The sequence below is a fragment of the Lynx rufus genome, unplaced genomic scaffold (assembly GCF_022079265.1).
Source record: "Lynx rufus isolate CCGP_SWC_20201006 ecotype Redwood Valley unplaced genomic scaffold, mLynRuf1.p SCAF_19, whole genome shotgun sequence".
Taxonomy (NCBI): Eukaryota; Metazoa; Chordata; class Mammalia; order Carnivora; family Felidae; genus Lynx; species Lynx rufus.
This window is the reverse complement of record NW_025814833.1, coordinates 6558697-6847054: the sequence shown is the minus strand read 5'-3', so window position 1 is coordinate 6847054 and position 288358 is coordinate 6558697. Positions and strand designations below refer to the sequence as shown.

The 288358-nt window shown below is 42.8% G+C and overlaps 2 protein-coding genes across 2 annotated transcripts; both read left to right on the top strand.

The window, feature by feature from the left end:
- Positions 1-4630: 4630 nt before the first annotated feature.
- LOC124513861 (60S ribosomal protein L26) lies at positions 4631-5159 on the top strand. Its single transcript, XM_047081851.1, has one exon. It carries the CDS (start codon positions 4668-4670, stop codon positions 5103-5105), a length of 438 nt encoding a protein of 145 aa, XP_046937807.1. The 5' UTR covers positions 4631-4667; the 3' UTR covers positions 5106-5159.
- A 145673-nt stretch (positions 5160-150832) lies between these two features.
- Positions 150833-276976, top strand: AMMECR1 (AMMECR nuclear protein 1). Its single transcript, XM_047081847.1, has 6 exons — positions 150833-151356; positions 215955-216065; positions 254490-254604; positions 268954-269044; positions 270511-270607; positions 272554-276976. The coding sequence occupies exons 1-6, from the start codon at positions 150884-150886 to the stop codon at positions 272666-272668; spliced, it is 1002 nt and encodes a 333-aa protein (XP_046937803.1). The 5' UTR covers positions 150833-150883; the 3' UTR covers positions 272669-276976.
- The last annotated feature ends 11382 nt before the right edge of the window (positions 276977-288358 follow it).

Sequence of the window (288358 nt, the reverse complement as noted above, 5' to 3'; positions counted from 1 at the left end):
GGTTTAGTCAGTTAAGCGTCCGACTTCAGCTCAGGTCACGATCGCATGATTCATGAGTTCGAGCCCCACATCAGGCTCTGTGCTGACAGCTCAGAGCCTGGAGCCTGCTTCCAATTCTGTGTCTCCCTCTCTCTCTGCCCCTCCCCCACTCACACTCTGTCTCTCTCTTTCTAAAAAGTAAACATTAAAAAAAATTTTTAAAAAGAATGAGAAACATTTATTACATTATAAACCACTGAAAATTAAGGGTTAATCTGTCATAGCAGTGGCACTTTAAATAATACCAAGGCCCTTATAACTCTGTCCATGATCTGTTCCTGCACTTAACTTCCTACAGCCCCTCAACATGAACAGTATCTTTACTGTTCTGACATACTACACTTATTTTCACCTCCTGAACTTCACTCATGCTGTTTTTTCTTCTTTGAATTACTCACCCATTCTTCCTCCACCTCCACAAATTATACTTCTTTTTTTTAAGTAGGCTTCATGCCCAGTGCAGAACCCAACACAGGGCTTGAACTCATGACCCTGAGATCAAGACCTGAACTGAGATCAAGAATCAGACGCTTAACCGACTGAGCCACCCAGGCACCCCAAATTATACTTATTTGTAATGACCAAACTTAAATCCTAACTTTTTCATAACTACTCCAATCATTCCACAACTGTGATTTCACCTTTGCCAATCCCATGAAGCATTTAACCATTCATCTAAGCACTAGTGCCCACATTATTACAAGCATGTCATATGCATTATCTCATTTAATCCTAACATTCCGACAAGATACATGCTATAATTAGCCACATTTCAAGACTGAATCTTGGAGTGGTTAAATAACTTGCTGAATTAAGGTCACAGAGCTGGTAAGTGCAAAATGGTATTTATCTGCAGTAATAGTAATAACAATAGCAGCAACTAACCTTAAGGAATAAACTATGAGTTTGGACTGTACATTAAGGATATTATCTTATTGTCTTAAATGGAAGTAGAATTGCTATCATTGCACACTCATGTTAGAGATGAGGAATGGAGGCCCGGTGACATTATGACATCTCAAATCAGTGACACATCTTGGTTCAAGGCAAAGTCTGACTGACTCTGGAGCCCGTATTCTTCACCAGTACATAAAACTAACAGATGGAGGGCCTTTGACAAAATCCAGCACCCTTTCTTAATAAAAACCCTTGAGAAAGTCGGGATAGAAGGAACATACTTAAAGATCATAAAAGCCATTTATGAAAAGCCCACAGCTAACATCATCCTCAACGGGGAAAAACTGAGAGCTTTTTCCCTGAGATCAGGAACACGACAGGGATGCCCACTCTCACCGTTGTTGTTTAATATAGTGCTGGAAGTTCTAGCATCAGCAATCAGACAACAAAAGGAAATCAAAGGCATCAAAATTGGCAAAGATGAAGTCAAGCTTTCGCTTTTTGCAGATGACATGATATTATACATGGAAAATCCGATAGACTCCACCAAAAGTCTGCTAGAACTGATACATGAATTCAGCAAAGTTGCAGGATACAAAATCAATGTACAGAAATCAGTTGCATTCTTATACACTAACAACGAAGCAACAGAAAGACAAATAAAGAAACTGATCCCATTCACAATTGCACCAAGAAGCATAAAATACCTAGGAATAAATCTAACCAAAGATGTAAAGGATCTGTATGCTGAAAACTATAGAAAACTTATGAAGGTAATTGAAGAAGATTTAAAGAAATGGAAAGACATTCCCTGCTCATGGATTGGAAAAATAAATATTGTCAAAATGTCAATACTACCCAAAGCTATCTACACATTCAATGCAATCCCAATCAAAATTGCACCAGCATTCTTCTCGAAACTAGAACAAGCAATCCTAAAATTCATATGGAACCACAAAAGGCCCCGAATAGCCAAAGGAATTTTGAAGAAGAAGACCAAAGCAGGAGGCATCACAATCCCAGACTTCAGCCTCTACTACAAAGCTGTCATCATCAAGACAGCATGGTATTGGCACAAAAACAGACACACAGACCACTGGAATAGAATAGAAACCCCAGAACTAGACCCACAAACGTATGGCCAACTCATCTTTGACAAAGCAGGAAAGAACATCCAATGGAAAAAAGACAGCCTCTTTAACAAATGGTGCTGGGAGAACTGGACAGCAACATGCAGAAGGTTGAAACTAGACCACTTTCTCACACCATTTACAAAAATAAACTCAAAATGGATAAAGGACCTAAATGTGAGACAGGAAACCATCAAAACCTTAGAGGAGAAAGCAGGAAAAGACCTCTCTGACCTCAGCCGTAGCAATCTCTTACTCGACACATCCCCAAAGGCAAGGGAATTAAAAGCAAAAGTGAATTACTGGGACCTTATGAAGATAAAAAGCTTCTGCACAGCAAAGGAAACAACCAACAAAACTAAAAGGCAACCAACGGAATGGGAAAAGATATTTGCAAATGACATATCGGACAAAGGGCTAGTATCTAAAATCTATAAAGAGCTCACCAAACTCCACACCCGAAAAACAAATAACCCAGTGAAGAAATGGGCAGAAAACATGAATAGACACTTCTCTAAAGAAGACATCCGGATGGCCAACAGGCACATGAAAAGATGTTCAGCGTCGCTCCTTATCAGGGAAATACAAATCAAAACCACACTCAGGTATCACCTCACGCCAGTCAGAGTGGCCAAAATGAACAAATCAGGAGACTATAGATGCTGGAGAGGATGTGGAGAAACGGGAACCCTCTTGCACTGTTGGTGGGAATGCAAATTGGTGCAGCCGCTCTGGAAAGCAGTGTGGAGGTTCCTCAGAAAATTAAAAATAGACCTACCCTATGACCCAGCAATAGCACTGCTAGGAATTTACCCAAGGGATACAGGAGTACTGATGCATAGGGGCACTTGTACCCCAATGTTCATAGCAGCACTCTCAACAATAGCCAAATTATGGAAAGAGCCTAAATGTCCATCAACTGATGAATGGATAAAGAAGTTGTGGTTTATATACACAATGGAATACTACGTGGCAATGAGAAAAAATGAAATATGGCCTTTTGTAGCAACGTGGATGGAACTGGAGAGTGTGATGCTAAGTGAAATAAGCCATACAGAGAAAGACAGATACCATATGGTTTCACTCTTATGTGGATCCTGAGAAACTTAACAGGAACCCATGGGGGAGGGGAAGGAAAAAAAAAAAAAAGAGGTTAGAGTGGGAGAGAGCCAAAGCATAAGAGACTGTTAAAAACTGAGAACAAACTGAGGGTTGATGGGGGGTGGGAGGGAGGGGAGGGTGGGTGATGGGTATTGAGGAGGGCACCTTTTGGGATGAGCACTGGGTGTTGTATGGAAACCAATTTGTCAATAAATTTCATATATAAAAAAAAACAAAAACTAACAGATGGAGGAAAGAGAAGCAAGGATACTGTGGGTAGAAGTGTTGGCATGTAAGGAAGGACAGAAGTAAACACAGCATCATATCGAAAAGCAATAGCAGTAAGGTAGCAGACGAGGAAGCTATGGGTCCACATTCCCCAGAGAAACATTTGAAACACAACTGGAGGCTGGCTAAAATAATGTTATAGGAGCTCTGAAAAATAGTCAAAGGTCTGCAGTAACCAAGGGAACAATTTTTAAAAAGCCACATTCAAAGCAATAGGAAATTTTATGACATTTTTATTTACCCTTGCCTCACTCCGTCCCCCATGCAGCATGGCAAGATATGAAGGAAATGCTGGCCCAGTTCCTCATTCCCTTTCTCGAACTAGAGAGAATAGAGCACACCTTATTTGAAACATTCTGCCCTATCTGAGCGATACCTGAGTGATGTCTCTCTGTTTCACCTACCTCAGATCTCAGAACGGGAAAAGCCATGGAAATGCGGGAGGACTACAGGTCTTCTAACACCTGGGGCAAGAGAATATGGGTGGAAGAATATAATGGAATGTAATGGAACATGAGAAGAAGGTGGGGTGACTCTGAGAAATTAAGTCTTTTAAATACATCCATGTAGGGGTGCCTGGGTGGCTCAGTCAGTTGAGTGTCTCACTTTGACTCAGGTCATGATCTCACGGTTTGTGAGTTCAAGCCCCAAGTCGGGCTCTGTGCTGGCAGCACAGAACCTGCTTTGGATCCTCTGGCCCCCTCTCTCTCTGCCCCTCCCCTGCTTGTGCTCTCTCTGTGTCTCTCTCAAAATAAATATATATACTTAAACAATAAACAAAAACAAAAACAAAAACATTCACGTATATGGAGGAATTGTAGAAAGCACCCAAACAGGGCCAGACGAGATGCATGGTCACAAAAGACCACACAAGACCTTAAGGGTTCACGCTGGGCTGATCCAAAGATTCACAACATGTCCTTGTAATTAGTGAAGGTCTGTCTTAATGCAGAACCAATTTCACAAAGACTGGTAGAAGTGTGTGTTTATTCAAATGCTCAATATTCAACAGAAATATCACAAGAAACAGGAAAACATGCCCCAATCATAGGAAGAAAGTAAAATGGCAGAAACTATCCCTGAAGAAACACAGGCACTGAATATACCAGACAAAGATTTTTCGACAACTGTCCTAAATATGCCCAAAGATTTAAAGGGAAACACAACCAGCTCTTCCCTTTTGCGGCCATCGCTGGAGCTGCAGCGGCCAACATGAAGTTCAATCCGTTTGTGACCTCCGATCGGAGCAAGAACCGTAAAAGGCATTTCAATGCACCTTCGCACATTCGCAGGAAGATTATGTCCTCCCCTCTTTCCAAAGAGCTACGACAGAAGTACAACGTTCGATCCATGCCCATCCGGAAGGACGACGAAGTACAGGTTGTGCGAGGACACTACAAAGGTCAGCAGATTGGCAAAGTAGTCCAGGTTTACAGGAAGAAATACGTCATCTACATTGAACGAGTGCAGCGAGAGAAGGCCAATGGCACAACTGTCCACGTGGGCATCCACCCCAGCAAGGTGGTTATCACTAGACTAAAACTGGACAAAGACCGCAAAAAGATCCTTGAACGCAAAGCCAAATCTCGCCAAGTAGGAAAGGAAAAGGGCAAATATAAGGAAGAAACAATTGAGAAGATGCAGGAATAAAGTAATCTTATATTCAACTTTAAATAAAAACTGTTAAAATGATAAAAAAAAAAAGGAAACACAACCAGTAAAACAATATATGAACAAAATGAAAATAACAACAAAGAGATAGAAATTATTCAAAGGAAATGAACTGAAATCTGAGGCTGAAAAATACAATAACTGAATTGAAAAATTCACTGTGGGGATTCAGCAGCCAACTCAAGCAGGAAAAAGAAGAATCAGTGAACTTAAATACTGAATATTTAAAACTATGAAGTCTGAGAAGAAAAAAAATAATGAAGAAAAGTGAATAGAACCTAACTAAGGACATGATCAAGGTAACCACTCTATGTGTTATGGAAGTCGAAGAAAAAGAAGACAGAGAAAAAGGGGCATGAGATTATTGAAACAAATAAAGGCCAAGAACTTCCCAAATTTGGGCAAAGATACAGATATACAAGTACAAGGTCAATGAACTCCAACTAGGCTAAACCCAAAGAGAGTACCACGACACATTGTGACAAATTGTCAAAAGCCAAAAACAGAGAATCTTGGAAGCAGTGAGAGAAAAGTGACTTGTCACATATGAGAGATCCTCAATCAGATTATCAGTGGATTGTTGAGCAGAAAACTTGGAGAGAGAAGGCATGATATATTTAAAGGGTTGAAAGAAAAAAAAAAAAACATCGAATGAGAATTCCATGCTCAGCAAAACTGTTCTTTAAGAATGAAGGAAAAATGAAGACATTTCCAGATAAACAAAAGCCGAGGGAGTTCACCGCCACTAGACTTATCCTACAAAAAATGCTAAGCGACATTCTTCAAATTGAAATGAAAGAACACTAAACAATAACTCAAATCATATGGAAATATGATCTTTCATAAATGATAAATACATGGACAGATATAATATCAGTATTTTTGTAATTTTGGTTTGTAGCTCTACTTTATATTTTCCATAGGTTTTACAAGACAAATGCTTTAAAAAATAATAAATCTGTGTTAATGGGTACACAATGTATAAAAATGTAATTTTTCGGCATATTAAAATTTATTATTGTCATGTTTTCACCATCAAAACTTATGATCTTGGTATTTCCTTCTTGCCTTTGTATAAGGCCAAAAGCGAGACACTGGCTACTCTGACAACCTTAAAGCAACCTCCAGGAATGTCACAGACAGCACGACCTTTGCAACCGAATCCAGCAACCAGAACCTCATCGTTGGTGGCTACAGAGCTTCCTGGCAGTAGGAAGACCATGACACTTGTCCATCTTGCTGCTACTCGGGACTTGAGCAAAAGAGCTCAAGATGTAATTTTTTATTTCATTAACATAAAGTGGACAGTGACAGAGCTGTAACATAACATAGTTTTTCTATGTAAGTGAAGTTGGTAACAATTTAAAGTCAATTCCTATAAGTTTAGGGTGCTATATGTAAAATCCCTGTGGGTGCCACAAAGAATCTATCTGTAGTATCTAAAGAAAAGGAAATGAAAAAGGAATCAAAATGTGACATTACAGAAAGATCCAGCCAAACACAAAAGAAGGCAGTAATGAAAGAAATGAGGGACAAAAGAAAGATATAAGACATACAGAAAACAAATAGCAAAATGGCAAAAGTAAGCTTCATTCTCAGTAATTACTTTAAACCCTTAGAATGGTAAAATTTATATCATGTATATTTTGCCACAATAAAAAAAACTAGGGGGAAAATTACATCCAGGAGAGAATGGCTAGCTGAGCTGAAGTGGTCAGTACGGGAGTGATAGGAGTCAAAGTTCATAAAATAGCACAAGTGATAAAAATATAACATACGATCACATTGGCGGAGGCCTCTGGAGAAGTGGGGAGGAACTTGGATTTTTATTGGAGGTAAATAGGAGTCAACTACAAGTTCTTAAGCAGGGACTAAACCTGACAGAATCAGTGTTTCATGAAAACTTTTCTGAATGAGTTCTGAATATGGAGATAGTGTAGCCGAGGCCTAGTGAGAAGTGCTATAGTCATGGAGTTGAAGTCACGAGAGCAAATGAATCCCCAAGTAAGTAAAGACAGAGGAAGAAAGGTTACAATCAATTTATCTTCCTCTCCAACCAAGCATGCTCCCACTTTAGAGACTTGCTGTTACTTCAGGCTAAAATTCTTTTCCTCTGCCCCCAGAGATCTACATGGTTCACACCATTATGTAACTTGGGCATCTGAACAAGCATCACCTTATGAGTAAAGACTTCCTTGAGTACCTCAGCTAACATATCATTTGTCCGGCCTCCATAATTTGCTATCACCATTATTTTCTTTAAATGGCCCAGGAAAAAGACCGTTCACAGTGAGTCAGCTCTAAGTCCGTTCACAAGCCCTGAAGGTGGAGATTTCCAGAAAGGTGTTAGGCAAGTCAAATAATGACAATTACAGTTTTCTGAAAATGGGCTTTTTGAGGGAGCTCAGAGCCTATTTTGCCTCCTTCAGTGGCTGCCAGTTACTGGTTCTCACAATTACCATAGTTGTGAAGCTGTTACATTTTAAGGCCACCACTGAGCTGGGGAGAGGGCAATGGGAACAGAGAAAGTTAAAATACCACAAAGCTCATTGCTTTTGTTGAGATTCAGCCATTTTTCTTGAATAAATAGTTCTTGGATTGTTGAATGACTTTGGTTAATTCTCAGAGTTCTGAAAAAGCTCATTTTGACAATGATTCCTGTGTTCTTGTTAACGTTATTGAGATTTTTTTTTTGAAGTCCTTACTCTGGCAATCCAGAAATACTTTCTTATAACTCTGTTTTAATCCTAAACTGTTATTCTAAACAAGATCTAAGCATCACCAAACACATTATTTATACGGAGCACTCACAACCACATATATCGCATTAAGAGCTGTGTGTGTGTGTGTGTGTGTGTGTGTGTGCACGCACACGCACGTACACACACAAAGAGTTTTCACTCCATTCTATCAAGAGCCAAGTAAATTGGGGTAAAAGATGAAGATACTTGAAAATTCAGTTGCCTTTCTCCCTGTGAATACCTCGAATATCCCATGCAGGGGGATAGTTAACCAAACCACTGAAACCAGTCCTTGTTCATGTGCCTCAGGGCTTAAAGAAATCATGATTGGTTTAATGAAAACAGAAAGTGGACTAAAGAGAACCATAAGCTGCTGCTAGGAAAAGGCATTTAATCTAATAAAATTCCTGTTTCTTTTTATGTTTATTTTTCATAGCTGCTATGTTTGACATGACTTTGTAGAACATAGTTTCAAGCAATGTAAACATGCAACTACTCTTCCGACTGTAGTACAATTGCTTCCAATGCCTGCTTAAGTTATGTGAATAGTGTTTTTCTCCTGGCTTGAGTAGAATGCTTATTTCAATTATTATTTTTTGAGTGAAAGAGAGAGAGAGACAGAGACAGAGACAAAGAGCATGCTCACAAGCAGAGGAGGGGCTAAGGGAGAGAGTTCATGCTTTGAGCCGAGATCAAGAGTCAGACCTGAGCCGAGATCAAGTGTCGGATGCTTAATCAACTGAGCCACCCAGGTGCCCCTAGAATACTTCTTTAATTCACTTTGGGAAAACCCTTTTGGACAGCATTGTGCCTTTACAGGCACTTGGCAAGTAAAATACATATCTCAGGTTTTTTTCTAAGATACATACAAGTAGTTGGTCGTAGGAAAGACCTTCTTGACCAATGTCAATCTAGAGAAAGGAAGATTAAAAGCATGATGTGAAGACCCCAATGCTCTGCCTGTGTTCCCATCAGCTGCCACCTTGATGAAAAAAGAAGCCAGCCAATTATTAGGAGGCAGATGATATAAATAGTGTGAGAAGCATTCTTTGAGATCTTACAAAGTATTTCCCCTCATGGTTTTGAGCTCTTACCCTACAGGTTTTTGGACCTCTGCTCACTTCCAGTGATGGGAAAATTGTTCCCCTTTTGAATGGTACTGAACATTAATAAATTCTTGTTGTAATATTGAGTTGAATTCAGGTTCCATGGAATCCTCCCCGCGCACACATATGCACATGCACATATGCACAGGAGTTATGATTTACCCTTTAGAGAAATAAAGAAGGCTTGGCCCTTCTTCCCTGCTCAGGCTTTTGGAGTCAATTCTACAGAAAAGCATTCTATCTGCCTTGGACCAAACTCTAATCCAGGGAACATTGGATCATGGCAGCCTTATACACAGTTAATTTCATATACATCCTATTCTTTAGTCCTCATTTCTTCAGAAAGCAGCTCTCAGTTTTACATTATCTAGTCCAAGACTCCAGACTCCAGCTTGCTGATGCCAGTAGCACAGACCTAGCTCATGCTTCTCTCTGGTAATTAACAGGTCTATTTGGTCAGGCATGCAATTGATTTTAGTCTCTTACGTGGACGTCTTGATAGGTCACCTTTTAAAATGCATTTGGCGGCTTGTGTCCATCTTGCAATGACTTTTAGGCACCTTCCTGAAAATAAAACAAATGGCATTTTATAAATAACTTATATGTCCAGGCATTCAGAAGAAAATGGATCTACCAAAACAGAGGAGAGATGTGAGCCTCTGTCCAAGCTTTACCTTGTATTCCAGCTGCTTAGAAGGATGTGATAAGCTCTTCTCATCTGGCCTCATGTCCCAGGGATGCTGGACATTGTAACTTTTTTTACTTTTTCTTGTCCTGCTGAAAGACAAACTGGTAGAAATAGGTAAGAAGAGATTGTTCTCAGCCAAACAAGATTTTCGCCATTAAAATATAGTGATATAAAACATTCATTTAGTTGGACCAGTGGCTCTCAATCTTGTTGTACATTGGGATTATCTGAAAAGCTTAAAAAAATGATACCTTAATATCAATTCCTGAGTTTCTGGTTGGTGTGAAGCGTGACCTGAACATTAAGATCTTACAAGGTCTACAAGTGATTGTATTGTGCAGTCGAGGTTGAGAATTACTGATTTAGACAATTTTTTGTGTATTCATTTTCCTATTGTTGCTGTAACAAATTACCACCAACTTAGTGATTTAAAATAACACAAGTTTATTATCGTATAGTTCTGGAAATCAGAAGCCCAAAATTGGCCTCACTGGGCTAAAATCAAGGGATAGGGAGCACCATATTCATCCTGGGGGCTCTACAGAGCTCCTTGCTTTTTCCAGCTTCTAGAGGCTGCCTGTGTTTCTTAATTTTTGGCTCCCCTCTTCCATCTTTCAAAGCCAGCAACATAGAGCCAAGTCCTCATGCTACATTACTCTGGTTCTCTCTCTCTTCTGCCTCTCTCCTCCTCTTATAAATACCCTTGTGATTACATTGGCACACCTGGATAATCCATAATAATCTCCTCATCTCAAGGTCAGCTAATTAGCAACCTTAATTCCACCTGCAAATTTAAGTCTCTTTTGCCATGTAACCTGACACATCCACCGTTTCCAGTGAGTAGAATGTAGACATCTTTGGGGAGCCATTTATGTGCCTACCAGAACTGGACCTGTTGTGGATCATCTGTAATAATTCTGCATAGAAGCAGGAGGGGCTAGATGGAGGAAGAGAAACATATACCAAAGGAAAATATCCAAATCAGCTTTGTTTCTCTTTAGAGCATCTGAAGAGAGTCACAGTCACACATTCATGTCTAGGTGCTCATTTAAATATATATGTAGTCAATAAACACTTTGGACAGAGCCTAATATAACTTGGTCACTAGGTAAATGGTCAATGAATGAATGCACAAATCAAATCCTGTTTCCAATGTACATTTCCTCAAGTTTTTCACACTTCTTTTTCTCAAATTCTCCGTGCCCCAGTAAAATTATTGCTGCCCTGTCAAGCTCAAATCTTCTCTGTGACACAGTTTGAGTAAAGAGGGAAATTTAGATGCGAGAGTGTCCATAATAGGGGTAGAATCTTCAGTAGCAAGGCCAAGTAAAGGGAACAGAGAGAGCAAGAATAGTGGCTAATGCCTTTCAGGCCTCATCAGAGGAAACCGCATTCAGGAATATATGATCTCCTTCTCCTGAGATCAGAAGTGAAGACAGTACTCAGGATGTTCTGTACTGTCTTGAAGGTGTCATAGATCAATAAGCCCAATGCTATTCAACAAAATTTCTGAAAATTAATAACATGAAGCAGTTATTTCCCCCATTTGACTCTACTCAAGAACTACAGCTCCAAGTCTGTGCAATTCCATTTTTACCTGAGTTGGTTTTCTTCTCACATCTATCTTTCTAGCACAAAGAATTGGACTTTCCCAGATAGTTCATAGGTTCATGCTCTTGGGATCATGGGAATGTGGCCATTTTGTTCGGGGTCAAGAGACCCTGATGTTAATTCAAATGCCAGGGAATGAGCTTTGTTTCTGTCAGAGTTTCTAATGATGTGCTGATTTCAGGAGTTGAGGTTGAAGCAGTGTCTTCAAAAGCCTACAGGAGTGTTAAAGAGGAAAAATGGCAGACACGAAATGATTTTTTATTGTACTTTGTGCCTTCCTGTGAGATAACATCCAGAACTCTCAGAGAAAACTTCGCAGGAATTAGGCACCAACGTCAGCAAAAACATGGTTATTCCTTTGTGACAATGATAACTGACACTGCCATTTTGAGATGCAACTCTGTTGCCTCTATAACAGGTTTTTGCTGGGTACCACTGTATCTGCTGGCCACCGTCACTTCTGCCAGGCACTGCTTCTGCCTCTACTGGGACTGACACTCGGAGTCCTCAAGGCTCCAAAGTTGCATAGAGTTCTATGGCTAAGTAGAAGAAATGGTTCTCCCATTTTATTTACATTTTAACAAAGGGATGGTGAATTAGTGACACAGCCAAATGACAGATATCACAGTGTTCCCCCAAGTCAGTCCTCCTTTCCTACATTGAGGCTATGTGATTGGGCCAAGACTGCAGGTATAGCTCCCTCTCCAATAGGGATGAATTCTCTCCTAGGCAATTTCTCAGTCCCTCATGCAAATAGACTTACATGCAAGGATACATCTCAATTCTAGTCATAGGCATAGTTTCGACTCAGAATGGGACCTCTTGTTATAGAATGTTGATCTTTACACCCTTCCCAAGTCATAGCTAAGAGACAGTCTTCTCTCCAGAGAAAAAAATAAAAGCTTGAGTCAAGGTCATGGTAGGAGTTGAGATCTTGGCCTTAGTAACACTTGGGTCCCCACCTAGTAAAGCCTACACCTTTGTCTTAAGCCATCTCTAGGAGTTTCTCACAGATTCAAGGGTTCCTAACAAAGATCACATATCTCAATTATTTTAAGGCAGCCAGGGGACTTCCTAATTGGGGATTCTGGGAAAGAAGTACTTGAATTGGGGTGAGTAAAATAAAAGAAGGAGAATTACAATTGACACTTAGAGTTTGAACTGCGTGGGTCCACTTACATGCTGATCTTTTCCATAAATACAGTAAAGTACTATACATATGTTTTTTTCTTCCTTACGATATTCTTTTTTTTCCCTTATGATATTCTTAGTAACATTTTCTTTTCTATAGCTTACCTTACTGTAAGAATACAATACATAAATCATACAACATGCAAAATATATGTTAATCAACTGTTTATGTTATTGGTAAGACTTCTGGCCAACAATAGGCTATTAGTAGTTAAGTTTTTGAGGAATCAAAATTATACACAGATTTTTGACTGTATTAACCCCTGAATTGCTCGAGGGTCAACTGTATATCAGAGACCATGGATACAAGAAAATATAAATGTTTCTTTTGGCTCCATCGACAATTGGATCCAGAGTCTCAAAGCACTTCTGAGGATAGAAGAAATTGGTGGCAGGTCAAATAAGTGGTTTAGAGTTGAAAACAGCCAGTTAATAATTTTGCGATTAACCAGTTATTTGCGTTGAATTGTTTGCTTTTGAAATATATGCCTACTTGAATAAATTAAGCTACCATTTGTGCCTCCCCGCCCCCAACCTGTTGGGGTATATGTGAAAATAAAGGGTAAATTAATTTCCTAATAGGTAGGACAAATTAGCGGACTCAGAGAAGTCAATGATAATACGGAGATTCAGGAAAGGATCAGTCGGAGAGGATGGGGCTCAAAACTGCAAAAGTAAACTGAACATCATTAGAATTATTTCAGAATTCCTGAGAATGAACCACATGTACAAAAGTGAAGTCTGAAGCAAGGGCATTGCCAGGACGCAGTTTTCTTGGTACCTCTACCTTGCAATGCCTGATTAGAGGTCATGAGATAGATCAGCTGAGTTCTTTTTTAAAGTAGAAAATAATTTTCTTTTTTTTAATTTTTTAAATATAATTTATTGTAGAGTTAGCTAACATACAACATATACAGTGTGCTCTTGGCTTCAGGAGTAAATTCCCATGATATATCACTTACATACAACACCCAGTGGTCATCCCACATCATTTTCTTATAAAAAGGCAGAATGCATGGGGCGCCTGGGTGGCTCAGTCGGTTAGGCATCTGATTTCAGCTCAGGTCATGATCTCCTGGTTTGTGAGTTTGAGCCCCGTGTCGGGCTCTGTGCTGATGGCTCAGAGCCTGGAGCCTGCTTCAGATTCTGTGTCTCCCTCTCTTCCTGCCCCTTTCCCACTCATACACTCTCTCTCTCTCTCTCTCTCTCAAAAGTAAATAAACATTAAAAAAAAGAAATGCCCATCTTGAGAGAAGAGACCGTCTTTTGGTTGTATATTAGACTTGTTTAAAAGTCATTTGCCAATGACTGCATAGCCCCAGCTGAGATGACAGTGAGTGAACTAACACAATGATATACTAAGGATGGAGAAAAGTGGATGGAGGTAGAATCAGTAGAACTTGGTATATAATTAGTTATTGGAGCTTGAGGGTAAAAAAAAAAAGGCATCTAGGATGATCCCAGATAGAAGAATATCTTCCGCTTTATCGATCTAGTAGCCCCCTCCGTGCTTCTGGGAATTGTGTCTCTGGCCAACCCAATTTTATGTCGCAGCTGGAGCCTCCATGCTTACGTGTGATCCCCCCCCCCACCTCGGGACATATAAGAATGCCTCAGGGGTGGACAGTTGGACCAACTTCATCGATAAGTCCTCTTTCTCTCATTTTTTGTGCTTTGCTCCAACAGAACTCAATCAATCATTTCCCAAGTAGCTATAAGTTGTAATGCTGTAGAGCAGTGCTGTCCAATAGAAATATAAAGTGAGCCAAGTATGTAATTTTAAATGTTCTAATTACTGCATTAAGAAAGGAAAGGGGTGGAAATAATTTTAATAATGTGTTTTACTTCTTGCAATACATGTACTATGCAATGGTTTCAACATGCAATGTTTTTTTAATTAATAATATATTTCTATTCCTTTTTGTTTCTCATACTCAGTCTTCAAAATCTAGTACATGTTTTATACTTAACATCCATCACATCTCAATTCCAACTAGCTACGTTTCAAGGGCTCAATAGCCACATGAGATGGGCAGTTGCCATATTGGACAGAGTAGCTCTAGAGAGTCAGATCACCCACCACGCAAAGAAAGCCACCCTATAGAGAGAAAAGAAGTCAATGTGCAGACACAGATGCAGGGCTAGGAAGCAGAGAGAAAAAGCAAAAATACATTCAAGTCCCTGATTCTAGAAGTTCTTGAGGATTAGCTGTATCCTCCCACCCAGGACTGGCCATAGTCTGGATGTTTTTTGAGATACCTCAGTTCCCTTTCACCAATATCCTACTTTGCTATTAAAAATACTATTTTCTTTATCGTTATCATTATTAGTAATAAATGAAATTCACTTGCACGACTTTATCTTGAGGATGGCAATGTTCTCAATTTGTATACCCATGTACCTGTTCTTAGCAGATGTCAGGAATTAATTGCTCATTTGCCCTGCGATAGCTGAAGGGGACACTGCCAGAAATACATGGTTTGAACAGTTACTGTGGCCATATATATTTTTTTGCCTAGACGGGTGGCATACAGAGACTTAGCCACTGTGAAATATGGCAAGTAATCAGAAGATTTAATGGGGAATGTCTGGAGGATGCTTTATAACAGATCCATTTCTTAAGTATCCCATTTTTTGGTTGTCATAAACATGAGCGAAGGAAGGAAGAAACCGAAAATAAGTGCTCCAAGAAGAAATTCTGTCACTGACCCCGTGAATCAAATCTCTAGAAGAGGTTGCAAATGAATTTGAACATTTCCCTCATGGTGCTGGTGAGCTTTTCGAGGAGGAAAAGATAGAGGTGCGACTGTATCCAAAAAGGACCAAAAGTAAACAGGTTTAATTAGAAATGAAAATACACAATCTCTCTTTTGCAATCTTAAATGTGTTAATGGACAAGGAGATGCGAAGGGGGTCAGATACACTCTTCTCTTTCTGGTGTCTCTACAGATTTTCAGAAATTCCTTTCGTGCAAAAATGCCATTTATGGGTGAGGAAAAGACTACATTTTTGAATTAAAGAATTCTGAGGCGACCACACCTCGGCCAGTGTCATTAGAATAATTGTTGATACAATGCTGCCCTCTAGCAATGGCTCAGACTGGGCTTCTGCCCAGCGGTCCTCTCCCTAGGCCACTTAGGCACATTCCTACACCCAGGGCCTATCCAAACAGGAAAGGAGTTATCACCTCTAATGAGAATCGGAAAATGATAACGATGAGGCTACTTAAGCCCAGAATGGTCAAATGACTTGCCCAAGGTCACACACGTTGTCACTGGCACAGCTGGAATTGGAATAGAGATTTTTATCTTGTTTCTCTCTCTCTCTCTCTCTCTCTCTCTCTCTCTCTCCCCCACCCATCTCAACCCCTCTTCCTTTTCCTCTCTCCTTCCTTCTCAGAATCAAGGACAGTAAGTTTTGGTGATTGGGTTACGGAGAAACTCTGAGGGGTGTCTTAGCCCAATAAAAGACCACAGCAATGAATTATTTGGGCTATTTTTTGGTTGTGGTCCAAGGAGGAAGTATCCACAGGAAAAGAAGCCACAAGCCTCTGCAAATTTTCTTTTGAGCTAGGGCTTCTGGACCTCCGGCAAACCCTAAAATACAAGCCCATATTCTCCTTCAGAGGCAATCTCTGTTGCAGAAAGCAGCAATAGAAAGAAAGCTGTTATGGATCTGGATGTGGCCATGAGACTTTGCCTTTCTGAACCCTCCCCCTCTGCTCCTGAGAAGGTTTAGGGCAATAGTACAGTTGGGGGTGGGCTGGACAGCAAGGGAGTGGTAGCTTCTCCCAGAATACTCTCCAAAAGTGAAGCTTTCAACAAGATTGTTGAGTTTGTAATAAAAATACATTGGGGGGAAACTCAACATCATTAGCCGCCAGGGAAATGGAATTCAAAACCACAATGAGGTAGGTACTCACTAGGATGGGCATAACCCAGAAGAGATAATAACAAGTGTTGGCGAGGAGGTGGAGAACTTGGAATCTTCCTGTACCACTGACGGGGATGTAAAATGGTGCACTTTGGAAAACAGTTTGGCAGGTTCCCAAATGGATAAACATAGATTTATTATACGCTCCAGCAATTTTTCTCCTAGTTATGTTTTCATCAGAAATGTTTACACAAAAACTTGTGTGTGAATATTCATGGCAACAGTATCCATAATAGGCAAAAGGTGGAAACAACCAAAATGTCTATCAAATGATGAAAGTATAAATAAAACATACACCTACAATGGAATATTATTCAGCTGGAAAAACAAATGAACCTTGAAAACATTATATTACGTGGAAGAGGCCAGCCATAAAAGGCCCCATATATGATTCCATTTCTATGAAATGTCCAGAATAGGTAAATCTATAGAGACAGAAAGCAGGTTGGTGGTTTCCAGGGGCTGGGGGAAGAGGGCTGGAGGAATGATTGCTTAATGGGTATAGAGTTTCTTTTTGGGGTTATGGGAATGTTCCAAACTTAGATTGTGGTGATGGTTACACAAGTATGTGAATAGAGGGACCGCACACATGGGAGGCGCAGAGAGAGAGGGAGAGAGAGAATCCCAAGCAGGCTCCCCACTGTCAGCACAGAACCCCAAGCAGGGCTCGATCTCCTGAACCGTGAGATCATGACCTGAGCCGAAACCAAGAGTCAGATGCTTAACCGACTGAGCCACCCAGGTGCCCCTCCTTTTTTTTTAAATTTTTTTTGAGGCTCAGCTGTGAGTTCCCCTTACCTACATACAACACACTTCCAGTATTTCTTTGTATTTGTAATGAGAGAAGCCACTCCAGATGATCTCCATCAAGCTGTTTACACTGGAAGCATCTGGTGCCTTTTCAATGGGTGCATTCACCCCAATGTTGGAACTAGGATCACCTTCTAAGTGGAGGGTGGTGTTGGAAGGCAGGGGCATGGAGTATCTGACCGATTGTCTTCCTTACGCCTCCCCTGGAGCTCAAAACAGACTTTCCCCCACATACCCCCAGGGAGGATTCACATCTGGATGTAAGACGGTGAAAGAGGAAATTGGGGGCGTTTTCAGGCCTCAGACTTTACGAACTTCAAACGTTGGCTGCTGTTGGGTGGCAGATTTGTTCAGGGGCACGGGGTAAATCTTCACAGTGGCCATCTGGCTCTGAATAAATAATGAAGCCTTGTATACATAGCAGAGTGGTGGCCCTAGAGCCTGACTGCACATGTTCAAATCCCAGCTGTGGTACTTTTTAGCTCTGTAGCCTTGAGCCAGCCACTTACTTAACCTCTCTGTGCCAGAGATTCTCAGTCTGTAAAATAGGATTGATGAGAGCACCCACCTCTCACAGTTGTTTTGAAGAGGACAGGAGATAATGCAGGTAAAGAAGTTAGTCCAAGGGCACCTGGGTGGCTCAGCCGGTTAAGCGTCCGACTTAGGTTCAGGTCATGATCTCGTGATCACAAGTTTGATCCCCAGGTAGGGCTCTGTGCTGACAGCTCAGAGCCTGGAGCCCGTTTCGGATTCTGTCTCTCTCTCTCTCTCTCTCTGTCTGCCCCTCCCCCACACATGCTCGCTGGCTCTCTCTTTCTCTCTCTCTCTCTCTCTCCCCCTCTCAAAAATAAATAAGCATTAAAAAAAAAAAGAGGAAACAGAGGCCCTGAGAGGTAAAGTGGCCTGCAGTATCTATCATCCTATAAATCCTCCACTAGATCATAAGGAATGAAGCAGCCTGGTTCCCCCGCTCCACATGTGTTCAAGATGCACAGAGCTTCCAAAGTAAGAAGGAAGGAAACACATGATCCATCAAGGGGGGAAAAAATCTCTGTATAGCTCAGAGGTAGGGTAAGTTATTTTGTCTGTAACGTTCTGGTTGGAGAACGAAGTTGACAGTGTCTCAAGGTCTCAAGCCACTCAGGGACAGCCCAAATCTACGCTTGCTGGGAGAAAGTGTTCATCAAGAGAAGGGGTGTTATTTTTGTTTTTGAATTTCTTTTTACATTTCTTCATTTGGACAGAGACAGAGACAGGGCAAGCAAAGAAGGGGCAGAGAGAGAGAGAGAATCCCAAGCCGGCTCCATGCTGTCAGTGCAGAGCCGGATGCGGGGCTCACACTCACGAAAGTGTGAGGTCGTGACCTGAGCCCCAACCAAGAGTCAGACGCTCAACTGGCTGAGCCACCCAGGTGCCCTGAGGGAAGGTTTTATACACTATGGGTCCCTGAGGAGCAGAGACAGAGAGCAGATGGTGGATGAGAGAACGGAAGAAACGTAGAGGAACAGGACAGGGTGGCACTTGCTCTCTCCCCTTGGGCCCCAGGACTGGGCATGTGGAGCGAGGTCCTGGCCAGAGATGTAAAAATGGGAGTTGAAGGTTGGGTCTGGATAGAGGACTTGGTGGCTTTTGTACTTCAGGACTGAGCTGGGGCGATGAGGGGCAGGTGACAGGGGAGAGGTTGCCACAGGAAGCCACCGAAGTGGCTCTTCTCCCACGGACCTCACCGGGATACAGGGTAAAAGCCGTGTTTCGGCGTCTGGGTGACAAAGCGGCGGAGTGTGGCACAGAATGGGAGGGCAGCACCACTCCATGCCCCACCCCGGCGTGGGCGTCTGTGTTCCCACAGCCAGAGGCGCCCCCCAGCAAGCAGCTGGGGCGGAAGGGCTATCCTCCTGTGGCGACATGGGCAGCTGCCCTCCATGAGACGGGATAGGAACCGGAGAGCAACGGGAGACTCTTGCTATCTCAGAATACAGGAAACTTCCAAGGTCTTCCCCACATCACTGGAGGAAACCTTCAAGGGGTTGAAGCCATGCAACACACAGGTGGGGCCAGGGGTCGGTGCCATCGGAGTTTTTACTGCTTATGGGGCCTTATTTTTCCCCGCAGGCCAGTGAGGCCGGGAGAAACTTGAAACACTGTTTTACAGCAGACAGAATTGTCTCAAGTACTTGGGCATATGATAGCCCAGCTCTATGTAGATGCCGAGTGGCTCTTGAAACATTTCTAAATATAACCTTTGGGGTGGGTAGAGCTCTGGCAGGTCTGATGGGGCTTCAGTTGTTCCATTTATCTCTAGTGAAATTAGCTTAAAGAAGAGGAGAGGGAAAGGCAAAGGGAAGAATGACCGGGGAGAAAAAGAAAAGAATGAGGGGATTAATAGGTATAAACTTCCAGGTATAAAGTAAATAAGCCACGGAGACGAAATATAGTCAATCGTACTGCAACAACCTTGTATGGTGACAGGTGGTGAGTCCACTTATCGCGATGAGCACTGAGTAATGTATAGAACTGTCAACTATACTTCGATGTTAAATTTTCTTGAAAAAAGAATTGCTTTTGTTCTCCGTGATCGTGGTGATAAGAAAATCAGTTCCATCTTTAAGACCTTTTCCTTCCCGTGTACATTTTCCAGACACCGATTGTGACTCTGTACGTCTATTTCTTCTCCAGTAGAGAGTAAGCCGGACAGGGCTTTGCCAAGCTAAGAGCGACCCTGGCTGAACACGGAGATCCAAACTCCACTGGGACCTGGATTGGGCCCGCTGTGAGCCAATGGGGCAGAAGATGAGGGGAAAACGGGGTCCCCAGGGGCCCGCCGCCTCCCCGCCTGGACTTTGGGTTTCCCAACTTATTGCCCCTCTTCGTTCCCCCGAGGCAACGGCACTGCTGATTGATACATCCACAGGCAGCCTGCAGAGCCAGATGCTTATCTATATTACCATGGGGCTGCTAATTTGTCTGCCAATCTTTGTTTTTTTCCGAGAATCATTTTCCTCTTCCTGGAATCAGACCCCAAGTTTAGGGTAATGGAGCAGCGGCCTTGAGTCCTCAGAGAGGGTTTGGTCTCTGTCCTTCTCTTTCCAGCCCCACTCCCACAGTCACCTGTACTATTGTGATAGGAGGGCTCATAATGCTCTCTGACCCCTCCCCCCATCCTGCCGCCAAAGTGTTGCCAAGTTAGCTTTCTAAAATACGTTTCTCATCATGCCAGTCCTACTGTTTCTAAAAGACCTTTGAGTAGCTCAGTTACATGGACTATTATTAAATAAATAAATTGGCCCTGTTAGTGTCAAATTTCCCATTATCCCGATTTCTTGACTTCGTAGCCTTTGCCACGATTTCCGTCTCTCTCACTGATGTGGTTTCTTGCTTATGGTCTGTCTCCTCCCTCCACTGGGATGACATTTCCATTCTATCGGGGTTTTCATCTGTCTATCCCTAAAACAGTGGCTGACACGTGAGATAATAAATACTGATTGAACGAGGGACTCAAGAAACCAAATTCTGTTAGCCACGGTTAATTCTTTCTTTCATAAATGAACTTTATTTACTTTTGTGATTACAAATGTAATACATGCTTACTGCAGAGACTCTGGAAAGTACAGAGAAGTAGAAAGAAGAAAGTAAAAACACCCACAATCCCACCACCTGAAGGCAAACACTGCTCATATTATATTCTAACTATTTATGCCTGTTTAAAGAGCAAGACCTTTATCAAGAGTGTTGGCCACAAATAGCCACAATAGCCATGGGGAGCAGGGGCAATTCATTACTAAGGGGGCCACCAAGAAGTCAGAGCTAGCGATTTGACACTGAGGAAGAAAACAAGGGCCAGAGAGAAAAGATCAGGAAGTCAGAAGCTGACAACACAAGAACAAGTTGGGTTATGATAAGAAGGTAGTGAGACGGTGCTTGTCAAGAGTTCAGCCCAATACCTGTCACATAATACATAATCAATAAGTGTTAGCCATTACTATGATTACTACCATGGGTCAAAACGAATGGTTCAGGATGGAGACTATAAACAGCGCAAGGGCCCTGGAGACCCATTTTAGGTGCTATGAGTTGGGGCATATGAAAAGGGTGGTTTGGGAGTGGGCATCACTCTCCTTATAGGCTCCCTTGCCAGGTGAAATGGGACCAGGGCATCCTCACGTTTGCCTGATGACATGTGGCAAGACACTCTAGGTGTTTTTGAGGTAGGACACAGTTTCTCCTGCCTAGACTTCTCCCTGGACCAGGAACTAGGACTGGCCTCCACGGCGATAGGAGTTCAAAACCTCATACACCAAACACTCTTGAAGTCCACACTCTGATTGTCAGGGCAGGTCACAGGCATGTAGGGTAAAAGAGAAGGTCAAGCCAACCAACTGGGAGTTAGGTGGGATGTGCCTGGAGGGGGAGGCTGTAGGGGGAAGGCCACAAGGTTTATGATGTAATTGAATGGAATGGGTCCAGGAACCAGTCCTCAAGTTAGCAGCGGAGTCAGACATCACAGTAGAAGATTCCAGAAAGAATTACTTGTTGGTGGGGGCCTTGTGATGGCCTGTGCTCTGTCGGAGGTGGTCATGCAGACCCTCTTGAGGGTCTCCATGCTCTTTCAGGTAGTAACAGCGTTTAGGAACATGCTGGTGCTGGGAGTAAGAAAACAAACAAACAAACAGAAAAACCAGCAGAGGTAAGAGCCACACTCACTATGACGAGGGGGTTCTGCCTGGATAATGACAGTAACTTAGAAGTTCAAGAAACTTGGCTAATGTACCCTACGTGTATAATGTGTGACCGAGGACCAGGCTAGCCAAATTCCCTAGTAACCTGGGTCCATGACACATGTGCCTGGAGGTAGGACCCAGCCCTCCCCCCGCAAAGATGACCCCTCCCTTAGAATAATCGGACAGTTGGGACCCAGCTGGTTCCCTCATAATCAAAAGACCTAGACCTTTAGCCATCCCAGGTCCCCAAGAACTTGGGCAGGGCATTGCTTCAGAGTGCTTAATACACCCAAAATAACTACATAGCCAGGCCACTGATGAAACGCCAGGTTGGGGAGTATGGTCTAGAAGCTCAATGCCTCCCCCTTGCCTCTTCCGTATTCTACTCAAAGGAGCAGGGTGTATTTCCCCAGCACTCCCCACCACTCCCCTCGAGTGTATTTCCCCATCTTTACCTCCTCAGTCTGCTGATAAGAGTTCAGTTCATTCTCCATCGCCTCCTCATTATTCCGCTTACAGGCTGACAGCAGAACCTGGCTTGACCTGCCCGGGGAATCCTTCTCTTCAGCCAGCTGGCACTCAGTGTAGAGAGACCTGTCTATCAGCTCCTTTAGGCTGCCGGCCACCTTCAGGAAGATCCGGCCCATTTTGGTGGTAACAGCTTCCGAGAGCCCTTCCAGAAACCTGGTCCGTAGAATGGCATCAGACCAAGACAAATGTCGGGCCAGCAGCAGGAAGTCGGTGGCATATTGCCTGACTGACTTCTGGCCCTGCTTGGGGTGGCAAAGAACAGCACTGAGGATGTCTATCTCGGATAGGGAGTCATACAAGCCCTGTGATCTGCTCAGGAAAGATTTATTTTCATCTGAGAGGGGGTTTCCTACCTCCATCTGCAAGATGGACCACCTCTCTGCTGCCCCCAGATGAAGAGACACCAGAAACGCCATTTTTTCTGAGTCATTCAAAAAGCCCTTCATTTGTTTCTCCTCATCAATCTCCATCTCCTCCTCCACAGAGCATGAACCCCGGGCTGCTTCCTGTTCCTCTAAGAGGTAACAGAGTGCTGGGGTCAGCATGCCAAACGATGGGACTTCCTTTGGTGGTGGGTTCATTGTTTCAGCGGCTGGGGCAGCCATGTGTGGTGTGGACTTTGATCCAGAGGCTGTGACATTGCTGTGAGAGGCAGATGTTTCTCCAAAGTCTGTGGCTTTGATTTCCACAGTGGACATCATTCCAGAGGGTGTGGCTGCCATTTGCGGTGTGGACATGGTTCCTGGGACTGGGGTCCTCATTGGCGGCATGGACACCCCTCCAGAGGCCATGGCTGTCATTTGTGGCATGGCCATCCCTCCAGAGGCTGTGGCTCTCAGAAGTGGCATGGACATCATTCGAGAAGCTGAGGCTCTCACTGGCGGTGCAGGCATCCCTCCGGAAGTTGTGTATGTTGTATGTGGCAAGGACATAGATCCAGAACTCGTGACTCTCGTTTGCAGCGTGAACACTGCCCCAGAGGCCATGCTTTTCATTAGCGGCACAGACATGTCTCCAGAAGCCATGGCTGACATCAATGGCATGGGCATTGTTCCAGAGGCTGTGGCTCTCATTAATGGCTTGGGCATCCCTCCAGAGGCCATGGCTGTCATTTGTGCGGTGGACATCTTTCCAGACACTGGACCTCTCGATAACTCTGTGGATATGGCTTCGGAGGCTGAAGGTCTCCATAGTGGTGTGGACGTCATTCCAGAGACTGGGGCTCTTGCTAGTGGCGGGGACATTACTCCAGAGGCTGGAGCTCGCACTGGTAGTGTGTACATCTCTCCTGAAGCTGTGGGCGTCATCTGTGGTGTGGACGTTGCTCCAGAGGCTGGGCTTCTCATCAGTGGCACGGATACCCCTCCAGAGGCCGTGGCTGTCATGTGAGGCATGCACATCGCTCCAGGAGCTGCGGATCTCATTAGTGGTGTGGGCTTTGCTCCAGACACTGGAGCCCTCATCTGTGGCATGGGCATCATTCCAGAGGCTGTAGCTGTCATGTGTGGAGTAGACATTGTCCCATAAGCTGGGACTCTCAGGGATGTGGCTGTCTCTCCAGAAACTGGGGTTCTCATTAGTGGTGGGGACATCTGTCCAGAGGATGAAGCTCTTGTGAACAGTGCCGACATCTCTCCAGGGTCTGGGGCTCTCATTAGTGGTGTGGATATCACCCCAGAGGCCGGGGCTCTCATTTTTGGTGGGGACATCATTTCAGAGGCTGGGGTTTGCATCTCCAGTGGGGACATCCCTCCTGAGATCCTGGATCTCATGAAAGACATGGACATCCCTCCAGAGTCTTGGGTGCTCAGTGGCTGACTGGGCACCTTTCCAGAGGCTGTGGCTCTCATTAACGCTGTGGGCATTGCTCTGGGGTCTGGGGCTCCCATTAGAGGCATGGACACAGTTCCAGAAGGTGCAGCTGTCATTTGTGGTGTGGACATGTCTCCAGAGGCTGGGGCTCTCATTAGTGGTGTGGACATCCCTGCAGAGGCAGTGTCTGTCATCTGCCGCACGGACATAGCTCCAGAAGCTGTGTCTCTCGTTAGCATTGTGGCTATCTCTCCAGAAGCTGTGGCTGTCATTTGCTGCATGAACATGGCTTCTGAGGCTTTGGATGTCATTAGTGGCTTGGACAATGCTCCCGAGGCCGTAGCTCTCATTTGCGGCAAGGACATCACTCCTGGGGCCCTGTCTCTCATTACCAGTGTAGACATTGCTCCAGAGGCTTTGGCTGTCATCAGTGGGGTGGACATTGCTCCAGAGGCTGAGGCTCTCAACTGTGGTACAGCTGTCACTCCTGAGGCTGTGGCTCTCCTTTGTGACATAGACATCGCTCCAGAGACAGGGGCTCTCAACTGCAGTGTAGACATTGACCCAGAGGCTGGGGATGACAGTTGTAGTGTGGTCATTGTTTCAGAGGCTTGGGCTGTAACTGGCTGTGTGGACATTGCTCCAAAGGCTGGGGCTCTCCTTAGTGGTGCAGATGTCATCGCAGAGGCCAGGGGTCTCATTCGCAGGGTGGACATTGTCCCAGAGGCTGTGGCTTTCATAAAACCTGTAGACATTGCTCCAGAAGTTCTGGTCATCGTTAACTGTGAGGACATTACTCTAGAGGCTGTGGTTGACATTTTCTCAGTGGACATTGCTCCAGAAGTTGTGACCGTCATCAGTGGGGTGGACAATGTTCCAGAGTCTGGAACGGTCTTTAGCAATGTAGCCATATTGCCAGAGGCCAGAGGTCTCATTTGCGGTATGGACATTGCTCCAGGGTCAGGGGCTCTCACTGGCGCTGTGGACAACCCCCCAGAGGCTGTCGTTCTCATTGGTGGAGTAGACATGATTTGAGAGTCTAGATTCTGTGTGAACTGTGGGGACATCAGTCCCGAGTCTTGGGCTGACATCAGCTGCGTGGGAATCACTCCAGAGGTTAGGGCTGTCATTAGCAGTGGGGACACTGCTTCAGCATCCGGAGCTGGCTTTGGCAATATGGGCACTTCTCCGGTATCTGGAGCTGATAGGAGTGGTGTGGACATTGCTCCAGAACCTGGAGCCGACACTAGCAGTGAAGACACGACTCCGGAATCTGAGCCTGACATTAGCTGGGTGGACACTTCCCCAGAGTCTTGGGTGCTCATTGGCTGGGTTGACGTTGTTTCAGAAGCGAGGGCTGACATTATCAGTGAAGATATTGCTTCGGAGTCTGTGCCTGACATTAGCAGTGAAGATATCTCTCCAGAGGCCAGAGCAGTCATTAGAACTTGAGACATCGCTTCAGTGTCTTCATCTGTAATTTGCAGAGGTGACATTGCTTCAGAGCCTGGAGCTGACATGGGCTGTGTGGACGTCACTCCAGGGTTTATGTCGGGCATCAGGAGTGGGGATATCTCTCCAGGATCTGGGGCCAGCATCAACGGTGTGGGTGTCGCTTCAGAGGATGAAGTGCTCACTATAGGTGTAGACATTGCTCCAGAGGACGAAGCTGGCATTGCCAATGGTGATATCTCTGCAGAATGTGGTGCTGCCATTAGTGCTGCAGACATAGTCCCAAAGTCAGGAATTGTCATCAACCCCGGGGATATTAATCCATAGTCTGAAGTGGACAGCAATGGGGACAGTGTTCCAGAATCTGAGGCTGGCATCAGCAATGGGGACAGTGCTTCTGAATCTGGAGCTGCCATTAGCAGTGGGGACAGTGCCCCAGAGTCGGAGCCTGGCATTACTGACGGCGACAGTGCTCCAGAGTCTGGTGCTTCCGTTACAGGTGCAGACGTGGTGTCAAAGGCTGGGGATGTCATCAGCTGTGCAGACATCCCTTCAGGGTCGGACACTGAAGTGGAGACGATAGGCTGTACGTGAGAATGTAAAACTTGGACCTCTGCTCTGGTCTCCATTACTGGTCCAGCGAAGGTCATCCCGCTGTTTTGGGGGTCACCATTTTCCTCCCTCAGCGTATTGTCGAATCGGAGGGAGTGGAAAGGTATTGACATATCTGCCATGGCCCCCAAATGGTGCGGAGAGTGCCCCTAAAGTGCTGATATCGAGGAGTCTTGCTGAAGCCCAAATGGCAAGGAAATCTGTAAACAGGAAACAAGTCGAGTAGTCAAAAGCCAAGAACAAAAAGATCGGGGAGCAGACAAATGATTGATTCACGATGGAGACCTTTCTCATGTGTTGCCAGCTCCGTGGCACCAGAGATGGGCCCTATCAGGTTAACGGAGCGGTGCAACCGTGAGCACATCTGAAGTTGGAGCAAAGATCCCTTCCCGCCCGTATTCTTTTTTTATTTTATTTTATTTTTTTTTAATGTGCATCCACATTAGTCAGCATATCGTGCAACAATGATTTCAGGAGTAGATTCCTTAGTGCCCCTTGCCCATTTAGCCCCTCCCCCCTCCCATACCCCCTCCCCCCCCTATTCTTTTCAAACCAATCCACTGAGTCACAGCACAGCCTTTCCCATTTATACATGCTCTAAATGCCAGTTAGCTCGGTGGCTGGGGGGGGGGGGGGGGCGGGGGGCAGCCCTGGCTCAGACGAAGCGGCAGCACCACCTTCTGGAAACTTGTGAGAAGTGCAGGCGCCTGGGCTCCGTTGTCTCCCAGCAGCGCACTCACAAGGCAGCCAGGGCACCGGCGGACCGGGATGAGAGAGCCCTTTGCCCCAGGATAGTCATCAGTTCCCCGGGGCCCACTGAGTCCCGCCGGGGGGTTAGTCCCTATTCGACTACTCTGATGGCCCTGAAGGTCTTTCGCAGGAAAAGAAAGGCATCGCTCTCAGCCTTGACCGGGAGCAGCATTCCATGAACTGAAAATCCTGTTGCTGACTCGGTGCGCTCTAGGCACCACCGTGAGGCAACTGTACGCAACTTGAAGCTGTCGGTCATGTACAGAGATTTGCAAGCATTCTCCCGTTTGAATCTCACACCCTGTGTGATAGCATTATGATTCCCATTTTACCAGCTTTCTCGGGTCGGCCCGGGTTGGGGCTAAAACAGGGTCACCGCGACAGTAAAAACTGCATGTTTGTGACTACCAACCCCCTCCCCGGAATCGCCTAACGTTTGGCATCCCTAACGCCGCATTCGGTTGTCGTTCTGACACCACTCGGATGCCAGTCGATATAGCACGTACAAATGTCAAGTTTCTCTGATGACGCGCCGGTGGGCAATCCCAGAGCATCACCCTCTCCGACCCTCCCCCAGGAAGCAGCCCCAGAGGGGCTTCTGGGCACACAGCTGGGAAACCGACGCGCACATTACACAATGTTGACGCATCCCCACAGCCCGCCCATGCCAAAAACGGAACACTTGCTTATTTGGGACAATGTCACAAAAGTCACCGATCTCGTGGCATCGTGCGTCCATATGAACAACAAAAATGCTAGCAACGACAACGAACACCGACCCCCAAAACCCCAACAGCGAACGTTTCCCCAGCATGTGCTGAATGGCAACACTCCGCTAGGCACTTCACGTGCGTCATCGCATTTGGTCCCCACCACAACACTAAGAGATTCTGGGACTCCATTTCCATCTTACAAATGAGAAAACCAAGGCCCAGAGAAGCTTAATAATTTGCCTGCCATCACACAGATTGCCGGGGGTCTGTTCAACGCCAGAGCCCCCTACCGTGCCCTAATATGCTCTCTCACTGTGCTCTAATGATCCACCTTCTCTGTCCCCTCTCTCTGTCTCAGTCACGTTACCAACACCCCCCCTCCCATCCCGAGCCTGGACAACCCCGAGATGGGGCACAGCAGAAGAAACACTGGCCTCCCACCGGCGTCCTGATAACTCTGATAATTGGTGCAACGGGAAAGATGAGTCAAGACAGCATTCGGAGATGTCCACTTTCCATCCTCCGAGGAAAAAAAAAAACAAACACAAAAAATCCCTGAACGTGCTACAGTTTCCCAGTGCTACAGTTTCACCAGGCAAAATCCGGAAAGATCTTACCTTGCCAGTTAGGGAGAAGAGAGGGAGTATGTCCTTGGCGCCCCTAGCTCTTTTAGTCTGGCCAATCTACTTATGCCCCATGCCCGGCCACTTCATTAAAGTAAGACTCAGTAGCAGCAGCTGTTCTCTGCAATCTCCCTTAGCTATCCCCTGCCACGCCCCCCTCCTGCCCGCCCGCCAGCCAGCCCGCCCCACCGCTCCTGACTTGCTAGTGCTTGCTCCGTCTCTCTGGTCCCAGATTCCTGCCTCTATATAGGCTCTGACATTTGCCTCTGGCCGCCTTTCATTTGACAGCCCTCCAGAAGCTCCGCTTTAGCACTGGGCCTATGCAACTCCACCCCTCTCCCCCCCCCCACCCCGCCTCACCCCCAATAGTAGCACCAGCCCACTAATGCCCGCCTCTGGCCGCCCCAGAGAAAAGAGATTCACACACAAAGAGGTGACACCGAAATGAGACATATCCCCTGTGGCCGAGCAGACACGGGAGTCCCGGGAGCCAGGCAATGTAGCAGGCAGGGGTGAGAGGTAAGGGGAGCCGGGGCCGCAGGCTGAGGGGACCGGTCAGAAGAGCTACAAGTGTTTCAGGTGCAGGGAAACCAGGCTTTGGGAGGATGGACCGTGGGCGCTACGAATAGAGGCCTGCAACGGTAATAATAAAAAAGCCGATTTGCTAGGGTCAGATACGCGGAGGGAAATCTGGCCACCAGGGTCCCTGCCATGGGGCTAGAATTTGACAGCGAGGCTCTAGGGTGTTCCGACAGCTGGCAAGAAAAGACAGCATGCTGGTCTTGAGTATGCCAGGTGAGGGTTCGCTCACAGAAGCGGGGCTCCAGCCTGCTTTCCAGAACTGGGGCAGAAGGTCAGAGACCTTGCAGAAAGGCTTAGCAGAGCCCTCTACCTTTCTGAATCAGTATCCCTTTCGCCAGCAGACCAGGGACAGAATGGGTCCCCGAGACCTGGATAAGACAAAGCCTTCAGGTGAAGTTCAAGTGGCCCAGATATAGGGACTCAGAGTCTGAGGGACGGGGGAAAGGAGACGTTCAGGTCATCTACAAACCCTCCCATGCTCCTAATTAGGAAGCAACATTACCTGCACACTCAGGATAAGCACTTGCATCATATCCTCTGGGCCTGCAAGGTGGGCGCTGATGCCATTCACATTTTATAAATGAATAAAGAGGCTGAGAGAAGTGGTGACCGAGTCACAGAGCTAATAAATGGCAAAGCTCAGATTAGATCCTAGGTCACTCTGGTCCCCAAATCATTTCCTCTCTTTGGAATCAGATAAGGGGCTAGAGATGTTCCAAGTGCTCGCCTTCCTCCTTCCACCCCCGCCCGTGGCTGAGTCACCGTAATAATAACAGTGACAGTAAAAATAATAATAATAATACCAACTGACTTTGAGTTCTCCCCATACGCCAAGCACTGTGCTGAGGGCTTTGCGAGCATTCCCTCCTTGGATGCCCACGGCTACCCTGTGAGCTACTTTACGCTTTACAATTGAGAAAACTGAGCTTCGGTCTGAGGTCTGACTCTGACTCTGTTTCTCTCCAGAGCTCTGCCCCACGCCCTAAACTAAAAGATGCTGGCAGGAAATCCAACAGCAATGAGAACAACAACAACAACAACAACAGCTATTATTATTATACCTGTGTCCCCATGTACATGATCTCATTGGGAACTCACAACAACCCTATGAAGTAGGTATGATTATCGCCTTCATTTCCAGGTGAGGAACCAGAGGCACAGAGAGGTTAACTATCTTTCCCACGGCCACACAGCTAGGAAGCACTGTTGTTTATGACAGTAACAATTTGGAAATGACCCCAAGTGCCAGCGTTAGAACACAATTCATCCAATGATTAAACAAATCATGGTGGGTCTGTAGCATCCATGGAAAATGATGATCTGACTTTTTCCAAAGAACTACATACATTTTGGCATAGAAACAAATACAGTCTGCAAGGACGTAGACCAAAATGTTACCAGTGACCATACCTGAGTGGTGGGATTAAAGGGGATTTTTGCTTTTCTTTTTCTCAGCTGTATTTCCTCACTTGTCTGTAATGGACCCATACAACTTGTGTTTGGAGGGGGGGAGGGAAAGTTTTTGTTTTTTTTTCTTCAAAAAGGTGTGTTCCCCTGGGGTTTTATGTCGAGCCCTCTCTCTTGCTCTCCTTGCATACCCTCTCGGGGGATCCCCAACATCTCCCCGACCCAAGCAACCTTTCTCTCCAAACACACTTAATGCTTGCTCTACTCGGCTCCTCGGTCAGCAGTGACCTCTGACAAATGTCTCCAATGGCTTGTGTTTAGTTTGTATTTTGTTCTGTTCTGCATTGTTTTTGCAAAAACAAGTCCTCATTTTTCTAACTCGCATCTGCGCTTCATAATGACACAAATAATCTAGGAATATATTCTCAGGGTCAAAACCTGAAATCCTATAGGCCGATAACGCTAGTCCTGAGCCTACCCCACCCCCATCCCTCAAGTCCCGTTCCTCGGTCTGTTCACAGTTGGGTGTGTCTCCTTCCAAACTTTTTCTAGCTGCAATGGCATTCAGAGTTCATATCATGCAATTGCTTGCAAAACCCAGTGTGTGCAAAGAGCTCCAGTTGGAAAACCATTCTGGCATTGGTCACTCCGGGATCCCAAGTTCTGGTCTATTGTGACCATTCATCATCAGGCTACTTCTAAGGAGGCTGGAGAGAGAGACATGGTTGCATGCTCGGTCTGTTCGGGGCACAGCGTTCCATTTTATTAATGCCAGTGTCTCTACAAACACAGAGAGGGGAGGCCTTCTAAGGAAAAGCCCAGAAGTTGCTGCCTAGCATCTCTCGGGTCTCTCACGTCCTGCCCAGTCTGCACTGATCAATACGGCTAGGATGTGTCATGCTCCTGCCGCCTCACAAAAGGTAATTGAGTTTGGGGGATTGCATGGCTAGCTGCTCGGGGAAATAAGAATAAACAAGAGACGGTTCAATATGTCAACAAATAGCTTTCCAGCTCTTGCAAATAAACCTTTCCCCAGGTTCTCGACAATATCCTCTCCCCCAGTCCTAGCAAACAGGCGCCCGCGTAACCGAAAATAGACAACCTCGGGATAAAGGAATACCTGGTCTATGTTAGGGTCCTCTGCCTCCCCTGGTCAACGATGGAGGGAGAAACCCTCCTCATCTCCGTGCTCCCCAGCAGCCTTGACACTTAAAATGCCCACCCAGCTCTTTATAAATTGAGGGGGCAAGTGGAAATAGCCAAACATTTACTGAATGCTCCCTCTGCCAGGCAATGTGTTAAGCCCTTTACATACATTACATTATTTATTGCACAATAAACCAATGAAGTGGGGCTTTTTTCTATCCCCGTTTTACAAATCAGCTAAAGAACCGAAGTAGAGAGAAAATAAAATCAAGTAACTTACCTTGGCTCTCCCAGCCGAGACAGTGAGGCTGCGCTTGTCAGTCAGTCGGTCTGTCTGACTCAGCTGGTGCTCTAAACTCACAGGAGAGTCACAACACTGTCTTCAAGTCTGTGAAGGGCTGTCATATGGAAGAGAGGGTAGGTGTGTTCCGGGGAGCTCCAAAGAGAAGGATTTGACTGTTAGTTGGGAATTACGCTTTCATTGGATGTGCTGCAAATTCCCCAAACAACATGTAGAAGCATGTCCAACTCTATAGGGAAAAGAACATTATAAGAAGAGCAAACAGAACGGCCTCGCTGTAGGTGCCGTCCTGAAGGATCTGTGGGATCGGAGAGAACAGGAGGGATACCAGAGGACTGCAAATGGGCAGCGTCCCAATTTTCTTAAATAAGGAAACTACACACCAGTATACTGTAAACTCCCGGGCTGTACGCTTGATGTCAATGCTCCGAGAGATTCTGCTGCAGATTATGAAGCAGGTAATTTATAAGCACTTAGGACATAAGTGGCCATAGGAGGTACCCAGAAGTATTGGCAGAAATGTACAAATGAGACCAGGCTCCCACACTCACAGCTCCCGCAAAGCAAAGAACTGGGGGGGTCTGACAGCAGGTTGCCAGATTTTTATTTTTCCAAGTAAAGACATTAAGGAACAGATGCAAATGACCCCAAATGATCTGATCATTTCCTCAGAAAAGAAATAGCTTTCTTTAAACGCCAGAAGAGAGGGGTGCCTGGGTGGCTCAGTTGGTTGAGCGTCCGACTTCGGCTCAGGTCATGACCTCACAGTCCGTGAGTTCGAGCCCCGCGTCGGGCTCTGTGCTGACAGCTCGGAGCCTGGAGCCTGCTTCAGATTCTGTGCCCCTCTCTCTCTGTGCCCCTCCCCCACTCATCCTCTGTCTCCCTCTGTCTCAGAAATAAATAAACAGTAAAAAAAATTTTAAAACAATAAGTAAACGCCAGAAGAGAAAGGAAATAATCTCAGAATGAAGGACAGTCCTTTAAATAAAATAGATTTCACTTTACAAAACACTGGCTTTTCATTGCACTGGCTTTCTTCATTGCACTGAGGGCTGCTGCGATTTTCCTGGAGGGTGGGCACCTGTCCAAGGACCTGCTTTAGGGAATCACTCGGAGCTAACATATCAACACAGATAGGATCAGATACCTATAAGACAGGGAGTCTTTCTGGCCAGAAGAGGGAAGAACAGAGCTTGACCTGAGCCTAAGTGAGGGCATTAACATCAGATTAAAAAAAAAAAAAAAGTGTCCGCAGAAATGAACGTGAGAGAAATAAAAGTCACCAAGCACAGATTCAAGCCCCACTAAGGCGGGACTTAGCCAACACATTTGACCTATGCCACCCCTTGGACAACACAGCCCTCTTGTCCGATACGTGCCTGATGCCATTAAGCATTTGGACCACAAACCAGTTTCCGACTTAAGGCTCTCCAAGCAACTTCCAGACTGTAACTTGTCTTCCCAGGCAGCGTTCCTAAAGGCAGATCGATTCAAAGCTGGCTTAGCACCATTGCCAGAGTGGGGCTCTTTTTCCACAGCGACCTAGAAGGAAGCTGCTAGCCTTGTTCCTATCCTGTTCAACGTTTTTATCAATGGCGTAATTAAGGGCACAGATGGAATTCTTACACAATTATCGTAGGGCTGAGGAGAACCTCCGCTATCAGCCTAAGAAGCAGGTTTACATTTTAAATCCCATGGTTGGTAATCTCTCTCTCCGTATTTGGTCATTTTCTCTCTTCTTCTTTGTTGCCAGCGCACTAAGTTCCTGCAATTTTGGGCTCCTTGTGGAAAATGCTTAGTGGACTCATGACTGCTGTGAGCTCTGTACCCTGAAGAGCAGAACAGGGCCTTCTACCCAAACTGCTGAGCACCCAACTCAATCCTGTCGCTTTCCCTCAGATAACTGGGGTCAGTGTATACTTTCTGGATCAGCAAAGAGGACACACTGATGTCCTTTTATTTGCAAAATTGGCCCCCAATCCAAAGAGCTTAAATTGGAATCTGACCACATCAGTTGCCCTTGACCCTATTTCTGAAGGTGAAGGCAATGCCATACTTTCCCAAACTGCATTTCTCTTAATGTGCTTGGGGAACCTCTGTGTCAGCTGTCCCCTTAGAAGACTGTTAAAATACAGATGCAGGGGCGCCTGGATGGCTCAGTCAGTTACACATCCGACTTCGGCTCAGGTCACGATCTCCCGGTTTGCGGGTTTGAGCCCCGTGTAAGGCTCTGTGCTGACAGCTCGGAGCCTGGAGGCTGCTTCAGATTCTGTGTCTCCCTCTCTCTTTGCCCCTACCCTTCTCACTCTCTGCCTCTCTCTCTCAAAAATCAACAAACATTAAAAAATAATTACAAAATAAATAAAACACAGGGGCGCAGGGGGGCTCAGTCGATTAAGCATCCAACTTCAGCTCAGGTCATGATCTCACGGTTCGTGGGTTCAAGCCCCGTGTCCAGCTCTGTGCTGACAGCTCGGAGCCTGGAGCCTGCTTCGGATTCTGTGTCTCCCTCTTTCTCCACCATGCCCCTGATCATACTCTGTCTCTCTCTCTCTCTCTCTCAAATATAAATAAAACATTAAAACATTTTTTTAATTAAGTGCAGATGCAGATTTGGGGGGAGGTGTTTGTGGGGGCGTGCACACTTTCAAAGAGTCAGAGTTCGTATGTCTGGGGTGAAGCCCAGGAATTTGCATTTTGACCCAAGCGATTCTGATGCACTCTAGAGTTTACGAATCACCAGCCGAGGTGGTTGTACACCCTGATTTTTTACATCCTATAAGCCTGAGCTTCAACTGCAGCACTTTCAGCTACTGTGCCTCAGTTTCCCTGTCTGTCAAACAGGGGTCGTAACAGTACCTACTTCACAGGCTCTTTGAATGTTTTAAACCACAAGAATAAAAAAAACGTGTAACGTGTCTGGCACCTGGGTGAATGTCAGTAACCTCTCTTGGTCCTGGTTATTCGTGGGCCCTGCTGCCTGCCTTGTCTGTGTTCGGCTTCTGCTGCAGTTGCCAACTGTTCCCCCTTTCTACGGCCGGATTCAAACTCCCCAAGCGGGAGTCTCTCATTCGTCCAAACCCAGTCACCACTGTGCTTTTTGGGCAAAGTTCTCATTATGGGGGCCCTCATAGGCTGCCTGCCGGCCTATAGAGTGACAGCTCCTGGATCAGATGCCCTCTCCTGGCTCAATCGGCCATTGCCGGGGGAAAGCCGGGTCACGTGGTGCCAGACATAACCACCTATTCATAAGAAACTGCTACTTCCCTCAGCTAGGGTCTGTGGATGGAAACTCCTTAGAAGGGGCCCGTGGGTGTGGCAGGAATTCTGAGGCTTAGCCCGTCCAGTACACCTAGGCTTCTCATTTATCCAGCCTGCCAAAGGAATGAAGCGTTCAAGTTCACTGAAGTCTCTATTTAATTCTGACTTCTCATCTCCATCAGGCCAGGAACACCGGCTTTCAAAAAACCAGGCCACAGTCAAGGTGGAAAAAAAAACAACCACCACCAACGACAACAACAAACACCTTAACCCTAAAAATGAGACCGTCTGTCTCCAGAAGACACCTTAAAGTTTTCAAAGCACTTTCGTATCTATTTCCTCATTGCAGAGCTTTGCAAACTGGCCGTCGCGGGCTGGATCCAGACGGCAGACAGATTTTATTTGACCCATACAATGTTTTTTAACAGTTTTTAATTAGTTGCCCATATGAGGAAGTCAGGAGATTTCATATAAAAAGCTGGATTTCTGGCTGCTTTGGGAAAAAACAGAAAGACTCAGATCCTCGTTTTGACATGGCAACAGTAAGCTCCAGCTAAATAAGTACATGAGGCGTCGCTCACCAGTTTGCTTCAGTTCCCACCCAGCCACCTTTACTTTTCCACACTGACTTGCGTGGCCCCTGTAGGTATGTGAATCCTCACTGGAACCCCATGGAACAGGTACAGAAGGTGGTTAAGAGCGCAGATTCTGAAACTGAATTGTCTGGATTGGAATCCCAACCCTACCTCTTCCTGGCCTGGGGACCCTGGGCGAGTGATGTGACCTCTCCAAGCCTCATTTTCCTCATCCGTAAAATAGGGATGATGATCATAATGCCTGTCTCATAGGGTTATGAGTTTATGCCTATAAACTCCTTAGAATAATACCCGGCACATGGCGAGCACTAAATATCTGTTACTTTCGTTGTCCGCAGTCCCTCACCTGCCTTTCTAACAACCAAAAGATTCTGAAAACTGAAATTGTGTGGCAAGTTTATGTGGTGGCAAAATTGGGCCTGGCAGGCTGAATGAACTGGCAGGCTATTCATTTATCCCAGTTATCCATATTAACGTATGTGGGCACAGGATACTGGCCCAGATCTTACTAGGGGTGTTATATAATATATATGTACCATAGTGCTTTTCTAAAATCCAAAACTTCTTTTTTTAAGTTTATTTATTTATATTGAGGAAAACAGAGACAGCACGATAGCGGGGGTGGGGGGAGGCAGAGAGAGAGAGAATCCTAAGCACTCTCCATGCTACCCGCGCAGACCCAATGTGGAGCTCGAACCCACGAAGTTGTGATATCATGACCTGAGCTGAAACCAAGAGTCAGATGCTAAACCCACTGAGCCACCCAGGTGCCCCGAAACACCAAAACTTCTGAACTCTAAATTTAAAAAAATTTTTAAATGTTTATTTATTTTTGAGAGAGAGAGAGAGAGAGAGAGAGAGAGACAGAGCGCCAGCAGAAGAGGGGAAGAGAGAGAGGGAGACACAGAATCTGAAGCAGGCTCCAGGCCCCAAGCTGTCAACACAGAGCCTGACACAGGGCTCAAACCCACAAACCATGAGATCATGACCTGAGCCGAAGATGGATGCTTAACTGACTGAGCCAAAACTTCAGAACTCTTTGGCGACCCCAAAACTCCAGAATTCTAGAACACACCTACCTGCAATGGCTCCAGATAAGGAGTTGTGCACCTGTTTTTATTATTAGTCTGTATACCCATTTGACAGATGGGAAAATGGAGCTACTGAGCATTAAGCAACTGGCCCAAAGTCTCACAGTTTGGAATCAGAAATAATACTGACCCTTAGGCAGCCTGCCGACATTGCCTAGTACCGTGGTGTGCATCAGGCTCAGTATACGCATGTTAACGCACGATGCCAGTGGCTACTAGTGAGGTCTCCTGGAGAACCATTTACTGAGAGTGGCAAGCGGGGCCCCTAGCCGCATTCTTTCGACTCGTTGCATTCATTTTTACTATACATGGTTTGGGTTCGGGTTAGAATGAGCATTATCATTATTTCCATTTTGCAGAGGTGCCAACTGAGGTCCAGAGAAGAGAAGTGACTTGCCCAAAATTGCACAGCAAAAGTCAGGCAGGCCGGGAACTAAAAGCCAACTTCTGTGCTTTCTCTTCTTAAACCCAACGCAGGCTCAAGAAAGACGGCTGCTGAACTTTCCACGTACTGACCCCCCACCCTCACCCTCTGCAGACAATCCCCAAATCTGCAAGACCCTTGAGGAAAGGAGAGGGCCCCAAGATCTCAGCAAATACGAAAATGAGACAGCATGTCTGGGTGGACCTCATCCTTCCCAGTATCATAGGCAACACCATCTGGTCAGAAGCCAGAGAGGGGAGATTTCCCAAATCCCAAGAAAGTCCCAGAGACCCTATTGTTACTATTTGCTCTTCTCCGTTGATCTTTAAGAAGCTGACATTGACTTCTGCCAAAGGCCAAAGGTAATGAGAAGTCAACTGGGAAGGGAATTTCATCAATTAGGAAGCATCACCTTAAAGCAACCTTTGCACAGTATCAGTTCCCTCGTTTGAAATGCAGAAAACACAGCGCTGCTATTTTATATTGTTAGTGCATCAGAGACCCGGGCACGAAAGCAGCACAGGCAAGCTTTCCGGACATGGCCACCAACTCAAGCAAGTTGGCAAAGAGAGGGCAGGCGAGGCTGTGCCCCAGGTGACCTCGTGCCTCTCCTAAGCTCGTGGCTTGAGTTCCTCCTCCCAACAAATCCGTACTTTGATCGCACACCCACAGCGACCCAGATCTTTGAATTCAGCAATTCTTTCTCAGGTTTCAGCGAGGCATTGGCAGCCTGAGCTATTTTGGGACACTTTCTCTGCTGTGGATGCCACTTTCGGAATATGCCAGGAACATGCTAAGGACCTGGAGCTCTCAGTCCTGGACCCATTTTCGGGTTTGCTTGCTCTCTCTTTTTGCCTGGGCTGATCGTTCGGAGGACAGTCGCCCTTGCCAACCTAATCCCAGGAGCCCGCCTACCTTGCCCAGCCACAGGCTCCCAGAGGCAGTATGACTGCCAGCACCCTCCCGGGAAGGGGCATGGAGGCAGAAGGCAGCCTGGCAAAACAGATGTCCGAGGGGGTGGTCTGAGTTTGGATGTGGACTGAACAGACAAGAGAGGGGTGTGAACGACAAGATTTTCCAAACATCTTATTCTTACAATCATCACTTCCTAGTCTGATGCAACTGCCTCGGCAGGCATTCGGGAGCCTGCGGTCTCCATTTTCCTGTCCTAAAATCCTCTGCACCTGTAAGTACCGGGGCTCATTGCCACTCATACTGTCTTTGGGGAGCAGGGGAGGAGGGGAGGGCCCGGGGAGGGTCATCAGTATCTGATTCAGGTGTGAACAGGCCCCATGGCATTGGAAGAATCCTGACACCCCCCCCACTCTCCTTCCAAACTGCTGCTTAGTTTGGAACGTGAAAATGCCTCTTTGTTCTCTCCCAAGCCCCCAGCATACCAAAAGCTTCACCTGTCCTTCAGGGTCTCCTGCTCATCAGTGCTGTGCACACCTAATAGCTCATGTTGGACTTAATGGGAGAAGCACACCCTTGGCATTTGGATTTCTTACATGCAACCACAGCTACTATTGTGGGCATGGTCCCTGCTCGCTTCCCCATCTCTTATGCAGCAATTTGCTGAAAGAGTGAAAGATGCTGTAAGCAGGAGGGTATAAAGGAGAATTTAGGAACTCTTCCATGGTAAAAAAGGAAGAGCAGTGTGGTTCAACGCAGTTAGAAATGCTGCCAAAATGGGGAAGGCTCCATTCTCTGCGGTGAAATGCTCCCTTTCACTGCCTTCTTATGTTAGTGGAAAGAGGACAAGATAGCTACAGGTCCCTGAGGGCAGGAGCATTTCTGATGCATTTATTTACCACCTTCCTGAGGGACTGGACTGCCTCTGGCCAGCTCTGTCAGTCCTGAAGCAGCTCTGATGGGGACATTCAGCCCTTCTTTGGGGCACCTGCTGAAGTTCCCTCGCAATGGCCCAGGATAACAGAGCTGGGCCCTGTTACCTACCCTCCTTTGTCAACACCAAAACCAAACCATTCGTAGGGTACAGAATTTGCTTGGAGGCGAGGGTGAGGCGAGTCTTTGATAGGCAGTCATTTGGAAAGCCTGCCATGACCCATGCTAAAAACAGTGTCCTTGTAGGCTTTTGTAATGACTTCCTTGGCTATGAATAGGGACAGGACAAGGCTTTTAAAACCAAGGCTGGCTACCTTCTGTTTCTCCGATGATTAGTATCAGTGCCGGGGGACTTAAGACAGGAAATTCACCTTGTGTCTGGTGGAGACTGAGGGAGTTCTCGGGCTATGCAAGGAAACTAGCCTCGGGAGGAATTTGGTTTTGCTTTGACGACTGCCTGTTTGTGTGGTCTTTGGTAACTCACAAAGTTTCTCAGCCCTTCCCCTTCGGAAGAGGTCTGAAAAAAAGACGCTTGGATCATGGAAGTTAATTGTCTGGAAGACTTCTGTCAAAGCCTCCCGTGCTGGGGGGGGGTGGGGGGGGAGGCAAGCAGTTCGCCCTAGGTGACGGATTTTGATTATAACCAAAATGATCCAGGTTCTGGCTTGGCAGTGGCCTGAATTTTATGTCTACCTAATGGCATTCCAGGAGTATTAAGAACGTTCCCTTGCCTTTCCAAATCTCTCCCTATCCACTCCCAAGGGCTTGAAAATTCTTAAGCACATAATTCCTTTGACTCAGGGCTTTGGCATCAGTCAAAGTGCCAAACAGGGTCTCCCTGTTAAGCTTCACCTGGATGCATCCCATCCTGACAGCAGCTTCTGCTAGAAGGAAGAAGAGAGACAAGGAATATGACAGCACTGTAGGTACCAAGATGAGCCTCAGTGCAGGAGTCTAAAAACAGGACTGGTCACAGCCAGAAGTGTAAGAAGCTCAGGGGGCAAAAAAGGTGTCCTAAAATGGAGGACAAGGCCACCTACTGAGCCAGAGACTCAGGATTTGGGGAAGAAGACAAAGACCCATTTCATGAAACGGGGGTACAGGGAGCAGGAAGAATCCCACCTACTAGAACAAGACAGGCGGTAGGAGGGGTCCCTGCTGGGGCACCCTCAGACTCAGTTATGGGAGCCACTGAAGCAGGGCTCTCAAAATTGCTAAAAGGCCTCATACAAAGAACCAAACAGATTGCATACGTTGTCCCCCCTCAACCCTGGCATTTCTCCAGCCAGGGAGGGTGGGTCTAAGGAGGGGAGCACACAGGGACTTCAACTTTGAGACTCTGCTCCCACCCTTTCCTTCCTCGGGGACCAGCGTGGAACTCCTAACCTACGGGATTCGTGATAGAGATGGTGACTCACCACCAAAAGCTCTAAGGCAATCCCATATTCCCACATCCTTCCTAGGGCCTAACGGAGAGGTTTTGGATCAAGACTACTCCAAAGCCTGGCTCTGCCACTCGCTAGCCCTGTAGCCTTGGGCAAGTCGTGTTACCTATCTGAGACTCATCCGTAAAATGGGTACACTAAGGGTAGGATCTCGCAGACGGTACCGTAGAGGTGAAATGAGGTGATGGCCATAGAGCCCAGCAGAGCCCCCGGTACAACGTAAGTGCTTAACAAAAAGCCAACAGCGACTAAGATGCCCGGTTCTCTGCTGCATGCATCGTCATCAGAGGGTGGGTTACAGCAGCAGATGGTCTGGTCGGTGCAGCTCTAACACCACTAAGTCCTTCCGAAGCTCGAAGCTCGCCGTGTCCTTAAAGTAGCTCTCGCACCCTCTCCGCTGAGCCTCACTACATACGGGTGTTCCGAAGCCTTTCCTCCCGCCAGCCCTGCCTCCACTCCATCCCCCAGCTAACTGAATGGGCGGAGTCCCCGCTAAGGATTCATGAAATCCTTTCCTGGGCTTTCCCCAACCACAGCCCCTTCCCTAGTGGCGACGTAGACTCATTTTTGGGGGGGGGGCAGGGTCCAGGAGGGTGCCAGTCCCAAAGCACTAACAGAAGGGAAAGAGTCCCACCGAACACTTTGCGTCTGGTTTCTGGAAAGCACGCTGCAGTGCTAGCATGGATGGACACCTAGCTAAGGCCACTTCCACCGTGGCTCCCCGACCCCACAGTTGCTCTGCTCCTCTGACACCACCCTTGTCTCCCTCCCTCCCTCAGGACACTCCCTAGTCTGGGCCCCAGGGTGCCGCAGCTTCTAGAGGCTTTCCTTCACTTCCTCGCTCTTCTCCCTCCCCGTCCTCTCCCGGGGGATACAGACTTCACTCTCTCTCTAGGGGTGTGGTGGCACAAGATCTGCTTTCTGGGTTGGCATGCCCTCAGCGTGCTCTCTGCATTCTGGCCCTCCCTGATTTTCCACTCACCTGGTGGGGGGGGGAGAGGGGAGGAAGTACCCACCTCACCCCCCCCACCCCGCATGCCTATGGTACCCCTAGGATCAGAAGACAGGCATCCATCCTCTCGAAGATTAAGCTACTATCTCCTTAGAGATAGGGTCTCTGGCTTTAGGGTTCATCTCTGGAATCTACAGGTTTACAAGCCCTCCGTGGGCCACGCCTTAAGAAAGTGTGCACTGCATCTTGTGAAAAGAGGCAGGAGACAGGAGGCAGGTCACATGACTCAGGCTCCTATAACTAGCCCCAGCCTACATAACTGACTCTCTCCAGGAGCTCAGTAAATGCCTTCTGAGTCCTAACCTTCTCTTCTCCAGGCGGCAGCTCCTAGGCTGCCTCACAAAGACCCTGAGCCGTTTCACCTATCTGGACTGGAGGCCTACATCGGCCCGAGGTGCCAAGTGGACAGACAGCCTTTATCTAGAGGCATTTCGAGCTAGTTGGGGCTATTGACGGTAATTACACCTACCTCATAGTGTTGTTCATGTGGCATTATGAGTTATTTCATATAACATGTTTAGAACCATGCCTGGCCTCCATTAAGCACTCAGAAAACATCCATTATTGTTGCTACTATAAATATTATATATATGTATAAAGAGGGTCTATAATATTCATGAAGAATAAATGAGTTCATGCGTGTAAAGTGTCTAGGACCATTATTAGGGTGATCCCCGGGACTTAACAGAGAAATCCATACATGTCGTCAGGGTTTCAGGGGAGACCAAGGCCATTCTGGAGACACGGTTCTGTGGGGAAAGAGTTGGTCAGGGGTCATTCAGAGGCTCAGAAAGGACACGGCAGTTTGGGGTCTCTTACAAATTCAGAGTGTGACTAAAACCCTCATGCCTAACTTGTTGTTGTAGATTTATGGGATTATGGGATTTGGTTATGGGGCCTGCCTGGTCTAATTAAAGTTTTAGGACTCCTAGGAGACCGGCTGTGGTTCACGCGGACTGGATCTTTAGAAATGCCTCGTGAATGTACTCCCGGCTCCTTAGCACTGAAGGCACTGAACGCTCCAGCAGTCATTGTATAGTTGTGGTGTTTGTCCATTTGGTCCCAAATGCCCGGTTGTCGATTTACTGCATTTCATTAGAAGACAGTCCTCCCACCAAGAATTCAAAAGCTGAAGTGGCTGTCCTTTCCTTGGCTCGCAGCCTTGTGGACTTGAGCTCTGCACACGGAGCGCCTGTCTTTCCCCTGCAAAGTGGCCCCTGCTCCTGAGGGGAAGGGACGAGGTTCCTGGGAGGAGCTGGAAAAAAGGCAACTTCTCACCCCTGGGCTGGTGTCCCCCCCACCACCTTACGTCCTGGGGTTCACCTGGCTCTGTCCCTAGTCCTCTCCCTGGAGGGGTAAATGGGAGAAGAGACCCCCATCTGGTCCTGTGGGGTCAACTAATACCCCCCGGATCCGGGTGGCGTCTCTGCCTCCACCTCCCACCCTGTTTCCCGCTGGACACGTCCATTGGCAAGTCCTTATCGGCATCCGTGTCCACGCGGAACTTGTCACCTGCATCCACTCATCATTCTGCCAACTACTAAAAATAATCTGTGCTCCCCGTCTTGGTTAACAATATCACCAAACAGACCCAAGCTGGAACCTCAGGGTCATCATCATTTTCCGTCTCCTTGGCCTTCCACGACACCCAGCCCTGTGGTTTCTACCTACTGACGCGGCCCTGGAGTGGCCCCTCTTCTCTGCTCTCACCAGCACAGTCCTGGTCCAGGGCACTTGGCACTTCTTGCCAGGACCCTTGAGATGGCCCCTCCATGGGTCTACCTGACTTTGGCCTCTCTCCCTTCCATACCCTGGTGCCCAGGAAGAGTTGTCTTTCCGGTCTGTCATCCCTGTGCCTCAACACAAACCTTCCATGGCTCCCTGTCGCTCACAGAACAAAGCGCAAACCTCTCAGCTTGGCCAACAATGCCTGGGATAAGCCGATCCCAACCACCGTTTCCATTCCCCTTCCACTGCTGCCAACTATGCACCCACAGCAATTACCCCACCCTCCAGAGCATGAACTTTCACATGAATCCTGTTGTTCCCTCTGCCTGGAATGTTTTTCCTCCCCCTCCACTGCTCCCCCTGGAAAGACCTCCATCCCTCTGGATCCAGCTCCCACGTCCTTCATCTGTGATGCCTCCTTATTCCACAGATACTAGATCATTCACCATCAGTGCCCCCATGATGATGCTACATTCCTTGACTACAGAACTCATTGGACCATGGGTATTTATGTGTCTCTGTCCCTCTCACTATATGGGGAGGTCCCCAAAGGCTGCCTGGGACCACACTGGATTCTTTTTTGTGTTCTCAGTATTCCCCAGATGTGGATACGATAAGCTGTTAGTTTCCTCGTTTGTAAGCTGCAGATGAAAATAACAGTCGCTACTTCCTGGAGTTAGAAGGATTAAAGGAGATCACGTATCTAATATTTGCTCAGATAATGATAATGAAGGTACTAGATACTGTCCGAAACTCTGCATGGATGATTCAGCGGAACAGATGAGTTAATCCACGGAAATTGATTAAATCTGGTGTGTGTGCATGTATACATATATGTTACAAACATCATATAGATGATAGGTATCATAACTTATGTACTCCACCTGCGCCTGACACTTAGCGGAAACTCTAGTTTTTCCTTTTTTCCCCTTTCTTCCCATCTTTCATCATTAGCCCTGGCTACACGTCACCCCTCCTCCCCCGCCAGGGCTGGGGTAGGAGAGAGGTGAATACAGAACTTGTCATTTCCTTGAGGAGAGGGGCTATGCTATACCCCTTTTGAGGTCCCCGTGAGCGCTGGCATGGTAGTGGACCCGTGGCAGGCTCTAAATAAGCTCTTAGGCTGGGCTCGGCTTAGGAGGTCCTAGTTTTTTCAGCGATTGCTAAAGCAGGTCTCGGAGCCATGGGTGACCGGTTCTCATGAGCACAGAGAGCAGCAGCCGGAGCCAAGGAGTAGCAGCCGTCCTGGCAATGCCCTGCTGAGGACGGGGTACCTGGCTCAGAGGCTGAGCACCTGCATTGCAGACGCAGCTCGGCCACCAACCAGCCCAGTGGCCCTGTGCAAACCTCTACGCTGGCCTGTGCCTCGGGGTCCTCACCTGTACAATGCCGCCCCTCGGGGCTGTCGGAGGACGCATGGCATGACAGCTGGGAAAGCTCTTTGCCAAAAGGCTGTGCAGAAGCGAGGGGTTGCTAATTTCAAGTGCCGGGGCTTCGCTCAGTAGGAAACACTCAGGAAGTGGGGGTGGAGGGAGAGAGCAGGGGCTTGTGTATCCAGGACATATGGGGGCCTATATTTGTTGTCTTCCTGCTTAGCAGCATTAGTGATTCAAGCTGGTGCTGCCTGTGGAACACTCTGTCCTTTGGGATCCTCAGGGACAGGAGAGATTGCAGAGCAGAGAGGCTGAAGCCAGCGCACAATACGTTGAAAAATAGAGTGATAGCAATGAGGTGCCACGCACGTAGGTTCATACGCATGCATTCACACTCCTGACGGCCCCCAATGCTGCCGCACAACAGCAGCTGAGGCTAATTACAGACAGACAGCTCTTTCTCCAGCTCTTTTTCTCAAAACTCTCAACCGACCCCCCCCACCCGCCCGTGGGGATTGCCTGAGCTCTGAGAAGGGGTGTCGCTGGCGCCACAGTTAACTGCCTAGAAAGAACATGGGGGGTAAAGGGGTGTAGGAAGCCACCATGTGGCTCCCCGTCTTGTGGGGGTGGGGAAGAAGGAGGGGGTGAAGGGGGGGGAGCTGGCTGGGATACAGATGCAGCTTTGTGTTAACAGATGTGTTCTCCTGGCAAGAGAGAGCCCAGGCCCTCAGCTCCTCCCTTCCCCTTCATCTGAATCCACCCAGGGATCCCCTCTTAACCCTTCTCCCTCTTAAATCCACAACTTCCTCTTCCAACACTGTATCTGGCAGAAAGCTCAACAAATGTTGAATGGATGGATGGATGAATACATGAACCCTCCTCAAACCCATACTCCTCCCAAGCCCTGTTCCTACCTCACAGACCATAATAACCCTGCAAGCCCTTTCCTCTGCTTTTATTTCTATATACTCCCCTTGGGCAGTTTCAACTCTCCCCTATATGCTCCTCATCTTCATATCTCTCTTTCCAGCCCAGCCCTCGCCAGCTGCCTGAATGTCCCTCATACTCCTCAAACCCAACATGACCCACACAAAATTTGTGAGCAATGACATCCCAGGAGGGTTTCTAGCAGTGAGTCTTGGTCTGCTGAGGGGGGCAGGGGAGGGAAGGACTTGCTGTATGCCCCCCCTGGCGGGCTAGGGACAATGACCAGACCAGCACAGTTATGGGGCAGACTCCCGATCGCAGCGCCTGTCTTCACGCCCGGATATCAAAGTCCTTCCCTTCACCCTTATAATAGTCACCCCCCACCCATATAGGGAAAGCAAAATTGGGAACTTGGTTGGCCAACAGCCCAATCTGGGCTCCTAAGATTGAAATGAGACAAGTTGTTCCAGCAAAGAGAAGTCCTTGAAAAGGAACCAGTGTGTGCTACAGAGTTCCTTCTTCAAATCCCCCTTCCCGACCTCACTCTCATTGCATTGCGATCGTGGTTACCAGCCCCCCGCCTCCTCACCCAGGCCATCGCTCATCCAGTCCACACACATACACACACGTGCCCACAGCCCTCCCCTCACGCCCCAACTCCATTCCGCTTCACTCTGGAACCCTGTCCCCAGCTCACCATAACCACCACCACCACCATCCTGCCCCCTCCAGGTAGATATTGAACCGAGATTGATGGAAACTGGGGATTTCGTTCCATCAGAGCAGTGCTGCAGGGAAGGCCTAGCATGTTTACTGAGAGTCCACACTTGAATTCTTTCCTCGCCTTGGCAAGGATAAGAGCAAATAAAGCCCCCCTTTCCTTTAGGCCCTCCTCCATTTGGACAGCAGCCAAAGGAATGGGTTACAAACACAGTGGCCTTTGGTTCCTAACAGCCTCGGGGCCTATGAAGGCAGAATCCAAATTTCTTCCTTCATGCCCGGGGGTCCCAACTACCATACACCAGGACAAACGCAAGGTGTGATTATACCACTGTGTTATGGCCGCAACTAGGCGTTTTCAGGTTATAAAGCAAAGCGAAAGCTTCATCGCCAATTTCAGTCTCACATACAAGATGTGAAGTGATGTATACAAAGCACTCAGGTTTAATTTCCAGACATTCATTTGTTCATCGAGCAAATACATAGTAAGCATTTCCAAGAGCTGTGACCCATGGTTTCTGCCTTCAAAACGGCTCCTGCGCTAGCTGGGGGAAAGAAGACTACATACAAGGGTTAACTGACAATACTAGACCATATGCCAAGTCCCAAGCACGTGTGGCTCTTGCAGTGCCTTTGGCAGCACTTAACTTTTCCACTCTACTGCCACTGTCACTACTGTCGCTGTCTTCTCCACCATAGGGTGTCGGGAGATGGGATATCCAGGGTGCCTGGGTTCGTATGCAAGCTCCACCGTTCCCTAGCTATGTGACCTCAGCCAACTTACTCAGCCCGTCCGAGCCTGCTGCCTCCTCTGTAGAATGACAATAATAGTACCTATCCATGGAGTTGTAGACAGAATTAAATGAGTCAGTACACACGCCACACTTAGAATCATCCCTGGCGCATAGGAAGAACAATAAGATGTCAGCGATTATTATTTTCCTGATATACCTACCGCGCTTTGTTACCACCAGAGGGTACGACTCTCATGGGGCTTCCCAAGGAAGCCCGTCGATGCCTTATTCATTCACCCATTCAATCAACAAGTCCATGTTGAGCATCCACAAGTCCCTGCGCTAAGCCCTGTTCATATAGACAAATGACACATGGCTCCCGCCTTTGGGACTAAATGGTGCCCTGAAGCGCCTGGAAGAAGCCAATGCAAATCCTCCCTAAAGGAACACACCCTCCATCAGTTCTCATCGGATTACCACGGATAAAGTGCGGCTGAACATGAACTCATAATCCAAAATTACAAAGCGCACAATGAAGCCAGAAACGACAAAACCAGTATGAGATCCTCACAGATTCAGATGTGGTGATTTTGTGATAGAACTTTTTCTTTAACTTTTAGACATTTTTTTTTAAAAAGGCAGAAGACTTTGAAAATATTAGCAAATAACAAGATACCGGCAGAAAATAGTTAGAAAAAGTATCATTTTTTTTATAGAGGGCAAGGCTAGGGCTCACAGAAGAAAGTGACTCCTTCAGTGTCACACAGCTAGTAATGAGGGATTCAAGTCAGGTCCTCAGAGTCTCGTATCCTTTCAGCAAACTCGGTTACCGGGGCTCAGGCATTTTGTTTACCCCTAAGTCAATCAAAGAATGGGTATGAAGCACTGTGCTGGGTCCGTATGAACTATGAAGACGAACACAACATGCACCTATAAAAATAACCATTGATATCAGTCTGTGTGGTGGAAAGTACTACGGTCTGGCATGATAGGAGGTAAGGCTGGGATAGATCCTTGGAGGACAGAGAAGAAATGGATCTATGGGGAAGAGGAGGTTTGGACTGGTGAGCAGGGTAGAGGCGACTAGGCATAGCCCGACCAACATCGAGGAGAAAATGACCCTACAGAGCCGTTCAGGGAACACTGAGTTCATCTGGCCAGCATGCCAGATACATGCAGGGACAGGTCTGTGCAGTCACACAGGACCTGGCACTCACAAGGGCCCCGTGCTTGGTTTAATGCGTGGCTGTCACTGTCTTGAAAGTCTTAACAGCTTTTGAACACAGGGCTCCACTTTGCACCAGGGCCCACAATTGTTGTAGCCAGTCCTATATAGGGGAGTGGGGAGGGGGGGTGCAGTATAGCCAGAAAAGCAGGGGCACTCTTGGGAAGGACCTTGAATGCTACTTTGCCATTTGCTCTGCGGACGATGTGGAATCACTGAACGTGTTTGACTACCGGACAAGTAATAGTGCCTGGAGTTTTAGAAAACCACACGGTGGATGAGGTAGAGACAGACCAGAGAAAGGAGAGGTGGGGGTTAATCAGGAGACTCTTGCAATAAAGCAATGGGGGACCCGGACAGGAATGGTGGCAGAAGACATGGAGAAGAAAGGAGCCTTCACTTTATTTAGTTGTCCATTCTACAGATGTTCACTGAGCGCCAGACACATGCTGGGCGTTGTGTTAAGGGCTGAGATTCAGAAATGCCCAAGACTCCACCCCCGACCTCGAGCTGCTCACGGCGATGGAGGCAATGGAGTAAACAGACCACGACAGCCCCACGCACTGAGGGCTAGGATCAGATCAGGTTTAGGGTGCAGAGGCAGACAACCACGTAGAGCATAACAAGATGATGTGGCGAAGTGCTACGCTATAGGTGCTGTGGGAAAGGTCAGGGAAGTCTCTTCCACAGAGGCATCTTCTGAGCTACGCGGGGTCAATGAGAAGATGTTCATTAGGTGAGGAGCAGGAAAGAGGGGAGGACCAGCTGGTGGGAGAGATGTTGCCAATGCACAGAGGTTAAGAGACTATCTGTGGTCTCAGAGAGTTGTAAATGATTCCCTATGAGTCAATCGCAGTGTGAGCTTCTTCCATAGGAGTATGGAAAGATGTGACCAAGAAGATAGGTTATAAATGCCAGGCTAAGGAGTTGGGACTTCATCCTATAGAGCAGTAGTTCTCAGCCTTGAGTGCACATTGGAATTGCCTGGAGAACTTCAAAAAAACTCTGATGACTAGATCCCACCCCCAGGGACTCAGACTTAATTAGTCTGTGGGAGAGGCATTGTAATCTTTAAAAGCTCCTCCAGTTTATTCGAAACCATGACGGTAGGGTGGGAGTTCTCAAATTTGAGCAATCATCAGAATCACCTGCAAGGCTTGTGAAACACAAGCTGGGGGAGTACCCCCAGAGTTTCTGACTCAATAGGTCTCTAATAAGTACCTACTCTAACGACTTCTCAGGAATTCTGTTGCCACTGGCCCCAGAGAGCCTCTGGTTTCTACCGTGAAGCCGCTTACATTAAGGGTGTGTGTGTGTGCGTGTGCGTGTGCGTGTGTGTGTGTGTGTGTGTGTGTGTGAGTCAAATGATCTGATTTGCATCTTAGAAAGCTCACTCAGACCACTTTCGGGAGAATGGTCACAGAAGGAGAGATGAGACATGAAACACAGGAAGCTGTCGAAGGAACCAAGGCAAGAGAAGACAGTGACGGGGTCCTAAACCAAAGCAGTGGCAGGAGGGATGGAGAAAAAGGGTCAAATCTGAGGAATGCTTAGGAAGAAGACTTAGCAGGAGCTTAGTGACTGGCTGGGGATAAAGGTGAATAAGGATGTGGGAAGGACAACTCTTGGGTTTTTGCCCGGGGCAACTGGTGACTCCAATTGTACTGGCCACGTTGCTTGCCGTGGTCGAATGTTAGATGTGTTGCCGGCCTTGGGGTGGGAAGGGGGTAGGGAAGCATTCCTGGCCTCAAATCTCATAGGCATAGCGTCGGGGAATTCAACAGGGCATCGCTCACTGTCCACTTCACCCCTTCTTTCAGTACCATGAGTCCTCACCTTGACCCTAATCAGCCTGGGATTCTCTTCAAAACACCTGGAAAGGAAAACGAAGATGGGGATCATCCTGCCGTGATGACCAGCCACCTGAGCCCCAGGTGTGTTTATTTCGCTTATTTGTCACTTTAACCTTTGCACGGCTGCTGCCTAGAGGGTTTTTGAAATATTCTGAGGCCGTGTGAAACACGCACGTAAAGAATTCATAACCTGCTCTTATATAACCAGGAAAACAAATGCAGCTAAAAAAAGGAACCTGCAAAGACACTCATTCTGCGTGGTTTTCAAATGTGTAAAAATGAGCAATTTCCCAGCACAGCATCAGTCGTGACTACTTGTAAGTATCCTCCGTGGGCAAGTAGACTGCCAGCAATCAGCAGGACCAGCAGGATGATAGATGGGATAATTGTCCATTAGAGTACAGATAACTTTTGTACCGTGGGAGGGTTCGACAGGAGACAGACATGATAGATGGAAAAACAGCTAGCTGATGTGATAGGAGTTGCAGCTCCGTTTCTGGATGTAACCATTCTCTGGCTGAATCCATGATTAATCAAAGACACGCTCTCATTTGAAACTCTTGGCTCACCGGTGCATAAGCCCCGCTTTGGGTTAAATTTAATAGCGTCATTAAAACACTGCTGTTCCAAAAACTCAAATCACTTTCCCCCAGAAGAAATCCTGCCACATTAGAGAGTGCTTTTGTGAGCTCAGAGGCAGCAACCACGTAGGGGGTGTGCCTGTGTTTAAATGTTTAACATTTGAATCCTCAATGCCTAGCACAGGGGCTGACACACACAGAGCACTCAATACATGTTTGTTAAAGTAAAGTGAAATGAATTAATACATTTGTCCATTCATTCATCTGTTTATTCCTTCAACAGACATTCATTAAATACAGGAATTAAGAGCTCTGGCCTGGGAACCAGATGCTCCAGGCTTCAAATTCCAGTTCCAACCAGCTGTATGAACTCGGGCACGTTACTTAGCCTCTTGGAGGCTGATGCCTCCTGTGTAACGTGGGGGAAACAATGGCACTTGCTCTCCTCCGGCTGTGTGAGGGGCAACTGAGTGAGTGTATGTAGGCGTTCAGCACAGGGCCCAGCCCGCAGTCAGTGCTCACGGAAGGGCAGCTATGATGATCATCATGTTGGAGATACGAGGCTAGGCCTTTCCCAAGGAACTGGGTCCACATAAGAGGCACGGAATTGTTCAAGAGGTGGCAAGGCTGTTGGCCAAAGCTGCATTTCATTAAAGTGGTTATTTATGGTTCCCAGCCCAGAGCTCTACTGCTCTAGGCCCGCCGTTCCTGGCCCGGTGCCCTCCTGTGGCAGGGCCCGGGCTGCCTCTAGGTGGGCTATGCTCTCTAGAGAAGCTGGAGAAATTGTGGAGCGGGCACGTGAATGTGGAGGAAGGTAGTAAGGGCTGGCAGCGATCCAATTAACCATCAACATGCAACCCTTGCCGCACCCGCCCGTCATTGTTAACTTCCTTGGATGTCTTTCTGCGCTTTTGTATAGCGCTTCCTGGCAACATTTCTACCTGCTAATTGCTATTTCTAATGTTTATCCTCTTGGCTCAGTTGAACAGGATTGTCCTTGATTTTAATTTCAATTTTAAGGCAACCCGGGAGAGAACACTTGACTTGGAGTTCAGTCAGAAGGTAAGGGAGGCCATACAACTTAGCGGCTATGAGAGGATTCTGGCAGTAAAAACAACTGGCCACCGAAGAGCTGTGTGACCTGGGGCCCACTACCTGATGTCTCTGAGCCCCAGCTGTAGGAAAGGGGAAGTTTACTGTGCTGGTGGCAAGCCTTTTCGCACCTTATTCTCACTACTAAACTAGGCCTGCCCCTTTCAAACCCTTTACGGACCCCAGTTTAGACAAACTCTGATAGATGAACTACAGGTCATGCTTGTTTTTTACATCAGGTAAATTCAAGATGTTCAAATTTATGCTTTCCCTATCTGTCTCCCTGGAAAGTCTTACAAGCAACTCAAAGGCAGGAGCTATAGATTGTTCATCTCGTACGTGCTCGGTAAACATTGGGTGAATGTTGGGAGCGGAGCCACAGTCGATAACCTACCCGAATCGTGAACGTCTTACATTTGCTGTGTTGCATTGCATGCTGTACACAAAAGTGACACAGGTACATCAGACGCATACAGGCCTAGGTTTGAACTCTGCAGCTGCCGGCTGGATACAAAGCACCTACCGGTGCTGGGGAACATTCAGGGCTAAACAAATCAGGATAGTATTAACAATAATAATAGCAGCCGCAGTACCAGTAGTAAAATATAGCAGTAGTAACAGTAGCTGTCAGCAAAATGTGGAGCAGGATAATCTCTCTAAGGATTAATTCCATTCTTAAGGGCTATGCGGGGCCCAAACTATGCTACGTGGAGGAAGTACAGTGCAGGTGGACTAGATGAGACTGGGTTTGAATCCCAGCTGCCCGCGTGTCCATTGTGTGACCTTGCATTCTGCTCCCTGAGTCCCCGTCTCCTCGCTAGTGAAACTGAGATAATGATGGTACCCGCCTCGCAGCTTGGTGGTAAGGAAGAGATGAGCTATAGTACGGGAAGCCTACCTCTCAGATCTGGAAGAGGAAGCGATGACTCCTAACAGGAGCGGGTTAAATACTTAACGGCCCTGTCTCTGACCATGTCATACGGAATGTTGGAAACACTGGGAAAGGAATACTGTCAGAACAAACCACTCTCTGTGAATGCGTAGAAGGAAGCCGCTGTTTCGCCGCATATACCCACCCAGTTGCTGGAGCTCAGAGAGTCCTTCAGAATGTGACTCAGGGTTGGGGCACCTGGGTGGCTCAGGCGATTAAGCATCCGACTCTTGACTACTGCTCAGGTCATGATCTCAGGGTTCGTGAGTTCCAGCCCGGCATCGGGCTCTGCGCTTGAGAGCACGGAGCCTGCTTGGGGTTCTCTCTCACTCCCTCTCTCTCTGCTCCTCCCCTGTCTCTCAAAATAAATAAATAAGGTTTAAAAAACTAAAAATAAATAAAAAGGGGAGGCTGGGTGGCTCAGTCAGTTGAATATCCAAAAATCTCGGTTTCGGCTCAGATCACGATCTCACCATTCATGAGTTCGAGCCCCGCATCGGGCTCTGCGCTGAGTGCAGAGCCTGCTTAGGATTCTCTCTCCTCTCTCTGCCCCTCCCCCACTGTCTCTCTCTCTCTCTCTCTCTCTCTCTCTCTCTCTCTCTCTCAAAATAAACAAAAATAAACTGTAAAAAACAGAATGTGACTGAGGGCCGAAAAGGACAATTCCAACACATACAGTGTACTTGATCATGTCGCCTCCTCCCAAACGGGTAGAAACAGATGCACCAATAACTAAGTCAAAGGGCTTGTGAACTAATCATGGTAGTGACCTCACTGGGCTGATGCTTCGCTCTTGACCCTGGTGTGGCCTGCCAGACGGGACAACCTCTCAAGGTGAGCAGCAAACCCTAGCAGAGAAGTCTGGTGTCACGATGTCCCCCCTCCTCTTTATGAGTAGAGGAGAGACAAAACACAATGGAGGACAATCAGCTCCCTGCCTAGGATGCAAAAGCTGCCTTTTTTTCCTCTTTCTGTTGTCCCCCTCCCCACCTTGCAACCACCCCCATCCTTGTTTAGACATGCACGGAGATTAGCATTCAGGATTCCAGCATTCCCTGACTTTTTCTCTTTTTTTAGTGTTTGGGTTGGCTGTTTGCCAAGGCAACTGAAGAGCATTTTCAAAGAGCAGGTGAGTTTGGGGGAGATCTCTTATCTTCGCCAATATTTTACCTCCCTGCAAACTAAAGCAGTCAGAGACCCCCTTGGAAAGAGCATGGGAGTGCTCCCGGGGCTTCCACATGAAAGTCCCTACAAGACACCCAACAACATGGTCATTTGCAAGGGAAAAGTTCCCAGGTATGGTAGCTGCTTTTCCGAAATCTGAGAAGTGACATGCAGGTTACACTTCTGATGTGAAAGCCACTCCATGTTCCTTGCAAGCCGCTGTGTGACGTGTGGCATTGCAGTCATGAGTGTGAAACATCTGGTTTTAACCAGAATGTGGGTGACTTGCTCATGACTGGGGAGGGCAGGTAAATATGGCTTTGCCTCCTGGTCTGGTATCTGGCCCAGACATGCAAATTCCTGCCTGCAAACTTCTTCCCTGCCAGAATTCAATAGGCTAATGTCAGCAACTGGCAGAGGTCCGCCTCTGGTTATAGTGAGTGCCACATGGCAACAGGTAGTGACAACAGAAGGCTGCCAGAGAAGGGAACAGGTTCCGGTCCAGGGCCATTACTGGGGAGAACAGAAGCTGAAGAAAGCTGGGCAGGAAACAGTGGATGGCAACTACCATTTGTTGAGCACTTACTGTCTGCCGGGCACCATGCCAGGTCTGGGTATGTTCTCTCATTTGGTCCCACTGGGAAACCCATTGTACAGAAAGAGAAGCTGCACCCATAAGGAAAAGACAGATCCAAAGCAGGAGCCGGGAAGAGCACAGATACCAAAGCGGCCAGGAGGCAAGGGAGTTGGAATCAGATCCCAAGAAAAATTCAGGAACCTCAGTTCTTTGTAGTCATGGTGGTTGGGATTAGGAGATTTGCATCTAAGCCTGTCTGTCTCTTCCGCTGACTCCCTTTTGGGGCTGGCTCTGCCTGTCACACCTCAAGGTGGCCGGTAAGGGCTGGTTTGATAGGGACTGGGACCAGAAGAGGGATAGACAGGAGGCACCTGGCTGGCTCTGGCAGTGGAGCACGTGACTCTTGATCTCAGGGTTGTGAGTTCAAGCCCCACACTGGGTGCAGAGACGACTTAAAAATAAATTTAAAAAGAGGGATAGACAGGTGTCTGCAGCCCATTCCTTCAAAGAGTATATTAATGGCCACATGCCAGCGGAAAAATTGGCACATGAACTTGAGCTCTGTTCATACTTCTATAACCGATGCGAATCATTTCCTTGTTTGGAACTAAGATGCTCGGCCATGTTTAATACCTGTTGTTAAAAGCAAATACGCTCGAATTTCATTAGCAGAGACCCAAGCTTAAGCATACTGACAGTTTCAATCAAAGCACAGGTCCTACTGAAACGAATGCACAATAGAAGTCGCTACGGAACTCTGATTCATAAACCGTCTAGTCTTCCCCCACAGACAACATTAGCCCTCGTTTGTTCTTGAGCCAAAAACCGTCCTTGGCTCTGATTAGCAGTTAGCGAACAAATGCCACTGTATTACAGCATCCTGCCACTACACTCTAGTGTACATCTCTCACCTTCAGACCACTGTGCCTACAAGCAGAAAAGTCCAAGTGCCTGAAAACAGTTAGATCCTGCATGGTCCTTTGAAGGGCTAGAAAACGTTTGAAAGGTGACATTGATCAGAGCGATCCATTTACGCTGATGGGGCTGTGAAACGAAGTCAGAGGGGTCGGATAAGAACCTCAAACGAGGACAACACGGTTGCATTCCCAGCTGTGTGAAATGACCAGCGTATCATGATCGCCTTTTCACGCAAATATCAATGACATAATCCTAACAGGCTTGCAGCTCTCTCGCTGGTGTAATAAAACAATGACCCAATTATTTTGGAGGGCTGAAGCAGCAGATGTGATGACTGGGTATGTTGTACAGGGCGCTGCGTGTGTGATAGACGGGGCACAGTAGGGCAGCAAACTGTGTGCCGAGGATTTGAAACCTGCCTCCAGAGCCAAAACTCCTGCCATTCATCTGGTCGGAAAAAAAATAAAGCCATTCAGTATGAAAGTTCCCACTTGTTCTCATGACGGAGGCCAGTTGGGAAAATGTGGCGCAGTGCTGATTGAAGCAAATTCTGTTTAAAAAACCAGCCGGTTTGTGGGTATTTGTTTATTTATAACTCCCCCCTCCTCCTCCCCCATACCCTGCCTCCTTCTGCAAAGGATTTGAGATGGGAGTTGAACACTGAAAGTTTGTTTAAGTCCTAAACATGTCCAGCTACTTTTTTTTTTTTTACATTGACGACAAAATGAAACCCTTCGAATGGAACGCCTCGCTCTAGAGACTGCCCTGGTTTTTCCAGAGCTGCTCCTCCTTGTCCCCCGTAGTGAGAGGGACCCCTTGCTCCAGGATACCCTTGTTTCCGCTGCTACGTTTTAATATAACCCAGGGAAATAAACACAAGGCTATATAAAGGAGCATGGATTCACTCCTTCCTCCCTCACTGATTCACTCAACAAATATTGATTGGTACCTGTTCCTGGACAGGCTCTATGCTAGGCACAGGGGAAGCAAAAATGAAGACAGCCCAGTGCTTGCATTTGAAAAGCTCACAGTCTAGTGAGAAGGATAGACAAATAAACAAGCTCCTGCACCGGCCTAGTCGCCGGGTGACTAGTGCTTCAAGAGAAGTATGCTCAGGGACCACAGGGTGTCATGGGGGCCACGGAGGGGGGGGCCATAGTTGAGTTACTGCGCGGTCTCAGATTCAGACTGCCTTGGGTTCACCTTTTGGTTCTGCCTCTCACTAGCCGTGTGACCTTGGGCTCTTCGCTTAACATCTCAGAGCCTCAATCCCCTCATCTGTAAAATGGGGCTAATAATAGAATTGACGTCATTGGGCTGTTACAGAATTCAATTCTCGTATAAACTGTGTAGGACACTAAGAATAGCCCCTGGCACATAGTAAGCACCCAGCGAAAAGTTTTACTTGTTTTTTTTTTCATGCTTTCTCTTCCTTTTGTTTGATTTTCATAACACTCTGTGTTTGGGGATGGGACTCTAAGGTCTGGTTTCTAAAACAGAACTGCTCTCAACAAACTCCTCCCGTTAGCCTGATTTTTTTTTTTTCATTTGGAATGACACAGTTCTGTCATGATTTTTCCCTCAGCAACCATATGTCTGGCAAGAACCCCAGGGAGAAAATATTTCCCAGATGGTTTAGTTTATGTCAGCCTACTATGCGCCAGGCACCCGTCCGGACAAAAGGGACGCATTGTCGACCCATAAAGGCAAGGTCCCTGTCCTCTTGGAGTTTACATTCCCATAGGAAAGACAGATAATAAACAGACAAATATAAACAGACATAATTACCCGGGGAGGTAAGTGTGGTTAAGGAAGCATTGCCAATAAAAGGAATCTTAGGGAGGGTCAGAAGGGGACTAAGGTGGTCAGGGAAGTCTCATCTCAGGGGGTAACATTGAAGTTGAGACTGAAAGGTTAAGAAGCCTCCCAAGTCAAAAGCACAAGTGCAAAGGCAGTCCAGGCAGAAGGAACAGCCCGTTCAAAGGCCCAGGGGCAGGCAAAGGCTTTGAGAACGCTCCAGAAATCGAAAGGACAGCGTGGCTGAGACATACAGCCCTGGTAGGGAGGGAGAGCAAGCAGGGTCATTATGCGCATTTTGAAGATGAGGAATGGAGAACCCAGAGAGATTGACGGATTTACCCACAATGCCCTGCACATAGTAGGCGCTCCATAGGTTGTAAGATTCTCAGTCAGTAGGGCGGGGCTGAGGCCTTTTGCCTTCCAATTCGGACTGAGAGTTTCCACCAGGACTAGGGATCGGCTACCCAGGAGGACTGAAACAGTCTTTTTCATCGGTGAGTCATAGGCAACGCACATTAGAGTGTGGGGTCGAGTGGCCCCAGCTGCCGCCTGAATGTACCGGGCGGGGGTGGGCTCAGGCCGTGGCTGCAGCTTTTTAGCATGTTTACGATGAGCTGAAAGCACTCACCGCTTAATTTAAAATACCGCTCACACATCCACATACAATTCAGCAGCCGGGGGAGCTGCCAGGAATCGAGGCTCAATGTAGAAAATTGGAAGGTCAGGAATATCGGGTGCCCAGCCCTGTTTCCCAGCACCCACAGGCTGTCTCTGACCCCATACAGAAGCACCTTCCCTAATAGACTCCCAGAGGTCGAGACATGGATGGGGGCCGCGGGGTCTGTGTGGGAAGGGAGGCCTCTGCAGGGCCCTTTGTGCGGGCCACACTGGTAGTTCTACGTGGTCTTCAGCTTGCCTGCCCTCCTCTTCATCCACGCCTATTAAAATAGCCATCAAAGCCCAACCCCAGTCTCCTGGTGAAGCGTCCCCAGGCAGCCCCTCCCAACACCCCCCCTTCTCCGCTCCCCATCTTCGTGTTCCTGGAAATCTGACCGTTGGGAAATCTCATTTGGCCCCGATATCAAACTGCCTGGGCTGGCTGCTATTTCCTGTGTGTGTATCTCGTCTCCCCAACCACACGGGGGCCCTCAGCGCACATTCAAGGACCACGGTGCTTTCTTTTCTGTCCCCCCACAGCTCTCGGCATACACACGAGCTCTTCCTCCTGAGTTACTGTGACAGTATGGTTTGAAATGCCTTTCGGGGAGAGTTACCTGCTCTTAATTGAAACACAAGAAGTTCCACCTGATGAAAATGTAAAAGCCGTCAGGGGCATCCGCTTTTCTTCCCGTTGCTCCCGCTACACCCCGGGGTACCTGCCCACGGACTGGACAAACCTGCAGGCTTCTCGATCCAAATCCCCCACAGTTCAGCTCTCTGCTCATAAGATTCCTCCTGACTGGGAAGTCCCCTCTCCCAGGTCTACCCATCAAAAGCCCAACTCACCCTTCAAGGTCAAATCCAAATGCCATCTCTGCCATGGCAATGCACCACCCCAGGTACAATTCTTGCTTCACCCCCAAACCCTCATGGCACCCTGTGCCTGCTTCTTTTTTGAATTTTGTTAATGTGTATTTATTTTTGAGAGAGAGACAGAGACAGAGAAAGACAGAGTACGAGCAGGGGAGGGGCAGGGAGTGAGGGAGACACAGAATCCGAAGCAGGCTCCAGGCTCCGAGCTGTCAGCACAGAGCCCGATGGGGGGCTCGAACTCACGGACCACGAGATCATGACCCCAGCCGAAGTCAGATGCTCAACTGACTGAGCTACCCAGGCGCCCCTGGGCCTGGCTCTTTTATGCTATAGGCTGGCGGGCTAGAATAACCTAGGTTTAAATTCCAACCCCATCCCGTCCCTAGGCAACCTCAGTTTCCTCTTCTGGAAAAGGGGATCACAACCTGCCTCAATGGGATATTGGAAGTGGCCAATAAAATAATAGTATCTGCAGCCCACTCAACACAAGACTTGGCCTATGCGGCTCAGTAAGTGCTACTTATCATGAGCCCCTTCCTCACCTCCGGGAAGCAGGGTGAAGTCATGGCTAAGAAAGTGGGCTTGGGACTCAGTTGTATCTAGGTCCCAGGCGGGGATCCATCACTTCCTAACGACGTGACATAACGTACGCAAGGTAAACCACTCGGCACGGGGCTCCTTGCTTCAAAATTGCTCACTTCAGGTCTACACTGCCCTACAACCTAGAAAATTCCTTTAAGGGCACAGACAATATTTTACTTATCTGTGCATCTCTCCCTGCCTAGCCTAGCCCAGAACCTCTGCAGCTGGCAGGCCCACAATAAATCCTTGTTGAATTGAATTGAAAACCCAAACCAGATGTGCCTCCTCCCCTGTCAAACGAAGCTTTCAAGCTGTTGGGTTGGGCCTCTGCCCCTTCGACACCTCCTCCCTCGGAGCTGAGCAGCCAGGCCGCCATTGTCTCAGTGGCTCTGGGGAATGGGAGCCCAGTGGTGAAGACAGATAGCAAGTGGTGGGGACGGGGAGGGGGGACGAGTTGGGTAGGGCAGAAGCCTCTCTCTGCTCCTGGCGACTCTGAGCGGATTGCCTTCGAAGGGTGTTATCCTGACGTCTGTGCCCAATGAGAACAAGTGGGTTTGATTCTTGAAGGGACATGCCAAAAGCCCTCACCCACCCAGGGCCTAGCTGTTAAGGAAACCCACCTCTCCCCCAAACACCGAAAATGGTGAGCAAATGAAGGTGTCAGGAGAAAGCTCCCTTCTCCTGTAGCAGAGACAGTAAAACTGAGGTTCAGACACGGTCAGCTCCAAAATCATGAGGCTTGGGGCCCCTGGGTGGCGCAGTCGGTTGAGCGTCCGGCTCTTGCTTTCGGCTCAGGGCATGATCTCACAGTTCGTGGGATCGAGCCCCCGTGCTGGGCTCTATTGTGACAGTGTGGAGCCTGCTTGGCATTCTTTCCCTCTCTCCCTCTCTCTCTACCCCTCCCCTGCTCTCTCTCTCTCTCCCCCTCTCTCTCTCTCTCAAAATAAATAAACATTCAAAATCATGAGACTGGGCTTCAAAGCACAGTTCAGCTGGTGCCATAGGCAAGCCCTAACCACTGGAATACCCTGTCTCTACATTAGCCTTGCTAGGGAAGGATAGAGGTATGTGTTTGTGCCCCCAGCTCTGCAAGCCCACTGAGAGAAGAACACAGGGCTTTCTGGAGGAAACATACTCCAAAAAGCACAAACCCGTTTTGAAACTATGAAAAGAAGCCCTCGTCTTCAGTGTGTCTGAGCCAGAGCTGTGCAGACAGGGCACAAAGAATAGTATATTGTCCGGCAAGGGTCAAGGCTAAGAGCCTGACGCCAGAACATGGCTGCCTGGACTGTAACTCTGGCTCTGTCTCGTACTAGCCTGCCTGTGTCTTAACCTCCCTGTGCACTCTACGACTGCTTGTTAAATAAAAATAAATGCACACCTCTGTCCCTCCGTTAGCAAGACTGGCCTAGAGGCAAGGTAGCCAAATGGTTAGAGTTTGCCCATGGCGACAGCTGAAGTCTGCTTCCAACCCCAGGCCCATGATCTCAGAGCTGAGTGTCTCCGAACCTCGCTTTTGCCATGTCTAATGTGGGGATAGCAACAGTGCTTCCTCCAAAGCCTAGTGCAACATTTAAATGAGATAGCTCCCAAGTCATGGACGCAGAGGCAGGGTACTCATCATTTGAATCTTGGAGAGTGCTATTTCCCTTTTTTTTTTTTTTTTTTTTTTGCCTCTTCTGGGTTAACACACGACATGCAGTTTTGGAAATTCTACCGCAGTAAAGGAACGATTTCATCGTTTTGCCAATGAAATTCCTAAACATCGTATTCGAGAGCCAGAAAGGGGAAACATGTTTGGTCATTTCTAAACAACGCAAGCATGGGCAATCAGTTTCCCCACTCAGCAGATCTGACTCCCCCCCCCCACACCCCCCGCCACCCCAAAGCTGCAGAAGTCACTTTGCAGGACAACATCGAAGGAATGAGTATTTTACTGCAAACAAAAGCCATCTTTGTTTGCTGCCCAGCTTTGGGAGAAAAAAAAATACCTCAACCCAGGAGCTTGGAAAATTCTTGAAAGTTCTCATTTTATTCCAGCAAATCCAACTGAATTGGCAAGACTCCTGGCCATGTGAACCTGAGTCAGAATGAGTCGCTTCTACCCACCACCCTCCCCACAGCACCCAGAACCCAGCAGGGTCCGCTGGGCATCGATACACATTGGTTGTCGATTCCTCCATGGGAGCCACAGATTCTATTTCTACAATGTCTGCTACATTGCCAAAACATTCAGAAAGCAGCACCAAAGAACATTTTGAAAACAGGGGGAAAAAAAAGCATCCATCAACTCACCAACTCTAACACAACTCTTAATTTTGTGTGGAAAGTTCTCTTCCAGTCTTTATCCACGTGCAGACATATTTTTACAGCACTGTAGTCATAGGAAAAAACTGTAGCGGCTTCAGCCAAGAACCAGATACCATACAGCTCATGTCACTAAACTTTCCAAGTGAGGGCTTTTTTCTCCCTCATTCACTCCATTCATTCATTCCTTCGGTCAGTCAGTCAGTCATTCGACAAACATGGATTTCACCAGGCTCTGGTGCTATGCCCTGGGGAGTACGGGATGGAGATGACTAAGTCACAGTCCTCGCCCTCGAGCAGCTCCCAGTTTAGTGGGGCAAACAGACAAGTCAGCAGGAAGTTACAGCACACTAGGATCAATACATGAACGCAGTGAAAGGAGCATCCACCTAAAGGTGGGCAGGTAAGGGGTGCGGGGGGCAGGGGAGACCAGGCAGAACGTATACAAAGGCATGAAGTCAGAGAAAAACAAGGTGTCATCAGCTAGCCAAAAATAGCTCAGAATGGCTGGATCATAGGCAGATGACAGTGGACGCAGCAAGAAAGGAAGGAGGAGGGGGGCAAATCATCAAGACGAAAGGTTTCGGTTTCGTTCTGAAGACTGTGGGGGAACTTCGGAAGGATTTTCAGCAGGGTAGTAGCACAGTCAGACAGATGTACATCTTAGAAAGACTGCCCCAGCCACAGAGCGGAGGGTAGATGAGAGGACATGAGACAGGTAACAGGGGGACCACTTAGCAGGCTGTCACAGCAATCGATCAAGATAAGGAGGGTGTAAATGAATGAGAGGCTTCTCCACTTACACGCTGCGTCACCTTAGTAGGTGACTTAACCTCTCTGTGCCTTAGTCTCTCTCCTCCTCTGTAAAGCGAGAATAACCAGAGCATCTTCCCGGTGGAGCTGTTGGGAAGATTCCACAAGACACTGCATGCAAAACGCCTGGCATAGTGGCTGCTGCCCGGGAGACACTCGACACATGTTACTTCCCCTTCCCCCTCATTCCCTTTCCTTCCACCTCACCCTTCCTTAAAGGCAGGCACGGAATGGAGCATGGAGGTGGCCGAGGCAGGACTCTAACCCAGACAGTCTGACTCCAGAGGGCAGTGGAGAAAGTTTGAAAGTTAGAAGGGTTGTTTAGCTGAGTCGAGGGCCCAGCTGAGGTTGGAAACTATGACTTTCGAGTAGGACTAATCAACAAAGTGATGGGATTTTCTCCAGCAGTGTTCCTCCATCTGGGTGTAAGCACAGAGGAGGAGGCTGTCAGTTAAATTTATCCAGGCTTGGGTTTTTGCCTAGTGGATGTGTCAGAAAGACACGGGGCAAGGGAGTTTAGGATACAGGCAAGATCCTGAAGTCTACATTCCAGGAGTTAGGCAAACAGAGCTGGCTTCAAATCTCATCTCTGTCCAGTACTTGCTGTGGGACTCTGGGTAAGTCACTCAACCCCTCTGAGCCCCCGTCAACTCAGTAAAAAGAAAAAGAAAAAGAAAAAGAAAAAGAAAAAGAAAAAGAAAAGACAACAAACAGTACCTGTCTCATAAACTTACTTTGAGAATTACAGGAGATTATTGAAGCGATGGTATAAGACGTGCCTGGCACATACATATTCATTATTATGTTTATCATCATCATCATCATCATTATCATCATCAGTTTCAAGGATGGATAGGAAAGGGAGTGAGGTGGGAGCCGCTGACTGGGTGGGAGAATGAAGGGGGCTCGAGAGTCCAGAGATCGTCCTGGGGTAAAAAGGATGAGCTTTAGGGGTCAGTGGACGGGATGTGGGTGGCAGGGGGTGCTGAGATGGAACAGGTCTGACCGATGATGGAATTATGGTACCGTTAGAACGGGGGTGTGTCCTGCACATGGATCATGGATGTCAAACTCACCCAGAATGATGCCAGGACTTGGGGTGAAGAAGAAGACAGTGAGCCAGATGTCGAACTCTTCGTTGCAAGGGTGAGGGAGGGTGGTTTGGCCAGGAGGGGGTGGTGAAGAAGAAGGGTCGATGAGGAGAGGAGAGAAGAGGGTGCTGTAGCCAGATGGCATGTGAAGGAGGAGTTCTTGGCTGAAGGCGGAGGAGTAACGGTCTGGAAGCAAACAGGGGAAGCGAGAGCACAGACCCCACCTCCCAGCCCTGGGGTGCCTGCGGCGTGAGAACTGTCCACTAGAGGGCGCAGCAGGCAAAGCCGTGAGCCTTTCCGTGGAGACAGGTTTCAGCACTCGCAGGCGCCAAGGTAGAGAACACTGTCCTGGGGATTGTTTCCCCGCGACACCGGGGGCGGGGGGGGGGGGGGGAGATTCCAGAGGGTGCGAAGAAGGATAGGAGAGGGCAGTAGTAGGGAGACAGATGAGTCAGGGGTAGGGGGGAATGGGAGCAAAGAGGAGAATGGATGGGGATGCTATGGGAGAGGACAGATGACCGGCAGGGCGATTCACGTTTGGGCTGTAGCCAATGACGGGGGGGGGGGGGGGGGGGGGGATGTGAGGCTTGGGGGGGATTAACTGTCCTCAGACTTCCAAACGGAGCTTTTTTTCCCTTTACATCTTTTGTTTATTATAAAAGTAACACATGCTTGTTTCAAACAATTCTAATCATTACCGAAGTGAAAATCTGCCTCCCCCATACCGTTCCCCAGAGGTAACCACTGTTGACACTCTGTCTGTTCTTCCAGATTTTTTTCCTATGTATAATATATAATACCCTTAACAGAAATCAGATCCTACTATACTAATTCTTCTGCAGCTTGCTTTTGCTGCCATACTATATTGGAAACACCGTTGCTACATTGAATGCTCTGTGCTGGCTACTGTGCTAAGTATTTCATTTGGATTAGCTTCAGTACTCCTCACAACTTCACCAAGAAGGTGTGATTATTTTTCCCATTTTACAGATGAGAAAATTGAGGCACCCTGAGGTTTAGAAACTTAAGCAAGGTCACACAGCTTACAAAGGCTACAGGAAGAAGTCAAGCCTACCCAGTGTGGCAACAGAACCCACTTCTTAATCATTAGCGCAGTGAAACTTCATATGCCATTGTTTATTTTTGTAACGTTTATTTATTTTGGGGAGAGAGAGAGAGAGAGAGAGAGCGGGGCAGGGGCAGAAGGAGCTGGGGACACAATCTGAAGCAGGCTCCAGGCTGAGAGCTGTCAGCACCGAGCCCGATGCGGGGCTCGAGCTCACAAACTGCGAGATCATGACCTGAGCTGAAGTCGGACACTCAACTGACTGAGCCACCCAGGTGCCCGCTCGTATGCCATTATTTCGATGTACTATCACTTATCCAACCAGTGCGGCACGGAGGTCATTGAAGTTCTTTCCAGTTTTTTGCTCTCTACGAACAAGGTCTAAGTGAACCCCAGACACAGAACATCTCAAAAGGATAAACTCCTTAAAAGAAAACTTTGCTGGGTCTAACAATATTTCAAGTGGCTCTCCAGACATTGCGCTTATTTAGACGTGCCCCAAGAACGGATCCGCGTGCCTGTTTCACCATAGTCTCACAAACGCAGGGTTTTAGCAACCTTCTAAATTTTTGCCGACCCGAAAGGTGAGAAGTGACATTTCGATTGCCGAAATGCTGTTTTAATTTGCATTATCATTACTACTTAATTATCACTGAGGTTGTGAACATTTTCATCCGGCCTAAGTCCTTTGTGTCTCGCCTGCGAATTGCTTGTTCGCTATGCTCTGACCATATCCCTCATGGCCTTGTTCATCGCGTTCTCACTGACCGCCAGAAGCTCATGCTTTCATTCCTTCAACACGTGTTTATTGAACACCTACTGTGTGCCAGACATGGCCCTAGCTTTAGGAATACAGTGGTGAATAAGCCAACACTCAGCTTTCATGTGAGTAGAGTGGATCACGGTGAGTGCTACAAAGAAAACAGTTGCACTTCCTATAATGGAGCTCTTAAGATATTATGAATAGTAAACCTCTGTCCGCCTTCTGTGTGTGACTTTATCCTGGCTTGCCCTTGCAGCTTTGCCTGAGGTAACTTTCGCCCGCTGAAGTGGTTCAGTTTTTGCGTCGTCATATCTGTCATGCTTCTCCTTTATAGCTCCTAGGGTCTCTTGTTGCCTTGCAAAGACTTCCTCCCTCGATACTTAAAAAATATCCTCCTGTGCGTTCTTCCGATCTTTCGGCGATTTCTGTTTTTAAAATCTAAATCCTGGACTCAGATGGAATCTATTTTGGAATAAGGAGTGAGCCAGACATTCCGCTTTATTTTTTTCTGACGGCAGGGCCAGTTGTCACAATCAATGGCACCATGTGTTAAGCAGTGTGTCCCCGTCCCCAGAGACGATGAAGCAAGGCCCACAGACCGAAAGAGCCTGGCTCGGGGTCGCATAACAAATCAGCGGTGGCGGAGCTGGGCAGAGGTTGGAGGTCCCAGGGGTGCTGACCTTCATGGCAACGATCCGCAACTGAGCTTGCTCTCGCTTCATCCCCTGGTGCCTTGAACCACCTTCCCCGACCCGCGCCAAGATGAACTGTCTGCGCCGTGCCACCTGCCCTTTCCAATAAGCCCCTCAACCTCTTGCTCACGGATAGGAGTGCAGTGGCCCGTGGGAGCCCCACTACTTATAAATAGGCCAATACCTGCTGATCTCTGCTGAGATACCTCGCACTGGGGGCAGAGGGCAGGCAGATTTGCCACTTAGGAACCAAACTAGGAAGCGTCCATTCTAAATAAAGAAATCCAGCATTGTTTTCATTCAGTTACTCGTGGAGCAGCTACATTTCCTGAGACTGTCCACGTTTTCACGTCCCTTCCCCCCAACAAGAGACAGGCGCCCAGGAGTGGGGAGAGAGGAATTAAAATGGTAGTTGAAGTCATTCAGGCTACTTGAAGTGACATTTTTTAAAGATCATATTTTCCCTCAGTCACCGGGAGATTTTCGGTCAAAGTGTTCGAACAAAATAGGTAGATAATTGCCTCTATTATTTCACTTGGCTTCTTTCCATGGACAGTCACAGCCGAAGGTATTGGCACGTTCTTATTCTCCTACTATACATGGTGTGTACTTTGTTGCTTCTCTTCTAAACCCTGCAGGAAATTGACTGCTTGTAAAAAAAGGTAAAACAACTTTTTAGCATTTCCTATCCCCTACCTATGGGCAGGGTGGGGAGCTGGTCTGTGCCGTGAGATTTAAGGTCTTTCTCTGCATGCCAAGGCTCTCGCTAACTAGTGACTGACTAGTCACAATGTCAGATATTCCCACAAGTAATACAGTGCAAAGAAACCTGACTTCCAGCTCTAACTCAGGCCATGACTTGCTGTGTGACCTGGGGCAAATTGCTGACCCTCTCTGGGCCTCAGTTAGCTTCCAGTAAAATGAGAAGGTCTGTCTCAGTGGGTTCCCTAACCAGGCACCTTGTCAAAATCACCAGTGATATTTATCAGCATGCAGATTCCAGGCCCCAATTCAGACTCACTGAATCAGACTCTCTGAGAGTTATAGGAGCCACTGTATCTGTATTTCTACAAAATGCCCAGTGATTCCGTTGTGCAGTGAACCAGATGAGCTCAGGGTCACTTCTACCTCTAACATTAGAGAGGTGCTTCCTTCCCTTCCCCGCCCCTGCCCCCCCCCAAAAGAATGGAGCCCACTATCTTATCACGAGCCCTGAAAACTTTAGCCATTCATTTATCAGATACGGAGCAGTCGCCTTTGAGGACAGGACCCAGAAAGAAGGGGTTCACACATTCTTAATGGGGATGGGGATCATGAGAATAAAAAACAACAGTAGCAGTAGCAGAAAAATGGGGAACAGGATCCGCCTGAAGGCTAACGTAGCTTAAGACCCCACTGAGGAAGTAGAAGTCATTGACATATTGTAGGGACCGCACCTGAGGCTCATTTTCCCTGGGGTCATCTGTGCCTCAGCCTGGGTGACACAATTCAAAGAGGTAGAGCCCCACTGGGTAACACACTTCCCTTTAGCTGGTGAGATCTTATGGCTCCCGAAGTTGATAACAGCAAGTGAGGGTGTGAACACATCTCTGTCCATCGCTGGGACCATCGGACCTCAGGCCTCGGGCCAAAGCGTGACTTGTAACACGAAGCCTGTAAAAAGCACAGGACCCTCCTCTCATAACTGGGATCCTGGCCTCTTTTGGCAAGCGAGAGCCCCCATTTCCTGTTGGCTTTATCCCCCTACTCTGCTGACCTAGATCCTCGACTCTCTGGCTCTGTGCTTGAGTACACATGCATTATTCATTCTCCACTCGCCTGTTATTTACTAAGCACCTACTCTGACCCGACGCTGGGTTAATTAGGCCAAATGGGAGCAAAACAGCCATGGCCCTGGCTCTTAGGAAGCCAACAGGCTAGCACAATAGGTTTCAACCTTATCAGAACCAACACCTCTTTCCTATAATAAATCTTTTTTGTTGTTGTTGTAGCCCCTGACTATCCTGAAATGAAATTCATAGATACCGTAATCTGTCTACACACAGAAATTTTAAAAAAAAGATCAATAAATGTCCATTTCCAAGAGGAAATGAAAAGGATCCATAATAAACTACCACAGATTGAAATATGTAAATGCTCACACAGGACTGTACTGAAACACCAAGTGAATTAAGCTGAGGCTTGTGCCTTCATATAGAATCCCCGTAAATGTAACAGCTACAAACTCATAAAGGAGCATTGTATTGGTGACTCTAACCCCAAAAGCAGCAACACTATTCTTCATTTTGCAAGTTGGCCCTGGACATCGAGCATCCCCGTTTCCAGGCCACTAAAGGACTTCACAAATTTTCCTAAAGTCCCCTAGGGGGCAGTATTGCCTCAGTTGCGAGCCACAGGTCTTGTCTTTCAGTTCCCGTGGAATAGAGGCTTTGTCTAGTTCTCTCTCCCTGGGCTGCCATCCCCTTCACTCCTGCCCCCCCCCCCCCACGGCCAAGGAATAGAGTCCAGTCCTTGCTACCAGTGCCTTGTTGGGACTCATAAATCCTACACTGTTCTTGATCGGTTCAGCTGGCCAGGCTGGGGAGGACGGCTGCTTCTACCAAGGCCAATTGCTTGTCTAGACTGTAACCTGTTGCGGCCACTGTCTTTGGGCGCCCCCACTGAACTCAGCTCCTGCAGCCGGGTCTCCTACCCCATACCCAGATTGCCACTACCTGCAGATACCATCCCTTCCTCTCTGCACCCCAGCACCCCCCACTGGCCCTCCATGCCAGCCCCAGACTGTTGATAAACAGTAGACCACCTCCGCAGGGTTGGAACTCGGAACTCGAGTGTCACCAGATCCCTGTGGCCTTTTTTGCCCGCAGCTAGATTCCCTTAGGTAATGAAAAAGGAAATAATTCTCTTCCGCAAATACGGCCACCCTTGGGGCTTTCTTCTATCCTCCTGTAAACAGCTTTCTTGTCAGCATCACTCAAATAGCCCCAAACCATTTGAGAAGCCAGCGCTGTTCCCCTGCTGAGCATTGTAGCCAGGAGTAGGGGCTCTGAAATCCGACAGCCCTGGGTTTAAATCCAAGGTCTCCCTCATACTACCGAGGGACTTTCAGAGTTCCACTCGGACTCCCTGAGCTGCGGCTTGCGGATCTGGAAGGTAAGTAGCAGTAATAACAGTACCCACCTCCACTGTGTCCTTCTAAGGATGAAGTGAAGTGAATGCCCCATAAGATGCTCAGCATGTGCCTGGTGCTTAGTAAGCCCCCAGAAAATGATAGTTATTGTTTCTATCCTGGGAATCGCATGGTGTGCGCGGAAAACAGGCTCTGCTAACTTGTCCCATGCTGCATGTTTCCACTTTATCTTCTAGACCAAATTAGAAGTTTTTGTGAAGCTGACCAGAATGTATTTTTATTTTTGCTATCCCATCTCATTCCACAATAAACATCTGAGATGCAGTCATTGGGAAGCAGAATTAACTAGGTACTTTATTTATTTATCTTTTAATGTTTATTCGTTTTTGAGAGAGAGAGAGACACGGACTGTGAGTGGGGGAGGGACAGAGAGAGAGGGAGACACAGAATCCGAAGCAGGCTCCAGGCTCTGAGCTGTCAGCACAGAGCCCGACTTTGGGTTGGAACCCACGAACCGCGAGATCATGACCTGAGCTGAAGTCAGACGCTCGACCGACTGAGCTACCCAGGTGTCCCTATTTATATTTTTTAAATTCTTTTTATTTTTTGAGAGAGAGAGAGAGAGAGAGAGCAGGAGAGGGGCAGAGGGAGAGGGAGAGAGAATCCCAAGCAGGCTCCATGCTCAGTGCAGAGCCCGATACAGTGCTCATTCCCACGACCCCGGGATCATGACCTGAGGCAAAACCAAGAGTTGGACACTCAACCGACTGAGCCACCCAGACACTCCAGGAACTATATTTAAATATGGTGCCTGCTTCCTTAGAAAATTCAAGAATTGTCTGAAAAGATGTCTGGTGAACTGCGCTGCATGTGTCCGTCCCATGCCAGAGCTTCTGGAGGAAAGGGAAAAAACAAAATCAATCATCCAAGAAGAGCATTCAGCTCCTGTGCAGAGACAATATTAAAAAGTCATCTCGGGGCACGTGGGTGGCTCAGTCAGCTGAGTGTCCAACTTTGGCTCAGGTCACGATCTCACGGTTTGTGGGGTTGAGCCCTGTGTCAGGCTCCATGCACAGAGCTCGGAGCCTGGAGCCTGCTTCGGATCCTCTGCTCCCTCTCTCTCTGCCCTTCCCCTGGTCAGTCTCTCTCTCTCTCAAAAATAAATAAACATTTAAAAAATGTTTAAAAAGTCATCTCAGTTCAAGCAGCTAGGTTAAGGTAACAGACATCTTGAATGTTCTAACCTGTTTGCTTCACATTAAGAAAGGGTCTTGAACGATGCAGGAACCATTGATGGGAGCATTCAATCATTCATCAGTCAGTCAATATTTATTGAGCACCTGCTATGTGTGTGGCACTCTGGAGGGAAAAGAAAGCAGAGAAGTATGGGGCACCTGGGTGACTCAGTTGGTTAAGTGTGTGACTTCAGCTCAGATCACGACCTTGCGGTTCACGAGTTCCAGCCCCGCGTTGGGCTCTGTGCTGACAGCTCAGAGCCTGGACCCTGATTCGGATTCTGTGCTCCCCTCTTTCTGCCCCTCCCCAGCTCTCTCTCTCTCTCTCTCAAAAATAAATAAACACTAAAAAAACATAAAAAAAGAAAGCAGAGAAGTGTAAGAATTGGCCTAGAACCTTCCCTTGAAGAACTTGCTACTCAGTTGGGGAGTGAGTAAAGGGAGGGGGGAGAAGAACAAATCCCTAGACAAAGTAATAGAAAGCCCTTCAGCTAGAACTTTCTGAATACGTCAACCTCCTTTTAGTTGCTGTAATTAAAGCTTCACAAAACCAACCAGACCAGACGTTCTGCTATTTGGTAAAACAAAAACAAAAACAAAAATAGTCATACTTATTAGAGCACCCGTTTAACTTTACAAGGACTTACAGAGTGGTTCAGAGCCAGGTTTTGCTGTCAGGCAGATCTGGGTTTAAGTCTTGGCTCCGCCATTTTATTAGCTTTGTGACCTTGCTCAGGCTGCCTAACCTCTCTGAGCCAGTACCTTCCCTGATGGATTATTGTGAGGATTAAAAGAGATATGCGAGGCAAAGCACACAGCATAGAACCTACCACATAGTTAATGTGCCCTAAAAAGGTAGCTTACTATATATTCTTTAAAAGAGATAATGTTTTGACTGCTACGGCTTTGTAGTATATCTTGAAATCTGGACTTAAGATAGCTTCAGCTTTGTTCTTCTTTCTCAAGATTGCTTTCGATATTCAAGGTCTTTTGCGGTTCCATACACATTTTACTATGATTTATTCTAGTTCTGTGAAAAATGCTGTTGGCATTTTGATAGGGATCGTATTGAATCTGTAGCTTGCCTCACATAATATGGGCATTCTAACAGTATTCTCTCAATCTGTGAGCATGGAGTATCTTTCCATTTGTTTACATCCTCTTCCATTTCTTCTAGTTTGCAAAGTACAGGTGCCTCACCTCCTGGGTTAGGTTTATTCTTAGGTATTTTTTTCTTTTTGGTCCAATAGTAAATGGAATTATTTTCTAAATTTCCCTTTCTGTTCCTTCGTTATTAGTGTATAGAAATGCTACCCATTGCTGGGCATTAATTTTGTATCCTACAACTTTACTGAGTTCATTTCTTCTAGTAGTTTTTTTGGTGGACTCTTTAGGGTTTTCTATGTATAGTATCATGTCATCTGCAAATAGTAATGGTGTAATTTCTTCCTTACTCACATGGATGCTTCTTATTTCTTTTTCTTGTCTAATTGCTGTGGCTAGGACTTCTAGGACTATGCTTAATAAAAGTGGTGAGACTGACCATCCTTGTCTTGCTCCTGATCTTAGAGGAAAAGCTCTATTTTTCCACCACTGAGTATTATGTTAGCTGTGGGGTTTTTTTTTCATATATGGTCTGTATTACGGAATGAATAAAAATCATGGAAATAAAAGGCACAGCATAGGGAATATAGTCAATGATATTGTAATAGGTTTGCATGATGACAGATGGTAGCCACAGTTGCGGTGAGCACAGCATAAGTATAGAGGTATTGAATCACTACGTTGTACACCTGAAACTAATGTAACATTGCATGTCAACTATTCTCAAATTTTTAAGAAGATCTTTAAAAATAAAAGAGAGAGGGGCGCTTGGGTGGCTCAGTGGGTTGAGCATCCAGCTTTGGCTCAGGTCCTGATATTGCATCTTGTGAGTTCGAGCCCCACATTGGGCTCTGTGCTGACAGCTCAGAGCCTGGAGCCTGCTTCGGATTGTGTGTCCCTCTCTCGCTCTGCTCCTCCCTTGCTCATGCTCTCTCTCTCTCTCTCTCTCTCTCTCTCTCTCTCTCAAGAATAAATATAACATTAAAAAACGTTTTTAAAAATAAAGGAGAGAAAATGACCATTACTAGTGTTGGCCAAAGATATCTAGAAACTGAAAGAAAATTGTAATCTCTTCCATAACACTGAGGGCAGAAGTGGTAAGATGCTGAGGGAAAGAAAATACTCTTACAAACAGCTCCTTCTCCCCCTCAGGTTAATCTTTTACGCTCCCACGTACTTGCCCAGAAGGGGCTCCTTTCCATCACTGAGGCCCCTCTCTGGGATCTCTTGGTCATCCAATTTCAATATTCCTCCCTTTACCACCTGCCTTTACAATTAGGCATCCCACATCTCTTTCCCTAAGGGGCTTAACCACACAAAAAGGGTAGCAAAATCATAATATGACTTTTTAAAAAAGAATGACCGGTACATAAAAGCCCAACAGTGCCTCTTAGAAAATGCACGTACAGAAAACCCCACCAAAAACCTCTGACTCATGCTTAGGAGATGCAACATGCAACACCTGAATAGATTTTTCTAACTTAACTGGCAAAACAAAACAAAACAAAACACTCCTCTCTGAATCTCCATCCGGGTACATAATTTTCACCCCAAAAGGAAACACTTTGGGTTATCATGAGAAATCATTATGCCAGTTCCAACAGAACGTAGATGACAGAATTCGCTGCTGAAAATGCCACCACCATGTGTACTTTGTTGTTTCCTGGTTATTAATACGATACATTTTGCCTCTGAATCAAATGCTTTTACATATGCCAAGAAAAATCGTGAGTTACAGGAAGTCTAACAGACTTAATTAGCGAAGAGTTTAACTTAATCCAGTGGTTTTGCAGTAACCCGGACCAAGTGAGTTTCATTCCCCTCATTTAATGGGAAGTAAGTGGTCAGAAATGGCCTTTAGCAATCTTGTTAGAGAAAGGGCACATGATGTAAACAAATAAGGCTGCTTCTCCCAAAGTAGAAATGACAGGCTGAGGTCACTGTGATTATCAATGGTGCTTTTTGCATGTAAGTTCCTTTTAGGTATATTACCTGTGGCTTTCTACTTTCTGTAATTACCTTTCCTAACGGTCAGAGTGCTGTTTTTCCTTCCTTTTACCAACCAGCATGCTTGGAAGAAAGTCATTCGTGGCCCCTCGAGTTTGCCCCGTAAGTGTATTTGAAAAGGCAAAGCCTCTTAGCCCAGCCAAATGCAACAGATTGGAAAAGTTCACCATAGAAACGGAAGGCCTATTACATGTAATAACCAAGCTCTTTGCAGCCTGATCCTAAGCACTAGGCCATAATTTCAGAATGAAAGAACCTGTAAAGGCTTCAGAAGATAGCAATGAAGACGATTAAGGGATTGAGAAGAAGATCTAGGGGGAAAGGTTAAAGGTGTTAGGATTATAAGGATGATTTAGCCTCAAGAGGAAAAAAAAAAAAACGAAGGAAGCCGACCAGCTGCTCTTCCTTGCTATTGATAGCACAGAATAAATGAATGGTAGCAGGAAGCACTTTAGGTGAGATGTAAGAAAGAACTTGGTCACAACGAGTCTCCTTAACCACTGAGGTCCATTCATTCTTCACTTCTGAAACATGGGTAGAGCCCCAACCACATGCTGGACCGTATGCCAGGCACTGGAGAAGTTCAGTGTCACGAGAGAGAAACATGCCAAATCGATCGTTACAAGACAGCAGCATGTGTTCTATAACACAAGGAATTTGGAACGCTTTGGATTTTTAAAAAGGCAATAGGGTGGGGACATCTGGGTGGCTCAGTCGGTTAAGCGACCAGCTCTTGATTTCGACTCAGCGCGCGATCTCGAGGTTGGTGAATTCCAGCCCTGTGTCTGGCTCTGCACTGCCAGGGCGGAGCCTGCTTGGGATTTTTTTTTTTAATTTTTTTAATGTTTATTTATTTTTGAGAGAGAGAAAGTGCAAGTGGGGTAGGGGCAGACAGAGAGAGAGACACACAGAATCCAAAGCAGACTCCAGGCTCTGAGCCATCAGCACAGAGCCCGACACGGGGCTCAAACCCACAAACCGCGAGATCATGACCCAAGCCGAAGTTGGACACTTAACTGACTGAGCCACCCAGGTGCCCCTGCTTGGGATTTTCTGTTTCCCTCTCTCTCTGCCTCTCCCCAGCCCCTCTCAAAAATACATACATACATACATACATACAACTTTAAAAAAAGGTGATAGGCATGCATTTGGCATAATAGTATATATTGCCTCCAGAGAGGTCGGAGGGAGCACCCAGTAATGAAGTACATTGATATTTCTGGAGCACAAACACGAGAACATTCACACAGGGTGTGAGAAATAAAGACTATAAAGAGCCGCATCCCAGTTCAAGTTTTGCTGCCAGATGAGTTTGCCATAAACAAAAAAGGCTCTCAGTTTTCGGAGCTTTTTGGGTTTCAGAATGATATGTATGGGACTGCGGATCTGTTTAAGGGGAATCTGGTTCAGCGGTGGCACTTGGGAATGACAGGGACCTTCTGGCAGCAGACACAGCATGTGTCTCCAATGTGCCTCAACTCTGCTGCCTGGGTCCCGTGGACACATTTTGAGGAAGATGGCTGTGCGTGCGTGCACGTGCATGTGTAACAGGGAACCTCCTTATTGCTCCTCAGCTTGAGCCCACCTTCAAGACCTGTATATACAGTGACCCCTGGCAATGCATCTCCAAGGAATGAACGAAACGGTCGCCAAATGTTTCTTGTTATCGTTATAATGATTTCAACTATTTGGCCCTGTAGCGCCTATGAACAGGCCCACGGGTTTTCAGAATAAGCATCCTCACGTGGGCGTTGCAGGGTGTGGTATAATCCCTGTGGGGGGGGAGGTCGTGTCTCCGGCCCCCGTGTTTAAGGTGTGTTCTGTGAGGAGCAGGGGCAGGGAGACCGGCTGCCCCCTCTGCCCTCTCACGCCCATTCCAGAGGATGACAGAGCTCGGCAAGGGATAAAGAAAGCCCAAAAGCCTACAGGAAGGGGCTTCTGAGGGCCCGGTTATCTGCACTGAGGAACCCCCAATTGCCTTCTACCGACCAAGCGCCTTCACTTAGGGGCTAACCTCCTTGAGGAGAAGCACTCAGTGAGGTCTGCCATACCCTCAGAAGTTGTTTGCCTCCTGAAGCCAAGGGGCGAAGTCCTTGAGCTCCCCTTCCTTCTGTTGCCAGTCCGAGCAAGGAGACCCCCCGCCAGGGCCCGTTTTCGGCTGCCACCTACTCGCAACCCCCACTTCTGCTCGAACCTCTGAGAAACGCAGGCCCTCTTTTTGTCTTCAGACCCCCACAGAAGCTTGTCCTCCACCCGGGTCCTTGTCTCTGCCCTCCGGGAATCCCAGCCCACATCATTTCAGGATGAGCTCAGCCCCACCACCACTCCCTCGGAGGCCTGGCTTCCCAACCCTGGTGATGCCAAAGCACAAAACCGTTGCGACACACAGGGTCCACCCTGGGCAAAACGGAGCCGGCGCAGCCTTCGGTCGGTCGGCTGATTTCCTGCACCCTCAGGCCCCGCCCCTGCTCGCCGGGCCTTCCTCTTCCCTGGGGAGTCAACTCCTTATAACCCTTCCCTCTCCTCTCCCTGACAGGAAAGGCTCTAATAAAGCAATTTGCCCTCAGACGTAACGAATAATCCTGCCTTGCCCAGGCGCCCCAACAGTTGGACCCACAGGAATCAGGCACTGATGGCGGGATTTGTGACAGGCCTCCCAGGCAAGAGGGAGAGATATGGGGGCAGGGGGACCAGCAGCCATCAGCCGCCAAGCTCTCACCTTCCACATGTAAGATGTCCTGTGGCAACGCTCCTCAGAGGAATGGACTCTGCTGGCTGAACCGCAGTCAGGTCATACAGTCAGAGGAGAATATCTGGGGTTGGGGTTGACCTGGCTAAGATGTAGTTTTTTGTTTGTCTGGGTGTTTAGTTTAGTTTAGTTATTATTTATTTTGAAAGAGAGACAGAGAATGAGCAGGGTAGGGGCGAGAGAGAGGGAGAGAGAGAGAATTCCAAGCAGGCTCCACGCTCCACGCAGAGCCCGATGCAGGGATCGATCTCACGAACCGTGAGATCATGACCTGAGCCGAAATCAAGAGTCCGACGCTCAACCGACTGAGCCACCCAGGCGCCCCCCCCCTCGCCGAGATGTAGTTTTGCCAAAGGCTGAGGGTGCTGGAGGGAGGGGATTGGGAAAGGAAGAGGAGATTTTGAGAAAAAAAAAAAGAGATACGTTGGTAAGAAGAGGGAAAAGAGAAGTGAGGGAAGAAGCAGTGCAGGAAGAGAAGTCTGGAAGGCAGTGGAGCGTGAGCCAGAGGACTAGTGAAAGTGGACTGAAAGAAACAGTTTGAGTGCTTATTTTGTAGCGGACACTATACCTGTGTTGTCTCATGGCATCCTCACAACAACCCGTGGAGATGACATCTATTATCAGATCCATTTTACAGCAGAGGACACAGAGGCTTTACTGAGGTTAAGCAACTGATAGCATGTCACACAATCAGCGAATGGTCGCGCAAGATTCAAACACTTGTCCATCTGACTCCAGAGCCTTCAGCTAGCACCACCTCTTGACCGAAAAGGGAGACCAAATTTAAAAGCCCTGGAAATAGCCTCTGAAGATAAGAAAGGACTAGGACATTCGTTGCTTCATTCAACATATAAGCCCTGAATCCCTCCTTTATGCCTCAGAGAAGTTAGCCATGAATAAATCAGTCCTTATTCTCAAGGAGCTCACCCTCTAGCGGGCACAAATCCAGCACACGACTCCCATACAATGGAATATGTTATAATGGGGGCCGGTCGGGGAGGGCTAGTGGGGCACCTGAGTGGCATTGAGAAAGCGTCACAGAAAAGAAATTTGAGACAGACCTGGAAGGACAGGTGAAAAGCGGCCATCAGGAAGCAGACAAGGAAAGCAAGCGTATTCCAGGCAAAGGGAATAGCATATGTTAAGGAACAAAACGTGGCAGTTTGAGGAGGAGCCGGGATGGTGGGGATCGGTGTGAGATTATACTGGAGGAGAAGTCAGCAGGGGTAGGGTATTCCTGAGTGACACGTCTGAGCAGAGAGGGATGACATTTAAAAGTTAGAATAACTGGAGTGACATGGGTATTAAACAGTTAGAAGGGACCCAGGGCCATCAACAGTAAGTAAGGCCACACTGGGGCCTCTATGGTAGGGATTCCTCGTTTTTGGAATAGTCTTGGCAACCAACGTGAACATAGCCAGATAATTAGTACGTTAGCTAGTACTAAGGCTTTCGTGCTGCTTGAACGTTTAGCCTGACAGTCTAGCTCTATCTGGCATGTGTACAAGATATGTGTAGAGCGGCACATGATACTATATTACAGAAGCAATTTTATAAATTGCACCCATATTGGTAGGTAAGAGGGTCTTTACCATCCTGCCAAAACGGGGATCTATTCCACAGATGGTCGGGAAGGAAGAGTGTAGTATCTTTATAGCTTCCCTTACGCACATGGGCCACGGCCACATCCATAATAGTCCCTAATCAATGTTGAATTGCTGTAATGAAGTGTGTTGAATTGAATGTCTTCCCTCTGAAATTTGATCCCTGTCAATTTCTTTAAAACGTTTTATCTAATAATTCTAATTAACTCACCTCTTCCCCTTAGCCCATTCGTCGCTATCGCTAATAACGTCAGGTATTCTCAGGTCAGAGAAGGAGCGTTTTTAAATTATCTTTGGACTCCATAGAGCTTCCTCTGGGTTAATTATCTTCCGATTCTCCCTGACTCATCCGTGGTCATCCCACATGATAGTCTTAGTGCTAGCATGGACTTTATTGTCTGACCTGTTGTTTTTCTGAGCCTGCCGAGTAAGAGAATCAGTGATGCAGACTAGCTACACAATGAGGTTATATTAATCATTTATTTGTAAGTGAAACAGCTCACCTTTCACATCAGCTCTCCTAACATGTCAATTTTTAACACATCTAACATGAAACAACCCAAAGAAATCAGTTCCATCCAAGTGAGGGCCCGCAAGCAAATCTTTTTTAGAAAATTATAAACAACAAGAATGATTTCTGTTTTCCACCACAGTTTAATCCTGACCAAAATCAGTGGGACAGAGTCATCTCTCCACCTGTCATAGGCTGGGAGGGCAAATTCAGCGCTGTGTTTGCAGGAAGCGAGAGCCCTGGGTTTCAGCTTTGGAGCCAGACCAGACTCTGTTTAAAATTCCAGCTTTACCATTTGCTTGCTGTGGGCCTCAGGCAACCTTTCTTTTGTTTTCTTTTGTTTTCTTTTGTTTTCTTTTGTTTTCTTTTTTTTTTTTTTACTTCATGGAGTCTAGATAAGTCGAGGGTAAAAATACCTACCTTGCAGGGTTGTTGTGAGAATTAAAAGTAAGCAATGGACTCAATTAGATACCAAAGGTGTTAAGTATACAGAACTGCATAAAACCCAGACGTGTCTGCACAGCTCTATGAACTCTCTATGAGGGATGGGAATTTAACATGGATATTGCAGACTTCATAGAAAGACAGAAGTACGCACAAAAGAACTGTAGTTACGTAAAATAATCTGCTCCCCCCCCCAAGGATTTCCACTTCCTAATTTCTTGAACCTGTGAATGTGTTCCCATTACATAGCAAAAGGTACTGCGCAGATGAAATAAAGCTTACTTGGCCTTAAATATAGGGAGATTATTCTGGATCACCCAGGTGGGCGCCGTGTAATCACATTGGCCCTTCAAAGTGGAAGAAGAAGGCAGATGGGTCAGTGAGAGAAACTTGACTATGAAAGAGAAAGCAGAAGAGACTCGAAGCATGAGGGAGACTCAATCGCTATCACCAGCTTTGAGGAGGAGAAAGGGGGCCACGAGCCAAGGCACCGAGGCAGCCTCTAGAGGCTGGGGTCTACCCACAGCTGAGAGAGCAGAGACAGACTTCAGTCCCATAACCACAAGGGAACCAAAGGCTACCGACAACCTGAAAGGGTGGGAAACACGTTATTACTGAGAGTCTCCGGATAATTTTCAGCCCCACACACCAAAAAGGCATATGGAGCGCAGAATGTGCTTAAAACAGTGCCTGGCAGCAAGCAGACACTCATTAAGTGGAAGTTACTGCTATTGCAACTCGAACTCTATTGTTACTCAGAAAGAACCCCAGACCGTGAGTCAGGAGACTGGCTCTGCGTTCTTAGCTGTACCACTAATGAGGCAAAGACATTGTTCCCTCTCTAGACCTCAGATGCTTTGTGAAATGAGGAGATTTGCTGAGGGACGGCTAATGGGTCATGCGGGCTGCACCACCCTCCTCCTCAGTGTCCGTGACAGGCATCAGTCATTCTTTTCTGATGAGCAAACATACAGACTTAGAATCATTCTTTTTTTTTTTTATGGTTGTTTATTTTTGAGAGAGAGAGAGAGAGAGAGAGAGAGAGAGAGAGAGAGAGAGACAGGTTGTGAGCGGGGGAGGGGCAGAGAGAGAGGGAGACCCAGAATCCAAAGCAGGCTCCAGGCTCCGAGCTGTCAGCACAGAGCCTGACGTGGGGCTCAAACTCACAGACCGCGAGATCATGACCTGAGCTGAGGTCGGAGGCTTAACAACTCAGCCAGCCAGGCGGCCCTAGGTTTAGAATCATTCTTAATGCTGGGCCCCAAATAGTCTATACCGCTCAACTAAAGTTGGCAAACGAAATGAAGCTTATTTTCCTTCCCTGAATTAAATGGCCCTAGATGTACATTCTAGTGCAAACACGCTGAGGTTGTGGAGAAGTGCTCCCTGACCCTGCTCGCAAGCCCCCTATGAGGCGAAGTGACGGGTTCCAGATTTAGAGAGTGACCTCCTACCTAACGAGATGGAAACGCATAATGTGATCTGGTAGTGTAATGCCCTAAGAGCAACCTGGTTTTATGTCTTTCTTCTGTCGTGTCCTAGCTCTGTGACCTTGGGCCAGTCACTTAACCTCTCTGAATCTCGGTTTCTTCCCTTGCAAAAATGGACCTTGGATGGTTGGGTGAGATGTTAATATGCGAACGACGTCTGTAGCGTGTCTGCTGCTGTTCCATAAATATAAAAATGATGCAAAATTTTAAAAAGGTTCTGTTTTACAAACGGGCAGCAGGGCAACTACCTTGAAGGGCTGTGAAGATCTAATGAGACAAGGTGTGGGGAATCGTGTCAGTTGGTGCTTTTCTTTTTCCCCTCCCAGGCATCTCCCTTCACCTACACATTTGAACTTGTCGAACACAAGTGTATGCTTTCTGGACTGCGAGGCCAGCAGGTTCACCTGCCTGACGACACTGCAGTTCAGAGCCTCCCTGCCAAGCTGAAGCCCTGCAGGCGACAAGGCTGGGTTTACACAGTCCTAGGAACCAATGAACGTGTCACACATTGCCACAGAGCAAAATGGCCCGCCTATCTTTGTTGGACTCATTGTACGGGGCGGGGTAGCGGGGGCATGTGCCGGGGAAGGTGAAATGACAGAACTGGATAAGAACTGTGTAGACTCTAAATAAGACTTCCGGATCTGATAGATCCAAATAAGTTAGTGGACTGGGGGGCAGACAGGAGGAGTGTATATTCAGCCATCAGGGTCCATGCTGAACGCAGGCCTATTTTATTTTTTAAAAAAATTTTTAAGTTTATTTATTCATTTTGAGAGAGACAGCACGATTGGGGAAGGGCAGAGAGAGAGAGAGAGAAAGAGAGAGAGAGAGAGAGAGAGAGAGAATCCCAAGCAGGCTCTGTTCTGTCAGCACAGAGCCCGATGCAGGGCTCGAACTCATGAGATCATGACCTGAGCCAAAGTCAAGAGTCGGATGCTTAACCAACTGAGCTACCCAGGCGCCCCAGGCCTATTTTCCTCTAATTCCATCCCTTCCTTTTCCCCTTCCTTGCTCTACATTGCAGCATGAGGGGGACAGAGATGGGGTGGGGTTGGGAAACAAGTTGACCCTTGCAGGCTGTTTCCCAGGTTCTGGTGGGTTTGGCCAATGGAAGGCACCGGCGGGACATTGGGAAGCAGGAGAAAGAGGGAATCCAGTGTATTTCTTCCCCTCCCTCTCTGCTTCGTGTGATTTCCTGAGCAGTGACTGCCTCTCCCTTGTGTCTCCAGCACTGCCGACCCGGGTTTGCTGTGGCTCCGGTTTCACCCGGTGGCCCAGCCCTTAGGTTCCAGCGTCGGGGCTCCCTGCCATGGCTCATCTCTGGGTTGCCTCACTGTCCTCTACTTGGCATCGAAGCTTGCTCCTCCCTTAAACACTCAGTGGTTTCTGTTGTCCCGGCTGGACCAGACCAATCAATGCCTGCATTAACCGACAGCAAGGATTCCTTCTTTCCACTAGCCAGCTTTCCCTGTGGAATGCAGGGCCCCAAGAGACCCATCTGGAAAACCTGAGTGGGAGATGAGGGAAGTGGAAGTCTAGGGAATTAGAAATGGAGGTTTGGGGCTCCTGGGTGGCTCATGTCTGACTTCGGCTCAGGTCATGATCTCATGTTCGTGGGCCGAGACCCACGTCGGGCTCTGGGCTGACAACTCAGAGCGTGGAGCCTGCTTGGATTCTGTGTCGCCCTCTCTCTCTGCCCCTCCCCCCACACAAAAATAAATGAAACACTTTTAAAAATTAAAAAAAAAAGAAAAAAGAAATGGAGGTAATGCTTGGGAGAGCCTGGGCTCCTAAGAAGCCTCTGGAAGGAGAAGGAAGCAAGAACAGAAAAGCAGCAGAACTAGTTTTGTCACTTCTTGTGTTTGCCCTGTCCCGGCCTGTGGGTGTTGTAGGAGTCCTCTGTTTTGGCAGAGAGCAAGTCGAAGCCTAGAAAGAGAGGAGAGAGATGAGGGCCCCTGAGTTGGCTCCAGGAACATGGAAAGAAAAGGAGAAAAACTCTAGGGTGTGGCTGGCCTGCCGGTACGTGGAGGCTGCATCCTAATCAGATGGAGGAGTCCAAGCCCAGAAGTCCCTCTGATCCCATGAAGCCAACAGGCCATAAACGAACTGTCCCAGGGCAAAGATTTGCTTGAGGCTGAGTGGCAACGACTTCGGTAGCAACAGAAACCATGCAGGGCTGTCCCCAGAACAGGAATCTCTTCATTTAATTGGCTTGCAAACTGTGTTTGGGGCTGTATATACCCAGCCACAGCGCTGGAGTCTCATTCATCCGCCACTAATTGACTGTGTGACCTTGTAAAACAGGGAGAAGGCAGTTTGGCCCCCTGGTTACCTAAAAGGACACATTGTGAGTACCCAATACGCGTCCAACTGTAATTCTAGCTTGGAGGAGGTACAAGAGCAGATGTCTGAGAAATGCTTCCCAGTGAGGGCTGAGAAAGAAATGATTGTCAGTGTGGTTATCAATGACAATGACAATATTGTCATCGTATGTGAAAATAGCCCTAATTTTTTCAAATGCATGATGAAGAATGTAGAGGTAAATGATACAATGCCTGGGATTTTTCCCCCAACGATATTAAGGCAGAGCATAACAAAAACGAGAAAGAGAAGGGAAGATAAATAAAGCTAACGTGGAAAATCTTGATAGTTATTGAATCTGGATGATGGGTTCATAGGGGCTCATTATACTAGTCCGCTTGTGTGTGTGCAAAATTTTTCATAAGAAATTTTTTAAACCATACGTTTCCAGGTCAGACTTGGGTACAATCCCATTCATTCAGGCAACAAATATGTATGGAATAATACTGGATGGCAGACCCTGTGTTTTGACTCCACACTGGTGGGCACAAGGGGGCACAAAATAGACCAGGTCAAGATTTTTAAATGCAGGAAAGGCATTTAGCTATTTGGTGGCCAGAATAAAATGAGAAATGTCTACTTCGCCTGTCTATGCTCTTTCGAATCTGTCTATGCTCATGCTAAAACAGTTTTCCACTGGAGAGGCATGAGTGCTCTGTAATGAATTCTCGCATGACCACTGGAGGCAGGAGCCACCCCAGCCTAGAAGGACACTGGAGCCCTCTTTTTGCCACCTCTGCTGCTGTAGCCAGTGCCTGGGCAAGTAGGAAGCCCTCCGCAGAGAGGACCACTGCAATCCAGTGTGGGCTACATTTATTTCCGGGACACGGAGCAACTCGAAAGGCTCTCCCAGTCCTCATGCCTAGGGGATTCCAGAGCCTCCATTGGAGACTCTGGAGTCACATGCGAATTGCCCTCTCCCTCCCTCACCCATCTCTGTCCCTCAAATCTGCACAGGACTGTGTAATTAAAATCAGGTGGGAGGGGCACCTGGGTGGCTCAGTCAGTTGAGCATCTGACTTTGGCTCAGGTCATGATCTTACGGTTCATGGGTTCAAGCCCCACATCAGGCTCACCACTGTCAGCGCAGAGCATGCTTTGGGTCCTCTGTCCCCCTCCCCCTCCCTCCCCTGCTTGTGCTCTCTCAAAAATAAATAAACGTTTAAAAATAAATAAATAGGGGCGCTTCGGTGGCTCAATCGATTAAGCATCCAACTTCGGCTCAGGTCACGATCTCGTGAGTTTGAGCCCCGCGTCAGGCTCGGTGCTGACAGCTCTCAGAGCCTGGAGCCTGCTTCGCATTCTATGTCTCCCTCTCTCTCTGCCCCTCCCCTGTCTCTCTCTCTCTCTCTCTTTTTCTTTCAGAAATAAAAAAAGAAACATTAAAAAATAATAATATTAAATCAAATCAAATCAGGTGGGAAATGAGGCCCCTCAGAAGTTAAACCTGTGTTTCAATCCTGGTTCCACCAACTTACTATCAGTGTGACCCTGAGTAAGTCACTCCATGCTCTAAGCTTCCATTCTCTCTTCTGTAAAGTCACGACAACATGGTCGTGTGAAGGTTACTGGGGAAACGCATGCAAAGTTCTTACACAGCGCCAGATACAAGGTAAGCCCTCCCAAACGTGTGTGCTGCTATTGCCGAGGGAGAGGTGAGGAAAGGGTCCAGGCTCTGCTCCGGTGAAGCAGGGAGACAGGAGTTCAAGTGTCTCTGAGTCACAGCCTGATGATCGGGCGGCAGAGCTCCTCTTTAATGCGGGACCTGAAGCAAAAGATCCAATGCACCTTCCCACTAAGCTACAGAGAGCACAGAGGCCCCGAGATGAGGTGGGGATCCTCTAGCCTGGGGGCACCGTAGGATTTTAGAGGAGACCCAAGAAGGAAACCCAGATATGAGTGCACACCAAAGGTTTCAGGCTGATTCCCACAAGGTACCCCTGTAACAACCTTCATATCATTCCCTGCCTTCCAGGTCAAATGCTTTGCCTAGATCCCAACAGTTATCTAGAAGTTGCCCTTGGGTTGAGCAGGATCTGGGAGTATGAGCATGTGGCAGGCCAGCACCAGCTGAATGAGTCCCATACAGCCCTGCATATGCACACTGGATGAATAGGGGGATGGTCTGCTCTCCTTGAAGGCCAAATAAAATGTCACAGGGGCTGCATTGTGGTACAGTTTACAGATTCCATTTTGCAAGCGAAGGAACAAAGGCTTGGAGAGGTTAGGTGGCTCGTCCGCCATGGTCCAACAAGGGCACCAGACCTTGCAAGGGGCTGCAGGCCTTCTCATCCTCCGACTAACATTCTTGCCCTTGGCTTCCGTGCTGTCTCTGAGTGTATCTTGGTGGCAAGCAGCTCTCAGGCCAGGGGAGGCAAGGGAGAGGATGAGGAGAGAGAAAGGCGAGATTCCTGGAAGAAGAATTCCCCTTCTCAAGGGAGTGTGACTTGGCCGTAGTCTGTTTTCAACAAACACGTTGAAGGCTTTATTTAATTCATCAGTGAGGAGACCAGTGAGACATCACAACCGGTGTGAGGGAGAATTCGAAATAAGACATTTGTGCTCAGTTAAGGAGTGCCAAAATGAATTTACAAGTGGATGTAAGACAGAAAACAAATTGGTCAATATTCACAGCACTAATCGATTATGTTCCATCAGACAGTGGGCCTATGCAATCCCCAGAGCCTCCAGAACTACATTGAGAGGATATTCAGTAATTTCTCCGAAATTACAATGAGAGGAGGATATCCAGTCATTTCGTTTGCTCCTTTCAAAATCTTCTACAATGTTCTGGAAACTGCAGACATGTTGGGGGTTCTTGACCTGTCCATTGCTTGTAGTGAGGCAGAGGAATCTTTAGAAGCATGGATGGGGGAGAGGTAGTGGAAAGAGCATGGGCCTTAGGAGTAAGGGAGTGAGGGGCTCAAAGCCGGGTTTCTACTCTTCTTAATGGTGTGGCCTTGGGCAGGTTACTTTATCTCACTGAGCTTCGGCCTCCTCACCTGTAAAATGGAAATAAGGAATGGTAGTATCTGCCTTATATGGTTGTTATGGGGATCAAGGATGAAGATAAAGCACCTGCTACATAGTCATTGGTCACAAATAATAGTCTACACTGAATAGTACCTGCTGTATGTCCGGCAGTGGGATAAGCAATTTACATGCCATTACTTATTTATTCCTTATGACTTAAGCACTGTTATTAGCCCCTTTTATAGGAGAGGAAAGTAGGGCACCTGGGTGGCTCAGTGATTTAAGTGTCTGACTCATGATTTCAGCTCAAGTCATGATCTCACAGTTCGTGAGTTCGAGCCCCATGTCGGGCTCTGTGCTGACAGTGTGGAGCCTGCTTGGGATTCCCTCTCTCTCTCTCTCTCTCTCCCTCCCTTCCCCGCTCATGCTGTCTCTGTCTCTCTCAAAAAAAAAACACATAAACTTAAATAAAAATAAATTTATAGGAGAAGAAAGTAAGGCCCAGGGCAGTTCATTGGCCCAAGATGATCCAGCTTATTACTACTGATGCTCTCCGTACTTGAACCCAGGCAGTGGACTGACAGCCAATGGTCTTAAGTTCTCTACCGCCTCCCTGTTTTCCTGGGAGATGTGGTCTCTGGTGGGAGGCAGGCCCAGCAGTAGAAGGGCAATGTACAAATGGCGCAAATGTGGTCTTAATCCAGGAAGCGAGTTCCCTGCCAGCACATGTCCCTGTCAAGCAGTTGCAGAGGGGAGGCCAAGGCCCAGGCCCTTCCATGTGCTACGTGTCTCCAGCCTTATGCTCACAAATCCACCCACAGCCCGCCACCCCTGCTCACCCAATCACACTCATGGAAACTCATACCATCAAACATTTTGATTGACGCCTCCTCAGTGTTTCCCAGCTGCTTTCATTGTATGGGATACAGAGAAACACATATTTTTAAGGCCCGGAGACCCTTGCTGCCCCAGGTCTCTCCCAGTCCCTCCGAGGGTTGAAACAATCAATAACTTAGTACATTAACGGAGTCATTTTGCTGTAAGCCGCAGCTACCTAGGCATAATAATCTAACTATATACATTTCCAGTCAACCACAGACTTAAAAATTGGTGGAAAATTGAGCACTTAAATCTTTCACTGCATTTTGGGCTTTGGAACCCATTTTCTTTCCACTTACACTCAAAGCTGGTAGATGAATAATTGCCTGATATTTAATGTGACGCGGTACATTTTAGACATGTTCTTTCAAATGTCTAATCAATATGAATTCATTTGTCATTCTTTCCTACTAGCATGGATCATAATAAACTCATCTGTGATTCATGAGAATGGTAAAAAAAGAAAAATAGCCCCATGGGAATTTTATCTTAATTCAGTATTACTGGTCTTTTCTAAGTGAAACATTACCCGTTTGCTCTTCTGAACAAAGAGTTCATTGATAATTGTTCATCAGAGGAGAAGCATAATATTTTTTGAACTTTTTTTCAGTCTTTGACAAAATCATGGGTAAAAACGGCCATGTCTGCAGGATGCCAAAATATCTCAATGGATACAAAGGAGGAGGTGATATTGTTCAACAACTAGGCTGTCGGGTGTGTGTAGCACTCGCCAACATCTGTTTGGCGAGAAAGGATTGACAGTGTATGCTTCTCATCCACATATGATGGCTTTGTGTATATCAATGGCTTCTCACTGAAAAACGTGGATGCCTCTTTTATGAGAGGATATATAGAAGCAACGAGAAGTTGAAAATGGAAGGCATAGACAAAGGGAAAATTGTGGCAGGAGACATTCTTAAGATGGTTCTGCCACTGCCATGGAGTTGTAGCCCGAGCAAAGGAATTTGCAAATTTTCTACGTTAAAGCAGTCCGGGAAGGCTGCAACCATGATGCAAAAGATTATGGTTACCGTTTTCCAAAAGACGGAAGAGAAATCATTAATGTCAAACCACTTATCAGAAAACTAGTCTAACCAGTGCTTATGAATCCATATTCACCATCGGACCTATGTGGTGCCCCTGAGCATGATGGTCGGGGAAACAATGACTTGCCCATGGATTCAGCAGTCGAGAACCCATGTGGCAGTCACATGTACTCGTAATACACTATTCAATTGTAGCTCTGAATCGAGTGAGTGGACATTCACAGTCTCAGTGTGAATGTGCAGAAAACCAAACAAGGGGATTTCATTATATAAAAGCAAACCCAGAAAAGCTCAGTAGAAACACTGCAGATCAATGGAAAGAACCTTAAAATCGTAGAAGGAAATTGGCGAAGAGAAAGCGCTTCATCGTGATTCTCTCCACTTCTCACTCGAGAGTGAACCAATCTCCTTTTGAAGTTGAGATTACTCTGCATAGCCACGTTCCAGTGGACAAAAAACAGGTAGAAGAGAGTAGCTACTGGCTGCTTTTTCACCACTGAGGCTGGCCCAAGAGTAAATAACTTTCAACAACCATGGGAAATGGGGTGCAGGAAAGGTTTTCGAAGGGACACTGGGGAAAATTCTTTCTTGAAAGCTCTGGTGGTCAAACTCTAGATGAAAAACCAATTTTTCCCTTCTTGGCTTCACTGATAGGGTTGACTGGACCGATCAGCTGACGGGCTAGAGCGATCAGCCAATTTAATCACTACAGCTCAACCCCTCCTGGAGCTAGGCATGATCCAAGAACTCAACAGAACCATCTCTGTTGTGCTGCATGACAGCATGTGCAATTTCTACTAGCCCTGTGCTTTGTGGCTCCGTGGCAGTGAGGAGACCCCCGGGACCCTTTGGGCATATTCAATTCACTTAGCTTCAAGATATGCAGGAGGTCTGATTTCAAGATAAAAAATTAAAAAGCTACTTCATCAGCAGTGCTGATGTTGTCATTGTCATTCTCTGATGTAGTCAACTAGGTAATCAGATGTATTAACATCTGTATTTTGCCACATGATTGAATACTATTTTCACTTTGAAATAAAAAAAAGACATAAAGCTTTACACATTTTACTTTTTTAAATCTGAAGTTACCCTTGTGTGTGTGTGTGTGTGTGTGTGTGTGTGTGTTTATTTTAATTAGAGAGAGAGAGAGAGAGAGAGCACGAGCAGGGGAGAGGGACAGAGGGAGAGGGAAAGAGAGTATCTTAAGCAGGCTCCATACTTAGCTTAGAGCCCCATGCAGGGCTCGATCCCCCAACCCTCAGATCACGACCTGAGCCAAAATCGGGAGTCAGATGCTCAACCGACTGAGCCACCCAGGCACCCCTACCCTTGTAGTTTTAAAGAGACTTTCACACAGATCTATTAGGGACCTTGTGTTGCATATATTTAGGGACCTTGTAGAAATTTAGCAACTGTTAATTTAATCTGAAACCCCATCAGCTTCTTTTTAAGTGACTGTTTAACATGGGGATGTATTTCAACTATATATCAGTGTGAATTTGCTGCAGCATCCTGCCACATACAATTTGCAATGTTTCTCTATTGGGTCATTTGTATTTTGTTCAAGTGGGGGAAAAAAACCAACACTAGTGATTAAATGGGGGACAGACACACTTCCAATGCTTTGTGGTAAACAAACAAGCTGACTCCGTGTCCTTGGTGAAACAAAACTTTTTTCTGAGGGCCGGGATTCAAATAAACACAGGATGTATCTATGACTCTCAGCCTGATCATTCCAGTAGGAATCGTGTTCTGCAATGACTTGACTGTCCCTCCCTTCCTTCCTTTCTTCCTTTCCTCCTTCCTATCAAACTCTTAGCATTGGGCTTCTCACCCTTCTGGCTTTGAAGATTGAATACTCCTAAGGGCATGGTAAATTCCAGATTAAAAAAAAAGTGTGTGTGTGTGTGTGTGTGTGTGTGTGTGTGTGTGTGTGTGTTGGCTGGGATTACTGGCTGCCAACATTTGCAAAAGAATGATAAATTTCAGTCACGCCCATCTTCATGGGAGCAAGAAGTCAACTTGTGGCAGAACAAAATGGCAGAAAGAGGACAAAATCCCAGACCTTTCGACTCCCTGTCCAGGGCTACTTCCATTATCATAAGCAGCCTCACCTATTGATAAAATGTTCTGGCGCTTGGAAGTCAACCAACAAATATATCCCAAGCCATATTCTACAGAAAACTAGCCAGACATTCATAAAGGATCCTTAGTCAACGAAGTCTGAGAAATGCTGCATAATCTATCTGCCCTTGGAGATTTGCAGTGCATGTTAGCATGCTAAAGGCTCTGAGAAGAGTTGCAATAAAGAGCTCTATTCAATTTTATGTAACTCAAAGTTTCCCAACCTTATTAGACTATGGATCCTACTAACTATGGATCCTATTAAGAATGCCTATTAACATCTTGTAGGGTTCTATAGTGTGTCATTTGGAAAACACTAATAAAATAAATCAGGAACATGTGAATTAAACTGTACTTACTATGCTTTGGACACTGCTTAAGAAAATACCACTGGTACTAGAATCCAGACCTTCTGGTTTCCTGGCCAGTTCATGCTTTCCCTATGGTCCTTATTCTTCTGGTTGCTAACATTTGCTCAGATCTCTCTAATTAACTACTCTCTGGAGACAACTACCTTGTTAACCTAAGGCAATGGTTCTTGAAATGTGATCCCTGGATCAGTGGCATGGGCACCACCGGGGAACTTGCCAGAAATGCAAATTCTTGGGCCCCACTCATTTCAGGCCTACTGAATCAGAAACTCTGGGGCAGGGTGCCACCATCTGTGTTTTACAAAGCGCTCCAGAAGATCCTGATGTCCCCTTAGATTTGAGAATCACTGATCTTCTATGGCAAGTCTTTAAACCACTTTCCCTACATCTGTCATTTCCTTTTTCCTCTTATCACTCAGAAAACAGCCACGATCAAGTAAGGTGCCTACCTAATAGTTCCTTCCATGTCCCTCCTTTAGAGCAAAAGATGGTTCCTCTGGCAAACAAATCACTCATTCCCTCTTTCAATCTATTCCATTTGGGATAAAAAGCTTTGCATGAAATATGTAGAGATTATCCTTTAAGCCAGCCTATCCACACCAAGCAGCTTGCTCCGCCAAATCATTGCAATGCTGGAACTCCTTAAAGGTACCAGACACGTTCGTCTCTAAACAATAAGCACATTTTAACACACACAAGTTTACAAGGAAGGTTATACAATGACTTCTTCATAATCCTACCAATCAATAAACCAGCAACTCTCCACAGAGCACCTATTCAATGCAAAGCACCGTGTTCCATGCTTCAGGCTTTCATAGAACATGGTGCACTCTGGGATGTTACAGAGGAGTTCCAGAGAGGCAGCTCTCATATGAAAAACTGTCCAACTACACCAAGTAGTGACCAGAAATGTCCAGAAGAATGCTACTAAGCAATATCTAGACTGGAAAGATATATTGTTGAAAGAAAATTTTGTTGAGAAGCAGAAAAATGTGGGTGGGAGTTCTCCGTGTTCCCCCTTATTTTTGTAATTTTCGTTTTCAATGTTTATTTGTTTTTGAGAGAGAGACAGAGCACAAGTAAGGGAGGGGCAGAGAGAGAGAGAGAGGAAGACACAGAATCCGAAGCAGGCTCCAGGCTCTGAGCTGTCGGCACAGAGCCCGACACGGGGCTCAAACCCACGAACCATGAGATCATGACCTGAGCCTGAGCCAAAGTCAGATGCTTAACTGACTCAGCCACCGGACACCCCTAAAAATCTTTTCGTTAATGTTTACTTATTTTTGAGAGAGAGAGAGACAGAGAGAGACAGAGCACAAGTGGGGAGGGAGGGGTAGAGAGAGACAGAGACACAGAATCCAAAGCAGGCTCCAGGCCCTGAGCTGTCAACACGGAGCCCAATGCGGGGCTCGAACCCATGAACCGCGAATTCATGACCTGAGCCAAAGTTGGACACTTAACCGACTGAGCCACCCAGGGGCCCCTCTCCATGTTCCACTTAATAGCTCTGTGACCTTGGGCAAGTCACAACCTGTATGGGTTTTAATTAATATTCTGTAAAATTAAGGGTAATAATACTATGCCTGCCCAAAGCAGGGAATGGAAACAGATGTGCTCCTGACGTACTTCCTCAGAAGTCTGAAACGGAGCACTCTGCAGGGGCAAGCAGGGGTGAAATCAGCCATGGTGCGAGAGACTACATGCTCCAACCCAGGATTGCCAGGTTTTCTGATTTTTCTAGAGAAACAGAATACATATTTTGTGTGAAATTTGCCCATGACAATATTTTTTTGCAGCTAATTCTAAATTTTTGTAATCGGGCCAAACAAAATGTGTCGGTGAGCCAGATGTGGCTGGTTGTATTGCTAATTGGTAACCTCAGGACTAGACAGAGACCACGTAAGTCTTCCTAGGGCAGGTGGAACTGTGGATCTTTTGCTGAGGTTGAAATGAAGTAGTGTTATCAGTTCAATAATTAAGATGCTTGACTTGAAACGAAGTCAATATTTTTTGCTCTCCATGTCTTTGCTTAGTATTATGCAGGCATGGCTGCAGTCAATTACAGATCACTTAAATCCCTCCTCCTTAAAGCTCTCCCTGACCAGCCAGGCCCCAAGTGTTCGCTCTCTCTCCTTTGAGTTCCCATAGCAATTATTCTTCATGCAATTCATTTGGCAATTAATCACACAGTACCTTGTGGCATCTTTTCTACTGTGGTCTTGAACTACTATTTAAACATGTTATAATTATTGAAGTTTCTGTATGTACTTTGCATCTCTACTCCCCTCTAAGTTAGTAAGTTCTTTGAGGACAGAGACCAGAGCTTATTCCCTACAGAACAGAAGATTAGTCTGCTGTGGACTCAATTTCAAAGGAGAGTAGTAGAGAAGGGTAGTGTACCTAAGGGTATCTCTTAGCCGGTTTTTTAGATCATGCTCTCTCCAATATAGTCTGTGTTCTTTATCATATGGGAACTTGTAAAATTTTGTACAAGTTTTATTTATTTATTTTGAGAGAGAGAGAGAGAGCGGGAGCAGGAGAGGGGCAGATAGAGAGAGAGAATCCCAAGCAGGCTCTGCACTGTCAGTGCAGAGCCCAAAGTGGGGCTCAAACTCATGAACCGTGAGATTATGACCTGAGCCGAAACCCAGAGCCATGCGCTTAACCGCTGAGCCACCCAGGCGCCCCGGGGAACTTGTAAATTTCTATTTAATAAACAGAGCTTCAGAAAAGTGAGAAGATAACACAGGTAATGAGAGGAAATAATTGCACGGACAGGGGATTTGTATCCAGAGCGTAGAAAGAACATGACAATTCAATAATAGAAAGACGACGTCGTTTTAAAATGGACAAAGGATTTGAATAAACATTTCTCCAAAGAAGATGTAAGAATGGATAATAAGGACATGAAAAGATGCTCAACATCATTAGCCATCAGGGAATTGCAAATCAAAATCACAATGACGTCCTATTTCTCACTTTCTAGGATGGCTATAATGAAACAGACAGGTAATAACTAGTGTTGATGAAGATGTGGAGACAGGAACTCTCATCGCCACCACTGGGAGAAATGTACAATAGTCCGGCTGCTATGCAAAATAGCTTGGCCGTTCGTCAGACTGTTAGACATAGCGTTACCATATGATCCAGCAATTCCAACCCCAGGTATATACCCAACAGAATTGAAACAGTACTTTCACATAAAAACTTGTAAATGAAAGTTCATGGCAGCGTTATTCATAATAACCAAAAGGTGGAAAACAACCCAAACGCTAATCAGCTGATGAACGGGTAAACAAAATGTGACGTATTGATAAATGGAATATTATTCATCCTTAAGAAGGAATGAACTACTGATACATTCTACAACAGGGATGAACCTTGAAAACATCACGCTAGGTGAGAAAAGTCACAAAAGACCACCTATCTCGTATGGGTCCCTTTAATATGAAATGTTCAGAAGAGGCAAATCTACAGCAAACAGATTGGTGGTTACTTGGGGCTGAGAAAGGGAGTCAGGGATGGGAATGGCTGTGTGCTTAATGGGTACAGGGTTCCTTTTGGGGGTGACAAAAACTACAAAACTGGATTATGGTGATGGCTGCACAACTCTGTGACTATATTAAAAACCACTGAACTGTATGCATGGGTCAATTCTATGGTTTGATCATATACGAACCACATCCCAATGAAGTTTTTAAAATAATAATAGCTAATATTTTTTTAAATGTTTTATTTATTTATTTTTGAGAGAGAGAGAGAGCACAAGCGGGGGAGGGGCAGGGAGAGAGAGAGAGAGAGAGAGAGAGAGAGAGAGAGAGAGAGACAGACTCCGAAGCAGGCTCCAGGCTCTGAGCTGTCAGCTCAGAGTCTGACCTGGAGCTCGAACCCAGGAACTGGGAGATCATGACCTGAGCCGAAGTCAGACACTTAACCGACTGAGCCACCCAGGCACCCCAATAATAGCTAATATTTAAATAGCACCTATTGTGTCACAGTCTTCTAAACATTCTAGAGGTATTAACTCATTCGATCCTCACAAAACCCCTAGGAGGAAGGTAATTTTACTATTCCTATTTGACAGGTGGGGAAATGGAATTACACAGACACTAAGTGATTAGCCAGCCCAAGGTCTCACAGCGGTGGGCAGTCGAAGTGGGATTCGAATCCGGGCCATTTGCATCTGGAGTGTCATGTTCTTCAATGCTTGTCATTTCTCCATTATTCTGCTGGAGCCAGGATGGAGAGACCCCTCACAGACTTGGGCTACACTGAGAGTGAGTGTAAGGAAAGTTAATTATCAAATAAAAGGGAAGGGGCTACGGAAGAAGTGAGGGGAATGGATTTATAGACATTTTGATCCCACAGTAATTTTGCAACTCTTTCTTCTGCCCATCACAGGAAGAGGATACATCTTGTACCTGGTATGTGAGGGACTGTGTCTGGATGAACTGTGTGGGAGGGACACAGGATGTTGGGGTAGTCCTTACAGAAAGGATTTTATGGTGATTCAGCCACCATGTCTGCTGCTTTCTGGAGGATGGTGCCCCGGTTCAGAGTGATCTATGAAACAGAATGGAAACGACTCACATTTTCCTCTTGACTCCTGGGAGGAGGTTCTATGGTGTAATGGTGAACACTCTGGACTCTGACTCCTGGGAGTAAATGGAGTTATCCTGCCTGATCCGCTAGATCCCCAAGTTTCTGAAGATGAGTAGGTTCATTCATTCAGGTGCAGGTATTTATTAAGCTAGATGCTATGCTTTTCATGTACTGACTTTTAATCCTTAAAACATCGCTAGGGGGCAGGTATTATTGCCACCCCCATTTTACAGATGAGGAAACTGAGGCTCAGGGAGATTGAGATCATACAACAACTAAAAACAGAGTCAAGATTCAACCCCAAATTTCTCAGACTCTGGTGCTTTTCCCACTAGAATATACTGCCTGCAACAAATATTTAATGAGCCCGTACTTACACAAGGCACTACACAGAAGATAATACAAGGGTCCTGTCCTCAAAACACTTATAAGCCAGCGGGAAAGACAAGATATAAACAAAATTAAAGTAAACATTAAATAATGCTATACTAATAACATAATTATGTATCTTATGTATCAGTGTGCTGTATATATAGTAACAAAGCAACATTAGAAGAGATGGTGATGCCCACTATTTATTAACATTTACAATTTGACAGACTCTGTTCTAAAAGCTTTGCAACTATGACCTCACTTATCCTGCTTATAGGTGAGGAAACTGAGGCAAAAGGAAGTGAAGTAATTGGCCCAGCATCACATAGCCTATAAGTAACAGATTCGGGGCTCAAACGTAAGCAGTATGCCTCCAGAGCCTATTCTTCTAGTTATTATATTGTATTTCCGTGATAAGTGTGGTGCCATAACAAAGGTTTGAAAAAAAAATACCTCGGGTGCCTAAAGAAGAGGGGCTGTTAATCTATCTGGGGCAGCCAGGAGAGGTTTCCCACAGGATGCAGTAGTTGTGCAGGATCTTAGAGAAGGGCGGAATTCACTGGCGAGATAAGAGGAGTAAGGGTGTTCTGAACAGAAGGAACAGTACGTTCATGAACTTCTGCAGAGACCTAGTTTATCTGAGGAATTCTGAAAAGTTCAATATGACTAGAGTCTGGAGTATTTGGGGATCGTGAAGCGGGGGGTGGGAAGAAGCAGGCTGGGCTATCAGAGCGAAGGGCCATGTGCACAGCAAAAGAATGAACAAAAGTGAGCACGAATATGAGGTCTACTGTGAGATTCTCCCTCTTCTGTGTTCACTCTTGATTTGTGGAAGGGCCCCCTTCCTCCAAGCGAGGGGAGTGAGTGTTGCTAAGCAAGGATAAGAGTGCTTAGAGGGAAGAGGGTTTGAAGGGTGGTGTACTCTTTGGAAAGGAGATGGGCCGTGTTGGGAAAGAAGATTATAATGGGGAAGTCTCCTTGGAAGAAAGAGTCTCGTACATTCAATTGAGAAAGAGGCATTAGCCCTTCTCCAATCTACCATTAAGTTGAGTGCAAGCTTAGGCTACTCAACACCCACTCAACCACGATATACACACACACTGAGAAGAGGGATGGTTCTGAGGTCAGGAGGAAGAAGTTATTAGTTGGCTTGTTTCAAGATTTGCTCACCTGAGCCATAACTCCTTGGTGGTCCCTTCATCCGTGGGTCTGGGGGAAGAACCCTTTGGTTCTTTTGCCACGTCACTGTGCAAAACTAAGGGAGTTCTACTATGCCCCATAGGCAGTGGAATGCCACAGAAGGTTTATAAGCAGGGAAGTATTAGGAGGCTCACTTTTGAGGCAGATTGAAGCCTGAACTCAAGGGAAGAAGGGACTAACCAGAAGCAGGAAGCCTGGTCCAGGTGAGAGAGGGCATGGGATTTAACACCGTGACCCTGTCAGCGGCAGTCAGGAGAAGGGCCTATGTTCAAGAGAGGCTTCTGAGGTAGACACAGCCGCATGGTGAGTGACTGAATGCAGAGGATAAGGCAGAGGAGAGAGGACTCTAGGAGACAGGCAACGAATTTGACAAACGAATTACCAGCAGGAGGCTTGTTCACAACACTTGTCTACTTCCCGTTTGCCTCGGTTGTCTGACTGCGTTGACACAGCAAAACCAGCTGTGGGTTACACCCTTCCTTCTTATTTCCTGTCTATTTTGCCTCATTAGTCTTGCGCTTGACTCCATAGCTCTCCCCCAGCCCCCTTTGTAGGTTCTCTTCTGCTCTTTGAACAACAGGAATCAGAAAGTCTGAAAATGCTGCTCCCACAGCCCTCCTCTGTGGCTCCCAGATCCTTGTTGATGGTACTGCTCTAGTCGCTGCTTTCCTTCCTCTACAGTTGGCACATCACTTACTCACACGGTGTTCAATAAAGTTCATCATGACCCACTGTGTTCGTTCTTCCCAAACCTGTATGTAATTATCTTGTGCTTGCATGTGCTTTGTTTCTTCTCTCTCTCTGTTTTTTCCACACGGCCTTCTGCATTTTGGGTAACGTATTTTACATACAAAGAGACCATCCTGACTAAAGCCTAGGCTTGGGATGAATAAAAAATCCTCAGCAAAGGAGATTTTTTTAAAAACTACTGTCAACACCATAGAGGAACCATGGATTCAGACCTGAATCGGATTTGTTTTCCTACAGCACATCTCTGATTATGTCACTGTCCTACTCCAAAATATTTTGTTTTTCCCTCAGGTCGATGGAAAGAAGTCAAATTTCTTTTCTTTCTTTCTTTCTTTTTGCAATTTGTTTTTATTTGGACAGAGAGAGAGAGCACAAGCAGGGGAGGGGCGGAGAGAGAATCCCAAGCAGGCTCCGTGCCCTCCGTGCAGAGCCTGACACGGGACTTGAACTCACGAACTCTGAGATCATGACCTGGGCAGAGATCAAGAGTCCATGCTTAACTGACTGCACCACCCAGGCGCCCCAAGAAGTCCAAATTTCTAAACCTCGTATGTTTTGTCACCATCATCATTTTGCAACCTTAACTCCTACTACTCTTCTACATGTAGCTACACTTTCACTCTCCCCATGCTTGCACCTACAGTCATGTTATTCAAATACTGTAGCTTTTTTACCCTGCCCCATTCCCATCCGTTGAAATGCCAACTTCTCCTTCGTGTTTGGAAGGCCCGATGATGATAAGGAAGCAGAACCAGCTTTCAAATTCAGATTTACTACTGACTGAGTGATCTTGGGCAAGTCATTTCCCTTCACTGAGACTCCATTTCCTCATCAGTATGTGCAGAGTATAATATTCTATTCTTAGGGTTATAATAAAGGATAAATTATGTGACACATATAGATCCATCTACCAGTGTCCATCACATAGTAGATGCCCAATAAATTATTGAAGGGGCCCCTGGGTGGCTCAGTCAGTTAAGCATCCGACTTCAGCTCAGGTCATCATCCCACGGTTCGTGAGTTGAGCCCCACGTCTGGCTCTGTGCTGACAGCTCAGAGCCTGGAGCCTGCTTCAGATTCTGTGTCTCCCTCTGTCTGCCCCTCCCCTGCTCTCGCTCTCTCTCTCTCTCTCTCTCTCTCTCAAAAGAATAAATAAACATTAAAGAAATTTTTTAAATAAATAAATAAATAATCGAATGGATCGATTTCAGGGGTGGTTTGCAGACCACTCAAAGGCCATCCATATATTTCAAAAACAGAATCCCTGGATTTTAGTTTGTCAGGATTGGGAAGTGTATCTGAATGAAAAATAATACATCTGCTTCCCCATTTCCCAGTACTTTCCCCATCGCTCAAAATTATGTTTGTATGTCACCTACGTGAACATGTGCCCATGTCTGTGTGTGTGAAAGAATGTATGTTGGTGGGGGGGTATTTACTTCAGCAACTACATTTGGGAGGAAGTAGAGAAAGCAAGACTTGTTTCCAAAATAGGTAAAAATCATACACCAGGAAAGTTAAGTCACTGTATGTATGGAAGGCCAAAAGTGGACCCAGAGGCAAAAAGTAGGATCGTGCAAAAACCCTGATGGGCTGCCCCTGTACTCCAGCTCTGAAGTCACAACTCGTCACTGAAGGAAAGGGAAGAAACTCTTGCAATAAAGGGGACAGTCTGACAGGAGACTTCCATGGCTCACAATTTAAAATAAAGCTAAAAGAGCCGCTGAAAGCAGACCCTTTTCCTTTTTGTGTCTCATAGAGAAACAATATCAGATGAAAATCGGAATCTTACCTAACCACTTACTAAGAAAGTAGGCCACAAAAAGGCACTTCCCAAAAGCTATCAGAGAAATGGAAGGCAATCAAGAAAGGAACGCCAGGGAGCAATTCAAAGGTGCAGTGAAAAAGGGGCTGGGGGTGGTATGATAGTGAATATCATGGAAGAGCAAGCCAGTTGTTAACAAGAAAACCGGGGTGGGGGGGGTTTCAAAACATCGTCTGAGGAGTGAGCATGGTGATGATGGGAACAAACAGCGAGAGTGAGCAAGGAGCATGGAGAAGAAGCTGTGCTTGCTGCTGGAGTCCACATCCCCCAGACCGGCAGAGCCAGCGCAGCCGCCATTTTGGTGTCTCCAAGGACCACTCAAATGTGTCTCCCCAGAGAGCAATGCACAGAAGGGAATTGGGTGGCCCCCAGGGCACACCCAATTGGCAGCTGATTGGCAGTTGTGCACATAACCATACCCACCATGGGGTCTTCATAAATAGTTACTCTTAATGGAAATAGAGTTAGCTGGGGGCACTATAATTGCTCTAATCAGTACAACTATTCCATTCAATAAAGTCAACATAATATTGAGCCACGTGGTATGTTTTTGCACTGTGCTAGCTCATCCAGGATCATTCATTTATTGAGCACCTCCTGTGTGCCAGGCACTGTTGTGGGCTCTGGGGATATGGCAGTGACCAACACAGACGAAACAAACAAATAAACAAACAAAAAAGAACCACCCTGTCCTCTTGGACTTTACATACTAATGAGGTCAAAGAAGACTAAAGCAAACTGACTGCTACTGAACATCTCTGAGACATCAGGTGCTTTACATACATTTAATCTATACATCAGCAACCTATGGAAATGGTATAGCACCATTTTATAACAGGGGAGATGAAGGCTCCAACAGGTTAAAAACCAGGTTTAGATCTCACAGCCAGGTAGCGGCGGAAATGACATTTGAAGCCATCCATGTCTGTCTCATTCCAAAGTCCATGAATTCCTTTTTAACTCTTTCACCTCCCACAGACCCTCAGGGTCAATTTCATCATGCTCACGATTTAACTTTTAGAGACTGCTGCCTAACAGTCATTCATAAATGCCAGGATTATTCAAAGTTCAATGGGTCGGTCTGAACCTGGGCATATAGAGATGACAAGACATAACCTTTGCCCTTCACTCCTTTACTGAGTAGGTGGAGAGGCCGTTTAACAGAGTGGTTATGAATCCAGGTGCTGGGGAAAGAGTAACCGGCTTCAAAATCCTAGATCCACCTCTGCCTCCGCATAACCTTAGGCAAGTTACTTAACTTCTCTGTGCCTTAGTTTTCCCAGCTGGAAAATGGGGATAGTAAGTACCCATATCATGTTGGTGGGGGGAGGGGGGGATTGTGGGGATTGAAGAAGATAATAATAGCAAACACATACCACTGATTATGTGCCAGGCACTATCTAAGCACTTCGTATATGTTAGCTCTGTATTGTTGACCAGCAGTTCTCAAAGTGTGGCTCAGGGAACCTCTGGAGATCTGTGAGGTCAACCTTATTTTCACAAAAATACCAAGGCCTTTTGTTTTGTTTTGTTTTGTTTTTGTTTTTGTCACTTTCATACTCTTATAAATGTATAATGGAGTTTTCCAGAGTCTGCATGATGTGTGATATTGCAACAGATTGAATGCAGAAGCAGATACGAGAATCCAGCTCTCTTCTATTCATCCAGATATTAGAGAGATTTGCAGAAATGGACAATAATGCTATTCTTCTCACTAAATTTTTGAGGGGTTTTGGAAAACATAGTTATTCCTCATTAAAAATACATTATTTGAGGGGCACCTGGGTGGCTCAATCGCTTAAGCGCCCGACTTTGGCTCAAGTCATGATCTCATGGTTCGTGGGTTCAAGCCCCACATCGGGCTCTGTGCTGAACAGCTCAGAGCCTGGAGCCTGCTTTGTATTCTGTGTCTCCTCTCTCTCTCTCTGCCCCTCCCTTGCTCATGCTCTGCCTCTCTCAAATAGATAAATGTTAAAAAAAATTTAAAAAAAGAAATGCTAAATGCTGTAGACATTCACAGAGAAGGATCCTGGAAAGGCTTCATGAAGTAGAACTAATGAACCGATAGGATGGTGAACAGAGAACTCTGTGGAAGGGAGGTATTACAGGTGGAAGAAACACTGAAGTAGGAGAGCATAGAGTGTGCTTTGGAAACAAGGAGTGGTCAAATTCAGCCCATGTCAAAGAAAGGTGCAGAAGAGGAATGGGACCAAAGGCTGCGAAGGAAGATCAGTAAGCGCCTAAGTGAGGAAAGCCTTGAATGCCAGGATGAGGAGTTTGTACATTACTCGGTAGATAATGGGGAGCCATTAAGGATCTTTAGCTAAGGTCTGAGGTTTAGAGAGATGACTGGCAGCTATGTTTAGGATCATTTGAAGAGGGAGAAAGCTGGACATAGAACAACTAGGTAGATTATTGCAACACTCCGGGAAGAGGGGACTGTAAACTGAGCTAAGGTAGTGGCCCAAGGGATGGGGGAGAGGAGAGAGATATGAAAGAACATGAACATCTAGTAAATAAGTAATTATTCAATGAACTTCCATGACCTGCTCTGTTTTTCTCTCCAATGCTAAGGATCTCCCCATCCCCAAAGATAGATCATGATGGAAATATTTCATACTTATGATCCCCCAAGGCTATGCCTCACTGTAGCAAAAGAAATTGGGCAGGCTACATATGTCAGACTTCAGAATGAATGTCCACAGGAAATCAGGGTCCTGAAGAAAAGGACAAAAGCAGAGAGGGAGGTGAGGGTAGATATTAAAATCCAGACTCCCTGTACAAATTAAAATGTGTGCAGAGATGCAGCTTATGCAATCTAGTGGAAAGAGAACTTATGAGTTGAGCCCAAGGCCAAATGAAAAGTGTTTTTTTTTTTTTTCAAACAAAAGCAAAAGAAATATTCCACCCATCCTGAGTTAGAAACTGCAGTGAAGCACGTGGATATGGGGAGAGGAGGGGGATTAGTATCTAATAGTTTCAGCCTTTTGCCCAGTTAATTAATGGTTTGATTTGGGTGTTATCGAGAAAAAAAAAAAAAGAAGAAGAAGTCAAGCTATTCAATGATTTACTGCAATGTCCCCTTAGTTCTTGCACCATTCTCTCTGTACTGTGTAAGAAACAATGAAGTTTCTGGAAAACTGTGGGCATTCCGTGCTAGGCTACACAGGCTGTTTCACAGAATTGTGAAGAGGTGGGATGAGGGTTTTGCAGACAGAGAAGTGGTTCTTGCCATTCCAAGTGGCTAGTGCATTATGGTCTTTGCTGGAGACGACTGAATTTTATCCTGAGTTCTGATAGTGTGAAAAGTCAGCATTGGTAAAACATTCTCCTGGCAGGATTTCAAGATCAGATTTAAACAGTCCTCTTCTGTGAGGGAGTGTCTTCAGGGCTAGGGGAAAACCTTGTGAGCTCCATTCTCCTTGAAGATTCATTGTTATTACCATCGACAACCGGCCGCACTCTACCTTCACCCACAGCCAGTATCCAGCTGATTGGGAAGACCGCAGCGGGAGTGAGTTTCTGAGTTGCCGGGTGGGTCTGGAAGACTTGTCTACCAGGCTATTAAGTGATCACAAGAGGGGGAGCCTGGGTGGCTCATTGGGTTAAGCGTCTGACTTTGGCGCAGGTCATGATCTCCCAGTTCATGGGTTCAAGCCCCAGGTTGGGCTTTGTGCTCACAGCTCACAGCTCAGAGCTTGGAGCCTGTTTTAGATTGTGTCTCCCTCTCTCTCTGCCCCTCGCCCATTCGTGCTCGCACGCTCTCTCTCTCTCTTTCTCTGTCTCTCTCAAAAATAAGTTTAAAAAAAAAAGGGATCGACAAGAAGCAAATCACCAAATGTCATACCTCTCATCTCAATAACAGAAAGAAAGCAACAGACTAGCACTTACTGAGGACTTAACAAGTGCCAGGGACATTTGACTTGAATCATCTCACTGAAACCTCCCCACAACCCTGCAAGGCAGGTACTATGATCGTATTGTAGGTGAGATAATAGTCGCTGAGAGGTTTTTTTGGTTTGGTTTTGTTTTTTTATTATTTTTTTTCAACGTTTATTTATTTTTTTTGGGACAGAGAGAGACAGAGCATGAACGGGGGAGGGGCAGAGAGAGAGGGAGACACAGAATCGGAAACAGGCTCCAGGCTCTGAGCCATCAGCCCAGAGCCCGACGCGGGGCTCGAACTCACGGACCGCGAGATCGTGACCTGGCTGAAGTCGGACGCTTAACCGACTGCGCCACCCAGGCGCCCCTGGTTTTGTTTTTTTAAGTAAAGCTCTATGCCGAACGTGAGGCTTGAACCCACGACCCTGAGATCCACAGTCGCATGCTGTCCCGACTGAACCTGCCAGGCGCCCCTCTCTCCGAGAGTTTTAAGTGACGTGTTCAAAGGCACCCACTAGCCAGTAAGTGGCAGAGTCAGAATTTGAACCCCTACCCCTTTCTTGTTTTCTCCTGAGTGCTTGTGCTGTCTCATAGGGCAGAGCATGTTTTTATGATCATAGCACCACGGATCTCTCTGAATCATTTGATGGCTTCTGAGGTGTCATGTCAGCCACCCTGGGAAGCCACTCTAACCCATCTGGGCTAATAGCCAGTCTCAGGTACAGCTCGTGTCGACTACTCTCTCTAAAATTCCTGTCTAGAAGCTGGCTAACTTCTGCTTGGAAACTCTGCAGAACTAGCTTTGTGGGCGTATGGTTATTTCGTTTTGCACTGGGTCCCCCAAATTATGTAGTGATCCTGCTTCCAGTGGGGGGAAAAAAACCTCATTAGCTCAGGAGGCAGCTCATTCCATCTTTGGACTGAGCTGTCTCTTAGCAAGGACATCCTTATGATGTGAAGAAATCCGTGTATCTGCCGTTTCTCCCCCCCTGGCTTCAGAGACAAACAGACGTGAGACATAATTTCTAGCTGAGCAACCTCCTGGCCATGACTGTAAGCAACTCCCTATCACCTCTCTGAACCTCAGCTTTCTCGTCTCCAAAATGTTGCCTTCGCTGCAGGCTTTTTTTTTTTTTTTAAGGACAGATAGGATATAGCACATTGTAGGTCGTCAATGAGTGTTAACTGTAATTATTTTTTTATTATTCATTAACCATACCACAAGGACAAGATCTGCAAAGGACAGATCGTGATGCGTTCTTTACCTAAATGGGGCAAATCACTTAAAAAGTCTTGTATTTCCACTATTCTTCTTACTTTCCACGCTAAGAAAACTTGATTTCATTAGCCCGCTTATCATTTCACTTGAAAGTACTATGATTTTAGGGTGCCTGTCAGTTGAGCGTCTGACTTCAGCTCAGGTCATGATCTCATGGTTCGTGAGTTTGAGCCCTGCATTGGGCTCTGTGCTCACAGCCCAGAGTCTGGAGCCTACTTTGGATTCTGTGTCTCCCTCTCTCTCTGCCTGTCCCCTGCTCACACTCTGTCTCACTCTCTCAAAAATTAATAAATATTTTTTAAAAATGTTTAAAAAGAAAGTACTATGATATAACACAATCTAGTTGAACAAAAAATATACTTCTTTTTTTGTTTATTTATTTTGAGAGAGAGACAAAGAGTACGAGCAGGGGAGGGGCAGAGAGAGAGAGAGAGAGAGGGAGAGAGAGAATCCCAAGCAGGCTCCACACTCTCTGTGCAGAGCCCAGTGCAGGGTTCAAACTCACAAAGAACCGTGAGATCATGACCTGAGCCGAAGCCAAGTGTCAGACACTTAACCGACTGAGCCACCCAGGCATCCCACAAAGAATGTGCTTCTCAACAGGCATTAATTAGTTCATTCCATTCATTCATCCATCTATTCAACCACTATTTACTGAAGCTGTACTATATGCTAGGCTAGGTACTAAGGCTGGGGTTGCCATGGTGAACAAAGCAGTCCTGGTTACAACCCTCTAGAGCTTATATTCTAGTAGATTTGCAGGTGAGGGAGCCAGTGTTGATGTTTAACTATAATCTGTGCAAGGTCACATGCTTGGCAGGGGGTCGGTCTGGGCCCAGAACCAATACTCACTTCAGCGTATGTTCAACTCTCCCAGTCTATCTCTCGCTCCCTGGCATCCGTTGCCCTCCTTTCTTAAACCTCCCCCTTAGCTCAAAAGCACCTTGAGTTTGCTTTTAGACTATTTTTTTTCTGAACATTGCTTTTAGCCTTGCCATTGTGGTTTTATTACACATCTTTCCCACTAGTGTAGTGGTTCAAAGTCAAGTCCCCCTAGTGTCCCTGAGCTGTTTGCTGATCTTGAACTACTTGTCCAGATAGCCTGTCAATAACCCAGAAGCAGGAGAACTGGGGGCCTGGATTACTTCAGTCAGTCTCCCTGCTTGTTCCCAGGTTAGTTCACGTTTCTTTGGCTGGATAGATAATATAGAATTTCCTCTTTAAAAGCCTAAAGTGGCTCCCAATTGCCCATGTATGATATCAAGTTCAAACACTCTGCCTGGCTTTCTAGGCCTGCCATTATCTGGTCCCACACTGCCTTTGAACCTTATCTCTTTGTTCCCCCACCTTTCACACACACACCCCAAGCTCATTTCTTAGCCTATGGCCTATTTCATGCACCTCATCGCTCTTGTTACCTTCACCCCACGGAACTAGAAACTCACCTTTGTCCCCTCCACCTAAAATAAGTCCTACTTAACCTAAGTCCTACTTCCTTTATGAAACCTTTATTTTTTTTTAATTTAATGCTTTTATTTTATTTTTGAGAGAGAGAAAGAGAGGGAGACAGAGAACAAGCAGGGGAGGGGCAGAGAGAGAGGGAGACACAGAATCTGAAGCAGGCTCCAGGCTCTGAGCTGTCAGCACAGAGCCCAATGCGGGGCTCGAACCCATGAACCGTGAGATCATGAGCTGAGCCGAAGTCAGGCGCTTAACTGATTGAGCCACCCAGGCACCCCTATGAAACCTTCTTTAAGGGGCTCCAGCTCCCAAGGATCTCACCAATAACTGAATGGTCCTTCCTCTGAATTTTAAAAATTAATTGCCCAAATGCGTACTAAGGAAGACAGCTCTTCATTTGGAAAAGTCCTGGGGATTTTAATTGGCTTCTTGTTCAATATGAATCAATCTCAGTGATGCAGTTGCAGATATATAAATAAATAGCAGGGGCAGGGGGTGCAATTTCAGGCTGTACTAGAAGAAGAAATACCATGCCTAGATTGAGAGAAATAATTACTCTACTGGACTCATTAATTCACTCATTCATTTAAAACACATTCATTTCTTTCCAATGTGCAGATCTTTTGTTCTAGAAATGCTTTGCAGCATTATTTGTCTCTGGTAAGTTTTAAGATTCTGCCTTTATCCTTGATGTCCTGAAGTCCCACCATGATGCATCCAGGAGACATCAGTTTGTCTTCATTTATTCTGTTTAGAACTAGGTACAGGGTTTTAACCTGAGGACTCATGTCTTATCAATTCTGGAAAATTCTCAGCTATTTCTCTTCAAAAATTACCTCTTCCTATTTTTTTCCTTCTGGAATTTCTTTTTTTTTAAGTTTATTTATTTATTTTGAAAGAGGGAGGGGGAGAGAGAGAGAGAGAGAGAGAGAGAGAGAGAGAATCCCAAGCAGGCTCCTCACTGTCAGTGCAGAGCCCAAGGCAGGGCTCGATCCCACAAACCATGAGATCATGACCTGAGCTGAAATCAAGAGTTGGACGCTTAACCTACTGAGCCACCCAGGCACCCTCCTTCTGGAATTTCTATTAGATGTACATGGATTATCTTATTCTATCACCTGTACCTTCTAATTTCTTTTTCACACTTCGAATTTTTATAGTGTTGTGTTATGTTCTATCAATATCTCAACTCTATTTGTTGTTTCACTAATTCTCCCTTCTCTTATATCTTATTTGCAGTTTAATCTATCAGTTGACTTTTTTACATTTCAGTGAGACCAGAACTAAGGTCTTCCGATGCTCATCCATATTTTCTCTATTCTTCATTTCTAGAATTTTTCTTTGATGTGTGTGTTGTACTCTTGCTTTATGTATTCCACTTCTTTTTTGATCTCTTCAAATCTCTAATCATGCAATATTTTAAAGTCTGTTTAGATTGCTGTATTATCTGTAGTTGCTTAGAACTGAATCCTCCCATTTGTTGTTCATACTGACTAATTCTCATTGTGGGTTTCTTCGTGTTGCTTTATAATTTGCCACTTGAGCTTCTCTTCTTTAAGTGTTTTCTAATGTTTGTTTATTTGTGAGACAGACACAGAGCATGAGCGGGGGAGGGACAGAGAGAGGGAGAGACAGACTCTGAAGCAGGCTCCAGGCTCTGAGCTGTCAGCACAGAGTCTGACACGGGCTCAAACCCATGAACCGCGAGATCGTGACCTGAGCCAAAGTTGGACACTCAACCGACTGAACCACCCAGGCGCCCCCGAGCTGCTGCTTCTTCTTCTTCTTCTTCTTCTTCTTCTTCTTCTTTTTAAGGTTAAGCAAACAGGTCTGTTGGCTTCATTTTTTTTCTTTTTTTAAATACAATTTATTGTCAACTTGGTTTCCATACAACACCCAGTGCTCATCCCAACAAGTGCCCTCCTCAATGCCCATCACCCACATTCCTCTTTCCCCCACTCCCCATCAACCCTCAGTTTGTTCTCAGTATTTAAGAGTCTCTTATGGTTTGCCTCCCTCCCTCCCTGTAACTTTTTTTTTCTTTTTTCCCTCCTTCCCCTCCCCCATGGTCTTCTGTTAAGTTTCTCAAGATCCACATATGAGTGAAAACATATGATATCTGTCTTTCTCTGCCTTATTTCACTTAGCATAACACTCTCCAGTTCCATCCACGTTGCTACAAAAGGCCAGATTTCATTCTTTCTCATTGTCAAGTAGCATTCCATTGTATATATAAACCACATCTTCTTTATCCATTCGTCAGCTGATGGACATTTGGGCTCTTTCCATAATTTGGCTAGTGTTGAAAGTCCTGAGCTTCTTCTCTGTAGGAACTGTATTTCCTGAGAATTGGACTCTGACTTGTAGAGGTGGTCCTATCAGCAGTTTCATAGCTGCCTCTACCAAAGACCTATGGCATTCCCAGTTCTGGACCAGCTTTTATACTAATTTCTCAGTTCAGGGGTTCTGAATTATGTGGGTACCATGGATTTGGGTCTCATACCAGTGTGTAGCTCAGGTTTAGATTTTTAAACTTCTAGAGGTGAGTTTATTTTTACCCCATTCTAGAGAAGACGGATTACATTTTGTTTGTAGAAATGCAGAGCAGCATAATAGTTTAGAGATGGACCCTGAGTCTGAATCTTGTATCTGCCACCTCCTAGCTATGTGACCTTAAGCAAGTTACTTAAACACTTTATTCCTTATCTGTAAAATGGGGTTATAATAGTACTTACCTTATGGGGGTTTTGCGATGATTAAGCAAATCAATACACATAAAACATGTAGAACACTACCTGGCCCATCATAAGAACTCAGTAAGATTTGTTATCATTGTGTCCCTGGATATGTGGCAAATCTGGTTTCAATTCACATATGAGGCAGGTATCTTCTGCTCCTTGTTTTTTGCAGGTTACACAATTCGAACTCAGTTCCAAGCCCTTCAAAGAACCCAAAACGTCAGTCTCTAATGTACATATCTAGTCCCATTGTGTCCATGAGTTGTGAAACTGTGATTCATGCTCATTGCTGTGATTTTGAGTTCTAGTTTTGTTTCTGGAGTCTGGGGGTTTTCCTTTCTTGCCTCTTGTGTTCAGCTATACATTGTTGTGGTTAAATTTTATTCAGTGTGTCTCTGTTTTAAGTTGCATTGTTAATCAATAGTGAACAATAGGGGCGCCTGGGGGCTCGGTTGGTTGAGCGTCCGACTTCGGTTCAGATCATGATCTTGCCATCCGTGGGTCTGAGTCCCACGTCAGGCTCTGTGCTGACAGCTTAGAGCCTGGAGCATGCTTCAGATTCTGTATCTCCCTCTCTCTCTCTGCCCCTGCCCCGGGCGCGCTCTCTCTCTCAAAAATAAATGAACATTAAGAAAAAGATATTTTAAAAAATAAATAGGGAACAATAGTACATAACCTAACTGTTCAATAATGGGGAATTTTTAAAATAAGTTATGGTATATCCTTCAAATGGAATACAATGCAGCCATAACAAGGAATGAAGCATGTCTGTATAATTCTATGAGCTGGCAAAGAATACAGCTGTGTTGAATTGGTTTTTTTTTAATGTTTTAATGTTGATTTTTATATTTGAGAGAGAGAGGAGAGCATGTGAGCAGGGAAGGGGCAGAGAAAGAGAGGAACAGAAGACCCGAAGTGGGCTCTGTGCTGACAGCTCGGAACCTGGAGCTTGCTTCGGATGCTCCCTCTCTCTCTGCCCCTCCCCTGCTCACTCTCTGTCTCTCTCTCTCTGTCTCTGTCTCTCAAAAATAAATAAATATTTAAAAAAAGAAATGTTCCCAAGCAGATGGGGGAACACCTAACTTCGTCAGAGGGAAGGGCACTCAGAGAAACTTCGCAGAGGAGCTGGGACCGGGACAAGGTGGAGTTCCCCAAGGGACAGAGTGTGGAAGGTGTGCAAGGTGTACTGACAAACCGTACGAGCCCCCAATGTTTAGATATGCCAACTGCCAGCCCATGGGACAAAATTGGCCTGCAAACATCTTTTGTCTTGAGTTCGAACATAAATATCTTTAGACAACAACGTGAACCCCGTAGGTCCCACCGCTTACCATTGTCTCACACCCAATCCACCTTACACCTTTTTAAATTATCTACTTGCCCCTGAAGACATTTCAGGGAAAACTCCATATTAGAGCATGTTCGGGGAGGAAGAAGCATATGGGTTTGAAAACCAGGTCAAATTAAGGGTTAAGGAAACTAAGCCATTAAGCCTCAGAAAAGAGATAACTTAAAAGAACATGATGGCTTTCTTCAAGCCAACCAAAAGCAAACATAGAGAAGAGAAAGTAAATTCATTTTGTGTTGTCCCTTCACTCATTTGACAAATATTTGTCGTATGTCCTCTATGCACCAGGCTCTGATAGAACTGCTCCAAATAGTGGAATTAGAACTAAGGAGTTTTACTTTTCAGGAAGGCAGATTTAAATTCAGGATGATGATTGTTTTTTTAATGTTTATTTTATTTTTAGACAGTGAGAGAGTTGGGAAGGGACAGAGAGGCAGGGGGGCGGGTACAGATCTGAAGCAGGCACTGCGCTGACAGCAGAGAGACTGATGCGGGGCCCGAACTCACAAACCACGAGATCATGACCTGAGCTGAAGTCGGAGGCTTAACCGACTGAGCGACCCAGGCGCCGCAGGTTAATGATTCTTTTTCTTTTTGATGTTTATTCATTTTTGAAGGAGAGAGAAAGAGATCAAGGGAGAGGCAGAGAGAGAGAGGGAGACACAGAATCTAAAGCAGGCTTCAGGCTCCAAGCTGTCAGCACAGAGCCCCACAACAGGGCTCAAACTCACAGACCTCAAGATCATGACCTGAGCTGAAGTCAGAGGCTCAACCGACTGAGCCACCCAAGGCACCCCCCCCCACACACACACCCAGGATAATGATTCTTAACCATTTTAGATCTCTCTGCTGAAAGATGTACCTACACAACATGCACACAAATAACCACATGCAATTTCAGGAAATTCATAGACCCAGTGAATCACATACATGGACTCCAGGCTAAAAATTCCTAGAGAATGTGAGGTGCCTGGGTGGCTCAGTCGGTTAAGCGTTCCACTTCGGCTCAGGTTCTGATCTCACGGTTCGTGAGTTCAAGCCCTGCATCAGGCTCTGTGCTGACAGCTCAGAGCCTGGAGCCTGATTCGGATTCTGTGTCTCCCTCTCCCTCTCTCTGCCCCTCCCCCACTCGTACTCAGTCTCTCTATCTCTGTCCCTCTCAAAAATAAATAAACATTAAAAAATTTTTTTAAAGAATTGCTAGAGAACACAATAGGCATACAATGGATAACTATGCAGCCATTGAGAAGAATGATGTGGACACCAAGTGAGAAAAAAGAAAGGTACAAAGTGGTGTGCGTCATTTTCTAGAAAAGGATGACACACACACAAATATGGACCTATCGTGTATAGGTTACCTCTAGAAAAATACAATAAACTGGTAAAAGTGATTGCCTCCAGGAGGCAAGTTGGTGGCTGAAAACAGAGGGAAACTTTAATTTTTCCATTGAGGAAGATGAGTGGCACGATCTGACATATGTTCCTAAAGGATTTGTGTGATAATTCTGGTTTACAGAGTGAGGCTGTGGCTTAGGATAGGGCGGTAGCAGTAGGAGGTGGTGGAATATACTTTTCACTACTTACTCGTTGAGCATTTGGCATTTTGAGTCATGTATATCTAATACCTATTCAAAAGTATTGTGTATCAAAAAAGGACTCTTGGCAGAGATCTTTCTAGGAATTAAATACCTCTAATTATGGAGCATTTTGCTTCACACTATATGGAGCTTCCTGGCAGTCCTCATGTAAACACTAAATTCGTCACCAGAAATTTGGCATCAAGAACTCCTGGGGCGCTTGGGTGACTCAGTCGGTTGAGTGTCTGACTTTGGCTCACATGACAATCTCACAGTTCGTGGGTTCCAGCCCCGCGTCGGGCTCTGTGCTGACAGCTCGGAGCCTGGAGCCTGCTTCGCATTCTGTGTCTCCCTCTCTCTCTCTCTGCCCCTCCCCCGCTCACTCTCGCTCTCTCGCTCTCTTCGCTCTCAAAAATAAAAAAACATTAAACAATTAAAAAAAAGAAAAGAAATCCTGCACTTGGTGGGGGAAGTTGCTTTAGGTCATGCGAGTGTTCTGTCGTCACTGGAAGATGCCAGGAGTCTAAGGACTCTTATGGACCTTATGATCATGCTTGGTTTATTTTACAGATATTTATGGGACACTTATTATGTGCCAGGTACTGGGGATATAACAGTAACAAAATAAGTTCCTGAATTCCTGAAGCTTACATTCTAGCAGTGAAGGCAGATAATGAACAAGCAAGCAAATATTAATATATCAGAACACAGTTAAGTGCTATGGAGAAGAACAAAGCAGCATAAAGCAATATAGAAGCAGATAGAAAGTGGCGATTTGTAAATAAGGTGGCCGAAGAAATACCTCTGGTAAGGGGTCATTTGCTCAGAGATCCGAGGGAAGCGAGTGAGTAAGCCTGTGGCTCCATGGGGAAAGAATATTCTAGTTAGAGAGAACAGCAAAGGTCTGTTGGGAGTTATCCTGGCATGTCTGAGACACAGCAACGAGGCCATATGACTGGAGCTGAGTAATCAAGGGGGAGAGTAGTAGGAATTCAGGTCAGAAAGGTAATAGGGAAGAAGACAGCTCAAAATGAATTTTACAGATCGTTCTAGGGACTTTGGCTTTTACTGTGAACAATGTAAAAAGCATGGGAGGGTTTTAAGCAGAAGCATGACATGACCTGAGTTACAGGTTTCGTGGTTAAAAAATAACACTGGCTTGGATAAAGTTGATAGCAGAGGAGATGGCGAGAAGTGGTCAGATTCTAAATATATTTTGAAAGATTCCACGCACAGCATTGCTGGTAGATTGGATGTGGGGTGTGAGAGAAAAGGGGGGATTAAGGAAGACTCCAAGTTTGCCTTGACCATCTAGAAGAATGGAGAAAGAAGGCTGTGGAAGAGGTAGGTATAAGGAAATAAGTCACTTTGGTTTTGGAGAATTTCGGGTTGGGATGTCAGAGAGCCTAACGGTCAGAGAGATGAAGGAAATCGTGTGAGAGATACTAAGCAAGAGTTGCCAGTGAAGTAGCAGGATAACCAAGGCAATGTAATGTTCTGGAAGCCAAGTGAAAAAAAAAATATTTCAAGAAAGGTGATTAACTGTGTCAAAAGCCACTATTGGGTCAAATACAATGAGGATGGAAAAAGGATCATTGCAGGGGGCGCCTGGGTGCCTCAGTCGGTTAAGCATCTGACTCCTGATTTCACCTCATGATCACACGGTTCGTGAGTTCGAGCCCCACATCAGGCTCTGTGCTGACAGTGAGGAACCTGTTTGGGATTCTCTCTCTCTCCCTCTCTCTACCCCAGCCCTGCTCATGCTCTCTTTCACACGTGCTCTCAAAATAAATAAATAAAACTTAATAAAAAGAAAAGAAAAGAAAAAGGATCATTGGATTTGACATTGAGGAGATACTGTTGACATTGACATGAATCATTTTGGTGGAGTGATAGGGGGGAAGCCTGATTAGACAGAGTTCGAGAGACAACAGGGGGAGAAAATTTGGAGCTAGTGAGCAGGGACAACTCTTTCTAGAATATTTGCTCAGAAACAAACAAACAAAAAAGAGGAGTGGGGCTGTAGCTGAAGGAAAGTGATGAGTTTTTTTCTTTCTAGCATTGGAGATGTTGGTTTGGTAAAAGACAAATGACTGATGTCACAAAAGGAGGGGGAAATGATGAGAGCCATGACCTTGTGTAGGCCAAGAGGGACAGGCTCTAGTACACAAGGAGCGCTTATAGCAACAAGAGGGAAGGCCAGGTATGTGGCTACAGATCCAAGTAGGTTTGTAGGAGGTTATAGTTGCTCTCTCCCGGCTGCTTCTACTTTCTCAGTGAAATAGGAAGCAAGGTCAGTAGCTGAGAGCAAGGATAGGGGAAGGGGTGCTGGGAGTTGGAGACAAAGGAGGGTGTAAAATGGCCATCCAGGAGAGTTCGAGAATGACTAGATGAAGGAAACGTAGTGCACCTGGATGGTAACACTAAGGGCCCACCTAGAGTTAGTGGTCATGAATCGAAAGTGAGACTGGTCAGCATGGCTTTAAGTTTTTATCCAATCTTGTTCAACTGCTGGGGCAGGGATAGAATAGACGGAGTTGGATTTAACCAAGATTGGGTGACTGTCACTCAAGTACGATGAGAGCAAAGAGAGGCAAGAGAGGCCAGGGTGTATGTGAAAGAGTGAACATACTGATGGACATAGAATCTGAGCTGTGGGGGCGCCTGGGTGGCTCAGTCAGTAGAGCATCCAACTCTTGATCTTGGCTCAGGTCATGATCCCGGAACTGTGAGATCGAGCCCCGAGTCGGGCTCGGCGCTGAACGTGGAGCCTATTTGGGATTCTCTCTCTCTTCTTCAGCCCCTCTCCGCTCATTCTCTCTCTCTCTCTCTCTCTGTCTCTCTCTCTCTCTCAACAAAAAAAAAAGCAACACAGAATCTGAGCTGTGCAAAGCAGAAAATGAGTACACTGGGGGATGGAGGGACAGTACTCTATGGTTCATCATGTAATTGTTCTCTTCCTACTTTTGTCACATAAGGGCTAGAAAGTGTCCATTCTTGTCAGCAAGTAGGAGGACACCAGTGACCTTAGAGCAGTGTTCTCATAATTGTGTTCCCCAGAACCCACTAGCCCCTCACTACCATTTCTGTGAGTCAGGTCACGGAACTTAGAAAGCCCCGTGTCCCCCAGCCCTCTCTTGGAGATCCACGTTGCCTGTTAACATGTTAAGGACTCCATGGGGTGTCTGGGTGGCTCAGTCGGTTGAGCGTCCGACTTCGGCTCAGGTCATGATCTCATGATTTGAGCCACATTGGGCTCACTGCTGTCAAACAGTCAGCAGGGAACCTGCTTCGGACCCTGTGTCCCCCTCCTTCTGCCCCTCCCCGGCTTGCACTCTCCCAAAACTAAATAAATATTTTTATAAAGGAAGAAATATATTAAGGGCTCCGATTATTCTTGCAGTTGGGAAATTACATTCTTTTAACCCAGTGGCTTACAACTTCTCTTGTTTGTGGGGCACCTTCTTAGATAATGCTATCAACGTCCATCCCCAGGAACTAATACTCCATGGAACGCGCTTTGAGAAATCCTCACTTAGGAAGCATGTTGGGGATTGGAAGCTGAGTTGTGGGCCAGCTTTCCCCAAGGCCATGTGCGTGGCAGGAACCCACACCCTCCTCAGGCCATCTCACTCTGCTGTGGCTGAGCAGGCCCCCCAGAGATTTGGATTCTACCCCATTCGCCTTCAGCGAAATAAACCTGATATTGTCAATACAGCTGATTCCCTAGTTTTCATTTAGCTGCAGCTCTCCAGTGTTGTATCTTCAATAATTCAAGAGATATTATGGTGACAATGTACTGGAAGCAGCATGAACGTGTATTAACCACTTCCTTTCACCAAACACTAGGCTTGGCACCTCACGTATATTTTCTCATTCGGCCTTCACAACAGTACTATGAGAAAGTGTATGTTTATTTAAAAAAAAACCTCCAGGAAAATCCCTGGCAACCAGTCTTCTTTAGAAACTTGTTGCCTGGAAGAAAGGAAAGAGGCACACTGAAGGGTGTAATGAGCAATGGGTTTGTCACGAACAGATTGGGAGCCCAAGGAATATTCATAAAAAGAAGATGTTGGAGCTGAAGGGGACCCGAGAGATCAATTTCAGATGTGAAGGAGAGGTTACTGCATTCTCCTCAAAAGTTATTACATAAATTGTCTCAGGAGAGCTAGATTAAAAAATTTTGCCGTAACTGCTTTGATTTAGATCAAGCCGTAGAAAATGATACTTGTCACATGAACTAAAGCTACAGACCATGCTGCAAGAATGCAATATTGTAAATGTCATGGGGGCCAGATTTCACCAGAACGCCATGGTTCTCAAGCCAGAATGTGTATCCGAATGATTCCAAGCACCTGTTTTAAAATGCAGATTCCTAAACCCCATCTTTGGAAATACGAATTCAGTGAGCCTGGTATAATGGCCAGATAATTGGCATTTTTAACAGGCTCCTTGGGCAGCAATGGGTGGTCTGCCACTATGGGTGCCACTATGGCCAACTGACCATAACCTGAGAAACCCACCTTTAGGGATACTCTCTTCCTAATCAAGGTGTGAGCAGGCCAGTCTCAACTACTTAGCTGGGCAGTTGTCCTGCAAAGAGACCAATGTAGAGACCCAGGAAGCTCCCACTATTCCTGGATCCCCAGTTTTCTACAGAATCTCATCTTAATGTGATAATGAACCCTTAGAGACATCTCCTTCCCTGTGACTTGGTGACAGAGCTGAGGCTCAGGAGCGAATACAGTGGTCACTATGAGGAGTCTTTCTGGGGCATAACATTCTGGTGGAATCAAAACTCCTCCTGGGGGCGTCTGGATGGCTCAGTCGGTTGAGCATCCGGTTTCGGCTCAGGTCACAATCTCACAGTTTGTGGGTTCGAGCTCCGTGTCGGGCTCTGTGCTGACAGCTTAGAGCCTGGAGCCTGTTTCGAATTGTGTCTCCCTCTCTCTGCTCCTCTCCCGTTCATGCTCTGTCTCTCTCCTTCAAAAATAAATAAAAACATTAAAAAAATTTTAAAAATTCACCCTGGAAGCTCTTAAGTGAACAGAGATTATTCCATGCATCCAGATGTTGGTGGCATTTCATTGTACTGTGATCACTTATATAGTAAAGAAACAGACACGGCTTGGAGGCTGTGGGATGCCTATATCCTGAAGGGATCTTGGTCCTCATAGCCAAGATCCAATCTTTAGTTTCCCAGGTTACGAAATTCGATGTTGTCAGTTTTAACCAGGAAGTGATTAGACTCTGGGGGACAGATTTCACACAATCTAAACTCATAAGGAGATGTTTTCGAAGCCGAAATGTCATTTTATTAATTCATCTTGATAATTAGCTACAAAGCAAACTTATGTCAATCAGTGCATTCTCTTCCCTGTTGGAAATCTAATTAGGAAACCAAATAAAGGCAAAAAGCTGTTAGGTGGAGGCAGCTGAGTTTAGAGAAGAAAGCTCGGATTTTGGAGTCAGATAGATCTAGGTTAAAATGCCAGTTACTCCACTTGCAATGGGTTGAATGATGTTTCACCAAAAACTGTGCCCAACTGGAACCTCAGAATATATGACCTTCGTTGGAATAGGAGTGTTTGCAGATATAATTAAGGTAAGGATCTCTACATGGGATTGTCCTGGATTAGGGTGGGCTCTAAATCCAATGTGTGAGTGTCCTTACAAGAGGAGGCTGAGATACAGGAGAGAAAGCCATAGGAAGATAGAGAGAGATTGGAGTAATGCCGCCATAAGCCAAGCAAAGTCTGTAGCCACCGAAGCTAAGAGGCGAAGAGTAGGAGCTCCTGGCTGGCTCAGTTGATTAAGCGTCTGACTCTTGGTTTCAGCTCAGGTCATGATCTCATGGTTCGTGGGATCGAGCCCCATGTAGGGCTCTGTACTGACAGTGCTGAGTCTGCTTGGGGTTCTGTCTCTCTCTCTCACTCGATAAATAAACTTAAAAAAAAAAAAGAGAGCGAGACAAAGAATGGAGTCTCCCCTCAAGTCTTTGGAGGGAGCACGGCTCTTCCCACACCCTGATTTCAGATGTATGGCTTCCAGGATTTATTCCAGAGAATAAATGTCTGTTGTCTTAAGCCACCAAGTTTGTGGCAGTTTGTTATGGCGGCCACGGGAAACACATACTGCTCATTTAGTTTTATGGGCTTGGGTCAATCCCATAGCCTCTCTGAGCCTCAGTTCCCTCATCTGAAAATGGGTCTTAATAACAAAACCCTATGAGATCATAAGGCTACTGTGAGGATTAAATAACATAATTTCTGTAAAGCGTTTGGTTCAGAGGAAGCACTTATATGGTGACTGTTGTTACCGGTAAGGGAAGAGGTTAGTAGAGAGTGTGAGATGCTTTGAAAAGATGGAGCTCTATTAGAAAAGCAATAAATATATCAGCAAGTCATGGCATCGGAGGAGACAAACAAGTTCTTTGTAGTTATTTTAATTTTAATTTTTATAATGGTCAACATGTCATGATATAGTGAATCCCTTCTTAGTTTTGATGGGACTTTCCCAGCCATAGCATTTATAAAGGTATGATCCAGTTTGTCTCTGGTTACATTTTATTTTTTTAAATATATATATTAAACATATATATAATATAAATATATATATAATAAAAATATATATAATATATATATTTTTAATGTTTATTTCTTTTTGAGAGAGAGAGCTCACAAGAGCAGGGGAGAGGCAGAGACAGAGGGGGACAGAGGATCCAAAGTGGGCTCCGTGCTGACAGCAGAGAACCTGATGCCGGGCTCGAACTCATGAGCTGTGAGACCATGACCTGAAGTCAGACGCTTAACCGACTGAGCCACCCAGGTGCCCCAACCACTGGTTACTTTTTTTTTTTTAATGTTTATTTATTTTTGAGAGAGAGACGGAGCGCAAGCGGGGGAGGGGCACGGAGAGGGAGACACAGAATCCGAAGCAGGCTCCAGGCTCTGAGCTGTCAGCACACAGCCCGATGTGGAGTTCGAACCCACGAACCATGAGATCATGACCTGAGCCAAAGTTGGATGCTTAACTGACTGAGCCACTCAGGCACCCCCACTGGTTACTTTTTTAAAGCATTGTTTCTTTAATGCTTTATATATACACGCAGTCTTACCAACAAATGCTATTTTTGTGAGTGGCCAATCCCACTTCTACAGTGGGAAACTTTCTTGTCAATTTAAGTCCCCGAGAGTGGTATTTTTCTATCTTATTGGTTGACCTGAACTCTACAGCTAGGAGCCCTTTTTCCTTTTAATCCCTAGCCCTCTGTGTCCATTTTCCAGAATCCCATGAATTCATAGACCTATGTCCACTTCCTCACCAACCTGTTTGTAAACAGAAAGTTCTTCAGTTTCTGCATCTGACAGCCTCTACTCCCACCCACACAGCCCCATCCGGCATTACCTCTGGGAGGCCAGGGATATCGTGCCCTGTTCATTTTTGTACCAACGTCTAATATACCGCATGGTATATGGTAAATATGTGTGAAGGCGAGGGAGGGGGAACAGTGAAGAAATCTTGGTCCTGGAGGCAGGCAGACTTGGGTTTAAATGTCAGCTCCCCATTTTTGCTAGCAGTGGGGCCTTGAGCAAATTACTTCAGCGTCTGGGACCTCAGTTCCCTCATTTGTAAAGTGATGATCATAATAGTACCTACCTCCTAGGTGTTTTATAGGAATTAAAACGAGTGAGTAAATATAAAGCCCTCAACCCAGGACCGTATGCATAGTGAACGCTCAGTCAGTGTTAGCAATGGGTGAAGGGCTCTATGAAATCATGAATGAGTGGAAGACGCATTTTCAAAAGGAAGGCATATAACTCCAGGAAATATTTAGTGCCTATAAGAGATCCAGGGAAGGATGAGAAAACAGCCAGTAAGAGCTGGTGAGTGCTTCATCTACCCCATCTCTTACCACGTGATTCTGACTGGTGGGAGTACTTGAAAGCTGAAGTTTATCAGAACAAACCATTCACATCGAACACACAGAAGGAAAATAACGTTTCATATCATAGCAGTCACATTTGCTCAACTTCAGAGAGTTCTTCAAAATATGATGAAGTGTTCACAAGTGTAGCGCTGTCCATAGAAACTCGTGCTCACAGTGGTTTTAAATTAATTAACAATACTGATTTCAGCGTTCTGGCTTTCGGGCAGAGTATTTGAGTTATTGTTGTTATTAGAGAAAGTCTGAGTCAGGAGGACTGCATAGACAAATGATGACATTAAAGGAAGTCAGGGGAAATTTCACACATCAGGAGGGTTGCACGGGCAACGAAAGCCACTTTTACTTCACATGACACGCTTTAAGTAGTAGCGCAGGGACGGGGAGGGTAGGGGGGTGGGGAAGAATTGATTTGCTGCAAACCTAGCTAGAGGCAGCTCTTGCTGTTCTGGATGTTAGGGAGGCAGCAGTGAACCAAAAGCCTCGCCCTCATGGGACGTTGCTTCCGTTAAGGGTCAGCACACTGGCTCGCAGGCGAAAGGTGGCCTGTCACCTGTTTGGGTAAATACCGCTTTAACAGAACACAGCCGTGGTCATTCATTTATTTACGTGTCATCTATGATTGCTTTTGTGTAACAACAACAGAGTTTGGGCAGTTGTGGCAGAAACTTCCTGGCCCACAAAGCCTAAAATACTTATTAGCTGGTCCCTTATTTTTAAAAAGCCTGCCAGCCCCCGTTCTAGCAGAAGGAAACGGTTTTTAAAAAGAGATAAATATATAATATCATGGGGTGTTCAAAGTCTAAAGAAAACTAAAGCAGGGAGGGCAGAGAAGGAGTGTGGGGGGGAGCTTACTACTCTAGACATGCCCATCAGAGAAGATCTCACTGGGCAGGGGGCATTTGATCCAACACCTGAAGGGGGGCAGCGAGTGAATTACATTGATGTTTGAGTTGTATCCGGCATCGTGGGCCATTGCGAGGAGTTTTACAATCACTGTGTGTGACATGGGAAGTCACTGGAGGAATTTTGAGCAGAGGAATGACGTGATTAGTCCGGCTTGCAAATGGATAAGGGAATAATAGACTTGGGTGAGGATGGCAGGGACCAAAGCGACGACAACAGTTGGAAGGCTAGTGCCATTATGCTGGGACCTGGATCATTGGGGCTTCAACTAGGCAGTGAAAAGTCATTGGATTCGAGGTATATTTTGAAAGTCGAACCAACAAGATCCGACAAAATGTCAGATGTGAGGAAAAGAAAAGAATCAAGAATGATTTCTAGATCTTCTGCCTGAGCAGCTGGAAGAATGGAGTTACCATTTACCAAGATGGGCAAGACGGTGACGAGCAAGTTTGACAAGTGGAGTAGGTTTTGGTCAGGGCAGGGGGAGGTGGTGGTGGTGGCTCTGGGAGTGGCGGGGGGATGGGGGGAATTGAGAATTCAGTTTTAGATGCAGTGAGTTTAGGATGCTATGTCAAGCAGGGAGTTGGATATAAAAGTACGCAGGGGTTGAGGCTGGAGATACACATTTGGGAGTCATCAGCATATAGACAGTATTTTATTTTATTTTATTTTATTTTATTTTTTAAGTAAGCTCCACATCCAGAGTGGAGCCCAATGCGGGGCTTGAAGTCTCGACCCTGCAATTGAGACCTATGCTGAGATCAAGACTTGGACACTTAACCCACTGAGCTACCCAGACGCCCCTAGATAGTATTTTAAGCCATGAGAATGGAAGCATCACCAAGAAGATCCAGAACAAAAGCGAACTAAGACTTCAGGTGTTCTTTTACCTTTGAGTTTTAGATTCAGTCCGTGACAAAATCCTATCAATTCTTCCTTTATAATGTCTCTCAACCCAACATTTTTTTTTCCTGTTACCAGAGCTACTGCCCTCATCCAGGATCTCATTCTACCCCACTTGGCCATTTGCAATAGCCTCCTAACTGATTAACTTGTCTCTGTCAGTGTGGAACTCATCATCTCACTTGTCCCTCCCCTCCAAGAAATCCTCTCTATTCCTGGGCTCCCCATCTTAAAGAATGGCATCACCATCCATACCTATTTGTCCGAGACTGAAACCGGTAAATCAGCCTTGCCTCCCCTGTCTCTCCTACTTTCCGCATGCAGTCTATTACCAAACACTGCCATTGATACCTCCAATATATAACACAATTCTGCCCACTTTTCTCAGTCCCTGCTACCATCACTATAACCCAAGACATGGTCATCTCCCACATGGACAGTAGCCGCCTAGCTGCTTTCCTGCCCTTCAACCTAGTCTCCATACTGATGTCAGTAGGCTCTTTCTAAAAAAACACTGTATGGACCTTGCCTATCTGTTTTGTAGGTCCACAGAATAAAATTCAAAGAGCTTTCATCATTTGACTCGAACGATTCTCTCTAATGGTACCTGCCATGGTTCTTTTAGGTATTCCTCCTATTTCAGCCCTGTGGCCTTGTCCATAGTCATTAGACCCACAGTATGCCCCAGTACCTTAGTACGGACCTTCCCCCCCTCAGATACTTATAAGTATCTGAGACTATGAACCCTCCCCTCTGGTCTCAGCAGAGCCAGGGAGAGTGCAGTTGAAACTCCTAGGTCACTTGTCTTTAGGCTGAAGCTGCTTCCTCTGTTTGCCCAAATGTGGTTTACAAATACCATGCTTTTCTCTGTGTGCCATGACATGATAAGCATTGGGAAGCACTGACTTAGTACACACCAGTCCCCCAGCTTGTGAAGTGCCGCTCCAACCTCTTCTCTAAGTTCTAAGTGCTCTTCCATGCCATGTTCAAGACTTGCCTTCTTTTTCTTAAGTTTATTTATTTTGAGAGAGAGAGAGAGAGAGTGCGTGTGTGCTCAGGGAGGGGCAGAGAGAGAGAGAGAAGAGAGAGAATCCCAAGCAGGCTCCGCACTGTCAGCATGGAGCCCGATGTGGGGCTTGATCTCACGAACCATGAGATCATGACCTGAGCTGAAGTCGGGCACTTAACCGACTGAGCCACCCAGGTTCCCCAATGGAAAAATTGTTTGGCAGGTGAAAAGAATGTGTTCTTCATGAGTAATATGGAGGCAGTATGGAGCATGAAGAAAGAGCTTGTCGAGGACACTGCACAAAGTCATGGGTGGAGGAAAAGCCAGTGGGGTAGGGGAAATTTGCTGGCAAAGTAGACGTGCCCAGTAGTGGTTGAAAAAGCATGGCAAGCACATGGGACAGAAAAATTAAGTCTCTCTGTTGAGAAACATTATAACATAGCCATCAGATCCAGAATGCCTAGGGCCAAAGCCTGGTTCTGGCACTTACCGGCTACGTGACTTTGGACAAATTGCTTAATGTGACCTCGGACAAGTTGCTTAATGCCTCTGAACTTCAATTTACTCATCATATGGGAATAATAATAGTGTCTGTTTCCAAGGAGTTGTTGTAAGACTTACATGAGTTAGGGGCGCCTGGGTGACTTAGTTGCTTAAGTGTCCTACTTCAGCTCAGGTCATAATCTCACAGTTCGTGAGTTTGAGCCCCGAATCAGGCTCTGTGCTGACAGCTCAGGGCCTGGAGCCTGCTTCGGATTCTGGGTCTCCCTCTCTCTCTGCCCCTCCCCTGCTCACACTCTGTCTCTCCCCCTCCCTCTTTCTCAAAAATAAACATTTAAAAAGAATTTTTTTAAAGACTTAAATGAGTTAATGTTTTAATGTGCTTAGAGCAGTATCAACCAATGCCTGGCACATAGAGCACTATAGGAGGGTGCATTAGATTAAAAAAATGGTCTTCCTCTTCCTGGCCAAGCAGTACTCCAACCTCTATGGCTAGGACTTCCTCCTTGGGTCTGAGCCAAAGCCCACAGAAGCTTGGAGTTGCTCCCCAGAGTACATGTCTGATATCTGAGGTCCAGAGCCCAGTCTTCTGAGCCAGTCTGTCTCACTATTCATAGGATACTGGCCACTTTCATTAGGTTTCTAGCCTATAAAATTTCTTCGCCATTCTTCAGTCTTTTCAAAAGCCCAGTGGAGTTCACTGTGAGGACATACCGGAGTGGATTCCATGAGCTCGCCAAAGCAACTAGAGTCAAACTAGCATAATCCTTAAGACTAATGGCTTTGCAATCAAGCAAACATGGGTTTGAATCAGGGCTCTACAAATAATCAACTGGATGAACCTTGGACAAATGAACCTCTCTGAGTCTCAGTTTACTCATCTGTCAGATAAAGCCTAATAGGTGGCTGTCAGGATCAAATGAGAAAACAGACATGAAGCATTCAGCACAGAGCCTGGTACACAGTAAGCACTCAAAAAGTGTTAACTCTTACCATTAATTCCTAGGATCACAGGTCTTGATTTTCCGGGCTCTAGAATGTAACTTAATTGTACTATAGCTCCTATCCACTATTGCTCTGTCATCCCAATTTGCCCCTTCCAAACTAAAAGGGTGCAGGAAAAAATTCTTCGAACCAGTAAATTACCAGCACTCTCTCCGCATTTTATAGTTCATTTGAGGTTCATGCCCACGTCAATAATTATGGAGAAAGAACCAGCAACTCTAAGCACGCCACAGATTTCAATGTCTGCAAATGCCTCAAAGACAATGGGGTCCCCTCAGCCTAGGGTGGACATCAAAATCACCATTTTAAAAAAATTTTATTAAATGTATTCATTTTGTAAAATGGCAAATGATTTCTTTTCAAAACGCTTATACTTGCGTTTACCCTAACAACAGTTATCCTATTGAAACAAATCTCCAGTGGGGAGACAAGTGGCCAGGCAAGTATGTTTTGCAAAAGTCACCCAAGTGAGTCTGGTAGGCACCTCTGGTCTCGGAGAGGGACTGGAAAGTGAGTCTGGTGGAAAAGGCCAGGGCCTCCCTTTGAGAAGAAATCCAAGAAAGGTAGGTATAGCCACCCTGCCTCCCACACAAAGTGGGTGTGTAGAAACATGCCCTGCACCCACTGGGGGACAGCGTAGTGATTTCTCCTCCATGCGTGAATCATGGAAGACTTCCCTCCCATAGCTATACAATTATCATATCCTCGACACACCAGTTGGAGAATTATGCTCAGTGAGAATACAAGATTTGCCCCATGCTTCAAATATGCAACTATAGGGGCTCCTGGGTGGCTCAGTCAGTTAAGCGTCCAACCAACTTTGGCTCATGGTTTGTGGGTTCAAGCTCCATATCGGGCTCTGTACTGAGAGCTTGGAACCTGACACCTGCCTCAGATTCTCTCTCTCTCTCTCTCTCTCTGCCCCTCCCCCGCTCATTCTCTCTCTCTCTCTCAAAAATAAACATTAAAAAATTATAAAAAATGCAACTATATGTAATGACTGGATTAAATACACATCATGCCTAATTATTAAATACTGTTTAATGTCTAAATCAAGATAGAATGATTACCAAATTATTTAATTATTTTGGGTTTACACATCTGTTTTCAATGCTAATTGTCTGCTAGCAAAAACTGTTTGGCCTTGATTATGATCATTAATGAGTGTGCTTGCATTTCAAATCAAGGAATCAGTCTCTCAAATGGCTTTAATCAGATCAAATAAAACCATAAATGCTTTTCAAAATAAAAGTGTAAAACAAAAAGAAAGTGTAAAATATCATAATTTATTTAATTTTCTTTTTTTAATTTTTTTTAACATTTATTCATTTTTGAGAGACAGAGAGAGACAGAGCATGGGCAAGGGAGGGGCAGAGAGAGAGAGAGACACAGAATCTGAAGCAGGTTCCAGGCTCTGAGCTGTCAGCGCAGAGCCCCACGCAGGGCTCGAACCCAACATTGAAATCATGACCTGAGCTGAAGTCGGACACTTAACCAACCAAGCCACTCAGGTGCCCCAATTTATTTAGTTTTCGTTATAAACTTTTTTTTTTTTTTTGAGCAAGCAAAAGAGAGAGAGCAAGCGCTTGAGCAAGGGAGGGGCAGAAGGAAAGGGCCACCACAGAGCCCGATGCGGGGCTCAATCTCATGACTGTGAGATCAGGACCTGACCTGAAATCAAGAGTCAGATGCTTAACCTACTGAGCCACTCAGGCGACTCTAAAGTTGTCACTTTTTATTCCCTGATATATATATCAACAACTTCTTAAATTATGATTTTTGGGTGGAAATGTTATTGATTTTTTAAAAACAGACTTTATATTTTAGAGAAGTTTTTAAAAATTTTTTTAATGTTTATTTACTTTTGAGAGAGAGAGAGAGAGAGAGTGGGAGGGGGGAAGGGCAGAGAGAGGGAGAGAGAGAGTCTGACAGCGCAGAGCCTGACGTGGGTGGGGCTCAATCCCATGAACTGTGAGATCATGACCTGAGCTGAGATCAAGAGTTGGACGTTTTCACTGAATGAACCACCCAGGTGCCCCTCAAGGTGAATTTTTTAAATAAGAGCTTTTATGGAGATGTAACTCCCCATTTAAATTGTACAATTAGTTTTTAGTACCTTTACAGAGTTGTGCAACCATCACCACAAATCAATTTTAGGACATCGTCATCACTCCAAAAAAGAAACTCCATACTCGTTAGCAGTCACTCCCCATTAACCTACAACTCCTCTCCCCAGGCCCGAGGGTACCGCCAATCTACTTCCTGCCTTTATGGATTTGCCTATTCTGGACATTTCTTATGAGCAGACTCATCCAGCAAGTGGCTGGTGAGGGCCTATCAATGAATTTATCTTGCTCATTTAATAGTTCGGGCCTGGGGATGAGAAAGTTTCACAGGAGACTTTAGTTTCCTTTTAAAACGTTTCTAAAATTACAAAAGTAACATACACATGTAAAAAAGTTCTAATTTTACAGAATTATATAGGGAAAAGTAAAAATCTATTTTTATATCCATTCCCCCACCCATTTCCTTCCCAGAAATAACAATAACAGTTTGGTGTATGTCCATCCAGACCATCCTCTATGTATATCCATACATATGAATATATACATAAGAACACACACACACATATATATTTCTACATAAATTATACCTTACTATATATATTATTCTGTGACTTTCTAATTTTACTCAACAGCATGTTTTTAACATCTTTCCATTTGAGTACATAGAGATGTACCTCATTCTCCTTAATGGATGTTCAGCCATCCAAAGGATGGAAACGCCAATGGGTTACTTTTTAAAATCTTCAGTCATTGCTCTCAAGATAGCATCACGAGTCGCCAATTGCTGTGTGCTTTTTTTTTTTTTTGGCTGAAAACCTGTATTTAACTATGTAGTGTGTAAACGTACAGTTTACGGCAAATTCATAGTTTGCATGAATCGTGAGTGTTTTATTGAATTTTCAGTTGTAGGGACAGAATGAAAGGCTAAGCATTCATGCAGAAAGGAATTTTCTTTAGGTAGGTCAGGAGGAAAAACAAGTCACTCAAATTACGACCAGCTTTCGAATATTTTTTCTTGCTGGGTTCTAATACTGAGAAACTAAATGTAAAAGAAGAATGGAGTGGAATGTGAGTAAATCCAAGCAAGATCTTGAGAAGCTTCCTCAATACAAAACTAACTGTTGATCTGGTGGATAAAACATTGAAGTAACGGTAATAATCTTTTTTTTACTGCAAAGTTCCTGTAATAATTACTCTATTGGGCGAGAAACCAGCTCGGATAATTGAGAAATGCCAAAAAAGGGGCCAGCCACGTATTCAAAAATGATTACATTTACATAAATAAATACACGAAGGAGCAATTAAAATGGATACTTCCAGAGTAAGCAAAATACATCGTGTCAATTTCCAACAGCCCTAAACTGTCTGTGCGCTAGTGATGGACATGTCAGAACTCTGGGCAAGTACTCACAAAGTTCACAAGTGTCATAACACTGAAGCAGTGTGGTTATGAGAGAAGAAAATGTGTAGAGATGGAATCATGGAAATGTCACTCACTGTAATATCTGAGCAGGAGGCTACAATCAAAGCAGTCAGCAAATTAGAAAGTACAGGGCCCTAACTCCCACAGAATTTTCTGCTGTAAGCAGCTCCCACAGCACAGAGAACCGTTGTAAGATACTTTATGACAGAGCTTTGTCGGTGCTAATGCCTGCTTTAATGACATCTGGAAACAGCTGTTTTTCTCCAAAAGACAGCACCATGTCTGAGCCTGCCAAATACACATAATAAGGTGCATACCTATCATTAACAAAATTATGCTTTCCTTATTGACAGAAAAGATCTGTTCATATTGTGAGAAGAGAGTACATTACAGGACGAGTGAAAAGCTATTGAAAAGTAGCATATGGATGGCTGCGAAGCAGTGCTTCCCAGCCCTAAATTCACCACCCTGTAGGGTGTCTACAATTATCCTGAAGATCATCATGAGTTCTTTGAAACCGTCTCAAAACAAAATTAAATAGGAGGTGCTTTCATTTAAAAAAGTGATATCCCATCCAGCATTTTGAGGGAAAGGAGGAGATGGCCCAAAATCAAGCTAACAATAACAGTGTGTTATTAACTCCCACAAGGTGGGGAGCCAATGATGGTAAGACTGGTACATTATGTGAATTCGGTGGTAGTTTTTATGAATACAGTATATTGTACCAACGCATGTCATCAAGATAGTTATAATCAAGTGCATGACTTTCCTCTGTGTTGCAAAAGTGGGCACTCACGTCACCAGCAATCCATGCGTTTTGTCTCTAAGTTTCGGATAATTTTTGTAGTTAACAGTTTCCTGAGAGTCTGAAAATCTATCCCGATGCCAGCAAGGAAATCATTCACTCATGAAGAAATATTTATTGAGGGGCATGCTGTATGCCACATACGGATCCACAAGTTGCCAGATACAAAGTTTGTATCAGTGATGTATAGGAGTACCTGTTTCTCTGAGCTTCTAACAGTGTGTTTTAAAATATCTTTAGCAGAACTATATTACTGAAAAACAGTATATTATTACAGTTTCCCATTGCTTTGAATATTCATGAGATTGAACACGTTTTCGGATGTCTATTGACCATGTGACCATTTGTAGTTCTTTTTTTGAATAATCTGCTCATACGTCCACTTTTCTACTGGTCTTTTTATTACTGATTTGTAAGGACTCTTTACCTATTACCACACCATGTATCTGACATTATTATCTTTGAGTAGGAGCTTCTAGAGAGAGCCACACCTGCTAAATAACTATCAGAGTTCAATGTTTCAAATATTTTTATAAGTTCTATGAGTACCCTGTAATCATCTTGATGCTGTTAACTTCCGTTTCTGCATTAAATTTAATTTCCTGTACACTAAATCAGTCCGTGCCTTAGCCAAACAGATTACAGGAATGTCCAATAAACAATATTGTTCAGTAGTCAATAGGGAAGAGATTGGGCTATATAATCTTGCCAGTGATTTAAAACAAAACAAAACAAAACATAACAAAAAAAACTAAAAAAAAAAAAAGTTTCCATATGATTCTTTTCTTTCTGTGATCCAGAGTCAATAAACATCTCCTGAGCATTTAATAGGCCCAGGTGCTTTTACATACAATCTTTTTACAGTCCTTGTCACTGATCTATTACATAGATATCCCCATTTTCATGTAAGGAAATTGTAGCTCCAAGAGGTTGTGTGATTTATGATCATACTAGTAGCTATTAAGTGGCAGAGATGGTCTTCCAACTGCCCTCCTCGGCGAGAGCGGATGACACATGTGAATGCCCCAGGCAGGCTTTGTGTTTTGGTGCCTCTCCAATTCAAAATTTTAATTTTTTTAATGTTTATTTCTCGAGAGAGAGATGGAGCACAAGCGGGGGAGGGGCAAAGAAAGAGAGGGAGACCCAGAATCCAAAGCAGGTTCCAGGCTCTGAGATGTCAGCACAGAGTCCGACACGGGGCTCGAACCCACGAACCGTGAGATCATGACCTGAGCTGAAGCCGGACACTTAACCAACTGAGCTACCCAGGCGCCCCTCAGTTCAACACTTTAAAAATATTTGCTCACATTTACTTAATGAGAGTAGGGAGACACCGAGTTTCTATTAGTAAAAGTATATACCTTTTTTATTGTTTTTGAAATATGGCCACCACATGCACTTATCACAACAATAGCTACTATGTATTGAGCACTTGCCATGTATCAGGCAGTGTGCTAAACGCTTTACAGGCACTATCTCACTTAACCCATCATCATCATCATCATCATCCCCATTTAATATGTGAGGTCCAGAGAAGTGAAGTGACTTTGTCAAGGTCACACGGATAGTAAACTGTGGAGCCAGGATTTAAGCTCAAGCCGGCTGACACTTGAGCCTATGAGCTTAACCACTATATTTTATTGCCTTCAACCATAGCAAGAATCCCAAGTTGACATTTTAACCTGCAGATTTGTTTCATTTCTTTTGTTTTGTTTTGTCCCTCAGAACTGACTATGATGGAGATAATTTACAGGGATATAATTGTAAAACCACATTTAAAAGATTTTAGAATTTCGCCTGTGTTTTTCCATTTTCTTGATAATAAACCATTTCCTATTCTCCTGAGGCTCTTGTTTTGCCTTTAGTTTCCTCTTGCAACTTTCCAAACCAGGCAACTTTCAGGGAGGTGTACTAGAGGATGAAAATTTTATTTTTTTAAACATTTTTTTAATGTTTATTTATTTTTGAGAGGGAGAGAGACAGAGTGTGAGCAGGGGAGGGGCAAAGAGAGGGAGACAAAGAATCTGAAGTAGGTTCCAGGCTCCGAGCTGTCAGCACAGAGCCTGATGCGGGGCTCGAACTCACAAACCGTGAGATCATGACCTGAGCCGAAGTCGGTTGCTTAACCGACTGAGCCACCCAGGTTCCCCGAGGATGAAAATTTTAGATAAGGAAATAAACCCTTCAGGGGCGCCTGGGTGGCTCAGTCAGTTAAGCATCAGACTCTTGATTTTGGTTCAGGTCATGATCTCATGGTTCATGAGTTCAAGCCCCACATTGGGCTCTGCACTGATGGTGTGGAGCCTGCTTTGGATTCTCTCTCTCCCATCTCTCTCTGCCACTCCCCTGCTTGCTCTCTCTCTCTCTCTCTCTCAGAATAAACTTTAAAAAGTTTTAAAAAAAAGAAGAAAAGAAACCACTCGTTTCTGATAAACAGTACTGTATTATTCTGTTTCACAATCCTAGCTGATTGTGGAGAGTTGATCACTTTAGGCAACTCCCAGCTTGTTAATCTCACAGTTGGTGGCACACCCTTCAGCTTGCACGTGCTCATCACAAAAACGGTGTGGTTGGCACCATTGAGGGCTGGCTTCTTTTTGCTTTTGATTTTTTTACTCAAGGGCCCCAGCCTCCTTCGTGAAAGAGATGGCCAACTTCCATCTCACCAATTACTTTGGGAAGCATTGGCAGAAAACCAGGGTAGTCGGCACCATATTTATGATGTATCCCAGAGCTTTCTAAATACCCCTTTTTAAATTGGCAGCCCAGAATGTTGCCTGCCTGGCCCATGGCTTAATCCTTTCTGTCTCAGAAATCCTGTTTTCACGATGGTGTGGCAGAACTCCAGCGTTGGTGAAGAAGGAGGGTATGGTTTGCATACATGCATATTGACTCAAATATTAAAAGGCAATTTTCTGAGTTTTGGTAGACACTAGTGGGCATACAGTTTCCAGAGAAAGCCCCATTTGGTGGGTTTCCTCTCCCTGCTATTTGTAAACAGGTGAAACCAGATTATAATGAATGTCAGAGGGCAGCTGTGACCTGCAGGTGGAATACTGATGTTGACAGCTGTGTAATTACAATGGCGTTTTATTACTGGGCATTTCATATGTATGGTTATAATGAAGTGTGGATAATTTAGAAAAATGACTGATCATGAGCAATGCCAGGGCATCTACAATCTGAACTTCACCTTTCTGTTAATTAAAGAAAAACTTTCAAACAGGACTAGAAATGAAAGGTAACACACCTGGTGAAAAGACTCCCCCGACCCTGGTTTCTAGTCTGTCCATTCATTGCGCATACTTCTGTGGAAAACTAAAAACTTAATATTGACTGAATACATCTGGGTTCAAGATCATACCTCTTCCTCCACCCTCTGCCCTGCTAATTCTTCATAGGCACCGGTCTGCTTTGAGTATTACTAAGATGTGTCTAACTAGGATTGAGGGTTTCGAATCAAGTGCAGGGATTGGAGGCAGTTTTGTGTCTTGGTGCCTGAAAAAACAAAGCCTCCTTCAAAGGCTGAAGAAATGCACAGTGATCGCATTTGGGAATTTCAAATGGGAGCGCATGGTCTGAAAATGGAACAGAATATTTGAAATCAGGACTGCCCCAGAAAACTTGGATAATTATAGCTGTCGTGTATTTCAAGCACTTACTATGTGCCAGGCACTTGGAAAAAATACTTCCCATGTATATTATCTCATTTAATCCTTTCAACAACTCTAAGAGGTAGGTCCTAGAATCCCCATCTCTGCAGATGAGGAAACTAAGGCATGTTGAGTTTAAGACCACTTGCCCAAGGTCATATAGCAATTATATGCCAGGCCTGGGATTCAAATCCAGTTGTAAGTCCAAAAACCTTTCTCTTGATCACCAAGGGGGTCTGCCATTCTCTTAGATGTTGAGGCTCTAAATGGTTTCTTTGCAGAAGTGATTCATAGGGTAGAAGTCAAATAAGTATTTCCATCTGTGTATGACCTGCACAGTTTGTTTTGTTTTGTTTTGTTTTGTTTTGTTTTGTTTTTGCCATATCCGTGGACAACATAAATTATAGGAAGGGCATTCAAGCAGGATCTCTCTAATTCCATGGGGGTGGGGTGGGCAGCCTTCTCCACCTTAGCCTTATCCCCATAAGCCTACCCAGGATCCTTTTTGGCCATCCCAGTTGGTCTCTGGAAAGTGAACTGCCAACACTATACTACTTTCACCTCAACTTAAGCAATAGAAGTCATAAAATCATGAGTTGGATGATAGATGTATTTTTAAATCTTTAAAAAAAATTTTTAATGTTTATTTATTTTTGAGAGAGAGGGAGAGAGAATGTGAGCAGGGGAAGGGCGGGAAGGGCAGAGAATATGAAGCGGGCTCTGTGCTGACAGTAGAGAGCCCAATGTGGGGCTTGAACCCACAAACTGTGAGACCATGACCTGAGCTAAGTTCAACCAACTGAGACACCCAGGCTCCCTGATAGATGTATTTTTAAATGCGCATCAAAATAGGTAATGTTCATCTGTCACGACCCGAAATCACCTCATGTACTACCAGAGGAACCTACGCCACATCTAGGAAAGCCCTGATCTGGATAATCTCTAACTGACCTTCTAACCTTGACATCCAGTGCAACAGTTAACCTCTAAAAAGAGTTAAGCCCCTGCTTAACTGTCCTCCATTTTCTGAGAGATTTGTCACAGCTTTTCAAAAGGAACTAGGGACTTCCAAGAGAACAAGCTGCTTCTATTTCCACAGCTTCTGACCTTCAACGTCCATCTCAGATGTCACATCCTTAGCAAAGCTTCCTCTGACCACCCAATCTGAAGTAACCCCCCTCTAATATAAAGTAACCCCTGTCTTATTTTTCTCTTAGTACTTATTGCTATTTGAAATCATCTTGTCTGTTGACTTGTATGCCGCCATAATAGTAAATGTTCATGGGGTATTAGTCAAATGAATGCACATGATGAAGTAGGGATTCTAAAGTTAGGGTAAGACCATGGAGCTGATCAAACAGGCAACATAAGGAAAGCTAAACTTTGGGTGATGTAATTTATCCAACAAGGCAATGATCCAAAAAGGCATAAAACTGTCTGAGATGCTTACATCACTCATTCCTTCTTGAGCACTTATGGTGTTGAGGACACTTATGCTAAGCTGTCCCCTGTGGACTGGGTACTATTCAGCTCTGGGGTCTATGTCATTGGTAACCCCCAGTTCCATTAATGTAACTCACGTTTACTGAGTGACTACTGTATGTCAAGCACCGTTCTATGCTGGGATACTGTAGTAAACCGGACAAAGTTCCAGCCCTCTAGTGAAGGTCAAATCAAGAGCAGGCACACACCTTTATGTAGTTTTTCCCAGATGGCGTTTCCTAGGGATACTTTACCCTTCTAGCAAAACCAGATCTTTGCTTTGAAGGTGGTCCTAGGTTCACCCTCCCTGACCCACTTATATTTATAACAGCTACCATCTATTTACTGAGTATGCATGATGTGTCGGGCACTATGCTGAGGGCCTTATAGGCCTTATATGATAGAATTTTTCCAATAACCCCACAAAGAAAGAACTAGTATTACCCCCATTTTACAGAGGAGGAAATCAAGGCTCACTGAGATTAAACGGCTTGTCCAATGACATGTAGTTGTTATGTGGTAGAGTGGATTCAAAGCTGGGCAGGACGCCCCCTGGAGCTGTGCAAACCAGCTCCTTAACCAGGAGTGTGCAATGGTGCCTCGTATGAGTGACATATGGCCTCCCTTCACTTAGGAAATCTACCTCTGAGATTCTGACAATGCAGACACTCTCAGGTACAAGGTTTGCCTGCGGAGCTGGCAATGAGATAGGCAGAGGGGTTTCAAGATCTGCCTGTGTGGTTCAAAACACGAGGCACTAGCAGATATATGTTATGAAGCAGTTGCTATGATTCGTTACACCCTAGGAATAACACCGACTCTCATTAAAGATCAAATTATCGGAGATACAGTTCAAAAGGAAAACTATATTTCTGGACTTCTTTCATTCGAAAATGATTAGCCACAAAGCAATTAAAGAAAAGCTGAGGAAAACCGCCAGTGCATTTGTGGAGAAAATATTAAAACTATATCTCAATATAGGTGACTCAGATCAAGATAATAAATACATTTCTGCTATCAGTTTTATCATCATGTATCGTGCAGGTTCAGTATAGAACTGAAAGTTAGAAAATATGTTTTGGTTTTACACCGATTCTGCGTTTTAGTGAAATCCATTGATTTGATTAGCAAGTTTTCAAGGCAACTTGTCTTGTCTTCTTTCATTTAGGTCTCATAAAAACCTTGTAAGGTAGATCTTAGTTTTAGAAAAGTCTACATTTCAGGTACAGAGTGGACAAGTAAGTTTCCAAGAATACCAAAATAGAATTAAAGCAGCGAAATTTGGTCTACACCACCAGGGCGCAAAAAAATGCCACATTTTTAAATTTCCCTACAACAAATGAGATCTGCTCTGCGCCTTCCACTTTTCCAGCTGGCTAAAAATGCACTCTCGTGCATGGTTTTTAGAGGCCTTCCCTCTGCCAAGGTAGTTGAAAGCCCTAGCAAATCGTGCAGACCAGAACTTTCAGGGCAGGCCCTCTGCCTTTTGTCCATACTGATAAGTTTATCATGCAAATGCACAGGTCTCTTGCGGTAAGATTTGTCACTTGCTTCTGTGTCACCCTTGGACATTGGTGAGGGGGTGTCTTTGCTGACGTTGGCAGTCTGATGGCCTAGTATCCAGCCTCTCTTAAGTGTACCATGCAGCCATTCTCCCTTGAGATCCTATCTCCTCTTTGGGCCACTAAAAGGGAACAAGGCTAGTCCTCGCTGCTCAAGGAATCTGTCATCACTCCCACCTGCTCTCGAGTCTTGGACTTTAAGAACTTCCAGGTTGGGTAGCTTTGGCCACCTCTACTCAGAAGTGCCCATCTCTTTTTTTTTAATATTAAATTTATTGTCAAATTGGTTTCCATACAACACCCAGTGCTCATCCCAACAGGTGCCCTCCTCAACAGAAGTGCCCATCTCTTAACCCTCTGGGACAAGCCAGCGTAATTCCTCTCAGTAAACCTTTTGAAATCAAAAGCTCTGGATTCAGGTGATCTTCGAGGTGCCTCTCAACTTCTGCTTTTGACATTGTAAAACAAAAGCTCCCAAGACAAGGGAACAGAAAGACTTGGCTATGTTTCGATGTGGGGGGAAGGAAACATACCTACCATAGCAGAAACAAATTATAAAAAAATTAATGTGTCTATAAATAACCCTACTGAAAACTTTGTTACAGTTCCTATTGGCAGGTTTTTTTTAAAAATTTTAGGCATGTTATTTGTAAGTCAGCAGTAAACATGGGTCTACATTTTAGCAGCTGATTTCAATACTGTGCCTGTTTGTTAAACATGCACAATTCTACTACTATACTACATATTGTATGGCATGTGTAAGGAGAAAATGTATGGTTTTGTCTTTGAGATGTAAGGAAATGAATCCACAATGTGCTCTTTGACAATCTCTTGCTGGTGACTTTCAGATCCCACTATCCCAGGAGCTAGGATTTTCTTTTCTAAAGATTATGCCATTCACAGGGAGTGTCTTCTTTTCTTTTTTCCTTTTTTCTCTTTTTGCATTCACTTGAGAAACATTATATGCTAGTCATGGGGCCAGGGCTATGAGGAAATGGTGCTGTCCTTGCCCTCAAGAAGTAGAAACTAGGTGGAGGAAGAAAATAGACCTGCAATATCAGAGTAGCTTGACAGAGGAGGCTATATTTAATCTAGGGCATAAAGGATGAGTTGGAGTTTACTAGAAAAGAAGTGGGAAGGAAAATTCCAGAAAGAAGTAGCCACATGGACAAAAAAGGGAAAACATTTCCTTAAAATAAAAAATTAAAAAAGAAAGGAAATGAAATAACATAGCAAGCTCAGGGAACTCTCAATAATTTGATTGGAGTACAAAGTCTGGGGGTGGGGGACAATGATGAAAGACAAGGCCTGGGAGCTAGTCTGGGTGTGATTCAAAATGTTCCTATATGCAATGCTAAGGAGTTTGGGATTCTTCTCAAAGGCCATGAGAAACCAACCAAAGGCTCACGTATGGAAGTGGCAAAACCAGAACAGCATTTTTTAAATGCTCTTTGTGGCAGAAGTGCCAAGGATAGACTAGAGGAAGGTGAGACTAGATACGGAGAGAGTAATCTTGTGGCTCTTGGTGAGAGTTGATAAAGTAAGGCAAGAGAAGTGGGAATGGATTTGAGGTAATATTGATCACTAAAAGGTGAGAGAGCCAAAGATGACTCCCAGGCCTGGGGTGATCAGGTAGATGGAGAGGACATTAACTAAAATGGAAAATACCCGAGAGGGCCACGGTTGTGTGCAATGAGTTCTGTTTTCGGTATGTTGAATTTCAGGTATCTTTGTGATATCCAGGTGAAACTACCTAATAAGCCATTTGAAGGATCAGCCAGCAGCTTGTTTAGAGAAGTCAGGGTTGGAGTTAGAGACTTGAGAGTTGTTAGAGCACGGGTGTTGAATAGACTATGGCAATAAGTGTGGAGAAAAAGAAAAGGCGGAGTCTAGGGGTTTGAGGGACAGGTAGCTGGAGTAAGAGAAAACCCCAAAAGAGACTGAGAGAAGCAGCAATCAGATGAGGGCAGGAAGAGAAAAGGGGCATGGAAGACACAGGAAAACACAGGTCCTGGAAGGAAGGGGTGGTCATGCGTAACAGATGCAGAGTAGAGGTAGGTGAGATAGGACAAGGATTGGAAGGGCCATCATGAATTGCGCAACTTGGACTTCACCGGTGGCTTTTGTTGGAGCAGCGTTTGAGAGCACAAGGCAGACTGCTGTGGTGTGATGACATAAGAGGAGATAAGGAAGAAGAAAATAGTGTATGAGGTTTATTCGGTCGAGAAGCCCGGCAGTAACTGGAAAGTGAGAAATATGATGGCAGCACAGTAGGCAAAGTTAAAAGAAAGATTGTTGAATGTGGGTGAATGCCTATGGAGAGCGAGAGGGAAGCTCTGGGAGAAGAGACAGCTGATGCATGGACTTGAGTCTCAGACAAGTCAGGGGAGGATGAGTTCTAGTCCAGTACTTCTCAAACGGTCTGTGATGAAGGATCAGCTTTTTAAATTTCCAGACTGGTACTAGTGTGAAATGTAATAAAAATTGCTAGGAAAATGCAGTAAAAAACATTCAAAATATAAGCCCCAACTTTTCATTATCAGATCCAATAACATACAATTATCTTATCAAATTGCTATCGAAGTTTCTAAATTCCTACCCTTGATTTCAGTGCTTATGTTGTTGTGGATCACTATCAAACAGTTTGAGGATTGGAAGGGGTCACCACCATACTTTGTATAGCACAATTCTAGACCGTAGGACCTAGAAAGGAGGAAAGAAAGAATACTCCTTCTTCCAAGAGAGAGGAAGGAAGAAAGAAAGTACAGGAGATTAGAGGAACACTTAGGAGTGGAATGAAGGAGAGTTGAGGGAATTCCCACTGGCAGATAATTTTTTTTTTTTGTAGTGAAGTAAAAAACCTGACCTTTTCAAATGAGTCAAGCATGAGAGGATTTGGTGGGAGGATTGGCGGAGTGTAGTAATGGGTTGAAACAGATGCTGTGAGAAATGAAAACTGGAACTGAATAAAGATGAATGAAAGAGTTGTAAAAACAATAGAAGGCCCAGCTGAGGCTGGAAATCATAAATTGGTTGTGGAGCCGATCAGTTCAATTTTGTGATTTTTTTTTCCCCCTAGCAGTTTTGCAGCTTCAGGGCAGGAGCAGAGAAACATATGGTAGGGTTCTGGTAATATGGTGGGCTCTGTGTGCAAACTGACATGCCCACAGAAAACAACTAAAAATGCTGGATAAAATGCAACACACATCTTAAAGGTATCGAAGAGCTGGAAAGGTAGTAAGGAATTATAAGCCCAGATTGTAGTGAAGGCCAATTGAGGTAGTTCCTTCTTCGAAAAAAATTCGCTGAACTTAATTTAAGCTTCGGAGAATAAATCACCAGTGATGCGAAAACACAGAGTCAGGGGCCTACCCAAGGTGGGGAGCTCCTCCCCAGAGAAAACTGGCGTAACAAGGAGCTAAACCATCAGTGTATTCGTGAGCCAGAAATAACCCCCTACACACCCATAGGGAAACTTTGAGGAAAGAACCCTTGGCACTGAGTGGAGGGGGAAGCATCTGCCCCGAGAGGTTTAGATACAATCTCATCTAATAAAGGTTTGCAGCCTAAATTCACATCACCCAGGTGCTCCAAAAGACCTCCAGCTCTGAATTTAGTTTAGAGTAGACCCCAACTACTAGTGCCAGGAAGCACCTGGCATATCGCAAATCCTCTCTGCAGAACCCACCTCCTCCTGAACCCCAAAATAGTTTCACAAATCATTTTTCAAAACAATGAGAAGATCTTAGTTGAAAATCACTAAACACACAACAAAAGGAGGCACCATGCATAAGGCAAATCGGAAGTTCAAATGAGACAGACCTGAATCCAAATAATTCAAGTAATTACATTGAAATACAAATTGACTAAATGCTTATGTTAAAAAAGAGACTAAATTTAAAAAGTCTCACCATATGCCATTTACAATAGTTACATTTAAAACATAAAGATACAGAAAGATTGACAGTAAAAGGATGGGAAAAGATATTTGCACAAATACTAACCAAAAGAAAGCTGGTACTACTATCTTAGTATCAGACAAAATAGATTTTGAGGCGAAAAAGCACTGCTAAAGATATATAGGGTCATTTCTTTTGAATAAAAGAAATCTTTATAAAAGATTTAATTGAATAAAAATTCAATCCCACAGGAAGATATACAAATGTTAAATTTTCATGAACCTGGTAATGGCCTTAAAATAAAGCAAAACTCAACAAAACTATAAGGAGAAACAGACAAGTCCATAATCATAATGAGAGATGTTAACACACCTCTCTCAATAATTGATAGAATAGACCAAAAATATCAGTAAGTATCCAGAATATTTAAATAACACAATTAACAAAACTTACCTAATAATAATGTATAGAACACTGAACTCAACAATTACAGAATACGTATTCTTTTTAAGCCCACATAGAACATTCACCAAAATTGACCATATACTGAATCATAAAAGAGAGGATTAAGGTAATAGAAATGACATTTTATGATCACAGTGCAATTAAGCCATAAATCAACAAGAAAATGATAACTAGGAAAACCACATATGTTTGAAAATTTAAAAACATACTTTTAATTTTTTTAATGTTTATTTATTTTGAAAGAGGGAGAGCCAGGGAGGGGCAGAGAAAGAGGGAGAGAGAGAATCCCAAGCAGGCTCCATGATGTCACCGCAGAGCCCTATGCGGGGCGCAATCCCACAAACCGTGAGATCATGACCTGAGCTGAAATCAAGAATCAGACGCATAACCAACAGAGCCACCCAGGCTCCCCTAAAAACATCCTTTTAAATAAACCACGGGCCAAAGACAAAATCATATTGGAAATTGTAAAATATTTTGAACTGAACCAAAATGAAAATACTACCTATCAAAACTTGTGGGATGTAACTAAAGCACTACTTAGAGGAAAAGCTATAGCCTGAAAAAAAAATTACATTTGAAAAGAAATAAACGTTGAAAATGAAAGACCTAGGCATCTATCTTGAGGAGCTAGAAAAATAAAAACAAAATAAACCTAAGAAAATAAAAGGAAAAAAAAAACACGGTGAAGTTGATCCTGGATTAAAGGTTAGCAGGGCAGATGTGGTTGAGGGCAATAAGTGTGAGGGAATTGTGGAAGCTAGTGGAAGTATGGTAAGAGATTACTGCTAATGGGAATCAAGCTGAGCAGAAAAGGAGGTGAGCAGAGGTGGGGAAAGGAGAGGATGTAAGGAAGATTGGAGAACAGATATGGATCCAGGGACATGAGGTCACAAAGCCATGAGATCCTAAAGCAGTTCAGTGCGAGTTAGGAAGTGACAGGTGATTGCATAGGAGTTTTTGATTAACAAGCTATCCATAATTTTTTGAAAGCCCTCCTTTGACCCAACATTCCTCTCTAGCTATCCTTTCATTTTTCTGACCCTCTTTGAAGCCATATGTTTCAATCGGGTTGTCTATATACACTATCTGCAGTTCCTCATCTCCCTATTCACCTTTCGAACGGCTTTACTCTGGCTTCTGGCATGTCCACTCCAATGAAACTACTCCTGTTACCGCAACAGGCAACCTCCATATTGCCAAATCGAAGAGACACTTCCCTACCCTCATCTTACTTGAGCTTCCTGCAGCATTTGCCAGTGAACGGTTTTTTTTAATTTTTTTAAATGTTTGTTTATTTTTGAGAGAGAGAGAGAGAGACAGAGACAGAGCATGAGTGGGGGAGGGGCAGAGAGCGAGGGAGACGCAGATCCCGAAGCAGGCTCCAGGCTCCAAGCTGTCAGCACAGAGACCGACAGGGGGCTCAACTCACGGATCTTGAGATCATGACCTGAGCTGCTGAGCTGAAGTCAGACGCTTAACTGACTGAGCCACCCAGGCGCCGTATCCCCCGCCCCACCCCGCAGCATCTTAAAACATTTTCTTCTTTGGCTATTGTAACATGACGCTGCTGCTTTTCCCCCCTACCTCACTGACTGCACTTGTTTCGTCTCCTTTGCAGATTTCTCCTAACATTGTGATATTTCAGGACTTGGTCCTTTTTCTTTATATCCCTTCTCTAAGTCAGCTCATCCAGACAGGGTGTCTAATACCATCTGTATGCTGATAACTCTCAAATTTGTTTCTCTAGTCAATATACTCATCTGAGACCATGACATGCAGATTTGACCATCTCCATTTGGGTACCTGACAGATACCTTAAACTTATGCCACAAACTCTTTTTCCCTCCTCCAAACCAGCTTCTGTCCCTATCCTTCCCCTCCATCTCAATATGTCACCACCACTTATTCAGCTACTTAAACAAGAAATCGAGGCATCATCTGTAATTTCTTTCTTCACCTCGCCTCAGGAACATATCTATATTAGCCTTATTGACTCTACCTCTAAAATTTATGTGAATACCTCCCTTCATTTCATCTTAAATGCTACCACCTATGTCCAGTGGGGCCTAACCTGGATTGTGGACATTTCTTGTCCGATCTCTTTACCTTCTCTCTGTTTTCCTACTACATTCTAATTATTCTAATTACAATATATTCTAATATATTCTCCACCCAGCAGCAAAACTGATCTCATTGAATCCTTCAATGGCTTCTCATTTGGCTCTTTGCATAAAAGCCAAATTCTTTTCTATGGCTATGCATGATCCACTCTTGCACCTCAATAAGTAAAAAGAAGACTAAATAACAGTATACAACAACTAAACCTAACATTCATCTATAGAGCATTCCACTCAATAACAGCACAATACATAATCTTCGCAAGTGCATATGGAACATTCTCCAAGATAGACTATATTCTAGGCCATAAAATATCAAACATTTAAAATGATCTAAATCATACAAAGCATATTCTCTAGCACAAAAGAATAAAATTAGAAATAAATAAAGAGATTTGGGGAATTCACAAATATTTGGGAATAACACACTCCCAAATAACCCACGGGGCAAAGAAAAAAAAGGAAATTAGAAAATATTTTGAGATTAAAGAAGGCAAAACCACAACATACTAAAATTTATGTGATACAGCTAAAGCAGTGCTCAGAAAGAATTTATAGCTGCAAGTCCTTTGTTAAAAAAGAAGAGGGGCTCCTGGATCAGCCAATTAAGTGTCCGACTCTTGGTTTCAGCTCAGGTCATGATCTCATGGTTCATGGGTTTGAGCCCCACATCAGGCTCCGTGGTGACAGTGCAGAGCTTGCTTGGGATTCTCTCGGATTCTCTCTCTCTCTCTCTATCTCTCTCTTTACCCCTACCCTGCTTGTGGTCTTTCTCTCTGTCTCTTTCTCTCTCTCTCTCTCCCCCCTCTCTCTCTCTCTCTGAAAAATAAATAAATAAACATAAAAAAGAAGAAACAAATCAATAACCTAACCTTCAACTTTAAGAAACTAGAACAGAAAAGACATCCAAACATGAAAAAAAGACAGTAGGATGAGAAACAGGGAACAATGGATCTACAACACAACCAGAAAACAATTAGCAAAATGGCAGTAGGAAGTCCTTACCAATCAACAATTCAATGTAAATGGATTAAATTCTCCAGTCGAAAGACATAGAATGGCCAAATATATTGAAAAAAAATCCAACAATATGCTGATTACAAGAAACTCATTTTAGCTTTAAAGACACACATTAACTGAGAGCAAAGAGATAGAAAAAGTCTTTTCAAGAAAATGGTAACAAAAAAAGCAGAGGTAGTTATATTTGTATCAGACAAATTAGACTTTATTTTTTTTAAAAAGATTTTGTTTTTAAGTAATCTCTACACCCAATGTGGGGCTCAAACCTACAATGCTGAGATCAAGAGTTGCACTACTGACTGAGCCAGCCAAGAGCCCTCAAAATAGACTTTAAACTAAAAATGGTAATAAGAAACAAAGGTCATTACATAGTGATAAAGGGGTCAATCTGTCAAGAAGATACAACAATTGTAAATATTTGTGCACCCAACATTGAAGCACCTAAATATATAAAGCAAAAACTAACAGAGCTAAAAGGAGAAATAAACAGTGAAACAATAGTATTTGGGGACTTTAATACACTTCTCTCAACCATGGATAGATCATATAGACAGAGAATCAATAAGGAAACAGTGTATTTGAACAATATTTTAGACCAAGTGGACCAAACAGACACATACAGAACATTCCATCCAACAATAGTAAAATACAAATTCTTCTCAAGAGCACATGGAATATTTTCTAAGAAACTAGAACAGAAGAGCAAATTAAAGCCAAGCAAACATAAGAAAGAAAATGATAAAGATTAGAACAGAGATAAATGAAACAGAGAATTAAAAAATAGAGAAAATTAACAAAACAAAAGTTCGTTCTTCGAAAAGACCAGCAAAATTGACAAGACTTCTGTTAGACTGACCAAGAAAAAAAGAAAGAAAACTCAAATTATTAAAATCAGAAATGAAAGAGGAGACATCAATACAGACCTTACAGAAATAAAAAGGATTAGAATAGAATATTATGAACAATTTTATCTCAAAAATTAGTCTAGATGAAATGGAAAAATTCTTAGAAACACACAAACTACTGAAACTGACTCAAAAAGAAATTGAAAATCATAATAGACATATAGGAAGTTATAAGACTGAGTCATTAAAACAAAACAAAATAAATCCCAAAAAAGAAAACCCCAGGACCATATGGCTGATCCAGATGGCCAGAGAGAGAAGGAGAGAGAATCCCAAACAGGCTCCATGCTATCAGTGCAGAGCCTGACGTGGGGCTTGATCTCATGAACTGCGAGATTATGACCTGAGCCAAAATCAAGAGTTGGACACTTAACTAGCTGAGCCACCTAGGCACCCTGAACTCTACCACATTTTTAAAGAAGAATTAACACCAATTCCTCTTGAACTCATACAAAAAATAGAAGAAAAAACTTACTGGCTTATCCTATGAGGCCAATATTATCCTGATACCAAAGCCAGACAAAGATGTCACAGTAAAATTCAGACCAATATTTCTTACAAATATAGATGTAAAAATCCTCAACAAAATACTAGTAAATTGACCTAGCAACATAAAAAAGGGTTATACACTGTGACCAAACAGGATTAATCCCAGTATTTGCAGGTTGGTTTAACATTCAAAAATCAATTAATGTAATACACCATATCAACAGAATAAGGGACAAAAACCACATGATCCTTTCATTGGAAAAGCATTAGACCAAATCCAACCTTTCAGGATAAAAAGACACCCAACAAACTAGAAATAGAAGGGAACTTCCTCAATCTAACAAAGGGTATCTTTAAAAATCCATAGCTAACATCATACTTAATGGTGAAAGACTGAAAGCTTTCCTCCTAAGATCAGGAATAGGACAGGGATGCTTGCTCTCACCAATTCTTTTTGACATTGTACTGGAGGTTCTGGCCAAAGCAATTAGGTAAGAAAAAAAATAAATGCATCCAGATTAGAAACGAAGAAGTAAAAATATCTGTTTGCAGAAAATATGAACTTGTATATAGAAAATCCTAAGGAATCCAATAAAAAACTGTTAGGACTAATAAACTAGCTTAGCTAGGTTGTAGGATACATGATCAATATGCAAAAATCAGTTGTGTTTCTATACAATGAATAATCAAAAACTGAAATTAAGAAAACAATACCACCTATGATAACATCAAAAAGAACAAAATACTTAGGAATAAATTTTAAAAAAAGTGCAAAATTGTACTCTGAAAACAATAAAATATTGTTGAAAGAAATTAAAGAAGACCTTAATAAATGGAAGAAAATCCTATGTTCATAGACAGGGAGCCTTAACATTGTTAAGGTGTTGATATTCCTCAAGTTTATCTTCATTTAATGCAACCTCTATCAAAATCCCAGCTGGCAACTTTTCAGAAGTTGACAAGATGATCGTGAAATTAACATGGAAATGCAAAGGTCCCTGAACATCTAAAACAATCTTGAAAGAGAAGAACAAATTTAGATGGATCATACCTCCCACTTCCAAAATTTATTACAAAGCTACAGTAATCAAGACAGCATGGCTTTGGCACAAGGACAGACATATAGATCAATGGAATAGAATTGAGGGTCCAGAAATAAATCCTTTTATTAATTTTTTATTTATTTTTGACAAGGGTGCCAAGACCTTCAACAGGAAAGGTCAACAGGGATGGAAAAGTCTTTTCAACAAATGTTTCTTGGATGACTGGATATCCACATGTAAGAGAATGAATCTGGACACCTTCCTCATAATATACACAAAAGCTAACTCAAAATGGCTCAAGGACCAAAATATATGAGCTAAAACTGTGAAATTCTTAAAAGGTAACAGGTGAAAATCTTCCATGTGGCAATGCTTTCTTAGATATAATATCAAAAGTATAAGAACAAAATGATATATGGATTACATCAAAATTAAAAACTTGGTTTCGAAGGACAACATTAAGAATGTAAAGAGACAAGCCACAAAATGAAGAAAATATTTGAAAATGATAGGTCCAATAAGGGATTGGTATCCAAAATATAAAAAGAATTCTTACAACTCAATAATAAAATGAATAATTTAACTTAAAAATGGGCAAAGGAGGGGCACCCAGCTGGCTCGGTCTCTAGAGCATGTGCCTCTGAATCTCAGGGTCATGAGTTCAGACCCCACATTGGGTGTGGAGCCCACTTAAAAAAATGGGCAAAGGATTTTAATAAATATTTCTCCAAAAAAAGATACACAAATGATGGATAAACACATGAAAAGATGTTTGACATTGTTAGTCACTAGAGAAATTCAAATCAAGACTACATTGAGATACCACTTCTCACCCACTAGGATGGCTACAATAATACATTTTTAAAAAGGAAAACTAGTGTTGACAAGGATGTGGACAAATTGGAAGCCTCATACACTGCAGGTGGGATTTTTAAATGGTGCAGCTGGTTTGGAAACACTATGGCAGTTCCTCAAAAGATTAACCATGGAGTCACCATAACTCAGCCCTCCCACCACTAGGCATATATACACAAGAGAAATGAAAACACACATCTACACAAAAACTTATACACGAGTGTGCACTGCAGCATTATTCATGAAAGTCAAGAAGTAGAAACAACTAAAATGTCAATTGATGAATGAATAAACAAAATGTAGTATATCCATTTCATGGAATATTATTCAGTCATAAAGAAGAATGAAGTACAGGGGCACCTGGGCGGCTCAGTCAGTTAAGCATTTGACTCTTGATTTTGGCTCAGGTCATGATCTCATGGTCGTAAGATTGAGCTTCGAGACAAGCTCCACACCCAGCATGGAGCCTGCTTAGGATTCTCTCTCTCCCTCTCCCTTTCCCTCTCCCCCTCCCTTGCTCACGCTCTCTCTCTCTCTCTCTCTCTCTCTCTCAAAAAAATAAAAGAATGAAGTACTGATATATGTTGTGCCAAGGAGGAAACTTGAAAACATTATGCTAAGTAAACTTAAGGCAGCCACGAAAGGACAAATATTGTATGACTCCATTTATACACAATGTCCAGAATAGGCAAATCTGTAAAAACAGAAAGTAGACTATTGGTTTCTCGGGTTTGTGGGAGTGGGAGGAAATGGAAAGTGACTACTAATGGTTATAGAGTTTTTTGGGGGATGATGAAATTATTCCAGTAAGTAAATAAGAAGAGATGGCTGAATATCTGCCACAATCATTGTGCATTGCCCATTCTGAGAGAATAAACTGTAAATTATGAACACTTCAGCCGTGGATAGAGTGGGGTGCAATGAGGTACACTTCAAACAGGATCCAGTCAAGGTTACAGGGCTCAGATTTCCCCCTCCTCGGTGCCATGAGTGAGCCTTAACTTTAAATCAAATATTTGCACAGAAGGGACTTTTAATTCAGAAGATCCTTTTTTAAAAATATTTTTATGTGTATTTATTTTTGAGAATGAGAGAGACAGAGCACTAGGGGCAGAGAGCGAGGGAGACACAGAATCCCAATCAGGCTCCAGGCTCTGAGCTGTCAGCACAGAGCCCGACGCAGGGCTCGAACTCACCAACCATGAGATCATGACCTGAGCCGGGGTTGGATGCTTAACCGACTGAGCCAGCCAGGTGCCCCAGAACATGTTTTTATACTTTAATTGGCAATGTTACTCCTCACCCATCCATAACTGTGCCTTCAGGCAACTGGAAGAGGTGTTCCAGAACATGATGAGTGCAGTTATAGAAAAATAACTGTATGTTTATGATTGAATTTAGAGGTTGGGCACAGCTGTGGTATATACATTTTCATACCCCATTGTATGCCTAAATAAGAGTAGATGAAGTCTTTAAGGAGGAGAGAAAAGAGAGTCACGTAAAGATTGTCCAAACTATGGTCGACACCTTCATGTTTTAGTTGCATGTGACTCCTCTCACTACCCAAATATTACTCTTTTTGATCATCTTCTCCCTAAAAAGCTTCCCTCTCCAATCTACAACTAGCTAGCGTTGTTAATTCTTCCGCATTCAGTGTAGATATTGCATATCTAAATGTCATTAAGGAGTTTATATAACTTTGTCTCAAGGAAATAGCTAGCAAAACAACATTCAACAAGTTTGCACTCCAGTTGACCATAGAAGATACAAATGAAACAACTAGAAAACGGTCCAAAGTAGATCCTGGTCCTTTGGCTCTTTGATATGTTCATGGGATAAAAAAAGGACCCAGGAGGGAAGATCTGTTTTGTCATGAAGAGAACAAAATGGGATTTATCAATTTGAATTGAAAAGTGGGTAAAGAATCCCAGTATTTATTCACATATTCATTCAACTATAAAAGGGAACTAATCACCACCTCCACCACCACAACCATGTGTTACATGTGTACAAGGTTAGATCAAAGTGGTAGCTAATAATATTACATTCTGCAGTTGTTCAAGGATGACAGTTGAGAAAGTTTGATGACAGAGGATAAAAATAACACTTGTTTGGGCATAAATGGAAGTTTTTTTTTTCATTGAACCATGGGAACATTCTTCGTCCCACCCACACCCCCAGAAACCTAAGAAATAATTTTGTGACATTAACCAGTATTTACTACCTGATCAAATTATAATGATTGTCTATTTTCTGAAATTAAACAATGACTGTATTGGTAAACATGTGGATACACTGAGGTAATGATAACATAATCAGTAACTATTGGGTTAAACTCAATTTTGAGTTTTCCCACGTAGCAAATAATGTACATAACCTTTGTTCAAGAGGTTTTTAACACTTGTATAATAAAACATTTGACAAGAGTTAGCTAATAGCAATTTAGAGGCAGATGTACAGGCAGAAATGCTTATAGTTTGAATGTGCCTTGTTGACAAAGAGATAATGGCCTGTTTATTATTTTTTTATTTAAAAGAAACATGGAATCTTTACCTCCAGCTTGACAGTTGGTTATAAAAAGCAGAAGACACCTTAAAGTTTCCTCTGGAGGGTATTATCACTTCGTTCCAGTATCAGTGGTGGGTAGAAACACATATGCTCTATCACACTTCGACCTTTACACTTCAAGTCAAGAGAATCCTGAGTGAGGTCAGTTTTCCCATCTAGTGTGCACTTTGCTTAGATGTAAAAACAAACAAACAGGCAAGAAAGCAACCAAAAAACCATTTTCACAGAATTTGATCTGTAGATTTCATTTACGCTTGAATGAAATATGTTTGTTTCTATGCTGGTGACTTTGCAAGAAAACAGGGCCAGGAGAGGCATTTCCTCAAAGGCTAAAAGGAGGCATTACCACCACCACCACTACTTGCCAGAGGATTTGCAAAGCATGTTGAGGCTCAAGGTTAGCATGGGAGATGAGCCAGGCTCAGGAGAAGTTAACACAGAGAAAAAGGTTAGAGTGTTTTTTCCCCTTACAACAAAGTACTTCAGATAGTAACTCCCGGTGGTCAGGTAACGGTGTGTTTTCTGCAACAATCAGGTTTGGGATTGTCTATTTTCTTTACGTTTGTGAGGTTTGAAATTGGCATTTCAAATCCTTGGGGGGAAAGCTATTTTTGTAATTCAGCTGGGATGTCCTTGTCTTAGGGTTTCCCATTGCATCAGTTCCTTAGCCTGGTACTATAGCCATGAGAGTGCTGTGTCTTTTAGATGAAATGCAGAAATAAGGACATGATTATGGTGCTTATTAAAGATTCCTTGCTATTTTCACAAGAGTAGGGGCGTTAGACTCTTGTCTACTGGCCAAATTCTAAATTGGGAGATTACATTCTGCTTTCCTAAATCCCCCTAGCAGAAGCAGCCATCCACGGTATCCTACTTTGCTTCCTTTGCTAAACTGTTGTGTGATATCATTGAATGGCGCTGGTTTTCTACTCTAGAAGTGGTTACTTCATAGTGGAGTGGTGAGGAAATCAGTACCTATTGTCTGATATTGTGTTTGACCCAGTTGCAGACAAGTTAAAAAGTAGGCTCTGAGAGTTAAGGATGAAGTACAAAACAAAACAAAACACCTTAACAGTGTAGCAGTGATCGTGGAGCATTTTTTAAAAAACGAATCTGCTTTCTCTTCTGCAACATAGACCAAAAAAATTAATGTTTTTTTTTTTTTTTACTCCACTGGTAGTGGATAAGGAATAATCATTTGCTTCAAATAGGAAGATAGTTCTAACAGTGATGATGAGGTTTGAGAGGATGAGATCACATATCACAGAACAGTTAACCCATCTCTTTTGTCCTTAGGCTGCTGCTAACCATTCTAGACAGCTGATCCATTTCATAAAATCTCTTTTTAAGGAGGTTTTTTAAAAAAATCTTTTCTTGGTAATATATTTTAGTGTTCCTCAATCTTTCCATGACAATGAAAAATTGTTTAATGTCACCATCTTTTATCCATCGCTAACCTTGCTATCGTGTCGTGGTTTTGAGAGGCAGTATAGCACAATGGCATGGTTTTTGAAACCTGACATTTAAATCCTTGCTCTATCACTTTCTAGGTGTGTGATGTTGAGTGATTTACTTCTAAGGTTCAATTTCCTCATTGGTAAATGAGCAACCTCAGAGGGTCGCAATGAAGATCAAGTGAGAGGATATATTATTTTGAAGGGTTATGGGGTAAGGTGAAGCATAGTACTCAGCACCCAAAAAATAGTGGTCAATAAATAGTTATTTATTGGATTGTGTACACAGATCTGACTTAATTCATAAACTCTTTGAGAGTGGGAAGCATACTTCCTGGATTTCTACATAAGTACAGTGTTGTGCACATAGTATGGTGCAGGGGATCGATATTTATTGCATGAATGAACTTTTTTCGTTCCTGCGTGGAATAAACAGCCCTCAGCTATTTGCAAGATCCCATTTAACTCAAAGGTGACAAAATCAATCAATACTCTGAAGTCTCCAAATGTACTGACACCTTACTTTGTCTAGATGTTTTGGCATGGTGTAGATACAATGCAAATAACTTACACTTTCTATCAGGCTAATTTCTATGAATTTTAATACTTGAGTTGTCTTAGGTACCCAGAATGGGACTGACTCAATCATACGCCTCCTCATTCATCCAAGCCTTCTTTGATTGAGAATTTTTTTTAATGAATACTAAGAACCATCTAATTATATACCTGAACGAAACCTTCCAACTTGTGACTAAGTACACTACCTGCCCTATTTACCTGTAAGATCTGTGCTGACTACAGATATATTTCAAATTGCTTTGCTCCCAAGCCAAAAAACCAAAACCGAACAAAACAAGCACCCACCGCCGCAAGTTCCAGAGCACAATCAACATCCTTGAACCAGGGAGATGTTGGTTAGGACTTTATTTTTTGCTTTTAAACGTTTGCACGGGGCTAGGAGGGAAAGTTGGGGGAACAAGGAAGAGGTACATAGATTCAACCAGGCTTGAATATTTGTCAATAAGGAAGGAGTATTGCTCTTCGCCATAATCTTGGAAAACCCCTGGTGTGTGCTTAGGTGGGCATTAAAACGACCTCAGTGTGGCCATTTCCCTGATGGCTTTGTACATACTTTATAGGGGCGGTCTCAGGTGTGGAGCTCCAAGCACCTGCTTGCTCAACTCCCGCAGTTCAGAAACCGGCGTATTTGAGGTCGGTGGCTCAGGTTTCACGTAACTCGGCTCAAGTGTCACTAACACTATGTGCAGTGCCGGTCATCGAGCTGTGCTTTGGGACTTGGATACTTAACTTCGGACTTTCTTCTCCCCCCCCCCACTAGTTTTCCCTTCCCTTCTTCCTCCTCTGGAGTGCCCACCTCCTTCCTTTGCTCCCACTCTCTGCTTTCTCTTTCTTGTTTCCTTCTCCTTCCTCTCTCTTAGGCTTTCTGTCTGTCATCCATCCTCTGAGGGCCACAGTGCTTGAGGCTGTGCGGCTCGGGGAAGGCGCGAGTCCCCGCGGGACAGGCGCGAGGTGCTGAGCGGCTAAAGCGCGAGGCGCGCGCCGGGCCAGGGGCGCGCGCCGAGCAGCCGCGTGGCCGGGCGGCCGGCCGGGAAGCGGCGCGCGCGCGCCCCGCGAGCCCCTGGCGCGCCCCCGGCGGCCGGGGCCGCAGCGTGCTCGCCCCCGCCGCCAGTTCGCCTCACTTATGGGTCGGAAGCGCTGCGTGGGGGAGACTGTTCCAAGATGGCGGCGGGTTGCTGCGGGGTGAAGAAGCAGAAACTGTCCAGTTCGCCCCCCTCTGGCTCGGGTGGCGGTGGTGGCGCCTCCTCCTCCTCCCACTGCAGCGGAGAGAGCCAGTGCCGAGCTGGGGAGCTGGGACTAGGAGGCGCCGGCACGCGGCTCAACGGGCTGGGAGGTCTAGCCGGAGGAGGTAGCGGCAGTGGCTGTACCCTCTCTCCCCCCCAGGGCTGCGGCGGCGGCGGCGGGGGGATTTCCCTGTCGCCACCTCCGAGCTGCGGAGTGGGGACCCTACTTTCTACCCCGGCCGCCGCCACCGCTTCCTCGCCCTCCTTGTCGTCCGCCGCCTCGTCCTCATCGCCCGGCTCCCGGAAGATGGTGGTGTCAGCGGAGATGTGCTGCTTTTGCTTCGATGTGCTCTACTGTCACCTGTACGGATACCAGCAGCCCCGGACCCCCCGGTTCACCAACGAGCCCTAGTGAGTACCGTGCCCTCCGCCGCCCTCTCCCTTGCGCTCGGGATGGGGCTCAGAGTTGAAGCAAAGTACGAGTCCGCCTGCCCGCCGGCGGTGGCCCCTGCCTCTCTCTCTGTCCGGGTCCCCGGAGCCACTCGACCTAAGTACGGGAGGGCACCCCGCGCTTTCTGCCCTCCGAGGCAAGCACCCCACACTTGGAGCAGGGTGCTGCTGCAAGAGATGGCTCACTGGTTCCCAAAGGTAGTTCGCTTTCTCTTTGCGATAACTTCGAGGAGTTTTGACCCTTTCCTTCTCTCCTTCGCCACCCCGCGTTCCCACCGCCCTGGTTTTGGAGATCTGGATTACTCAAGGTGTTGACCTCTCCTCACTTTGGTTTCCATTTACCCCACGTGAAAGCCCCGCCAGTATTCCCGCCCCGCGTACCTTGCACAAGGAGAGTTACCATCCCATTGCAGGGTGAAAGCAACTATCCAACTTCTGTTCTGCTAGTGATGGAACTTAGCTCCGGAGCTTATGAGGTTACCCGTCTTTTCCTTCGGGTTTCCTTGAGTCCGGGGGAAGGAGGAGGTTTTTTTTGAAAAACACATTTTCCCTTCCTACCTATTTTTATCCGAACATACCCATTAAAATGTGTTTCTAGTGAAGCGCACCGCCAGCTCTCTCACAGAAGAGTGAGACCTCTTTTTTTTGTGTGTGTGTGTTAATTCCACCGTCTGCGTAATAGCTCATTCAGAGAGAGCTGTCCCCTATACAGTCACTGTCAGTTTGTACGTTAAGCGTGCATTCGCTTTTGTGTCGATTTCACTTGTAAGAAATCTATGTTAGGCTCCACGATTTGAGAGATAATTAAACAATCCCAACAGTAAGTGTGTAGGAATTTTTATGCTTTGTTTTGGCTTGTGTACTTTCAGTTATTTTACCCTTCAAGTGTGTGGTTGAAATTGTTTAAAATAGCAGTTACAGCTAAAAGCAGGTTAATTCTAATCCCCATCCATTTGGATGTGTGGGAGATGGGGCATATGGTTTTTTTTTTTAATGTGTAAACTGAGTGTAAACTGATTTTTTGAGTTAAATGCTAGACAGAATGTAAAGCCCAAGGAAGGGCAGAATGACAAAGAGGGTAATTGTTTTTATTATGAGTTCTTAGCATCATCAACAACAAAAATAATAGAGAAGAATTTCTGTGAAACTTCTACTGAAAACCATCAACCCTTTTCCTAGCTAACACAAGTGCCCCTTGTCGCCATATCATAAATACCTGAATTGATGTTCTTTTCAAACTGCTTCTTTTCATTTTGTGAGATTAGGGGATTAGACTACTACTGGATAAGTATAAACACTTCTGCCTAGACTAAAAATATTAAATTAATATGTAAAGTGCAAATTGCAATAAAGTGTCCTGGTAATTTTAAATTTGTATTGTTTGTTTTCTTTGGCTTAGTACTTTAAATGTATTTAATTTTGTATTTTTGCCACTGTTCTGTGGTCTGTGCATTTTCATTCTGACTTGCTTCATCTTTGGGCATTTATTCATAAAAAATGCATGAAAGAGCATCCAGACTGACACTTTGCCCAGTAAACTAAATATTTTAGAAATTTCATAGTTTTAATTCTGGGAATGTACATCCTAAACCCACACCTTTAGTTAGCCAATTTGTTTTTTGGTTAAGAAGTCAGATTCATTTGAAAGAAACTGCCATGTAAAAAAAAAAAAAAGATCTGTGAAATATTTATTAGCTTGAGTCATTATTTGTGACTTCTCTGCCTTCTCTTGGATGTCTATGATGTATTAAAGCCAGTCGTGGGATGATACATAGGTTGGCTCTGCAAAGTCATGGGACTGCAAAAATTCACTCCTGTTCAGTTACATGACTTTGGCAAAGGCTGTTTTACTATTCACGCTCCGTTGCTCCAAAGCATATGAGAACACACTTTCAGGAGGTGCTATTTTCACACATTTTCAAGTGAGTTTGGGTTAACTGAATGACTATAACGAGAAGTTTAAAAGGAAAGTGAGCTTGACCAGTTCACACAGAAAAGGGTTTTGACGCTGTCATTTTAAGTTGCCACTTGGCACATGTTTTTAAGGTATTGCTTGTCTTCTAATACCCCATCCCCTGGATTTCTTTTTCATGGACTTAAACAGATAAGGCACACTTTTCACCATCACAGATATGTTGAAACAGTGGTGGAAGAATCATAACCATTACCATCTAGCAGGCCTTGAATGTGTCATGTTTTCAACAAAACAACTAATTTAGAAGAGACGCTGATCACGACCAAAGGGAAGACAAATGTTTACTTAAGGGGAAAGAGGACTGCGTCTTATTTTCATTTGTCTTAAAGTCATTTTTGAGGTGTACTGTGGAAAATTCGAGAAAATTTCCTAAAAGCAGTGTTTGATTGTGGGAGTGAAGTAACTAATCTCTTGACAGCGCCTTCATGACCACCACACATTTTCTGTTTTACATATTACGTATTTAACAGCATCGTGTACTTATTAGTGGCTTTGTGCTGGGGGGGGTGGGCATAAGCTGTACAGCATCGTGTACTTATTAGTGGCTTTGTGCTGGGGGGGGTGGGCATAAGCTGTAAATGGACATACTTCTTTTTTTCCCCGAGTTATTAGTATCATGTCATGAGCAGCAGTGTTTGAGGTCTTGTCTCTGTCCACCAAAAGACATGCTTTCAACAACTCAGATTCTCACGTGTAAAAGCACACGGCTTTCACCCCTTCCCAGGGCCTTTCTGTCACAATGTCTGTACGTAGCGAAATCTGCCTTTTACAGGTTTAGAAGTTCTAAATCAAATTACGCTTCCATTCTGAAAGATTATTAGAAATTTCCTCTATGTGTTTCAAGTTTGGGGAAAGGATGTCAATATATGAACAGGCTGTATGGATACAAATTCTTCACTGTTGGTGGCTGTTTCTTGGAGTACATATTCACCGCACAGAGGTGGCAGTAGCTACAGCTTGAGAGGACAGTGACAACTTGTTTAATGGAAGACAGATAACATTCATGTTAAAAGTTAGGAACGCATTACTAAATCCCTGGTCTCCGTTGTACAGGCCCATTTGCCCACAGAAATAAGGTTTAAGACATGATTTTAAACGTGACTTTGGTTGCTTTTTACTATTCAAAATCCGAGGTCTTGGACTCATGTGGGAACCCAGACAGTCATGTTACGGGAAACCATTTGCTACAATAAAGGGATCCACTGTGCCAAGTGTTGAGCCGGTTAGATTCGAAGCAGCGGTTCTCAACTTTGGCCACCCAGTGGAATCCTTGGGGAATTATTCAACGTATGGATACCCACCCCACAATCCCAGAGATTCGGATTGAGTTGGTCCTGGATGGGGCCTGGACATCAGGATTATTAAATGCTCCTCAGGTGATTTTACTGTGCAGCTGAGGCAGAGAACCACCCGTTGTACAATATTCAGCTGGCCCTGTCTCCTGAGATTCACATGAACTTGGTCTGGGGTGGTGCCTGGGAACCCGTATTTTATAAGCAGCCCGGTGTATTTTTGGTAAACAACCGGTTTCAGAAACACTGGCAGTGTGGCCTGCTGAAGACTTGACCCGGGAGCTTGTGTGACGTGGAGGCTCTCAGGTCGCACCTCAGACCTGCTGGATTTGAATCTGCATTTGAACAAGCTCCCCAGGTGGTTCGTCTGCACTTTAAAATTTGAAGGGGAGCGGTTCTCCAACTTTAAAGTACATCAGAATCTCCTGTAGTGCTTGTTAAAGCACAAATTGCTGGGCCCCATTCCCAGAGTTTCTGATTCAGTCTGCCTGGGGTGGGGCCCTGAATTTGCATCTCTAACCAACTCCCTGGTGAAGCGCTCCTGCGGTTCCCAGGACCACAGGGCTGAGACCCACTGGGTTATAGAGTGGTGGGGACCCCAGGAAAGTCCTGGAGCCACTGTAAAGGGAAGGGCAGTTTCCACCGCCAGTTTTCCAGTAAAGCACTTCCTGCTTCCATGTCACTATCCTTTGTCATGTTCTTTCTAACTTAGCACCAGGGAGATTGAATGCTGCCAAGATCATAGTAAGAGTCCCAGGTTCTTGGGATGGTTTCTGTCTGCAGTAGGGGGGAGGTGTGACTCTTAGAAACCGGTGGTGTGATTTTCGGTCTTCCCCCCACCCCCGGAAATGTTAAACGTGAGGGGCACATTTTAGGGGTTAAAAACAGCACAAATATGGTATCTTAAAGTGAGTTGTATTGATTTTGGTAAGGAAAGCCCCCTTTTGTTGCCATAAAAAAATGCTTTGATGATTAGCTCAACTAAGTAACACGTTGTGATAAAATTTTAAAAGCTTTTCCTTACACTTATGCTTGCCGGATTGGATTTTAAGAATTTCCCTCATTAACAAAGAAATATAAAAGGATCCTGCCAAGGCACTGGGATTGTTCAGTCTTCTATGTTTAATGCTGTGTTGCATGTCACGTCCCATGAACTATTTGTTTTAATCTCCTTACCACCTTTTGAAGTTAATGCAGCCCTACATTGTGTATAGACCATGGCTCATAAAAGATACTTTACTATTAACATCAATACTATGGTTTTCCATTGCAGTGAATGACATATAGTTTTAAAAAATCCACCCCTGGACATGCAGCTCTTGAGAGACTCCAGTCAGGTGTTTGAACAGTTAACTCTTTCTTCTCTTGTCACAGCAGTCAAATTACTGTTTTCCAGCATACTTGGGAGGAATTGGGTTGTTTTAGAAAGGCGAAGTAGTAACAGTCCTGTGACATGTTTAAAAAGGTGATTGGACAGTGCAGCTCAGGTCAAAGTGATATTAATGCAGCATTTTAAACACAAGTTATTATATTTCTATTGTGTCTTTTTTAATGAAGACTGACCAGAATAGCCAGAAGGTTTATTTGTCTATTGCAGATGATGCTACTGGGCCAGTACAGATTTCCCTACCCATGTTGGCATAGTGGTTGGCATAATTTTTCTTAAAAAAAAAAAAACCACCACACATCTTGTCTGGAAAATTGTTGAGCACTTTTGAAGGTATTATGCAGGTTGTTCTTCAACAATGTTGATTTCCATTGGAGGGCAATCTAGTGTCGTGTCTTATAGAAAAGAAAGCAGGCACGCCCCCAGTTTGTCATGTATTCTGTAAAAAAAACAGCCAGTGACTGAAATGGAAGGATGTAGAAATATAAGTTACAAAATTATTTTTATATCCATACATAAAGGTGTATGTAGGACAAGGTATATTTAGTTAAAAAGAAAAACTCAAAGCTTATTTTACCTTCTCCCCCATATGGCCAAAGGGAGTGATCATCTAGCTCATAATTTTGCTTGCTTAGGAATAGTGTTTGTGCTGCATCAGGTCCCATTTAGTGGGTGGCAACCAAGCAGGGATCTTTGCTGGGATCTCTCAGTCCAATAGGAAGAAAGACCACTGCTGAGAAAGTGACAAATGCTCTGTTAGCCCATACGCATGAGTTGTTGGGGTGTTTTTCCCTAAGTACGGGTTTCACAGAGACACGCTGACGTTCACATTGCTGTCTTTAAAAAACTGTATACGCTTTTTGAAATTGTATTTGTGTCAAAACACTACACCTTATTATTGCAAAGGATTATAATTTTGAAGTCAGTTGGGCTTCCCACTTAGAGACCATCTTACTTTCTGAGAATGTGTATGTGTGAAACACTAAAACTTGTGCAATGAGATTAGTCAAAGTTCCCTATTTCAATAGGCCTTATTCTGTTCTCTCGATGTCACACATGCTTGCCTGTTTTAAAGCCGCACAATGACCGGGGCTTTTTACATTTAAATTTTCTTCAATAGTCTTTTTTTTTTCTTTTAGAACTTGTGTAATAATGTCTCTTTTTGATACTGTTCTGAATCAATTAAGCTAAGTAAGTGAGGACCAGCAGTAAAAGCCAGGGGCTGCCAAGAATGGACCGTCAATGTGTAAGCTGTCTTTCCCCAATCAGTAATTGGGCGGTTGCTCACAGGACACTGGAGACAGTGTGGGAAGCCAGCGGTTGTGCAGGTGGGAAGAGTAGATTCCCCAACAGCAAACTTACTTAGAGGTGACCTTCTGTAGTTACAGTGCTGCTAAGAGCAAAAATGAGCTACAAGCTTACGTAGTAGAAATAAAAGAGCCCGAAGGAAGAAGCGTGGTGTAATAGCGTAGCTGGTTGGGTGGAGCATAGTTTATGTTTGGTCCAACAATAAGTGGCATCTTTTCTATCTAGTGTGGGTGTATTTTCTGCAGCCCTTAATGTACCATACTTGCAAACTTGCTCAACCTTAAAAATGTTAGTTTTGAAAAGCTGCGTGGAAATTTTATGTCATTTTATGTTATTTTATGGAAAAAAAAAAACCCTGTTATTTCTTGTAGCATGTACGTTAGGCCGAGTTCCTTGGTTGGAAAGCGAAGAAACAGTTCTGTCCTCACAGAGCTTACAGTCTTGTTCAAGGCGTGGTACAGACATCAAAGTCACTTCAAATGCTGACACTGCAATATATACATGATTGTATATGAATTAAAACAAAATGGAAAACACCGTACGTAAGCATGGTGATGCCATGGAATAAAGGAGTGGTTAGGAAGAAGGCTTTTGGGAGAGGATGACTCCTGAGCCACGTTTTGAAATGGCAAGGGTACAGAGATCACTGGTGAAGAGTCTGGTGTGACCAGTAGATCTTGAAGTCTTACTGGCGGTTCTCGAATTCATTGGTCATCACCACACCTCTTGCCACAGTACGTGGGGATTCCCAGCAGCTGTCTTCAGCTGCCAGCTTGCACCCTCAGCATTCTTCATACCACTCCCCTTGCTCTGGTCTCAAAGATCAGAAAACTTCAAGGAAGCTCCAAGTAGGCTTTTGTCTTGGGAACCCTGTGGGAAGGCTGGATAAACGATAAGTGGATCTGGTTGTTGTTTTTCGTGTTAGGAAAAGAACAGTATTGACAGAAGAGCCCTCCAGGAAGTAAGATGAACTGGAAGGAGAAGAGTCTCACGATAGGGGATACCAGCTAGGTTTGAGGTTCTGAGGGCACTAGGAAGACTGGCATTGGAAAAGTGGGGAAGCCACCCTAGGGGCAGAGTTCATGCATATAGGAATGTGGCAAAAGCAAGACGCGGAAGAAGGTATCAGCATATGCAGGGACTCGCACTCCAGGGCCAGGTTTTGTGTGGGAGTGGAAAGATTGCAGCTCACCTGTTTTTTGGCTGCCATCCTTGCCTCCTCTTTTCTTGGCTCTGGGCCTAGCTATTCTTGTGCTCAGGAAAAGTTTGTTCAACAGCTTAGTTGGAATGGCTATGAAATTTGATCACAAGTGTAAGAACCTCCCCTCCCCCTTCACCTATTCCCAGTTGTATCTAAATTTGAGAGAAAGGAGAGGAAGACACGTTGGTTTATAGAATTTGGATCAAGTGTAAATATCCCTGAGATAGCTTTTGGGTGAGGACCTGAAATTAATTGACTGCATGTAAGTAAAGAGGCATTGCAGAAAAAGAAAATTCTACCAAATTCCCATTGCTGGGGGAAGTGAAAGGGAGAGGCTTTGAACATAATTTTGTTTACAAGCCTGAGGAACCAGGAGGATGGTGGTCCCACTAAAAACATGGAGCTGAAGGTATGGGAAAAACAAATAGTTGGCCAGGTGAAATCAGATTTCTCATTATGTGGTTTTCGAGTGTTGGCAGTTATCAAATGTCATTTCTTTTTCAATTAACAGAACCACAGAGTAGCGATAGAGCTATTGTGAGGGTTTGGTCAGTCTCTTGGATCCCTACAGCCTTCCCTGCCCTAGTTGGGACTTTGAATGCTCAGATGAGTAGAGATCAATGATAGTTTTCAGCCTTGTATTACTAGTAAAATACTTGACAGAATGTTGGGTCTCCTGAATGTAGCCATATATATATATAATATATGTGTGTGTGTGTGTGTATATATATATGTGTGTGTGTGTGTGTGTGTGTGTGTATATATATGTTATATATATGTATATATATATATATATTCCATTTGTAGAGCAGTCAGCGATTCTTATGTTTCCTTATGTGAATATTATAGCAGAGCATTCAACAAAAATAGAGCCTCATGGAGGACCATCTCAAGAACTTGTAGTTTCAAACCTTGGATTAAAGGGAATTTCTGAAGGGCTGGAAGTACGGTCTGGTACTAGATTCTAGGTCCTGTGTCCTCAGGCTTAGCAAGTAAGAAATCAAACTGGATCCATTTTGCAGCTTTGCTCACAGTGAATGATAGATGCTATCAATGGACAGGACTGGCCATATTGCTTCACGGTCATTGTGATCTTCAGTGGATGGGCAAATGTGAAAGCTCTGCTTGAGTCCAGGCCTACTAATATTAGTTTTTTAAAAAATGAGGTCTGTGATAGTCTTGATGATTCTTGCCTTTCCTCTATCTGTTTCATTTTACAGATAATCCACACTGTGACCCAAAGCCACATGCAATGCTGGGAGAGCACAGTTGACTGTATTATGCAATATCCTGCCAGAAGATGCTGACCAGCTCTCTAGTAATGGAAAGTAGTGAGATTGACTTAACAGCCTATGTAGCTTGCCTGGCCATTCCATACATTTTCTGTAAGCATATGACACGCAGTTCTAGTAATGTACCTTGTATTGAGATTTTGGATTGCTGCAAGGTGTCAACACCAGATTCTCTGCTTTGCTTCAGGCATGAGTTGATCTCTGAGTCATTCTCATTGAATGGAATCTATGAAAAATTGGTTTTTGTGCTGTCAGCCTCTAGGCCCCACAGCACTGTGACTGCCTCAAAGAGATGCTTATGTGTTAGCCATACTAGTGTGCTGCTTCTCTGTGACATTATTATGGCCTATGTAGCCTAACAACCATAGAGGCATAGATGTTTGGGGCGTAAGCAAGTGATATAGCTGGTGAAACTTGGGTCTCGGTATATATGTCATTGTAGTAAGAGAAATACCTTTTGTATCCTGATTTTGAACAACAGTGAGGTAAGTGTTTAGATGATGGGTCCTTTTTTACATCCTTTTCAAATTATTATTTGGTAAGTGGAAGCTGATGTTGGTAATTTGGTCACTAAGGGAGAATCTCACGAAGTCTTCTGGCCTTTTTCCATGTTAGAGCATTGCTCTCAAGGCATTTTACGAAGTTTCCCATGATTAAAACAAATCGACAACTCTCCATGCTTCCTTGGCACTCCAAACCCAAAACTTGCCATCAGCGTGGCATACTTGGTTTCTTAGTTCATGGAGTAGCTCTTTGATGTTAGGACTAGGTGTCAGGTAATCAGTGAGTAAAGGATTTTGCATCTACCCCACCCTCTTGTCAGTTCAAAAAGCTCTCACAACAACAAATGGGAATGCTACTGTTCTCTTTCTCTGACACTAATAAGGTGATGATGTGTGGTTTCTGATGCGTTTTACCCCACAGACTCCTCAAACCATTGCTCTGTTTGGCAAGTCCTTTTGCAGAAATGTACTCTTTCACCATGGGAAAGCGTTAACTCTGTGGAGAAAGAGTCACAGAGGGCTGGAGGCAGGAATGGAGGGCACATGGGAGCCAAGGAGGGAGAAAAATGCGATTATTGTCAAGTGAGGTGAAGCCTGGATTCAGGGAAGAAAAAGAAGACCTAGTGCCTGGTCTGGAGTAGGGCTGCCCCAAGAGGCATATTTTGCAATATTAGAAACCCGGGGGTACCTCCTTTAGAACCAGTGGCCATGGTGCTCTCGTTAAAAAAAAAAAAAAAATTAGTCCTGAGAAACAGATGCACAGCATAAAGTATAGTAATACTAGAAGACTTGTATATGCACCCCCTGAGTACTTCCAAGAGACCACGTTGAAAGGAGAATGAGGTCTCTGGGCAAGTTTGGTGGCCATGGGACAGATAGCCTAAGTATACCCCAAACAGATAAAACGTTGGCACTCTCTGATCATCATTGTTTCTTTTTTTCTTGGCTTGTCTCCGAACATAGTTCTAAATCCTCAGGTGTTCAGATGTGTCTTATTTTTAGATCTGTGTTTTTCGGTGGTAAGAGATGTATGAAGTTTCATTTATAGCTTGCGTAGTTATTCTCCATAACCAAGATTATGGAGCAGATAATATTAAAGGATAGACTCAGCTATAATTTCAGACTGCAGAATGCGGTTATGCATAGGAAGGCATTCTGTTGACCAGATTCCGGTCTTCTATACCTTTTCTCCAGTGTCTCTCAACAGGACATACTATGGTCCATCTAATTTGCCGACTACATTCTCACAGATAACTGGAGGGTCGACCATTTTCAGTTAATCAGTTTCTCTTTAATCATACAGATGTATGCTGCTTTTAGAAAATTAATTGGTATATCTATTAATTAGTGGTTTAAAAAACCACATAATGTGAGACCAACCCTCTTTCCAGATTTTTAAGTGTACAGTACAGTACTGATAACTGTAAGTGCCATGTTTAGCTTATTTTTTAAAGATTGTTTTTAAAGTTTATTTATTTGTTTTGAAAGAGAGAGAAAGAGCATGCATACATGCACAAGCTGGGGAGGGGCAGGGAGAAGGAGAGAGAATCCCAGGCAGGCTCCACACTCAGCCCAGTGCGGAGCAGGACACAGGGCTCAATCTTCTCACCAACCGGGAGATCATGGCCTGAGCTGATATCGAGAATCTGACGCTTACCTGACTGAACCACCCTGGTGCCCCTAGCTGATTTTTTTAAGGTACGTGGTAGTGGCTCTACCCCAAAGCAACTAATGTTTCATTAGAATTTGGGAAATCTCTTAAAACTTAATCTTGCAAACACATATTAGAGATGTACAAAGCTTATTGATGGGAGAGCCTAATTGAGGCTTTGAAGTATTTATTTTTCCAAGCTTACTGAACAGTATGAGTAAACTAGATTAAAGGCATTAGAGTCAGAAAGAACCATTAAAAAATGTTTCACCCTCGTAGGGTGTCAGTATTTGACGTGGCATTTATCATTCACTTTATGAGTATACTTAATACCACCTATCTGTATTTGAATAGAACTTGATTTTCTAGCTCTCTTTTTGCTATCCTCTGTTCTTTATGGCTTTCTAATGAATTTGCTGATGATCATATAAGGAAACATCTTTGATAGGTAGGAACTTTGCCATTGTTTACTCAGTCTTAACAGTGAAAGGACCAAGGGCCAAGGCATTACAGGGGAATGTTAGTTTTGACAGCTGAACCTGATATATCTGAGGAAATGTGTTTTCTAGAGAGATGGAAAATTGGAAAACACGTTGCCTAATGGGATACCATAAGTAAGGCCTTTTAAGTCCATATGTGTGTATATAAACCACTTTAGTTAAGCACTTCTTGAAATTGCCTCTTATTTGCTTTAATGAAAAGCTCATATCTAAAGCCAGTAGTGGAGTACTCACTTTGGGAGCACATATACTAAGTGTGGTAGTGGAATCTGAAATAATAGGTATGGTCAAGTCATGGGTCTTGAAAGTTGTTTATTTGCCTCATTGTCTACGCAACCAATGTGAGATTCTTTAGCGGAGGTATAGAAATTTTTTAATATTCTCCCTCAATTGTGATGCATTAATTTGGATTGTGGAGCAGTTTCTAACTTCTTCCATTTAGAGATGGCTTTGCAGCTTTAGAGAAGAAAGTAGAATTTCCACTATGATTATCCCTTTCCCTGCAGACCTTTTAAAATGAATATTTGTTTAAGCTTCAAGATTTATTTGACAATATTATCTTAAGACGGTGTATTTTACATCAAAACCTATCATTCACACCTGGTACTGCTCTTCATATTGTAAATTCTCATATTTCAGTTCAACAAGTCATAGTGGTTATGGGTGGAACACCATGGGTGTAAGGTAGAGGTCTATAAAACAGGCATAAGCCACGCTTCCTGCCCTTGAAAAGCTTGCAGTCATATTGAGGAGGTTCATGAAACAGATAATGGGGTCACATGATTTAACGGCTGAATAAATGATGGAGACAATGAGGTCTGTAAGAGTTTGGACAAAGACTAATGTGGGCTTGGATTATACAGGAGGGCTTCATGGACAAAGTAGGATTCAGGCTGGGAAGACCTTTCACAAATGGATAAAGCATTCTAGACAGGGAAACAACTTAAAGACACAGAGGTCAGAATGAGCATTATACAGTAGTCAATGGGTACCAATCAAAGGTATATTGAAGCGGGGGAGATCGTAGCAAGAAAAGGGACTCGTCAAGCGATTGCTATAATTCAAGCATTGGGAAATGAAGGTCTGCCAGTTGACAATTTTAAACTATTAATGGCCTGTGAATTGCTTCTTTCTTGGTAAAGTTTCCCTTTTGTCCAGTTAATTATGCCTCAGCAGCTCCTTTAATGTCATGAATGTCATGAAGCCTGGACAGGAGACTTGGAAATAACGTAAGCAGGAGTCTGCTGTGTAGACAAAGTGCTTTCATTTATCAATAGACATTCAGCATAAGTCAGTTAGATTAACACTGGTTACATCACCCTTTGCCTGAGTGCCTTCTACATTCAGTGTTCTTTTTTTCTTCGAAACTTCAGTGTCTCAAATGTGAAGTTGAGAAAGTTGAGTACCAACAAAGATTATGTAATTTAAAAAATAAGCTACCCTAATTATTATAGAATTAAATGGCTTTAAACCACTTTTTTTCTCCTTAAATGAATGAAGAGATTTTACTTGGATGTTACAATTGTAACTCACATAAGGTAGGTCCTGGAAAATGATAATAATTATAGGAGAATTGTGTGCTAATTATTGAATGATGTTATTTATCAAATTAGCTTCAACATAGATTAGTCTAATGGGTATGTTCTTTCTGGTTCCTAACATGCCCTATTCTAGAATGCTACAACTCTAAGACACAAACTAGATAAACAAAATCTTTAAAAGTTTTATAGTGTTACCCAAAAACAAAATTCTAAAATGGTTTCCTGAATTACAATAAAACAACATATTTTTATTTTATGTTGAACAAGATTTACCCGTTGAAGAAGAAAGAGCAGATTCTTACTATTTTTGTTGATGATTTGTCTGTAATTATATGAGATATACGTTTAGGACCCAAAACAACTTTTTCGGTGATCACTGTAAAATTTAATTTCCTTTCATTTTATTTTAGTAACTCTCTTCTTGTTTTCCTCCTGACTATGTTTCAGAATATAAGAAAATTATTTCCTAACTGTTAGACTGATCTCTGACAGGGTCTAGCCACATAACCATGAGTGTTGTGGCAACGTACTCAGGAAGGAAAAAAACAACACTGACACAGTGCTTATTAGCAGTGTTCTCTGCCTAGTCAGTTCAGGGTTGTCGTTGTTGTTGTTTTTTAATAAGTAAACGATCTCTCCATGTCGTAGCCTTGAAGTATGAATAATATGTAATTTGAATTACATATTACTACAGTGAAGTAAAGGAATGCCAGATGTTAAAAGAAAAGAGTGGTAGTGAAGTCTTTTTGTGTCCAAGCTTTTGAAGAAGACATGGAGTTTGACTTAGGGACACGATCATAGACCTTTATTAATAAAGGTGAACACTCTCATCAAGGGAAGGAGAGGTGATTTTTTTTATACAGGGTTGCACCGTTTAGATGCCAATTTCACTTTTCACAGGCTTCAAACAATAGGCATGCTAAATGGGCAGTGGCCTCCATAGTGTGGAGCACAATCAAGGAAAAAAAAAAGGCAGTGGTTTTCCGTTTTGGCTATGGCAAGAGAACAAGCAAATCCTATTTTAAAGTGAAAAAAATGGGTGTGGGTCCAAAGGGTCCTGGTTCCTGTCTCCGTTGGCTGCTCTTAGAACCTTTGCTGTGTTTATTTCAGTACAGTCTAGAGAAATTCAAGTCAGTTTTTACAGAAGAGGAGCATTTCAGTCTTGGAGCTTTCTTTCACTTCCATGAAGAGTATAATTATTCACCATCCCATCATAACCATGTGTTAACCCTTTGCTAACTTAATTAACTTGCACCAGCCCAGCAGAGCCACTGGTGCTGTCTTGTTCTCAGAATTATTGTTATACTTATTTGAGTATTTTTGACTCCTTATCTCTCCCACCCCAAAATTGAAGCATAAGTCAAGGAATATCCTTCTCTTCCCCTTCCTCAACATAATTTCTCTTTGGAGCTTTGTCACTTTTGAGAGAAGCAGTCTTGAATATCTGAAGACTTTATAGCAACTGCATTAAGTAATTTTTGCCACTTAAATTCTAGTAGTGTTTACCACTTTGCATTATCTAGAAAGCTTGCTGGTTCTGCTAGTCTTCCAATTTGGGGAGGTGGTGGAGTGATGAGGAATAAGAGATTGTAAATTGATGACTTCTAAGTTTTTTCAAACAGTGGATTTGAATATCTAAAGGAGTGTGTTTAACTGGACTGATTTTGAATTTGGGGCAGTGCTAGATCTCAGAGATTTCTAGAAGTTTTTCTAAGAGGGTTTTAAAGCAGAGAATAAGAGATGTTCCATTGGGTTCCTTCCTATGCCTTACCTGAAAGTGAGGATCTTTGTGTCTGTATGCATAATTAACACCAAAAGATCTTTGTGGATTTATTTGATATTGTTTACTATTTGAAGATTGACCTGGCTATATGTAGTTATACACAGGAGGGACATGTGTTTATGATTCTTAAAGAGGCATAGCATAGGCTTTAATTGCCTGCTTATCTTTTACTCTATGATCCCATTCATATCTAATGTTGGAACACTTGGAAGGCTATTTGGTACTATTTATTTTCTGGTGTTTTATTTTAAACTGTAGGTTCCCATATGTTTAGATAAATGCTTCCTACCTAATATTTCTACAGTCAGGAACTTTTCATCTAATGTCTAAGAATGGATTTTAGGGGGTCAGCAAACCACAGTGGATATCCTACATTTGGTGAAAAAAAAGGAATACCTTTATTTGTTTTTATGGAAATTCTTGATGTGTCTGTTCTCACATTAATATAATTTAGATGAAGGAAAACAGATTTGAAGAAGCCTGACCCAAGGGATTTTAAGTTATCCTGAAAGCACAAATAATATTTTAGCATGTAATTTCCATCATAAAATGTTTTATGGCAGACTTGTTTATGTCATAGTTCTGAGTCAAAGCTGAATTCAACACATTAGTCTTTAACTTATCCACAATTAATATCTTCTGGCTACGAACCAACACTGCTTCATGACTCTTAAACCATTTCCTTATATTAATCAACAGCTGTAGAAATGTGCTTTATTTGGGGGGGGCATTTAAAAAAAGAAAATGAAAAAATTTTTTCACTTCCTGAGTTACTGCATAGTTTACAATGCAAAGAAAACATCCAAGCGTCGTTGTATAACAGGATAGTTACTAACTTAGCAACTTATTCACCCATTTTAGCCTTAAAGTACACAAGATTCAGATTCTTCCAATTACTATCTCAGCAAAATGAAAAATCGTTTAATCAAGGACTCTAATGGTTGCTCATAAATTCCTGAAATTGCAGATTTTAAGTTCATGAATTCTAAAGATACATGGTAGGAAAAGCCTACCATGTTATATACCTTCATTGTATGTTGATGCTGGTTTAAAAAAATATGTATGCAATAGGACAGGGAAAGTAAATGATAGCATCATAAGTATCACTGAGACTACTGTGGATTTGTATGAGTGATTTCCTCTATATTAAGGATCTGCTCAATTTAAATTGGTTTTCTTAGAAAAGATTTGAATGGCTTTGTAGTCACTCTTACAGTGTTTCAAACATTTAGTGAGTGATTCTCAACATTTTTCTTCCTGAAACATGACTCTGTGCCTTGCAACATAATTCCCAAACTCAGCGTTTTGCGTACAATTCCAGGTGCTACTTTAAGAGGGGAAGGTCGGTTACTTTGAAAGAATTATGCATTTGTTCTCATTCTTCTCCCCACTTCTCCCTCCCCTTCTCAAACATACACACACAAAGGTATGAGCAGGTTGTTTTCATATCATACCTGCAACTAAATTCATTCAGGACTCCCAGAACTACCTAAATGAAGAACCACTTATAATATGTTTGACTTGACATCTCCTAATTTAGTATGAGGATAATGCTACCATTGAGATCAAACTTTTTCACAACTTCCAGTTTGGTTTGGCAACATTATAATGAATCATCAATTGTGTGGGGTAAAATAGTAAATTTTCTATTAAAATGAGTTTTAAAATGTTTATGATTCTTTAGAGAGTCCAAGACTTAGAGCTTATAATCACCATCCACCTCATTTCATCTATGGAATACATTGAGACCTTTTCTTAGTAACCTTTCATCTGTTACAACTCTAGGCATTGAACTAGATTTTGTGCTTTCAGTCTTACCATGACTTGGATAAGTCATCGTCTCTCATGTCCTTTTATTTAAAATTAACATATGTGAATCTTTAAAAAGTAATACTTAAATAACACTGAAAATGCAGCCAAATGTTGATAACAATAAATGCCTTTTTATCGCATCTGTTATCAAAAAACACATTTATTTCCTGGTAGTCACCAAAGGTAAAATGGAATGTAAATCTAGGCTGATCATATTTTCTCTCTTCTAATTTTATAGATGTTCATGAATACTTTAACCTAGCAACTTATGTGTAGATCTCACCAAGGACCCCCCTATTTTTCTGGGTACTTTTAAGAGCTGAAGGTTACACTCTTTTTAGAAGACACCAGTCTCAGAATGATTTTCAAACTCAAGAGGGGATTTCCAGAATATTGGTGTAAGGATCTCAGAAAATCTACTCCTCTACAAAAGCAGCATGGACACTGGCAAAAAATTTCAAGACTAACCTTTTCAGAATTCTTGAAATTAATCAAAGACTTCCAACAACCTGAGGAACATTTACTCATTATAAACAGCTGATTTCCATAAGAACAGTGAGCTTTGTTGTGTTTTAACTTGCCCTATTCCTGTCTCCTTTTGCCTACTTCCACAGGGAAACCAGCAGCCATGCAACCACAGTAGCTGTGAAAACCAGTAGCCACTGGAGGGGTCAAGCTCCCCAAATATCCCTATCACCAAGAATTATCACTATTTGACCTGCCGAGCAGCTCCTGGAAAGGCTCCGTTCACAAGGCTTGTCTTTATTTGACCTGACTCATCCTTGCTCAGTGGAAAAGCATTATCCTCAGGGCAGTTGTTGAAAACAGGCAAGGGCAATTTTTTAACATCGCATCTGCCTGAGCTAGTGATTCCTGGGGAGGGCAAAGAAGAGGCTGGCCGAAAAACTTAAAAGGAGGATCTGGGGGTGCGATAGGGGGCTTTAACAAGCTCCAGGATATTCCTGGGTATCTAGAAGATCACAGACATATGTAGGGCTGTGTGTATGCCCAGAAAAGACTTGAGGAGGCCCTATTTGCTCACCACTGGTTGACTTTGAGAACCTACAGAATCAGGAAATGAAGGCTAAAGCAGAGTTGTAAACTGCTGGAAGGCATGCCCCAACACACACACACACACACACACACACACACACACACACACACACACACACACACACAGGGTCTCTTGACATAGGATGAAAGATCTAGTGGTTCAAGACATTTTAGAAAATCTCTTTCCAATCATTAGCTGACCCCTAACTAACTGAGTGGAGACTTCAATTGGCCACACATGACAGGGAATACAGATTTGACAGAATTAGTCCAGGGAAGTCACTAAACAAACAACAAACCTTGGGGAAGGATCTGATTTCCAAACTTGCTATGTTACATTATTTAAAATGTCCTCTTTTCAACAACAAAAAAAATAAAATACAAAGACATAGGAAAGTATGACATACAGGGAGATGAACAGTCCATAGAAACTGTTTCTGAGGAAACTCAGATGTTGTGCTTATTAGTCAAAATTTTAAATGAACTATTATAAATCTATTAAAAGGAAATCATGTCTCAAGAATTAAAAGAAAGTATGTGAATGTCTCATCAAGTAAAGAATATCAATAAAGAGATAGAAATTATTTTAAAAAGAACCAAATGGAAAATTTGGAGTTGAAAATTTCAATGACTGAAATAAAAAATTTACTGATGTAGTTTAACAGCAGATGTGAATGACAGAATTAAGAATCAGCAAACTTGAGGATAGATTAATTGAGATTATGTCCTCCAAGGACCAAGAAGAATGAAGAAAAATGAGCAGAACCTAAGAGACCTGTGGGACACCAGCAACTATACCAATATATATATAGTAGGAGTCCCAGAAGGAGAAGGTGGGGCAGCAGAAAGAATATTTGAAGGAATAATGGCTGAAAATGTCCCAAATTTGTTAAAACAACAACAACAACAAAAACACATCGATCTACAACATCCAAGGGGCTCAGCTCAAAGTAGGATAAATTCAGAAGGATTTACACCTAGACACCTGATGGTCAAGTTGTGGAAAGCCAAAAACAAAGAGAATCTTGAATGCAGCGTAGACAAGGGATCCTCAATAAGATTAACAGCTGATTTCTCATCAGAAAGCATGGAGGCCAGAAGGGCAGTGGGATAAAATATTCAAAGTGCTGGAATAAATGGGTCGTCAACCAAGTATCCTATATCTAGCAAGACTGTCCTTCAGAAATGAAGGAAAAATTAGGACATTTCCAGATAAATGAAAACTGAATTTATTGCTACAGATCTGCTCTACAAGGAATACTAAAGGGAATCCTTCAGGCTGAAATAAAAGGACACTAGATAGTAACTTGAATGTACACAAAGAAATAGCACTGGTAAAGGTGACTACATAGATAAATATAAAAGACAGTGTAAAGGTATCCTTGTTTGTAACTTTTGTTCTATCTGATTTAAAAACCAGCTCAGGGGCGCCTGGGTAGTTCAGTCAGTTAAATGCCTGACTCTTGATTTTGGCTCAGGTCATGATCTCATAGTTGTGAGATCGAGCCCTGCATCAGTCTCCATGTGGGGTGTGGATCCTACTTAAGATTCTCCCTTTCCCTCTCCCTCTGCCCCTCCCCTGCTTGTGCTCTCTGTCTCTCTCTCATATCAATCAATCAATCAATCAGTAAAATAAAACACAGCCAAGTGAAGCAGTAATTATAAAACTGTTGATTGGCTTATCATGTACAAAGGTAATTTTAATGATGATAGTAGCTTAAAGGAGCAGGGTAGAGAACAGAGCTATAATGGAAGAGAGATTTTGTACACTGTTGACATTGGTCACTATTAATCTGAACTAGATTTTTAAAAATTAGATGTTAATTATAGCTCCCAAGGCAGCCATTGAGAAAATGGCTCAAGCTAGAGTAAAGAATTGGTAGTTAGCTTTAGAAATCTCATTGCTTTGCCATGCAGGTTAGATTCTGGGAGTGCAATTATAGATTCCTTATTTTCAAAGTGAAGTTTTATTTGAAAGTTTTTCATATGCTGTAAACAGGTTGAAGTGTATTGCCTACATAGCATATTTTGGGCTCTTTCCAGGTAAACCTTAATAAAATACTAAGAAAACTTCATACTTACCAATTCTCAGAACAATCTCATGAACTAAGAGTTTGTTCTTACCCAGTTTTTAAGATGGGAAAACTATAGCAAAGAGAATTTAAGCCTTGCCTGTTTCTTCTTAGCAGGATTTCTAACATTGTGAAAGTTGCGGTACTCAAGCTTTGGTTTTATAACTTAGTCCTCCCCTCTCCTAAAAGTGGTTAATGGCACATATTTATCTTTTGATATTAAAATTAATGTGTTTAAGGGGCACCTGGGTGGCTCAGTCATTTAGGCATTTGGCTTCAGCTCAGGTCACAATCTCACGGTTTGTGAGTTTGAGCCTGGTGTCTGTCTGCTGTCAACACGAAGCCCATGTCAGATCCTCTGTCCCCCTGTCTCTCTGCCTCTCCCCTGCTCACATTCCCTCTCTCACTCTATCAAAAATAAAAAAATAAAATAAACACTTAAAATTAATATATTTAAGGTGCACCTGGGTGGCTCGGTAGGTTACACGTCTGACTCTTGGTTTTGGCTCAGGTCATGATTTTGCACTTCGGGGGTTCAAGCCCTGCATTGGGCTCTGTGCTGATAGCATGGAGCCTGCTTGGGATTCTCTCTCTCCCTCTCTCTCTGCCCCTCCCATGCTCACGCTGTCTCTCTCTCAAAAGAAATAAATAAACTTAAAAAAATAAAATTAATATGTTTAAGAATTTTATGACACCTCACAAGGTTAACTGACAAGTTAAAAATCCCTCCCTGAGCTTGCTTCCCTCTCTTCTAGAACTAATTCAAAGAGACCTTCAGTCTGATGTGTAGCATCTGTCACAAAAAGTATATATCTGTTGCCTAGAAAGTTGTTTTTTAGGGGCCCCTGGGTGGCTGAGTCATTTAAGTGGCTGACTTCGGCACAGGTCATGATTTCACGGTTTCTGAGTTCAAGCCCTGTGTAGGGCTCTGTGCTGACAGCTCAGAGCCTGGAGCCTGCTTCAGATTCTTTGTCTCCCCCTCTCTCTGCCCCTACCCCACTCACACACTCTCTCTCTCAAAAAATGAACATTAAAAAAATTCAAAGAAAGTGGCTTTTAGCTCAAGTAGAGGTCTTAAGAGACTGGGAAAAATTTTTTTCTTTTCTGAAATAAGTATAGCACATCAATTAAAAAAATGTTGAAGTGTTTCCACAGAAATTTTGAATTTTAGAAATAAATCATCTGTCAGTCTGCAAATTAAATGCATCCTTGAAAAAGTTAATGCAAATAAGTATTTGTTAAGAATTTACTATGACCAAGGCATTGCAGGAGATTCAAGGATAGGTAAGATGTTTTTCTTACCCTCATCAAGGCTTGTTATTAGGACAAGTGTGAAGTGTTGTAATATTTAATTAATTTTATATTAATGCTGACTTCAAAAACAAGAAAGAACTGTAGAGTTGTAGTATAACCTAACCTCTTGGAATGTTCATAACCTAACTAACAAAGTACGGAATGGACTTACAGGTCTAGATGATAAATTCCGTTATAACCCACATTATAATACTGGTGACTTGTTCCTACTGGGAGAAAATCAGCTGTAACTGACTCGCTTTCAGTTCTGTTGGTTTGAGGAAAAAGTAATGTGGCCGACACAATGACTCAAAGCTCCGAACAGTTTTGAATGGATCTGGAAGCGGCCACCAGTAGCAGGAAACCAGGAGTGCACTGCTTCTGGGGGGCTGGCTGTCGGGAGCTGGGGTGTCCAGCAGAAAAAGCGGGATTCCTTGTAAGTAGGAAGCTATCGAACCCGTGCTCTCAGAAGGGACTACCATCTTCTCTCCCCACCCCCCAAGGGATCTTAGTCTCCTTATTTAGCATTTGTTTACCAAGCTTAAAGGGAGTAGCTTAGCAATTTTGTAGTAATGTTTGGGCTTAGCAGCAAGCTGTGCGTGGTTGAGGAAGAGAGAAAGGAGGCAGTTCCAGTATACAGATAAAGAAGGTGCTGGTGTTACCTCCACAAGGCCAGAGCAACACCCTCGAGTGATGTGGCGGGTTGTTTATGATAGCACAATTCCTATCTATAATATACTTGTAACAGTCTTTTATTTGCCCTCACAACAAACCCACTGTGCTATTTTAGGCAAATTAGTTCAGTTATAAATTAAATTATTTTTTAAGTTATTTAATTTTTAAATTGGCAAGTCTTAATTAAATGAACTGTTCAAAGATGATTGACCTAGACATTAGTTACTTTGGGAATAATGAGATAGATACAGCTTCCCTGCCCTTACGAAGTTTATACTCTAGTAAAAGAGCTAAGTTATGCACTGAGATAACTGTAATACAAATAAGTTAACACCTTATAGAAGGACAAATAAACCCTACAGAGGTTAGAGAGTGAGGGGTGTGAATGGAAGATTTTAGCTAAGATGACTGAAGCGTCATCTGGTTCACAGACATACAGAGGTGAAAAGAAAAAGGAAATTTACAAACCACCTATATTCCCATGAAAAGTCTTGGCTTTACCAGAATAAGCCTGCATCTTTTTGAGCATGGCTGTCTGGGGATAGGCAGTCATTGATCTTGGAGGGGCTCATGCTAATGAGAAGTTAATTTTCTAAACATCATGCCAGGGCAGGGGCAGAATCAATGGTAAAGAATCCTTCCAGGCCTGGGGTTTTAAGAGTAGGTCAAAAGGGACAGGATAATAGGTCAAATTAACTCAAAGATAGTCTGTGTCCCTAGATATGACAGACATTGTGCCAGGTACAGCTAATGCTATGGTCCCTTGCCCTCGAGCAGCTAGCTCACTGTCTGGCAGGAGAACCCAGAATGCTGGATCAATGGAAGAACCTATCCCTAAATCCCACTCCATAATCCCTAGGCCTTCTAAACTGGGTGGAGGGGAATATATCAGATAGAAGGGATACTTTAAAACTTTCTGGTCAGAAAATTGTGCCCCCAGGATGAACCTTTTTCAAAGAAATAGTATGTGCACATGGTATGAAATTCAGACATCACAAGGGGACAGTGACATGGAGCTTCCCCCCCCCCCATCTCCGGCTTCCCAGTTCCCCTCCCCTGAGGCAATCACTGCTGCCACCAGTTTCTTCTGCATCTTTACAGAGATAGCCTATGCACGGACTAGCACGTATGCATATACACATACCCTTTTGTGTTGCACAAAGAGTAGCATAGTATACATACTTTTCTACACCTTTTTTGCAGTTAAGAGTCAATCTTGGACATACTTCTATATCAGCACACCTAGAAATGCCTAGTTCTTCTATTTTCTCATTTAACTTTTAATTTTGAAATAATTATAGACTCATAGGCTGTTACAAAAATAGTACAGAGAGGGGTGCCTGGGTGGCTCGGTCAGTTGAGCATCCGACTTTGGCTCAGGCCACGATCTCACAGTTCATGGGTTTGAGCCCCACGTCAGGCTCTGTGCTGACAGCTCGGGGCCTGGAGCCTGCTTTGGATTCTGTGTCTCCCTCTCTCTCTCTGCCCCTCCCCTGCTTACACTCTGTCTCTCTGTCTCTTGCTCTCAAAAATAAATAAATGTTAAGAAAATAGTACAGAGAGAGCCCCATGTACCTATCACCAGCTTCCTCCACTAATGATATAACTATAGTATATTATCAATTTAAAAAAACTGATTGCCACAATATAATTAGACTACAGTGCGTCTTTTTTTTTCAATGCCTGCAAAATATTTCATTGTATGGATGTACCATTTAACCAGTGCCTTATTGATGGACATGTAGATTATGGCATTGTTGGTATAAAGACAGGAGACAGTAAATATCCATGTATTCAGGGCCGCTGCTAGCACATGTATTGCCTCTGTGTGAATTGCATGTCTGTCTCCCACATTGGATGGTAAGCTCCTTTGATAACAGAGACCTGATATTTTCATCTTTGTATCTTCTTTCCCTTCTCCTCCTCACTCCACTATTATCCACCTAGATGGAATATTGTTTTATATAAAAGTGTTGAGCAAATTTTTGTTAAAAAATTTTCTTAAGCCAAGGAAGTTAACAGGAGATTTTTTAATCTGCCTCTTGGTACTGGAGAAGGTGTCATAAAAGTTTTAAACCCAAATTATTTTGAATTAAAATACCTACACATCCCACATTTGTAGGAGAGAAAAAGAGTGTGTCATGAAGTCAGCCAACTAATAATGGGGTACTGCAATTTCAAAAACATAAAGGCATTATAATATTGAAAGGAAGAAAATAGAGTAGCTGCACTCCTTGAGAAATTATAAGCAGGTTATTAGGTTCTGTCTGGTTCCACTGAATATTAAAAAATAGCAATGAGAATAATCCCTGATAACGGCTTTTTAAAGAACTCATAATGGGTACAAAGGAAATATATGCTGTTATAGATAAAAGAGTTCATTTTTAAAGCTCTCTTAACAAAGAACCTGTTTTATACGCTTATGTTTAATAAGTACAATTTTGAGAAGCTGCATAAACCTTATCCCCTAAAAATACCTAATTTCATCAGGTCTTAACTTCCTATGCCATTGGTTTAGAATGAAAATTGCCTGTTTTCACCACTGGCCTTTTCATTACTGTTAAGTGCCAGAAATATTTCAGGCAATGTTAATTACATTAATATTTCATTAAAACTTCCATCATTGGAGCCATACGTGTACATATCAGTGCTTCTATGAACACACAAAAAAGAACGGAAATGTATTTTTAAATCATCTTCTATTGTGTAGACTTTATATAAACAGTGTAACTAAATAAAATCAGCAGACCAGCCATACAACCTAATTGGCATAAACCTTCAACAAGTGACAAGTTAAAATAGATAACAGTATTTGCAGAATCACTGGATTCTGAAGATTATGTCCATGGCATAGGCAATAAATGGACTTGACATCTATGGTAGTTATGTTTGCTTGTGTATAAATTTAAGGAGGTAAGCCTTAGGGGTGTGCCAAATAAAACTGGGGAGGGGAATGTCTTCAGATCTGAAGTTCACAGCAAATTATCAACTGAGAGAACTATCAACTGAGAGAATTATCAACTGCTTTGCCAGCAGCACATAAATATTTTTTCATTACAGGGAGTGACTGTTACTGGAAGATAATTGAAGAAAACATTGGTTTTCCTTGATTATTTGCTGTGAATAATTTTTTATGTAACTGAATCAACAAACTACTGTGCGTTCATTATGAGAAAGAGCATTGTTATTTAGACGCTCTGTTATCCTGACGTTAACTATACTGGGTTTTTACCTGTATTCCAGGAAATAAAGCAAGTTGGATTGATTCCAGTAGGTTTTAATTTTCAGCTTTAGTGCTAAAATCAGATTGTGTGCAACTCTGAATCATGGTTCTATAAATTCTTGGCTATACTAAGTAAATTACAGTATATCTTCCAGTACAATTGTAAGAATGCTGTAACATGCAGGATCCTTTTCTTGAGTGTTTTTACGATTAAAGATTAATTTCCTACTGCACGTGGCTGGATAGGTTCCCATTCAGCTAGTATTGAAGATCACTTGTCACCCACCACTTGAGTGCCATCTGTGTATTTGACAATTTACTGCAGACTAATAGGAGTATAAAGAATAGCTTGGTTTGGCAAGATTTCTTACAGGGATGAACAGGATGGTCACGTTTACCTTGTAAGTATGTGTGTTTATGTGCACACACATTTCATATTAATCTTGGCCTATAAACTACTAGTATACTTATAATAATTTACCAACTTGCTTTTCGCGGAGACATACATAAGTAAACCATCTTTTCTACGTAATTAAGCAGGTGGCTGTTTCTGTGGCTAGGGGGTATATTTCAACTTTTAATATAAATGGACATAATTACATTTTACATATATACGTAATCACCCCTCATTATCCCTGCTTCTGAAAGGGACTTTAATGCAAATAGTGCAAAATAGTGATTTCATTGCCCCTTTTTCTGGACTTTTTCCCACACTTTTTGTAAGCTGTCTATATGTCCCTTCCCTGTCATGCTCCATCTAGCACAGTTACCGCAGTGGGCATATCCTAAGCCAGTATGTGAAAAGAAGGGATATGGTCACATGTGGATATTTGGGAGTTGGGTATTCATGATTATACGTGAGAATGGCAGAGGCATATTAGTCGTACTAAAGTTGATGGACTGACTTATTAGGGAAGGATTTTGAATTCACAGGTGTTTTTTTTTTTGTTGTTTTGTTTTGTTTTTGTTTTTGTTTTTGTTTTTGTTTTTTTTTTAAGTAGGCTCCACTCCCAGTGTGGGGCTTAAACTCATGACCCTGAGATCAAGAGTCAGATACTCTACCGACTGAGCCACTCAGGTGCCCCTAATTCATTGAAGATTTTGAATTGTTTGAAATCATAGGGATGTGGAATTTTATTTGGGGGGAGTGATCTTATGATCTTATCTTATGATCTTCTAATCGGTGAAGATCATAAACAGAGTTGATTGAGTAGTTTTGTTCTGGAAACTATCAGGAAATGAAGATGTTGGAGAAATCTTGAATCATAGGTGGGTGGGGGGAGGCTTGGAATTAAAGCATCTGTTCATTCATTTTGACTTGATTTTTTGACTTATTGGGAAATACAGGCATAGGAGTTGTGTGGTTGAACCAGAGTGAAAGAATGGTCACATTTGAAAACAGACTCATTGTTGAAGAGAAGATTGGAGTAGGTTAGCTTAGAGAGGACTCTGGTTTACATAAAGATTTGCTGTGAAGTTAGGTCTGAGATGAAAGAGTAGGTGCAAATAGTGGTGCAGGAACGAAATGGTATAGGTTGGTTTTTTACCGAATAACGTGGGTGGTGATCTAGAGGTTCTTGTTAGGCTCACACTGTTCATCCAAAGAGAAGGGCTATGCCATTGCCCAATGGATTTTGAAGAGTTCTGTCAGCCATACACTGTTGAGGCCCTGCAGAGTAAGGTCTGTTTTTTTTCCTCCAGCTATACTTTGGAGATCTCTAGTTTTTTCTCAGCTCCTGAGAGTGCACAATCTGATTCCTGAAATTCTGGTAGAGCTTGGGAGGAGAAATCAAGAACAGTGATGTTTGCTGGGCATTTCTGTGGGATATACCCTGCTAAGTGTTTTACACCCACTCTTCTTTCCCGTTTCTCCACCAAATCAAAAAGTCTTTTGTAAGGGTATATGTGCAGATGGATGGGTGAGTGGACATTGTGCTGAGAGAAGTCTCCCCGCTATCAGAATCTTAGTCAACCAGAAGCAGTGGTGCTCCTTCAGCCCTGACCAGGAGCTTTCTAGCCTTCTCCCTTCCTTTTAGTCTACCTTTGATGTGTACTATCTGGTGGCTACAAGGCACCGATCTTGAGCTAAAGTAATTTCCCCCGTCATGGTCCAATACTTTCTTGCTTCCCTGAACTCCCACATTAAGTGGCCTTCTTCTGTGCCCCATCACTTCTCATTCATAGCTATTTCTTATCATTTGCTGTTTTATATTAAATTCTATTTATGTGTTTCTCTCCTTCACTTTAAGCTTCTGATAAGTCGGGTTGGTCTTTTTCATTTCTGATCCCTAGTGCATAGCATATAGTAGAGAAGGTGCTTCACAATGGTTTGTTGCACTAAATTGACCCTATCAAGTGTACTTTGGCTTCTTATCTTGCTTCTGCCTGTGGGATGGCCCCCACCTTCTATTGAGAAAGAATGGGGCAAGGAAAACCTCTTAGCTTTCTTTGTAGTCTCTCTTAATCCAGACAGCTGTATGCCCCAAAAACCTAATTCTGACGTGCCTCCAGACAACAGACTCTGTCCTCCAAGGGCATAGTATACCCAGCCCTAACCTGTACTACAGTGTCAGGTAGACTAGTAACTTGGAAGATCAAGATACAAGAACTGGTTGAGGGGAGGAATTCTGAGCAGCAGTATACATGCTAATTTCTTCCTCAGAAGGATGGTACTCAGGAAACCAGGGAGCCCCGGGTTACCTAAGGAGGTGTAACCGGCTCCAGATTGAAATTAGATCTAGTCCTGATAATTGATGGTCCTTTGTGTTCTCTCCAACTCCCAACAACAAGGTGGCCTCTCTTTTCCAGGGTTCGAGAGGAAACCAGAACGATTTGAAATTCTTACTCAGCTAGGTCCGCAGACATAGCCATTTTGCTGAAGTGGAAGATCCTCTGGTACAACAAGGCCTCCTCAGTCTCAGGCACATCAGATGCCTGCACAGTTAGGGTGTCTCTGCATTTTGATTTCCATGTGGGAAGAGCATTCCCAGAAGGAAAATTGACAGAACAGGAAGAGGTGGCTTATCCTTCATCCCCCTCTTTTGGAATTCTCTTATCTTTCGTAAACCTGCTACTTTCACAAAAAGGTAGATTGTTCAAACTCACCTACCTGTGACTGACTTGAAAGCAGCAGGTCTCATAATTGAGGGAATCACTGGCAGTGAGGCCCTTGACTTTTCTAACCAGCCCTGTTTTTATAACCAATGGTTCTAAAATGCTGCTTGGCTATCCATTTGGATCTCAAGAAACTGCTAACTCATGAACATGATTTAGTATTGAAGGGCCTTGTATCCCTTCTTACCATCAAAGACAATGAAATATTCCAAAAAGAACTCTTGAACTGGTATTAAAATGCACTAGTACCTTTTCTAGGATACTTGAGATAAACCTGATGATCTTTTACTAAGGTCTCCAGATTTTGGCCAATGAATTTATAAAACCAAAAGGATCTGGTAGAATGGAAAGAAAGAAAAGATGACCCTAAGTAACTTCTCATACATGCTTCTAAGTTTTTAGGGGTCATGTGCCCATACAACCTTCATCATTCAGGGTGAGTCATAACCAGAGACTGTATGAGGGTATTGTGAAATTCTGTGCAGTTCTTGAGCCATACGGGTATTGGGTTCTTTTAAAAATAGACCATTTCCAGACAGTTAACTATACATTCTGGATTTCCTGGGCAGCCCTGATTTCAGTTTGGCCCACTGTGTCCATAAGTATGGTCATATTCATTAGACTGTACCAATTTTTCGTGTGAAAAATATAGATGCCAGACGTATAAGGACTTCCTTCTTGCCAAATGAGAAGAGTCCATCACAGCATAATCTTGTTCTTTCAGCTCTATCATTTTTACCGCCAGTGGTTTTCACCCACTGCTAGCAGTTGCTAGTTCTGTTCCCATCTTGTTTCCTTCCCTTACTTTAACCCTTCAGGAGTTAATTTACCTCTTTCCCTTTGGACTCTCTTTCCTCTGGAGTCCAGCAAATGGTGTATCCTTACACTCTCATTAAGCTACTTGTATCGTAGCATTTGGGTGCTACCCTTTGGGGGAAATAACACGCTTTTCATTCTTTCCAGGGCATTCTTGGAGGTTGAAAACTGTGCCTGGGAGATGCTCATCTTCACAGGCCTCCAAAACAGATTCAGTAAGAAGAAGCACCACTACCATTTATTGAGTGTTTACTGTGTACTAGAACTTGAGTATTTTTTTTTAATCTCACTTTATCCTTACAACCTGTGAGGATGGCATTAGTCCTTCCTCACAGATAAGGAAACATGCTTAGAGAAGTTAAGTAAGCTGTCCAAGATCTCTCCTTAGTAGCCTCTATTTGGAAATCCTTGCTACATTCCAGATAAAATATTAGTTGTGTGCATACCAGACTCAGAATTGTGGATGACCTGGCCAAGCATTCCAACCCCATGTTAGAAAAGAACCTCTACCTTTATACTTCCCACTACCAGGAAATGTATATTTCTGTACTCTTGATAGTTGAATTTTTATACATTCTTCTTATATAGCAGTGGTCCTCAAACTTGAGCATGCACAAAAATCACCTGGATGGCTTGTAAAAATGCAGATTGCTGGCCTCACTCCCAGAGCTCCTGATTCAGTAAGTCTGGGGCGGGCCCTGAGAATTGGAACCTCCAGCTAGTTCCCAGGTGACCTCAATGCTGGAGGTCCAGGGAACACACTTAGAGGATCATTGTAATAGGCTGCTTTTTATTAAACAAATTATTATTCGGCATTTACTCTGTCCTAGGCACTGTGCTAAGCAGTGGGAATATAATAACAGAAATGGCAGACAGGGTCTTTGTTCTCATTAGGCTTATAGTCTAGTGGGGGAAACAGATGACTAATTTTATTGGGGGTAAGTAAACAGGGTTCAACACAGTAACAGAGTTGCTCTCCTCTACTTTACATAGGTTGAGAGAAAGTCATTTTGAGAAAGTGCTATTTAGTCTAAGACTTAAAGGATGTGAAGAGTTCGCTATGGCTTTCAGCATTGGTTTTCTCAGCTCCAACCTCTGTTGCTGGCACTGGTGATGACCACCCTGGGAGAACCCCACGAATTCCAGACTGACCTCTGGGCAGTGCATTCCTTGGGCACTTTCTGTGGCCTTGTTCAAGCTCGATTCCATACTTGCTCTATGACTGTTTCCCTCCTCTTCACCTCAGCCTCCCCCCACCAACACCCAATAAAGATACAGGGGTCAGAGGAATTTGAAGGGTAGGCTAATTTTGTCTTCTGGCTCCACCTAGGTCACATTCCTTGGTATCCGATGGCTTGGGAAGAATATATACCAAGGATTGGGCCTGTGAACCTACCATTCATGGTCACTGCCTTCACCTTGTAACGATTAGTGACATTTTAGGTTTCTGCCTTATTTGCCAGTTGGCAGATTTGCTCGGAAAGGAGTGGCAGTATAGGAATCCACACAACTCCCTCGCTACCCTGATGCTGGGTTTCTTTAAAGAGAACTCCCAGATTCTTGTGGTCTAAGAGGATGCTTTCTGCTTTCCAAAAGGCTAACAGAGCAACACAAAACCAAACCTTGCTTCTAGTTGTTGACCAAACCTGGAAAAATTCTAGGCATTTGACCATGACTATGCTCCCAGCTCTCCTTATCTCTTGCTCTAGATTTTTAGCCCTGAAATTGGATGATTTACCATGTTTTGTTTTGTGTGTGTGTGTGTGTGTGTGTGTGTGTGTGTGTGTGTGTGTGTTTGTTTTTTTGTGTGTTTTTGTTTTATTTTTTGCTCTGGATATGCCCTGTCAATTTTTAACTAGCTTTTTTTTTTAATGTTTTTATTTATTTTTGAGGAGTGGGGGAGGCAGAGAGAGAGGGAGACACAGAGCAGTCTCCTGGCTCTGAGCTGTCAGCATAGAGCCTGATGTGGGGCTCAAACCCACAAACACAAGATCGTGACCTGAGCCGAAGTCAGATGCTTAACTGAGCCACCCAGGTGCCCCAAGATTTAACTAGCTTTTGCTTAGAACCTTCTGCCTCTGGAACCATTTCCTTGATGTCCAGTTTTGCTCTGTTTTGATTAAACATTTCCTCTGGTATTCTGTTCCTATAGAAGTAAAGGGACTCTTACCAGGTATTTCTGTGCGTATTTTCAGGCAGAGCATTTCTTTTGGGGATAAGAGACTTCCTTAGTCACCTCTCTATAAAATCCCTGAACCCGAGGTTGTTTATCATATGGGGAATACTGGAAATTGACTTTTCTGGTTGCTGAGGATATCCTGAGTTTACCTAAGAAATCTTTTAAAACAGTCATCCAGTGCAGGAATACCCACCTGCACCTAGGGGCCAGATGTAACTACTTCTCCCCAGATTGAGAATCACCCTTTCCCTGCGTCTTCAGAATTTCTTACTGTTTATCTGGTTCCTGATGGTATAGAGTGGAGCAGCATTTTTTTGTTAGCCCATATATCAACCACAAGAATGACTGAAATAACACAAAAAGGAAATGGTGCATAAGCTCACTTTTATCTGAAGACGATAAACCTTTTCTGTGGCTTTGGAGTCAGATAGCCCTGGGTGATAATGTCAGGTCCGCCCCATTCTAGCAGTGTCTTAGGCTTAAGTAAACCAGCCTCTCAGCCTGTTTTCTCATCTGTAAATGCCTTTTGAAAACAGTGTCCTTGTGAAGAGTAAAATGCTGTTTTATTCCTGTTTGCCCCTAGTATGCTCTCCCTGCATGTCGGCTCTTACTTCCCTCCTAAATGTTCTTAAAGTCCTGAACCACTTGACTGACCAAGGCGCAGTCCCTCATGGTGCACCTGTCAGCACCAGAATCTCACATTTCCCGAGAAATGGAGTCCATTCACGAGCCACCTGTGAAATTATAATACTTACTATAGCAAATTATCACACAAAATTATAATACTCAAGTATTCCTGCCTCTCCTGGGTATCCAAAGAAGGGATTTAACAGTTATTGAGGGGCTACTTAATAGAGGTCTCATTGGTCAAAATGATAACAATAATTATACCTTTATTGTTACAGCATTATCATACTTGGCAGCTTCAGGACCTTTTAAAGGGCTAGTGTCTTTGGATTCCTGTGGCAGTCCATGAAGCAGACAGCACACTCGTCTGCATGCTGCCTATCCTTGTCTAAAGCTGAGGGAATTGGATGAGTCCTTCCAGGCCTTTAGATTAATGGATGGTGGAGTTGAGCCTCGGCCCTGTGTCTTTGGACATCCCATCACTATTTCTATGCCCTCCCCGCCCTATTCCAGCACTTTTATCCTATTATACCACACTGATTGGAACTCTGAGGTCCTAGTACATGATTTATCCGATCACTAGAATTCTAAGAATAAAACATGCCTTAGGTTTCCTCCTGATTTTATCCCTGAGACATTTATCTTCCTACGATTTCTCTCTAAAGTATGAGTTTTAAACTCTATGTAGAGGCCCAAGAAAGCCGTTCATGCCTTTGATATCAATTCTGTGTGTCACGGTTAGATGCCCACGACACACTTAAAAACACTATTTGTGGGGCTCAGACCCACAACAACAGTTTCTTTTAGTGTGATCCTCATTAGATCTTTTAAATTATTTCCTTAATTCACCAAACATATATTTAGCCGTTACTGTGTGCCAGGGGCTAGGGATACAGCCATGCAAAAGACAAACTGCCCCCTTGGAGCTTACAGTCTAGTAAGTCGACAGGAAACAAATAGTGACATGCACTGTGAAGAAAAAGAAAACACCTTAAAATTTTTGCTCAAACCATGAGATTGTAATAGTTACCGGTGACCCCCGGTAGACTGTCTGAAAGAATCAGTTATTTGGAAAATGGCCTCAGAAAGGAATATTGCCTCTGACGCCCCTTAGCAGTTTCTCCTTTTCATTCTTCGGACTAAGACCTTGCTTTTGTGTATGGTTGTGAGTAACCCTGGTAGAGCTGGGCTGTAAGCACATGGCCAAGTACTTAAAGACAGACGGTAGAGGAAGGCCATTGAGGTATAAAACACCTCCGGGAGAAGCAGTCTCACAACAAACACTTTGAGAGTTGTGTTCATCTTTTATTTTTTAAACGTAATGTTTTGCCTTTATAGGGTGTTACAGGAAAACATTGAAAATAGATAGATTTTTAAATATTTTTCAACTATGCTCTGTTTAAGCAAACACAGTATAGGGGCACCTGGGTGGCTCAGTCAGTTAAGCATCTGATTTTGCCTCAGGTCATGATCTCACAGTTTGTGAGTTTGAGCCCCGCGTCAGGCTCTGTGCTGACAGCTAGGAGCCTGGAGCCTGCTTCGGATTCTGTGTCTCCCTCTCTCTTTGCCCCTCCCCCACTTGTGCTCTGTCTCTGTCTATGAAAAATAAACGTTAAGAAAAAAGAAAAAAAAAAGAAGAAAACGGTATAAAAAAGCAGCCTCCTCAGATGCTTCTTGTTTTATGGCATAAGACTGTAGAATAAGTTTTTGGGTTTTTTTTTTGGGCATAAGTGTTTCAAAAGTTTTGAAGAACAGGGAGTCTGCAAGTTGGAAGGAGGCCATTCTTACCATGAGGCAAATATACTTGAGTTTAATTTTTAAACTATAACTGCCGTTTGACCTTAAATTAAGACAGTCTGTTTCCATTGTGGTGTTTTACTGGTTTAACAATGAGAACATTTAAAGCAGCTGCCACCAATTAAAATGATTCATAAATGCTGGTTGTAAATAAATATTCTTGAAGTTTTAACTCAATGAAGTCAAAATTTTTTTAAGTGGCACTGTCGTTCTGGAAAGCAATTTGATAAAATGCGTCAAGAGCTTTAAAAAATGTTCATACACTTTGATCTGGTAATTACGTTCTTAAAAAAAAAAACACCTTATCCTTAAAAAATAAATCTAAGATCTGGATAAACTTTAATACACAGAGATGTTCCTTCCCTACACTTTTAACAAGAAGGAAATGATTGTCTAGATTATGGTACACCCATATGATGAAATATCATGGAGCCATTAAAATATTTTTGAAGAATCTTAAGCATGTAAGATAATGTTCATGCAATTCAGTTGAAAAACAAACTATCCGAAAATATACAGTATGGCATTAGCTATGTGAACCCATTTTCATAGAAAATGACTATCAGGAAATGTAAATTTTCATTTTCTTTGGGTTTGAGATTATGTGTGATTTTTATTTTCTCCTTTCTACTTTTCCATATTCTTCAAATTGTTCTTATAGTGAACATGCCTTACATTTGTAGTAATTAAAAAATGTTATAGAAGTGTTTTGATCCTTTCAGTGGGATGCTTTAATACCCAGTCCATTTATATGATCATGACATAATTCTTTGCAGATTTTCATCTTTACAGCACTTCTTCTTTCTAGTGTTTCATGTTTGAACCTTCTGTTTCTTTTAATTTTTATGATATACACAGTGTCAACAATTGTATTTATGCTTGTGCTAGTTTCCAGGTGTTCCTCTTTAAAGCCAGTAATTCAGTTCCCAGTTGGAATACTATTTTTCAGGTGGTTTATATCAAACAATACACACACATTCATAGAATGTGATAAACAGAGGTGGCCCTGGGGCCACACCACAATACCAGGCTCCAAATCCTGACCCCACCACTTAGTAGCTACGGAACTACTGACAAGTTAATTGCCCCCTCTGATCCCCAGTTTATCTGTAAAATGGAAGGTAATACTAGTATCTTCCTCATAGGGTTGTGGTAGGGATTTCAAAGAATTCTCACATGTAAACACTTGAGAAAGACCTGCCACGTAATAAATGCTTGGTAAAAGTTAGCTATTTTTAGTAGTGTGTGTGTGTGTGTGTGTGTGTGTGTGTGTGCGCGCGCGCGCGCGCGCATATATAACCACATATGTATTGTCATGATCACTTGCAAAATACTGCTTTTTATCTGGCTTTTATTCCTTTATACAGTTGTGATTTAAAAATTTTAATCTAATTGTCTCATTCGTAGGTAGTCAGAGTTCGTTTTCCTGTTATGCTTTGAAATTATTTTTTATTTATTTTTTTTAAAAAAAATTTTTTTTTCAACGTTTTTATTTATTTTTGAGACAGAGAGAGACAGAGCATGAACGGGGGAGGGGCAGAGAGAGAGGGAGACACAGAGTCGGAAACAGGCTCCAGGCTCTGAGCCATCAGCCCAGAGCCCGACGCGGGGCTCGAACTCCCGGACCGCGAGATCGTGACCTGGCTGAAGTCGGACGCTTAACCGACTGCGCCACCCAGGCGCCCCTGAAATTATTTTTTAAAGCTCCATAGAAATCTTATTGATTTGTCTTGCAATCACATTTTCCTTTTCCATATTTGGAATTGATGATCGTTCATGTGGGCTGGATGGAATGAAGGTTGGCTTTGTTCTAGGTATAAAAGAACTTCCATTTACATACAGATAGTTGATGTACTCATTAACAGTTATTCTCATTGGTTGAATTATTTACCTTCCTTATTAAACACCACCTTAGAGAAGGAGGGGATGGGCAGTTAAGTAGGAGCTACCCGGAAGTAATAAAACTACATTTGTTTCATTGGAAACTCTATAATCCAGATGTCTCTAATTCATAAAGATTTTTTTAATGTTTATTTTTGATAGAGCACAAGTCAGGGAGGGGCAGAAGAGAAGCAGACACAGAATTTGAAGCAGGCTTCAGGCTCCGAGTGGTCAGCACAGAACCTGATGCGGGGCTCGAACTCACAAACCGAGAGATCATGACCTGAGCCGAAGTCAGAGTCTTAATCGACTGAGCCACCCAGGCGCCCCTGGATGTCTCTAATTCAAATTGATCCCCTCATATTTGGGGTGAAAAGAGAGCTGCCTTTTAGGGAATCATGCATTGGGCTAGACATGTATATTATGTAATTTTGTAGTCCATATGAGAACTATTTTATTATAAGTAGAACAGTCATTTGGCAATTTTGTTGTCATATGCTACAAAATGAGAAATGTATTCCTATAGATAACTTGGATTTAAGTGATTAACTGTTCCTTATAGCTAATTACAATAATGTTGCCATTGCTCGGTTTCATTTCTTTAAATTAAAAAAAATTTTTTAAATGTTTTTAATGTTATTTTTGAGACAGAGACAGAGCATGAAAGGCGGGGGGGTGGGGGTGGGCAGAGAGAGAGGGAGACACAGAATCGAAAGCAGGCTCCAGGCTCTGAGCTGTCAGCACAGAGCCCAATGCAGGGCTTGAACTCATGGACCCTCACGGACCCTCACGGACTGTGAGATCATGACCTGAGCCAAAGTCGGTTGCTTAACCGACTGAACCACCCAGGCGCCCCTCGGTTTCATTTCTTTAAAGAAGAGGTGCTTCTGTGGCATGTTTACATTGGCAGAATGAGGAAAGATGCTGGGCGAGTTTGAAAGCATTAAGCTGGTCACTGAAGAACTGTTTTCAGATAAAAAGATTTTTCATCAGTCTAGCAGTAATCAGTGGAGACATGTAGAGTCCAGAGATCTGCATCTCTAACTGGAAATTTGGTTAGTGTTTAATGTCAAGAAGGGGTGGGAGAGGTAAGCCCGATGAGAAATTACATTTTCCCTGGTCTTTGGTTCTACAGCTGTATAGAAACACTGGATTGAGCGTGAGGTTCCATAGGTGATTTTTAGATCTGGAAGTAGAGACAGCTCAAATAAAATACTTTATATCTGTCATATTTATCTGAAAAGCAAAGGCTTGGGGTATTTTTGCTGGTTTTAAAGAAGAGAACTAGGTAGGCTCAAGGGGAAAAAATTAGCTTTCAGAGATGAGCATGTTCAGTGGCTCACGCAGGTGGCAAATCTTTCTTTCTTGTATTGCTGTAATGAGGCTGAGTAGGTCACCATCATTTCCAGACCCTGTGCACCACCTTTAACTAATCTGTAGTCTTCCATGTACCTAGAAGTTCAGCTGGAGGCTTTTTAAACCAGAGTATTTAAATATACAGAGGAAGTTGTTGTACTGGCGCTCTTTGGTAGGGCTGCTGTGTTCCTTCTTATCTTCCCAGGGAGTTTGGTCCCTTTGTTTAGCTTCTGTTTCATTTGTTTACAAAGTTCTAGGCTTTGAAGTAGGCAGTTCTATAGGACTACCTAAAGAGAAGTGTAAGGCAAGAAGGTCAACAATTATTCTTCTCATTTCACTACCTTATTACCTCGGTTTCTCAGCCAGTGCCATTCATGGATTTTGCTTTTTTTCTCACAGGCCTGGCTCCCGTACTGCTATCCTAATTTTCTGTGAAACCTTCTGTTATTTTGCGCCTCCCAAACTAGAAGCTGGTTCGATTTCCTTTCTGAACATTGAGCTATCATGATGTTGCCTGATGTGTTGATTTTAAAATAATTTTTGATGTAATTTCATGGCACACACCACATGATTTTTCTGTTTGCTCCACCATAAAAGAAGTTGGCGTATTTGAGTTCCTTGTTCTTAGGTGACTGCCCTTCTATAGATATGGCTTTGTGATTGCAAGAGTTGTACTGTTAAGACTATGATAAACTTGGTGTTATCTAGTACAGTAGTGAGGTAAATAGCTGTGCCATTAAATTGTTTAAATCATCATAGCTGAAAAAATAGCCCTGTGAATATAGCAATAACAAAACAAACATACATCAGACATCATTCGTGATTATTAATAACTTCCTCAAGACTTTTTAGGTGTTGTAAATAAGGCTGTTCAAATTGCATTTACTTTTTTTTTCCATTTTAACTTGTATGGAGGGAGAATAAGAGGAGCAAGCTATTTTTGGCATCGACTTAGAAATACCAGTGTGACTGTTAACTGACACTTGCGTCAAGTTCAGTTTCAACCTGACTGCCTTGATTTTTTTTTTATTTCATTACTCTGGATTTTAGAGCTCTTGAGTTGATATTTTTTAAGATTGACATCTGTAACCTTTTGGTTCCGAGCAGTGCGTTGCCCCTGAAATTGGTTGAATCACTTCATATTCTTCTAAGAGTTCACCACCTGTCATAGCTGAAGGGATCTGTCCCTTTTACTTTCTGCTTCCCAATCCATTTTCCTGTTTACTGTGGACTTTATTTGTGGGAGGCTTTTTTCCACATTTAATATGTGAAGCCTATCACAGAGTTTGACCCTTAAAGTGACTCAGTTTTAAAAGTCTTCGGGGGCACCTGGGTGGCTTAGTCAGTTTAAGCATTGGACTTGGGCTCATGTCATGATCTCATGGCTCGTGAGTTCAAGCCCCACATCGGGCTCTTTGCTACATCAGCGTGAAGCCTGCTTTGGATCTTCTGTCTCTCTCCCTCTCCCTCTCTCTCTCTCTCTCTCCCTCTCCCTCCCTCCCTCCTCCTCCTCCTCTCCTCACATGCGCACGTGTGCACACTCCTCTCATAAGTAAACATTATTTAAAAAATTAAAACAATAAAAGGCTTTGGGAGTTCCACTTCAGTGCAAGAAGTTGTAACTGGTATGAGACTTGTTCCCTTCTGCCTCACGTACCCTGTAAACCACCAGGAACTGGACAGAAGATATTAAACAACTGTTCTCAGATGTTGGGCAACAGGTACCACAGAACTGAGAAAAAGGGAACAAATGAAATGAACCCTACAGTCACTCTGGCTTTTTCCCTACAGGCAGTTTCTGGACCATAGCATTGTAAGAGGGAACCCAAGCAGAGCCTGCAGTGTTGTTGAATTGATGAGACAGAGATAGAACTCCGGGAGGTCTAGGTGGCAGGAATTTGTAGAGCAGAGGACTGGGCGTGGGGGCCCGCTCAGAAATAGCTCCAGAAATCTGCATAAATGTTCCCTTTATCTTTGGCTGAATATGAATTTGTGCATGTGTTGGGAGAACCACCATGGGGCTGGGCAGAAAACAATTGCTCAGGAGCTAGAAGTTGAAAATTTGCTGGAGCTCATACAGGACTGAGAAATATTTGAATTCTTACAGCAAGAGGTAGGAGACCTTGTTGAACACCCAGAGTATTAAACAGAGACCTCAGGAAGGTCATACGTTAGTAATAGGGTGAATGTTAGCCCTAAAGTAAAGGGTACTCGGAACCCAAACTAACAAAACTTCAAGCCAAGCTTTGAAAAATAATTAGCTACAAATAATTTAGATGCATGACAAAACAGACTTCATTCTTTGAAGCAAGACAGTAAAATCAAAACACTCAAAAATATAATGATTATAATATCAGATATCCCAAAAATTATTAGACAGTCCAAGAAGCACTAAAAATGTGACCCGTAATCAGGAAGAAGTCAGTCAATAGTAACAGAACTGAAAATGATGGTTATAGAATTAGCAGATGAGGAATTTAAAACCGCTATGAAACTATGTTCAACAATTGAAAGAAAAGCTTGAATATAATGAGGAAAGAAATTGAAGACCTATAAAGAACCAAATAGAAATTCTAAAGCTGAAAAGTATAGTATATGAAATGAGAAAGTCACTGGATGAATAGCAGATTAGATTGCACTCTGGAAGAAATGATCAATGAATTTGAAGATCTAACAATAGAACTTATCCAATCTAAAACAGACGATGGAAAAAAAAAACAAAGAAAAAGAGTTTCAGCAAACTGTGGGACAATGTCAAGTAGACTAGTATACATGTAATTGGATTTCCAGAAGGAAAGGAGAGAGAAGGATAGGTATAAAAAAAATAGTTAAAAAAAATTTAAAAAAAAAAAAAAAAAGGGGCGCCTGGGTGGCGCAGTCGGTTAAGCGTCCGACTTCAGCCAGGTCACGATCTTGCGGTCTGTGAGTTCGAGCCCCGCATCGGGCTCTGGGCTGATTGCTCAGAGCCTGGAGCCTGTTTCCGATTCTGTGTCTCCCTCTCTCTCTGCCCCTCGCCCGTTCATGCTCTGTCTCTCTCTGTCCCAAAAATAAATAAACGTTGAAAAAAAAAATTTAAAAAAAAAAAAAAAAAATAGTTGAAGAAATGATGGCTAAAATACTCCCACAGATCCAAGAAGCTCAATGAACTCTAAGTGGGGTAACCACAAAGGAAACCACACTAAGACTATTATAATTGAGTGCTGAAAACTAGTGTTAGAGGGAGCATTTGAAAAGAAGAGGAAAAAAGAGGCATATTACATGCAGGAGAACAAAGATAAGAGATCCTGTATACCTCATCAGAAACAATGCAAGCAAGAAGACAGTGGAAGGACATCTGTAAGGTGTTAAAAGAACAAAAGTACTGTCAACCTCAACTCCTGTCTCCAATGAAAATAAAAAATTAAAGCAAAAAGAAACAAAGGTGAAATATATTTTTTCAGACAAACAAAAACTGAAAGAATTGTCACCAGCAGACCTGAACTACAAGAAATATTAAGGAAGGTTCTCCAGGATGAAGGAAAATGATTCCAGATGGCAATCTGGATCTCTACAGAGTAATGAAGAGTGCCAGATAAGTGCAGTAAGTGTGGGGTAATTAAATAAAGACTTTTTTCCTCATTTTAAAATGTCTTTAAAAGTTAAGTGATTGTTTAAAGCAAAATTAATAATCTGTTGTGGAATTTATTTATAAGGTATATAGATCTAAAAGATATGATAATAGTCACAAGGGATGGAAGGAATGAAATGGAAGTATGCTGCTAAGGTCCTTATGTTAAAAGGGGAGCAAGGAAAAGATGGGGAATGTAAAAACAAAAATATAAATATGGTAGACTTAAAACACAGTCATATCAGTTACATTAAATATAAGTAGTTCAAATACTTATGCAAAATGCAAGACCCAACTATGTATTATCTATAAGAAACCAACTTTATGATTAAAGACACAGGTTAAAAATAAACAGATGGAAAAAAGATATGCAACTGCTAGTTATAAGAAAGTTGGAGTGACTGTGTCAATATGAGACAAATTAGACCTCACGACAAGCAGTTTTACCAGGGAGAAGGAGGGACATTTCATCATGGTAAAGTGGTTAGTTCATCAAGAACACAGCACAATACTAAATATGTGTGCTCCTAACAAAGCTTCAAAAGACGTGAAGGAAAAAAAAAAGATACAACTGAAAGTATAAATACACAAATCTACAATTAGATTTGGATATTTCAGCGCCCTTAACTCAGTAATTGATAGAATATGTAGACCAAAAAAAAAAAAATCAGTGAGGAGTTAGAAAACCTGACCAACACTACTATACCTAATCAACTGTACCTAATTGACATTTATGAAACACTGGAGCTAAAACTACCAGAATGCATTTTCTTTTCAGATTCACATAGTGCATTTACTAAAATAGACCATATTCTGGGCCATAAAACAAGCCTCAGTCTATTTAGAAAAATTGAAGTAATACAAAGTATATTTTCTGACCAAAATGGAATTAAATGAGAAGTCACTACCAAAAGGATAGCTGGGAAATTCTCAAATATTAGGAAATTACACAGTACACCCTAAATAAACCATGGATCAAGGAAGAAATTATAAAAGAAATTAGAAAATATTTTGAACTGAATGATAATGAAAACACAACATTAAAATTTGTAGGATGTAGCTTGCACAGTGCTTATTGGGAAATATATAGCTTTAAAATAAGATCTAAAATCAATAATCTAGAATAACCACGGGGGGGTCCAGGAAGATGGCGGCGTAGGAGGACGCTGGGCTCACCGCGCGTCCTGCTGATCACTTAGATTCCACCTGCACCTGCCTAAATAACCCAGAAAACCGCCAGAGGATTAGCAGAACAGAGTCACCGGACCCAAGTGCAGACGAGAGGCCCACGGAAGAGGGTAGGAAGGGCGGCGAGGCGGTGCGCGCTCCACGGACTGGCGGGAGGGAGCCGGGGCGGAGGGGCGGCTCGCCGGCCAAGCAGAGCCCCCGAGTCCGGCTTGCAAAAGCGGAGGGGCCTGACGGACTGTGTTCCGACAGCAAGCGCGACTTAGCGTCTGGGAGGTCATAAGTTAACAGCTCTGCTCGGAAAGCGGGAAGGCTGGAGGACAAAGGGAGGGTGAGCTGCGGAGCCCCCGGACGACAGAGCTCAGTTTGGCGGGGAACAAAGGCGCTCTCCAGCGCCATCTCCCCCGCCCATCCCCCAGCCAAAATCCCAAAGGGAACCGGCTCCGGCCAGGGAAATTGCTCGCTCCGCGCAACACCCAATTCTGTGCTTCTGCGGAGCCAAACCTCCGGCAGCGATCTGACTCCCTCCGGCTGCCACAGGGCCCCTCCTGAAGTGGATCACCTAAGGAGAAGCGAGCTAAGCCTGCCCCCCCTGCCGCCGTGCACCTTGCCTTCCCACCCCAGCTAATACGCCAGATCCCCAGCATCACAAGCCTGGCAGTGTGCAAGTAGCCCAGACGGGCCACGCCACCCCACAGTGAATCCCGCCCCTAGGAGAGGGGAAGAGAAGGCACACACCAGTCTGACTGTGGCCCCAGCGGTGGGCTGGGGGCAGACATCAGGTTGGACTGCGGCCCCGCCCACCAACTCCAGTTATACACCACAGCACAGGGGAAGTGCCCTGCAGGCCCTCACCACACCAGGGACTATCCAAAATGACCAAGCGGAAGAATTCCCCTCAGAAGAATCTCCAGGAAATAACAACAGCTAATGAGCTGATCAAAAAGGATTTAAATAATATAACAGAAAGTGAATTTAGAATAATAGTCATAAAATTAATCGCTGGGCTGGAAAACAGCATACAGGACAGCAGAGAATCTCTTGCTACAGACATCAGGGGACTAATGAACAGTCACGAGGAGCTGAAAAACGCTTTAAAGGAAATGGAAAACAAAATGCAAACCACCACAGCTCGGATGGAAGAGGCAGAGGAGAGAATAGGTGAACTAGAAGATAAAGTTATGGAAAAAGAGGAAGCTGAGAAAAAGAGAGATAAAAAAATCCAGGAGTATGAGGGGAAAATTAGAGAACTAAGTGATACACTAAAAAGAAATAATATACGCATAATTGGTATCCCAGAGGAGGAAGAGAGAGGGAAAGGTGCTGAAGGGGTACTTGAAGAAATAATAGCTGAGAACTTCCCTGAACTGGGGAAGGAAAAAGGCATTGAAATCCAAGAGGCACAGAGAACTCCCTTCAGACGTAACTTGAATCGATCTTCTGCACGACATATCATAGTGAAACTGGCAAAATACAAGGATAAAGAGAAAATTCTGAAAGCAGCAAGGGGTAAACGTGCCCTCACATATAAAGGGAGACCTATAAGACTCGTGACTGATCTCTCTTTTGAAACTTGGCAGGCCAGAAAGAATTGGCACGAGATTTTCAGGGTGCTAGACAGCAAAAATATGCAGCCGAGAATCCTTTATCCAGCAAGTCTGTCATTTAGAATAGAAGGAGAGATAAAGGTCTTCCCAAACAAACAAAAACTGAAGGAATTTGTCACCACTAAACCAGCCCTACAAGAGATCCTAAGGGGGACCCTGTGAGACAAAGTACCAGAGACATCACTACAAGCATAAAACATACAGACATCACAATGACTCTAAACCCGTATCTTTCTATAATAACACTGAATGTAAATGGATTAAATGCGCCAACCAAAAGACATAGGGTATCAGAATGGATAAAAAAACAAGACCCATCTATTTGCTGTCTACAAGAGACTCATTTTAGACCTGAGGACACCTTTAGATTGAGAGTGAGGGGATGGAGAACTATTTATCATGCTACTGGAAGCCAGAAGAAAGCTGGAGTAGCCATACTTATATCAGACAAACTAGACTTTAAATTAAAGGCTGTAACAAGAGATGAAGAAGGACATTATATAATAGTTACAGGGTCTATCCATCAGGAAGAGCTAACAATTATAAATGTCTATGCGCCGAATACCGGAGCCCCCAAATATATAAAACAATTACTCATAAACAGAAGCAACCTTATTGATAAGAATGTGGTAATTGCTGGGGACTTTAACACCCCACTTACAGAAATGGATAGATCATCTAGACACACGGTCAATAAAGAAACAAGGGCCCTGAATGAGACACTGGATCAGATGGACTTGACAGATATATTTAGAACTCTGCATCCCAAAGCAACAGAATATACTTTCTTCTCGAGTGCACATGGAACATTCTCCAAGATAGATCATATACTGGGTCACAAAACAGCCCTTCATAACTTTACAAGAATTGAAATTATACCATGCATACTTTCAGACCACAATGCTATGAAGCTTGAAGTCAACCACAGGAAAAAGTCTGGAAAACCTCCAAAAGCATGGAGGTTAAAGAACACCCTACTAACGAATGAGTGGGTCAACCAGGCAATTAGAGAAGAAATCAAAAAATATATGGAAACAAACGAAAATGAAAATACAACAATCCAAACGCTTTGGGACGCAGCGAAGGCAGTCCTGAGAGGAAAATACATTGCAATCCAGGCCTATCTCAAGAAATAAGAAAAATCCCAAATACAAAATCTAACAGCACACCTAAAGGAAATAGAAGCAGAACAGCAAAGGCAGCCTAAACCCAGCAGAAGAAGAGAAATAATAAAGATCAGAGCAGAAATAAACAATATAGAATCTAAAAATCTGTAGAGCAGATCAACGAAACCAAGAGTTGGTTTTTTGAAAAAATAAACAAAATTGACAAACCTCTAGCCAGGCTTCTCAAAAAGAAAAGGGAGATGTCCCAAATAGATAAAATCATGAATGAAAATGGAATTATTACAACCAATCCCTCAGAGATACAAACAATTATCAGGGAATACTATGAAAAATTATATGCCAACAAATTGGACAACCTGGAAGAAATGGACAAATTCCTGAACACCCACACTCTTCCAAAACTCAATCAGGAGGAAATAGAAAGCTTGAACAGACCCATCACCAGCGAAGAAATTGAATCGGTTATCAAAAATCTCCCAACAAATAAGAGTCCAGGACCAGATGGCTTCCCAGGGGAGTTCTACCAGACGTTTAAAGCAGAGATAATACCTATCCTTCTCAAGCTATTCCAAGAAATAGAAAGGGAAGGAAAACTTCCAGACTCATTCTATGAAGCCAGTATTCCTTTGATTCCTAAACCAGACAGAGACCCAGTAAAAAAAGAGAACTACAGGCCAATATCCCTGATGAATATGGATGCCAAAATTCTCAATAAGATACTAGCAAATCGAATTCAACAGCATATAAAAAGAATTATTCACCATGATCAAGTGGGATTCATTCCTGGGATGCAGGGCTGGTTCAACATTCGCAAATCAATCAACGTGATACATCACATTAACAAAAAAAAAGAGAAGAACCATATGATCCTGTCAATCGATGCAGAAAAGGCCTTTGATAAAATCCAGCACCCTTTCTTAATAAAAACCCTTGAGAAAGTCGGGATAGAAGGAACATACTTAAAGATCATAAAAGCCATTTATGAAAAGCCCACAGCTAACATCATCCTCAACGGGGAAAAACTGAGAGCTTTTTCCCTGAGATCAGGAACACGACAGGGATGCCCACTCTCACCGTTGTTGTTTAACATAGTGCTGGAAGTGCTAGCATCAGCAATCAGACAACAAAAGGAAATCAAAGGCATCAAAATTGGCAAAGATGAAGTCAAGCTTTCGCTTTTTGCAGATGACATGATATTATACATGGAAAATCCGATAGACTCCACCAAAAGTCTGCTAGAACTGATACATGAATTCAGCAAAGTTGCAGGATACAAAATCAATGTACAGAAATCAGTTGCATTCTTATACACTAACAATGAAGCAACAGAAAGACAAATAAAGAAACTGATCCCATTCACAATTGCACCAAGAAGCATAAAATACCTAGGAATAAATCTAACCAAAGATGTAAAGGATCTGTATGCTGAAAACTATAGAAAGCTTATGAAGGTAATTGAAGAAGATTTAAAGAAATGGAAAGACATTCCCTGCTCATGGATTGGAAAAATAAATATTGTCAAAATGTCAATACTACCCAAAGCTATCTACACATTCAATGCAATCCCAATCAAAATTGCACCAGCATTCTTCTCGAAACTAGAACAAGCAATCCTAAAATTCATATGGAACCACAAAAGGCCCCGAATAGCCAAAGGAATTTTGAAGAAGAAGACCAAAGCAGGAGGCATCACAATCCCAGACTTCAGCCTCTACTACAAAGCTGTCATCATCAAGACAGCATGGTATTGGCACAAAAACAGACACACAGACCAATGGAATAGAATAGAAACCCCAGAACTAGACCCACAAACATATGGCCAACTCATCTTTGACAAAGCAGGAAAGAACATCCAATGGAAAAAAGACAGCCTCTTTAACAAGTGGTGCTGGGAGAACTGGACAGCAACATGCAGAAGGTTGAAACTAGACCACTTTCTCACACCATTTACAAAAATAAACTCAAAATGGATAAAGGACCTAAATGTGAGACAGGAAACCATCAGAACCTTAGAGGAGAAAGCAGGAAAAGACCTCTCTGACCTCAGCCGTAGCAATCTCTTACTCGACACATCCCCAAAGGCAAGGGAATTAAAAGCAAAAGTGAATTACTGGGACCTTATGAAGATAAAAAGCTTCTGCACAGCAAAGGAAACAACCAACAAAACTAAAAGGCAACCAACGGAATGGGAAAAGATATTTGCAAATGACATATCGGACAAAGGGCTAGTATCCAAAATCTAGAAAGAGCTCACCAAACTCCACACCCGAAAAACAAATAACCCAGTGAAGAAATGGGCAGAAAACATGAATAGACACTTCTCTAAAGAAGACATCCAGATGGCCAACAGGCACATGAAAAGATGTTCAGCGTCGCTCCTTATCAGGGAAATACAAATCAAAACCACACTCAGGTATCACCTCACGCCAGTCAGAGTGGCCAAAATGAACAAATCAGGAGACTATAGATGCTGGAGAGGATGTGGAGAAACGGGAACCCTCTTGCACTGTTGGTGGGAATGCAAATTGGTGCAGCCGCTCTGGAAAGCAGTGTGGAGGTTCCTCAGAAAATTAAAAATAGACCTACCCTATGACCCAGCAATAGCACTGCTAGGAATCTACCCAAGGGATACAGGAGTACTGATGCATAGGGGCACTTGTACCCCAATGTTCATAGCAGCACTCTCAACAATAGCCAAATTATGGAAAGAGCCTAAATGTCCATCAACTGATGAATGGATAAAGAAATTGTGGTTTATATACACAATGGAATACTACGTGGCAATGAGAAAAAATGAAATATGGCCTTTTGTAGCAACGTGGATGGAACTGGAGAGTGTGATGCTAAGTGAAATAAGCCATACAGAGAAAGACAGATACCATATGGTTTCACTCTTATGTGGATCCTGAGAAACTTAACAGGAACCCATGGGGGAGGGGAAGGAAAAAAAAAAAAAAAAAAAAGGACGTTAGAGTGGGAGAGAGCCAAAGCATAAGAGACTGTTAAAAACTGAGAACAAACTGAGGGTTGATGGGGGGTGGGAGGGAGGGGCGGGTGGGTGATGGGTATTGAGGAGGGCACCTTTTGGGATGAGCACTGGGTGTTGTATGGAAACCAATTTGTCAATAAACTTCATATAAAAAAAAAAAAAAGAAACAAACAAAAAAAAATAAAATCAATAATCTAATAGTCCACCTTAAGAAGCAAGAAAATGAGGAGCAAATTAAACCATAAAAGGAATAAAATATTAGAAGAGTAGAAATCAATAAAATAAAATATTAACAATAGAGAAAAATCCATGAAACCAATAGCTAGCTGTTTGAAAAGATCGATAAAATTGATAAACCTGTAGCTAGACTGATACGAAAAAGATAAAAGCACAAATTACTAATATCAGGAAGGGAAGAATAGACATCACTATAGATCCTACAGACATGAAAAGGATAAAGGAATGTTGTGAATAAGTTTATGCCAATAAATTCTACAACTTAGATGAAATGGAAGAATTCGTTAAAGGATACAAATTACCAAAATTGACTCAAATAGAACTAGAAAATCTGAATGGCCTTATTATCTATTAAAGAAGTCGAGTTTGTAATTAAAAATCATGCCATAATTAAAATCTAAGCTCCAATGACTTTAATGTGAATTCTATCAGATATTTAAGGAACAAACCAAACTTGTAGAAAATAGAGGAGGACAAAATTCTTCCCAACTCATTCTATGAAGTTGGCATCACCATGATATCAAAAACTGAGAAAGCTATTACAAGAAAAGAAAAACACAGACCAGTATTCCTTATGTTTATACACACAAAAATCCACCACCAAATATTAACAAATTTAAAAAATGAACCTCACAGTATACACAAAAAATAACTCATAATGGATCATAAACCTAAATGTAAAAGCTGAAATTACCAAACTTCTAGAAGAGAATAGGATAAAATCTCCATGACCTTTGGATAAAGATTCCTCTATCAGACACAAAACATGAACCAATAAACAAAAATCCATTAAATTAAACTAAATTAAAATTGTGTGCTCTTCAAAAGATACCATTAAGAAAATTAAACGGCAAACCACAGATGAGGAAAATATGTTTGTAATAGACATTTGTGATAAAGCGTGGTATCCAAAACATACTTTTTAAAAACCTACAACTCCTGTAAAAAGAAGACAATCCAATTTAATTTAAAAATGAGTCAGGGGTGCCAGGGTGGCTCAGTCAGTTAAGCTTCCTGACTCTGGCTCAGATCATGTTCTCATGGCTCATGAGTTCGAGCCTCACGTTGGGCTCTGTGCTGACAGCTCCGAGCCTGGAGCCTGCTTCACATTCTGTGTCTGCCTCTCTCTCTGCCCCTCACCTGTCTCTCTCTCAGAAATAAACATTAAAAAATTTTTTAAAATGAGTCAATGAAGTTAAACAAGCACTTCCCAAAAGAAAATATGTGAATGAATAGTAAGCATTTGAAGAGATGTTCAGTATCCTTAGTTGTCAGAGAATTGCAAATTAAAACCACAATGGGATATCCCCTCACACATTAACTTGAATTAAAAAAAATACCGAGTGTTGGTGAGGATGTGTAGCAACTTACACACTCCTACAATGCTGGTAGGAAGTGTAGTTGGTATGGCCACTGGAAATTGGTACAGCCACTTGGCTATTTAAATAGTTTGGTCGTTTCTTATAAAGGTAAAACATACACCTACTTATAGCCCAGCAATTCTCTTTATAGGTAGTTACCTGAGAGGAATGAAAACTTACGTTCCCACAAAAATTTGAATGTAGATATTATCATAGAAGCTTTATATATGATAGCCCCAAACTGTAAGCAAACCAAATATCCATCAGCCATATCCAAATTGCGGTATATCTATTCAGTGGAATACTACTCAACAATAAAAAGGACCAAACACATGCATGAATGTCAAAAGCATTATTTTAAGTGGAAGAAGCTAGACCCAAAAGAGTGCATATTGGATTATTCCATTTATATGAAATTATGGAAAAGGCAAAACCATAGGGAGTGAAAGCAGGTTAGTGTTTGCCAGAGTCCAGGAGTGTGGAGAGGGAATTTATTGCAGAGAGGCACAAGGGAACTTTTAGGGGTGATGGAAATGTTCTGTAGTTTAATTGCACTTTAGGTTATGTGTATGTACACATTTGTCAAAATTCATTGAATTTTACATTTGAAATGGGTGCTTTTATAGTATAGAAGTTCTACTTTGGTGGGAAGTAGAAATAAAGGTGATTTTTTAGAAAGCATTTTGGAAGTGAGGATGTCAATTCCATGTTAAAAAAAAAAAAAAAACCCTCACCGTCTTGGCATTTCAGAATAGAGGTTCTTGCAAGGTTGAACTCTTTCCTGCAAGGTAAAAGAGGGGAGGGGACAGGGGAAGGTAAAGGCAACCTAAGCAGCCCTGATACAAAATATGGTCTCAGTTGAGTGCTTTGCCCCTAGATCCTGCCTTTCTTCTAACCCCTAAAATGAGAAGGGCTTGCAGAATTCCTGCTACAATAAGCTGAGTCTCTCCAGCTCTTTTCTCTCAAAGGAGCAAGTAATCCAATTCAAGGACCTTGAAATCAAAACAGTTAACCTTTCTAAACCCCGAAAACTTCATAAACAACTACATCACAGATTTATTGCAGGTCTTATGAAACCTGACAAATTACACTGGATCTCCTTGGAATGGGAAACAAGATGGAAATCTAGAATGAAGGAGCTAGATAGATTACTTTACAGCCCTTTTTATATTAGTGTTTAAATCTTTCAGCCTATTTATTTCCTATCTATTTCTGGTAATTGAGTGGGTTCTGAGGATAAGACAAGATGGTAGAGAAGCTAGATCATTAGCTGGGAAGTTAAGATACAGGTGAAAAACAAAACAAAACAAAACAAAACAAAACACCTTTAGTTGTTTTCATTGTTTGAAGTATTAAGTATTCCCTAACCACCCACCATACGAGTTATAAAATGGAACCAAACATTTGGTACCAAATACAGTTCCATAAAAGTTTTTAATTGGCATAAAAAATAAAAGTTGACTGTATCAAAGCATTCTAAAACCCCTGAATCCAGTTCTCCTAGCTCTCTTAGTTTTGCTTATATTGAGTTTAGAATACATAAGACTTCATTAGAAGGTCTTTTTTTGCCTGGTCTGTTTTATATTAAAATAATTAATTCTTTTCATAGTAAAGGCAGAGTCTCTACCCTTAAAGCTCTTTGAGCAAATTGCTTCAGAACAGGAATTCTGAATATAAATTATTTCATTTTGGAAATCTATAGCAATTTGTCATTTAAAGTTTATTTTATGAGTTTATGAGCCTCATCCTTAAGATGCTACCTATATTAAGTTTAATACTCAATGCAGTATAAACTAAGACTAGAAAATATGTGTAAATTTAGTGTTTTTTTTTCCAATGCAGGCAGACTTTCTCATCTAATTTGGAGCCCTGAAAAATAAGACAGGCTACCTCAATGTATCAAGTCTGAGACTGAATTTTTCTTTTAACTTTTTTTAATGTTTTATTTATTTTTGAGAGAGAGAGACAGAGTACGAGCAGGGGAGGGGCAGAGAGAGAGGGAGACAGAATCCACAAAGCAGGCTCTAGGCTCTGAGCTGTCAGCACAGAGCCCAACACAGAGCTCGAACCCGTGAACCACAAGATCATGAGCCCAGCCGAAGTCGGACACTTAACTGATTGAGCCACCCAGGCGCCCCTGAGACTGAATTTTTTTTATGTTTATTGAAAATCATTGATTCGGTCTTGCTAAAAGGAAGAAATGGTTCTTTCAGGTAGGAATTTGGCAGAATCAATCTAATCCCTTAAAGGATGCTTGTGATTTGGCTAGTTGTTTGCTGGTGATCATTACACTTGATTTATAAGACACACACACACACACACACACACACACACACACACACACACCATTCAACCTTCCCAGTCATCTGTAAGACTTCAGGCTGTCTCTCTTCCTCTGGCATTTGCCAGTTAAACTAGCATTATAAAAATGAGGGAGGGATATAATGCTGCCATGATAGAATTTCTGGGAACACCAGGCAAAGAAAAGTACTGAAAGGTTGGTAATTCCCAATTCCCATTTTCAGATATTTGTGGTCTTCTCTACTAACCTATGCTGTCTGTTTATGTCGGGTCTCCTTATTTTCCTGAGCCCCACGGGATACAGGCTACTTACAGAAGTTAGAGAGAGAGGAGTATTGGATAAGGCTGCAATGATGATTTGTTGTTTTTTCCTTATCTGCAGTAAAGGATTGGTGAGGAGGAGAAAAGTGTAAGATGTATTAGAACCTTACCTTCTCCCCGCACCCTCCCCCCCCCATTTACTGCCTCCTACTGTTCTCCTTTCAGGGTTTCTTAATTTGAATTTCAGATTATCTGGAAGAGTTAAGCCTCATTCATCCATTAATGATTCATTCATTCATTTAAAAGCCTTATTAAGTAATATGAATTAAACAGATCAATACCTAGCTTAGTAGTTGCTAACCAGTGGTAAATGGAAATTTTCATATGGCGGGAATTTTGACCTGGCAGAAATTTGTAGATATTAGATAGAACACTTGACTTTGATCCAGGGTGGCTAGACAGTAGGAAAAAAAATGAAGGAAAAAGGTTGAGAGGGAGTCAGAAAGGGTGTTGGGAGACCCCCCAAAGATAAAATAGTAGGTTTTGCTATGGGCTTCTAATGGGAATAGTATAGAAGCTTGTCAACTGTGTCTAGTGTTTCTGGGCTGATCCAGCATTTCTAGTGTGTCCTGATATCTTAGCTAATCTCTCCTTTCCTGGAAGGAGGAGAATGAGATTTGTGCTTACATGTTTACCTCTGTCATATTCCTAAGAATTTCTTACTCTCCGGTGTCTTAGAAGACACCTAGCTTTGCTACTCACAGTTTTGTTTTCCTGTATGAGTAAGAAAATTTGGAGTACTAGCCAGGTTTTACAACTAACTAGCAAGGTGACTCTGCACTTAGTCTCCCTGGATCACTTTTGGTTTTCACCTGTACAATGAAGAGGAAATAGGCAACCTCTTAAAATTTCTTTCAGCTAACAACCTTAGATAATTATATAAACTTTGCACTATGTGCTCAAGCTCTTGTAGGGGGTTGCTATGGACTGAATTGTGGCCCCACAAAATCAATATGTTGAAGCCCTAACCTCCACTCTGATGGTATTTGGAGATAGGGCCTGTAACGAGATAATTAAGGTTAAATGAAGTCATAAGGGTGGGCCCCTGATCCAGTGGGGTTAGTGTCTTTATAAGAAGAGATGCTAATTCTCACTCTTTCTGAATGCTCAGAGAAAAGGCCAAGTGAGTACAAAACAGTCCTCTGCAGGCCAGCAAGAGCTCTCACCAGAGACAGAACCCTCTGGAACCTCGATCTTGTACTTTCCAGTCCCCAGAACCATGAGAAAATAAATTTCTATCGTTTAAGCCGCCGGGTCTGTGGTAGTTTGTTATGGCAGCCCAAGTAGACTAATACAGGATTTAACCACATTGAGTGCATTTTTACAAATTGAATCTGTAGTTTGTATGACTTGTAAATGAGATATGTCACTTCCCTGCGCTGAAACAGGAAGTGAAATGTTTTAACCTGGTGGTGGAGGGAAGACTCCACCATTTCTGTTTTCCCGTGAGCTCCTAAGTTCTGGGGCAATTATGGTATTGAGTTGGGTGTTATGAGTATTTCAGTTGGATTATTGAACTGCGTAGCAGAACCTGAGCATAGTTGAGAAGCAAGCATTCTTTGATGGCAAAAGAAAAGAACCATAACTAGGTAGCTTCTCTTCTCCCCTATCTGTGTATAATACAAATAGCCTTGTTGAATACTCCGTTGTAGTCAGTAGTGTTAGACTGGTGGGGATCAATACCAGATTGTTAACATTACTAACTAAAAATCTCATTCTAGGGAAGAGAAAATTGCCAGATCGGGGACTTGCAAATGTCTAAGGCTATTTTGTTTTCACCTGTTTCTGCCTTGGTATGGAGGAGATTTGTGGTAAAATATTGTTAGGTAAATATGCCTTTTTCATAGCTGTACGTCTCCCACAGAAATCTGTCTAATCTGTTCTGGTCTGCTTCAGTAGTATCAAAAGAGGGATGTGGGAAGTGGCATGCAGCTTGGACTGGGAGTATCCTGTTCAGATTTACCTTGCTTTTCTGTACTTTTGCTCATTCCATGCAACCACATTTCCCTGAGAGCTACTACTATTGACCTGATGGTATTATTGGCTGCCAGTTGGCAGAGAGGATTCACCTAGATTAGGTGGTTACTTCCTGTTCCTGTCTGTAGACTTGGAAAAATGGAGAGAGTTTACTTTCCTTCAAAAGGTTTCTCAGAATGTAATGGTACAAAATGTTCACAAGTAGGAAAATTCCTTAAAAAGCTCTGTCTGGTTACTCTCAGATAAACATTTCCATTAATATTTCATTTCATTTTGAGCCCCCTTCTAGTTTGTAGTATTTTTTTTTTTTAGTGTATGTAGGTGGCTTCAAACCATATGGTAAAAGTATTTTCCAAAAACATTCAATCCTTATTCAAACATTCTGAACTGTTTTCCTTATTTCCTTGTCGCCAAGCAGCTCCTCTCCACAGGCTCAAATCCCTTTTTCTACGTTGATCTATCTCTGATTACGTTGATGTGGTGCGTCCTTTTGGGAACTCATACATGTTTAAATAACACATTTAAGAATGAAATTGCCTATTCCCTCTGTGCATTGGGAAAAGAAAAATTTTTGTTGCTATTTTTAGGTAATACGGATTGAATGTTCCCATCGTCATTGCCCTGTACAGAGTTATTATCACACACAAGATGCAATCTCTTGTGCTCGGTGATGTTTATTCTGTTTCAGTCTACTTGAAAATTCTTTACTTTCCAAGTTCTTTCCCCCATCAGATGTTGTGTGTAGGTATTTTGGTTTATTTTAATCCCATGTGTGTGTTCTTTTTAAAAATCCTCCCATTGGGGAGATACTAGGAAGATGGTGGCGTAGGAGGACGCTGGGCTCACCGCGCGTCCTGCTGATCACTTAGATTCCACCTACACCTGCCTAAATAACCCAGAAAACCGCCAGAGGATTAGCAGAACAGAGTCACCGGACCCAAGTGCAGACGAGAGGCCCACGGAAGAGGGTAGGAAGGGCGGCGAGGCGGTGCGCGCTCCACGGACTGGCGGGAGGGAGCCGGGGCGGAGGGGCGGCTCGCCGGCCAAGCAGAGCCCCCGAGTCCGGCTTGCAAAAGCGGAGGGGCCTGACGGACTGTGTTCCGACAGCAAGCGCGACTTAGCGTCTGGGAGGTCATAAGTTAACAGCTCTGCTCAGAAAGCGGGAAGGCTGGAGGACAAAGGGAGGGTGAGCTGCGGAGCCCCCGGACGACAGAGCTCAGTTTGGCGGGGAACAAAGGCGCTCGCCAGCGCCATCTCCCCCGCCCATCCCCCAGCCAAAATCCCAAAGGGAACCGGCTCCGGCCAGGGAAATTGCTCGCTCCGCGCGAACACCCAACTCTGTGCTTCTGCGGAGCCAAACCTCCGGCAGCGATCTGACTCCCTCCGGCTGCACAGGGCCCCTCCTGAAGTGGATCACCTAAGGAGAAGCGAGCTAAGCCTGCCCCCCCTGCCGCCGTGCACCTTGCCTTCCCACCCCAGCTAATACGCCAGATCCCCAGCATCACAAGCCTGGCAGTGTGCAAGTAGCCCAGACGGGCCACGCCACCCCACAGTGAATCCCGCCCCTAGGAGAGGGGAAGAGAAGGCACACACCAGTCTGACTGTGGCCCCAGCGGTGGGCTGGGGGCAGACATCAGGTCGGACTGCGGCCCCGCCCACCAACTCCAGTTATACACCACAGCACAGGGGAAGTGCCCTGCAGGCCCTCACCACACCAGGGACTATCCAAAATGACCAAGCGGAAGAATTCACCCCAGAAGAATCTCCAGGACATAACAACAGCTAATGAGCTGATCAAAAAGGATTTAAATAATATAACAGAAAGTGAATTTAGAATAATAGTCATAAAATTAATCGCTGGGCTGGAAAACAGCATACAGGACAGCAGAGAATCTCTTGCTACAGACATCAGGGGACTAATGAACAGGCACGAGGAGCTGAAAAACGCTTTAAAGGAAATGGAAAACAAAATGCAAACCACCACAGCTCGGATGGAAGAGGCAGAGGAGAGAATAGGTGAACTAGAAGATAAAGTTATGGAAAAAGAGGAAGCTGAGAAAAAGAGAGATAAAAAAATCCAGGAGTATGAGGGGAAAATTAGAGAACTAAGTGATACACTAAAAAGAAATAATTTACGCATAATTGGTATCCCAGAGGAGGAAGAGAGAGGGAAAGGTGCTGAAGGGGTACTTGAAGAAATCATAGCTGAGAACTTCCCTGAACTGGGGAAGGAAAAAGGCATTGAAATCCAAGAGGCACAGAGAACTCCCTTCAGACGTAACTTGAATCGATCTTCTGCACGACATATCATAGTGAAACTGGCAAAATACAAGGATAAAGAGAAAATTCTGAAAGCAGCAAGGGGTAAACGTGCCCTCACATATAAAGGGAGACCTATAAGACTCGTGACTGATCTCTCTTTTGAAACTTGGCAGGCCAGAAAGAATTGGCACGAGATTTTCAGGGTGCTAGACAGCAAAAATATGCAGCCAAGAATCCTTTATCCAGCAAGTCTGTCATTTAGAATAGAAGGAGAGATAAAGGTCTTCCCAAACAAACAAAAACTGAAGGAATTTGTCACCACTAAACCAGCCCTACAAGAGATCCTAAGGGGGACCCTGTGAGACAAAGTACCAGAGACATCACTACAAGCATAAAACATACAGACATCACAATGACTCTAAACCCGTATCTTTCTATAATAACACTGAATGTAAATGGATTAAATGCGCCAACCAAAAGACATAGGGTATCAGAATGGATAAAAAAACAAGACCCATCTATTTGCTGTCTACAAGAGACTCATTTTAGACCTGAGGACACCTTTAGATTGAGAGTGAGGGGATGGAGAACTATTTATCATGCTACTGGAAGCCAGAAGAAAGCTGGAGTAGCCATACTTATATCAGACAAACTAGACTTTAAATTAAAGGCTGTAACAAGAGATGAAGAAGGACATTATATAATAGTTACAGGGTCTATCCATCAGGAAGAGCTAACAATTATAAATGTCTATGCGCCGAATACCGGAGCCCCCAAATATATAAAACAATTACTCATAAACAGAAGCAACCTTATTGATAAGAATGTGGTAATTGCTGGGGACTTTAACACCCCACTTACAGAAATGGATAGATCATCTAGACACACGGTCAATAAAGAAACAAGGGCCCTGAATGAGACACTGGATCAGATGGACTTGACAGATATATTTAGAACTCTGCATCCCAAAGCAACAGAATATACTTTCTTCTCGAGTGCACATGGAACATTCTCCAAGATAGATCATATACTGGGTCACAAATCAGCCCTTCATAAGTTTACAAGAATTGAAATTATACCATGCATACTTTCAGACCACAATGCTATGAAGCTTGAAGTCAACCACAGGAAAAAGTCTGGAAAACCTCCAAAAGCATGGAGGTTAAAGAACACCCTACTCACGAATGAGTGGGTCAACCAGGCAATTAGAGAAGAAATCAAAAAATATATGGAAACAAACGAAAATGAAAATACAACAATCCAAACGCTTTGGGACGCAGCGAAGGCAGTCCTGAGAGGAAAATACATTGCAATCCAGGCCTATCTCAAGAAACAAGAAAAATCCCAAATACAAAATCTAACAGCACACCTAAAGGAAATAGAAGCAGAACAGCAAAGGCAGCCTAAACCCAGCAGAAGAAGAGAAATAATAAAGATCAGAGCAGAAATAAACAATATAGAATCTAAAAAAACTGTAGAGCAGATCAACGAAACCAAGAGTTGGTTTTTTGAAAAAATAAACAAAATTGACAAACCTCTAGCCAGGCTTCTCAAAAAGAAAAGGGAGATGACCCAAATAGATAAAATCATGAATGAAAATGGAATTATTACAACCAATCCCTCAGAGATACAAACAATTATCAGGGAATACTATGAAAAATTATATGCCAACAAATTGGACAACCTGGAAGAAATGGACAAATTCCTGAACACCCACACTCTTCCAAAACTCAATCAGGAGGAAATAGAAAGCTTGAACAGACCCATCACCAGCGAAGAAATTGAATCGGTTATCAAAAATCTCCCAACAAATAAGAGTCCAGGACCAGATGGCTTCCCAGGGGAGTTCTACCAGACGTTTAAAGCAGAGATAATACCTATCCTTCTCAAGCTATTCCAAGAAATAGAAAGGGAAGGAAAACTTCCAGACTCATTCTATGAAGCCAGTATTCCTTTGATTCCTAAACCAGACAGAGACCCAGTAAAAAAAGAGAACTACAGGCCAATATCCCTGATGAATATGGATGCCAAAATTCTCAATAAGATACTAGCAAATCGAATTCAACAGCATATAAAAAGAATTATTCACCATGATCAAGTGGGATTCATTCCTGGGATGCAGGGCTGGTTCAACATTCGCAAATCAATCAACGTGATACATCACATTAACAAAAAAAAAGAGAAGAACCATATGATCCTGTCAATCGATGCAGAAAAGGCCTTTGATAAAATCCAGCACCCTTTCTTAATAAAAACCCTTGAGAAAGTCGGGATAGAAGGAACATACTTAAAGATCATAAAAGCCATTTATGAAAAGCCCACAGCTAACATCATCCTCAACGGGGAAAAACTGAGAGCTTTTTCCCTGAGATCAGGAACACGACAGGGATGCCCACTCTCACCGTTGTTATTTAACATAGTGCTGGAAGTTCTAGCATCAGCAATCAGACAACAAAAGGAAATCAAAGGCATCAAAATTGGCAAAGATGAAGTCAAGCTTTCGCTTTTTGCAGATGACATGATATTATACATGGAAAATCCGATAGACTCCACCAAAAGTCTGCTAGAACTGATACATGAATTCAGCAAAGTTGCAGGATACAAAATCAATGTACAAAAATCAGTTGCATTCTTATACACTAACAATGAAGCAACAGAAAGACAAATAAAGAAACTGATCCCATTCACAATTGCACCAAAAAGCATAAAATACCTAGGAATAAATCTAACCAAAGATGTAAAGGATCTGTATGCTGAAAACTATAGAAAGCTTATGAAGGCAATTGAAGAAGATTTAAAGAAATGGAAAGACATTCCCTGCTCATGGATTGGAAAAATAAATATTGTCAAAATGTCAATACTACCCAAAGCTATCTACACATTCAATGCAATCCCAATCAAAATTGCACCAGCATTCTTCTCGAAACTAGAACAAGCCATCCTAAAATTCATATGGAACCACAAAAGGCCCCGAATAGCCAAAGGAATTTTGAAGAAGAAGACCAAAGCAGGAGGCATCACAATCCCAGACTTCAGCCTCTACTACAAAGCTGTCATCATCAAGACAGCATGGTATTGGCACAAAAACAGACACACAGACCAATGGAATAGAATAGAAACCCCAGAACTAGACCCACAAACATATGGCCAACTCATCTTTGACAAAGCAGGAAAGAACATCCAATGGAAAAAAGACAGCCTCTTTAACAAATGGTGCTGGGAGAACTGGACAGCAACATGCAGAAGGTTGAAACTAGACCACTTTCTCACACCATTTACAAAAATAAACTCAAAATGGATAAAGGACCTAAATGTGAGACAGGAAACCATCAGAACCTTAGAGGAGAAAGCAGGAAAAGACCTCTCTGACCTCAGCCGTAGCAATCTCTTACTCGACACATCCCCAAAGGCAAGGGAATTAAAAGCAAAAGTGAATTACTGGGACCTTATGAAGATAAAAAGCTTCTGCACAGCAAAGGAAACAACCAACAAAACTAAAAGACAACCAACGGAATGGGAAAAGATATTTGCAAATGACATATCGGACAAAGGGCTAGTATCTAAAATCTATAAAGAGCTCACCAAACTCCACACCCGAAAAACAAATAACCCAGTGAAGAAATGGGCAGAAAACATGAATAGACACTTCTCTAAAGAAGACATCCAGATGGCCAACAGGCACATGAAAAGATGTTCAGCATCGCTCCTTATCAGGGAAATACAAATCAAAACCACACTCAGGTATCACCTCACGCCAGTCAGAGTGGCCAAAATGAACAAATCAGGAGACTATAGATGCTGGAGAGGATGTGGAGAAACGGGAACCCTCTTGCACTGTTGGTGGGAATGCAAATTGGTGCAGCCGCTCTGGAAAACAGTGTGGAGGTTCCTCAGAAAATTAAAAATAGACCTACCCTATGACCCAGCAATAGCACTGCTAGGAATCTACCCAAGGGATACAGGAGTACTGATGCATAGGGGCACTTGTACCCCAATGTTCATAGCAGCACTCTCAACAATAGCCAAATTATGGAAAGAGCCTAAATGTCCATCAACTGATGAATGGATAAAGAAATTGTGGTTTATATACACAATGGAATACTACGTGGCAATGAGAAAAAATGAAATATGGCCTTTTGTAGCAACGTGGATGGAACTGGAGAGTGTGATGCTAAGTGAAATAAGCCATACAGAGAAAGACGGATACCATATGGTTTCACTCTTATGTGGATCCTGAGAAACTCAACAGGAACCCATGGGGGAGGGGAAGGGAGAAAAAAAAAAAGACGTTAGAGTGGGAGAGAGCCAAAGCATAAGAGACTGTTAAAAACTGAGAACAAACTGAGGGTTGATGGGGGGTGGGAGGGAGGGGCGGGTGGGTGATGGGTATTGAGGAGGGCACCTTTTGGGATGAGCACTGGGTGTTGTATGGAATCCAATTTGTCAATAAACTTCATAAAAAAAAAAAAAAAAAAAAAAAAAAGAAATGACTATTATTAAAATGACAAAAGATAACAAGTGTTGGAGAGGATGTGGAGAAAAGGGAGCCCTTGTACACTGTTGGTGGGACTGTAAATTGGTGCAGCCACCGTGGAAAACACGGAGATTCCTCAAAAATTAAAAAGAGGACTACCATACATTGCAGCAATTCTGCTTCCAGGTATTTATCCAAAAAAGAAAACACTAACTTGAAAAGATATATGCAGCCCCATGTTCACTACAGTATTATTTACAATAGCCAAGATACGGAAACAACCTAAGTGTCCATTGACAGATGAATGGATAAAGAAATTGTGGTATATATATATACAGTGGAATATCATTCAGCCATAAAAAGAATTAAATCTTGCCATTTTCAATGACATGGATGGACCTTGAAGGCATTCCACTAAGTGAGGTAAGTCAGACAGAGAAAGACAAGTACCATATCATCTCTGTTATATGTGGAATCTAAAAGAAAAACAAAAAACAAGTTTATAGATTCAGAGAACAAAAAGACTGCTGACTCCAAGAGGCAGGGTGGGAAAAATGGGTGAAAGGAACCAACAGATAAAAAGAAACAAACCAAAAAAAAAAAAAAAAAAAAAACCCAACCAGAGTTTGGGGAGGGGATAAATGGAAGATTTTAGGATTTTTTTTCTTTATCTCTAATATTTAAAATTTTGTGATGATGTATGCTGAATAGGTCTTTTTACTCATTTTCTGGACATTCCTTGCAACTTTCTTTCAGTTTGGAACTACATGTCTCTCAGTTCTGAAATTTTTTGTGAGATTTCCCCTTCATTTTATATATGTCTATAAGCTGTCTATTTGTAGGTACACATGTATGTTAACCTCAACCACAGGATGCTTGTGTTGCTTTCTGAGAGACTGCCTTCATCTTCCAGTTCTCCCATTGAATCATTTATTTTGGCTATCATATTTTGAAGAGCTCTTGTAATTCTTAATATCTATATGTATGTATAACAGTATTTTCCAACTTTCTGAGTGCAATATTTTCTGTCTTTCTGAGAATATTAATATGTTGGTTTTCTCCGAAGTTTTATTTTTGTTTTTTGTTTTTGTTTTTTACTCCCTGTATTATGTATTATCTTAGTCTCTTTGTCTATTTGTTTTGGAGAACAATATGGAGTTAAAAGGCCAAGATAGATTGGATTTAAAAAACAATACCCATATATATTCTAAGAAACCTATTTCGATATAAGACACAAACAAGTAAAGGTAAAAAGATAGAAAAAAGAGAACCCATGCAAAAAAATGATCAAAACACACTGGAGCTAAAAAAAAAAAAAAGAGGTTAGAGTGGGAGAGAGCCAAAGCATAAGAGACTCTTAAAAACTGAGAACTGAGGGTTGATGGGGGGTGGGAGGGAGGGGAGGGTGGGTGACGGGTATTGAGGAGGGCACCTGTTGGGATGAGCACTGGTGATGTATGGAAACCAATTTGACAATAAATTTCATATATTAAAAAAAAAAAAAAAAAAAAATCCTCCCATTGAAGAATAATCATAATACAATACTGTATTAGCTTCAGGTATACAACCTAGTAATTCAGTATTTACAGACATTCTGAAATGGTCACCACAAGAAGTCTAGTTAGCATCTGTCACCATACAAAGTTATTACAATATTATTGACTATCTTTCCTATGGTGTACATAACATAGCCTTGTACCCCGTAACCCCCTTCACCTGCTTCGTTCATCTGCCTCAGCCCCCTTCCTTCTAGCAGCCATCAGTTTGTCCTCTGTATCTCTGGGTCTGTTTCTGTTTTGTTTTGCTTGAACATGTACGTGATCTCTATAAAGTACACCGGATAAGCATTTGTAAATGAGAAATTACAGCCTGAGATTTTGAAGGCATAGTTTGATTCTGTCTACCAAAAGTCTGGTTTCTTCCATCTTCAGGAGTCTATCTTAAACACAGTGCAGTTATAAAGTAGCAGCCTCTCCCATCGTTGACACACACGCTTCCCCACGATACCAACCCCCAGAGTGGATGTTGCCCCGGGGCAGGTAAGGAACAGGGGAAGTACGGACAGTTCTGCATCTGCATTACCTGTTGTGAGGTAAAGAGAGCTCTTGAGAGCAAATAGTCCGCAGAGCCTAAAATTCATAAAATGTTAAATCTGAAAGAGACCATGGCATGTTCTCGAGATTCGCAGACTACTTTCCGTTCCCTCAAAGTGCTGTGCTCTATTACATCTCCATGCCCTTGTTGATGATGGAAAGGAGTACCTTTTCTCCCAGGCTATCTGGCTTACCCTCTCGCACCCCTACCCCTTGAATTCAGCGATAGCATAGCATTATAAGAAACCATATATAACTTTCCCTACTATGTGTCTTGAATGCCCTCCAATGTAGTTCAGAACTCAGTGATTAATTTGTATTTTTCTTCTGTTTACCCTTCAAATTTTGAATGAGTAGATGAGGATTATAGTAAGAATGATGTGCATATATATTTTAGTGGGATAAATAAGATAATTGAAGGGAAAGCACTTTTAAATATATTTTTTAAGTTTATTTCTTTATTTCGAGAGAAAGAGAGAGAGTGTGTGAGCAGGGTAGGGGCAGAGAGAGAGAGGGCAAGAGAGAGAGGGAATTCCAAGCAGGCTCTGTTCTGTCAGCTCAGAGCCCAACGTGGGGCTCAGTCCCAGGAACCATGAGATCATGACCTGAGCCAAAATCAAGAGTAGGTTGCTTAACTGACTGAGCCACCCAGGCACCAGGTAAAAGCACTTTTAGATGACTTTCATTTCTCGGGTTTTTGATAGGGAATGAATTCACTCATACCTTTAGGTTTCTCAAGTCACTGAGGAAGAGAATATACCACTTAGTTCTGTGTCATTGAGAAGCCATCATGGTATTTTAAAGACATGTTCGTATATGTGTTACAGTGTGATTCACTTGATTCTGAATCTGCCAAAGGACGTGTTATGTAGAGATGATTTGTGTAGGTGCTGTTATGGGAGAAGATTGGTATCTTACTGTCTGTGTAATGGTTGCTGACAGTGACTCTACCAAATTACAAAGTGAGAAGTAAAGAGATGAAATTCACCTGTAAAGAAAATATGTGGATTTTAGGATAGTAGTATTCGTATGAGTTAAACATTTAATTCTCATCTTCCTGATAATTCTTAGTCAAGAGCAGTTAGAGAAATGGTCCCACTGGAGCATCAGTATCTTGTCTCAGGTTATTAGATGTTTAGGTACATATGAGTGGAAACAGGAAACCTGGAATCTTCTGTTTGCTTTTTATCTTAGTACCTTTAATGTAGGTCATCCAAAACTTGAATACTAACATTGACAATAATTTGGCCTTATACTTGTCATTTTTTTCACTTCCTCTGGGCATTTGGTTCTTGGAAGAAGGTAGTACTTAGTACTGTTCCCTGCTTTGTATACGTTGTTTATTTGGGAACCTGTCTGCCATTGTGGCTACCTGTCAGAATTCGGCATTATTTAAATGTTTGAGATGAGTGATTGAAGTACTTGAACGGGATCTTTTCTCCCAACTGCTAACTAGAGAGTACTTTAAATACAGAATGTGTTCTCCAACTCGATAGCATACTATTAGAAATATATGACATATGGTATGTTCCCCTAAAATTTAAATTTTTAGAAAGCAGAAATGTATTATATTATACCAATAATACTGTGAATACTGAAATTAACATGAACCACCCCCAACTGTAGGGTAGTTCTCTTTACACAATGTGCTAAAATGTGTAAATTAACTTATTTCATAAAAAGTGACATACAGAGTTGCTTCTAACCAGAAAAGAATTGTTTTTACACTTGCCAATTAATTGAGGCCGTCGCTGGTTTGCTGCAGCATCCAAACATCTACTGTACTAAACTTCATTTAAAACTATATTACTTTCTTGATGCCATTGTATTTGATGCTTGAGAGATTGTATTTGTTGACAGTAATTTTATCTAAAAATTAAAATAATTTTTCTGGTTTCAGAGCATTACTTTGTTAATGTTTGCTCTTGCCCTTTACCTCTCCAAACCCTCCTCGTTTTTCTAGGCCAAGCTGAAGATAATCAAACTTGATGAAATTTTCTTCTGTCCCCATAGATTAATTTATGGCATTTTGGGCACAGTTGAGAATACTTATTTTCTTTTGCCTTGTGTTAGTTAGCTGTGAACATGCCTGCCTTCTGTACTGGCTCCTCCGACTATGCTTTAGGCAACCTTGTATTTCCCATAACTGCTTTCACAGTACTTTGCCCTGATATATTCAGTATTTGTTGAAATTTGGGTGGTTTGGGTTTTCTGTTGTCGTTGTTGTTTGGTTGGTTGGTTTCTCCAAACTGGACTTAACAAATCAATTAGTAACTTGAGGTTTAAATGAGGACTCAGGCAGTCAGCCATGCTGGCGAAGGCTTTATAGTCAGGACTGCCCAGGTTGATGTTCCTATTTCATTATGAATTAACTGTGGAGCTGCCTCATCTGTAAAATAGGAATGTTGGTAATAGCATTACTCAGCGTCTGAGAGTTGTTGATGGGGATTAACGTAGATAATTTGTTTAAAACATTTATTGTGCCACCTAACTTATAGGATACACTCAATATATTCTAGCTATAGTTATTGTTAAATGCAGTCCCATTGGGCTAGACCCAGCCCCTTGGGGGCCTTTCATGTGGTCTTCATATCTCAGGCACTTAACCCTGCATATAGTAAATATTCAATAAATAACTTGCTTGAGTTGAATTGATTGATTGACCCTATTTTTATCTTCCATTACAGCCCACTGTTTGTAACATGGAAGATCGGTCGAGACAAAAGATTGCGTGGATGCATAGGTACTTTTTCTGCCATGAATTTGCATTCAGGACTCAGGGAGTACACACTTACCAGGTGAAGACCAATTTTCGTTACCTCTGCTTCTACATTAAAAAAACAAAACTTATGAAACTTGAACCTGATACCTTAACTTCTTTGCCTGTCCTAAATTGTCAACATTCTTGACTCCTTTCACATCAGATTTTTTCCTTCTCTTCAACCATTTGCCTGATCTCTGGTGAAATGTTATTGCTACATATTACCATAATATAAAATACCGTGATTACATGTGTTCTGCCATAGACATTGTGAAGTGTTTACCTTCAAAGGCCAGCTTTATTTTGTATAACTCGAAAACAAGTGGCCAGATGTCAGTGGCTTACCAAAATGTATTATTTCCACAGTAACACTGGGTCTCCTTTCTTAGGCTCTTTAAAAATTGCTGAGGTCTATTTCATCTTATACATGTTGTTACATACCTTTATGTACTTTTGAAATGAAAGAGGGGACCTAGGAAGAAAGTGATACCACAGCCCGGTAGCCCTAATCATTCACCTCACCCAGAATTAATTGTAGCTTCCTTATTTTCGTTTCCTCTAACATGAGGACAGAGTCATGAATGCCCCATTGCAGTTGCTAAGACTTTGTCTTTAATTTCTAAACTCACAAAGAGCTATCGAGCATGCCATTTGATATTCGGGGGTCCAAGTTTATATTTGTTCCAAAATTATTGCAAAAGGAGAAAACTCCTTAAATAATAAGCTATTAGTAAAGGAATTTCCTGTTTTTGCTCACATTTCAGGGTGATTATCTGATAGTTTCTGTGGCTGTAATATTGTACATGTATCTGTCCAATAGGAAATTGGTCCCTGCTGACTACTGGTACTTGGGGTACGTTGCTTAACCTCCAATAGATAAAGTAGTAATTACAGTATTTTGTTCTATCTACTTCATAGGGATGTTAGGGAGGTGTCAGGGGAATGTAGTAATATTCAATCACTGCTTTGCTTCTGGATTAACATTGTGGAACATTTGTTATTTTATTACAGAATTGCATAAATGTAGCTCATAGTACCAATTCATAAAGTGCTGAAATGTAGCTCATACTACCAATTCATAAAATGCCGGTAACTGAGTTTAGTATTCTTATATTTAAAGGTGTAGCTCACAACTATACTGTTTTCTTAGCTTACAGTGCAGCCCAGAAAGAAAAGCATAGGCATAGAGGGTCACCTTCATTTTTAGACCGACACAGGTATTAGAATTGAGTGTTTGGACTTGATTAAAAACCTACAGGTAGTAAAGGGGTCAAGACACACATTCTGGAAATGACTCGGACTTGCTAAAGATAGTGTAAATGCTAGCTGAAGCAAGTTGGATTTTTTTTTTCCCTGACCTGAAATATCATGGACTCATTTTGGGACTTTAGCAAATTCTGCCAGTGACTGCTTCTTTGGGACAGGTACATATGAAATTACTCTTTTAATAGCTAATCAGAGGCAATTTATTATCCCTTTCCAAAAATAAGTTGTTATAAGGAGCCCTGGTTCCTTGGTTATTGCTTTGAAAAAAAGGATTCTGTGGCCAAATTGAGTTTGGGGAACACTGGCTAAACAAATTTAAACAGCTGTGCTCACTGCAGGACTTCTTAGAACCTGTTATGTTAATAGTGTTGTGGACCTCTACGAGTGAGATCTAGAATGTTGTGTTTCCCAGACTTCCACTTTTTTGACCACAGAGCCCTTTTATCCTCCCACTCCATTCATTGTCTTATGCCATTAGTATCCCAATGAACACATTTTCAAAAACGTAAGTCTGTCATAAAATTACCAGTTTTCTTTCTAGTTGGGGAGTCTGAGTGGAGAGTATAGAAAGCCTTTGTACTTTGTAATGAAACTGTGGCAGAAATCCCAGTATCAAATATTACGTACTTTAGAAATCCTTAGTAGCGGTAACCGTAGTAGCGGTTTGGTTTTGTTTAAAGAAAATACGAAATTCTTTTGCCTCCATTGATAAGAAGGGATGAAAATATTCAACTTCTCCGGACTTGTGGATCTGTTTCCTAGGGGTATTGCCAGAAGAATTATAGTGTATTTTTCGGACAACAACGTGATTCTGAGTGAATCAGTCAAATAGTTGAGCTTGGAAATTTGCCTACATTTGTATACGTCGCTACCCTCATTGCAGTCTGTGGCTCTTCCTGTTTATTTTTCACCTTTTTTCTCATGTTTTTTACACAACTTCCTGAAATAGCATATGGCACACAAGACATACGTACGTACGTGTGTGTGTGTGTGTGTGTGCGCGCGTGTGTGTGTATGTCTTTTCAGATTTGTCTGGCTCCATTCCTATTGCTTACATGACCATGAGAATGGAGTTATTTGGAAGAGGGAGACAAAAGAAAACACTCCTTACAATATACAATTGCTCTTTTTTCTAGATTCATCTTAGAGTCAAAACTGTGGAGTCATTGAGAAAAGCTGTAGTATAATATCTTTTGGTCCAATAGGGGGCACTTATCATTGCTACAAGCTGCTGTTGATGGTATTATTATTAATAGCTTCCCATTTATTAAAACTTGCTACATGTTGATACTGCACAGGGGCTTTGATTTATATGCATGCTACTCCCAACTCATAGGTATTAATAACCATGTTTTAAAAATGAGGAAACCGAGATGTGCAGAATTTAAATAACTTATCCACTCCCACATCTGGTAAGTGGTAGAACCAGGATTCAAGCCTAGGCCACCTGACTGCAAAATCGAAGCTCTTAACCACGACATTTAAGAGAAGACAAAATAAATTGTTCTGAGAAACTACATTTTGCAGCTTTGTCATGAAAATATTGAACTTGAAAGAGAGTTACTATAAATTGTATAAATCATGGATTGATAATTCTTCACAAATTCTAGATAGGAGTTAAGATTGAAATTTTGGAACATTATGTCAAATTCCAGAAAATCCACAGATGGAATTATAAAAAGTATATAACACAGGGCTGTATAGACTAGCTGGAAGAAAACTAACTTGGATTAATACTGTAGACAAGGACAATGCTTATTACAAAATTGTACCTCTATATGATATAAAATTATACTCTCTGGCCACATGTAAATAATAGACTAGACTTTAAGAAGAATACATTTTTTAAAAATGTAACAATTGGTCTTGAAGTTTGTTCTTCAATCTTAAAACCCCATAAATCACAAAATTTACAGATGGAATGAAATGAACTTTGGGCTTTAGGAATAAAAGGGAAGGACAAAGCAAGATAAAAAATAAACTGTGAAATTGAAGATTCACTGGGTAGAGATGTCTTTTTTAAAAAAGTAGAATATCTGGTTTTCTCTGTCTTCATCTGTGATTCGGTAGACTATTATTTTCAGGATATTACTCAGATATACCCTTTTTTATTGTGAAATATATATAATGTGAAATTTACCATTATAACCAAATTTAAGTGTATAGTTCTGTACATTGATATGCAGCCATCAACACCATTCATATCCAGAACTTCTTTATCCTTCTCAACTGAAACTCTGTACGCACTGACTTCCCATTTCTTCACCCCCCCAACCCCTGGCAGCCATCATTCTACTTTCTGTCTGTGAGTAGGACTCTTCTACATGCCTCATATAAGTGAAGTCATACAGTATTTGTCCTTTTGTGATAGTCTTATTTGGTTTAGCATCATGCCTTCATGGTTCATCCATGTTGTAGCATGTGTTAGAATATCTTTCCCTTATAAAAGGCTGAGTAGTATTTCATTCTATGTATCTACCACATTGTGTTTATCCCTTTATCTGTGGGCATTTGTGGGACTTCAACCTTTTGGCTATTGCAAATAATGCTGGGGTAAACATGGGCATACAAATATCTGGTTGAGTACCCTTTTTTTTTCTTTTGTTTTCTTCTTTTTTAATGTTTATTTATTTATTTTGAGAGAGAGAAAATCTGAAGCAGGCTGCATGCTGTCAGCACAAAGCCCAACGCAGGGCTCAATCCCACAGACTCCGCCGAAATCAAGAGTCAGGCACTTAACCAACTGAGCCATCCAGGTGCCCTACCCTTTTTGTTCCTTTTAAAAAGCTAACCATTTTATATAGAAGACAGTGATCTAGTTTGTTTGTGGTCCCTTAATCTCTAAAAGCTAAATCTAAAAAGGGACCGGGTACTTTTTAAATGAAATGCCTATCCTCGATTAAGTATTTATAAACATACAGTTTTAAAATTGAACACCTGTCATAGTCAAGTTTTATGTTCTCTTAATTGAAACTTTGATTATAGACTGAACGAAAAACTAATAAATAGGCTAATTTCCTCCCAGTTGTAAAAGTGTATAATTTCTGTATAGACAGCAGAAAGACTTTGTGAAGACTTATAACGTAGAACCATTAAATAGACTATTCCTTCCTCGTCCTTGGAGACTAAGTAAAAGCGGGTAAGATTAGAGCAAATAGGAAGCAGGATGGAGAGCTCAAAATTACTGATAGAAGTTTATCCATGGTGACATACTAAAGCCCACAAATTACTATATTTCTTAGTGGTCAGATCTTCAAAGTAGAAATATTCCTTGCCCCAGCTGAAGAAGAACACTGTCTAGTATTTGCCAAGCTACTTGCATTTATGGCTGTTACATGTTAGAAAGCAGAGGCAAATTTATTTCCTCTCTTTTAGGACTTAGAGTATACACTTTAATATGGAAGAGAATCACAACTAATATAGATGAACACAAATGTCTCAGACAAAGAAGATTCATTAACATTTTGGTCATTAAGTTGCCCAGCAAAGTGTAGGTCTATTTATTTATGTAAATTCAAGTTGGTGGTAATTCTTCTAGAACATATAAGTGATTAATAGATGTGCTCTTATTTCATAAAACAGAAATGTGGTCTACCATTCAAGGTTAACAGATCTTTCTTGTTGTTTACTCTGTTGTACTTACACCTCTTAGCAGTGAAATAATTATGTAGGTGTGTGGGCAGTGTCTGGAGCTTGATTCTTAACAAAGCTACTTTGTTGCATTACTTAATTCTGAGGAATTAGCCATGGAGGTTTGTTCTTTTCTAAGGAACAGGGTGACCACATAAAAGGTGATGTGTTTTGTTTAGGAGTTTGTTTTGTGTGAGTGAGGTTTGTTTTGTGCATGCGTGTGTGTGTGTGTGTGTGTGTGTGTGTGTGTGTGAGAGAGAGAGAGAGAGAGAGAGAGAGAGAGAGAGATTGCATGTTACAAATGTTCGTTTTCTATTAGGATTTTTGAGCTATTAGAAATAGCTAACAGACCTACTTTATTACTTTCAAAGGTCCTGGCTAGATTGGGTTCTTCTGGGTGACTAGATTTGTTGTAAACCAAATTTGCTTTTGTATTTAGTGTTACAATCTGTCATTTTTCTAAAGCAGTATGAGTTTAAAACCACTGTAAGCAGCATAATTATATTTTTCCCTCTCAGAGTGGACTATTTTGTCATCATTCTTATTGATTATTTTAGGTAACTGGACTTGGCTCATGGAGAATAATTAGTTTAAACAAGCCCCCCCCCATTTAATATTAGTCCTCATGGTAGCATCACTCAGATTGATTTTTCTTATGAGAAGAAAAGCTGTACATGAGTCACTTCTAACTGCACTATTGTCACGGAAGCTTATTCTGGAGATGGTAAGGCCAGACTGTTTTTGGCAAGTGTCTGTGGCGACTCCTAACTAAAATACACTTTTTGGAGAAGTAAATTAGACGTATCAAAAACACTGTACAAAAATAATTAGCTCAATTTGCAGCCTACATTTTGGTGCCTGTTTACAAAAGGCAGGTTGGCCTGACTTCTAAAACTCGTACCTAATTTGTTAGTTTCAGTGTATAAATTACCAAATGAGAAATTGGTTCTCAGATTTCATAAGCATTTAATTTAAGGTGTAGTTTGGAACCTACATTGTTATATACCCTTTACTCAAAATTACTCATAAGTTAGCATGGCTAAATAGAATCTGTGGAAATCTGGAATCCTCTTTCTAAATGCTAGTTTAATGCCCTCTATCATCATTGCATATTTGTGCTAAGGTATAGAGATGTGGCCAGCAGAATGTGGAAGGAGAAACTAAAGAATAAGAACCATTCCCAGTATGGGTAATGCCTCCTGAATTAGAGAGAACTATCTGAATTCATAAAGCACCTACTACCACAGAAATTAAGTGTAGTGAGTATGTCAGATTCCCAATACCTTACCACATCTTTCAGACCTTCATAGTCTCCAGCTGGAATCCCCGGGTGGTTTTAAAGAGCTACAGGCACAATGCCTTTGAGTAGAAAAGCACGAAAGGCCATCTGTAAAGAGCTGAAGGTGGAGAGAAGCTGAAAATAGGCTTTTGTGATGTCAGAGCTCTTGATTCTTGGCCTTTCATAAGAAAAGGGGAAACTACAAGAAATTGACCCTATTCTTTTTTAATTTTTTTTTTTTTTTTTCAACGTTTATTTATTTTTGGGACAGAGAGAGACAGAGCATGAACGGGGGAGGGGCAGAGAGAGAGGGAGACACAGAACCGGAAGCAGGCTCCAGGGTCTGAGCCATCAGCCCAGAGCCTGACGCGGGGCTCGAACTCACGGACCGCGAGATCGTGACCTGGCTGAAGTCGGACGCTTAACCGACTGCGCCACCCAGGCGCCCCGAAATTGACCCTATTCTTACATCTATCTATAAACTTGACTGCTTTGTACTGGGAGGCTGCTATTTCCCCGTTAATCATGTTTAAACAGTTCATCCTGCAAATCTGGTCTAAATTTTGCCTTAGAAATTTATAATATAGTAGGAAAGGTAAGTTATATAAATAATTATAATCTGAGATAGAAAGTGAAATTTGCCAGAGTCAGAGGTGGCACTGGATAAACAGATACTCTGCATCTGTAATAAAAGTAGAAATGTATTTAAAGCAACTTATGAAATCATTTCATTTGGCCCATCCCTTGTCCACTTTGAGCAAACACAAAACACTTTATGCCATTTTTTGGTTTGTTTTTATCCGATATGGATAAAGAAGTCCAAATTAGAGGGATGAGTATAAATTGTTAATATCAAAGGACCATATACAAGGTATTGAGTTCTTTTGAGAGACTAATAACACATATTTTAAAGAGAAAAGTGAACTTACTGTGGAAAAAATTAAAACCTCTGTGGAAAAAATTAAAACCTCAGAAATAGAGCACACTGAAAAGAGAGAGAGAGAGAGAGAGTGTGTGTGTGTGTGTGTGTGTGTGTGTGTGTCTGTGTCCACACACTCACACAGTTCACCAAAGTGTAACTAGAACCAGTTGGGTTATAGCCCTGATGCTTGGCAAATAAAGAAAATTAAAGGTTAATAGTTTAGTTTCAATTTCTCTCTTGTCCCATGAAAATGAATTCATATTTTGTTTCAGTACAGTAAATTGATATCTACCTCCTTCCCTGAGAAGCATTGCTTGAGATATTCTTCTCTTTTTCAGATGAAAAACTGAAGTGGTAGAGATAAATTAGAACATAAATGTTATATGAAATCATTATTATATTAGATGCAGTCTAAAATCACTCTGTAGGCATTTAATAATGTATTTACTTTTGTCTGCACATTTACAAAATAAATATTGAGTGTCCTTATAAGTATCTCAAGTATTTGAATCATGAGGACCTGAATGAACAAAAGAAGAGATTTGTATCTTACTGTCTTAGAAGAATAAGATGCTTACACCAATATATGCTCAAGGCAATTACTCCCATCTAGAGTATCATACAGATAATATGTTCTTACCGCTTCTAGAGGACAATGTTGCTAGTAATTTGAGTACTTGAAAATAATTGAATGTTTAGACGTTGTGTGGCAAATAATAGTAAATTTTTAGTTGCTATTTTATAAGCATGAGAAAGTACTTTTTCGAAGATTTCCTTAAAAGGCAAAGACAACAAAGCCCTCGTCTGTGATCTGTACCCTTCTCTCAAACTTGAAACTACCTCAAATGTGGAAGGCCCAAATAGTGGCCTTGGGAAAACTTTCCTTTTCATCATCGATAACAATTTTATGTTCTTTAAATGCTAAACACTTATTGTTAGCCCTTTTATCTTGCGTTATAAATATATTTGTTGTAGAAACAACTTCCAGATTTTTTTTTACATTCTCTTCAACTTAAAAAAAATTTTTTTAGTGTTTATTTATTTTTGAGAGAGAGAGAGAGAGAGAGAGAGACAGAGTGCGAGCAGGGGAGGGACAGAGGCAGAGGGAGACACAGAATCCGAAGCAGGCTCCAGGCTCAGAGCTATCAGCACACAGCCCGATGTGGGGCTCGAACTCATGAACCGTGAAATCATGACCTGAGCCAAAGTCAGAAGCTTAACCGACTGAGCCACCCAGGCACCCCCTTTCACCTTTTAAATAAAGAGCAAACATTTGCTATAAAAGGCTTGTCCTAAAGAGCCGCGTTATCTGAGCTGCTTCATAGCAAAAGAAATTTAAGAACTCATACTATATAATAAAATGGGCATGGACAAATGGTAACTTTTTAAAAAGTTCTACTGGAGCAAGAGTTTCATGGGTGCTAAGAATTGTTAAAGGTGGAAAATGGTATTTAATGCATTCTATTGAGAATGAGTATCACATTTGCCCTTTCCATATGTTTAGAATTTTAAAGTGAAGAAGATGCCTTAGAGTCATAAAGCATAGATTGACAATTTGTCTCATGTTCAGAAAACTCATTTTTATTAATTTTATACTATTTACCTCAACTCCGAAAATGATCCTGTAACTACACATATTAGAACTATAGGTTTCAGGGGCGCCTGGGTGGCTCAGTCGGTTGAGCGTCCGACTTCGGCTCAGGTCATGATCTCACAGCTCGTGAGTTCGAGCCCCGCGTCGGGCTCTGTGCTGACAGCTCAGAGCCTGGAGCCTGCTTCTGCTTCTGTGTCTCCCTCTCTCTCTGCCCCTAACCCACTCACATTCTGTCTCTGTCTCTCTCAAAAATAAATAAATATTAAAAAAAAATTAAAAAAAAAGGACTATAGGTTTCATCATTCAAATTGGATCAGCACGATATCGGTCCCATTTTGAACCCTCCTTTTTACATGTATACATTCAAATGCCAACTTTTGTGTCCTTCCTAGTGGTGAAAGAAAAGATTCGAAAAAGCCACAAAATAAATTCTTCAGAAGCTTTAATTACAGGGATTGCCCAGGACTCAACTTCCTTTTGCTATACACAGCTACTTTCAGGACTGCTTTATAGGCGACACAAAGCTGATTCAAAAGGTTCTAGATATTGCTACTTCACTGAGAACAGGAGGAAAGAGAATCTAATTCTTCAGGCTGGTGGGTGGATGTATGGCTGTGTAAAATCACTATATCATACACCTGCAACTAATATATGTAACTGTATGGTAACTAACTGAAATCGAAATAAAAACTTAAAAAAAATCCTCAGGCTGCTTTCATCCTAAGCCATTCTTCTAAGACAACCTTCTCTTGCTCCCTAGCCAAGGAGGATTGATTTGCTTACCTAGGTCTAGAGAAGTCTGCTAAGCCTTTGAAATGAGTGGAGCCATGTTGCATATGAGCAGCAGTAAATAACCACACACGGCTGGTAAAACTTACACTGCTAATGAGGTCATGGGTTCGATCGCCATTTGGGCCGGTTCGCTTTGTTTAGCTGAACACACACTGCACCCAGCTACAAGGGGGCTCAGACAAGAGCATGTGGATGACTCAGTACCACACCCAAAACTTCAGCCTCGTGTCAGCATATGAAACATGCTGCATTTGGAGCACCCAACACTGAGCTTTCTCACAAATAGTTCATTCTAACAATAATTGCTTTGAATATAAAAGAAAAAAATGAGAATATTTTTTAAATGTTAATTTCTTTTCAGAAGCCCTCTGGAGAGAGCCAACACGGCGTTGGGGGGCAGGCAGGGGGTAAAGCTCTTTGGAGTGGCAGATGGAACTGAGAACACATGATGGGTTTCATTGGGCCTGGAAATGTTCTGGACAGAAGGGGAGATTTCTGGTTGCGTTCCTGGCCTCACAGGAAGATTTGTTTATTCGTTCCTCTTTTCTGAGTTTCTACTTCTAATCCAGAGCAGTGGCTGGGAGCAGTCGTTGGGAATGGGAGTTGTTGCAGGTAATAGTGGATTTCAGCTTGAAGGCACTCTATTTTTTTTTTTTTTTTTTTGAGAGAGAGAGAGAGAGCGCGCAAACAGGGCAGGGGCAGAGAGAAGGAGAGACAGAATCCAAGCCGGCTTCGTGCCATCAGCACAGACCCCCATGCGGGGCTCGAACCCACAAACTCTGAGATCACCACCTGAGCCGAGATCAAGAGTCGGTCGCTCAAGCGACTGAGCCACCCAGTTGCCCCAGCTCGAAGCCACTCTTAAGTCCTTCTACAGTGGAAGGACTGTGTTAAGTTCACAGATGTGTAGGTACATGCTATAAGATACAACCGCTCTTTCCAAAAGTACATGTTTTTAAAAGGCTGCATTGTCAAGTTGTTACCTGCGGCGTACGGAGATGCTCCTGTGCCTCATGTATGAGCTCACTAAGGTGTGTGTCTGTTGTCTGAGCATATGTGCACCCCCTCTCCTGTCGTTGCAGCACACTTAAACCCGGTAGCCTTACTGGCCATGAGCACACCCATGGCCATGACTAAACTCTCCTCAGTTACTGTTAACCCTTATGCCTGACACAAGAAGTCCCCCTGTGTCTGCCCGTCTTGCCCAGAGTGAAAACCAAAGTCATTCCAAAAGCTCTGTTTCACTTAAAGTTAGGGCTCTACAGTGCCATCACACTGTCTGCCCCTGCCTCTCACCCCGTCTCCTGCTCCTATCCTTCCTAAGAAGCACGGCCTTCAAGGCCCTAACCTCACACTGCAGCCATGCACAATTATTCACCACTCCCCAAGTTTGTCTTTCATGTCTCTCTGGTTTTGAACATTGTTTTTTTCCTCTGCCAACCACGCCTCTCTCCATTTCTACCCAGCCAACTCCTACTCACCCTTCAAGATGCAGCTTGCTCATTACTTCCTGTATGAAATTTCCTTGACACTCCCACAGCAAACTCGGCCAGTCTCTGTATTCACACGGCACTTTGCTCAGGCCTCTAGGATGACACCTAACACGCTGGTTTGTAATGATTAGCTTTAAGTGTTTGTCTCTCCCTTTTGAAATTGTCCTCAGCAGTAGTTTACCAAGCCACATCAAAGCAGATAAATAGGAAACAATCTCATCACTTTGTAGCCACTTGATACTGATTCCTACTTTCTTCCTTTCTGTCTGCTCCTGTTGGCTTAGGTGTGTCGCCTTTCCCTGCTGCCACCGTACTTGAGCTATTGGAAGTTTCCGATTCTGATTGGTAGTGAGAGGGATAGCTTAAGGCCAGTTGGACTTAGACCGATCCAGAAGACAGGGATTCTTATCCAGAACACTTTAGAAAGCAAGTTAACATAAGGTTGATCTCTTGTGATGGATGCTAGAAGTGACTAAAGAAGCACAATGTGGATTGTTGCTCACCCTGGAACCATAGAGCTAGAAGGAATCCTTTTAAGTCCTCTAGTCCAACCCTTATCAGATACTTTAATCTCCCATAAAACCTCCCAAGAAATGGGCATCCAGCTTCTATCTGAGTGTCTCCACTGACTCGGAACTCCCTACCAGTTAAGTTACCATTTCCTTTTTGAACACCTCTAAACCCACTGCTATAACTCTGGTTACCACATAGCTTTAGTTGAAGCGCCAGAAGTCAAAGATTGCCTATATTTAGCACTTTATTCTTTATAGAAAGCCGCATTAACCAGCAGTGGTTAAACTTACCCTCTGCGTAATGTGTGAGCCCTTAGAAGTTGAGGACTGGTAAGATACACAGCTTTACAACTGACTCCCATCCACCCACCCATAATAATTTTAACTGGCCCCTTATTACTGAAACCTTTGAAGCTGCTGCCACCACGGCTTCCCTCACTGCCTACGTTAGACTTCTGGAAATGGCTGGGCCAGAGAGTCCATAGATTCCGAGATAGAACTGGTGCTCAATCCTTTAGCGCCCTCTAACAGTTCAACTAGTACCAAGTTGGAACTAGCGTTAGAACACAGGTCTTCTGGGGCGCCTGGGTGGCGCAGTAGGTTAAGCGTCCGACTTCAGCCAGGTCACGATCTCGCGGTCCGGGAGTTCGAGCCCCGCGTCAGGCTCTGGGCTGATGGCTCAGAGCCTGGAGCCTGTTTCCGATTCTGTGTCTCCCTCTCTCTCTGCCCCTCCCCCGTTCATGCTCTGTCTCTCCCTGTCCCAAAAATAAATAAACGTTGAAAAAAAAAATTTAAAAAAGAACACAGGTCTTCTGACATTGCCCTGGGACTGTCACTACAATTTTCATGACAGAAGGGCCCAATAAAAACATGAAATGAATTTAGATTACTTTCTTTTTAGGAAGCATACCGTTCCAGGGGGCCCAATAATAAAACAATCATTTCATAAGGTAAAATCTCACTCTCACGTTATCTGCCTTGTGTTAAGTTTTTGGCATATTTCCACAAAATGAAAAATATCTGGAGCTAGCTATTCAACCAAAACTACAAGAGTGACAGAATCTGTTAGACAAACCCAAAAGCAGAACCCAAAGCAAATATGTATATATATATATATATATATAATGCACACACGCATATTCATCTGTGTATACATATGAAGTTGATCCTTCTCTTAGATTTCCCTTTTCCTCAAACATGGCCTCCAACATACTGCAGTTATATTTCCTAATCACAGTAACCACTAATAACTTGTTTTAAAAGTTTTTTTTTTAAATGTTTTTTATTTATTTTGAGAGAGAGAACATGCAAGCAGGGGAGGGGCAGAGCGAGAGGGAGAGAGAGAATCCCAAGCAGGCTCCACATCGGCCATGCGGCCCAATGCGGGCACTGAAACTCACAAACCGTGAGATCACGACCTGAGTCAAAATCAACAGTCAGATGCTTAACCAACTGAGCCACTCACTCACCCCACTAATAACTTCTATTTGTGTGTTGGACCTGTCCGAGGTATTTTCTATAAGTTACGTCATTTAATCTTTTCAAACATTATGTGATGTTGAAGGTATTTCACTTATATCACGGGTAGTGAAAAACAGGGCTTAGGTTAAGTACCTTGCTGAATAACAGTGAGTTCCTGACCGCACCTGAATTTGCACCTGCTTTTGTCTGGCTCTAAAGTCTGTTTTCCCAACCACTATGTGGACTACTCTCCTCTAGTAACCTCACTCCCTCTTCCGTGAAAGCTTCTTAGAGCCAGTTGCTCTACTAACTCAACCGGTATCCCCTGGCCTCCACCCAAAGGTAAAACCAACCAACAAACAAACATTGGATAACTTTTCCCTTCGTTTAGGGACTCAATTACTTAACTCACTACTCCAAAAATCTCATACCTGCAGTCTGTAAATTCCACTCTCACTCAGCTTTTTCTGGATTGTGTTTCCTTTTAGAATCCTGCGACACATCGTCTCACTCACATGCTTCTTTTCTTCCCAGTCCCGTTTGGTGTTCCGAATCCTGAGTCCCATCAGAATGGCTCATTTACTCAGGGATACACCCCCCCCCCCCCACCTAGCTTTGATTGTTTTTGTGTGTGCCACACCTGCACTTAACCCAAGCAAGTTTACATGGAATACTAGTTCAGCCTTCAGGTTTCTGGTCAGCATAACCCTCTGAAATCTAGTAGGCCTTTTGCAAGGGTTCAGGGAAAGCTTCACCACAAAGGGATAAAGGCCCTGCCTCTGCCCCTCTCTACAACTGGTCAAAAGGGAGACATTTCAGGGGTAAGAAGTTAGTCCGTTCCTTAGAAATTGTCATTAAGGAAAGAAATTCCAAATTTCTAGGTAATTTATATCAAATTTATTGCTGTAATTTTCATTTTTGCAATGCGATGTTCCTTGGGGCAACTTAACATAAGACAAGAAACAGCTATGTAAATGGAGGGCACAATGACATTGTTCTCATAGAAATGAAAAAGGGATTTTAAGAAGGAACTGTTATGTATTTGGTCATGGGTTCTGTCTGTTTTTCCATTCTTTGATTTCTTAAAATCATAGGGCTTTTTAAAAATAATAATAAAAATTGTCCAGATTGTGTCTCTTCCTTACCGCATTTGGGATTTGGGGATCTGAGTATTTGAAAAGCAAGGTCGATTTTTTTTAATTTTTTTTTTTTTTTACTGTATACAGGTCTTTAATGGGCACATTATCTCTTTAATATTTTGAGGCAAGCAGTAATGAAAACTAGAACCTTGGGCATTGTGAGTATCTTGGGTTTTGTTTTTGTTTTTTGCCCTCGATCCAATTTAAATCTTCTTTATCTGAAACAAATAGTACATCACCAGAAGTCTGTTTCCAGGATAGGTATTTTAAAGTTTGGCAGGAAAATAGCTTTCAAATTTTTTATTCACATACTGCCTGTTAATGATTATAAAATGAATAGCAATGTTTCTGGATACATTGTCCATGCCTTGTGTTTCCTAATAGGATTTCAAAGAATTTTGCCAGCACAAGAAGCTGTCACCTCAGCTGTATTCAGGTCGCACATACCAGAGACTCATCACAGCAAACCATGGCAAATTAACGATGCAGCGAAAGAGGAACCAGCAAATGGCTGGAGGTGCTTGCCCAGAAATGAACAACATTTTTAGCCTCTGGGATGTCAGGGAGGCTAAACAGTGCCCTTAAGGGTCATTTGTAGGCTTCTGTCATAGGCCAAAGAAGTGAGAGGAAAGAGTGACGAGTCCTGTTAGAGCAGAAGCTCTGCCAAACAGTTGACTGTCAGAGTTGACTGCCGCCGTTCTGTCTCTTGCCCAAGGTGTATCCCATTTTAAGTTCAAGACTCCGAAAACTGTCCAGAAAGAACATTTTAGATTTCCAAAGCAACGAAGTGAGTAAAATACTCATGGCTCTATAGTTCCACAGGGCAGATTTCTTCTGTTTCCCGAAGGACACACCCAGGGTTTTCCTCAAACCCCCAGAGTTACTGCTTCTTCCTTTGTGTGCTCATTACACACTGCCTTGCCGCACACTTAATTTTGGACGCGATTCTCTCTCTTACTTAGATTGGCAGTCCCTTAAGGACCTGAGCTAAATTTTTCCCCTCTTTGCATCCCTTCGGTGGCTGTGGGGGATTAGGCATAGATCAAAATACATGTTTGAATAAGAGAGAGAGTTCCTTTAGTATGCCAAAGTATTTGTTTACTAGGTGGGTAAGGTAATTAAAGTATTAGGAGCCACAGCCTATGCAAAGGAAGTGAGAAATGAAGGATAAAGATCTCTGAAAATGGAAGCCATCGGAAAATACAATTAATTTTCAAAAGCAATGTAGTTTCAGGGCGCCTGGGTGGCTCAGTTGGTTAAGCGGCCGACTTCGGCTCAGGTCATGATCTCGTGGTCCGTGAGTTCGAGCCCCGCATCGGGCTCTGTGCTGACAGCTCAGAGCGTCGGGCTCTGTGCTGACAGCTCAGAGCTTGGAGCCTGTTTCGGATTCTGTGTCTCCCTCTCTCTCTGACCCTCCCCTGTTCATGCTCTGTCTCTCCCTGTCTCAAAAATAAATAAATGTTAAAAAAAAAAAAACAAAAAGCAACGTAGTTTCAAGTTTTTAGGAACCTAGACATGAGCGTAAGGTGAGACGCACCTGTATTTCGTTTTCTATTTATAATTGTAGATCAAGGGACTTTTTGCCCATGATTTGCCTTATAATCGCATCCGCAGTCATTTGATAAAGGATGGGAGCACTCAGTTCCTATGAGAGACTCTAGCTAGACGGAATGTTTAAGATATTCCAGTTGTAGCCATGAAGGTTTGCTCTTATGAAAAAAATGAAACTACGAAAAGTTTAACATGTGCTCTCCCAGAAAAACTTACTAATTCTACAAATGAGATGAAGAACAGAAATAGCCTAGGATCCTGTGTAATACTTATTACTGGTGCCATAAGGCTGCCTACTGGAATTGTTTCGTGAAGGACACTTTATTCACAGTGGGACTAGTGTCCATGTGTTTTTTTGTTTTTTTACTGCTCATAAGACAGGGATTGCCATTTCCGTGAAGGTTTACAGTTCCTAGTCTTTTTTTTTTTTTTTAATTTTTTTTTCAACGTTTATTTATTTTTGGGACAGAGAGAGACAGAGCATGAACGGGGGAGGGGCAGAGAGAGAGGGAGACACAGAATCGGAAACAGGCTCCAGGCTCTGAGCCATCAGCCCAGAGCCTGACGCGGGGCTCGAACTCACAGACCGCGAGATCATGACCTGGCTGAAGTCGGACGTTTAACCGACTGCGCCACCCAGGCGCCCCTACAGTTCCTAGTCTTAAAAAAGGTTGGGTGAGTGGGTGATGGGTTGTCAGAAATGATCTTCCTGTGATGGCTGAATGCCTTGGGGGAGCAGGACCAAAGTTTCAGGTAAGCATTCCGAGCTCATGTCTCTGCATTGTGCCTCTTACTAATATCTAGTTAATTATGCTTAATAATTATTTTAATGAAGCCACGTAGAGAGTCTGTGTTGACACAGAAATAAAACTTGAATTCAACAAAGCAGTACCTTCCCTGCCCCCTGCCCCATGTTCCCAAGGAAGAAGCTTTGGGCTAGGGATGGTGACAACATTTGGATCATTCTATTTAGCGACTTTCAAAAAGTCCTTTTGAGAGATGGGGACTCTGGGAGCTCTTGTCCTCAATTATCAACTGTGGGAATATTCACTCCTGAATGGATCCCACCCTATTCTGAGCTCGACTTTCCTTGTCATTCCTCCCCGCCATACACATTGTGCAATGAACTATCTGTGTAATGAACAAACCGTTTGGGGATTAAATCGAATGCTCCATATAATAAAGCCCACTTGCAGTGGAAAAGAAGAAGCAATGTTGATAAGCATTTGATAGGAATGTGTTAATGTCAACAGAACATCTGGTATGAAAAAAAAAGTTGCGAATGTAGGACCTTTGTGAGGGGGTTAGAGAAGGAGAAGGGATTTACTGTGCTTAACAACTGCCAGTAGTTAAGCCACTTCCAAGTTGTGATTTTGTCAGACTTGGAAATTAAGTGGGATCAAGTCGACTCAGCCCTTCAGTGGGAGAAGATCCAGATCCATCTGGAGCAAGGAGCAGTTACTGATTGAGAACTAAGGCTCTACCCAGTGTCTCCTAGCTAGTTTTCACTACCACGCTTAATATTGCCCTTTTTATATTCTGGTTGGAGAAAAAAAAAAAGACTGTCTTTGTGGTCTATTGGCTGAACTTGTACAGCTGAATCTACTGTAAAAGGCCTTTGTTCATCGCCATTATTTTACTACAGATTTCAGTGTTCTTGCTGTTCGACTTCTTTTCTTAATAAGGTAATTCAAACTTAGAATAGTTACTGTAGTTTCAAAGCTTGATTGAAAGATGCATTCAGTATTTTCTCTAAATAAGCAGCAATTATAACAACACAGCTGTAGTTAAAGATAGAATTTATTATAAATACTGACAGTCTTGCTTCTCAATTACATCAGGCTGAAGTAAGGTCTGTTCAGTTCAATTCTACATTTATTGTGCCCATCACTCTGAGCAAGGTACTGTGTACCAGGTACTGCAGAGGTACAAGGATGCACAATGTGTGCTGTCTTCCCTCTGTGAGCTTGTAGTCTTGTAAGAGAGACAGCGCGCACAAAAGAACTACGCAGAAGAGTGTGGTAAGAGCTACCTTAGACGTATACACAACACAACTGGAAAGTGAGGGAAATTGGCTGTGGTCGGATATACTGGGGACGGTTTTACAGAAGAACTGACATTTAAGCTGAATCTCTGTGGACATTCAAGACTCAATTTCCACATTCAAAAGTGAGGACGTGGAGAAGGTATGCATTATGTGTCCAAAAAGTTTCTGAGCCAAATACAAGGAGACGGAACAGTGTATGTTGTTTAGGGGAGAACTATAACCCTGTGTGGCTGGAGCTCTCTCGTGACGAGAGTGGAAGATACAATGATAGCCTAGGGCTGGATTTTTTTTTCTAAAAGCAAAGAATTGGCATTGAAAGCTTTTCAGCAAAGTAATAATGTCATTCAGGGATGACTCTGGCTGCTTATGTATACAGGATGGAATGGAAAGGATAGGGATGAGAAACAGAACAGTTAGGAGGCTCATTTTAAATATTCCACACGAGAGTTGCTACAGATGTGAATTCGATTAGTAACAGGAAGGATGTAAGGAGACATAGAACAGAGACAGGGTAGTGCCAGAACAAGGGGAGACTGTATGTGAGGAGTGAGGTAAAGGGACGGGCTAAAGACCGCTCCAAAGGTTCCTTCTTCCATGATGGGGAGATGACGTCATCAATAGGCAGCCCAGAAAGAGGCATACCTCTCACACATTTGCTTGCAAAAGAGTCATTTTTAACATCAGAGTAATTTTGACTTTCATCTTAGGGTCGCTTTGTTTCTCCATTTGAGCACTGAAGAGTTTTCTAAATTAAGAATTGATTGAAAATTGCTTCCTTTCAGGATACAGTAGTGAGAGAGGAGTCTATGATCTAATACATTATTACATGATATAGTATTACTATTTAATATTTTATGTAAAAGTGTAATAAAGAAAAGAGAGGAACAAGACCCTTGATATTGTTCTTTTCTTTTAGCCCATGCCACAAAGCAAAGCTTAGAAAATAAAAAATAATTTTTATAGGGCTGCCACTTGCTTGGAGGAACACCGACATTATAACGTTTGTTGAAGTACAGCTGAACCCTCAAAATTCCTCCTGGCAGCCACATATACATTTTGTGGAAGAGAAATCTATAAAGAAATAAACGTTTGTAAACACTGGGCAGTTGTTATGGAATTTAAATATCTGTACTTATTACCTAAGATGTCTGGGTTTCAAGGCTGAGTTAAAATAGATTCCAGGCTTCCTTAAAGGTAAACAGCACATCTGCTGATTTGTCCAGGACAATGGAAACTGACTTTTGTACTATGATAAAAGTCAGCATCTTCTCTTACCCAGAAGTCATCATTTCTCCTGTGGGGAGCTTCCCAGATGTTTGGTGAAGATGATTCCAATTTAGAAGAGTTGTTGTTATAATGTAGCTGAGTGATGTTCTAACTCAAAACTCTTAGGCTGGTGTTTTGCTAGCCAAAGGGTCCTCTGAAATGTGTGTAGGAGTGCCCGGTGACACTTTGGATTTCTTCACTTGGCTAGATTCTCAAAGCTGCCTGTGGGCGCTGATGCCTGGCGTGAAAGAATCCAGCCCCTGTGGCAGTAATTTCCATTAACAAAGAAAATAACATTTCCAGGTAGCAGCCGGGGTCACTACATTGGGAGTGATGTTCATGTAGTGCTGTGAAAATGAGCAGTTAGCACCACAAGATGATTTCAATTGTTCTCTAGGTACAGATGTTGACTTGTCTTTTCTGGAGGGAAGAAAAGCCCTGAAATGTAAGGAAAATGACAGGGTGGTTGCTGTTATGCACATAGTTTAAAAAAATTTTTTCAAATAAAAGATGGCAAACTTTTTAAAATGTCGGTGTATTATAATTCCCTAGCATGAAGTAGTGAAACTTTAACGTTTATTTATTTTTGAGACAGAGAGAGACAAAGCATGAACGGGGGAGGGTCAGAGAGAGGGAGACACAGAATCTGAAACAGGCTCCAGGCTCTGAGCTGTCAGTACAGAGCCCGACGCAGGGCTCAAACTCACGGACCTCGAGATCATGACCTGGGCCGAAGTCAGCCGCTTAACCAACTGAGCCACCCAGGCGCCCCAAAGTAGTGAAACTTTAGACAAGTGGCCAGTGTGTGTTATGACTACATTTGTTTTTTAATATTTATTTAGCAAATTCATGGTCAGTGCTTAGTTTTATCCAGGTGTGGATTATGCTGTTGATGATCTTCCATAGAAAAACCCTCCCAAACCGGAACAGCCCTAAGCAGCCTCACCCCACCGAGCAGGTGGTTTGTGCCCTGTGTTTGCTGACTACCTTCAATATTAAGCCAGGCAAGAGAGAGAGACAGAGAGACAGAGACAGAGTGGGGCACCTGGGTGGCTCAGTCAGTTGCGCATCCGACTTCAGCTCAGGTCATGATCTCACAGTCCATGAGTTCGAGCCTCGCGTCGGGCTCTGTGCTGACCACTCGGAGCCTGGAGCCTGTTTCGGATTCTGTGTCTCCCTCTCTCTGCCCCTTCCCTGCTCATGCTCTGTCTCTGTCTCTCAGAAATGAATAAACATTAAAAAAAAATAAGAGAGAGAGAGAGAGAGAGAGAGCGTGAGTGTGCACGCAGGCGGGGGAGGGGCAGAGAGGGGAGGACAGAGGATCTGAAGCGGGCTCTGAGCTGAGAGTGGTGAGCCCAATGCGGGGCTCGAACTCATGAACCTGGGAGATCATGACCTGAGCTGAAGTCGGATGCTCGACCCACTGAGTCACCCAGGCGCCCTGCCCAAAACCATTTTGAAGAGGTTTTTTTTTCCCCTATAAAATTTACTGGCTAGCATTTCACTTTGGAACATTGACCTATGATTATTTTATTCAGTATTCTTGTGGGATCCCTATCAATTTTAGTGTCCCAAATTTCCTTAAGCAAACACATTTGGTGGTTCTGGTTATTTTTCGAGGTTTCTATAGAAACTGGAAATCTTGGAGCCTTTTTTTATTGCTCCGATCTACAATTCTGTATATGAAAAGAGGGAGTCTTATCACCCCAAACCAAGTGAAATTAGTGGAATACCCATCCATGACGTGCTAATTCTGTGTGTTGTGCTTAAGGGAAACCTGTCCAAATCCAGGAGCATACAGTATAATCTGAGTGGTGAGACATGTCCTTGTGATAAGGTAACTGGGCCTCTAAGACAGTGAGCCATGCTCACAGAGTAAAATGAGAGCCAGTATGGAAGTGTGAGGAGTGTCTAAGGATGTTCCCTTTGGACAGTGATACTACTTTGTTGGGCTTTCAATTGACATTTGTTTCATAACGACTGAATATTTAGTACTTAGAGATTTTCCAGGAACTTTGTTGCTTTGCCTCATATTTTGTTTGTTCTGGTGTGTGGGTCTATAACCTCAGGGATATAAGCGTTTCCCTGCCCCCCATTTTACAACTAGATGTAACCCAGGGTATTAAAAGTTTGTAACTTCTTTAGTTCAGACAGGAAGTGGCCGAACTCAGTCAGGAGGCTTGGGCCATATTTCTGATTCAGTTGTTAATGATGTACCAGGAGACTTGGACTTCCAGGTCTTTGAGCATGACTGTGACTGTAGGTGAGGAACTAGCAACACCAAAGTGGACATAAAAGCTTCCTAATTCAAAATAATTGCAGGAAGTCTAGTATGATCAATAAAGAATGAATGAATGTGTATTTTTAAAATAGTTGTGCTTGTTTTAATGACACAGAGAACTTGAAATGAGCTAGCAGAGTACTATCAAGTAGATGTCTTCAGAGAGCTGGTTTTTCATCTACAACAAAAGGTTCCTAATTATGATGTTACAGTGCACAGAGATGGCTAATTCCTTAGTCCTGAAAATAGTTTCTCTTTCAGCAAGTCCTGTACTTCTCTCATAACCTTAATTACAAAGTTGATTTGTTTAGCGTAGCAGACCCTTCTTTTCCAGTCAGCCTAGGTCTGTTTGAATTAGCACAAATTTTGAATCAGTGGAGCCCAAATTAATGATGTTTTATTCTGTTACGAAGAGTTTGTTTTCCATCACTGATAATTATTTCCAGGAAAGTTAAGTCCACAGAAAATATTCTCTCAGTTTCCTTAATGTTGTTTACCAAAGTCTGAGAAGTGACTTTTAGTTCCATGGGGGAGGGAGAAGACATGGCACCGGCAAAGGAAAATGAGGTGCTGTCACCTGGTCTCTCAGATTCGTGGAACGGGCTCTGGGCAGCCTATTCTAAACCAATATTATTCCTTGTAAAAGGCAAACCAGACCTGGGAATTTACAAGTCTAATGTGATTGAGAGAACGCGTGCTGGTGCATACTAATCCTTTAACCCCTATCAGCCTGGTAAGTTGTAGAACCTCTTAGTTGATAAACATTCTGACGGCCCTGCTAGAGAGGTCTATTGGTCTTCTTCTCTGGAGCCAGCCCTTCTCCCACTAGAACATTCTCATGGCTCCAGACGGTTGATTTCCATCAAGTCCCCGTTTCCCTTTGGATGCTTACTCACCTGAACTCCCACAGAGAACCCAGAGAGGGGGAAGAGGAATCTTTCAAAGGATTTTTTTATTTGTGAACTGATGGCTGAGTTTCTTTAGGCCCGTGTTCTTTGAGGGACCGTTACCTTGTGCTTCTTTTCTCTGAGCCTGCCCTCGCTGACTTGTGATTCATCCACTTCATAAGATGTTCCTTTATCCGAAGGTGTGAAAGGCATAAAAATAGACCAGGAATATGGGTCCCTATACGTTTCCAACTACAACGGAATAGTAATAATCACCCCAGAAACATAAGAAGCCATTGAGCTCCTTCGGGATGCGAGGCATCTGTGTTTTCTTTGGGGGAAAAGGCCTGTGAGATCAAAGCAAGCCTGTGACTCTATCATGAAGGTGGTTTGTTATCTGTTTGTAGCAGTGGTCCGTGAGTTTTAGGTAGAAAAATGTTGCCAAACCATGCTGCCCTCTGGATGCACAGCAGCTTAACTGACTAAAAGACGAAAAGACGAAAAGGACGAAAAAGAGTGACCACCTAAATGAGCAGCATTTAATAGACACGAGACGGGAAAACACACTTTAGTGTGGACGTTTTTAAGTTGATGAATAAAAGGATATTTAACGTATAGGGCAACGTTCGCTATTTAATACAGTAGAAGCAGTAGGGCCATTTTAGTGTTAATTTTATTACCAACACATGTTTATTAAATCTGGGACTACCTTCCTATATTCCGTCTTTTACTCCTTCAGTGTTTCCTCAGCAGCTACTGAATACCAGGCACTGGGTATACAGTGGTGAGCAAAAATGAGCACAGCGGCCATACTCACGGAGTTTATGGCCTAATGAAGTTATACGTATAACACGTATGTGGGTATGGAAGAGTCAAAAACTTAGTTATTGGATTTCCACAGGGTCTTGCTAAGCCTGGTAGATTTTCTGCGAACAGGATAGCATCTGTAGAGTGAAAAGTAGTAAGGCCTTGTGAATTTAGGTGCTTTCCTCTTTGGGGGCTGATTTTTTGTTTGTTTCTTTGCTTTACATGTCTAAAACGTGAGTCCATTTGTGAGATCTGTACTTATCGGTAGGTGTTCCGTGTTGCTCATATAAATGCCGGTCACGTTAAGGTGGTGTAGTAAGACTTCTGTGAAGTCAGGTGTTCCACAAAACTGCAGTTGAGCAGTGCTGTGCCCCTGGCTGTATACCTGTGCTTGGCACATAGCAGGCACTGAATAAATATTTGCTGAATTCATTAACTCACGTTCATAGATACTCCCTTCCAACAGGAATCATTGGGGCTGCCACTTATTCGTGACAGGCTCTGCTGTGGGGGACATAGTTTTGTCGCTTGACCGTAACTTAAATTGCGTGCCTTTTATCCATTGCATTTTTTTCCATCCCCAAATGATGCTGTTTCCTTTTAGTATCTATTGTGGTTTTCCTAATACGTACTGTAGTACCAAATCAGCAATTGCCGTGATTTCAGCAGCATTTTGCTAGAGCTTTTCCAGCGTATTTTATTACCCCATGTGCTTGTTTCAGGGAAACACAATCAGAGTAAGGACCTTTTTCAGTGGGAGAATGAAGTAATTTTTAATGGCAGTAGAATGGAAGACTATACAAGTGAAAGTTTTCTTGGCCTTTGAAAATTGGGTTTATCAAGATGTGACCAAACAAGAGATGAAGAGCTAAAATACCCTGGTCCGTTGGATCCGGCTCACTTTAAACATATCTGTTGAAAGGAATAAAGCAAAACCTATTCCAAGACTGGAAGGTAGGTTGGATTAAAGTCCGAGAGCTTTAGCAGTACATCAAGAGCCACATATCTCCCTCATGCTCCATCTGCGCATGGCATTGTGATATTTACTTGAAAATGGGCGTTGAGGTTATCTTGGCCTGACCGCCTTATAAATTTGACTTATTTATACACGCACAACCAGAACATACGGTGGCATTTACAACAGGGACAGAGCCTCTAGTTGTCAGAGCTGGAGAAAAGGGCATTAAATACTCTATTTTTATAAAATGCATAACTTTTCCGCTGAACGTTCCTTCCCTGCAGTTCAGCAACTATGGAGAACTGATGGGATGGAATAGATGGACTGTAAGGGCAAAAAGAGCAAAGAAAAAGCACAATCAGGAAAAAGCAACACGTCCTAGTGTGTGAGAGCGAAGCAGGATGAGGAGGGGGTGAATTAGAAACACAAAGGAGGGGAACAGTGAAGACCTTATTCGAATTTGCCACCCTCACGGGTGTTGGCTCTGGCGTTCCTGCACCCTTATCTGCTCAGTTTCTAGATTCTGCATGGCTTCAGCATACTGACAAGGGCCAGGTGCCTGGCAGCATTGGGTTATGCTGGGAAGCTCACTGCTTTATCCTAGCTGTTCCCTGGTGCCTTTGGCATCATTTTCTTCTTTGCTCCTTGAACATCCGTTCTGGAATGTTATTGGATTAAGACCGAGGCGGTCAACAAACATGTGAAAGGTCAGTGGATGGGGGACGAGGAAAGTCAGGAGACGCGCCGTACAGTCACTTTCTGCTCTAGTTCCCCCAAATGTCAAATGAAGAGTGCAAACTGGATGATCTCGGAGTGCTTGTAGCTTTGACAGTGGATGACCCTATGACTGTAGGGGACCTTGTTCTTGAAGGGCATCTAGTACGGTTTCTAACGTAATGTAGCATTCACTTTGTCCACTTCAGGGAGCTGTTTTGAGGGTCAGCTAGGATAAAAGATGTGAAGACCCTTGGGAAACTCTGAAGAATCATATAAAACAAAGATGACAGGAATGATTGAAACTCTTCCCCGAAGGTACCACACAGTGATACAAATTAGAATAGTTCCACTTCAGTCGGTGTAAGGCAAGTGACAGAAGCCTTAACGACAGACACGTGGTTCTGATTCATCATAGAGAAATCTGCCATTGGAAGGTATACAAATCAGGGAGCTGATTCTAGACCCATTGCCTGTTTGAGCGGTGAGGGGGCCGGGGCCCTCGACTTTTCTTCCCAACACCCCTTCTGCTTTTCAAGGTTACCTTTAAGACCCTAGAGAGAACCAAGCAGTGGATCTTGTACCTTTCTCTGTCACTGTCACCCGGCTACTCACCAAAGGCTGAAATACAACCTTCAAACCAGTACCAAAGGGAATGAGTCATCTTGACCCCATGGCAGAGCATAAGAACCTGAGATTGCCTCACACCCTGGCCTGTTACAGTGTCCGGTGGGGGCAGCAGCTCTGTGCCTTTGTCTTAGTGTTATCCCTATCCCTCTTTTCTTTCATCTCCTCCTTAGCACATGTTCCTATTCTATCCTCCTTACCTTATTAGCGTAGAAAGAGGAAAGGACAGAGGAAAACATCCAGAAATTGGGGGGAGGGGGAAGAAGAGAAGGAAACTAAAGATGAAAGACATCTCAGTGAGGCAGTGGGGAGGGCTGGGTTCCTTCTCTCTCTCTTCCTCAAGCATGACCGAGTTGATAAGTTTACCTTGTACCTCATCTTTAAGACCGACGACATTCTTCTCCTTTGTTACCTTGAGTCCCCCATCAGTGACATCTGAGAAAATGACAGACCCCACAATAAGAACTAGCCTGCCGGCTCTCAGCAGACCTGTAGCATTTAGGACTGGCAAAAGTTTCAGAGAGGACAGTTAGCCAGTGGGTAAGGCCAGACCACCCTAACGTGGCACATAAGTTGCAGTGACAACATACGTTTTGCAGTTTGCGGTTTAATTTGTAGATCTGATTACCATGGAAAGAGGGGAGCAAAGAAATTGCATGACTCTTGTGGTGAGGATGACAGAGCTTTTTCATTCAGGTTGGAAAAGCAAAGTTAAAAATCAGAAACAGGCCCGCCAGTCTAGATATGTCCAAAACTAGTTCTTTGGTAACGCTATTATTGACTTCCAGCAGATTAAATTTCAAATTGTGGAAAGGCTTCAGAATAGGGGAAGGCTTAGTGTCTCACTAATAGGGCTTATTAAATTTAGATAAAACATGTTTTTCAATGGCAGCAGCTCTGAATCACCAAGATCAAAATGGAGAAAATGAGAACAAAAACAAGCTAATACTTTGACTAAAAAAGTACCATTCATCTTAGTTTCAGAACCTGCTCACAGTTATAACCTAAAGCGTCCAGTTAAACCCCAGGGGAAGCAGCACTAATTGGGGGAAAATTTCCTTAAAACTGATGAAATGTGTGTGTATACATTTATGTTGATTTGCTAACATTCTAGAAGTGGTACCATGCAAAGAGAATGAGCTCTAGAAACAGGCAGCCCTGAAGAGTTCAGATGTCAGCTCTGTTACCTTATTTTTATGATCTTCAGCAAGTTGCTTAATCTCACCAAACCTCAGTTTCCTCATCTACGAAATGGGGTTGTTTTGAAAATTCCAGCAAGGTAATACTTGCATAGTACCTGGCTTACAGTAGCTACTCAGCAGATATTGGCTCTTTTGTATTTAAGGCTGACTTTGCTCGTAATATCATGTGTCTACGTATATTAGAACCAGTCTCCTACAATTTGATTAGGAGCCTTAGATTTGCAGTCTCCAAAGAGGGGTGCACCCAGACCATCCACTGTGGGGTGAGAATAAAAAAATTAGAAATTCTGTTTATGATCCTTTTATCTAAAATAAGATACCCACTAACCTCCACTAACATTTTGTGTATAGATGGCCCCTGGTGTCCTCATTTGGTCTATACCTGAAGGTCACTGTCATATACTCTAAATGAGGGATCTTGAGGAAATGTATGATATCCATGATTTGATGGAAATTGATAGTGGTATACTCCTTTCATTCACTTTCAGCATATAGCAATGTGTTTCAGTTTATATGCACCTTGTTAAGTGGATTCATGGTTCTTAGTATTATCTTCAACCAGTGGTTTCTTTGTAGGAGTCTTCTGAAGCCATCTGACCATTGTTCATAGGTTAGCTAACGCTAGATAAACTAACCCATGCAGGATGGACAAGTAGCTTAAGACGATTCCTGCAAAGGAACAATGGATTGGTGATAATAGTAACAATATAAGCACAAGGCAAAGACAAGAAAATGGTGGAGCTAGCTGACCCTTCTACAAATTACCTTATGACTTGGTTCGACAAGTCCTAAACTAAGAATGAAGATATCCTAACAAGATGTCAGCCTCACAATAAGAAATGATCAAGGACATTATTTATAATATGTATTTATACATGCCATCTTTAACAACAAAGCTTACTCAAGCATATATTGTACTTTGGATATATTAGCTAATGATAGTAGTACTTATAAATAAATACACATATTGGGGGTATGTGATCAAACTTTTCTTACTGATAAGAATCAAAACATTTAAACCAGGTGTTTAGAAGAGGAAAGCCCATCTCATTCTTTGTCTGTTATTCAGAGAGTGTTTTGTTTTGTTCCTAAAAATTTTGATGTAGCATAACCAGTACAGTAGATGATAATATATTTAAATCCATTGAAGATAAATTGATAACAGTTCAGGGAACTGCATTTCTTGGTAAATGATTCCTGTATGGAAGTAAAAGACCAATCCCTGCCCTGGAGATTTTTAAAAATCTAACTCAGGAACACTAAAAGTCACAAAGCAACATAGGAATGCATACCTGTAGGATAATAGAAATTCTTAATGAAGAAGCACATTACTTGATGTAGTAGATTTGTTAACTAGAAAAAAGTATGTATACATTTCATTTCTGTAAATTTACCTATAATTCTGGGTCACATGTTAACCAGTAAACCAGTAGCAGAGAATGTAAAGCAGATCCTTCCAGAAAAGAAACAAACCTTATCTGACCATTCCAGCATTCTTATTGTATGCGATTTTAATAAATCTTTTACACATACCCATATATTATTTCCTGATCTATTCTTATATCCTCATGGCTCTTCACATAATCAGATGAATGTAACAGGTACATAATAAGTATTTTGAAAACGAAAGAGGGGCGCCTGAGTGGCTCAGTCAGTTGAGCGTCCAACTTTGGCTCAGGTCATGATCTCATGGCTCGTGAGTTCTAGCCCTGCATCGGGCTCTGTGCTGACAGCTCAGAGCCTGGAGCCTGCTTCAGATTCTGGCTCCCTCTCTCTCTGCCCTTCCCCCCCCCCCACACACACTCTGTCTCTCTCTCAAAAATAATGAATAAACATTAAAGAAAAAAGAAAATGAAAGAAAATGAAATTAAGGCTTCTCAAAAATACCATACCTGGAAAAGTAGTCACTATTCCTTGAGATGGCCACATTTAATTCCTAGAGAAGATAACTTGTTTAGATTCCCCTGTATCAAGGTTGAAGCGTCATTCTTATTATTGGGGCTCCCTTCCTTTCACCCAAGTCATGATATGGAGACAGTCCTGTGAGTATAAACTTACAGTGAAAGTTCTTTGACACCCACTACTTATTGAGCACCTAGTGGATGCAAAGCACTTATGCAGGTATTATTATTTTATTTACTTGTCACAGTAGCTCTGTGAGGTAGGTATTATTATTATCACCATTTTATAGATGAGGAAATTGAGGCTCATACAAGTTAAGAGACCGGCCCAGATGCCACCCAACTAGTAAGTAATGCAGCCAGAATCCACATGCAGGTATATCTGACTCCAGGATACAAGGTCTTGACCATTCTATGAAAATAGAAATACAGCATGCCAAAATCTATGAAATGTAGCAAAAGCAGTTTTAAGAGGGAAGTTTATAGCAATACAGGCCTACCTCAAAACAATAAGAGAAATCTCAGCTTTACACCTAAAGTAACTAGAAAAAGAGAAACAAATGAAGCCCAAAGTTAGTAGAAGGAAGGAAATAATAAAGATCAGAGCAGAAATAAATGACATAGAGGCAAAAAGACAATAGAAAAGATCAGTGAAACTAAGACCTACTTCTTTGAAAAAACAAAATGGACAAATTTTTAGCTAGACTCTCCAAGAAAAAAAAGGGGGGCTCAAATAAATAAAATCAGAAATAAAAGAGAAGTTACAACTGATACAACCGAAACACAAAGGATCATAAGAGACTGCTATGAACCAGTATACACTAATAAATTGGACAATCTAGAAGACATGGATGCATTCCTAGAAACTTACAATCTTCCGGGACAGAATCATGAAGAAATAGGAGATCTGATTAGACTGATTACTAGATCACTAGGGTAAGGAGATTAAATCAGTAATCAAAACCCTCCCAACAAATAAAGTCCAGGACCAGGCAGCGTCACTGGTGAATTCTACCAAACATTAGAAGATTTAATACCTACCCTTCTCAAACTCTTCCAAACATTGAAGAGGATAGAATGCTTCCCAACTCATTTTATGAGGCCAGGATTACCCTGATACCACAACCAGAGAAGGACACCACAAAAAAAAAATTACAGGCTAATATCCTTGATGAACATAGATGTAAAAATCCTCAACAAGATAGGAGCAAACTGAATTCATCAGTACATTGAAAGAATCCTATACCATAATCAAGTGGGATTTATTCCAATTCAACATCTGCAAATCAATCAATGTAATACACCACATTAACAAAGTGAAAGATTAAAATCATATGATCATCTAAAAAGATGCAGAAAAAGCATTTAACAAAGTTCAACATCCATTTATGATAAAACCTCTCCACAAAGTGTGTATAGAGGAAACATACCCTCAACATAATAAAGTCCATATGTGACAAACCCTCATGTAATATGATACTCAATGGTGAAAAGCTGAAAGCTTTTCCTCTAAAACCTCTAAGGCAAGGATTCCTACTCTAATCATTTTTAGCAACACAGTATTGGAAGTCCTAGCCAAAGCCATTAGGCAAGAGAAAGAAATAAAAGACATGAAAGTTAGAAAAGAATAAGTAAAACTATCACTATTCGCAGATAACATGATACTGTATATAGAAAACACCAAAGATTCCACAAACAACTTGCTAGAACTAATAAATGAATTCAGTAAAGTTGCAGAATACAAAATTAATATACAAAAATCTGCATTCCTGTACACTAACAAACTATCAGAGAAATCAAGAAAACAATCCCATTTACAATCATATCAAAAAGAATAAAATACCTAGGAATAAGTTTAACCAACGAGGTGAAAGACCTATGCACTGAAAACTATAAAACACTAATGAAAGACATTGAAAAAGACACAAAGAAGTGGAAAGATATTCCACACTCATGGATTGAAAGATTTAATATTGTTAAAATGCGCATACTACCCAAAGCAATCTACAGATTCAGTGCAATTCCTATCAGACTTCCAATGGCGTTTTTCACAGAACTAGAACAAATAGTTCCAAAGTTGATATGGAACTACAAAAAAAAAAAAACCCTGAATGGTCCAAAGAGTTTAGAGAAAGAAAAAAACAAAGCCAGGGGTATCACACGCCCAGATTTCTAACTATACCACAGAGCTGTAGTAATTGAAACAGTATGGTAGTGGCATAAAAACAGACACATAGAACAAGGAAACAGAATACCAAGCCCAGAAATAAACTCATGCATGTGTGGTAAATTACGACAAAGGGAGCAAGAATATACAATGGAGAAAGGACAGTCTCTTCAATAAATGGCATTAGGAAAACTGGACAGCTATGTGCAAAAGAATGAAACTGGACTGATACCTTACACCATATACAAAAATTAACTCAAAATGGAGTAAAGACTTGAATATAAAGCCTGAAACCATAAAATTCCTAGAAGAGAACATAGATACATAGGTGGTAAGTTTCTTGACATCAGTCTTAGTGATAGTTTTTTTTTGGGGGGGGGGGGCAGGGATCTGACCCCAAAGGCAGGGGAAGCAAAAGCAAAAGTAAACAAATGGGACTACATCAGAAGCTTCTGCACAGCAAGGGAAACTTTTTTTTTTAACGTTTTTATTTATTTTTGAGACAGAGAGAGACAGAGCATGAGGAGGGGAGGGGCAGAGAGAGAGGGAGACACGGAGTCTGAAGCAGGCTTCAGACTCCGAGCTGTCAGCACAGAGCCTGACGCGGGGCTCGAACTCACGGACTGTGAGATCATGACCTGAGCTGAAGTCGGACGCTTAACCAACTGAGCCACCCAGCGCCCCAGTAAGGGAAACTATTAACAAAACAAAAAGGCAAACTACTGAATGGGAAAAGATATTTGCAAATCATAAATCTGATAAGGGGTTAATATATAAAGAAGTCATACAACTCAATAACAACAAAAATCCTTTTAAGTAATGAGCAGAGGATATGAATAGACCTTTTTCCAAAGAAGACATACACATGGCCAAAAGACATAGGAAAAGATGCTCTACATCACTAATCATCAGGGGGATGCAAATCACAACCACAATGAGATATCACCTTACACCTATCAGAATGGCTGCTATCAAAAAAACAACAAGTGTTGGTGAGGATGTGGAGAAAAAGGAAGCTTCATGCACTGTTGGTGGGAATGTACGTTGGTGCAGCTGCTATGGAAAACAGTATGGAGGTTACTTGAAAAATTAAAAATAGAACTACCATGCGATCCAGCAATTCTACCAGGTATCGGAGGAAAATGGAAACACAGATTCAAAACAATAAATGCACCCCTGTGTTCATTGCAGCATTGTTTACAATACCCAAGATATGGAAGCAACCTAAGTATACATTGATGGATGAATGAATAAGGAAGAAGTAATAACATGCACACACACACACATAATGAAGTACTCTTCTGCCATAAAAAAAGAATGAAATCTTGCCATTTGTGACCGCATGAATGAAACTTAAGGGCATTATGCTGCTATAGAGAGATATAAATACCATATGATTTCATATATGTGGAATCTAAAAAACAAAATGAAAACAAACAAAACAAAACCCAGATTCATAGATGCAGAGAACAGACTGGTGGTTGCTAGAGGGGAGTGGGGAGTTGAGCAGGGGTGAAATGAGCGGAGTCATGGGATGTAATGTACAGCATGGGGAATATAGTAAACAGTATTGTAGTAACTTTGTATGGTGACAGATGGTAACCAGGTTTACTATGGTGATCCTTTCACAGCGTATACAAATGTCAAATCAGTATGTTGTATACCTGAAACTAATATAATACTGTATGTCAACTAAACCTCAATTAAAAAAAGATGAACCTGGGCCATAAATTATGTTCATTATACTCAATGGATTTTCAGCAGAAAAAATAATTGAAACAAAAACTGTTCCTGGTAGTTCATTTCTAAGAACAGGATAGAGTAAATCCAAAAAGTCTGCAGACCGCGTTAGGTGGACATTATATGGAGGGAAATGAGGAACACCTGCCATTCACACTAAACATGTGGCCATCTGTTTCTTTATGTATCTTATATTTTCCAGTTGTAGTTCTGCTCCACTAAGTCAGACTCAACCCAGTCTCCTCATTTAAAGGCGAGGTGAGGAACTTCTGGTGAGGGAGGCAGATTCTTGACAGTATTGCTGTGGTCATCACAGCATGCAGCTCAGACAGTATTTTTCCCTCCTGGTGGGCAGCTACAGCTATCTCAGAGAGTAAAGCCTTTTAAGAACTTGAGGTTAGAGCAGTTCAAGAAGTTTACACTAATCATGGGGCACCTGGGTGGATTGGTCGGTTGATTTCAGCTCAGGTCATGAGCTCCTGGTTCGTGAGTTTGAGCCCCATGTCGGGCTCTGTGCTGACAGTGTGGAGCCTGCTTGGGATTCTCCCTCTCTCCCTCTGTCTGTGCCCCTCCCCTGCTCTCTCTCAAAATAAATGAGTAAACTCGAAAAAAAAGAAGTTTACACTAATCAGAAGGCAGTGGATGATACCACACTAAAGCCTAAGTGAAAATCCTATAGGATAGGAACCAAATAATATATATGAAAACCTGCAGGACCAATTGCACTTTTGCTCTCTCTCCCTCCTACCTTCCACTCTTCCTTGTTTTCTCTGTTTGTCCTTTTGTGTGTATGTCTCTCTATTTTTTTTACCTTTTTTTTTGCCTCCCACTTCCTTTTCCTAGTTCTTGTTTTCCTCTCCATCTTTATTTTTCTGTCCCTCCTTTCTTTCTCTTCCTTTTGTTCCATCCCTTAGTGTTTTCCTCCACTCCCCATCAATTACCCATCGTATCACATTTTGTAATACATGTTAAAATCAATACATTTTAATGTTAATATGCATTGAGCACTAAGTAGGTTGTATTTAGTAGTCTAAAGGGGAAAAGCGTCCCCCAATTAAGTAATACTTACCTGTGGCTTACAATTGAAAATTTCCTTTTGGATCACTGGCCTCACTTACCAAAAGAGGGTTCCCTTCCTCCTTCCTTATCCATAATCCTGTCCTCTGTTGCTCTTCTGTATCCTTAGGTTTGATGCATAGTCACTTTTCTGCATTCTGGTTTACATCTGTTATTTTTTTTAATAATGGGAAGCTAAAATTGCTTCTTAATGCGAAGTAGAGCTTATGGATAACTTTTGAGATTTAGGCTTAGGATTCTAGCATTCTAAGTTTCTCAAATTCAGACAAGCCACACGTGTTCCAGAATCTCTGATAAGGAATGGAAGAATTTCCAGATGATTGAAACCCCTCCTGAAAGAAACGTTTTTTTTTTTTTTTTTTGTTTTAATTTCAGACTAATGTATGCTTGATTTGCTTTTCTTCACCTATCCAAACAGATTTTTTTCATTTTGGTTTTAATTGTGTTTCCTTGTCCTGAAAAATGATGGCCTGTAATATGAAGCCCTTCTCAGTGTGGTAACTTTCCACTGGCTAGCTGATTAAAGTCCTCAAAGGTTTAGAAAGTGGAAGGAATGAAGGAACGAGTGAGTAAATGGCTAACTCACTAGTTTCACTTAAATCACTTCTGTTGCATGCTATGTCGCTTATGATGAGCCTTGTAAAATCTAAGGTTTTGTCTCCTTTCGGCTGTTTTTTTTTTTTTTCCTTCATAGTTTCCAGGCACTGTGACAAACTTTGATTCTTTGATAGCTAAACTCTTAATTCCTTTTTTTAAATGTTCGTTTTCATTAAAGTGCTATTTAACATTAGATATTAACTTTGACAGACGTTAATGCTGCTTCTCAATTAGGTAAAATATATTCTTGGTAAGGTGCCAATTTGAATTGAATATATTTGAATTTGGTATGTGAATTAAACTGTTGTTTAAACCTTACCCATCCATCACATGTGTGATGGAGCAGCCAGCTGGTTTTGTACATAAGTGGGGTTTTTTTCCCCCTAGCAATATTTAAACATGAGAAAATGGCTTCCTATTGTAGCAAAGAGAACTTCATATGAATTTAATACAAGATCTCCTTGTTTGTCAGGTTCTTAGACTGCCTAGAATTTAAATTGGCAGACACTACTTTGGTATAAAATGTTTTCCATGGACGATATTAATATTTTAAAATCCTTTTTGCTCCTGCAGATTTCCAGTAGACAGGAAGTCTAGCTCTGTTTACCCTTTGGCTATTAATGAATGCTATTAAATTATTATTTATCTTCTTTAGGCAGAGGCAGTACAGGTATGAGATCAGAATTGCCAAGTAAGGCAAGCATTTAACTTTAAAATTACAGAAAATGCTAATCTATTGACAGGTGTCAACTGAAGTATGGATACTAGAAAGTATTTTGGACCCGAATCAGAGATTTGGGGTTGTATTCCACCTGTGTCACTAACTTGCTGGGTCGCCTTGAGCAAGCCACTGCCCAACTCTGGATGGCATATCCCCTCTATAGTCTCAGCTTGCACACCACACCAGCCTAGCAGCTCTGACCGAGGTCAGTCTCCAGCTGCATTTTTCATCTTTTTTATAATCCCTTAAACCCTTGCTAGGCTTTCATTGCTAGTTCTTTTCCCTAGGATTTTGCATTTAGAAATGCTGAGGGCTTCCTACCTTTTGGAATTTTTCTGTGCTCATGAAATTAATGAAAAGTTACTTACAGTTACAAAAAAAAAAAAAAGTGCCAGAATTAAAAGTCTTGTTTGAATGACTGTTTTGGTAAAATCAGACTGTTTCTATCATGACTAATGTACCTTCACTATTTCAGTTTTGAAGTTAATACATTTGAGTCCTGGTATGGCGAGGCATGATTATCAGTTTGTCTCATTACCCATGCTAGTATTCTCTCACTTACTCATTGTTCTAATGTTTCTTTTTCTTTCTTTTTTTTTTTTTTTTTCCCCAGAATGATTGAGCAGCAAGGCTCCATATCATGGGAGTTACATTTTAGGTTCTTGAAAATTTCATTGACTTGAAATAGTTTGAATTGCACTAAGCTAAAATTTACCTTTTGTTGGTTTTCTAGGAAATAAAGTAAACAAAATGACTTGCGTCACAGTGTTGAGAAATTAACTGTTAATTTCAGGAGGTGTCTTGTTTTAATGTAAAAGCTAGAGATAGATTTTTTTAAAACCTCTTCACTAAAGGAGATCTAGCACTATTACCTAAAAAGGCAGGCAATAACCAGTGTTGGTAGGAATATGGGGAAATGGAACCTCATACATTGCTGTTGGCAATGTAGAATGGTACAGCTACTGTGGGAAACAGTTTGCTGGTTCCTTAAAAGTTAAACATAGAGGGGCGCCTGGATGGCTTATTCGTTAAGCACCTGACTTCGGCTCAGGTCATTTTCTCGCCGTTCATGAATTCGAGCCCCATGTCAGGCTCTGTGCTGACAGCTCAGAGCCTGGAGCCTGCTTTAGATTCTGTGTCTCCATGTCTGTCTGTCTGTCTGTCTGTCTGTCTGTCTCTCTCTCTCTGCCACTCCCCTGCTTGTGCACGTGCACCCTCTTTCTCAAAAATAAATAAACATTAAAAAGAATTAAACATAGAATTACCATATGACCCAGCAATTCCACTCTTACATCTCTCCCCAAGAGAAATGCAAACATATGTCCACACAGAAACTCATACATGCGTGTTTACAGCAGCATTATTCATAGTGGCCAAAAAGTGGAAACAGCCCAAATGCTTCTCACCAGAGAAATGGATCACAAAATGTGATATGGCCACACAATTGAATATTATTAGGCAATTAAAAGATGAAGTACTGATACAAGCTCTACAGCTTGGATGAAATGTCCAAAATATTATGCTAAAAAAACAGCCACAAAAAGCCCCACATTGTACAATTCCACTTACATGACAACTCCAGAATGGGCAAATCCATAGACAGAGAGTAGATTAATGCTTGCCAGGAGCTGGGGGCAGGGAAGAATGGAGACTGACTGCTAACAGGTATGAGGCTTCTTTTGGTGTGACAAAATGTTTTAAAATTGGATAGTGGCGATGGTTGTATAACTCTGTGAATAAAGTAAAACCCATTAAATTGTATACATTAATGGGCGAATTTTACGGTATGTGAATTATATCTCCATAAGTAGTTATATATATAAAAACATTAATGACCCTATTATTATAATTATTTGAAATTATGAAAGTATATTTAAATTACACTTTTGCTAAGGGCTGGAAGGAAGGAGGAGTGGGGAGTTCATATTGAATGAATACTGTGTTTAAGTTGGCAAGATGATAAAAGTTCTAGAGATAGATGGTAGTGATGGTCGTACAACACTGTGAACGTACTTAATCACACAGAACTACATGCTTAAAAAGAGTTAAAACAGCCTTTTTGTTGTAATGCGTGAGATTCTTCTATGTTTTAGAACTTCTGTTCAGTATGTGTGTTTGTTAGGGGCAAGGGTGTTGGTTATACACACATATACATGTCTTTATCTTGGCTTTGGATGAGAGCCTGAAAAAAATATTTTTAATTTTATCTGCCAACAGGAAAATAAAAGAGGCCAAACTCTGGAAAACTTATGTTGTTAAATTATAAAATAGTGAAGTGCTGTTCTCAGAGTATAAATTATCACAGATTTCCTGAATTTCTTGGCTAATCTTGGCTCCTTGAATGGGAAAACACCTTTATACTTTATATAGTACATATCTTTCTATAAGCATTTTCCTTTGAATAGTAGGATAGAACCATCACCAAAATGCAATGAGGGGCGCCAGAGGGGGCTCAGTTCATTGAACTGCTGACTCTTGGTTTCGGCTCAGGTCATGATCTCACAGTTCATGGGTTCGAGCCCTGCACTGGACTCCATGCTGACAGTGTGGAGCCTGCTTGGGATTCTCTCTCTCCCTCTCTCTCTACACCTCCCCTGCTCCTCTCTCTCTCTCTCTCTTTCTCAAAATAAATAGACATTAAAACAATACAAACATAGGGGTTATATTTTTACAATACAATAAACGAGTTTCAGAATGCAAAGGAAGGGATGGAAAAATGAAAAAAAAAATCCAGCAATGAGGAAGTCCCTGAAAAAGGTATTAAGTGATTTCTAAGGGCCATGGAACTTTGTTATAACCCATGCAATTTGTAGGCTCTAAGTTTGAACTTCCGGGGATTAATCTGTGAGAATATTTTCTGAGTCTGGCTGCTATATAGGACATTTGGATTTGAAGACTTGAAGATCGATGGCACAAATGCCAGAAGTGCCACTAACATAAAGTATAATCAGAGGTGTGTTTGTTTTTCTTGACCAGGAGGTAGTTTCTTTTAAAAGTGTAAGAAGCATACAGCGTCTCCATGTGTGTGCGCATGTCTGTGTATTTTCTGTCTTTTCTTCTATTGCAGGGAGAATTATGGTCTTACAACATCTTTGTCCTTTACAGTAGGGGTTTTTCTAGAATTTGGCACTGTAGTATATTACCCTTGATTACAGGATCCAATCAGAGTTGATGTACTCAGAAATCCATTGATGTGATTAATGGTCTCCTAATCATACTTTTATTTCCTAGATTAGCCCAATTTCCTGCAGTTTCACAATTTTTGAGTCATATCTTGAATTACCCTTTATAGGGGGCCTGAAAGCCCTGTATTTTTAGTCAGTAATTTGCATGATTATTTTAATTTTCTTTGATTTCTTTTGCTTGAAGAAAATGAAATTTTGATCGTTTTTGAACTCTGAGTGCTGTTCTATGGTAACTGGCCAACCTAGTGTGAACTTTTTTTTAACTATATATATTTTTTTCCACCAGCCCTAGATCTAGAAGTCTTCCCCAAAATTTCTACCGGTCTGGTTTTTATTCTTCTCAAAAGTAAACTAAAATATTCTCAGATTCTACAAGTAACAGGAAGTGCACCAGGAAATGACTGTACAGTAAATATAATTGACCATTCACTCTTTGCAATTGGTCACAGGATTGGCTGATAAACAGTCTATTGAATGAAAAAAAAATGACTTCTAAAATCTTTGAATACATTTGAAGATCATTGGCGTCTTTGGCACCTTACTGATTTTTTTGTGTGTCTCTGAACCTTTTTCAAATGACTGCAGTTGAAAGTAGGAGTCTTTCATATCTAGTGGTTGCTTTAATATTTGCTTTGTTTTCAACAGTGCCCTTAAAGATAGCCGTTTTCCCCCAATGACAAGGGATGAGTTACCACGGCTGTTCTGCTCAGTGTCTCTGCTCACTAACTTTGAAGATGTCTGTGATTATTTGGACTGGGAGGTAAGACTATAGAAATTTCTTAAAGAAAAATGAAGGTAATTCCTGAGTAAATGTTAAAAATTAGGCCCAGAAAACAACTCTTTCAGCCCATTCTCTAGTGGGGTGGAGGTGGAGAGTCACATGGATAAATAAACCTCACATCTGATCAATGAGATATCAGTGAAGGAGTTGCTGTTTTTTGTTTTTTTTAAGGCATGTGTTGTTTTAATCCCCAAACTGAAGTTGCTGTTTGTTTCTATCCTGTTACTCTACCACAGCACCTCACAAAAGCTGTTAATAAGTAGTAAGGACTGATTGGAATTTATTTCTCCTCTTATTTCCATTCTGATGTGTTTTGGTCATAACGGCCTCCAAGCAGCTAGGTGGTCAGAGGATATATCTCAGAAGCAAGGAGCAAGACAGGATAATACAGCAGTTGGGGAAATCAGCATGTGGATACACACAGGGTGTTGGATAACTACACTTAAATCATGTCAATTCATTCTGGGCTACCTTAATTTATGCACTTAAACACGCTGACAAATAACATTAAGGTCACATCTCGGGTATCTCTTGAGCATTGTCGTTATCGAAATAGCCTACATCGATCATATTTTTTATTGTGTAGTATGTGGGGTTGGCTTTTTAAGGAAGTTTGGAGGTTCTCACTATGATTTGTTTTTGGTGGTTGGGAGGAGATAGTTGACCATATTTCCATGAAATTTCACACACAAATGTGCACACATTACTGAATGCATACTACATGCAAGGCACTGTGCTACATACACAAAAGTCCTCAGATTTGGTCCCCACCATAAAGTGTCTTATAGTCTACAAGCAGAGAAAAAGAAGTATGCACAAAGCGTAAAGAAATAAGTACTCCAAGAGTGAAACAGTGGGACTTCAGAGATACACGTAGCATCCTCTCACATAAACACTCATGAATGATGGGACTGTATCTTTACGGTAGAACATGTTTTAATTTTTCTGCCTTTTTAGAATGGCCACCTGCCATGGTAACTGAGATACTTTTCCTTGTGGACAGATCACTGTCTTGATAATTGATGGGACCTGAATTTTATTTTTGGCTTTGCCCTGATTCCTTGTGAGACTTGGGACAACTTATTCCACTGCCATTGAGTTTTCCACCTATAGAATGTGACGTTTATAAAGTTCCTAATCTTCATTAGAAAAAATCTCTGATATAAATTATTGTTGTTATACCTGAGATGTTAAAAAGACACTCTGCAGAGAGTAGGACAAAAGAGTTCCTTTTGAGTTTTGTAGTACTTGGGGTTTTTTTGGAGTATTATCAGAATATGAAAGCATTTGGGGATTTTTTTTTTTTTTGTAAAGGAAAAAATAAAATCAGTTACTACTGTTGATCAGAGCCAAGTTGGATGGTGTAAAACCTTTCATAGCATTAAAATGTCCTAATTGATTGTTTTCTAGAAGTTCATCGTTCCTATTTGAATTTTTCTTAAAGAGAAGTCTATCAGTATCACGGGAGCATTCCCCAGTGTTTTAGTTTTAAATGATCCCAAATTATATCCCTCACTTATTAACAAATATTAAAATTTGGGTGGTTCTTTGAATGTTTGAAGGCTACTCCTTCCTCTTCTCTAGCTAGAATTTTATTTCTGCTTTCTGAATTGCAGAGTGCCGTGTGTGTAGGGGTAGGGGTAGAAGCGATAACGGGGGACAAGCCTGAAATCTAAGGGATGACTGAGCTACAAAACCACTCCTACTCTTATTTGCTATCACTGAGTTTGGAAGTATAGTTGTGGTGTGTGGGGGTTTGCACATGCGCAGTTGTGCATGTGTATGGCATGAATGTATATTGCATAAATATGCATGCATGTCTTTTGGAGGGAAGGAAAAATGGGAGAATCCAATAGTAGTTAAATCACTACGGGCAGGTGCACAGTGCACCACCCTCTTCTTTAGCCCACGTCAAGTATGGTCTACAGCTAAAGTTAACCTTCATATGTTGTATATTGTATATTTGTTTTATTTTATTTTTAATTGTTTTAACGTTTATTCATTTTTGAGAGACAATGTGTGAGTGGGAGAGGGGCAGAGAGAGAGAGAGGGAGACACAAATGGGAAGCAGGCTCCAGGCTCTGAGCTGTCAGCACAGAGCCCGACACGGGGCTTGAACCCAGGAGCCATGAGAGCATGACCGGAGCCGAAGTTGGACACTTAACCGACTGAGCCACCCAGGTGCCCCTGTATATTGTATATTCAATGCATTCCTTAAGGCTTAAATATTGACATCTATTTACTGATAACCTTCTGGTTAAACTAATAACAACAAAAATACATGTATATTTGTACTTGTAACATACAGGTATTTGAAAGTGAATTAGGGACTGTGAGAATGGCTATGCCTAGAGGAATAGACTGTCCTTTTTAGGTAGTTCATCATAGCTTGAAGTATTTAGCATAACAGAAATTTGTTCCCAAAGAGTAAAGGTGAAAATTATATTTTTTTAAGTACAAGAATGTGATTTGGGCTTAAAAAAATATACCATAGTCAGTGATTAAAAATGGTATGGTATTATTATGGGGATGCTGTCATAAGGGTTATCCTTAATAATTCTGGAAAGACACTGGTTACTTGAAATACAGAATACCAAAGTAGAATTAAAAGCATGTTTTAAAAAGTATATGTCAAGCCATTTGCACTCCTAGGTATATACCCTCCCCCCAAAAATGAAAACAGATGTTGAAACAAAAACTTATAGCAGCGCTATTCATAATAGCCAAAAGGTAGACACAAGACAAATGTATATCAACATATGAGTGGATAAACGAAATGCAGTATATCCATCCAATGGAATATTATTCACCCAGAAAAAGAAATGTAGTAGTGACACATGGAGGAACCTTAGATACATTATGCTAAGGGAAAGAAGCTAAGCACAAAGGACCGCATACTGTGTGGTTCTGTTTATATGGAATACCCTGAATGGTCACCTCCATAGAGAGAGCACATTAGTGGTGGCCACGGGTTGGGGGAGGGGCTGACTGCATTTAATGGGTACAGGGTTTCCATTCAGGGCAATGAAAAAGTTATGGAACTGGATGCTGTACAACATTGTTAATGTACTTGGTGCCACTGAATTGTACACTTAAGGGTGAAAATGGTAAATTTCATATTATGTGTATTTTACCAGAATAAAAAGGCATATATGCCTATGTACATACACATTTAAACCTATTGTCCATAATAATACAGTGATTCTAATTTATTGAACAAGAAAACTTTGGAAATTCCAAAATTATAAAGAAAGGCAAGCCATTTGTAATTACGCCGTTCTGAGATAACTACTGTTAACATTTTGGAATATTTCTTTAAATTATTTTTCTGTGTCTTTGTATCAATAAATGTGCATATTCATGTAATTGAGGCCATATCGAATATACAGTCATTATTAAAAAGGATTGTGGGAAAGCCTTTGTTTATGGTTTATCTTTATATATAAGTTAATTACTTGTATTGCAAATTGCCTTTACAAGGGGGTCAGTCTATATTATGAAAGCATACGTTTCACTTGGAGAAATTTCCCACTGTCAAATAGGTATCCCTTTTCTTCCAAGAATGAAATCTCGTATTCACCATAAGTATCTAAATTTAACCTGAACTGCAAAGAGCTGCATATGTTTATGCCACAGGGGGAAACAGGAGATGATTACAGAATTTTAATAGAGAACGTTTAAGTCAAAGATCAGTAACGAGTATGTTTTATATAAGCAGAAGCCTCTAACATAGGGCTTTTCTGGTAGAAGGGCAGTTGGAGAGTTGACCCCCACCGGTGAAGCGTGTTACTGCAATCGAATTCCTAATTAAAGGGGCGCAAATGCCCAGATCAAAGCCGGAAGAGGGCTAAGTCTAGAGGTCCCAAAGCATAGAGGTGAGTAACTTCGGTAACAAGAGAGACACCCCTGTGGTCATGAAGACGAGGGACGTGACCGGTGGTAATAGCCACCTAATTTTCAAATGATGAGGAAACAAGTGAGGTACCACAGAGCCAGCTACTGCCCTCCTCTTTTTCTTCATCCATGGTTTTTAACTGAGCCTGTTTGGGACCTCTGTTTTGGTTACATGTCTCTAATTTTATAATGGAAGTTAATAAGAAGGTGGGATTTTACATCAATAGGACGTGGTTTTAGAGGCTAGAATGCTTCTCTTTGATACTGTGAGGGACGTTTGATAAATGGTTTCACAAGTAGATGTAATTAACTTCGAGTCAGTGTTGAATTGACAGAATGATCGGTGATGCTTCCATGTTGTATATCCTCAAATAATAATCATAACATGTAAAATGAGTGTCTGTAGGTGGCCTGTCAAGGAATCTGTGTAGTGATTTAAAAACCAACAAAACCATCCTCAAAGACCATAAAGACAAATTGGAACTCTGGCCCCACCCTTCTGAGAAATGCTCATTCTTGTCCCCATTGTGGTGTACTTATTGCCCTGGTAGGTATGTATGAGAAGGATGAAGAGTAAATGATATGGGGGAAAAATTCATTAACTGATAAATTGAAATATCTATCTGTGAGGCTAAAATGGCTGTTAAATGAGGAAAATTGCTCCCCTAGGGTGAAATCTGAAGTGATCTGCCTGGTTGTTTGAACACAAAAACTTATTACCATTGTTCTGTGTTCTTCAGTTGACAGGATTCTCTTAATTCTGAATGACAGGATGATGGGCAGACATGGTACTTCAGAAAGAAAGAAACACTCAGGCAGTATGTTGGAGTCCTTGAAAATAATATACAGGCTAGAACATGTATAGTTATACCATTTGGGAGCCATGTTTGTTTTTCAAGATCTGAAAGGATATCAAACCAATGACATTACAACAGCTGCAGTCTGACCTAAGGGGTGACTCTAAGTGTGTCATTTTCAAGATGATATAAATGAGTAAGCTTTTTTGCTTGTAGGAGAACTTGTATAGCCGGTATATAACCAGTGATCTTGCAGGAGCTCATGTAGCAGTTTGCTGACAAAAGACAAAGTATTTTCTAGATTATAGTCAAGCATCCTTTATTTCTGTGCTTCCATTTTGAAGGCATGAGGAAGAATTCTAAAGTAGACCGTTAGGTCATATTTCAATAGATTAGTAACGTTTTCACAAACCATAAGGCGCTTTTTGTTATATCTGGCTCCCTGGATCACTGATACATCAACTCTGTACACCGCTGTCATTTGGATCGTGGACTATTCCTTTTTAGCACCGAACACTTACATGAAATCAACCCGTGCTGTGTGGGGCTGGCCAGCATGATTCTAGTCTGATACCAAAAACCTATCCCCAGAGTATAGAGCTAGACCCCAAGCCCCTAGTCTCGCTCTGTCCCTAAAGTACCAAAATATCTGTCATTGTGGGTGAGCTTGTTAGAGTCCCGGTACTCAGAGTGGTGTACTTCACTTTAAAAAGCACACCTTCTGAGCGATCACAGCTCCATTTCTGACGTGTTTGTTTGCAGTTAATAATATCGTGCTTTTGTAATCACCTTCACAGGCGTAAACAGATAAGATGAGTAAATTGGCTATCGTCATTATCTCTCATATATTTTAGAAGGTCACGATCTCCTTCTCACCCTCCCTTCCCCCCCTTAAAGGTTTACATTTTTCTAGCTCCTCTCAATGTACTGCTGAAAACAGAGTTCCCATTCAGACACAGATGTTTCGCATGACTCACGTTGAAATGAAACGGCTTCTCGTTGGATATGTTCTACCTCCCCCTCATTATTTTCCCCTAACTATGATATAACCATGCTTTGCTTCTATATATATATATATGCTTTGTATTTCTCAAGGACATTGAGATTTTTGTATAAGATGTGCCACTATTGTTACAATAATTTAGTCTTTGTCCTGATGCTGTACTTGAAACATTATTTTCAAGTGCCGTGGAACATTGGGAAGGGAATGCTTCAAGCTTCCTGGCCATCTAGTAAAGCATTTGCTGTGAATCAGCACTTCTGTGTATTAGAAGTCTAGTGGGGAAGCAAGCCAAACAAAGTAAAGTAACTTCTAGAAGGTGATTTGATGCATGGAAATTTCCTGTAGCTATTGGTACCGTTGGTGAAATGGGCGTGCACAGTGTGGTCTGTCGTCAGGCCTCCTCCACTTGCTTCCTGCTTTTCTCCCAGTGTGTTGGTTGGTGGGGGGGGGGGCATTTTCCTGCTTCTTCCCCCAAAGCCACAGACCCTTCCAGCCTTTTCCCTCCTAGTAGTTGCATTATAGTCTGCTCCTCCCTGGATCTCTGTTTCCTCACCAGGATGCTAGAAAAGTTGGACTAAATAATACCTAAGGTCTCTCCGGAGGCTGACCTCCGTTTGATGCTGTGACCACCCCCCTTTTCAAAATGGCTTCTGTTTGATTTTACTACCAGAGAATGAATCACCACTAGCCCTTTAGAAGTCATAACAGAGCCCTACCTTTTAAAATGGGAGGGTGGCAACAAAGGTGAACAGTCCAGTTTTTGAAGCTGTACATTCTAGATTTCCTTTCCACCAAAGATTTCTCTTTCAGAAGAAAACTATTCTAAACAGCTAATGCCACATTTTATTACTGCATCATCCCCTGTTTTAAGTCAACATTACATTTATAAATCTAAATGAGGTAAATATATTAGGGAGTGACTGTTCACTTGACAAAGATATTTTGCTTTGCAGAAGGACTCACTATAGAGTTTCTTTAAGGCCTTCCTGGTGACTTCAAGATTAATCCATTTACATAAATTCAACACATATGTAACCTTTTAGGAACAAATCTCTTTTGTAGCCTGAGTAAAACTGTATCGAGTCCCATACTCCATGTACAGTTCTAACCTGTATAAGATTTTTCTGTCTCTTATCAGGCAAACAACATTATTTCATATTAAGTATTTGCCAAGAGGTGTTTTTCTTCCACAGCCTTTGAAAAGCACACTGATTCACATGTCTGGATTTTAAGAAAATTTCTTGACTTGAGTTCTCTTTGCCTGTAAATTCACTCCCTTCCTCATCCCCTTAAAAATGGTAGGAATGCATTTTTCTAACTTTTGATGAAAAGCAGGCTTTTTATTTAAAGGTCACCTGTGTTGCCTGAACTTTCCTTGGAAAGCTTCAGGATGTTCAATTTTTAAGGAATGCTCATTATAATTAATCATTACAGAGAATTGGTTTTTTTTTTCCTTAATTGTACACTGAGCTGTCACTGCATGTCTGCAAAACCTTAAGAACAGTTTCTTTCATTGCACATGATCTATAAACATGTTTGGCTTCACAGTTTTTCAAAGCACCTCTTCATTAGCCATGCTTTATTTAAAATCTTAGCTAATTCTTTAAAAGTTCATGGGGGTGATTATTAGCTAGCTCAGGTATTTTAGAGCTGTGTGTCTGTTATTAGTTAAAATAAATGTTATCAGATTTTTCAGTGGCTTTTGTGAAATAAATTGGCAGGCTTGCATTCCTGATAGACAAGATGTCCGAGGCTCCTACAGGAATCAAAATTGGCACTAATTGGTCCTTTGGTAAGCTCTGCGAAAGCCAAGAATCAGTCCATGGAGACTGAACTAATTTCTAAATCTACAGGTGACTAATTTGCAGGGATTTTAGAAAAGAGCAGTACATATGCATTTTGGTCAAGGAGACCTTTGTGGTTGCTTTCACAAAATAACAGTAAAAAAAATAACTTCAGCTGAGGTTGACGACAAAGCATAGTTTTCAGGGTAGAATATATTAAAAGGTTACTTGTGCCCGAATGATAGCTTTGCAATCGGTTATCCTTTTTGACCAACTTTTCTAGTATTTCTTCCATTTCTAAAAGCATCTCACTTAAAGGAGATTTGAAAACAAGGGCAGCTATAGACATGGGTCAACTGATGGATTAAAAACGGTCTAACAGGCTAGTATACATATCCAATGGAATATCACTCAGCAATCAAAAAGAATGAAATCTTGCCATTTGCAAGTACATGGGTGGAACTAGAGGGTATTATGCTAAGTGAACTTAGAGAAAGACAAATATCATATGATTTCACTCATATTAGGACTTTAAGACACAGAACAAAAGAACATACGGGAAGGGAAGCAAAAATAATATAAAAACAGGGAGGGGGACAAAACATAAGAGACAAATAGAGGGTTCCTGGAGGGGTTGTGGGAGGGGGGATGGGCTAAATGGGTAAGGGGCACTGAAGAATCTACTCCTGAAATCATTGTTGCACCATATGCTAACTAACTTGGATGTAAGTTAAAAAATATAAAAAATAAAATAAAAAACGGCCTAACAGGTTAGTCCATGGTGTTGTCTTAGTTGGTTCAGAACACTATTTTTCTTTCTTTCTTTTTAAACATTCTTTTGATGTTTATTTATTTCTGAGAGAGAGACACACACAGAGAGAGAGAGGGAGCAGGGGAGGGGCAGAGAGAGAGGGAGACACAGAATCTGAAGCAGGCTCCTGGCTCCCAGGTGTCAGCACAGAGCCCAACGCGAGGCTCGAACTCACAAACCGTGAGATCATGACCTGAGCTGAAGTCGGATGCTGAACTGATTGAGCCACCCAGGCACCCCAGGACATTATTTTTCAAGTCACTAAGGCAAGAGTTGTTCCTAGGTGGTCCTAGGATTGCAGAACATCTTTATTTTCTCTTGTGTACCTTTCTAAAGAGATTTCCCCCCTTCCCCGGTAATATGTGTGTACTCTTTTTATAAACAGGAAAAACAAATCCATGTTTATGATTGTTGAGGTTTACAGAAGTAAAACTGAGTTAAAAAAATGATTTGCAACAATGCTATTTTTAAGATGTGTGATTTGGCCAGACTCTGAAGTGTTAATTGCTAACAATTTTTAAGCGTTCATTATTAATCAGATGGGCACCTTCCAAATTTCAGACGTACTTCTGAAATTGGTGGGTGGATTGAAGTGGTGCAGATTCACAACTCTGAGGATTTGATGCGCAGATCTGGATAATATGTCATCTACTTTTTTTGTTGTTTTTAAGATCAGGATTGAGGAAAGTGATTCATTAGGATTTGTACAAATCATCATCAGCCTTTATGATTAAAATCTTAATTTTTCCTGCCCCAGTGAGAATTATTCAAGATGATACACATAAAGTAGGACCAAGAATAATGGAATATTTTCCTTTTTTACGGTGAATTTGTTTTCACTGGGAGAAGGAAGAGTCACTGTCTTCAGAAGGCTGAGGTGGGGGCGTCCAGAAGCCTCTGTGGGGCTATGAGGGAAAGAGTGGAATGTGTGGCATTGTGGTTTTGGGGCTTTTAGGAGAAATACCACATATGGCTTTTTTCTACCAAGAATATAAGAAACTCGAGACTCTGGGTCAGACCCATGGGCTGTCCAATGCAGTGCTTGTTTCTGTCCGTGGTACCATGGGCTGTTTTGTGAAAGAGCATGTGTGTCTCCTATGATGCCAGCCTCTAAAGGTTAAAGGGTGTGCCAAATATCCTGAGCTTCTCTCATTAGGAACAGAGTCCTTTTATTCAGTTCAATGGAACTGGCATATTGAGCCTGGCAGGTCAGTCTTATGTGAATGACCAGTGACTGGCTGTTTTGTTAATTGCAAAGCATATTTTGCCAAATGATATCAGGAACAAAGATATGGTCAAAGCACTTTCAATTCCTTGACTTCCTGAATATCTATCTATCTATCTATCTATGCACACACACACATACATGCGCGCATACACACACACACACACACATATATACCCACATGTTATGTATACATGTATATATACATATATACATACCCACATATACATATATGTTTTTAAATATATACACATATATATGTATATATATACACATATATATGTGTGTATATATATATATTTTAAATATATACACATATATGTGTGTGTGTGTGTGTATATATATATATATATATATATATATATGTTTTTTTTTTAATTCAAGTGAATCCACTGAAAATCAGTGGACTAAGTTAGGGCCATACTGTTACAAGGAAACCCAACATTTGGTCACTAAGACCCAACATTTGGGGCTAACTGTGTTATTTGCTAAGGCAGGATGAACCTGAGGAGGTGATTGGTTTTATTGGCCAGGATGTGTTCAGGGGCAGATTTAGCTTTGAGGGTCAGGACTGTGGAGGTAATTGTGGATCCAAATGGTCCCCGGCTTGCATGGAGCCTACCTGATTTAGCCAGAGCACGTTTTATGCTCACTGATGCTTTTAGCCAGATGATTCCTTCTTATGGTTTAGCATATCCAGATTGTTGGCTTGCTGATCAGCCTTGCGAGTACAAGTGAGGCCCTTTGGTAGTGCTGCTGGTGGATTACACTTGCCTTACAGACAGACTAAGGTGTATGGAACTTTGTGCAGTTGTGAGGAGCAAAATATGGACATGTGTCATAATGGGGTAGGAGGGGGCACTTTTTAAATGCCCCTGTGTTGAGAGTCACTGCATTAGAGGATAATAGTTTTAAATGAAGCCACATTTCTAACAAGGGACCAGATAACAAGGATAAATGAAAGCTGCAGAGAGTCTAGAAGCTTCATTTTAGTCATTATTTATAATCTCTTCTCCTATGAAACCTTTTGCTACGTAGCAAAATTGATTAATTTGCATGTATCTCTCTCTCTGGGCCCACGTGCTCTCTGACAGAGGAGTGAACAAATAGCGGCATGGACAAGGGAGGAAGGAGGACGGGGCCAGGTGAATAATCAGCTCTAGACTAATCAAGATACATTTTAGGGTCTCAACATTAATCTTGATATTTAATCTTTCTGGGCGATGTTAAAAACGAAAGATTGTATAATGGCATTAATAAAAATCACTCGCTATGGAACGGTTCCGAACAAATAGGACTTTCTTTTTAGCATGCAATAGGAGTCTGTTGAACTGGCCTTAATGTTCCTCTCGGCACACACAGATATGGCTCTGTTTAATTCCATATCCTCTTATCTATAAGTCCTACATTTAATTTACTACCATTCGAATTGATTTATAGCTTTGCTTAGCAAAAGTACAGTCTTGATTAAAAGGACATTATCACAGCTGATGGACCTTGAAAGCATTTTTTTTCTCAGACCTTCTAATAACATTTGACTCCCATAAGGCTCGATTTGCAAGTCCCCAGTTTTTGCCCACCTGGCTGTACTTCGGGCAGTGGCAGTTGGGTGTATGTTAGGGGTACTAGGGGTGACATGGGTTTCCCCGGTGCTACCTCCTTATTCATCCCTGAAACGGAAGGTTAACTACAACGCTGAGGTAGAGTTTTAGTTTGCTGTAGGGAATCTCAGTACCCTGGTGAGCTGATCTCTTCTCTAGCTGATCATTGCCACTATAGCCTTTGTCTCTTGGGATGCAGCTAGGCTGAAGGATTCTCCAGTCTAACAGAGGATTCGATTATCATACGAATATCATGTTTGATTATTACGATATGAGGATTGCATTTTGGAGTCGTAGCTGGTGACACATTCCTCCCTCAAAACAATACAGGATTAGTTTTCACGCTCATTGTAGTCGAGAGGAATTGATTTGCAAAGCCACTGATTTCCACAGGTTGGCCACATTCGGTCATGCTCCACAGCAGGCCATGTTCCACTCCCCGGTTTTGATTGCGCAGTATGACTCTTTGGTGGCGTCTGTGGTTCTGGGAGTAAAGGAAAATGCTGTTGCTCAACAGGTGACAAAAAGCTATTATGCTTTGATGCTGGTCAGAACATTATTGCCATTCTCCTGGATTCCAACGGTTGAAGAAATGAGTCACTGTGGTTTTGGATTTCTGTCACTCTGGAGTATATTTTTTTACCTATGAAATAAGCTACTTCTCACAAAAGGTTCACTTTAAAATCACCATACTTACATTTCAATTTACAGATACTTTCAACTGTTCAGAATCCTAGGAACACAGAAAAGAACTAAAAATTGTAAATGTGGTACTAATTCTAAATGGGAGAAGTTTGATTATTTTTTTGGTCACATTAAGTTCGATGGTGGGCCCTTCTGAAAATACAAAAGTAAACGAGTCGTTTTTATCTTGGTCAGCATGTCTTTCCAATTCAGTCTTAACCTCTGTCACCTCTTTCTACTTACATATTCATATATATGTAAATATGTAAATATGTAAATATATGTCTGTAAATATATCTACACACACACATATGTAAGCTTTAGTGAGATACTGTTCATACACCATGCAGCTGGTCGTAATCACCTTTAATTGTTAAATTACTAGGCTTAAAACTCTCTGAAATTTTTGTTAAAAAACACAATGCACTCCTGTGAAGAAAGGATTTATGTGTCTAAATCACCTCCAATTTGCCTAAATCACTTTTTTTTTCAATACCCAGCCACAATCTGTCAGAGCTAAACCGATTATTAGAGGCTTTCTAGTTAACCTAGAATAAAAATCACCTGCAGAGTTGTTCTTTTTCCAAACTATACTTGCTGAAGCATGAAACCTTCTGAAATTCTGATAAACTTCATGGCTCCCATTCCCCCCGCCCCATACCAGTTAAATACCCCTGATTTTGTGTAACACTCTCATCTCACAAATAGCGAAACCTTCTTCTTCCTCTCACAGTTTTGGTTAGACACCTTAATAAACACCAAAAGTCTTTCCCATTTTAACATGACAGATTTTTGATAAATTGAGTCAAAGATGCACTGCAGTGAAGGATGGGAGCACAAACTATTTCTGCTGTATATTTTTAAAAACAAGTTACGACGGGGCTGGTCTTGTTGAAGGAAAGAAACTTCAAAGTCACAGATCAGAAAGTCCGTATACAGAAACTGTTGCAAATTTGTCATTGTGTCAGTACCGTGTCAGGCAGTGGGGAGATTAGTAGATGTCCTTTATCCTGGAAATGCCTGATAGCCAAGCCTCATATTTCTTCTCAGCTGTCCACAGTCATTTCCCACAGGTTATGGGAGGCCTTATTGTGTTAGTTTCTAAACAGCTGCCCTGAGTGCATTTTCAGCAGAAGGAGATTCATAAGAACACTGATATTAAATAGAAGAAATCGCCACACAGATAGCCTTTCATGAAACAAACTTCTCAGAAGATCTGGCAGATTGTAATGTATGGATGTGTGAAGAGGCCCCAGGGAAAGGACAAAATGGATTTTTTCAGAGGACTTCTGCTTCTCTGAGAAACTGGGAAACTTCAGGCTAAGCGCAGAACAAGCAAAAGAGGTTTTTGGGGACTCCTGCTCTTCTTCTAGACCTCAACATGCATATAGATGGAAAGAGTCCAGGTCTATGACTTCACTCACCTGCTCTGAAAAGAATCCTCTTTACTGGATAAAAATGTTTTCCTGGTCTTACATCCTCCCTCCAGTCCTTCGGGTGACCTTACACTCCACTGGGGGACCATTGATCTAAAGCGACTGTAGGTTTGGGAGAATGGACTGGAATTGTTATACTTTTGAAATTTCATTTTTACTATCAGCATTTACAAAGAAGAAACTCCCGTGATCCTCAGTTCTGTATACCAGTCTGCAGGATATGAGGGGGAAAGATTCCTTCTGACGAGATGCTAATCAGAGAAAAAGTATATTACTTTCTTAAAACATTAGCCAGAAATTGCCCACACTCAGAGAACCCCCTCTCTTAAGGCATCGCCAAAAGTCTGTATGCTTCACATAGAGTTATAGTGGTCTCTGTGTTAATAGATAAGAAACTGCAAAAATGCCCTGCCCCAAAGCGATTTGAAATCCCTATCACTTGTAAATTTAGCAGTAGCGTGTAAGGGTAATGATGTAGACAGACAGGGCTTGCCACGGGCCCACCGTAAGCCATGACATATATCTTAGAGATATCATATGGAATGGGGTGATGATGTCGAATCTGGTGGTGGTTGGCTTTTTTCACTCTTATCTGGGTTTGCTCATCTACATACAACTCAAGGTTTTAAAGAGACTCAACAGTTTGGGAAGGGAGTCAGCAACCCCATGAGTTTCAGAACTGAATCTGAAGTGGCGACTGTACCTGAAAAGAGGATGTGTATCTGCTGTCTCTTGGGAGTCAGCTTCCTTGGTCTAGTTCCTTACTGTCATGAGCCACAGTTTGGGAGCAGGGGCAGGATTCTTGCCATCAGCTGTCTCATTCTACATACAAGCCCCAGAATGGGTGTTCCGGTTCCAAACAGAGTAGCATAGCCCAACACATGTTGGGCACACGTAAATCGATGTTTTCTGTCTCCGTGGCCATCATAATGGCCCTCACACCCAAAGTCAGGGCTTTGGAAAGAGAAAAATGATAGGCCCTTCTAAAAACAAGGGGAAAGGAAGATTGCATTCTCTTGAGAGTTAAATTATAACTTTTTCTTTCTGTTTCTATGAAGAAGACTGTACTAATAAAACTGCCAATTTCTTTCAGGTGGGTGTACATGGCATTAGAATAGAATTCATCAATGAAAAAGGATCAAAACGCACCGCCACCTACCTACCGGAGGTTGCAAAGGAGCAAGGTCATTGTTGTACTTTATTTCGTATGATCTGGTGAAGAATTTGAACACATATACAAATTGCAATGCGATATCTGACCTTGCAGTTATGTCTGATAATTGATCAGTGTCAAATCATAAGAAGTGATTCTTCCATCACTGCCACTGCAATGTCTGTATGAAATTGGTGAATTCCTCACACAGGAGTCGAGTCCCTGCACTAAAGTTTGATAGCAAAAACACACAACAGTGTACTTTCACAAAAGCAAAGATTTGTAAACTTTGGGTTTTATTCTTAGGCGATGGCTTGCTACGAATTTGAAGTGCCATATTCCCATATTCCATTGTGCTGTATAGCCTTTTGGCACAAACAAGCCTTTTGTTTGACAGTCAGCCAGCCACTCAGTTCATTGTCAGTATCAAATGTTTCATTCTTAGGTGGTTGCCTGTTACTCATTTGCTACTATTAGCATTGTAGGTTTCCCATTAAGATCTGGAGCACTGAGATTAAATGAAGTATTAGTGTCTGATATGCCTGCTCTGCGCTTCCTAATCAAAAGTTTTTTTGTTTTTGCAAATGTAGCACAAACCTTTATGAACCACCACTGTAACACAAAATAAGTCTTCACTCTGTAGTATCTGGTCCTTTCTAGCCACTACTGAATTCCAATCTCATGTTAGTTGAAATGAATATTTCTTTATCTTATGGAGCTTATTTTTCTCATCAGAAAGCATCTGTCATTTGGTTTTCTCACGTTTGTTTCATATAAATGTGAGATACATCACAGTAAAGTCTAATATCATTAGATTTCCCCCCACCTTTGCCCCCCCCCATCCCCCAGACAGGAGAGTTAGATTTGAAGACAGCTGTCTGAAGATTTATTTGGGTTGCTGTCGAAAATGTCTTAATCCTGTAGTTCTGTTGGCTTCGTAAAGCTTACAGAAGAGAGAGGGCCTCGGATATTAGTATACCATCCCATGTCAGAACCAATAAAAATGCCTCTGAATACTTCACACAAATAACACTTGACTGACCACAGAAGATACCATTAAGAACGATAATTACCATGAATTAGTGTGGGAGTCTGAATTACTACTGACTTGGCAGAATGACATTTAGGCCTTTCCCTCCCTCTTAGAGGTGTCACTGTTAGAGGGGAGTACGGTGTCCGTGGTTTGCTACCTAGACATGACTGAGCAGTTACGGCCAGCCTCTTAGATTTCTGGTCTTTGTGGTTGAAATTAAAAAAAAAACAAACAAACTAATGTTGTTGGCCATCATGGGTAGCTAGAATTTAAGGTGTGTGATGGTAGATGTGCTTCCGTACAGGAGGAGACCGTAGCCCTTCTGTGTGATTGTTTTTAGGACCAAAGGACATGATGGCATTTGGTGACAGTGATAGCTGCCGTCTACAAAGTCATTTTGTATTTAACCGAAAGTGCTTGTTGCATGTGTTTGACTGGTATTTTATCTGGTCTGCTCTCCACAGGATGGGACCATATTCAGACCATAGACTCCTTGCTGAGGAAAGGAGGCTACAAAGCTCCGATTACTAATGAATTCAGGAAAACCATAAAACTGACCAGGTACAGAAGGCATTTTCTAGCGCAAGGCTAACCAGGACATTTTGATGCGTATGTCTATAACCCTTTGATTTCTTTGGTCTCTCTTACTTGCTTCTCTTTTCTGAAACAGAATGGAAATGAATGGCAGGGCCGGACTGAGGGTGGATACGGTGAACTCTGGTTGGCAGTAGGGCCTGTATGATGTACGAACCCATCCTTCCCATCTCTAGCTCTCTGCGATTACTCTGGCTTTACATGAGCAAGCCCTCTGAGCCTTTTTCAACTACATTATAGATGAAAGTCACCTGAATTAGCGATTGGCTAGCTTTTGAATGGCTTAGCAGAAGCCCCGGATTCTGCTAAGCAGTCCTCAAATTTGAATTTAACCTTAGGATGTGGGCAGCAATAGAAGTCTACCGTGAAAGCTTACTAGAAATCACAGTTGAGCTAGACTTACAAATGCCAAATACATTTCTACGTGGGATTATAGGGATACTTTTTTTTTTTTTTTAAATACCCAACATTTTAGGAAAATGGATTGCTGTTTCCATTTGTTTCAATTCCGTAAAACCACACTGAATGCCTGTAGTCTAAAAACGGACTTTTCTCAGCTCTGAGGAGTTACAGATTTGAAAATGCCTTCCTCTCTGCCTTCCCCGGGTTCAGCCTAGGAGAATAGAAGGGCATGCACAAGAATAATTATTAATATAAGGCAGAATGTGATGGGTGGTATGAGATCATACAGTAGGGAAAGAGGAATATTCCAGGAGGGATATAGTTTTGAGGCTGGGCTTGAAGAATGGGTAGACTCTTTGAGGGACGGGGGGAGGGATTAATTTAGTGAGTCGAGGCAAGTTCTGAGGAATGTTCAACAGTAAGATGTGGCTGGTCTTTCAAATAGATCTGTAAGGAGGTGTTCATTAGAGCAAAACAACGGCCGAGAAGGTGGGTTGGGTCATATGACGGAGGGTCTTGAGTTCCAGATGAAGAAATTGAGACCTGATTCTACAGGCAGTTAGTAGCCATTGAAGGGTTTTAAGCACGTGGATTTGCGAAGGTGTAAGACTGGAATAGACAACAGGAAAATTAGGAGGCGTTACTGCTACCCAAGAAGCTGTGGGAGCAATCCAAAGGAGGTGAAATGGGAGCCTTACTAAGAGCTGTGGTGGGAGGATGAGAAGAAGGGAGGAAACAGGTGAGAAAACACCGTGCAAGAAATGACAGGACTTAGTAACATCATTCAGAAGTAAGGAACAGGAACAAGTCAAGGCTTTATGTAGAAAAGAAGGACCGAGGCAATCCCTTTGACCCAGGGAGGGACCACAGGAGGAGAGCCCCGTTTTGGCACTGATTCTGGAGTTGAAGCGCCTCCTGGGGTGTCTGTGTAGAAACGTCTGGTTATGTCACCGAAAACGTACATGTGCAGAAGTCATGGCCAGAGATGGTGACTTGGGATCATCTGTCAAGAGGTCATGGTTGAAGTTGTAAAGGTAGGGCTCACGGAGGGGGCACAGAGCATGGGGTCAAAAGAGCCGAAGGCAGAAACACAGCAAAGTCCGACAAGGCAGGAAGGAGCAGGAGGAATAGAGAGATAAGGAGCAGTCTGCGAGACAGGGGGCTGGGGCGGGGGAGAACCAGGGAAGTGCGTTATTGTAGAACCCGTGACACGGGAGAGCTTCAGAAAGGGAGCAGTGGGTGGTATCATACTGGAGAGGTCAAGCAGGAGCAGTTCAAACAAGGAGGGGTAGAGTAGAAAAGAGCGCTGGACTCAGACTTTGGATTCCTGGGTTCTGACCTCAGCCTTGCTACTTAGTTGTGTGGCATTGACATTGGGCGAGTCACTTGCTTGTCTCTGGACCTCTGTTTTTCCTGTTGTGTAAGGTTATCTCTGAGGTCCATCCTAGCTCTGAGTTCAGTATGTCATCTGTTTCTTGATGTTAACTTTGTCTCTTCCCTGACTTTTTCAGGTACCGTAGTGAAAAGATGACCCTGAGCTATGCTGAATACCTTGCTCACCGCCAGCATCATCATTTCCAAAATGGCATTGGGCATCCCCTTCCGCCATACAACCATTATTCCTGACACTGAGCCGCACAACCAGTCACTGGGCCTCTCTGCAGACCTCTTCCCAGGAGACCCTACCCCTTCTTGGTCTAGCTATCTCTTTTACTGTACCATTTTATGATGATAGTTTCCGTTGCCATGATGAAGCTTGGACATTGTCTGTTAAGATCATCATGGTAACGGGTAGGAAAATGGCATTTGTTAAGAAGATTCTGTTTTATTATTTTAGGTCATTGATTTTTTTTTTTTGCAGCATATATAACTTTTGGGGTTTTCTTTCCTCGCAATATTTTGTAGGATTTTGCTTTGCTCTCTCAATCAGGTTTCTGTCTTTCTGTCCTTCTTGCCTTCCTCCCTGTCATCTCTCCTTCTTCCCTTCTGTCTTCTCTTCCCTCCTTCTTTCAACTGTGGATGGAAGAAATTGTGCAGTTTTTAAGGATTTTATTTAGGTTTCTCTTTAGTTTTCTTCACTGAGATAGATAATTTTTGATAGCTGAGTTTGGGAGCAATTCATATCAAATTCAGGTATTTGTATATGACTCTGGAATTTGCCTAAAATTCATTTTGCTATGAGAGCTTAGTGTGTGGATCTGCACTCCTTAGGTGTGTGTTTTTCCCATGGTTGAAATATATGAACTTTAGTTCTAGTATAGAACATTCGAAAGTCCATGATAGGGCTTGTCACAGAGAGTGAGAAACCATTTATGCCTATTTTGCTGGTTATCACAGAAGAGACGGCCTCATCACTTTATAAAATCAACTTACAAACAAAACTACAACACTGTTTTAAGAAAGTGCAAGCTACCTTTCAAATATGCTACAGAAATCATTTTGAAGAGCAACAAATATCAGGAAGAGAGCAGATACAGAATTTAGTGCCTTTGAGAAGAATTTACTTAAATGGAAAGGAGAGAAGTTGGGGGGGGGAAGGCAATTTAGAGAAATATTCTTATAAAATTTTATTGTTTCTATATGTGAAACAGCAGATGAGACAAATTCCTTACTCTTGAGTATTTTTTTAAGGTGAAAAAAATTTATTTTGAGCAATTAACCAAAAAGAGACATTTGTCTATGATATATTAATTTAAATTCGTTAGCTTTAGGTTTCAAGAAGTCATGATTGGCCAGAGGCAATTCTAGCTACTATTTAAAGAAAATAGTAAAGAGAATCTAGTGAAACAAAAGTTCATATATTGCCATGATTTCAGATTATGTTTGTCCTGGGGACAATACTGGAGTCTTTCTGCACTACATACTTCTGATAGAAACACCTTGACTGTGTTGGTAAGATGTTACGTCACACCTATAAAAATGGCATTTAGAGATGATATAGTCGTCAGAGCCCAGCCCGTTGGCCAGGCTGGTCTTCTCCCCCTGGTGCATACAAAGAGAACTTCCTACCATCAGTAGGAAGTCCGTGTGGACATCCCCAGGAAAAATGACAGATGATTCTGGAGAAAGATTACCTTCATTTTACTATAATAACTGTGTGTGTGTGTGCGTGCCCATGCATGTGTGTGGGTGGGTGTGTAATTTTTTTTTTTTCAAACAGGAAACTATATGTCAAATGAGGAATAGAAGTATGGTGCAGAATGTATAGTCCAAAACTACGAGATGTCACTGGATATCAAAATGGCAGAGCTTAGGTGACAAGCGACAGACTGCTAGTTCAGAAATCAAAAACCCTTTCCTAGCTTGCAAGGGAACTGCCTGAATCCCTTCTGCTTGCCGCTGTGGCAGAGCACACCGCTTTAGTTTTTGATGAGCATTCTTAGAAGTTGGTTGGTATTCCTTCATCCACAGCCCCCGTTATTGAAATAACCATTTTGAGTTGTGATGCCTTAACTAAGAAGCCAATTGTTAGCCTGAAATGCAGTCTCGGTAGCCGGTTTCACTGAGCATCGAGATTAGTCAGAGAAAGCTAGCTGTTGGTCTTTTGAAAGGGATTTTGAATCCTTTCGTTTCTACTTGGGAGCATTTTGGAGCAGATTAGTCTTTCAGTGTGAAACCAAGTGGCAACCTAATAGAGACTTATTTCTTGCCCTTATAGGGAAACTGAGCACAAGCTGAATGCTATTGTCTGCTGCAAAAAAAAAAAGGGGGGGGGTAAATAAAACAAGCAAACTGAAGAGACAAAATAGACCAATATTGACCCATCCTATCCATCATCTCATCAATTCAGCAGGCTCCTCATCCTGGGTGAGCTCATGGTTAGAAGTTGTTGTGTTGTTTTTTTTTTTAAGAAAAGATCTATGACATACATATGTGTGTGTGTATATACATATACTTACACATACATACACACATATGTGTGTTTATGTATTTAACGGTGCTAATCAATCTTGAGCAGGTCACGTGACTGGTCATGCGGACTCTAAAATCATATCAGATTTTTTAAAATTCTTGATATATGCAGATGTTATACAGATTTTTCTTAAACCAGTGTAATAATGTTATACTGAAGAAATAACCATCCTGCAGGCTTCAGAGGACGAGGTCAGCAATATTTCCCACCATGGCTTGGGGGAAAAGGATAGTTTTGTCTCCTTTTGTTTTCAAATTAATGCACAGTGCATTTTTGTCTCTAGTTGTTGACTAAAAAGACTTTGTAGCTTTGTAAAGGGTGTTATACAAACTGTAATGGTGTGCTTCAAACAAACGCTAGACCTTTTCACCTCTGTCGTATACTACAAAGCTGTCAAATATGTGGTTTGAATTCACTTTGAACATGTTGAAATATGTAGCATGTGTCTTTAACTCAGACGAAGATTCTGATTGCACAGGTTGTTTTAGCCAGTTGTGGTTTATTTGTTCAGAAACACAAATGTGAATTGCACTCATCACCAGAATATTGTATAAGTCAGCGATCTTTAAACAGCTCGGAAGTAATACTTGAACTTCATTTGAGTAGCACAAAGTTTACACTGCCCCCCCTTTTAAATGTTAATTAGTTCCATTTCTGTTTTTTTGTTTTTAAATGCAACTGGGTATTTTTCCTGTTGGAAAACAGTAACGCGTTTTACTTTTTGGTATGTAGCAAAAGGCTTCCGTTTCTGGAAGGTTTTCTTGTTCTTAAACAAGGTTAGCCAGGTACCAGATTCTAAAAGAACAATTGTGCCCCCTCCCCCCCATTAAGTGGCCTTCTGACTGCACGAGAATGTGCTAATACTACCCGCTTCAGTCTCCCCTGCCGCAAGAGGTCGGTGTATTTGATGGAGGAAGTGCAAGGCTCGCTCTTCCCCCCCCCCCCCCCGCCCCGCCAACCCCCTGTAAAGCAGTTGTAAGATTTTCAGCACAGCACACACAGTCCCACCACCCAGCACACCGGAAGTTTGTATACTGGCCTCTTTTCATGTCTTCAAATGTGCAGGAAATTTGAAACTGTCATCTGGAATAGGGCTCCGTCTCTTAACGTGTGTTAGATCAAACCAAAGAAGCCCCCAGCCATGCCCAAATGCTGCTCTAAAAGCCTGCCTTCCAGTCCTTACAAAAACCTTGCAGGATTAAATGTGTTCACTTTTTTATTTTTGTACAGTTTCTAAGTGATTTTTGCTAGTGATGTTAAATGGAATTAAGTTTATTTGAGTGGTGCGAGCACCTCCTCCATTGAAATAAACTGGCGACTTTCCTTTTATTTTTTAAAAAGAGAAACCCATTGTGTGCCTCTCGATTTAAGGGTTTCCGATTACATTATTCTTAAGACCAGCATCGATCCTTTATATACAAAGATATGTTTTCCTTGTTTTTTATTACTGTTTCAGAAGAAAAGAAGCCTTTTATTTTGCTCTGGACCCAGTAACTGCGCTGGTACATAGACGCACTGAGAAAATAAACTTTTGTAACCACCTCTGACTGTTTTTGTATATCGAAGTCGATTACTTTTGAAATATTTGGATCTAGTTTCTAAGTTATTTTAGTGTTTTATATGTTCCCCCGAAATTACTTTGAATCGGTCACCAGCATACTGAGTTCTTGGTGATACAGTGGTGAGACTCGTAACAAGCAAAAGCTACCTGGAGTAGCTCCTTTTCCTTCTTTCCTAGTCCCCTGGTTTTGGATTACCGTGAGACATCACAGATCACCTGACACCCCTCCAGGTATAAACTAGATCCTCGTGCCCTCCACATTTAATTGCTTAATAGTTTGAAGAAACTATTGGAAATGGGCATTTTATATGACATGTATAGCTTGAAAATATTAAAACTGAGCGAAAGGAAACTTGAGAAGGTTTACGTGGGTCTGTAAGGTATGGCTGTGGAAAGATATTGTAGTAGTTTTGACACTATTGTTACTATCTTTAAAATCATTTACCCAATAAAACGTTAAAACCGAGTTAGCGTCGGTCGTCTGTTTCTTTAACCTGCCTCATCATGAGGATCTTGGTCTCGTGGGGGCTTCTGACTAAAACGCAAACTGTGGAAGACTTTGAAATCATACACTTGGGCCCTGATGCCGATGTCTTTCCAAACTCGCGCTCGGGAAAGCTCAGCTGCCCGCAGCTGCTCCCTAGCTACCCCGTGATCCGCCTGGGTCATCCTTTTGCCCAGCCCTGAATCCGGGCTTGGCGACTGAGTCCAGCCTTTATAGCACAGTCCGCCCCGGCCGCGGGTCCGAGGCAAGCATCAGGCTTGAGTTCCGGTGGTAGTGTAGATGTGCACGAAGCCGGCTCCAAATTCCTTCCGGATCACGGTGTTATCGATGGGTGTTTCCCCCTCGTGAGTTGGTAGGGAGCGACACCAGCGCTACCCAGCGGGAGGAACCATCTCACGGGGTGGGAAGTCTTTCTTTTCTTCTGCCGTCAAGGTTTGCCAGGTTCGCGGTATGGGACAGAATCTCAAAAATGCCCAAGATGTGGCTCCTCAGAGAGCGTCCACACTCCTATCCACACCAGGCCCTGCCACACGTTCAAACGTATTACCACTTTTCTGGTTCCAGAGTTGTATGAGCTCTCCTCCCACCCGGGGCTTGGGGAGAATGCCTTGAGCACAGGGCAACGGGCGCTGCTGGCTTTCCAGGGCCAGACGAGAGCCTGCATCTAGAAAGAAAGCTCTTGGGGCACCTGCGTGGCTCAGTGGGTTGAGCGTCCGACTTCGGCTCAGGTCATGGTCTCCCGGTTCGTGAGTTCGAGCCCCGCATCTGGCTCACTGCTGTTCGGCACCGAGCCTGCGTCGGATCCTCTGTCTCCCTCTCTCTCTGCCCCTCCCCTGCCCACGCTCTATCAAAAATAAACCTTTAAAAAAGAGAGAAAGAAAGCTCTTGGCGTGCCACCTCCATCAGCTGTTGCCTGATCTCTCTCCCTATGGAAAGGCTACCGAGGACATTGCTGAAATACCTCTGGCTTTTTCTAAATCACTGGCTTGTCTCAGTACTAAATCCTATGCCGTCTCATGCATATCTCGGGATTAATTGCTAGTGAGTATGTGCGGGATAACTTTCGGTTACGTTGCCCCAAAGCCCCGCTCCCCATGTGAATTTGAGGACATGTGCTTATGTCAATCACAGTGGCTAAAAACAGCCAGCTCCGGTCCTAGGGGGCCACTGCGGTTTTGAGTGGTGCTCCATTAAGGTGGCCATCTGCCCGAGGTTTACCCAGTGCCATCATTCATGTTTAATGGTACACAGGATTTTTTAATGATTTAGACAATATTAATAGGCTCAGGTAGAATGAAGTCCTTGAACAAGCCCACAGCATTCATTTTTATCGCATTAGTGGTTAACTCAATGGTCTGGACAGATTTCAACTTCAGTAATCACACTCCACCTACCTAAATTCTTCACAGAGCTTCAGCATTTCCTCTCTAGATTTCATGCCCCACTAGGCACCTCGGAAGACAAGTGTGGTTGTATGGGATGCGGCAGTTTCCTCTCTGTTGATGGAAAACACTCTCGTGCCCAAGGGGTCCTAGCCGTGTGAGCTGGGGGAAGTGCGCTGTGCAGAAATCACACCCGGCTTCCGAGCTGCCAGTCAAGGGAGCTAGTGAGTGCCCATTCAGAGAATGGCTTCTCCCACTGGCTGCAGCTCTGACCACAAGAGCCAGGACGACTGTGGGTTTGGGCTCAGCTAGCTGTCATGGCTTCGCACCTGTTTGCCCAGGCTTTCGACGTGCAGGAGGAATGCCTGAGCGGAAGGACGTGACTCAGGCGGGCCCTGGGTCTGCTGCTTTGGCTACTACGTTACATGGCCTTCCTTGATCCCGTCGCTCAGGGTACGACCCCCCCCCCCCCCGTTCCAAACCCCGGACCTGTTGAAAGAAATCTTTCCAGACCGGGGAGGACATTGCCTTAGATCCTCAGCGCTGTTCCGAAGCCAGTCGACCTCGCCCCAAGAACTTGGTTGCGACTGTGTTGAAAACTGACCCTTACTGTCTCCTGTTCAGATCGTACTATCTCAAATCGCGTCAGTGAACCGGCCCGGAGGCCGTGCGCTTTATAGAACTGAACGCTGACCTGCGCTTGCAGATTGCCATCGTGACAGATGATCACATTAGCTCAACAGAGGTTAGATGTAGGATGCGCTAAGTCTGGAGCACGCAGCGGGTGGTGGCTGCGTTACGTGCCTCTGTGCTCACCGAAAGGGCCCTGGCGTCCTTGGGCTCACGCCCCCATTCTAAAAGGACACAGCTGTGTCACAAGGGGCCGGTAATGTCTTCAGCCTTTGGTCTCCCTCCACGGTGCCAGAATCTCTCTGCTTTTTAATCCAAATCTCAGCTGACGTCTCATGACGTGAAACGGAGGAGATTAGAAGCAGTGGTTTGTGATAAATTACAAATGCATACCGGTTACGTATAAAGCTAATGAGAACAACGAGGCTTGCTTGGATGACTATAAAAGCTTATAATCGGGGCGACAGATCATCGAGGCACTCAGAGCCTCGGCACCCCATGTGTTTCTGTATTGCTGTTGGGCGGCAAGAAGGTCCTGGTTTGCACGGAGAAGAGGTGGGATCTTACTTCTGTCGTTTTATCATCGTGGGTGTGCATACAGGCCCAAGCGGGGAAATCCTGGTGCAGTCACAACCTTCTTCTGACCCAGGCCTGGCAAGGCCTACCAGAAGTTAGGGCACTCCTGACACGAGAACAGAGAGGAGTCAACCCGACAGCTCCTGCTAACCCACTGGTGGCCTTCGATGGTCATTCCGGATGTACGTTAGGTACGTGGTCATGTTTTTCAAGTTGTATTTCAGGGTTGTTGGTTTGTTTTTGTTTGTTTGTTTGTTTTTGTATTGCAGTTTTTAAATACTGTACATGTACACACACGTCTTTCCGGATCACGTGTTTACGAAAGCATGGATCCATCGAACAGAACCCCAGGTCCCACAGGATAATCGGAACACCACTGCTGGAGCCCCAACACGCTGTTATTTTGAGAGCCTTTGGCAAGCTGTCATTTCACCTCCCTTTCCCGCTCTGGCCTTTTCCTCCCAAATGTCAGGCTCAGTGCGATCCATCAATATTTACTGAGTGCCCGTCCCCACAGAGGTATGGTACCGTGCTTGGTTTGAGAATTAAGACGGTGTAATCCTGTAAGGCAAATTAACAGTCCACTCTGAGCTAGGAGCTGTGGGGGCATACGAGTTTGGTCTGGTTGGGAAAAGCCATTCTGACTGGAGCCCAGGCCACATCGGGCTGGCTCTATAGGGTTCCCCTAAACGGTTACACCCCAGAGTGGCACGAGGGCAGAACTGTGGCTTCTTCCCCCGTTGGCAGGTGGCATTTCTTTGGCCCTCCAACATGTCAGCGGCACCCTGCACTGCGTGCAATCGTGATTTGCTGAGCGGAGGAGACTGCTTCTGTCCCCACAATGTAGCTGGCCATCTTGTTCCCTGGCAGGAAGATGCAAGGTGGTTGGGACAGAAAAGACGTGACTATAAGAGAAACAGGATTCTTTTGTACACGCAGGACGGCATTTGTGGCGGAAAGTTTTGCTTTGTGCCACGAAGCTGCCCTCTGAAAGGCTTCAGGCCCTTCCCGTATCCAGGAGAGAGGGAACAGAACAGAGACTAGGCTGTTTGCTCAAACAAGCCTGGAGGCCAGGGTACAGAAGGAAGCTTATGGTATGCCTACCGGTGAAAAAATTACCCCATAGGGAAGAAAAATCTCTTCGTGGAGCAGGGAGAGAGGACAGTAGCGGTAACTGACCCAGAGAGGAAAATCAGAGTGACTTTCAGTGCGACTTTCACCTGCTACGTGGAAAGGCCAGGAAGGCAGGATTACATTTGGAATTGTAAAACAGGAAACACAACTGGTACACAATAGAACGTGTAAATCACATTTCAACCGACAGGAAGCTGCTGAGGGCTGCAGCCATTGCCGAAACAGCAGGCAGATTTGAAAGTTGCTATCGTCACTTTTCACCGAACTAGCATTTCCATCCAAACATTCATTCTGGAATGACCCTAGGTACACGGTATGTGTCCACACATGTAAGTGCATTTGTGCGTATCAGCACAGGAGATGGGGGTTGACCGAACGGCCGGATGGGGCATATTGCCCACTCCCACATACCCTGGCCGAGTAGAAAGGGTGTCTTGCACTGGAAAGGGCGGGAAACCCCCATCTTTTTTTTGAAGGACAGGACTAGTGCGAGTAATGCAAACATTTCCCTAAACTTTCTCTACTTCAAACATTCCAACGAATTCCAGGAACTCTGCATGGAGACACTGCCGCCCTGCTAGCCTAGGCCTCAGCGATGGCCCCTTTCCCAGAACTGTGGTCAGGGATGGCGGTGGGTGGCCATCGTGACCTCTGTCAATGAAGCCGTGCCCCTCGGTGACTTGGCCCTTGTTGATCTTGCCTAGCATATGTGGTCCACGGTACACATGAATGATGGGGTTGAAAAGGGGGCAGGGGGTTCGTACAGTTGTTCAAATAGGATGGGATGGCTCCAGTGGGGTAGATGGGCCTCAGTGGCCCCTTCTTCCTCCATTTGGGTTTGTACCACTCCAGAAGAATCTGCGGACTTGGAGAAGGCCAACTAGAAATCACTAATAGTCTGCCCTAGTCTGGGCAAGTGCAGGCAACACCCTTCATTCTAGGGCCGACTACACAGTGCGTCCTGCAAGCGGGACTTGAGAGGTAAAAAGACACTCCTTTCCTTTCACCTCCTTTGTTGGACATTGTCTTTATTGAGGCGAAATTCACATAACATGCAATCAACCACTTTAAAGCATCCAATTCAGTGATATTTAGTGTATTTACAATAGTTCTAGTTTACAACTTTTTCATCACTCCATCAAAATACCCATCCCCACTAAGAGGTCACACCCCATTTTCCCCTCGCCCAACCCCTAAGTGACCTCTAATCTTCTTTCGGTCTCTCGGAATTTACGTATCCTGGATATGTAGGATACGCAGCATAGTATCGTATCTACATACTACACGTATTGCCGTATTGTCAGATATCCTACAAATGGAGTCATACAATATGTGACTTTTTGTCACTAGCTCCTTTTACTTAGCATAATATTTTCGAGGTCCATCTAAGTTGTAGCGTGTTTTAGTACTTCAGTTTTATGGCTGAATGATATTTCGTTATATAGCTATACCACAATTGGCTCATCCATTCATCAATCCACGGATGAACATTTGGGCTGCTTCAAACATTCGGCTCTTCTGAATAATGTTGCCATAAACATCCGTGTCTACGGAGGTTTCTGTGTGGACATACGTTTTCATTTCTCTTGGCTGTATACTTAAGAATGGAATTGCTGGATCATAGGGTAATTCTACGTCTAACTTTTTGAGGGACCATCAATCTTTTCTACAGTGGCTGGCTGCACCATCTTCCATTCCCACCAGTCATATATGCAGGTTCCAATTTCTCCACATCCTCCCCAACAGTTGTTAGTATCTGTCTGATCATAGTCATCCTCATGGGTGTGAACTGATACCTCACTGTGGTTTGGATTTGCATGTTGTCCATGATCAGTGAGGTCGAGACACCTTTTCATGTGCTAATTGGTCCATTTGTATATCTTCTTTAGAGAAATGTCTATTCAAGTCCCTTACCCAGTTTTTAATTGTGTTGTTGGTCTTTTTGTTGAGTTGTAATGGTATACACACACACACACACACACACACACACACACGTATATATAATGATATATGTATGTGTGAGTTGTAATGGTATATATGTATGTGTGTGTGTGTGTGTGTGTATATATGTATATATAATGGTATATGTGTGTATACCATATGTATATGGTGTGTGTGTGTGTGTGGAGAGAGAGGGAGAGAGAGTATTAAATCCTTAGAGAAGTAATTTGAAAATATTTTCTCCCACTCTGTAGTCAGTCTTTTTTACATTCTTTATAATGTCCTTTCAGGAATAAAACTTCCTGGTTTTTATAAAGTCCAGTGTATCTATGCTTTTCTTTTGTTGCTCATGTTTTTGGCGTCAAACCTAAGAATCTATGGCCAAGTCCCAGGTCATGAAGATGTACACCTATGCTCTCTTCTAATAATTTTACCCCTTGTATTTAAGTTGTTGATCTATTTTGAGTTAATTTTTACATGTGGTTTGAGGTAGAGGCCTGACTTCATTCTTTTGAATGTGGATATCCAGTTGTCCCAACACTATTTGCTAAAAAAGCTATTCTGTCCCACATGGAATGGTTTGGGAACCCTTGTTGAAAATCAATAGACCACAGAGGTTTGGGTTTATTTCTGGGCCCTCAATGCTATTCCATTGGTCTGTATGTCTACCCTTTTGCCACTACCATACTGTTTTGATTACTCTAGTTTTGTTTGTTTTTAATGTTTATTTATTTATTTTGAGAGAGAGTGAGCAGGGGAGGGGCAGACAGAGAGAGAATCGCGAGCAGGCTTCGCACTGTCCACACAGAGCCTGATGCAGGGCTCGATCCCATGAACTGTGAGATCATGATCTGAGCCGAAACCAAGAGCTGGACACTTAACCCACTGAGGCACTCAGGCTCAGGCACCCCTGATTACTCTACTTTGTCGTAAGTTTTGAAATGGGGAAGTGTGAGTCCTCCTGCCTTTTTCTTTTTCACGATTGTTTGAACTCTCCAAGGATCCTTGAAATTCCTTATAAATTTGAGGGTTGGCTTTTCCATATCTGCAAAAATAAAGGCCACTGGACTTCTGATAGGGATTGCACTGAATCTGTAGATTGCTTTAGGGACTGTTGCCATCTCGATATTAAGTCTTCCAATCCACGAGCATGAGATGTCTTTCCATTTATTTAGGTCTTCCTTTTACCTCCTTGTTTAAATTTATTCCTAGGACCCTTATTCTTTTGGATGCTATTGTTTTTCTTTTAATTTTTTTTAATGTTTATTCATTTTTGAAAGACAGAGAGCACAAGCAGGAGTGGGGCAGAGAGAGGGGGACACAGAATCCGAAGCAGGCTCCAGGCTGTGAGCTATCAGCACAGAGCCCGACACGGGGCTCAAGCTCACGAACTGCGAGATCATGACCTGAGCCGAAAGTTGGATGCTCAACCAGCTGAGCCACCCAGGCGCCCCTGGATGCTATTGTAAATGGAATTGTTTCTCTTAACTTCTTTGATATATAATCCATTATTGGTGTATAGAAACACCACTGATTTTTGTGTGTTGATTTATTAGTTTATTTATATTGAGAGAGAGAGCAAGGAAGGGGCAGCCAGAGAGGGAGACAAAATCCCATGCAGGCTCCGTGCCGTCAGTACAATGCCCAATGCGTGGCTTGATTTCAAGAACCGTGAGATCATGACCTGAGCAGAAATCAAGAGTCAGACGCTTAAGCAACTGAGTCACCCAGGTGCCCCCGTGCATTGATCTTATATCTTGCAATGAACTTTCTTTTTTTCCTTCCTTCCTTATACACTAGTAGTGTGTGTGTGTGTGTGTGTGCATTCTATGGGATTTTATATAGAGAGAATCCTATCACCCTGCAAATAAACTTTCACTTCTTTTTTTTCCATTTCCATTCTGGGTGTCTTTTGTTTCTTTCTCCTAATTGCTCTGGCTAGCACTTCCAATGTTGAATAGCAGAGGTGAGAGCTACAGTCTTGTTTCTCACCTCAGGGGGAAAACTTTCAGTCTTTCACCACCAGGTATGATATTAGCTGCGGGTTTCTCATAAATGCCCTTTATCACATTGTGGAACTTGCCTTCTAAACCTAGTTTGTTAAATTTTTTTTCATGAAAGAGTGTTGACTTTTGTCAAATGCTTTTTTCTGTGTCTATTGAAATGACCATTTCCCCCCTTCGTTCTGTTATTAATGTGGTGTGCTGCCTTGGTTGATTTTATATTGAACCACCCTTGCATTTCTGGGATAAATCCCACGTGGGGCTGTGGTATGATCCTTTTAATGTACTGTGGGATTTGGTTTGCAGATATTTTGTTGAGGACTTTGGTGTCTTTATTCCTAAGGGATACTGGTCTGTGGTTTTCTTTTCTTATGGTATCTTTATCTGGCCTTTGTATCTGGGTAAGGCTGGACTTATAAAATATGTTAGAAGTGTCCCTTCCTCTTCTGTTTTTTTTTTTTTTTGGAAGAGTTTGAATAGGATTATTGTCAAATCTTTAAATGTCCGGTAGAATTCATCAATGAAGCCTGGGCTTTTTCCTAGCTGGGAGGTTTTTGATTCTGATTCACTCTCTTTACTGATAGGTCTATTCGGATGTGTATTTCTTCTTGAGTCAGTTTTGGTAATTTGTATGTTTCTAGGAACTTGTCCATTTCCTGAAGACTAATTTATTGGTATACAACTGCTTATAGTGTTCTCTGATGAGCCTTATAATTTTTGTAAGGTTGGTGGTAACACCCCTGCTTTCATTTCCAATTTTGTTATTTGTCTTTTTCTTCTTAATGAGTCTGGCTAAAGTTTTGTCAATTTTGTCTATCTTTTTAAAGAACCAATTATCGGTTTCACTGATTCTATATTTTTCTATTCTCTTTCTCATTTAATTCTGCCCTTCTTTTTCTACTTCCTCAAGATGTAAAGTTAGGGTGTTGATTTCAGAGCTTCCTTTTTAATGAAAGTGTTCCTAGCTATAAATTCAACTCTGAGCACTGCCTTCACTGTATCCTGTACATTCTGGTACATTGTATTTTCATTTTCATTTATCTCAGAGCATTTTCTAATTTCCCTAGTGACTTCTTCTTTAACCCATTGGTTAAGAGTGCATTGTCTAATTTCCACATATTTGCAATTCTTCAGTTTTCCTTCTGTTACTGATTTCTAGCTTCATTCCATTTGATCAAAGATGTTTTCTATGATTTCAATCTTTTTAAAACGTATTGAGGATTGTTTTATAACCTAACATATGGTGCATCCTGGAGAATGATACATGTACACTTGAGAGGAATGTGTGCGGTGCTCTTATTGGGTAGAGTGTTCTGTGTATGTCTTCTGGTCTAGTTGGTTTATAGTGTTCTTCAAGTCTTCCATTCCGTATTGACCTATTATTGTCTAAGGGTCCTAGCCATTATTTAAAGTGGGATATAGATGTCTCCACCTATTACTATAGAACTGTTTCTCCCTTTGATTCTGTCAGTGTTTCCTTCTGATCTTTTAAATCTGTTGTTTGGTGTTTTGTGTGTTCAGAATTGTATCCTCTCAAAGAATCAAGCCTTTTATCAATAAAAATGCCCTTCTTGGCCTCTTGTAACAGTTTTTCACTTAAAATTGATTTGGCCTGGTATGTAGCCACCCCGGCTCTCTTTTGGTAACCACTGCTTCCACTGAGTATCTTTTTCATTCCTTCACTTCCAGCCTATTTGTGTCTTCGGGTCTAATCTGAGTATTTTGTAAGCAGCATATAAGTGGGGTCATGTCTTTTTCACATCCATTTTGCCAACATATTTCTTTTAATTGGCAAGTTTAACCCATTTACATTTAGTGATTAGTGATAATCACTAATTATTTAGGATTTTTTTTCTGCTATTGTGCTGTTTTCTGTATGTCATATCTTTTTTTGTTCCTCAGTTCCTATGCCTTGTTTTGTGTCTGATGGATTTTTTTTCCCTTTGTGAATCATTTTGATTCCCTCTTCCTTTCCTGTATCTTTTATTTATCTTCTTAGTGGTTACCATGGGGATTATGGTTAACATCCCAGATTTATAATAATCTAGTTCGATCACCTTTTTCTTTCCCGTTTCTTTCAAATAGACTGTAATTTTAGAGCACTTTTAGGTTCACAGCAAAATTGAGCAGAAAGTACAGCAAGTTCCCATATACTCACTGCCTGTCACCCCGCCCTCCACACACAGCCTCCTCCTCACCATCAATATCCCCACACATGAGTGGCACATTTGTTACAAATGATGAAACTACATCGGCACATCGTTATCACCCAAAGTCTAGCATTTCCATTAGGCTTCACTGGTGATGCTGTACATTCTGTGGGTTTGGATAAATGTATAACGACATGCATCTACCATTACAGTAGCATACAGAACACTTTCACTGCCCTAAAAGTCCTCTGTGCTTCACCTACTCATCCCTCCCTACCCCAACCCCTGATACCACGGATCATGATCATTCCTTTTAAGTAATTAAAAGAGCCAGCACTGATCAAGTGCTTACTGTGTGGTAAGGACCACGGCATCCACTTTTCAACAGCCTTATAAATCTCCCATTTTACAGAATAAGAATCTAGTTCAAAGAAGTTACCAATTATCTAAGGCCACCTAGGCTACAAAATGGCAGAGCCACCATTCAGACCAAGCTTGTCAGGCTCCAGAGACTGAGCTCTCTAGCGTTCACTCTGACGTCTCGATGAGGATGAGTATGAGGGTGGCAATGGTGGTGGCAGTAGCGGTGGTAACGATAGCAGTGATGGCGTCTGGCATTGATGGAAGCAGGGCTTAAGGGGCCAGGCACTGTGCCAAGTGCCTTTACGTGCCTTATCTACTCACTCTTCACACCGGCTCCAGGAAGCAGGTACTGTCGTTCTTTCCATTTTACAGATGAGTAAACTGAGGCTCAGAGAAGGTCAACAAAAATAGCCCTCAAATGCACAGCACCTACTGAATGGAGGAAGGTGGCTATCATTGACCATCGATGGAGGCAGGCTTCCTCTTGCCTCTCTGTCATCTCTCTCTAGGACTGGAGACGGCAAAGACATAGGACAAGGTCTTTGGCTGAAAACTGGTTGGTTTGAAGTTCAAACCCCAGGCGCTTAGACTTGACATTATTTGACTCTGTTTTACAAGGACACACGAGGTCTGACAGAACTGCTCTCCCACAGGCAGGGCCGAGCCTGCCCTTGGCCGTCTAGCCTTAGTTATTGTCTTTCTTGTCACAGGAGGACGGCCCCCAGGCTTCTGGGTACACAACCAGGGCTCAGAAATAGCCTCCTAATCGGCCTCATCAGCTTTGAAGGAGGCCACCGCAGGAGGGGCCTAAGTAGGCCAACACTTTAACCCAGTTACATGAGGGCAGCTGTAATCCAGGCTGATCGTGTCTTCCTAAGCTCTTGGGAGGGACGCGCAGGGAGGAGGCAGGGGACGTCCCATAAACCTCTTCCTGTGCTCAAGTATCCCTGGACCTCCCTGCAGACACTCCTTCCCTTTCTGGAAGAGCTTGGCCTCAAGGCTACAAGGGCCAAGCTTCATTAGAGCGGCTGCCAGCACTGAGGGATGGTTGGTGGCAATCTCCAAGTGCGGTCAATGCCCACGGTATACACTACCCTAGGCCGAGGTGTTGCCTCTCCTTGAGAGGCCCACTGCCCAACGCTTCTGCCTTGTCGGAGG

Excerpts from the sequence above, each read along its gene's own strand:
- AMMECR1 (XM_047081847.1), top strand. The coding sequence starts at position 150,884 with ATGGCGGCGGGTTGCTGCGGGGTGAAGAAGCAGAAACTGTCCAGTTCG. Across the intron at positions 151,357-215,954 it reads CGGTTCACCAACGAGCCCTA|CCCACTGTTTGTAACATGGA; the intron begins GTGAGTACCGTG and ends CTTCCATTACAG. Across the intron at positions 270,608-272,553 it reads AAAACCATAAAACTGACCAG|GTACCGTAGTGAAAAGATGA; the intron begins GTACAGAAGGCA and ends TGACTTTTTCAG.
- LOC124513861 (XM_047081851.1), top strand. The coding sequence starts at position 4,668 with ATGAAGTTCAATCCGTTTGTGACCTCCGATCGGAGCAAGAACCGTAAA.